The sequence below is a fragment of the Melopsittacus undulatus genome, chromosome 6, assembly GCF_012275295.1.
Source record: "Melopsittacus undulatus isolate bMelUnd1 chromosome 6, bMelUnd1.mat.Z, whole genome shotgun sequence".
Taxonomy (NCBI): domain Eukaryota; kingdom Metazoa; phylum Chordata; class Aves; order Psittaciformes; family Psittaculidae; genus Melopsittacus; species Melopsittacus undulatus.
In genome coordinates, this window is record NC_047532.1 from 36,887,953 (window position 1) to 37,169,514 (window position 281,562).

General features: G+C 43.4%; 5 protein-coding genes across 12 annotated transcripts; 3 read left to right on the forward strand and 2 right to left on the reverse strand.

Annotated features, from left to right (window-relative positions):
* The first annotated feature begins 4,649 nt into the window (after positions 1 to 4,649).
* On the forward strand, positions 4,650 to 77,276 carry KCNAB1 (potassium voltage-gated channel subfamily A regulatory beta subunit 1). 6 transcript variants are annotated; one of them, XM_031042689.1, is made up of 15 exons: positions 27,292 to 27,512; positions 52,603 to 52,646; positions 58,717 to 58,754; positions 60,033 to 60,112; positions 60,911 to 60,955; positions 62,056 to 62,100; positions 62,689 to 62,732; positions 66,357 to 66,443; positions 68,700 to 68,708; positions 71,307 to 71,428; positions 72,534 to 72,654; positions 73,375 to 73,469; positions 75,012 to 75,132; positions 76,168 to 76,256; positions 76,885 to 77,276. In XM_031042689.1, the coding sequence occupies exons 1-15, from the start codon at positions 27,292 to 27,294 to the stop codon at positions 76,972 to 76,974; spliced, it is 1,251 nt and encodes a 416-aa protein (XP_030898549.1). In that variant the 3' UTR covers positions 76,975 to 77,276. The 6 variants fall into 6 exon arrangements, with proteins under 6 accessions (XP_005142026.1, XP_012986379.1, XP_005142027.1 ...); XM_005141969.2 differs by lacking the exons at positions 27,292 to 27,512; positions 68,700 to 68,708 and adding an exon at positions 4,650 to 4,921 and having other exon boundaries at positions 71,343 to 71,428; XM_005141970.2 differs by lacking the exons at positions 27,292 to 27,512; positions 68,700 to 68,708 and adding an exon at positions 7,829 to 8,070 and having other exon boundaries at positions 71,343 to 71,428.
* Positions 77,277 to 80,394: 3,118 nt separating this feature from the next.
* Positions 80,395 to 83,625, reverse strand: SSR3 (signal sequence receptor subunit 3). The gene is made up of 5 exons (XM_005141968.3): positions 83,420 to 83,625; positions 82,718 to 82,844; positions 82,254 to 82,352; positions 81,155 to 81,286; positions 80,395 to 80,938 (listed from the first exon to the last, which is right to left on the reverse strand). The coding sequence occupies exons 1-5, from the start codon at positions 83,556 to 83,558 to the stop codon at positions 80,872 to 80,874; spliced, it is 564 nt and encodes a 187-aa protein (XP_005142025.1). The 5' UTR covers positions 83,559 to 83,625; the 3' UTR covers positions 80,395 to 80,871.
* Positions 83,626 to 83,641: 16 nt separating this feature from the next.
* Positions 83,642 to 125,792, forward strand: TIPARP (TCDD inducible poly(ADP-ribose) polymerase). Of its 3 annotated transcripts, none has more exons than XM_031042719.1 (7): positions 83,642 to 83,679; positions 87,329 to 87,416; positions 103,144 to 104,143; positions 117,993 to 118,161; positions 119,636 to 119,817; positions 123,746 to 124,021; positions 125,058 to 125,792. In XM_031042719.1, exons 3-7 carry the CDS (start codon positions 103,206 to 103,208, stop codon positions 125,503 to 125,505), a joined length of 2,013 nt encoding a protein of 670 aa, XP_030898579.1. In that variant the 5' UTR covers positions 83,642 to 83,679; positions 87,329 to 87,416; positions 103,144 to 103,205; the 3' UTR covers positions 125,506 to 125,792. The 3 variants fall into 3 exon arrangements, with proteins under 3 accessions (XP_030898579.1, XP_033919368.1, XP_005142024.1); XM_034063477.1 differs by lacking the exon at positions 83,642 to 83,679 and adding an exon at positions 83,698 to 83,944; XM_005141967.4 differs by lacking the exons at positions 83,642 to 83,679; positions 87,329 to 87,416 and adding an exon at positions 100,579 to 100,963.
* A 30,405-nt stretch (positions 125,793 to 156,197) lies between these two features.
* Positions 156,198 to 225,289, forward strand: LEKR1 (leucine, glutamate and lysine rich 1). Its single transcript, XM_034063783.1, has 15 exons — positions 156,198 to 156,266; positions 158,596 to 158,744; positions 159,033 to 159,114; positions 170,847 to 171,061; positions 185,870 to 185,989; positions 186,687 to 186,799; positions 190,697 to 190,882; positions 206,518 to 206,599; positions 208,483 to 208,560; positions 208,816 to 209,019; positions 210,780 to 210,873; positions 216,186 to 216,338; positions 216,997 to 217,296; positions 219,266 to 219,542; positions 225,163 to 225,289. Exons 1-15 carry the CDS (start codon positions 156,198 to 156,200, stop codon positions 225,180 to 225,182), a joined length of 2,142 nt encoding a protein of 713 aa, XP_033919674.1. The 3' UTR covers positions 225,183 to 225,289.
* An 18,520-nt stretch (positions 225,290 to 243,809) lies between these two features.
* On the reverse strand, positions 243,810 to 257,251 carry CCNL1 (cyclin L1). Its single transcript, XM_013130927.3, has 11 exons — positions 256,928 to 257,251; positions 256,654 to 256,728; positions 256,309 to 256,418; positions 250,030 to 250,150; positions 249,589 to 249,653; positions 248,156 to 248,255; positions 247,917 to 248,021; positions 247,544 to 247,685; positions 245,832 to 245,943; positions 245,586 to 245,684; positions 243,810 to 244,603 (listed from the first exon to the last, which is right to left on the reverse strand). Exons 1-11 carry the CDS (start codon positions 257,192 to 257,194, stop codon positions 244,255 to 244,257), a joined length of 1,545 nt encoding a protein of 514 aa, XP_012986381.2. The 5' UTR covers positions 257,195 to 257,251; the 3' UTR covers positions 243,810 to 244,254.
* Positions 257,252 to 281,562: the final 24,311 nt, after the last annotated feature.

The window sequence follows — 281,562 nt, forward strand, 5'->3', positions numbered from 1 at the left end:
GTGAGCTACATAGGCTGATGACCTGCAGAGCTGGCTTGGAAAACAGAGCACTGAGGGGGGGAGCCAGGGAATAGTTTTAAAGACTAAATAAAACCTAATGCATAGTGGTTTTTAATGTAATTTTGAGCCTGTTCTTTATTTGCTCATGTCACGCCTGTATGCCGTGAATAGAAGGAGCGGAGGGAGGGCTGCTCCTCCATTGTACAAGGGCTGATGAAATGCCAAATACCTTTCCAGCTGATGCCAGGAAAACACAACTAGCAGGGAATGCCTGACCTGCCACACTGAATTTTTTTGGAGAGCTTGTCTATATTTGGAAGCATGCTGAAACAGCTGGTTTGGGATCCTTTCTGTTGTGTTCAGGGATGTGAGTATTGAGCATGACACAGGGTCACTCCCATGCACTTAGAGAAGTTAAGAAACATGAAGGTACATGATGAGAGGAGCTCGGAGGCTCCCTTGGACTCCCTTTGCAGGTGCTGAGGGAATCGCGTTTGCGGAGGATGCCAGTGTATCTCCTGCCAGCTCTGCCTATGCTGTGCTGCCTCCTGCCTGGAGCTGGTCCTCCCTGCCAGCTTCTGCACCCAGAGCAAGGCACAAAGTAGTGATCCTGGACATAAAACAGCGGTCCTGGACACAAAGACACTTGCTGAGCAGCACTGGAGGGAGTTGATGCTCTTTCCTGGTCTTGCTGATCATAAGTCACTACTTTTAAATGCTGTCAGAGCAGGGTGAACCATTTAAAACCAATTAAGTACCTTAATGAATCTTTCCCTGATGGGGTTTCAATTACCTTAAGTAGAGGACAGTATGCAGCAGGAGAGCTGTTAGCCTAAAGGCTCTTGCTAATTGGATCACGCATTTGAAAATTACTGTGATCCCATGAGATGAAATCTATATGTTTACTTAGATATCGCTTACGGATATTTTCTAACTCAGTCTGTACCTCTGCAAAGCTTGCATTTTTCTGCTGAAAAACCTTCAAATAGGACTTTCCAGGTTATTAACTGGTGCTAATTTGTCCTGCTTGAGGTGAGCTATGTCTGTGTATGCAAATAGATTTTACAATTCTGTATGCACAGCTGAAAAGATTTGCAGAACTCTCAGTAAGAGGTTAGTGTGGAATCTGAGAAGCTCTGGTGGATTTTAAGATCATATTAAAAGAGGATGGATATGTTAATTAAATTATTAACTTAAATATGTTTTAGTAGAATTGCTGGATCAGAATTTGCATCCGGTATCCCTTTAGTTTGGAATGAGGCAAAATAAGTTTGTTGTGAGGAGAGTCAGTGCAGACTTTCCTTGTGTAATGCTGTGAGGCACTTGATCAGCGCTCAGGTTTAACTGAAATGGCACATCCTGATAGAAAACTGCTAAAGAAATCTTTAAAAGAATGTTAAAAATGAAGACTGTGTGAAGGGCACTAATTCATCATGAAATGTAATGCTTTACTGGGCTGAAAAGATCTACCGGAGGTTTTAAGGAAGACTTCTCTCATTTACATCTGAAAAACAGAAGGTTTGACTAAAATGGTGTCTGAGCCAGAGGCAAATATACTAAACCAGTGCTCTAAGCCCAGGGGTGGCAAGGCCAGGTGTTATAGGAATGTTTTGCTTTAAAACTGGCAATGGGAACAAAATTTTGGGAGTTTTTAAATGGCTTTTCGGTACCTGTGCACCCCTTGTTGTTATTGTAACCTCCCTTTGTTCCAGACAGTTTGGGATTGTGTGTTTAATACAGATAAGTGCAGGGCATTACACTCGGAAGTGGAGAGATTAACCCACCCACACAGGTTGGGTGGCTGCTGGAACGAAGAGGGGTGTGCTGGGGCCCCGGCTGGCACCTGCTGTGCAGCGATGGGTGCAGGGGAGCCTGACTGGTAAGTGGGGAGCTTCTGCAAGAGCAGCAATGAGGTGGGTTTTGTATCGTGTGTCCAGCTCCTGGGGCAGCAGCTGAAGCAAAAATCAGATTTTGGGAAGAAAGAAGAGCTACAGATATGTTCAAAGCCTGGAGTAAGAGTATTAATAAGTTATAATTTGTAATAAGGTGCAAATACAGAGCTCCTAAACATGTTTATACAGTGTATCTATAGTGTATAAATATGTTAGTAATACATAATTGTAGTCAGAAAAGCTTACTACTTTAACCACTGATTGCAATCAGAAAAGTCAGTAAAAAGGGGAGGAGGTGCCCCCAGCCCCAAGCAGCCCTAAGCCCATCTTCACAGTGGATCCTAATGAGGTGTCCTCCCAGGACCTTTTTCTGTCTTTCCCTGCTCTGGTGGGAAGGGAGCTCATGAAAAACTGCTTAGTGATTCACCACCCACCCTCTTCTGGGAAATTACATAGAGTCTGACTAGTTTCGGTCTAACGCTATTCACAAGTGGGATGTTGGTCTGTTAGTACCAAAACAGGTGAGGATTTCTGGTGCTGCAGAGAGCTGGGTAAGATGCTTGTGGGCAGAGAGCTCCTCCCCTCCTGGAGGTGCCCCCAAGGAGAGCCAAACTGGGTGTCCATGCTGCTCTGGCACAGCGTGGTCACCATCTCCCAGTGAGCTGGTGAGGAAAGTGTATTTCAATACAGCCTCAGAAATGTGGTATCAATATTTAAAGCCAGCAGGCTAGCTTTGCTTTCAGGAAAGCAATCTTTCTGCATTTTTTATAAGGTGAGCCAAGCTATCCTTACCTGCCAGAATATATAATCATCCAAGAGACAATATCCGATAGCGTTACCTGCCTAAATGATACCATACGGGAACATCTAGCCTCACAATAGCCTGCTGTACAACCAACAATGCTCCATTTAGAAAGGAACAAATTGTCAGTATCTACTTTTAATTTAGTTTACTTTGAAGGTGACTGATACCTTCTAAGGTCTTTGCGAACAATGGAGTGTATCTGTGGTTAAGAAAATGATAAATATGGAAGGCTGAGTAAGCATAATATGCCTTTTACACAACTGTTTAAGAACTTTATTTTGCCTTTGTTCGCCAACTTTGAAGTAGAAGAACTTGAAAAATCTTATAAGGTTTGAACTTATGGATCTATAAAATATGTATGTGTTACTTCAGCTGCTCAGGGTTGATTTAAAAGCTTCTGGAGTTGGTGGAAACCTTTTCCTTTTTGGGAAGTGTTATAAAGTTTAATGACAAATGAGGAAACATGTTGGGACTGGCACAGACCTAGAACATTTTAACAGTTCTAATTTTGAGTCATTTTTCTGTAGTTTTGCAAAACTTCCAATGAACATTTTAGTGCTACCTCTGCTAAATAGGTCAAATAACATGAGTTTCTGTGGAAGGTACAATTTATAGGACTTCTTCCAAAAGGGAATGGAACTGCTTTCTTAAAAAGCACCTAAAAAGGGATATATATATATATATATATATATATATGTATGTGTGTGTAAAAACTGCAGCACATGTTGAAACATAGTGAGCTGGCAGAATGCTGTGAGCGGGACAGTCCTCTTGCTGGGCTCATCAGGGGGAACATGGCCAGCCGACCCTACTCAGGACAGTGTCTGGCTCAGGCAACCCACGGCTCCTAGAGACTGGGCAGCTGTGAGGCTTGGGTGGGAAAATCTCTCTAGAGCTGCTGACAGATCTGCTGTGAGAGACTGGGCCAGAGACCTCCAGAGCTGCCTTTTCCCTGATTCCATAAAAGTCCTCCTCCAGCCCCTAATCCCTCTGCAACTCACCTTTCCTTGTGAGACACAAGCATTCTCCATGTGGGACATGAGTGGGTGATCACTCTTCTTTTGAATGCCATGGCTTTATAATCCTGCTTGTGTTTAGAGGACTCTTTTCCTCTTTGCTTGCCTCTCTCTCCAAACAAGGATATGCTTGTGCTGCTAAGTGGCTGCTGTGATTAGTGCTGTAATCTCTGTATCAGCTTTTACATTTCAAACTAGAGAGGGAAATGGATTCAATTCTTGTATCCGCTCCTTTTGTGCATTTTCCCAAAACACCAACAAACGAATCAGGAAAACTCATAACTTCATTCTCATCTTAAGTGTGGTCATATCCCCAGATTTGTACAAAACCCCTGGAGAACAGAAGTTCATGCCAGACAGGGTGACCTGACTAGCTGGAGCACTGTGTGTGCAAAGAGGAGGGATGGAGTGGCCGGCTCAGTCCTAATGCATCTGGCTTGGTGAAGGCACTGATGCTCCGAGGCTGCATACAGCAGGAACTGTGCTGCAGTCTGCTTGGGTGAGTCCACGTGGCTGTGGGTTTGCAGTCAAGGTGACATGTATGACTTCACCTATACTGGCTGGAGCCCTCCAATGTTTACAGCTTTAGTGAGCTGGACCTTTTTTTCTGCTATTATCCCTCTAAATACCTTATTTCGTACAAATCCAGTTTGTGTGCTGCTTTGCACGTGTCTCTGTGCTGTGTTTTAAGAACTGTCCTCTTTATTCATTGCAAAACGAGTCCCCCTGGCAAGCGGGAAACTGCTACAGATGTTTCCCTGAGAAGGTTGCAGCTCTTCTTTCTGGTTAAGCTCCTCAGACACCTATCTAATTACAGCTTTGTGGCCAGTATGAGGTTATAGAGGGAGGAAGGTGTGTGCTGAAAACCAGTTTACATGATTTGAGGCAGCGACTTGGTGCTGGGGGTGCTGCCTTCACAGTGAGGCAGGACACAAAATGCTGGCAGCACGCACAGGGACCGTGGGGAACAAAAATGCTGAGGAGACCCTGAAGCTGAGGAAGCAGTCGGTGCTTTCCCTGGGGAGCAGGGAAAGAGCCGTGAAGAGCAACTTGGAAAGTGGGAAGGAGAGCCGAGCCCGGGCTGGCCAGCTACAGCAGCGTGCCCGGCGGCTGGCTTTGCTGCGGGAGCTGGAGATGAACTGGTACCTGCGGGTCTGTGAGCTCTCCCATGAGTACACCATCGCCTACACCACTGGGATGCCCCACAGGTATGTACCTTGCTGGCTGCTCGTTGAGTAGCAATTTGCACTCCAGGAAATGATGGTGGTGGTGAGGATAATAACAACTGAAAACTTTCTAGCTTTACGAGTGTGTCTTTTCTGATTTAGGTATTTATTTTCCCTACCCCACGATGGGTGGTGTGTTCCAGAGCTGAAAATCCTACAAACTTGTTTCTCAGTTTGTGTAACTTCTTCAGCACGAACTCCATGTGGCTGTTCATCCTTATTTGTCATGAGCTGTTTTGTTCAAGTGACTGTAGCTTCACTTAAATTTAGTTGAAAAGTTGCTGCTGTTGTTCAGGGACTGTGTGGTGACAGGAGAGAGCAGTAGGACAGCTTTGATGGGTGCTGCTGGCCCCTGGCCCCTGTATCCCCCTTCCCTACCTGGACCTGAGCAGCAGTGATAGGTCAGCCTAGGAATGAGCCACTTGGGAGGGGAAACCTGAAGCTGCTGAATTTCTCATTCCATCAATCCTAAATGTTGCAGCCTCCAGAATCTGATCTTGCTCCTTTAAAAAAACGTAAGGGAATCTTGATATTAGTGGAAATTAGATGTGCAACTCTCTAACCATCCCCGTGCTGAGTAAGATCCTTAACGAAGTAGGAACCTAAACACAAACTGCCTGGAGTTGATATCCCTGTACAGCAGCATCGTGGGGAAAAGAGCTGTGCTTGCTCAGGGGAGTTTTGGTAACTGGCAGAGGGAGGACATGGGTTTCATTGCCTCAAGAGACAGGTCTGTTGCAAAAGGGGGGTTCAGCATTTTGCCCAGCTCTACCTAAATGCACCAGTAACAGTGGGGATTTAGGCTGAGAAGTTGGTCCCTGGGGAGAGTGTTGATGCCTGAAGTGCCCGACACAAACTGAGATTTTGCAGATGTGCTAGGATTAGAAATTAATAAAAATGTCATTTAAAAACAGGATAATTGAAGGGAAAACGAGGTAAAACTGCAAGACGGAGCAAGTAGTTAGTAAGTGTAGAAATGTCTAACTCATACAATGAAGGGAACATGAGTGAGTCTGTAGACTTAGCATTTTTCTCAGAAAAGCTTGTGGAAATATTTCTTTGCCATCGGTTCACCTTGCATTATGGATGAGCAGAGGACTGGATCTGACAGGAGGTAAAACAAAAGGCAGCTGCAGTGGAGATCACAGCTACAGCCTTTGGGCTTATACTGCTGCGAGGAAAAAAATCCGATTCCTTCAAGGCAGGCATGGCTGCAGTCGCAGGGCACATTTCCCTCTTGTGTGTACTTGGATTGCAAAGAGTAGAGCTTGAAAGCACTGTTTGCATCACTCTACTGATGGTTCAACTTGGTCAGCACCATAAGAACAGTATCCCCCATCTTTGGGCAGCAGTGTGTTGGGGTACCACAGGGCTGTGGGCCCTGGGGTGGCAGGGCAGGAACCCTCCAGCCACCCCAACCTGCAACAATGGGACATGAAGCATCCATCAGTGCCCTCAGAGCCCTGACAGAACAGTGGCAGAGAAAGAATAACTGGGTAATCAAATGTCCAAGGCACATTCCCCTCTGTGACATTGAATTATAATCTTTTAAAATATATTCTGGGTTTGGGATCAGTCTTTCTTTATCTGCTTTGAATGATTTAAGGATTAGTTGAGTTCATGATACATCCATCACTTGATTATTTAACTTATTTTTCCAATGTATTTGGGATTGCAATGATAATCATAAATGGGTTGAGTTTGTACAATAGGAGAGCCTCAGACATTTTCCTGCATGATGTGTATCAGACATCATCTTGATTTGTTTGCTGTGGCTGGTGCTGGTCAGAAAAGTTTTCTGTGGCGCTTCTGGTGTTACCTCGACCAGAGGGAGCTGGATGCCCTCTTGTACTGGTTTTGGTGATGCAGTGAAACCTGTGCTGTTTCTCCCATTACCCTTCAGAGCTGAAGACTCCAAGAACCTGAAACCTTTTGTTTGCTACTTAGCACTGGCAAAATGAACGTTTATTGGTCTGGCAAGTTTGTTTTTAGGCACAGTGCTCAGACATGTAGCTGTGTCCTCACCTGCTGCCCTGTGTTGAGAGGCAGCTGGTTCTCTGAAGAGGGAGGTTTTGTAGTGGCTGGTGGCATCTTGGGGGTTTCGATGGCTCCTGTCCCGCAGCCTTTTCCCATCCATGCACAGGCTCCTGCAGGAGCATGCAGTTTCTTGAAAGCTGTTGCTTGTTCCCTGCCCTGGCTCTGATATCCACAGTACACTCCTTTCTCAAGCATTTGCCTTGTCTGTTTGTAGGTTATTTTTTCTTCTTAGTGTTTGACTGCTCCATAGTCTTTATTTTCTTACTAATTGTCAAAGTCCCAGGAGGCTGCAGATGCTGGAGAAGTTACAGGCCAGGTAACCTGAGCTGTGAGAGTTCACAACGGACCATGAGAAAACAAAACATTTTAATGACTTGCAGAAGAGATGCTTGTAGCACTCATCTGTCCAGCCTAAGCCCTGATATGAACCCTGTAAGAATATTTACTTTATGTTTGTTGGCCTTGGTTTGAATCCCAAAAAAATATTTCTCATTATCTAAATATAAGACCTGGGAAACAGGGTTGGTGTTCTATTCCCACTGGCAGTCCTTATCCCTTGGACTATTTGACCATTATAGGTTTCAACAGACGAACAAGATTGCTGATCTTGGCCAAAATCCATTCTGGGCATCAATTTACAATGAGGTACTTGCAGTAGTATAAAGGATGGCTGGGAGAAAAATACTACTCCATAATCCTGCGGTTCTCTTGTGCAACACAACCTGGGTCATACCATCTTGTACTGGTGGTAGCATGATGGCATTGGGCTCTCCTCTGTAGGGTGGAGGCTCCTGAGGACCCCAGCATCTGCTGGTCACTGAAGGTCTCCCTTTGCAGCTCCATGTGTGGACCATGCATTTGTACAAGCCTGCCTGCACAGATATCCCACCCCACAAGCCAAGCCTGCAAAAGCCAAGTGAAGCACTCTTGAAAGGTAAAAAGCAAAGTGCAGGTCCCAGAGCCTGCCCTCCTGCCGTGGGCTGGCCGGGGAAACTAAGCCAAGCCACTGAGCTGAAGCAGCTGGAGAAGTTCCTGCACCTGCATGGGCTGTCACTGCAGGAGACGGTGCGAGCTGAGACGGGAATGAAGTACAGGTACTTCTGCATGTGCCTTGCTGGGGTATTTGGTGGCTGTCTGCACGGCAGCAAACAACTCGAACTGCAGGGAACTTGACTGAGCAACTTGTACACACCTTCAGACAGGCTTACAAGATCTGAAGACATTGTCTACTTTTAGTACCTTTTCTTCTCTAAGATTTCTCAGCACCATGAGAATCAGCGAGACTTTGAGCAAAGTTAAGTGCATGTGACCTGTTAAAACCTTGAATATGTTCTTTCTCTTCCAACATTAGTTGTTTGTGTCTGTCTGCTGAAGTGTCTCTTTGAAATCTGGGTACAAGTATTTACTCTTTCTGGTGTTTTAATGAAAACTCATTTATGTGCTTTAAAAGGCTAACAGCTGAACTGTGAAACAAAAAACATGGAGAACAAAGTAATTCTGAATGTGGAGGGTGCTTTGATGTAATGTCTGTCCCTGCTCTCCCATGAAACTAGAATGAATGGACTGAAAGCCTCAGAACCAGAGTTTAGCTGGGTTCAGGCTGTGAAGTATGTGGTTTCTGTGCTAGAAAGAGCATCCAAGAGAGGGGGGTCTCATCCATGTGGGCAGACTTATCCATACAGGGAGCTGGAATAACCTGAGGAAAGAGGGTTTAGGCTGGGGATGATGGGTGAAGAAGACATCAGTGTGTTTAGTCTATCATTTCTCATTTTGTTTTGTTTCAAAAAAGATTAATTTATAAATCATGACACCTCATATGGAAAGTAGATACATTCCCTGTGCTTCAAATAAAAGGAATTTCTCTTCAAAATTTTTCTTTTGCAAGAGATTGACTTTTGCCCATGGTAAATTGAAATAAGACATTTACTATTTTTATGGAAACAACACAGTTTTGCCACAGCTTTAGCTGCTGTCACGGGAAATTTGTTGTTTGGAGACACATTCCAATGGGGACTGAGTGTGCATGGGAAGCACTTTGGAGCCAATGTAAGAAGAAACAGCAAAGGGCTTTGTACCTCTGTTCTGCTGGTACTGTCTGGGAATCCACAGAGCAAGTTGAGGTTACATAGCCTTGAAAGCCAATATAAATAAGTACAGAACTGAGTCCACAGTGTTTGAATGATGAAAAGGGAAAATGTCCAAAGGCAATGGAATGGCATCTTAGGGATGCCATGTTCCAAACTGAGCTACGACAGAAGTAATCTCTGGCATCGTTCTGGGTTAGCAGGAGTGATGCTGGCCCTGGGCAAGATGCTCTGGTTAACTGGGGTTTTCAGACCTGGAAGTCTGCCTCCCTTCTAATGAGAAATTCTTTTGCTCCCCTTCTGATGACCCTAATCCCATGTGGCGATTGTGTTTGAAGCAGTTGTTAGTACATGCAAGAAAATACCCATTTATCTTATCTGTCTGCTAATTCTGCACTTTCTATGGTGTTGCCCTAATCCAGATACAGCTTAACACTTACTGTCCCCTCTCTGGGAAGCTCAAGTAATGTAGCTATGCAGCATTCCCATAAAGCAGTCATGATCTGGTGTCTAAAGTTCCCTCTGTAGATTATCCTGCAAAACACCCTGATGTACAGACACCTCCTGGATCCTGAGCCAGACTGCTGAGTCAAAAATGCATCATTCAAAACCTGACAGCAATATTCATCTCTACTTGCTGCTGCTGCACAGGACAAAACCTGAGGAGAAAACCTGCAAAGAGGGTGGGGAGAAAATTTCAGTAGGGATGGAAACCCAGACCCCAAACCCACTGGAGGCTGGATTTAAGTCACAGAAAAAATGTAATTAATGAGAGATTCTGGGGCTGTTTCGTGCTCCAGGGGTAGTTAGCCTTGGCCTTGAGACTTTACCCACTGCCAAGGGCTGTGGTTGCATTCTCAGTTCTAGCAGGGGTTCTGTCTAAACAGCTTCATACACCTCTCTGTTTCTCAGCTCACAAAATGGAGCGATCTTCATTCATCAGAGCCTCTAGTAATGGTAAAACAAAAGCCGATGGATTCAAGTGTATGCTTAACTTTAAGTATGTGCATTTGTCATAGTTGACAAACAGCTATAACTTGTTGCATTTCACATACATCTACAAGAGGAAGATGTGTACAGGAGAGGGGGCTGTGCAGAGGGCTCTGCTGCAGCACAGGAGGGATTTTCCAGCAGTCATCACTTGCTACTTTCTACAGGATCTTTGCTCTTTTACCTTTGAAAGTACAGAGGCTTTTCTAGTCATACTGTGAGTCAGCATGGTTTGTTTTGTCTTTCAGACATTTCTTCAGATATCCATAGGTCTAGTGTAAAGACAACACAATATAATCCCCTTTTTTATTAAGAGCTATTTAATTATGTGTGGAAAGTAATGATTTGTTAACAAGAAACACTTGTTAAATACTCATAAGCTGGTTTATTTATAGGATGATTAGTTCTTTTTCCTTTCATTGCTTTAGCAAATACAGCTTAGTTCAGCTTATTACTGAAAAACTGAAAGTGCAGCAGTGCATGAGCTTAGTTTGTTTCTGACAACAATACTATTTCTTTCAGATGAAACGCCTATTTGGTGTAGTCTTATCCAACCGTTCATTGCATGGCTTCCTTTGATACATGCTTTGCTGAGGTCTGAGCTCTTAAGGACTGAATTATATGGGCTAGTTCTGCCCTCACACCTGGGAAGCTGTGACTACATTTTCTCAGTGTTTTGCTCATACAGGGTTAAAATAGTGTCTCTGCATTTAGGCAGCTGCAGTTTGAGAGCCCGGAGGTGAAATATTATACGTGTTTGTCGGCAAAAGCACCCAGGCAACTTTAGCAAAACATGCTGTTGGCAAATGTTACAGGTGGAAAGTATTTGGGAAGGTCATGGATTCCTGAGGCACTGCTGGATTCACCCACGCAGCAGCCTTTGGAGCTGGGGGTATAGTTTTCTATTCATATTTTATCTATTTTAGATTTAATTGAGGTTTTGGTAAGGGAGGGTGAATTCTTCCTGTAGTACATAAGCCCCTGGAAAACTCTCTTCATTTGGAGTTAACCTCCCTAGGCTGTTCTGTGGTCCTGCATCCTGAGAAAGGGCTGGGCTGCACTGCCTGGAATATGTTGTTTTTTGTTGGATAAGCTAATTAAAAACTTTATGCTGAAGCTCTCATATTTACACTGGCCACCAGACAGCCCTTTGCCGGATGTTTCTTTTTTCTTTTCTTTTCTGGTTGCAATGGGAAACTTCACCATCACAGAGGGAGTGCTCAGCTGCAGCGCTGAGCAAGGAGTTGGGCACAGTGACTGTGGGGACTTGATGCCACCTGCAAATCATCAGAGGCAAACTTGGTAAAACCCTCCCTGACTTGGTGTTTTTGTTTACCCTGAATCACTTGTGGTCATGTTTGTGTGAGAAGGAAGAGGTGGCTTGTGCTGGTGCACTGCAGGCAGAGGTGCTAGTGACAAAAATAGTACCATGACCAGATAGCTGATATCTCACAATTCTGAAAAATTAAAATACTGTGGCTAAATACAGCAAGAGGGAACAGCTTAGAGCTCTAGGGACAAACTGATGGCAAAAGAGCTGTGATTTGTATGTCTAATTTGGTGTGTGTCTTGTGCTGGTGCAAGTCTGGGTCAGGAAAAGCAATAAGGTAGTGTAATGGATGGTCTGCAGCACCAGGAGAAATGTTGGTTTTCCTATGTCACTGCTTACTTTTGAAGTGTTACTAGGGATCAAACATGCTAAATGTACTAGAAAGGCTCTCCAATTTGGTAACCTCCTGAAGACGATTATGCCACTTGAGTAAAATGTTCAAATCCTAGAATAGCCAAAGGCTTTTGGTGAGTACCAGGGTTTTGTGGTGACCGCTGAAGGCACAGACCAACATGGGCAAAAAAGATAAAATACTCCTGCAGAAAAACTATTGCTGAAAAGTTCCCCCCATCTTTGAGTTATGTAGATAAGAAAGCAAACAACATTTTAGAAAATGTAACATCCGTAACAGTAAAATGCTGTTGATTTTATTAATTTCTAGGAGATGGAAATTTAATTCTAGGAGCTGGACATTTAAATTCCTGCAGTCATTGCTGGCCATCCCATTTCAGGCAGATACAGCAAGCTGGGCTATAGAAAGAAAAGGTCTCTGAGTGATGACATTGTCCCTGCACTGGGTGATTAAACAAGCTTTTATCTTAGGAAAAAGGTGATTGACAGGGATTACACCAGATGTGTTTAAAACCAGGAACAGCCTGTAGCAAGTAACTCATTGTGTCCCATAATTCAGGGACAATGCAAATGGAATTTTTGACCAACAGGTTTAAAACCTGGGAAACCATTTCTGTGTGTCTTGTAGTGAATTTGGGGGACTTGCTGTCATTGGATGTTTTGGATGCTGAAAGTATGAGCATGTTCAAAATATTGTTAGGTATCAGGGAAGGCCACCAAAGACTGTTAAGTATAAAGGTATTAAACCTCTAGCACAATGAATTTTTAAACGACAGATAGCAGAAAGCTGAGATGAGGTACCCAGAAAGGCATCACTGCATTTTTGTTCAGTTCCTTTATAGCCTTTCCTGCTGGGGGTTGTCTGGGCTGTGTGGCTGGGCTGCAGGGATACTTTGCTCTGTGCCATTATGGCCGTGCCTGCACTGTGAGGTAGGAGATAGGTCAGTATGTACGGGTTGAACAGGCAGATCACACTCTTCAGCCCTTATTCCTTCCTCTGGAGTCATGCTTGTACCCATACAGGGCTGCCCCAGAAGAGAAGAATTTAAGAATGATCAGTGTGCTATAACTGCTTTTTTCAAGGTCCCTTGGTCAGTCTCATTTAATGCATTGAAGCTCTAAAATACCTAATCTTTAGATGGCAAAATATATGAAAGCGTTTGATGTGGTCCTATAATCCTGCACTGTAATCCCATCTTAATCTGCTCAATTCAGAACACAGTTGTGTTATATTTATTGGGATATAGCTTACAGCATTAATGTTTCCCCTGTTGCCTGTGCAGATTGATCTATAGAGCCACATCCAGCTGTGTCCTTCTTTTAATAGCCAGCTTAATTTTTCATGAGTGGTTTTCTTTTTTTCCTATTTTAATCTGTTCAAACTACATGTCCTGCTATCTATTGCAATGGTGATGGCAGGTACACCCACGTTTATCCTTTTTTCCACATGATTTCAGCTTCCACTCCTCAGTTTGTGTTATTTTTGTAGGGTTCCTGCCCATACTATGCAATAGTGGGAGAAGATGAGATGAAAACAGGGGATGTATGTGGGTTATGATGTGAACAGGGTACCCCATGTGTGTGCATGGCATTTGTAGTGTGATATTTCCTCCTTGAAATAAGAAATCCCATTTTGGTCCTTCAGAAGAATGGTACCTACAGCTTGTGAGCAGTGTGAGCCTCATCTCCCTAGCTGGGTTTCAGCAGGAGGAGCTCTTTAGCTGCATGTTCGGTGCTGGCTCCTGATCCCTCCGCTTTCTGCTAGAGACAAGCACGTGTGTGTACACCTGCACACACGTGTACATACACGCATGTACACACACACTTCCTTTTGCAGTATGAAGACCTCTGCAGAGCTGTGTAAAAGGTCAGATTCAGCCTGCTGGTACTTCCAGGGTTGTTCTCGCCTTTCTGTAGGATGCTCCCCATGCCGTAGGTACTCGGCTTGTGGGGAAGACAAAGCCAGTTTTGCTTCCTCGTTCACCACCACAGCAGTAAATCCCAGCTAACCTTTAGCTACGTGCAGAGCAGCAGCTCCTGCCGGTGCCCAGCAGGAATCTGCATGCTTGCTGCTACTTTTCACGCACCTTCTGCTCCTGTCAAACTCTGGCTTGAAAGCCTGCACTGCCAGATGCTGAATAAATCACTGGCTCCACAGGCAGCGGGCTGCCTGCTGAGCCTTGCTCTCCACTCCCCGCGGCGGCATCAGTGGTGCAGAGCATATCCAGCATCTATCCAAGCAGCTGACTTGAGAGTTTGGGATATTTATATGCACGTTTGAAGTCTGCAGTCTGTGCATATGCCCTAGGATGAAACTCAGTCCATGTGGTCTTGGTCCAAGTAGGTTCTATCTGTGAGTCTTTGGGCTGACTTTGGGATCTGCTGAGATTGTGACATTGCTGTACATTCCACTGACACAAACTGCAAAATTGTTAATCAGAGTGGGGTTGAGTTTATGAAAATACCAGCTAAACATTCTCCAGCAGCTGCTAGGTTGCTGGTTTGTTTAATGTTACACCCTTTAGGGTACAACCATAAAAACAGGCTCTAGCAAAACTTTGAAAAGGTTACCTTCAATGCCAGGCTGAGAGCACATCTCTCTGTTGCCAGATGTGCTGCATGCTCCAGCAATGCTGACTGGCCCACAGTTCAGGTGGAATAAAAATGGATTTTGATCTTCAGTACAAATCCAGTATTGATGCAGTAGCAACTCTTTTGCTTTGCTTAATTGAAGTAAATAACCAAATGTGATGGCAGCTGCTCTTTCCTCCTGGCTCCTCTTTCTTCCTCCCTGTGGTTACTCCTCCTGCCTCATCCACATCTTTCCCCCTCTGCAGGTCTCCCAGGATGAGCAGAAAATGTCCCTTTTCAGCCCCAGCAGTGCAGGTCTATGGCTTAGAGAATTCACTCAGTTTTGTTCTCTTCTTTATTATTAATTCTAGTTTGTACACTAATGATTATTAATAGTGAATTTTCATTACATTCAGAATTTGCAGGGCCTGCAAGTTTGGAGTAAAGGGGGAACTTTCCTGGAAAGAGATGCAAAAACATTTAGTATGAAAAGTGCTCTTCTGAGACGGGGGGATATCAGAAAGACTTTGGCAGAATCAGAGAGTTAAGTGTCTGAGAGGAAGCAAAGCAATGTAATTCCAATCAAAGTTAATTTTCACAGGGAACTGTTGGGTCCAGGGACCACTTATCACTGAATTGCAGTTTTCTCCTCTTCCTCAAAGTCACTTCAGCATCAGGAAGTAGTCACCAGGTCAGGGAAGTGGATGGAAACCTGGGTTGTGTTTGATGCCAGTCCTGCAGGACAAGGTACTGGCTCCTGGGGTGCCACTGCAGGGCTGCTTTAAAGCACAGCCCCAGCCTGAGGATGTTTCCCAGGAGAAATAATGCAGGAGTAACAAATGTAACAGGGGGCAGAGCTGGAGCTTGTTCCTGGCAGCAGCATGGGGTGGGTGAGGTCCTGGGGATTCTGCTCTCAGTACTTCTAGATACACTTTCTAGTATTGTCTGCTCTGAAATGCTAGGTGTAACTACAGTGCTTCAGGATGCTCTTTCAATCAGTGACTCTCCCCTTTTCTGGGCAGTCTGTCATGCTGGTGCAAATATGAATGTGTTATGTGTGCTCTGGGAGTACCAGCATCCCCCCTGCATGATCAGCAAGTGATGGGGCTCAGAAGGATGATTATTTGTGCTGGTCTTTGAATCAGAACTTGATTTTTTTTTTTACAGTTTAAGTAAGCCAAACTGATCAACTGAAATCTGTTTCTATTATTCTACGTGTTTTCCCTTGCTGAGGGGATCACCTTTACCTTTCTATGTTGCCCCATTGTCCTGGTTTGAGCAGTAGCAGTCATTTTTCTCCTTGGTAGCTGGTGCAGTGCTGTGCTTTGACTTTCGGGCTGGGAACAGTTGCTGATAGCAAGCGTGTTTTGAATTACTGCTCAAATGTTTGGTTTTGTCCAAGGCCTTTTCTGAGCTCATGCTCTGCCAGGGAGGAGGGGAGGCCGGGAGGAAGGAGAGACAGGATACCTGACCCAGGCTAGCCAAAGAGGTATTCCATACCATAGCACGTCATACCCAGGATGTAAATGGGAGAGACCCGGAAGGGCTGGAGCTCTGGGAGGATGGAGGAGATATCGGTCGGTGCTTGGTTGGGCAGGGTGGGGTGAGTTATGGGTCGGTGGCTGGTGAGGTGTTGTATTCTCTTCAGTTGTTATTGGCTGTATCATTATTATTTGTAGTAGTAATGGCAGTAGTGATTTGTGTTATGCCTTAGCTATTAAACCGTTCTTATCTCAATCCTTGGGGGCTACATTCTTTGGATTCTCCTTCCTAACTCTCCAGGAGTTGGGGGAGCAAGGGGGGGAGTGAGTGAGCAAACTGTGCGGATTTGGTTTAAACCACAATACCCATCAGGCAGAGGCCTCCATAGGTGTTCAGGTGGGATGCAGGCAGCCAGGCTCGGCTCTGCTGCATGCTGATGCCAAGGGAGGCTGACTTGAAAGTCAGCTTTTCCCATGGCTCCAACTGCCTGCTGCAGACCTGCTACTGCCCAATAAGCTTTTTTTTTTTTTTTGACTTGTTTTCAATGTGCATTTTCACAGTTGCTTGGCTTCATCCTCATGCCAGAGAGACTCCAGGAGACAACACAGCGTTTCCATAATTCCAGTAGCATGGCAGCTATTTTTTTCTGGGGCACAATGAGGCTGTTGGGGGAGCTGCTTACAGCTGTCCAGCCACAGGTTGGGTAAGCAGCTCCTCCTGCTAGCCCTTGGTTGCCCACCCAGCTGGGGTGATGAAATGCACATTTTTCACTGCAGAAAAAGACACCTTGTAGATTGCAAGCATAATTATTCTTTTCCCCTGAGGACCTAATGAGTGGTTATGCGTTTGGCAATAAGTAACAATCCCTTGCAAATCCTTTTGTTAATTAAATGGGCGCCATTCCAGTATGAAAGTGGTTGCTCAAAACCATTTGGGATGTGTTGGAAGATCAGGGACTAATTGTCTGGCTAGCACTAGCCCTAGGAAGAACAATGAATCCTTGGCTTGGAACTGCTTGGCAGTGCTTGGAGGTCACCTGAAAACTTGACAGTGCCTTGCATTTGATTTACTAAAATTGTTACGCTGCTCTGAGTTACATCTTGCTCCTGCCTTAGATGCAGAAAAAACTGTAAGCTACACAGCCTTTGTGGAGGGCTCTGGAAATGAGAAGTGCAATGTTTTTCCTCTTAGCCCAAAGGGAGTGGAGGGAAAATCAAGGAGCCAATGCGTTACCGCAGTGCCTGGCAGCAGAGTGCTTTGCCTGCACCCCATGACAGTGTCCCAAAGCCTGCTCTGGCAAGATCTCCTGGTGGGAGAAGTCACCCTGTTCACGTGAAAAGCAGGTTCCAGAAGGCATAAAATCATAAATTATTTGGGTTGGAAGGTACCTCAAAGATCATCAAGTTCTAACCCCCCTTTCACTAGACCAGATTGCTCCAAGCCCTATTCAACCTGACCTTGAACATTTGAAGGGATAGGGTAGCCACAGCTTCTCTGGGCAGCCTGTGCCAGGCCTTCACCACCCTTATAGGAAAGAACTACTTCCTAATATCTGAAATATTTGATTAATCTGAAAAATTTATTTCTAATATCTGAAATATATGAAGTCCTGAAGTGATGATTTTTTTTTAAACAAAGTTGTGGAGGAAGTGCTGATGCAATGGTTTTGCTGTATCACTTTCCTCAAAGAGGAGCCTGGCAGTGTGAAGAGGCAATGATAAAATTAATTGGCCTGAAGATCATTTCTTAGTTATCTGCTGCATTTCAGCAAATGACATTATTCTGGTTGATAATCGTCCTCAATGACTAATTCCAGCAGATGCTGCTCACTGTTTTGGGGGTGCTGGTCACTGTGAAGGGTTTTCTCTCCAGTGCAGGCAGTAAGGTCTTATGTCAGTTTTGCTGGATGTAGCTGATGGGATTCTTACTTTGTGCCACTCACTTCAATAATTAGAAATGTTATAGCAGCTGAAGGATAATCTCAGGAGGATTAAAATTTGGAAGGTGATATTTTCATAGTGCTTATTTTTCAGTATTGGTTTATTTAAGAGAATCACTGATGGAGACATTCAGCTTTCATTTAGATTGCTCCCAGAAGAGCACAGGTCCCCACGGTGGCCAGAGAAGGATGCACCTCGAGTGAAAGCCACGGGCTCCCAGGCGAGTGGGATGTTTACTGAAAGAATATCTATAGGAAGAAAGTTTTGCAAACAGCATAGTCTGCTGCAGCCCTTCTGTATTCTGACCCTCTGCCAGCTCATCTCAAAGAATCAGAAGTTTTTGCATGATAATTAGTCATCCATCTGCTGTATCATATATAGTCATCCTAGAAAAGGGCAAACGGAGTTGTGTATTATTCAGCATCCAAGACCGTAGCAATGTATTTTCTCCTATAAGTTAGTTTAGCATTTTAAGCTGTTACAAGTAAAGCTTGGGTGGTGTTTGATGTGTATGGATAACAAAGTAATATACATAATTGCCTAAAATGTGCTATTCAACAAGCACATCCAAGCTGGAAGACCATAGCTGGGGCTGAGCTTTATTTGGAATACGTTTATCAATCAGGTCATGCAAAGCACCTGTGGAAAATCTGTGTCTTCTGTATCCACAGTCTAGAAGACGAGTATGGCAAAAAGAAAAGCCATGTGTTTGCCATGAGCTGCCACCCTTCATACATTTTCTAACTCTTCACCTTCCTTTATACTTTTTATGGTAGAAAATGTGGTTGTAGCTGACAACATGTAGGTGTTATTTAACATCTCCTGCAGGGAGGTTGGTTTGTGGCCAGCAGCTGTGGGCTGTGCTTGGGGAAGGCATTGGGGCTGGCTTTGCTTCCCTCAAAAACCCCTCAAATGCCATAGGAGTCAGAGAAGTGTTGATCAGCCTGCAGCCGTATGCTGCCTGATACCTGCATCCCTGAGCCTGCTACATCAACCCTGAATGCCTGAGGATAGTGCCAGGCTCCTCTGGATCCCCTGGCTGTAGACGCTCTTCTCCTTTGGGCAAGGGATGGATTGCTCAGTAACTGGGATACGTATATCAGGGTCTCCAGCCTTGCCTGCAAGGAGGGGGTGGAACGATGACAAGAAAAGCTCTGTACAGTGGAGCTTCATGCAGTTCTGTTTTCATCATGTTTCATCATTCTTTGTGTATTACAGTACATCAATATAACGGTCCTTTCTTGTAAGCCACTGTAAGTCTCAGATGACCTTTCAGTCATCTGAGAAATGAAATAGGTAACACGGAAAAATGAATTACCTGGCTGGGAGTGGGGGCTAGGGCAGCTAATAGGGTGATAGGCAATATGCTGGTAGATGTTTTCTAGCTGCAGGCATAAGTGACCAATTGATTGAATTGGGCACCAGGTAAGTTATATCCCCTTCATAAGACACTGAAAGCTCTGGGTTTCGGTTTTAGTATTGATTTTTTTACCTTATATTAAGTGACAATTTATTTAATATTACATAGAGCTGGTTAGCTATTGCAAAACTCTTTGGTAGCAGGTAGCTCCCTGGGTGTCCAGGGGCTGTACCAGAGGTGCTGTTGGCTCTCAGCAGGTGCTCCTGGCACCCAGTGTGGGGCTGATGAGTGGGTGCCTTGGATACGTGGGGGGGGTGTTGAAAATTAGATATGAGTTTATTCATTAGTTCCTCTAGAGTGGATCTCTATATGATGTATAGATTGCAAAAATAAGAAAAGGGGGGGGGGATCTGAACCTGTGTGGGTTTAGGAAGATATTTGGAAAAGGCCAATTTTCTCTTTCAGTGCTGTTTGGTAAAAAAAACAAAAGAAAACAACAACAAAAAAAACCCAAAACCCCAAACAACCAAACAAAAAACCCCAAACCAAAGCAAACCCCCCCAAAGCCCCCCCCAAGCTTCTTCGGAGCAACCTGGTGCAGCCATGGTGAGATCATAGCCGAGGGTCTCTGCCTCTGGGGTTCAACTCCTGTTCTGGCAGAGCAGAAACCCTCAGCAGCATTGCCCAGAGGGAAGCCATCTCACATATTTATTACCCTGCTGGCATATGGCTCAATTCTAACTAGAATTAAGTAAAGCTAATGCAGTTTTCATGCCAGTTTTGATTTGGTTACCATTTCATCACATCCTGAAGGATCTGTAATGTGAATGTGAGGATTATCACTGTGGAAGAGCAGGGCAGTGTATACTGTTTTGCAGTGTGCCTTCCCCCGGCTGGGGCAATGCTGTGTTATTTGTACCCCTGCCTTAACCCATTACACACATTAGCAGAGCCAGCAGCCTGGCTCTGTTTGCCCACGATGCTCCATGCTGTTACGCTCCCAGTTTCAATCCCTTCTGGGAGGATGGAGCCCTCAGAGCCTGGCTGGCGGGCACAGGCCTGGAGATGATCACAGGTTCTGTGTGCTTTCAGTGACAGACCAGGCTGGGTCCAGCAGCCAGTGTGGTTGAAAACCTGCCAGAATGGTCTTTTAACTAAAAAACATTTAATAGGGATTTTGCTCAGTCTTTCTCAAGTGCGATTGCAAATGCAAATTAAGTTTTGCATGTGAAACCAGTGAGGATAAAATGATTGTTTGCTTATATTAAGCACAATGCTTTTGTTCTGCAGCTCATTTCCTTGTCAAGCTTCCAGCATTGTTATCAAAAAGAAATGTTCCTTGTGTGCTTAGATACACCCAAAAGACCTACAAATAGCTGCAGGATTCGGTGCTGCTGCTTCAGACAGGACCACTCCTCAGCTGAGCTTGTGAGCATCCCACTGCAGCAGGGCCCTGCCTGTTAATTGAAATTAATACCACAGAAGCCCTTTTGGGAGATGCATGCTAATGCCACCTTGCTCCTGGGCATTTCTTCCAGCTCTCCTGGGTGGCAGCACTTGTTATCTCCGCAGTGTCCATATCAGCCCAATTTATGGAGATGTAACGGAACTGCTGCAATCATAAGTAATTAGCCCAGCAGGAAATGTGTTTTCAAACAGCTATTGATGTGAAATGGCTGAGAGATGTGCATGGGCTATATTTATAATCAGAGCTTTTATGGCCCAATGAAACTTTTATTGTGACATAACACAGAATTCCACTGAGTGTGCCATGCTGCACTGTGGAAGATCTGTTGTATGGAAGTCTGCAAACCAAGGATTTGTGACAGTATGTTAAAATAATTATTGTGAAGGCCAGTGTTGCACAAATCGCCTGTGCTGCGTTTTGGAAAGGCAGCTCTGGAATGGCTGTGATGGCTGTAGTGAGGTCTGGTCTGTTAGATAAAATAAAGAAGGGCATATTTTGGGTGGAAAAGCTCCAAGGACAGAACCCTTCATTCCCCAGGCACTACTTCTGGAGCAGGATCTTTCTGTCATGGTGCTGCTGGCTGCAGTTTTAGTGCTTCTACACAGCTTTCTGAAGTTTGGCTGATCCAATTACACTGCATGCAAAGTCCTGAGCATCTGTTAAAATGTCCAACGTGGTTGAAACTCTATCATGAATACTGAAATCATGTTTTTAATGTGCCTTCAGCCTGGAAGTGGTGACTTTTTCTGTCCTGCTGCATCTCGCCATTTCTTGGTGCTGCTCTGACAATACAGCAGTTGATACTTAAGGTCTGTGCTGTGTTTTTCCTCCAAGAGCCAGGTTAGGTGCTGGGTTTGCTGGCTTGCAGAGTGGTGCTGGGGTTTCCTCTGCAGATGCCTGGTGGAGGTTCCATAGGGCAGTGCAGGGAGCTGCTGTTAGCCCAGCCTGCGCGGCTGCTGCCAATGAGAGGCTGTGTGTGCAGCACCGGGAAAATGGTTCAGACTTCCAATTTTGCACATAATTATGCAGAGGCAACGCAACACCAATCGTTTGTACTGCCATAGTGAGCAATGATAACCGTAAACTTCTGCTTATGCATAGCATTGCGGTGGTATTGGTAACAAAAGCAGTTTGAGCTGCGTCCCACTCCAGGAGCATTTTTCGCCTGCCTGTGCACCTCAGGGAGCATCTGCAGGGCTGGTGGGGATGTGAAAATGCGCTGGCCCAAAGGGTGCCCTGGAAATGTTGGGGCTGAGGCAAACAGACCCCACAGCAGGAAGAGCAGATGGCTGCTTTGTACCATAGAGTACATAAATACCTTTTACCTGCAAGGAACAGCTGCCTGAATGCTGCCATAGGATCAGCACAAGCTTTGGCTGAGGAGTATGGGCACACAGATCCTGGCAGACAGGTGTGGGGTTGGTCAAGACCCCAGGCTCCTCTAGAATCTAATCGTAGGTAGCTTGCTCAGTGGCATCTGCTGTCCCCAGGAGGTCCCCAGTGCCTGGCAGGGACACTGGCCCACCCACGAGCTTTGGCAAAGTCCCTCCACAAGCTCTGCAAGAGGCTTGCAGCTGCATGAATGTAACCTGGTGCAAGCAGCCAGTGCTCTTGGCACAGCCCCCACTGGAAAGCACTGTTAACATTCCCCCTCACTATACCATATATATGCAGACACAGCTTAAACAAAAAGTAGCTAAACTGAAGATAATTTTATGTATTGCTAAAAAGGAAGGCTTCTAGGAAAGAAACTTTGCCGAGGGGCTTATCTGACATTGGTGCTGGCTAGTGCTATGTTCACTGCTGCATTAACTTGATGTCTCCTCTCAGTGTTGAAGAATTCCAGTTAAAAACCTTAAACCAGCTGAGATGGCATTGTTATTGGTGACCTGGATTACTGGTTAGCGTGCAGGGATGTGGGTTTATGTAACTGGCTGCATGTGATTGGTGTCCAGCTCTTCTCTGTATCACAACCTGCAGCCGGACATCACTGTGTATATTCCACAGTGCATGAACGTCTGACTGAAATAAGGTGAAAGTGTACCCTAATCATGTGATTCTTTGAGAATATCCCAGGATCTCTGCCTGTCTCACAGCCCCCATGTGTCCTTGCAGATATGCCAATCCTGCCTCCCTTGCAAAACAAAAATGGATTATTTGGATTAAGGAGGAGCCAAGTAGCTGCTGAGGTCCCTGAAGTGGTGAGAGGGTGTGCAGAAGGGTGTGTGTGGGACAACCTTCCTGGATGTCCATCCACTTGGGCACGGAGCCCCAGTATCTTGTCCCAGGGAGATAACTGCGATGGATTTGTTTTATCACCTCTTTGGATTAATTTTGTTAGCACTCAAAATTTAAAACACAATTTTGTAAGAAATTAAGGGTATGACTGAGAAATATTTGGATTATTTTTGTGAAAGATTAGGTTTTTTTTATATAGATCAGTGAAAATTTCTGGGTTTACAGTTTTAGGTAGAAACATGAACTTTGCAGCTGGCAGTGAGAAAAAGCATTTTATTTCATTTTATGAAAAATGCTGAAGGATTTTGCATGGTAAAGCACAAATGGTGCAGGGATGGGGACAGAGGTGATCTGCTCTTATTCTTACCCCGTGTTCACCAGCTGCCGTAGCCTCACTGCCCATACAGTGTGCACTGTCTAATTAACATATATGGCTATCGCAAATACAGCTTGCTGCTGAGGTCTGCGTTCAGGAAAGGCATGAAATGAAGTCCTGGCATCTCAAAAGACTGATAGAGCCTGCCAGAACTTACATGTAGTGTATTGGTATTACCAAGCATACAGGTTTTGTTTAAATTTCATTAAATAAGATGTTAATTGGTATTTGTCCAGTGGGATGCTTTGCTTTGGTAGAATGGCACAGCAGAGTAATTAGTGCAAATAGCCTAAGACTGTAGCCATCAAAAAGCAAAGCCTCAAGCTGGCCTTGGCATCATGTTTCAAAGTTGCTTCAGTGTGAAGTGAAATTTAAAAAAAAGTGAAAGAAAGAAGAAAGTTCTTTCAGGTTGAGCAGGGAGGAGCCAGGTCTGCACCAGCTTGAAGGGTTTTGTACAACCCAGACCAAAGGACTTCATTTCATGTTTATACCTCAGGCTGCAGAAGCATCTTTTCCTGGCTCATTACAGCATTACAGTGCTGCTGCCTGGCCCCTGGGGGCAGCGAGCCTCCTGCCTGTGGGGGCATTGGGAGAGGGCTTATCCATCACTCGCTTCTGCTATGCTCAGCTGCACAGCCCCTCTGTGCCTCCACAGGGACCAGACTGGGTCTGAATAAAGGATGTTTTTCTTTCTGGAGGTTTCCATTCTGCTCGTTGTAGCGATGCACGTCCTCCCACCCCTGCAAGGTCCTGGGCAAAGAAACAGGCTGTTCAGTGCATTGAGATGTGTAATTGTGTAGGAGCCATAGAACATCTCCTGGCTTCTGTGCTTGCCTAGAGTATCTTGCTCACTGTAGGTCAGTGTTTGGCTTTATTTCAAACCCTGGAATGATGCAGTGGCTCCTGGGATGAGGGCTAATAGGGATCACAGGAAAAGCAAAGTCAGTGTGGTTGTATCTGTGTTAAAACAGATTTGCTTGATGAAGCATTTTGAGCAAGTTATTGAAGAAGTGATTGTCATCTTCCTCAGGGGGGGAAATGTATATGTATGTCTTGGCAAATAGCTGCATCTGTAGCAGTTTGGTGGCACTGAATCAGCACAGAGAGCCTGGCCAAAGGCTCGTGGCTGAGCCTGAGCTGCCACTGCACCCCAGCACTGTCCTCCATCGAGGCTGTCACGTACCTCTTGTTTTATAAGCTTGGGATTTTCATGGTACAAAATTATGTTATTCTAATGTCTTAGTCTAGAAGTGATTATCTTGTTCAGAGAAATTAAATAAACCCCGTATTTAAATATCTATTTTTTGGCAGACACTGTAACCTCTCTGAAGCTAAGCGGCTTGAGTTAATATGGTCTGTGGGATGGCAGCACAGAATGTGACTGTCCCTTTCTGTTCCTTCCCCTGGCACCAGAGGGCATGGGCAGCCATGGCAGAGGGGATGGTGACCGGACCTGGGTGACAGTGACCTGGGCACATTCCCAAGACTAAGCCATACCATTCAGCAGAGCCAGCTGCTGGCTGCACAGGGAGCTCTCCAGGGACATATAGAACAATATGTAAAAATACATCTTGAAATGTCTGTGCCCAGCAAGAGGATGCTGTATGTCCATCAGAGAGAGAGAAATAATCCCAGTTTTGCCCATCTTGCTTTGGGCTCTGAAATGCAAACCCGAGCTCCAAAAGCCAAATAGGTGCATAATTGTACTGATCTGGCTGTGCTGTCAAGGCAGAGCCCTGTGGCTGCCTCCACCAAAGCTCTAGTCCCATGGAGGCATGGAGGACATCCTAGATGAGGCTGCACTGTGGGATACCTTGGTGTCAGCAACCCCATGGCACATTCCCCAGATGACACACTCTTTTCTGTATATTTAAAGGACTAATTTGTGATCTGTAATACTAACACATTGATTAGATGTCTGGAAACTCTAAAAGCTAAATCTTGTGTCTGAGACAGAGCCTTGCAGCTACTAGTTCAGCTTTATTTAGCTTTTTGACTTCCACCCCACAGGTAGCCCTGTTCCTCCTCCAACCCTTATGCCAAGGGGGTTGCTCACAGCTGGGAGTTTGTGGGCCTGTTGTATGATTAACTGTTAATTGTCTTTTGGAAAATATCACAAAGTAATTTTCCTTTTTCTGATATAATGCTTTCTACCCTCAAAGAAACATGGAGTATAGCATTAATAAGCCATTAGATGAGCAAACTGCAAAGCGATCATCAGAAGCTAATCACCCTCCTACCCTGGGTGGTCCTAGCTGGCTGTCCATCCAGCCAGTCTCACACTCCCCCTCCTCAGTAGGATGGTGAGGGGGGGACCATGTTTTACCCCTGCTGCATGGGAGGAAATCAAAGGTTTGTAATCTTTCAAGACATCTTTCAAAACAGGTCATCACTGCCACAGCAGCACCTCCAGCTTTTCTCTTCTTGCTGCTGCTTCTGTTCCACATTTGTGTGCCTTGAGCAGCAGAGAGCCTGGCAGGTCACCAGAAGGGCCTGGGGGGTGTCCACCTTTGGAGCCTCTCACACCCAGAGGGACAGGGTCCTGGGCAATCAGGGCATTGAGCAAGAGATGGACAAGAGGCCCTCTGGAGGTGCCCCCACTCTCACCCCAGCCCTCTTGGGTGCCTGAGGACAGATTTAGTAGTAGCATGTGGAGAACCCCTGTGGACCACTCCCCACCAGCTGGTGCAGGGCTGGGGAAAGGACAGCGGTTGACTGCAGCACTCACCCACCTGCCTGCTCTGTGCTGCCACCCATGCACACCCCAAGCACCCTTTCTCATGGGTCTGCACCAGGGGTATGCCCAAACTGCTGCCCACCAGCCCGCAATACCCCTCCTCCCGCAGGGCTGCTCTGCTGGGAGGCAGTGACTGGCAGTGATCCTGGGGGTGACTCCAAACCGCCCCATCCCTGCCTCGCCCCCCAGTGCTCAGCTCACCAGCCCAGGGGTCCCAGGCCTGCCCCTGTCCTCTGCTCCCAAAGCCAGCGCCCTGTGAGAGGTGGCACACGGCAGTGGGCACTGACGAGCTCTTGGATCGGGGCTTCCTGTTTCGACTGCAGCCCCGGCTGCACCAAGGGACAGGGATGGTTTGCTCCAAAGACTTTGCGCTGCGGCTTATTCAGCTGGCGATGCCGGGGGGGGGGGGTTGGGGGGGAGTAATTAACCCTGGCACTGCTGTGAGTGTGGGTCTGCAGGCGGCTGCTCCGGGTGCCAGAAACATGGGATTAACGTGTTAACTCACTGGCACACTGTAGCAGAGCGATTTTTCTCTCTCCCACTGCCCTCCCCTTCCCCTCTTTTTCCGTAATTAGCCCATTTTGACATCGAATTTTTCCCCACTGTAAGAGGTCCTCTCCTTGTTTAGCGATGTCGGCAGCTATTTTTTCGGGAGGCATCTGCCTGAAGTGCCTGCCTTCCCCCTGAGCACAAAGGAGGCCCGTTCCCATGCTTCCCACAGGCTCCTGACGGGGTGATCCCAGGAGCCGCTGCAGAACTGGGGCCGTTCCTCCTCCCTCACAGTTGCCAGCTCCAGCGCTCAGCGGGGCTGCCATGGGTGGGATGTAGCGGACTGCTGCATCTGGGCGAGGGAGAACCGGATGGGTACTGCTGGTCCTTAGAGACTGGCTGGTGAGTCGATGCTTCTTCAGCCAGCAAGGCTGCCTGATCAGCAGTTTGTGGTCCAGCGGGTGCTGGAGCCAGCGCTTGCAGCATGCCTGCATTGATTTAAAACCGGCAACTAGGAGCAAGCCTCCATCAAGACAGAGCGGCAGCTGCTGCTGACGGTTCATCATGAAAGAACAGCTTTATGCCTCTGAAAGCACCTGACTGGATGGATGCTTTTGTCTAAGCCGCAGATATTGCAAGAGATCTGAGAGGGAGCTGAAACCTGCTTTTGTGATTGCTTTGTCAAGTTCGGGTCTTCTCTCTGGGCATCACAGGGACACAGCCCGGCTCTCCCGGAGACCCCAGCTGCCTCGGCTGCTTCTGTGAGATCGCGGTCGTCAGGTTTCCCCGGCAGCGTTTGGGATCGAGCCCTGCACTGCTGGGCAGCCTGCAGCCCGCGTCAGGGCGCCGGGGGCTCTGGCTGCGACCTGAACGGTGACTAAAGGTGTACTGAGGGCGCGATGCAAGTGTCTATCGCCTGCACAGAGCACAACTTGAAGAGTCGAAATGGTGAAGACAGACTCATCAGCAAGCAGAACACCACTACCCCGAACGTAGTAAATGCAGCCCGGGCAAAATTTCGGACAGTGGCTATTATTGCTCGCAGTCTGGGGACATTTACCCCTCAGCACCACATTTCATTAAAAGAATCCACCGCAAAACAAACAGGCATGAAATATAGGTATGGTCACAGTATTGTTCTTTGTTATGTTGCAGTGTAATAGCTCTTTACTTTGCTTCAAAGAATTGCCTGCCTGAATGCACACGATTTTGCAGAGGAGCTCTCTACTGAGGTTATTAATAGATTTTTAAACTTGTGCACAACTGAATAGCATTTGGGTGTTAATGCTTTTTCAGGTATGTGTATTTGTGGTTTTATACAAAAAAACATTTGCCTGGGTAGATTATATACAACATTGCGAATTTATGATAGTGGTATTAAGATGGTTTCTATTACGTGCTTAATGTAATGCATATTGGTACTAACGAGCACACAAAAAAAGATTAACAAAGCACGTTTGAGGCTGGACAAGAAAAGTTCATCTGCAGCATGTTGTGTGGAGGTAAAAAGCATCTGACTCGAGAACCATTTCATCATGGTGATCGCTTAGTGACTTTTCACTTGGTTTCCTTAGTGAAGATGAGATCAAAGCTAATTTCAGGTGAAATGCGGGAAAAAAAAAACTCCACGGGCATTTTGATAAAATGTGTCATGCATCTTACAGACTTTTATTTCTCTTAATCTAAGAAACAGGAAAAACAATGAATGGCTGCGGCTTCAGTCTGAAGTGCTCAGTGTGGGCAGCTGACAAGCTTCGCTGTTACGCCTTCAGCTGAAAATGAGAAGTATTTGTATGACTTTGATGCTTGGCTTTGCCTGTTCAGGATGTCCCTTTCAGCTACTCCTGGGTTACATGGACCGGGGGAAGGGACTAGCCTGGCAATGCTCTGCAACCCTTGCCCAAGGCAGAGCAGCCTGATGTCTGGCAAAAGGGGGTCTCCATGGGCAGGGCTGTGAGGGGCACAGGGCTCTGGGAAACTTTGGCTGTGCTTGTTCCCAGCCCATTGATTATTCTGTGTAGCCAGCTATTCCTGATGGTACCTGGGACAAGGATGCAGTTTTTCACTTACACTGATTTTAAGGTCCTTGAGACTGATGCAAAGCAAGCTGGCTTTAGAACTGTTACATGAAATTCGAGTGTGAGTGCAGCTCATCACAGGGCTTGGTTTTCAGGCACTCCTGTAGTTCTGAAAATGTCAATATTAACTCTCCAGGAGCCATACAGATGGGCTCTATTTGCTGTGAGCTGCTTGAATGATTGATAAATAACACAGAGGCTTTGTTCGAGTGGAAGCCTGGCCTTTCCGACTGCTTGATCCTGTTGTTCAGCTGTGGACAACTTTTATCACGAGCATTGCATGCTCCCATTGCTTGCTCCCCAGCATGGTTTTGGCAGCCGAAGTGGTGCTGGCAGAGGAGCATGCAGCGGGAGCAGAAACGTTGATTAATACATCCTGGAGCCAGCTCCCAGAGGATGGAGTGCTCTGGGTGTCATGTTGGGGTAGGATCAGTGCTTTGGAGAGGTCCTGGGGGATGGCAGTGTCAGCTCCTGGGTGCTGTGGTCTGGCCTACCTGTGGCAAGGGCAGTATTTGGGGGATGGTAGCAGGTCCTGCCCAAAGAGAGGCAGCTCTCAGAATCAACATAACTTGTCCTTTAATCAGCCTCCTTGGTGGAGTAGGGGCTGGTGGAGTGGTCACAGCCAGTCAGGGGCTTCCTGTGACCCCTCTCCCCTCCCACAGCCCAATCCATGTTATTACACTTCCATGCCTCAGTTTCCCCCATAAGCACATCAGTGGGCAGCATGTCTTTGATCGTGTCCTTCAGAGACATGATCTGTTACCAGGTCATGGCTTTTGCTCGTTGGGCTTTCAGACACCATGTACTAATTTTTGGCGGTTATCTCTGCTGATTTCCCGCGGGCTCCCAGCACTATCAGTGTATTCCCACTTTGGGTAATTGAAATTCTTTGCTGCCCACATGACACAAATGCTCCTGCAGCCTCCAAAGCTGGGCCTTTGTAGATTCTTTCTGTCTTATTTCCAGATAAGGTTTCACAGGTGAGGGCTGAATTGTCCCGCTGGTGTTCAGCACAGCCCTGATGGCTCCCCCAGCTTTTGCTCTCCGAGACCTGGGGAATTGCATCAGGAATAGCAGCTTATTGGTGACAAGGCTGATGTTTTATCTTTATGACTAATCCCTGTTTCTGCTCCCAAATCTCTCCATATCTAGAGTTGATTTCTCCCCCAAGAGAAGAAGCTCAGGGGAATTTGGAGGAAGAGCTGACTAAACCTCCAGGCTCATCTGTGATGCCGCTGAATTGAGATAACCTTTAGTTAGGGAAAACACCTACCAACAACGATAAGGCTGATATTTCACGTTCATCTCTGGGTCTGGTTCCTCAGTCTGAGGGAAATCCAGCACACGGAGAAGCCAAAGGCTTTCCCCAATGGCTGCAACAATAATCCTGTAAAGTTTCCTTACATTTGAAGATGAAGTCTTTCCCAATTCCTTTTCTGCTTGAATTATGTCCCTGATGCTAAACTATACAGTATATGCTGCTGAAAATGACCCACTAGCTAAACTGCCCCTTGTTTTACACTAAAAATACCAATAGCCTCTTCTCCCTTAGACCCTAAGGGATGATGCCACCCCCCTAGCAGGGCTATCCCACAGCTCCTACACCAATCCTGGGATGCTTCCCAACCCCAGTGCAGCCTCCCCCGGCTGCCAGGCACTCCTGATGCCAGTGGGATTATGTAAAAGAGAGAGACAGCTACTACGCCTGTGACAGGGGTGGGGGCGGGAGAGGAGCTAGCTCGGGGGCTTGTCATCACACGACATGTTTCTGGACCCATTCCAGCTCAGAGACCGAATTGAAAGATAAAAGACAAAGTTTACCAGAATAAACGTGTTCATCAGGGAACATCTGCAAATATTAGGACTCAGGTGTGTTCCGGCGGCACTCACGTGAGCAAACCTCACCTTTGTGTTTGCTAAATCTCATTTTGCATGTTCTCTGTCAGATTGTGGCATCAGCCGGATGGGACCTCCCCAGGTATTGCCTCTGCTGACACTGGTGGGGACAGCTTCAGCTGCCTCCTGTGTGCAAGAGGCAAAGAGGGAGAGGGGCTGCTCCCTTTTATCCTTTTTAATGCTCCACTTCAGTTCCGCTGGTGAGCCTGCCCAGATGCTCAGGGAGAATATTTGGGATCACTTCAAGTATTTCCTTGGAAATTATGTAGTTGCAGTGCTTGGTTTGGAAAAATTGCAATCTGCTGCACCACTGCTGAAAACAAAGGATGTGTTTTTGCATCCGTCTGGTGGGAGGAGGGCTGGCAGGCTGGGTCTTCACCTGCTTTGGGCCATGAGGTCACAGCTTAGTGTGTGACCTGTGAAGGTCACACAAATTCTTCCTAATCTGCCTAACTCATTGTCAGCCCAATCCAAGTTGTTGTAAAGTGGATCCAGCCCTGACCCTGGTGCATAGGGGTATTTGAGATGTGCCACAGCTACCACAAAGAACAACTTCTCAGACTGAGACTTGTACCACCAGCCTCCCCATGCACAAACTGGCAGCCTTGCCATCATGCATGCAGAATGGCAAAGCCCTGTCTCAGAGCATCCCAGCTGCCCATGATCCTGGTCCATTCCCAGGACATGGCAGGGAGCTCAGCCACGCAGGGCTCAGCTCTAGCTCCATCCTCTGCACTGCTGATTCAGGGCCGTCAGCAGTTCAAAAATAGCCCTTTATGAGAGCTCAGCCAGCGCATGGGCACGAGGGACCCAATTTACAAAGCTCGACAATTTGTGTTCAGAAACAATTGATGGCAGCAGCTTTCACCATTAACTCCAGTGTGAGCCTAAACAAAATGTCTTGAACTGCAAAGGCAAACTGGTGGAGTTAACAGTCTGTGCTCACCCTGCAGCTGGCACAGAGCCTTGTGGCAAGGAGTGGAGAGGCCAGGCATCATAATTTTTGGAGAAACCCATCTCTCGCCCTCAGTGTGCGATGCCCAGCCCCATCTCATGGCCACCATGCCCCTGCTGCCACAACGCTGGAGCTCCTGCCTGTGCTGTGGAGGTCTCTGAGGACAGGTTTTAGTAATGGCTAGCAGGGATGTAAGCAGCCTGTGTGGGGACACCAGCCTGGGAACCTCGTTCCTTCTTGTCCACATCTGCAAGGGCATCTGTCCTGCTGCTGAAGGCGCCATAGGGGAAATAGTGCTTCTTGTAGTTGCTGGGCACCAGCTGTGCAAGGGCTACATGTCATTTTGTAAGATCTGGAGCAGCTTTGGCAACCAAAGACCTTTCACAGCCACCCAAGAGGTGCCAAGCTCTCCCTGGTGCTGGTGCTGCACTGTTCAGTTACCACTGAGCAGTGGCTGCTGCTGTGGAGGGCAAAGCACTGGCATGAACTTGAATGGACACAGAGGGTCTGGAGGAGACCATGAGTGCTGCTGCCTGTCTGCTCTGTCCTGTCAAAGCCACAGCTATGTCTCAAAATCATGGGTGCCTGTGCTTGCAGCAAGCTTGGTGCAAGGTGGCCTGGTCTATCTTTTCCTGGCTGGCTGCTCGAGTACTGCTTCTTGCCAGGATGCAGGCTATGGGACCTTCCAGTGTCCCCAGTGGCACTGAGGTGGTGCCCTGGCCACATTCCAGTGGAGGTCATTACATCCCGCTGGCCAAAACTTCATCAGCAGTTTGCCATCATTTTTCTTCACTGTGTGTCTGAAATCATGGGCTACTGTCAAAGCACATTAACAAAGAACCTTGAATGTATTGCACCGCAGCGGTGGGAGTGCTCCTCCAGTGGCTCCAGTGGATGTCTCTCTTTCCCCTCCTGGAAAGGTGGCCTGGGCTTGACTTAGTCAGGGTCAGAGCAGCACTCCACTGGCTCTGCACACCGATTAGAGATACTAAAAGACACAATAAAAATATAGCACAAAGAATTCATCATCCTGCTTTTCTGCCTAAATAAATATCTGCTGGCAAACACTATTAAGGTATATAGTAAGTATAACACTCTTAATCCTATGGTTAACTCAAACCTTTCCAGGTCCCAGCCAGAGGGGAGAGATGCTCTGGAGCACCTTTCCTCCCAGGATCATCAGGCTGGGGAGAGAGTAATTGTGCTCCTGGGAAGCATCCCACAGCCATTCTCCCTTCCTGGAGAGGTCCTCAGCATAGCTGCTGAGAGCTTGCAGACAGAGTAGGAACTGCTGCCTGCAGGGGATGGAGCCCTGCAAAGACTCAGAGTCGTGTGATTACCATCAGGAAAATGACTTTTGCCTCTGTGATCGCTGGCAGTTTCTTCCACTCTGTTGAACATACCCTGGGTGACCCGTGGGCTAAGAAGCATAAATTGCAATGCTTTTATTAAAGTGCAAGTTTCTTACGTAGAAATGTAATATTATCAACGCTAGAATTGCACCGTAAAGCACACTTTGTACGCAGACCCTCTACAACATGCCTGGCTGTATAGCTGATCTAAGTGTCGGCTTAGAGGAGTCAAAAGCAAACTTCCAATCTGCCAGTTTGGAAATGCACACAGGTGAACTTGGGCTGCAGAATTAGTCTGGAAATAGAATATAAAACTCTTATGCTTTTCAAGGGGTGTAAATGAAAGCAGGAATTTCTTAGCAGTATTTCAGGACTTGTGTCTTCTTTTCCCTTGAACCTACAAGCATTAGCTGTAATAACTATCTCATATATTTAGGAATCTGTCGTTTATTTAAGTCTTGCTTCAATTACGAGCAGTTTTAAGCACTCATATACAAATGGCACAATTATTTTGATATAAAATTACACGTTATTTCAGTAGCTCTCCACATCAGGTTGATTTTTATGGCTCATCATCTGATCTTCATTTTATTGCTGTAAATTAAGACTAATCCAGTGAACAGAATGTATTTACACTGAATTTACAATGGTTTTCCCCCCAGGACTCTATCTTATAATGGCTACAGAGAAGGCAGGAATAACTCAAAGGAGGAGAAAAAGGAACCAGTTGAGTAAACAAAATTTGTGCTGGTTTCTGCTGCTCTCAGATTCCTTATGGCTCTTAGGACTTCCTAGGTGCTAAGTGACGCTGTGGTCTGTATTTTTCTTGTCTCATTACATTGACACAAAGGCCCTGTTTCACCTTGCAATGTTAAAACCAAGATAGACAAAATAAGCCTTAGATTTGACTACACATGTACTTACTGTGTAAACTCTAAAAATATGGTAGTGCATGGAATTTGTCAGAGGTATACTCACTCCCTGGCTTTCATGTCTTCCATAAATGAAGACTTTGCAGTTATCTGGGCTGAGTGTAAGCCCTGAAAACGTATGTCCTCTTCTAGGGTTGAGATGAAGCAAAGCCTCCTTTTATTTTTAAAGCAGACTGCCCAGGTGATGCCTGCCTGGCTGAGTGTGGCTGCTTCCCATCTATCCCTGCATGGCTTTGCCGTCGGAGAAGCGATGCCCAGTGCTGCTGGATCTACAGGTTCTGCTCTTAATTATATATCTTCCAGTGAGGTCTAGTTCAGGGAGAAATACACAACCAGTCAGCGTGGTACTGGCTCGTGTGTTAGCACCAGAGGGGGGGACCATTCTACAGAGGAGGGGTGTCAGCATTTGACACCTTCTCTGCCCAGCTATGCCATGATATTCTCCAATTCCCTGGCCAGCATGGCATGTAAAATGCTGCATATCCTCCAGTATACAGTGTCCTCTGCTCCCCATGGAGCATGGTCTGGGGATGACGAATTGGCTGGCCTGTCCTCTGCATCATGCTGAGGACAGGAAGGCTGTTCTGCAGTGCTGGTAGCACTGAAGGGCACGGGGAGAGGGGCACAGCAGCAAGCTAGAGCTTGCTGTGCCATTGATTCCCACCCCCCCACCACCTTCCATTTTAATCCCAAGAGAGAGTGACGAGTTGAGGAGAACAAGATTGAATTCAGGGACAAATGGTGTTTTAAAGAGCACACTCTGCATGTCAGATTTGTTAAGTAAAATCAAAATGATGATACATTAAGGAAGCTTTTAAATAATGCAATCATATTCTGGTGATGAGCTGCACAGCCTCTCAAAGCTTGCCTGTGGGCGAGCTGTGCAGACCATGGGAGCAGCTCGGGCACTGTCCCTGTCACCAGTGGGTGGCTGTCACAGCGCTGCTGCTCCCTGTGCCACTGGACCCAGGGTCCACTCTCAACAGCACTGGCTCGTGATGGTGGCTGTCCCCTGGTTCAAGGCACTGTGGGAAAGCTCCCTGTTTCATAGTGATGGCTGAAGCAAGCTGCTGACCAACTGGCTGCTAAATCTCACCCTGCTTCATTCCACATGTCCTGAACCGTTTTCCTCAGTGTGATATTTTCCATTTAAAATCTGCATGACAACATTAATCTAATGCTTAAATAGGTGGAAGAGAAGATGTAATGCAGAAACACAGCTAATTCAATTACTTGTGAAGCGCACAGTTTAAGATACTTAAAATGTATTATTTTAGCATGGCTGCTTTGGCAAAACTCAGTTTTAATTTTTATTTTAGACTAACATTGTAAAGTGCTGTCTGTAGAACATGTTTGTTAAGAAATTAATTCTCAGTAAGGAAAAGAAAACTCTCTGCATGTGACTCGGTGTGAGCCAGAGGTTAAAGCTGGGGTGACATTTTCCCTGCTGCAAGTCAGTGGACATTTCCTCTTTGCCTGGGGCTCAGCGTGTGCTTAGCACTGTGGTAGGAGAGGGGCAGTTCCATGGAGCTGGTTTTCCAGCTCCTGCTCCTGCAAAACTTCCCCATATTTCCATACTCAGAAAATATCCAACAAACCAATGCCTGGTGGTGCTCAGTGGTGGGTAGATACCTGAACCTGATGTAAAGTCAGCGGATGGTTTGGGTGGATCTTGCTAACGCACAAAGAGATTTGACTACTGTGTCCTACCCCTTATCCCAGCCCTGTTCTTTGGGGTGGTCCAGGTGATGCTTCCCATCACTCTGCAGGAGTCAAAGACATGTTTACAGGAGCCTCTGCAGGGGTTGGAAGGTGTTTGCTCCTGGACAAACCCATTTTAGAAGTTGATCAGAAGCTGCTCTGTCTGCATCTTCTGCTGCTGTGCCCACTTTATACCTCTCTGGAGAAGGCAGGAAGGATAATACAACAGCCCCTGAGATCGTGGTGGCCCTGGATGTGCATGAGAGCTCACAGCCTTTTGGGGCAGGCTGTGCCCTGTCTGTTGTGTCCTGGGGTCACTCTGGAATGCACAGCACTGCTGTCCTGCAGCGGTGCCATCCCACTGTTTCCCAGATAGCTTCTGTCACAACAGTGTCTCCTGAGGGAGGTACAGCATCATCTCTTCAGCAAACTGAAACTTGATCCTCATGTTATACAAATGTATTAGAAACGTTTCCCGAACTATTTTTATAGCACCATGAAACCTTTTGGCAGGCAGGTGGGAGTGGGGAGCAGTGCCTAGTTTCTGAGATGCCTTGCCTGGGGTGTCAGGGCTCTGCAGGCACTGCGCTAAAGAGTTTTGGGAGGTACTTGCTGGCAAAGCTCTGTCTGGAGAACAAACAGTAATAATCAGTGGTGTGACACAGGGCTTGAGAAGCAGGAGAAGCCATAAGCTTATGGAAAAATAAGGTTCTGAAGCTCCTGGTGGCCCTTCGTATGTGGCACCCCAAAAAGGCCCTGGTACCTCGACCCTAGCAGGTACCAAGGAGGAAAGTTGGTATGTGTTTGATGTCTAGTTATTGCTTAGAGCATGCAAGGCTGCTGTGAGAGTCTACTGCAGGGCTTGCTGCCAGCTTAAATTCAGCTGGAGGCAACACACCTGGAAAACCTCAGATTCAATGAACAGGATGGCCTTCTTGCACGGAATGGGCATGAGCAAGGTGATTGCTGGGCTGAGGCTGTTAGGATTACCTGGCATACACCCAGCTTGCATGCTGCTTATGAAGGGGTTGTGTAAGTCATAAAAACGTGTCTTCTATGGAAACAAGTTGCTTTAGAAATATTTTGTGTATGAAGTTGTAAAACTTTCATAGCATACTGATATTTTCCTCTTGGCCCTACATTAGCCAGAAAAGCCAAGCCTGGTCACAGCTCCAGCTGCACCAGCTGTGAAACTGCTACAACTGATTTCAGAAGTACTTAAAATCTGTCAAAAATGTCCTTTCTCTCTGAAAGGCTAAAAAGTCCTGCACAGAACAAAACCCAGCTATTTTTCACAGCAGTCTCCTTCCATCAGGCTGCTTATTTTTTGAATAGTTCATGCAAACAGCCTTTACCTAAATACTTATGCATGAATAAATTGCTCCTCTAAAGCAAAAGGCTCCCTTCCTGGGCTAATCCCGCTGTGGGTGCTCCTGGTTGCAGATAGAGCAGAGTTGCTTATGACTGCACTGAGCACCTGGCATTGTCCAGGGCTGCTCAGATTCCTTCACGTTTATTAGTCTTGTGATTTTGTCAGAATTAACCTCTCCTGCTTGTGAAGAAAATATGCATTTTTTCCAGTTTCAGCTTGTTCAATCACTTCAGCTTGGTGACTAATACCTTCTGAGGTATTTAATTTTGCCTCTTTCAGTCTGAAGTAGTACTGAAATGAGAGAAAATGACAGTATTTACAACCCTATGGGATGTATTGACTACTGACAGTATAGTCAGCACCGTACACACAGGTATGACTTGTTTATGCTGATTTCCTACATGTGCAAAGTGGAATGGACAGGGCTGGTGTGACAGGGTTAGGCACGTGTTCCAGGTCTGAGGGTCTTCGTCCAGCCCTCTGAGATCCGTAGCACTGTGGGGCTGGGTACACTGAAAGGTGGTAAGGAATGAGTGGAATAGCCCTTGTGTAGGTGCGGCGAAGAGCTCCCTGCTCCTCTCACTTCTGATCATAACTTGATTCATTCAAAGCCTTTAGGAACTGCAAGACATATTTATTCATTTATTTTGCAAGGATAATGTAATTCCCCCAGACATTTGAAACTGCACTTTAAAAGCATCTCTGCAGAATGACAAATAATTTTCCTTTTCCTTTCTTTCATCCTCGAGTCCAAAGGCTGGTAAAACACGGAGGGAGCAGCAGAGCCGTGGGCTGCACACAGCTTCAGGATGCCATTACAGCAAACTCTCAGCAATCATTCCTGTTCCAGCTGTGGGCGAGAGGCTGCCTGGGCAGCGTGTGTGTGCTTGGCTGCAGCCTGGGGTGGCGAGTGGCTCCGTGCTGGTGCCGGCACCCAGCCTTCCAGCAGACTGCCTCTTGGCTAGTCTCACCAGAGCTTGGTCAGGAGGGCTGGATTGGGCAGGAATGTTGCATGTGGGAGCCTCATTCATGGCACGGATCCCACGTGGGGAGGCTGAGCACACCAGCACGTCTGCCAGAGCCACGCGCGGCAGCCCCTGCGCTTGGCTGCAGCCCATTTATTTTGCCTTATCTACATTTTAATGCGTCATCTGCAACTTTCAGAGGATGCAGCCAAAAAACATTCTGGGGAATTTCAGCTGAAGCGACCGCCTACGCACCCAGTGGCCCTACGAGTACGAGGGATGAGTTGGAAAGTGTGAAGAGAGCCAAGAAACAGGGGGCAGATGCCATTTAGGCACCTGTTTATCCCCTCACACAGTCATTGCCTGGGTTGGCTGCCCCTCTTACTGCCAAGCCAGGGTTTGCATTGCCCAGGACTCATCTTCTGCCTTCACTGCTGTTGTTTTTCAGCCGATCAATACTGTCCTGTTTTGTCTCTGCAGTTACTCCACCAGTGGCAGGTGTTTTTTTCTCCTGTTTTGTATCATTTACCTAACACATCACTGCTGCAAAGGTGGGGGCAGTCACCAATTCCCCCAAACTGCGTTGGGGACCACAGGGCAGCCAGTGGTCTTCAAACACTTGCTGCAGAAAGCTGGATAGGAAAGAAGATGGGAGCATGTTATCCATCCACTTCTACTCTGGAATAACATGGAAAAACAGCGTTATTCAGGGTACACCTTCACCACACTACTGCAGTTACACATAAATCAAATTTCTATAACATCATAGATAGAAGAGTTTACAAAGTAGCTTGCAAAGCAGCAAATATAAGCACAGTCAAACACTGCAAGTGTAAGATTGGATGTTCAAGAAAATATAAGATTGCACATGCTCAACCAAGGTAATAAATCTGTGTTTGAAGCTTGCTCAAGTGTCTGCTGGGTCATCTGCTCTGGTCCAGCTTCTTCTGCAGCTTTGCCTGTTCATCTATGATTGTTATAATTTGAAAACAGAGTTAAAATTTCCTGAGATTTGATGTCCTTGACCTCAGCCCATGCATGAAGCTTTTGCTCTGATGTGGTGCCTTGGTCTGAGCATCCAAAGGTTCCATGGCAAGTGGCTGTTGGGTATGGGGACAGCCTGACACCACAGGCACAGCTGGGCACCACGGGGCTGTCTGTGCCAGGGGTGTCTCTGACAAATAGCAGGTGAAAGCACTTCTGTCTGGCCTTCCTAGCCCTGTAAAAGGTGGTTTTCCAAGAGGAAACCCCAAAGGCGCCCCATCCCCATTGGTGGCAGCTGGTATGTACAAATGCCATCAAGAGCCTTCATGCTGTTCCGATGTGCCTGTATGGAGTGGTCCAGGTGGTCTTTCAATTCATATTAGGGTGAAATATTTTCCATTTAAAAACAGGGAATATTTCTGAGGGACAAGCAGGAAGACAGTTTGTACTAGAGTAAGAAAAAATACACATAGCATTGGTTAAAAATCAGTATTCTAATAGTAAATCTATTCAAGAGCTAAGGTTTTAAACCCTATCCTGCAATAGATAACTTTCCAGGTAGAATGTGATGCTGTCTTGCCAGGCAGTTGAAAGCATTAACAGGAAGCAGCAAACATGGCTGGTGAGGCATTACACTGATTTTTGCAGCATTACTGAAAAGGAAGTGGAGTACGGTGATTTGTACCTGGCTGTAACCAAAGCTTGCCCAGGTCATGCAGGTGTCCCAGACCTTCCTTGCTTCATTATCTCTGCACATGTGAATGGGTTTAAAGAACATAAATCAGTGGAAAGCTGTGATTCTGCATCACTGCAATTACAGCAAATACAGGTGGTAATTTAGTGGAAACTACTGTGCATGTTGTGAAGTGTTTTGCTCGCAAAATGAGAGACATAAACCATTATTTTTCTCTCTTCCCACCCACACCACTTAGAGACAACCTCCTGCCATTGGAGCTTGCTGAAGGGGCAGCTGCTGATTGTCTAAAATCTACAGGTCTTTTTGAGCTGATGGAGCAAAATGAAATCCAGCCTTAAAAGCAGGAAAGCACCCAAGTTAAGTAAAGAAGGGAATTATCACCTCCATGTTGCCTCACCCTCAGTTCATAGCAGGGCTAAGCCGCACTGGGGGCTGTTGCAGCCTGATGAATCGTGACAGATAGAATTTACATGGCTCTGAGATGTTAGGAAGAGCTAAGCATCTTCCCCTGGGGAGACAGGAAGCTTGGGAGCCCAAGCAGATATAGACAGGTCACCCTAGAAAGTTGAGGGGTGCTGAGGAGATGGTGTGTTCTCCCAGAGAGGTCAGAAATACAGTGTCTGCTCATCCCAAGCTGTGACTTGCCCAGGTGCTCTCTGGTTTGACACTGCGAGGCTGAGGAGCTGCCTGCATGTGTGTCTTGTGCGAAGTTCAGAGGGGATAAAAGCCCAGGAGATATGGTTGGTGCTGGTCTCACCAACATCACAGCTCTAGGAGCTCCAAAGAGAAACATCACCCAAAACTGTGAGAGTTTTGTACCAGGATGGCTTGGAAGAGGCTCAGCAATGGTGGAGAGGAGAGCTTGACCGGATGAGAGAGGATGAGCCCTCTCCTGCCTGTCCCTTCCCCTCCCTGCCATGTTGCACTGGTTTGCACGGGGTCCCCGGAGTCCTGGGGACCCTGCCGTCTTTATCCTGGTGTGAGGGACAACCACTTCCTCATAGTGCAGGCATGGGGGGGTCCTACCTTGCCTTGCTGGGTACAAGCAGGGTAATTCAGGGAGCCACAATGCCCCTTGTTGTCCATTTTAATGCAGGTGCCAGGGATGAGGTCAGGGTCTGCAATAGCCACCAGCTCTCTTTGCTCAGGGGGTGCAGGGTGGCTCCCTCTGGCATTTGAGTGGGGAGAGAGGCAGGGTGTGATAAGGACAATTCATCATCATGGCGAGCAGCTGAACCAGTGAAGTTTTTTTAGGATACAAAGCAAGCAGAAGCACTAAGGCCAAGCACAGCTCTGAAGCCCAGTATTAACTTTGTTGTTCCCCACTCTGCAGGTCACAGATGAAGGACGTTGAATGTGCTGCAGTGGGAGAGGGCAATTGGAAAGGGTCTCTACTTTCATCAGGTTTTGTTGTTACTTGAAACAGCCTCTCTTTTTCAGGGAACAAATTACATATTTTATTCATTTTCTGTGCAGAAAGGAATGGTTCTGGAGCATTAATGGGGATGTTTCTAAGCAACGTTGTTTTCCCACCACCAGCTTCAGGAACAGTTACATTTGTTTTACATTTTTGTAGCAATAAGCCAAACTATCTGCAGTTTATAGGCAGGAAAACTGTCACGGTTTCTCTAGTTTTGCTTAACTGAATGGGTGGGGGGATGTGTCACTGCCTTGGGGTTCTCTCCGCACCCAGGAAGGTGCTTGCAGGCATGTGAGGAGGGCTGCCCTGTGCTCGTAGTGCCCCAACCCCTCCTTTCTGTAGAAGAGGTAGAGGATGTCCATGAGGACACCTGCATACAAGTATCTGCACCTGAAGGTGCCGATGCCTCTCCCAGGTGTTGGCTGTGTGCTCTTTTCCATTCCCTCCACTTTGTTCAAAGCCCCCTCTTCTCTCCCACCTCCTTTTCCCCATCTGTTGCTTTCTGCATGTTTTTTGCACACTGGAATACTTAGAAATGCTTGGGGAGCACCGGGTTTTGCCTCCCCTGCACGCCTCCCTTGTGCCGAGCCATCATTGTGGCTGCAGGCACTGCAACATGGGCACCATGAGCTGGCACTGCACCTACAGGGGGCAAGCGGTGCCCCCATGGATCTGGGATCCCTACCCACCATCCCTCCCTTGCACCCCTCAGGGCTTGTGAAAGAGCACCCAGGGGTCACCTGGGGGCAGGGGCTGCTTTGGTACGACTGACCGTGCAGTATCAGCCCCCTTGGTTCTGCATTTCTGGTAGAGGTTGGCTTCTGTGGGCAAGACCACCAACACAGGGCAATTAAACTGGGGTTGGAACAAGCAAAAAACAGCATTATCTGATTTCTGTAAGGCTCTTTTAAGCTTGATGATTCTTCTGTGGGTGTGGAGTTGAAAGCGTTTTAGTCATTGTATGTGTTATTGCAGAGATTTTATTTAAAACTTATGTTTTTCCTTAGAAAAGCCTCTCACTTTCTGTCTCTCATTCCAGATAGATAGATAGAAAGTCAGTCAGACAGGCAACCAGATAGATAGATAGATAGATAGATAGATGGATAGATGGATGGATGTATCAACAGGCAGATAGGATGCTTATCCTGATCCCATTATACGGTTAGGTATAATGGTAGTGGATAAGCTTAAAGCAGGGTTAGTCAGTGCACCTCAGACTGAAGCAAACCTGCTTAGCATCTTCATCTTCTGAGCAGCTCAACTGTCACTTACTGCTTTAAAACCTTAAACTTTTCATTTTCATAGAATCATAGAATAGTTAGGATTGGAAAGGACCTCAAGATCACCTAGTTCCAACCCCCCTGCCATGGGCAGGGACATCTCACACTAAACCATATCACCCAAGTCTTCATCCAACCTGGTCTTGAACACTGCCAGGGATGGAGCATTCACTACCTCCCTGGGCAACCCATTCCAGTGCCTCACCACCCTCACAGTAAAGAATTTCTTCTTATATCCGATCTAAACCTCTGTTGTTTAAGTTTCAACCCATTACCCCTTGTCCTATCACTACAGTCCCTAATGAATAGCCTCTCCCCAGCATCCCTGTAGGCCCCCTTCAGATACTGGAAGGCTGCTATGAGGTCTCCATGCAGCCTTCTCTTCTCCAGGCTGAACAGCCCCAACTTTCTCAGCCTGTCTTCATATGGGAGGTGCTCCACTCCCCTGATCATCCTCGTGGCCCTCCTCTGGACTTGTTCCAACATTTCCATGTCCTTTTTATGTTGAGGACACCAGAACTGCACACAATACTCCAAGTGAGGTCTCATGAGAGCAGAGTAGAGGGGCAGGATCACCTCCTCTGACCTGCTGGTCACGCTCATTTTGATGCAGCCCAGGATACGGTTGGCTTTCTGGGCTGTGAGTGCACACTGCTGGCTCATGTTCATTTTCTCATTGACCAACACCCCCAAGTCCTTCTCCGCAGGACTACCATTTTTAGCCTTCACCAAGCACAAGGCTGTGCTGGAGATGCTTCCAGGATGCAGAGGGGGGAGACTGTTAGCACTCACAGCTGATCCCAGCTGGGATCACCTTCAGCTTTGCTGAAGCACAATGCAGCAGGTAAGTTCAGCCTAGTGTCAGACACTGAAATTTACCCGTACATGGAAACAGTTGGTTTTGGATTGTCCCCTTCTGCAAACCAGTGGGGACCTGGGGGGATTATGGAGACAGTCTGATGCAGGTTCAGATACCTGATTGTGCAGCAGCCCTGCCTAGATTCAGGAAGATTTAGGCTGGTTTGGGTGTGTGTTAATGGAAGTGAGGGAACCCAAACACTCCCTATTCCAAACAACAAAGGGCAGCAGCAAAACAAATCTCCCACATAGATAACTAAGATGTGTTTCTTGTAGTTGCTTTGTCCCTTATGTATAGAAGAAACCACTTGCAGGTTAATGAGCTCATCAAGCAGTACAGGTGTCTCAGATCACAAAACTCTGCTGGGAGGGGGTGGCTGCTGGCTCAGCTGGCTGCATTCCCAAGCAGAGACTTGTGATGGGTCCAAGTTGCTGCTCTGTGTGCTATGGGAAGTATCTGGAACCTGGATGATGCTGTGTGGGGCTGGAAGATTAATGGTGAGGATTGTTTCTAAAGGAGGGAATTGCTCTTCTCTGCTTCTTGAAGCATGAGGGAAAATGGGAATCCTTTGCACCAGGACTGGGTGCTGGGGTAGGTGCTCTCTCCTGTTGGGATACATGGGGAGCGGGGTCTGTGGGATTTTTACACATGTCACATACAAACCCTTGATGGATGTGGGTCTGGAGGACAGGGGAAAGCACCTCCTGATGGTGACTGAAGGGTGCTCAGCACTGCCTGGGCAGGTTCCCTGCAGCCTGGTATTATGGCTGCTTTCAGTGCTGCAGTATCTGCTGCCATTGATTGGCTTTCTTACCAATTCCTCTACACTAAAATTAATTAGAAGTGAATAATTACAATAATTTTCTGACCTTTGCCACAGGAGACAAATACCATTCCTCCCATACGGCATGGGCTGCTTTGTAGACATGTTTTCTCCCCCACCTTCTCCCCTTTTTTCTTTAATTAAAGAGACTGTCAGCTCTGAAAATCCCCCAGACTCGACTAGATCCCAGTGTGCTGTGCCACTGCCTGCATGGTGCTGGCAGCATGCTCAGCTGTGGCCTGTGGTGATGTTTTGCTGCTGGGGATGAGAGCCCTGCCAGTGGTGTGGGGAGGGCATGGGAGCCTCTGGTTTCTGTGCATGATTTTGGGGGCTTTCTTTACCCCAGTGAATATGGGAGGTACCTGGCAATGGTGCAAAAGTGGGGCTTCAAACACAAGAGCTCAGTTAAGCACTTCATTAAAGCCCCACCTTGCAGATGCCTGGTTGAACAGAGCCTGATTCAGGGAAGGGTTCAGCTGCTGATTGTCCCAGGGGAGACTGAGGTGCTTGGCCACAAAATGGGGACCTTCCTCTCTGCTGAGACCTAGGTACCTTTCTGCAGGGGTGTCGAGCTGTGCTGTTGTGTGTTGCTTTATCAGAGGTTAGTCATAAAAATGGAGCGGCTTTTTATTTATTTTTTACCAAATCCATCCTCTGGATGCTTTCGGTTGGAGCAAAGCCTTGTTCTCTCCAGGGCTCCAGCAGCCCCACTGCTCTCTGGCTTTCCTTTTGTTTCTCGTACTCCTAGGGATTTTGGTGTCTGCTCCTTCTGGGAGCTCTTTGCTCGAGGTTCATCTCACCTTCCTTGTGTTCACATCCCTCCTAAACTTGCTTCTTGCCCACGTGGATGGGGGGAGCTTTGCTGCAAGGACTGTCAGTTCAGCCTTGTGATACTGCTCATAACCCAGCTCAAAAGAAGAGGCAGGAAGGCACAACGCACGGCTGTTCTCCCTGCCTGGCAGATATATATCTATCTATTTAACTTTTATACTCCTTTTGCTCTGGTTCAGCTGTGACTGCACTGTCAGCACTTATCCTTCTGAGGAAATAATTAACCTGAAAATCATCATAAAAGCCATTAAGGAGGCACTGGGTGAGTGCAAGAGGCAAAATGAGGACGGGGAGTTTCTCAGGTCTTTAACAATCCTTGCTGTGGTACCATGTTAAATGAGGTTTAGGTGGGGGTAGGCTGGGCACTCCCACTTTAGGGTTAAGGATTATGTCCTTCTCATCTATGTGCAGTTTCACTTGAAAAGGTTTTCCTCTGCTTGGTGAGGTGAGTCTTTAACGACTATGGAATTCTGATTGGCCAGCCCCCATGTATCCTGGGAATTAATTGAGACAGCAGCATTACACAGAAAGGCTGGTTTTTTCAGCAAGAAATGGTTTGGTGTTATTAAAAAGCTTGCTTGAGCAAAGGAGATTTGGAAGAGGTTTGCTAGCTCTTCCAGTGAAAAGGCTTTCTTAGCGGCATAATGTAGTGGATTTGAAAAATAAGAAGCTTTGGTTAAACACTGCAGAAACTTCCTAATTTAAGATACAGCAGAGCATGTCTGAAAGGTCTGAGCAGGGCAACCACTGCCAGCAGCCAGAAAGGGCTGTCTCTGCAGCAAGGGAATGGCACTGTCCACTGCAGGCTGCACCCAAATCTCTGGTAGGTCGGATTTTGCAAGACAAGCCTAGCTGTTATGTGTCAGAAAGCAGGCAATAACCCCACCATTAGGCTGTTGTGGCTTTGTCCTTTTTGCCCCTTTTCTCTCTCTCTCCCAGCCTGAGCCACTGTGTGCCAGTCTCTGCAAGTGCAGGGAGAGCCTGTGAAACCCAAACCTGTAGCGAGCTCCAAGGTTTTCTCGATAGAGATATTCCATACTATTAGCACAAATACAACTTATGCTGTTATATGCACATTTGTGTTGAAGTGATGCCCATACATGCTCTGGGGTGGTCAGGAAGATTGCAGGGTAGCTTGAGTAAGTGTTTTAAAAGCAATGAGGGAAAAACCTTCCAGCTGACTTTAAATCTTCTTGCTTTGTCATTACAGGAATAATTTCAGGCTTTCTGGTGGCCAGCAATGCCCTAGGATGCTATTCCCATTAAATATCCTTCCTGGGAAGGAGTTAAATGGGTTTAGGGTTGATGAACAGTCAAATTATTCTGACTTTTCATTGCCAAATATTCATCTTGATTTTAAACCTCGGGTTCTTGCCCTTTGAATGAAAATTAACATGTAAGACATAATCTAATCTTCCTATGTGGCCACATTACAAGGAAAAATTCCCTGGAAATGGATTTCCTTCTCCTTTGCTCCTGAGACTCCTGAAAAACTAATTTTTCCCCTACCTTTTTACCATCAGGCTTTATCCCAGGTGCCTCTTGTTGCTCTCACTATCCCTCTATATTCCCGCAGAATGCATTTGTCCTCTCTTTTCCCTTTGCATTGCTTTTTGACTTCCTGATGCTGAATCAAAGAGCTCTTAAAGTCAAAAGTTTGCCATCTTGGCTTTTCCCTTGCATGTTGAACCCTGGCTCCTCAGACACGTAACAAGCTCTTCTTGCCCATCGTTCACATCACCTACACCCCTCTATCTTGCGTTTTCCTTTGTTTTGTCTGTAACTCTGCCCACAGCAAAGTGGTTAACAAGCAAAATGCCTTTTTTTTCCCCCCAGCTTTGGGGAGGTGTAGGCTTCTGCAGGACTGGTTCATGTCTTGCGGCAGCTGGTCTCTATGTCTCTGCACTGACTGGTGTCAGCCCATAGGCACTTGTCTCATTTAGCCACTTGTTTCTAGTACAGTAATTAACTCTGGCTTATTCAGCAGCACTGCAGGTCCAGAACTGAAGTATCTCTTCTGAGTATAATTTCTTTTGTGTTTAAAAGCTAACTTTTGTAGTGGGGTTTTGGTTGTTTTCAGTCACCATTTATAAAACAGCAGCTGTAGTGGGACACAGGGAACCGTGCTTGATCTACAGGCGCGGTTGGAGCTGCTGATAAGGAGTAGTGCGTCTTCTAGAAATAAGGGAGATGGGAATTACAATCACAGAAGCAAATCTGAGAGAGCTTTGTGCCCTTGAGTCACAGGGATCTAAACTGCTGCCCAGGCAGAGGCTTTGCTTTTTGCTGCAGGCTGGGAAGAGGTGTAAGTAATTGAACAAAGGTTTCCAGGTTCCTATGCAGCTGAAATAACCCCTTCACCCTAGGGCCTGATGCCTGCTCTGCTGGGGTACTGCCTGCCAGACTGCCAGGCAAAAACCCCAAGCTCACCCCAGGCAAAATCCCTGTGACACGGGGGACTGTGGCTCTGAGCGTGAGGTTTATGGAGGCTGAGGAAGGGGCAGGAGCAGATATGGTATATATGCAACTCTCTCCACTAGCAAGAGAAAATGAGAACTTGATTTTCTTGGTGAAGACCTGGCAAGTGGCAGAGGGATTAGTAACCAGCCCTGTGTCTGTGTTGCCTGTTTGGTTCCGCTGCTGAAGTTGCTCCTTTCCAGCAGGGAGATGCCATTCCCTGCTGACTGTGAGCTCCTGGCCCCAGTGGGTGCTGGGGTAACACCTCCTTCCCAGACTTTTCCCCACCAGGGCCATTCTCACGTGCTTGTTGTTTGTGTGGTATTAACTGGAATTTAGCAGTGGTAGCTGCTCCTGGAGGCTGCCAGTACACAGATGCTGTCATGGATGCCAGTGTCTCAAAGTGGTGTTTGCCCATCAAACACCACCAAGAACTTGTGCTTCCTCGGGAAATGGATGCGCCCTCTGTTTGGAAAAGCCTAGTCAAGGAAAATGTCATCCCTCCCTACATGTTGTTTTGGTACCTTGGTGTATTTTTAACAACATCCCTGACTTGCAAGCTGTGTTTTCAATGAATCAGGCATTCATCTCCTGTGCTTGTGAGCCCAGTGCAATCTGGCAAAGCTGCTAGTGCTGTGGGGACAGTTGTGATAGCTCAAACTCCCACCTGCACAGGGAACATGTCACCTTTGGTTTAAGCCAGGAAAGAAGTACCATGTTAAAACAGCATGCAAGGCTGGGCTCTTGGGGGCTTTGTGTCCCCATATCTTTTGCTGTCCCCCTCCCTGTTTGGTTCCAGGCACTGGGAGTGGGCAATACTACCATGGTATGCTTGCCTGTTCCCTGGAGAAGCAAACTGGAAAGATTTAAAGTTAAAATGTATATTTCTTAGACCTACAAACAGAGTGGTGTTTTCTTTCACTTCATTAAATTAGTGCCCTATTGCCCTCAATGTAATGAGCATGGCTATAAATATGCTTTATTAGAGGTTTCAGAGGCATGGGTGTTTCCAGTGGGGTTTGCACAGCTCCTGCTGTGGGCCCTGAGTGGGGCTGCCCTGTGCCCCTGCCACAAAGTGATATTCTCTGTGCAGCTTCCGTGCATCTTTCCTCATCTCTTTCCCTTCAGTGAATTCTCCCATGCCCAGACTTAGGTGCTTTGGCTTTGCTCTGCTATAGCCTGGGTTTGGGCAGCACAGCACTGTGATAAGATTTTGCTTTAGCCTTTTATTTTTAAAAGAATTCAGGAGCGAGATGTAGAATACCTTCTGGGTCTCGCTCATGGTGTAATTTTGGGATAAAGAAGATAAAGGCAGCTTCAGGTTGGTGCCTAGAAGCAGTATGGAAGGTACCGTGGCAGGGATAAGTCCTGGACTTAGAGCTCTTGGTACTTCTCTATGTGTGGCAAGGTTGGGCAGTGATTTGTGGGGAGCAGTGCAATTGCTCCGGTTCCGCAGAGTGCAAGGGAAGCTGAGTATCAGTGAGAGGAGAAGCAAGATAACTGCTGTGCTAATGGAAAGGGGGGTGGAGGGAAGGCATGCAAGTGCTGATTTTTAATCATTTGCTTCTAGGTAAAGCAAAGTGATCCTGAGAGACTGGAGGCTCTTGCAATGTCCTCTTTAATGGTTACTTCCTCCTGCATCAGCACTGACTTCCAGTTTGAAAAGAGCTTTATTTTAAACTCCTGAAATCATGATTAAATAGCGTCAGCATAAACTCCCAGGAGCGGTGGCAGTGCCAGGTATCTGGGAGGCAGGCAGGGTCAGGGTTCAGAGATGGAATGACCTTCTCAGGACTTTAACAGCAGCAAATAGCAGTGCTGGCACTGTGGCTGCACGTGTGGGATGTCAGGTACCACTGCTCATGGATGCTCATGAGGGAACACGTGCCGAATAGAGATGAGAAGGACCAGAGCAATGGTGCTGATACACTGTCTGATAATTACTAACTGAAAGATGCAAGAAAAGGGGATCTTCCCCTCTCCTCCTGCAGCCAAGTGCTGCTGGTGGGACGTGGTTTTGCCCAGCCCCTGTGTTCTGTGCAGTGAAGCCTATGGTACATGCACAGCACCTAGCTGGGTCTGGCTTCAGTGGGGACATGGATGAGGCAGACCTTGGGTTGCAGGGGCAATTGCCTTCATACAGCACTGGCCAGGTGCTTAAGCATCCCACAGGAAAAGCATGTGTCAGCTCAGCAATAGATGTATAAAAAGATAGCAGTATAAAAAGACCATTTCTAGCCTTGAATACATTGCTGAGAGCTTTCACTGCTGGCCCAGAAAAACCCACACTGCCTGTGATAACTTGGGAGGGCAATGGCAGAATCCCCCCATACTTTCCCAGCTGATCCCTAATCACATGCTGTCCCTCTGGAGCCCCCACACCCTATGCACAGGGCTTCCCTGTGAAAGGGAACTGAAGCCATTTGGTAGTGCTCTGTCCTTGTACCCATAGGCACAGGCACTCCAGCAGCTTTGCCCAGGGAAGATGTTCAGTCTGTGCGTGGCTGGAGCAGCCAGTGACAAGAGGGCACCTCGGGCTTCATCAGAGTCAGGGTTTGCTGGCCTTGCCATCCTGACTGCCATCCCAGCCACTGCTCCCAGCGCAGCCATCCTTGGTGCTCTGCATGGGCTGCTGCTGCTTCACCTCTAGGGACTGAGCTCATTAATTGTCTTAGACTAGGGAATTAGCACAGCAGAAGCATAAAGGGCTGTGACTGTCTGGTTACTTAGAAACCAACCATTGATTTTACTTGGCAGTTTTGCAGGTTTTGGGCATGTGTGTCTGTCTATATGCATATGTATGCAATATATTTATACATATATGTACACCTGGAAGATGCAAAACAGATGTAAACATATACATAAAGTTTTTTTTCTCTTGGTGGTTTTTGTATTTTTTTAGGGGGATAAAGGAGAGCCAGGTCTCAAGAACTGCTGCTTTTTCAAACAAATTACTACTCCATCATAGGACCAGTAATTAAACCAGTAGCTGTGTGCTTTTAAGCAACAGGAGGTCTGCACTGGGAGATGAACCATGTTGGGAGGGCTGACTTTTCATCTCTTTTGTTGGCTCCATATTTTAGTGTGTTTGCTTTGCTTGCATGCTGCCCACCCATTAACTAGAGTGTGTGGTTGAGTGAAATGCTTGCAAACAAGCAGAGGGCTGAAAAGGATTGAAGTAATGGGGGGCTGTGACCTGGCGATGTTCCCCAAGCTGGACCACAGACTCAGGCAACCTCCTGAGCTGCCAAGTGGCTTCTGAGCTCATTTTGCGAGAGGGATTTTGCACTGCAAAGACTTGGCATTTTGAGTGTTGCCTCTTGACTATAGATACAAATTTTTCCAAGTACCCAGGTCACATATGTGCTAAGTAAATGGCAAAGACGGCTTTGGAAATCCAAACACTGTATTTCTGCCCAGATTTGTTGGTGTATCAGACTCTGCAAAAAGCTGGTTATTGCTCTCTGGGGGAAAACTGGGTATGTGTGTGTCTGTGTGCTTTACCCCCAAAACCCCAGTTTGTGGAGGGACGAGCCCTGATGCGGTTTTGTGGACTGAGGGGACAAGGGACCTGTGAGGAAGGAGGACAGGAGAGCCAGCCAGCACCTGGGCTGAGACACTGAGACAGACCCTGCTGCTAGGTGATGTACCCTAAAAATGTATGTGAAGGCTTTAGGGTTTCATGCATGGATGGGTGTATATATGCATGTACTTACATAAAGTGGTATATAAAAAGCATATGTATATGCATATATATAAAGGGTAATGTGTGTATATATGTATTTATAACTATGTAGAGAGAGGAGTACACCTCCATGGCCAAGCTGTGCCCTAGCAGCTGTGTAACTGTTCAGGGACAGACTTCAAAAGGCAAAGAATAGGTTGGTGAGAAAGAGGACTTATAAAAAGCTCTTCTACAAAATAAATGTAAACTGTTTGTAAATGCAGAGTTGTGCTTGACTTCTTCAAAGAGCACTGTGCAGCAGGTGTGTTGTCTCCAGAAGTAATGTGGAAGTCCCAGTCCTGTGAGCCTGAGTTCCTCTTTCCTGCTGGAAGTGCTGCAGCTCTGTCTGGAGCATGCAGGCAGCTGCCGGGTATTTGCCTTTGAAGTTTCAGAGGGTTATGCTTTGAGCAGAGGAGGATGGGCATGACTTGTGCTATTCCATGCATGGATGGTTTTTGGTGTGCAGGGGTTCAGCTGTGCTTTCACTTGAAAAAAATAATAAAAAAGAAAAAAAAGAAAAAAAAGAAAAATCAGGTCAGTGCCTGCCCCATCCGTGCTGTGAGCCCAGGGGCTCATGGTGCTGGAAATGCAGCTGCAGCTTTTCAAGTAGCTGCTTGAGGACGAATTCCTGTCTCTCCTAAAATTTTACATTCCCAGCAGCAGCACTAGGTTCTGGCCACAGCAGTGGCATTGGGGGTGGGAGGGTGGGCACCCAGCCTCAAAGGCAGTCTGCTGGAGCTGGGCTGGCTCTCCTGACCCTCTGGGATGCCTTTGGTTGCTCTTCAACAAGGGAAATTGTGCCATGTGAAAAGGTCATGAAATGAAGTGTGTAAAAACGGAAGGAGCTGAAAGAGCAGGGCATGACCTGTGCTAATGTCGGGTGTTCCATCTGACCCCTTTCACCGTGCCCTGCCTGTGGGTGAGCAGGGCTTTTCCTTTCTTAGTTTTTAATTTATTTTTTATTTAGCTTTAAATAATTAATCACAAGCAGAAAAAAGTGCTGTGATTTTTTTTGTTTGTTTGTTTGTTGGGGTTTTTTGGTTTGGTTTTGTTTTTTTTTTTTGTATTTTTAGTGCTCTGCAGTGGAAGGTAGATAGATCTGGCAAAAAAAATTGCACAGATCCGGCTGTAGTGTAAAGTTTAAAGCAGGAAGGTATAATTAAAAGGGTATTTTGTACCGCAGCGATAGGTTTAAGTTAGGGTAGGGGTTTAATGCATGGCACATTTCATGGCCTCAGGTCTAATTATCTTGTCTCCAGCCTGGCTCTGAGAGTTGAGGAGAAGGGTAATAACTTTACCTCACTGATGCTGAAAAGCAGCCAGTGCTAGGGATCAAGGCGCTGCCCCCCCCTTCTTCTGGAAAATCATGGGCTGTTTTGTTCACAGGGAGTCCGTGAGCTGGTTACACTGGAGACCCAGTGTTACCAGACCAGGGGTCTGTGATGGATTTGAGTGCTCTGACAAGTGTGAGAGTGAATAAAAAAACCCCGGTGAAGCTGAATAAGGTGGATACTTTAGTGTTAATACAATGAATACCAAACAATGATGAAAGCAAAAGGAACATGCGTGCATTATTGAGGGGACCCCAAACAACATCAGATGTGAGATACATCTGGATGTATTTGGGTTTATTCCCAGCCCTGTGAGCACTCAGAGCTTCTCCAACAGCCTAGTGAGGCCAAGGATGATGGTAGTACATCCATATGTCTCCAGACTGGGAGGCCAACATCCCAGCTGAGGGAGAGTCTACCCCTTTGGAGAAAAACAGATGATTTGGGTGAAAACAGGGACTCATCTTCCCTGGCTGCTGGTTTCCCATGGGGTTAAGTTGTGTGTCCCTGGAGGACTTAATGATATTTTCTAATTATTTTCTTTTCCTTCCAGAAACCTTGGAAAATCTGGACTGAGAGTCTCGTGCCTTGGGCTGGGTGAGTAACCTCTGTAGCCACTATGCTTACTACGGCCACACACTGTCCTGAAGTATAATGGTAGCTGCTCTTGTGTTTCAGCAAGAAGTGTCCTTTCTCAGAGCCCCAGCCTGTGCTCATTCTTGCAGATGGCTCATGGCAGAAGTTCTTACGTGTGTCAGCAGCTCTGTGCATTAGCCACGGTGTGAGGCAGTGCTTTCCACCCATAGCACTCAAGTGGCACTGTGTGAGCATTTATGATGTAAAATCCCTCTAATATAACCTGATCAGCACAAGGGACAGCCTGCAGAGACTGCATCAGAGATGTCTGTGAATGCCCACAAGGGCTTTATGCGTCAGAGCCCCAGTCTTGGGGGATGATGGTCAGCCTAGGCTGTGGGCAAATTGTTACTTTATCCAATGTATGTATCTTGTTATTTCTATTCCATACTGGTTTGGAAACTGAAGAATATGTTATCAATATTTTATCTTTTCTATATTTTATCAAAAAGAGCATCTATAAGCACTGCGGCAGGTACATACTGGCCCTGCAGGTTGTGTATCGGTGCTGCAGTTGCTGCAGGCTTTTGTACACTGCTGGTGGCCTTCAGCTGCCGGGTAAGAGAGTGTGCGATGAACTGGACAGCTCCTGATGGCTTTGCTCATGCGAGTAATTTCTTTGATGGCAATTGAACTGCTCACATGAAGAATGCTTTAAAGTGTGTATATTGTGTGTATACATATGTGCATATATATATATATATATATATGTATGTATAAACCAAACAAAAATCAAACCAAATGCTGTAGAAAGGAGGCTGTTTTTCTCCCCGTGAGCAGCTTCCCATCGTGTGAGACTGGGGCATCAGGAGCATGAAGCCCCTGAGGATATGCAAAGACCCTCAAGGGGTGGATGCTCTGCTCTGCCTGGGCCTCACATTAAACAGGGGTCCTTGTTCCTCTGGTGGTCAGAGTTCTAGCACGGGAAGATGGAGGCACTGACATGTCTTTAGAAAAGTGGCTGGGTGTTCTGGGCTTCTATTCTGCTGCCTCAGGGGGGAGTCGGTGAAGGCAGGAACAGGCAAGGACCTGACTCTGCTTGCATTTGGCACCTGCTGTGCCTGTGGATGTCCCCTTCTAGCTCCCTGCTCCATCCTCAGTTGGTGCTGGCTGTTCTCACAGGGCAGGTGCTTGAGAGGTTAGTTCATTTCTTCCAACACACTTTGAGATTTGATTTTAAAATAGAATGAAATGTGAAAGTCATCCTGTATCACAAGTCATATAAATAAGGCCTATTCCACTAAGAAGAGCTCTTCTGGTTAAAATATATCCAGGCTTTGAAAGGAGTTGTTGTCTTATCTGCACAGAGATTTTATCATCCTTACAGTTTCACCAAGAGTCAATGTTGTTGTGGTGGAGAAAAGCTACGGGAAGGAAGTAGCAGCAGGAAAAAATGTTCTTTAATTTCAAGCATGTGGAACTGCAGCAGCATCTAAATATATTGTGCCTTTGTGAGCACAGCTGTGCGGGGTAAGGGGGGCTGAGGAGGGAGCAAATGGCTGCTCTGGGCACAGGCAGAGGTGGGGGAGAGCTGCTGGGCATCCATTTGGAGCCAGTCATCTCAGCCTGTTCCCAAAGCAATGAGCCCTATAGCCTTTGCCATGTGTGCAGGAATAGGGGAGAACTGGAAAGACTGAAATTCAGTTGCCACCTTTTCTTGAATGTACAGGTATTTCTTTTGCAGCACAGCACGTCCTCCCTCCCACTGCAGATCCATCAGGTGTCTGCTTCAAGTGCCAGCTTATATGACTTTTCTAAATGGCTTCTCTTTTGCAGTTCCCTAAAAGATAACTGTGTTTCCCTAAATTCTATGCAGCATGAAAATCTAATTTAAGGTTCACTGAAGTTTTGATGGCTCAACAATCTTTCTTAAAAGCCTTCCAAAATCTCAGCAAGGTGGGAGTGTGCTTCATCCTGCATGAAAAAGTGGAGGAAAATGTGAAGCAGGACAGAAATCGCAGGCAGGCAGTGCTAAGGCAATGTATACCCTTTAATTATGTCCTGCTTCTCCTAGCTCACACTGTAATTAATTCGTTTGCTGGGTGCTGCTTGCAGTGTAAGAAGTGTTGAGTGAGCTCACGAGGTCAGATGTGTTAGCAGCGAGTTTTGCAAGCAAAGACATTTGGGAAGGGTTGCTGTGATGGTGACTGAGCATAACTCCAGGTCACTGAACCTCCCACCAATACTGCTCTGCTGGGTGAACTCCAGTGGAACCAGGTTCCTGCAACATCCTCGTGCTAATCCCTGTTCTCGGCCCAGCTGAGCTTTCACCTCCTCCTTTGAGCAAGTTAACACTGGGTGAAGTTTTGAGGAACCTTAACTGTCTAACCTTGGGCAGATGCGCGGGCTGGTGTGTAGCTCTGTCTGTGATGCTGGTTCTGAAATGTGAGTGTGATGCAGAGGAAAAAATAAGGTCACATCTTTCCTGTAGTTAGTTCAGAGTGAATTCTGCCTGAAGAGGCTGCTTGCTGAATTTTAGAAAATGTTGATACACCCTGCCACAAGGTGATTAGCCCCAACCCCAAGGAAATGAGCAGCAGGACAGAACCAGCCATCCCAAACCCCAAAATCCAATTCAATATGCAAGAGCACACAAGAAACCTTCTTGCAGCCACTGGCAGGATACCCTGGTGCTCACAACTGGGTGCAAAGCCAGATGTTTTGTGAGCAGCAGGGGTCAGCTGCTGCCACTGCCTCTTGGCGTTTGCTTTGGGGGAAAGTTTTTTGGGAACCCAACACCAAATGTCCACTGACCTGGGATGGGGGTGGAGGAATCTGGTTTGCACCCAGCTACTTCAGGCTTGCAGGGCTGAGTATTTGCTGGTCACTTGAGCAGCAGACCAGACCCATGTGCCAGGTGTCCATGTGGCATCATCCTCGCCAGGAGCAAGCCAGGGACAAAACCATACTGGCTTTCAGCCAGGAGCCCTTGTTCTTTTTTTACCCCCTGCAGAAGTGACACATCTGCTGACAATGACAGTGTTGAGTGGTCAGTTTTGCATCGGCAAATAACCTACTGATAATCACACCTTTGGAAAGGGAGCTAAATCTAGATTTAATACAGACTTTCCACAAAGGAGAGGATATCCAGCTGAGAAATTGTTTTCGAATGCAAGGAAACAACCTGATGGGCAAGGGACTGGAAGTTGTGTTGTAAGGTTGTAGCCACTGCCATGCTGTGTCATGGGGGTTTGTGTTTATAGAGAGTGAATTGGAGTATACAAGAGAAAGACAATGACTTACTGAGGAGAAAAGGTGATGATTTAGAAAATATACATCTAGTATATTTTTCTTCCAACATACTCCCTTTGGCAGAGGTTGTGAATCATCCACAGTCGCTGTTTGAAATGCCAAGTGTGCCTTGCACTGTCTGGAGTGACTTTTTCTTTAAATTAGAGCTGAGCAGCAGCTGCAGCCCCAGCACCTGCCCTGGCTGTTTTGGGCATAGGTACCCCACATCAACTGCCTGGGGGAATTGTGTGCTGCTTTCCCTGTTCCTGACTCTGGCTGGGATTGCACCAGAGCATCTTGATTTCCTGACCCCATCTGATGCTTTAGACATCACCTTGTTGAGCAAAAACTTGCCCCTCTGGCTGGTTTTGCAGTGATTAAGGAAAAAAAGAATACCACAAGGATTCCTTACCCATGTGGTCCCAATGATGTTAGGATAGGGTTAGGATCCTAGACCCTTTGCATTTCCCAAGCTCAGTTTGGGAGTACAGGGGGAGATGGGCAGACCCAGGGCAGGTACATATTGTATATATTTACTGCTTGTATTTAAAGAGATAAAGTGCTATCTATTCCTATACAAGCCATTGCCAGCTCTTGGGCTGCTCTCCATGTGCCCAAACACTTGAGCATTTTGCCTCTCCATTCTGCACTCTGTTGCTTGTTGCAGCATGGTTTGTGTTGGAAGGTTGTAGCTACTGAAATTCAAGAGAAGATGTGCAATCCAGCAGGTGTATAAATAGTTGCCTTTCTTCTCACCTGTGGTGGGGACGTGCATGCATACTTAAGCAAAGAAATCACTTTGGGATAAACAGCCTCAACCCATTTTTTCAATAGAAATGCATTTTAATGTATTCCCATAAAAATAACACTTCTGAAGCTTTAACATGGAAATCGGGCTTCATTTGGGTTTTATTTTTTTCATCTGCCTAAAGAAGCTTAATGATAAGCTGAAACCTATTTTCATTTTCTCTTTATTGTGCAGGACCAGAGCATATCTTATTCCTAGGATGAAAGTGCCTTTACTGATGTCTGTAGCTGTCAGAGCATAGCAGGGCTGGCAAGGGTGCCTGCCCACCGCTGGGCAGGTCTGGGCTCAGTGGGTGCTACTGCTGCCTGATTATTGCCTTACAGAGAGCAGAAGTAAATGCAAAATTAGTTATAAACGTGTGCTCTTTGCTGATTCTTCTTATTCCAGTAGCATTTGAAATCTATGCTTTTCCAGAACTTGGGTTATTCTGCAGGAAATGAAGAGTTTCAGTTTAAATGTTCAGTAAGCATACATGATTAATAACTTTATCTGCACTCAAAGAAACCATGTATAAAATAATTCAAATTGACTCTTTTTTGAGGGAAAGAGAGCAGGATTCTCCTAATAGAGGCAACTCTTGTTTTGATTCTAACCAGAGAGTGATTAAAGCAGCTCTAGCACTAGCAGCAGGCACGCTCTCCGCTTTCTGATTCCTGCTCAAGGTTCATCTTCCACGCTCGCTGTGAGCAATGAGCTAACCAATACATTTCTAATGGAGATGTGGGAGCACTTACATACCTATTGCGTCTTTGCAAGTGCAAGCACCCAGGGAACATTTCATTTTTTCCCTCTTAGCAACATCAGAGCTCAACCCCTCGCTGGCACCCCAGTCTCCTCCATCTTGCACAAATTGCATTGGGCCTGAGCCCCATCCATTATGGAGGGATCATAAAAGGCAGAATTCTAAATTCTGAGAAATTTCATGTGAGCCATGTGAGCATTGACCTATCCATTAATTGAATAACATGTAGTTTTATGTGTAGCTGGCATGTACATCCTGAAAACTGCTGTGGATCAAAATGACCTTGTGACTTTGGCTGGCAAAAAGCACAGGTAATGTCAGAGCCACCATTCTTGTCTCTTAGCATCACTTTCCATGGGATGTTGTCTAAGGTCAGACAAGTAGGGCAGAAGCGGTATCTGCCAGGGTGAGTATGGGCTGTCTGAGCAGTGTCCCATATGTGACCTGGCGCTTCCCCATCTCACTGTCATCTCTTCCAGTGGTTTAGGAAATATGTATTCCTAAGATATATATATATACACACACATAAAATTTATATAAGAAATAGTACACTTGTAGCTTAGGAATATCCAGTTAGATCCACATGCTCTCTCCACCGCACATTTGTTTTTTAAGCAGTGGTCATAAAAGAAACAATGCCCGAAGTTTTTCCTAATAATAGACCAGTCTGCAACTGAGTCTAAACTGCAGCTACTTTTAGAGCCAGCTAATGAAAGCACTGTTCATCGGCTGTGCTAGTGTTGGACATGGGCTTTATGGAACAGTTCCTGGGGAAAAGTCACTTTGGGTTTTAAATACTTCATGTCAATAGAAGTATTTTTTCCCCCTAATTGTGACTTGTATGATGCTAAATGCTGAAGCACAAATTTAGGAAGAATTTCAATCCACAAATGACATGTTTCACCAGCATCGTAATTTTTTTCCAATTTGTCAGATTGAAGCTTTGGAAAATGAACTCAGTTTTGCAAAGAGCTTGAGAGTTCAATCGAACTGTGTATTTTGACAGCACTGAGTCCTACCGGTGCTTCCCTGGATGGGTTCATGGGCCAGCTCCAGGTCTACATGCCTGTCTCCCTAGGAGAGAGGAGGTTCCTGCCTGGCTGCAGAAACTCTCACTTGTGGATGCAGAAGCCTCTGAAACAGTTAACCCCATTTTAAACCCTTTTAATCCCAAGGAATCTGAATTTTGGTAGAGCAAATTTTTTGTCTGCAAAAACCTCTTGTAGTAACAGATTATTTTGTTGTTTTAGGGACATGGGTCACTTTTGGAGGTCAAATCTCAGATGAGGTAAGTATTTCTTGGTCTAAATGTAATGCATGAAATAAAAACCAATATGAGATATTTTTAAATGAAACCATGGCTACCGAAATCAAAGGAGCCTGTTTCTGTATGAGGAAATGACAGAGAGGTACTAACCAAAGCAGCACAAAGCTTGAGCTTCTGCTTCAAAAAAGCCTTAATGAAACTGATATTTCCAGAGGTCAACTTTAATAAAAACTGCCTGTCTATCCCTGAAAGTGATCTTTTCCACACCGTCTGAAGAGATATTTCCTCCTTACCATTGGCAGTGGCACCGCTCTTGGAGCGGAAATTGGAAACTATTTTTGCATCGTGTATGTAATCAGCAACAGTCATAAATACAGGCTGGAGCTCAGCTTACAAGGAGCTGCATGGTGAAATATTTTTTTACATAATAAGATGAAACATGAAAATGAACTTGAGTTTCCTACGCACACTTGCCTGTACCAGGTGGCTCTTAATCTCAGTTAATAATCCTCCGAGTGCTGGGCAGCACGTGGGCTTCCTTCCATCTCAGGTTTGCTGCAGATGCTAGTCATCAAAAGGAGAGCAACCTCCTGGCTGCCTTCCCCCTTGTACATGACAAACCCCAAAATAACTTTGGCAGAAGGAAAACAGCGCAGGAGTCTGAACTCAAAGGTTTTTAGCTTTTCAATTTGCTTGTTCTTTGGTGATATTTCTCCTGTTGACGGTGGATCATTGAGTTCATTCCTGTTCCTTGGCATTGCAGGCTGAAGAGAGATAATTTGTTTTGATTATAATTTGTTCCCTGGCTCTCCTGTCCTCCTTGATTAGAATAAGTCAGTGCAAAGTGTTCATGCATGGAAAAAGAGGACTGAAGCACAGCCCTATCCTTGAGGGATGCCCACCCTAAGGATGTTGGCTGTGCATGGGTGCCCTGGCTTGGTGCCTCCCCCCCCCCTCCCTTTCCAAGCTGGCAGCCCCTTCTGAATGCAGAATATCCTTTCTGTATTAAACTCCACAGGTTTGCAGACTATTTTCTATAACCCCATACTTTCTTTCTTATTAGAAGGTTCCTATGAGATGAGATTAATTCCTCCCAAGAAGAGTCAAAGAGAAGTTGATGTAACTGTGTTTTGGTGCTTCTCAGGCCAGTGCGCACCCTGCTGGGTGCCCTGCCAAAGGGGATACTACACCTCTCCCAGCCCTGCTAAAGCCCCTTTGTGCCTTAAGGGGCTTTTCCCCGTGGGGGATGAGTTGTGGCCACTCTTGCCACTCCTCACCTCTCTGTCTCTGTTCCCTAAGGTGGCTGAGCAGCTGATGACCATCGCCTATGAAAGTGGTGTCAACTTGTTCGACACAGCTGAGGTGTATGCGGCCGGCAAGTGAGTGCCCAGCATACTGCTCCACTTCCCTGGGGTCCTTCCACCTGGGCCTGCTCCTCCCTGAGTCAGTCACTCATGACTGATAAGGCTCTGGCCCTGGTGGTGCTTGGGAAACCCCCTTTTCACTGAGGGGAGCAGAAAAGCCTTCAGACTATTATTAAAAGAAAATCAAACAAAAAATTAAACCAAGCCCTCTTGTAGCCAGCTGAAGACTGAAATGTATCACCTGTGCCCCTTGCTGTTAGTACAAGTAGAAAAATGTCCTGAATAAATGAAAAGTCGGTGTGCATTTTAATGGTGATAAATGGCCTGTGCCAGTGACAGCTCCCAGGCACAGATCCCAGCATGGGAACCACTCTGCTTGCAGCCGAGCTAATGTTCTTAGTGTCAGTGTGGAGCTGGGGTGGGAAATATCCATCCATAATTTATCTGACTTTGCCTGATTTATATGGCTTTGAATTTAGTATGAAAGGCGAACTGGGACATCACATCCCTGGTGTGGAGACAGATGTCTTTGCCTTCCCAGAGCAGGTTCAAGCAGATGTAGAGAACGGGGGTGCAGGTCTGTCCCTACGGGACTGGGTGACAAGATCTTTGTAGTGATTGAGGGGACCCATCCCAGCCAGTGCTGGGTCATCATAAGCCAGGGAGGGGAGGGCTGCATGGCCCATAGCAGTGCTGCAAGCTGATATCTGGGGGGACATTTCATGGAGCTGGGGTAGACAAGAGCTATGGTGGTGTACCTGCCACTGAGTATCCTTCTGTCTCCCCTCACACTGAGCTCTCTCTCTTGCACAGGGCTGAGGTCATCCTGGGGAACATCCTGAAGAAGAAGGGCTGGAGGTACTGTACTGCCAGATACCTGCAAGCAGGCAGGACCTCTGGGCATATGAGAATCCTTCTGGGTTTTAAAATGATGCATATTAGGTAATGTCGGCCCAAGGGCAGGGACTGCTGCTTCCAGGCAGCGCTAGGAGCTTGCCTGTGCAATGGTCCCATGCAGTACAGCCAGTCAGGACTTCTGCAGCAGCCAGAATTTTCAAGTGCCACATAAAAATGCTCTCCTGTCTTTTGGGGAGCACAGACTGGCTTTGCAAGGCTGCAGCCAACAGCCTGCTGTGCTGCCTCGACCACTGCCTCTGTGCCTGCTGCAGTTAAGACAACTTCTGAGTGTATACACCATCACTGCCTTGCATGGTGCATCAAGACAGACGGTTGTGCATTGGTATCTGTATCTGCGTACATAAGATTATGTATTAAGAATGCAAAGATGTGATGGGCCTTCATCTTGGATAGCCTGGTAGGAGATGATACTTAATTTAAATGATTAACATTACCATATGTTTTGTAGTTTTAAGAGCATTTACATAATCTTTCAAGACCTCCTGTGTGTACCCTAATGTTCAGCCTTCAAATGAAGAATGAGTTCTAGTGGTGCTCTTTCCAAAATCAGTATCCCCTGTGTTAGGGGGATGATTACTCAGTAAGAAATATTCTGGGTACTGTGGAAAAAAAAGCAAAAGCTGGAGAAATTGTGTGTTGTACAGTTAAACAGTAAGGTAGTTTGCAAAGGATAAATCTTTGGTTTGATGTCACATAGGAATTTATAGGTTAATGCAGTGAATTTAACACTTAGAGTTTTAATGGCTCTGGGAATACTGCATGATAATGAGAGGCACTGGACTTGGATACCCTTGGTTAAGAGCTCTGGAGATTGCTTTGTCCATAATTAAAAATGTACTCTTTCTTTGGTAATTTCTTTGGTAATTTCATGGTGTGTTTTTGCACACCAGTCTATGGTCACTCCCTGCCTGCAGCAGACCTGCACATAGAAGTGACCTGTTGTGAAAAGTTTTATAGTGATGTGTGAACACCCACTTGATGGGCAGCTTGGTTACTTGTAATTGTTCTTAACAATAATAGTATTTCTGTTCTTTTTGCAGGAGGTCCAGTCTGGTCATAACAACAAAACTGTACTGGGGTGGAAAGTAAGTGCCGCATTTACTCTTAATGGTGTTTGCTGCTTCGTGCTTTTCCCTTTCACGGTCTGTTGTCTTCTTTCTCCTCATTTTTCCAAGTCTTTTAGTGAGCTGGAGCTTGGCAGAGGTTGCAGTCCCTAGCAGGGGCTGGGGTGCCATGATGGGTGTGCTCCTACACTGAGTATCTTTGCAGCTCTGGGAGGGGTGAAGACAGCTCTGCTTCAAAATTGCAGAGGATGTCGATGAGGTTTCAGTGCTGGGGTTGGTTAGGGCACAGCCCCATCACCATGCTGCCTGGCCCCAGCAGCCCCTGCTGCCCTGCCAGCATCCTTATCCTTCTGCTTATAGGTGTGAGCTGGTATCTTTATTCAGGTAATATCCATAGCATGGCTGTTACTGTGTTAAATTAACAGTGGTATTACATATCAAAGATGCTGCTGTCTTTGAGACTGGGAACCCAAACAAGGTTCAGGGTCTCTCTGTTGCATGAGTTGTAAATTCATTTTCAGGAGGTTTAAACCAGAATACAAAATTAGCACTTCCCAATTGTTAGCACCTCAGATCTCTAACATCTGTGTACCTATTTTTCCTTTTCAGAGCTGAAACAGAAAGAGGGCTTTCAAGAAAACACATTATTGAAGGTATGTGTTGTATGGAATATGGGTTTGTCTCTGTCTGGGTGCCCTGGTGCAGGCGAATGGGTCGCCTGGACTCCAGGGCAATTGCTCTCCTGTGAGCCAGTTCTACTTGATTCTCTGCGCTGGGCAGCTCCTAAGCTTGGCTGTGAGCTGCCCAAAGTGAACCAAAGCATTATTCTGGCTTTTCTCAAAAGGTGTTGAGCAAACGCCATGCACACAAAAAGCCTTCTCTACCACACCTCTATGAAGCAATAATCTTTTGATTTTTTTGCTGTATTAAGCAAGTGTGTTGTCCTTGGCTGGCTGTGTGTGTTGTTTGTAGATTTATTGCTCATCTGCTGTAATCAGGGTTTGCTGTGCTACAAAACCTCACTGCCTTATACGGGTTCCTGTCAGCTTTGCACAGTTGTCCTCAAGAGCAACCCCAATCCCAGCTGCTGAGAGATGACAGGAGGCAGGAAGGCTCGGTGGGCCTGGAGCTGTCCTGCTGACACCCCCCCAGCCCTTTCCTAGAAGGGATGGGGCAGTTGGCAGCAGTGCGTGGTCAACAGACGTGGCCATGGGCTCCCCTGACAGAGTAGGGAGGGATGAGGATGCAGGGCATGATGTCAGCCTGCAAAAATAGCCTCTGGGGGGGAAGGGGGCAAGTCGCATTTGCCGAGCAGCCGGCTGGGGAGGGCTGTGGTTTGTTCTCAGTGCTGTTTTATCTTCTTGTACACTGCCTCACATGGCTCCTTGCATCCAGTCCTACATCCCAGTGCGAGATGCTGTGTGCTACCTTGCTCATCCACCAGGATTTATTCACCCAGGTCTCTGCTGGGTCTAACAGATGCTCCTTATCTTCCTTCCAATTGCTTTTTTGTTTGGTTTTTTTTATGCATTATTGTTGTAGAGGGTGTGAGAGCAAGTATGTGTTTCTATATGGATAAGTAAGTTCCACTCAATATAGCTCTTTCTGGGGGCTCTTAGGTGTTTGGTCAGGTATTCAGGAACACTGATCATAGGCACAATTATAACTTGCCCAGGATTTTACATGCAGGGCACAATTGCACCCATAAAAGACACATTTCTGTCATATTAAGGATCACAGTACCAGCCTGGGCTGACTCCTGAGCAGAATTGGAACAGGCCACCAAAACCTGCTTGGGGGAGGACCCAGGAGCCAATAACTTTCCCCCTGTGCAGACTGTAAGCAGGTTTCAGACCCAGAAAAGCAGCCAGCAGTGCAAGGGCTTGGATCTGTCTTCTACGTATATTCTGGGTAAAAAATAGCTTGGGTTAGGAGAAAAGTTGCTTTATGCAGTTATGGAAGGGATTTACTGGGGGTTTCTGGCTCATTGGGAGCTGGGCAGCCTTCAGGGCAGAAGGGGAGCATCAGGCTTCTTACCTGTGCTTCAGATCTCTGCAGAGAGATTTGTACCGCCTGCCTCTTGTTGCAGTTTGACCCACTTCTGTCTGCTGCCACAGAGGGATGTGCAAAACATGTTTTTTGGGTTACTGGGAAATTATATGCTCCACACCAAAGTCCTTGGGGAGAGCAGGGCAGCAGACTGTACTGCTCCCTTGGGAGCAGCTTCTTCTTGCTGAGCAATGACAGCCTGGATAACTCAGGGCTGAAACCCCAGGAGAGCAGCACCCTTCATAAACCAACACACCACAATGGCTGCAGCAATGAAAAGTGATTCTCGTTATTGCACTGTGTATGCTGGAGTAATCAGTCTCCTCTTTGATTCATGAGTTAAGCCCCAGTTGTTTACAGTGGTTGCTGGTTAAGCTAGTGTGTGCTGCCAAGAAAACTCAGAAAAGAAAGTTCAGGCTCATCTACATTACTAGTGTGCCAAGGTGTTGTAGTTTGATGGTGTGTTGGGGGGGGCAGGCTGTTTGCACCACAGAATAGGCAGGAGGTATGCTTTGGTCTTTGCTTATCAGAATGTAGCAACCGACTGCACAAAATCCAGTTTGCCTGCCAGAAATGGCAGCTGTAACTTGTGTTTGGCTGTTTGCGTGTTTTATCATCGTAATCTGCGATGGCCCGTTTGCCACAGCTTTCAACAACCAGGGTTTGTTCTGTGTAAGTTAAAAGATAGATTATATGGAAAATATCATTACTATATTTATATTATCCACCCCACACCTGGGATGTTGCTGTCATCTGCATCATACCCTGAAGGTGTAGGTGGGAGCAGGTGAGGTGGGATGAACATAGTCATTGGCAAACACAGTGAGCAGAACAGCCTCCTCCCTGGGGTGCAGATTTGGGCATCTGCCATCTCAGAGATGCTATTTTTCAGTGATGAGGAGCATCACCACAGCACAGTCGGTTTTGCCTCCTAGTACCCAGCTTGTATGTCTGAGATTGTCCTGGAAAGTTTTTGCTATTTAGTATTTGCAGAATTCAGCTACATTAAGATATGACTTTCATATTAAGGTAATCTTAATCAAATTTTTTACCAGCATTTTATTGACTTTTCATTTGAAGATTGCTGCCATGAGATGATGTCCCTGCTGTTGGTGGCCTTAGACCCAGAGGTGCTCAGGGAAGTTGCAGCCATGTGGTCCGGACCCATCCATTTTCTATTTCTTGTGGAGCTACTTCATGAAATGATAGAAAAAATACCGACAGCAGTTGAAATAACTTCACAGAATACATAGCATATAATGTTAAGGTCAATGTTAGCTATTTTCTATAAATACATTTGGCAAAAAAGGCCATCTTTTTTCATCTCAAAATTCAGTGAACATTTTCAGACTGCTCTATTTTGGCTCATTCTTCATGAACACTCATAAAAACATTTTGTTCCTGGGAAGATTTATAGAAAATAAGTGTTAGAAATCCTCTTCTCTCTCTCTTTCTCTCTGTCTTAAACACACACACACATGTATATATATGTAGGCTTTTGATGCCATCTCCCATCCAGTCATTGTAGAGAAGATGTTGAAGCCTGAGCAGTTCTGGACTGCAGCTGCAAAACAGTGCCTTGTCTTGCCTTGCAAAGCAATTTCTGCCCTATGCAATGCGTTGCTGGGCACAGCTTGCTTACCCTGCAGAAAGGGTAAAACCCTCCATGGTTCTTTATCTGCTCACCATAATGGATCTAAGCGAGTGCCACCAGCCTCCCATCTGGGCTTGCATTTCTGGAAGGTCCTGTGGAACAGGGCTTCATTTAGTGAAACAGGATGGAGGCAGTGTACCCTGGGCTTGCACCAAAAAGCTCTGTGATGTGATTTAGATGAAATTAATTTTGAGCAGAAGCACAGCACGGAAACTGCTCCCTGGCACATGCCTTCTGATGGGCTGGCCATGGGTACCCTTGGTGACCAGTCCAAACCTCAGTGTAATTTTGAAAAAAAAGGGCAAATTCTAACAGAAAGGTTGTGATTCTGCATGTGAAAAAGCTGTTGTGTTTTTCTTAATATGCCTGCATACATATGACACAACATTATGCAGCATCCTTCTTATATGCTATTTGGTGTTGTGTGTGTATATGTATTAAACATGTATGTAAATGTAATGAGTCCTGTTTCAGTCCTAATGTGGTGTTGTTTCGTACCTGGCAGCTCTGTGCCACCATACTCCTGCCTCACACTGACCATGCAGGTTCTTGTGTCTGCTTTGCTGTTTCCCAGGGCTAAAGGCTTCTCTCCAGAGACTGCAGCTGGAATACGTGGATGTTGTCTTTGCCAACCGGCCAGACAATAATACCCCCATGGAAGGTTAGTGGAAGCTTGAATTAAAGGTTTTAATGTAACTGAACCTGGCTTACAGACTTACACTGATGATGGTAGGAAATTAAAACCAATTTTTTATTAAATATTCAGGCAGAACAGCTAAAGAGTGAAATACCTCATTCATTATATCCTGGAGCCCTACATAATTACACTGCAATGAAGTGAATTTGTATCTCTTGGAAGGAAATTAGTTTCCTTTATGTCCTAGAGGTGGCTTTAACATTGAGATTTTTATTTCCTTTTCCTGATTCCTTTAGATAAAATGAATTTGTGTTGGTATTTAAGGCAGGTCTCTGTGTCAGATGAAACTTGTATGTCCTTACCCCTGGTGTTCTAGAGATGGAGAGTACCAGTGCTGCCATCCCCATCCTTGTCTGCTAGGCTGACTGGATAGCACATATTTGTTCAGTGCTGAAACTAGGGGTGTAACGGGCAGAAGCAAGAATCAGTTGGTAAGCATTATAGTTCACTGCCCCAAGCAGCTGAGTAGCTGGTGCCCCAAGCAGCTGAGTAGCTGGTGCCCCAAGCACCTGAGTCTCCGGTGGACTCAGCTGAGGTGCATGAAAGAATGCAGCTGGTGGGGTCATGGCAGGGTCCCCCTCGGCATGGAGAACAGCAATGCTCTGCCTAGAGCTGGGCTCAGCCTCTGGGCCACTGCCACCTGCTCCTTGGTCCTGCTGGGGAACAGTTCCTGTTAAATTTAGGCTGCTAAACTCAGGGAATGAATTTAGGAACCTGCAAGATCTGTGACTATCTGTGTACTTTAATTATGCTTCACAGTTGCTGATAACCATGTATGCGTGTCTTGTACACGGCCATATAGCCCAGTTATCCAGGAGCCTTCATCAATATGTTTGGGAGTTAGGCACCAATTCCCATTCCTCCTCTTTTCCCATTGGAGTTAACACACCCATTCACACTGTGGCAGATTAGCTTCACAGCTAAATAAAAAGTAGCAAGAAGAAAGACTTGTAGGCTGCAGAATCTGTCATAGATGAGTACATGTAAATTGAGCAAACCTGGAGCTTGACAGGCCCCTTTGAAGCTCTTGGCTTGGCTTTCAGCGGTCGTGACACTTATTTTCTTAGCTGTGGCACGAACTTTAAATGAATGGCAGTACCGCTGCCCCAACCGAACAATGCCAGCAGCTATGGATTCAGGAAACTGGCTTGTGATTTTAAGACCATTGCAGATTTTTCCAGTAGCTCATGAGGTCAAGGAAGATGACATGTTGTATCTTGGAGGGAGAAATGACCTCTCTGCTTGGTCACTTGTAATCTAATGAAGCAGTCTTGAATATATTTCCCATGCCTATGCATCTGATCTCAGGCCTTTGTAGCTTTTAAGATGCTACAGATGCTGCTAGCAGTGCTGGAGCCTGGCAATAGGTATAAACTGTGGTGCTCGTTGAGACTTTGAGCAGGGTGAAAAAAGGGACATTTATATTATGAATGGTGTGGTGCTGATTCTTTCTACGTACTTCATGCTTTTTTTATGGTTCACCTACTAAGCCACTTCTATCTCAGAGCATCTGTTGAACCATCTGTCAGTTCTGCACTATCTGGCATGCACAATAAGGGCTGAGATACCTTCACAAGTCACACAATCCCCGCTCCATCTTCTTACATGTTTATGCTTTTCCCATGAGCCAAAGAGCTGCTTCTGATGGAGAACGATTTGTAGGTAACCTTCAAACGTTCCCAGGTTATGGCAATGGGTGAGGGTCCTGCTTGAGCAAACTCTGTGACTGTGTAAGATACAACCAAATAAATAAAAGCACAGACTTCACACATTCATTTTGTTTTCTTCACTTGCTGCATGCAAGCAGGTGAGGTTCCTCTCTCTACTGTGACCTCTATGGGTATCAGCAGGCAATGGATCAGCCATTTGGAAATACTCATCTGGTCCACCCCATCCAGAGCAGAATTGCTTCCTGCACCCCAGGCTGGTCACAGCCCAGCTCAGGCTGCTGTAGGAGGCATGGGCAGCAGAGAGCTAATACAAGAAGATGAGAATTTAATACAGATTTCTTTATTGCAGATGACTCTAGTCCCCAAAGCAGCAGGCAAAGCTTGCTTAATCTAAAAAACACAAATGTATTTACCTTTCTTAAAAATCTCGGGGCAAATTAGAAAAGCTCTTCACTGTAAAAGCAATAGAATGTTAGCTTCAAGGAGTGTCTGGAGATAAGTACTTCTCACAGAGTTCTTTGCATAACGCTGCACTCAGGTCCCTGACCAGGACAGCCGTGTCCCTCCTCACTCCAGAGCTCGTCTTGGCTCTGCTGGGGCGGGCAGGACATGGGGCTGTCCACACTGGGCTGGCTGTTTGTGGGGCTATCCCTTGGTGTCTGAGTGACTCTACCATTGCACATGCTCCTCCAGATAGGGACCTTGGGAGATGGGTGATGGAAGGACCTGTGCTTCTCTCCTGAATGTCCATGAGTTTCATGCCTCATTAGTCAGGCACAAGATTTGATCCCCCAAATGTTCTAGCAGATGATTGTTTTTACATCCTGAGTGGCCTTTCCAGCAGACGAGAAGGGCAGCTCTGGCTGCAGGAAAGGAAGGTCCCTGGGGTATCCTGATAAGACCCCCTGTTGTCAGGGTGCCAGGTAAATGGACACCCACTCCATGCCCAGCCCTGGCAAGCAAGGCTTTAAACTACTTCAAGACTCTGTTATGCTGCTGGAGGATGTTTCGTGGGTTTTGAACCATTCACTTATGTTTAAAAAAAATCTCCCCTTCTTAACTGGTGCTGTTTGTGCCATCCAGCTGGCAAACCCAATGATCTGGGCATGTGCTCTTCACAAACCATACCCAGGGGAGCAGTCTCTGGTAAACAGGAAGAGATGTATATATTTTTTCTGGTTTAACTCGAGTTTTTCTTGAGAGGAGTAGAGGTGGGAGAAATGAAAACAGCCATGGACTGGGATGTGTAAGAGGCATATGATGAAATGCTTATCAAAATTTCTAAATGGTAGTGCAGCAAAAATAGAAAACTAAACCCAGCGAGAAGCCCGCAAGGAGGGAGGGATTGTCATACAGCTGCCTGTCACACATAGCCTGTGGGTAGCAGGACAGCTGCTTTGGTAATGGGGCATTTTGTTGGACGAGTACACGCCTGAGGATAAAATGCTTAGGAACAGGGGAAAGTGTGGTTTTGGGCAAAACAACGAGAGAGGAAAAAAAGAAGAAAACAATATCTGCCATTTAAACTGTGCTCTTCATTGGGGGGGGGGGGGGGGGGGGGGGGAAGAAACTCCTCAAGCCAATGTTTCATTTGAGAGGAAATCTCCCTTTTCAGTGGGAAGGCAGCAGCCCAGCACAAGAGGCACGGTGTCTCTTGTGCAGCCCCTCTGAGGTTATAAATGGAGACTTCGTCATCTTTAGCTGCCTGTGGCTGCCTGCAGAGGAAATCTCACAATAACGTCAAGATTGACAGTGTAATCTCCCCTCTGCCAAGCTCCTTTTTTCTCTTTTTTTTTTTTTCCCATAAGTAGGACGAGAATCCTCATGATGTAAAAGGCAGCTCCTCTTGATCTCGAGACAGCAGCGCCTCGAGTCACTGTCCAACTAACAGCAGACGTGCCAAGGGATTTAACAGACACATAGGGCTTCTCTGCAGTTCTGCATCTGACCGGAGTTGTTTCACCACACTTTGATGGGTCAGAATTAACAGTGTAGGTGTAGATTGTTGCTTCCTTCCCTCTTTCCTGAGGGAAAAGTACACTGAGATGTGGCAGTGTTTGCTGACTGCAAGGTTCCTTGTGCTGCACTGGGAGTGGTGACTAAGTACTGTTTTCTTTTGCTTCTCACAGTTAGTTTACCCAGTTTTTGTCCCTTTAAGTGATGTGCAATATGTTAGCCATGTACTGAGGGTGTCCTGGGAGCCGTGGCTCAGCTCCGAAGGGCAGGGAGTGCTGAAGCTCCGTAAGAAATACCAGTTTATAACTGCAGCCAGGGCAGTTATTCATGCTCCTGAGGACTATGTCCCTGGTGCTGCAGATCCTGCCACTCCCCAGACCCTCCTGCCCTGAGGACCCTGCTCCTCTGCAGCAGAGATATGATGGGCACTGCCTGGCCCCCTGCAATGCCACATACTCAGCAGGCTGCTCCCAGGGAGAAATTTGGCTTAAAAATGAGTTGCAAAGAGTAAGCATGGGTTACTTCCTTTATAGCCCAGTGAGGCGTCTTAACAGGCTGTCACCTCTGGGGTAACCACAAGGGATAGACAAGTTCTTTTCCTTTTCTTGCAAGCTAAAGTTTATGATGGGCTTTTAAACCCCAACAAGAACACAGGGCTTCTTAACAGAGATCTGATAAATGGAAACTAAAGATCCTGTCCTGGTGTGTGTAGCCTTGCAGGTTTCCATCTTCCCAAGGAAAACCAAGGACCTTGGGACTGCTGTGCTAAGGAGCTGTGCTGGGTTTTGCAGAGGTGCCCTCAGTGAAGCAGGGTTGAATAGTATCCAGTTTTGCAACTTTATTCCCAGCATCCTAATATTCCTAGTAGAAAGCAGCAGGACCAGATATTTGCTTTTAGTAAACAAATTTTAAAATAAATTTATCTTTTAGTATATTTTTCAACTGTGCTGCCCTCTTGTGTTAAATTTTAAAAGAAATATTATCATAAGGTGGTGGTCGGCAATAATTGGTAAAAGCAGTTTTTAAACAACTGCCGGATAAATGTATTTGCTTGAACTGTCAATGCCTTTTCATCCATGCTTGAGCAAGAGAGCATGGAAGAAGTAGTGTTTAATGCAAAGCCGCTCAGGCTTGTTGGCATACTTGGCATTTATAAGTGGCTTTGGGAGGATTTGGTGCTGAAAATTTGGCTCCTGTGCAGTTCTCATGCTACTTTCTTTTTTTTTCTTTCCTTCAGAAATCGTCCGAGCGATGACACACGTAATAAATCAAGGCATGGCGATGTACTGGGGAACGTCGCGCTGGAGTGCTATGGAGATCATGGTAAAGTCAGGTTTTAGGAAAGTGTTGACACTTGGTACCTCTCCACACAGGCTGCAGAGTCTGCAGAAAGCTACGCTGGGAACTGAAACACAAGTGTGTGTCTTGGCTTGGGATGTTTGAGTCTTCCCCCATCCAGCATCTCTTCACCTAAAATAATTTAAAAACCCAATATTAATTAAAGACTATGGGCTGATCTATTGGTTTGGGTATCTTGGCTCATTTAATTGGGTTTGTTTCATTTTTGGTTTCATTCATCTGACTTCAAGATTTTTGGTAAAGCTCCTGTTTGATATCTGTGCCTATGGTTACTGATGCTCTGCTCAAGATGTGGCTCTGGGCAGCAGCCCCGTGACCCACAGGATGCAGTGGAAGTGGTCCCCATGCAGGGGAGAAGCCTCCACAGGCAGCACTGCCCTGACCATGTCATGCCTAGAGATGCAGAAGGGAAATATCCCTGCTCAGCTGTAGGGACCACCTAATTGGCTTTATCTGAAAAAAACCTACACCGGGGAGGCAGCAATCCTGACAGCTCATCCTTAATGCTGTGTCAGAAGCATTTGAGAGGTAAGCCCAGAGTAGCAGATGCCCCATCCTTAGAAACATTCAAAGCCAAGCAGGATCGGGCTCTGAGTAACCTAATCTAGTTGAAGTTTCCCTGTTCATTGCAGGGGATTAGACTACTGTTTACTATACTCAAACCCAGACCATGGTATGACTCTAAGAGATGCCAAGAGCATCCTGCTGGTCCCTGCTTCTTGTGGTGGGGTCAAAACACAATAAACAAGCTCAGCACCAGCCACCTCAGCTGGGAAGTTGTTTGGCTTGTTGCTGAGCTGGCACTGAAGCAGCTTTAGGCTGGAGGAGACAGAATGTGGGCATGTGTCCTGCTGCTATGGGAAGCAGCAGGGAAGCACTACAGCCATGGACGAGTGCTGCCTCAGCACGGCAGCACTCATAGGGATGTCCATAGCCTTGATAAGGGATAGTGAAATTTGAGTTTGTAGTCTCCTGTACACTCAATAAGTGCTGGCGCATAGGTTATGTCATATCCTGCAAGATGCTTTTACCTAATAAATTTTTTTTATCAACTGAATTTTTTCTCCAGGAAGCATATTCTGTAGCCCGGCAGTTTAACATGATACCGCCTGTGTGTGAACAAGCTGAATACCATCTTTTCCAAAGAGAGAAAGTGGAGGTTCAGCTGCCAGAATTATATCACAAAATTGGTGAGTCTGAGACTGCTGTGCCTTTCAGCTATTTCATCTGCAGAAAGAAACACAGACTAGTCTGGCCTGGGGCTCTAGATGGGAACAGTGTTCTCCTTCCCTGGATCTGAAGGGGACAGACAAGTATCTATCTAATGACTTAAAAGAAAAACCGGCTTATTATGCGTCCAACAGAAATAGGTGCTAATTGCCATGGCTGTTGCTTATTCTTTGATACCCATGTGGACAGTGCAGGTGCCACCTCTCCCGTGCATTAGAAGACAATGATGCCTTCTTGCACACCTCCTGCCATGGTGTCTGGAGCAGCCTTGCTGAGGACCAGTCTGAGAGTAGATAGGTGGGAGGTGGTGCCCCTGCCAAGCAGGGCCAACAGAGGAGGGACATAATGGTGTAAGGCAGGGTAGGCACAGGAGACGCCTTGTCAGGAGTTCATGTACTTTGCTGCAGCAGGACCAGGATGGAGCTGAAGGCTCTCACAGCAGGGTTTTGTATGAATAAGCTACTCAGTGTTTTCAAAGATGCTGCTGATGGCCCTTAAGAGTATCAGCAGCTTCTTCCTGGAAGATGCCAACTGAATGTCACTTCCGGCAGCTGCAGAAACAAGCAGTAATTGTTTTGCTTTCTTTTTTCTTAATTTTTTTTTTAACTGAAACTCATATTTTTGATACATCTCTGATTTCTCCCTGTCCTCTAAAATCACCTTCTCCATTTTCTCTGTAGGGGTCGGAGCAATGACATGGTCCCCACTAGCCTGTGGGATCATCTCAGGGAAATATGGCAATGGGGTCCCTGAAAGCTCAAGGGCTGCATTAAAGGTATTTTTTTATTGCATGTTTGAGAAAAGTAGATGTGCTGCTTTTGTGAGGGCAGGAAAATAACAAAAGGAAAACAGATCCCTTGTGAGAAGGCTGGCCTGTGTGCTGCTGTATCAATAGATCAGCTCGGTTTCTCTGGCAACCATACTCCAAAGTGTGGGAGAATCTGGGTTACAAAGATGCTCATGTTCCCCATGGCAGTGAGCCGGTTGTGGGGGAGCACGTGACTGGAGCCAGATTCAGAGGGGTGGGGTATGTGTCTGCAAAAGGATTCTGTCACAACCCTTAACACTGACCTGAAATAGTCAATGAAAAGGCACAAGCCCAGGGTTTTTGTTGTGCTTTTAATACTCCTGGCCAAAGTTAATCTGTACAGCTGCTGTAACTTCAGACCCCTTTAACCCCATGGAAAGGGTAAACCAGACCTGGACATTATTTTTCTGACCACCTTTTCCTGGGCACCAGCCCAGGCAGCGAGTGTGGGTGAGCAGTAGTGAGAGCTCATCCAGACAGCATCACTCCTGGAAGCCCCACAGGCAGGGCAGACCCCAGCACCCCACGAAACCCATGGGTCCTCTGTGATCCTGCCCTCTGCTGGGCAGAGCAGCAGCCTGCTCTAACATGTGTTTGCATTTTGGTGTCACCACAGGGCTTGGTTTCTCCCATCATTATCCTACTTTTGTTCTTATTGGGGATTATCGGGTGTTCTCCCATAACATACCTGTGGTATGCATGTTGTTTAAATGGTTTGGAAAATGGCAGAGCACTAAAATGTCACAGATCCGGGGGAAAAAATGTCAAACAAAATGGTATTTGAGCCTCTCTATCAGCTGATGGGCAAAAGCCAATGCTGTCTGACAAATGCCAACAGACTGACATACAACCCTGTGCTGGTTTTTGCACAAGTTGGTGCTTTTAAAAGGAGAGAGAGAGTCTACACTGAATTGTTCACAAAAGGCAGCATTTTCAAATGTAGCGTTTCATTGTGTTTGGGATTTTTTTTCCAAAATAAAATATATTAACATTTGGTAAAAGCTAGCTAAGAAGGTGCCATTGCAGAGAGGAATCCAAATTGAATTGATGTGAGCGAAGAATAATCAAATTTCAGGTCTGGAGATGGCAGAACTAAAATCTCAGCTTTGTTTAATTTTTAAACCTTGAATGGTAATAGATTTTTGAGCAAGATCAGACATTCTCTTGCAATTTGGGGATGTACATGCATGTGTGTCAAAATCTTCTCAAGTTGACCAATATTTCACTTTTTTTCCACTCTGCAATGGAATCCAGTGGTGCACAAATAAAACTGCGGAGGTTTCAGGTTCTGGGCTGAGTCCATCAGTTGCATAAAGCCAGAGAGATAACAGACACAGGATCCCACAGGAGACATCCTTGGCCTTTCATAATTGTTTTGTGTAGCAAAGCATTGTGCCATTCAGCCTCCTGGGTTGGATATGGCTTTTTAAGAGCTGCTTATAATTGCCTTAAACTTTCTATTTTGGGTGATTAAAGTTAACAGTCAATTGCAATGTAATTAATCTGCAGTGCTACCAGTGGCTGAAAGAGAAAATCGTAAGTGAGGAAGGCAGAAAGCAGCAGGTGAAGCTGAAAGACCTGTCACCCATCGCCGTGCGCCTCGGGTGCACACTGCCTCAGCTGGCTGTCGGTAGGTGATGGGGGTGGGCACTATTCTTGCACCTTCACATTTGTCACAAATGCAGAACCTAGCTCACATCCTCATAGTGCATAGGGAAATACTCTGCATCAAGGCACAGAAAGCTTGTGCCTTATGTGTTGTTGAGGTGAAATCTTGTATAAAGCCATAAAGCTACCGAGATTATGCTGGCGCTCCCATTGTTTGTTTAAGTATCAGTGATGGTTAGGTAAATGGTAACAAAGAAATAGATGTGTCATCTTTTAAACTGGATGATAGATGGCTTTGTATCTGCCTGTATCTATAGATCTGTTTATTATTTAAAACACTTGAATGATATTTGCTGTCAGGGGTTATGGAATAAATGGCAGATGGCCAATGCAACACCTCACTGGGAAAAGGCTAATATGTTTCAAGCAACACAGGAAAAGAAGAAAACAAACCAAGCTGTAGGCTACTAAAATGCCATTTATTGCCTTTGAAGCAACCCCTGGTCCATTAGCCCCACATAAAAATAACATTTTTTTGTTTTGTCGGGTTTTGAGCAGTAAAGTTAAAAATTATTTAAGTAAGATTGTTTCCAGTATCATCACCAGGCTTTGATTGACAAGCAGGTTAGTGTAGCTTGGGCCATCCTCTGGGGTCCAACCTGACCTGCCTGTTTCTCTGAACAGTCCCTCCCCACATGGAAGCTATCAGTTGTTCAGCTGAAATATACCACACATCTGTTAGAGAAATGATCCCTGGTTCAAATAGCCAAGAGCTGAATCTTTGTGATTTGTGACAGTAAAAAACCAAACCCTGCAATTAACACAACTGTTGGCCCACAGACCAAGGTCAGGTGGATGCTGGAAGATCTGCTATATGGTTTTGCTGTATGATCTATGCATCTTCCTGGTAGTGCCGGAGGAGTAACGTGAAGGTTGAGACAAATAATACTGTCATTATTTTTCAAATAGAGATATAAGCTCTGAGAAACATTAGTGTTTGGAGTAATGCCATGTCATGAATCCTGTGTTCCTGATGATCTTGTGGCTTTATTCCCAGCATGGTGCCTGAGAAACGAGGGTGTGAGCTCCGTCCTTCTAGGATCTTCCAACCCAGAGCAGCTGATAGAGAACCTTGGAGCCATACAGGCAAGTGCAGGCAGTGGTGGCATCTCAACAGAGGTGGGGGATTAGCTGCTGTTCAGCTCCATGTAGGGTAACCAGCATACCTCAAGATTAGCACCCTCCTCTCACATAGTTTCAATACTTTGTAATTTGTTTCAGGCATCTTCCAATTCTAGTTATGCATGTTAATTAAGCAAACCTGTGGTGCATCACCATGACTTACCCCCTGTGGTAGTCATAGCCCTGTCAAGCAACAGTGGCTTCAGCAGGTCTAAGATATCTGAAAACCAGGACACACTGTGATAGATTCTGTGCTAAGTCTTCCACAGGGCATATGTCACTTGCACCCAACTTAATTATTCTCTGTTGCTTTTAGCAATAAGAGCTTCCTCTGATATTCCAGTTACCAGCTTGCTTTCTGCTGCAGCTGAACAATATTCTATATATGAAGGTTAGGAGCACTTCTGTGATTCTCTCACTGGGTAAAGACACTACAGTAGTTTTTCCTTTAAGGGAGAACAGTATTAGAAGGATGTTTAAATATCTGTCACACAAAACCCAAAGGAAATATTATTTGATAAAATCTAGATTTAAATTTGGAAAAACCTTTAACAGAAGCTTGATTAAACATGGGTTTTCTTTCTACTCCTAGGTCCTTCCAAAAATGACATCCCATATTGTAAATGAAATAGATAATATTCTGGGAAATAAGCCCTACAGCAAGAAGGACTACAGATCATAATGCGATGCATGAATTACCTGGACTGCATGGTTTTAGCAGTGCTCTGTACGGAAGTACAGCCCCGAATTAATATCCGGTCATGAGAATCATTCAGCAACTTGCTGCTCAGTGTCTACTGTCACTGGATCCTTCGAGATGTGTGCTGTTGCTACTAACCTGCAATGAAATTTAAAAGCACAGTTGATCTCTCTTCTAACCAAGAATAATACCGTATTTTCTTACCTTTGACCGAATACATTAATTTTTACTTTACTCTTAGCACTTCATGCTTGTGTTGTGAAAAACACTTGTAAAGCAAAAAATAATTTATAACCTTCAGGTACTTGGTAATTAACGAAGGATGTACAGATCTATTTTTCAATGAAGAAAAGCCAGATACAACTTAAGGTTTTAATAAAACCACATTTGGGATATATCAACTATAAAGTTTATTCAGGTTAACAGACAGAAGGGGCAAATTCAAATTTTCAGTTTTCTTTTTGCTGCTGAGTATATGCTTTAGATTTCATTTGTAGTTGAATAAAGGATGTAAGAATTAGTTAGAAATTAGATAGCTCAACTCCTAACTATACAATTATTTCAGCTGTGGAGTGCTCCTGGGAAGTATTTCTGAGTACAAGCCAGAAGAGCACAGTTAGAAAATCCAAATACGCATGTCAGGTTAATAAAAACAATGTCTGCAAAATTCTAATTCTACATGAACCTTAAACTAAGAAAGCCATGATAAAATATTGAGTTTTGCATCTATAGACGTCTGCCTCTACTTCTGCCTGCTTGTAGACAGAGCTATTGCAAATTTCAATATTTATGAACTTTTATGGATATAGATACTTATAAATATATGTAATATATAGCTGCTGAATAATACCAGAAAATAATCAGGTACATATTCTGGTGGAAGGCTATATTTGCTTTAACTTGTTCTGGAATCGGGCATAAGTAAATGCATAATATTTTTAAGTCGCATTTTAAACAGTTGTTTTTTTTTTTTTTTGTGAGCATTTCATCCCTCTACAGGAGTTGAAAGCAAGCATTTATACTTTAAGTTGCACATCTTAAGAATCATGTCATCTTTTATTACCATGAGTTTGCTTTGTAAAATGCACTGATGATTTCAGTAAGTATTTCTCACTTGTATTGAACTGTGTACTTTGGATGCCTACTTCCTTGGGGTTACAGTTATGTACAGTATTTGTAGAACCCTTGTACTTCAGTCTTCTGAACTTCAGGGTATCTGCAGAGTGTGTGCAGTGTTCAGGTGGGCCATGTGAACAGATATTAATACTTGAGTTGTCTTCTGCTGTATTTAATCCAATGAGCTATGGTATGTGTAAATGAACTTGGCTGCTGTATATCCAGAAATGCAGTCTGACTTTGACTTCTGCTTGGACACAATAAAAACATTTTCTGCATCTAATTCTATACTTGAAGACCTCTTACTAATACTGAGACTGATTTTGAAACAGCAGTGATTTATGTTGAAAATGGGTACATATTGTTCCACAGGGAAATGATGATCTTCAGCTGTACTCAGGCCAGGCAAGGAACAATGACCTCAGGCCAGATGAGTGGGTATGGCTGGGGAGTGAAGGGCTGGGCTGGCAGTGCACCTTGGAGAAGGTACTTACAGAAGTTAAGTCTCATAAGGCAGGTATCAGTTGCATATAACATTTTGGCCTGAAATATGCACAATGTGAGCACCCCCCTGACAGCTCTGAAGCCCACAGTAGTTCAGTCACCAGCCTCTCCAAAATGACACCGTCTGAGGTGGAAGCTGCCAGCGAAGCTTTACTCATGTCCCAGGTATGACTTGGTTTCACTGCCCTGAGCCATATCTCCCTAATGTTGCAGTATTAGCTGTGACAATTAACTATTTAAGTATTTTTAAATTTGCTCCATGGGCAGCATAAAGGCTTTTACCATTACATAGTTAACAGCTTAATTTTTGGTAATTTCATAATTATTTTGCCAGTAGCAGACTAGCTCCTTTTCTTACTTCTCAAGGTATCATTTAATATTCTCTCAGATACATGGGAATCCAACAACATATTTAAAACACTAATTCCAAACTTTTTTTTTAATTGAAAAGGAGATGCCATTGTCCCTTACTTAAAGCAAAAGCTTAACTCAGCTTGCCCAATGCTCTGAGGGTAATGGGATGCCAAGTAGCAGCCTGCCTTTAGGCTAACATTCAACATTATACTGAAGAAACTGGGTGCAGCTGGTAGCGGTGACTGCAAGAAGAAAGAGCCATCACTATAATCCCCCCCCAAAAACCCAAAAGCAAACAAAAATCCACGTAACCAAAAAAACACCAAAGCTTTTCTGTGAAGTCCACAGAAAAGACCAGGCTTGCTGTAGAAAACAGCCCACTCAACCCATGCATCTCTTTTGTTTCAGGCTGTCAATGCTGAAATTTGTTTCATATGTGCTAAATACTTAAGACTAAATACATATAATTTACACCCTTTTATGGTGTTTATTATTCTTTGTAGTATGTGAAGATCCATGTACTTTCAGGGAAAACAGTCCAGTCCATTTGAAGTGTTAAATGACCAGCCTGAAAAGTAATTTAAATAGCATCTCTAGTGTACAACAGAACCACTGGAATTTTCATGTTGTGAACACATGAATAGTTCTGTCTTTACTGGGAAGCAAAGTAAAAGCAGGGGATGGTTAAGACTTAAGACCCCCCTATCCAACCCTGCTATCTAAAGGATGCTAAGTACTGGAATAGTCAGCAGGTACTGGATCTTCTGGCAACAGTTTTGTGAGACTGTCCGGGTTGCTTTTGTCAGAAAGAGTGACATTAGAAACCCACCATACTCTAAGGCAAGCCAGATACACCATCTCCTGAACTTCAGAATCTTCATTTTACTGTATTTCATGTAAGTACAAATCTTATTGAAGATTAGCAAAGTAATTGTTAACATTAAATCTGATTATCAGCTTGCTTTCTTCCGTGTTTAGGATTCAAAGTCTCTAATGGCAATATCTGTAACTTCTAAAATAGAATTCTATTAATAGTAGTAGAGTTTAGCATTAAACTTACAGCTGCTTCACTGATAGCATGGAAAAAAGGAAAAGGACTATCTGACAAATCCATTGTAAAAAGCCAGCTAAAGCATTTTTGTTAAGCTGTGCCAGGAAAACTGGCAGGCTTTTCAATTTATTTACTATTTAAAAGCTAAAAAAAAACTCAAACAAAACCAACACTTCAAACACATTTTTCTGGGAGGTTTAGAGCTTGTTCTGACTCCAAATTACACAAAAATGAGGAGTATTTCCAATGAATGCAGTACATACGCTAACATGTAGAAGACTCCTCCCTTCTGGAAGCAGAAGGAGCTGACAAACCTATACACAATGCCTGTCCCTGAAAATATCCATAAAAATAAATAAAAAAAGAAATACAAGGAATTAAATGACAAAAAAGCCTTTATTAAAACTTTTCAAGTTACAATGATAAATGGTGGATTGTCACTTTTTATGATCAGTGAGTTTGGCTCTTACACCCCTCACCGAGCTTACAGGGAATTGTGTTACAGGTTTGAAGTACAACTGTTCATGCTGCTGTGTAGCAGCCTGCTACAGTGTACTTTACCACTCTGTAGTACCTTCACACCTATGCAGTATTTCAGAAAGGTTCATTGTGGTAACTGCTTGCACACCACTTCCTTTCATTGCTAAGTAAGAAGAAATTATAAATTTGGTTATTGAATAATACCATGTAAAGATACCAAAAGTAAATACAGTTAAATCATTTTGGATTCAAACCCTCCCCCCCATGCTCTCAAGCAGTCACACTATTAGAAAAATGTTTCTATTCCACCCTTAAACTTTTGTATGGCAGTTGAACCCTCTCACAGAAATAAATTGCTGTATTTTTTTTTTTTACTATTTGGATCCTGTAGAGAGCAGAGCAATCAGTCCAGATGAAGCACTTATAGAAAGAATATAGTTTCTGTACGGAAAAGGTTAAGGATATATATACATGTAGCTCTTTACTCATACCACCTCTTTAATGCAGAAGATTTAGAAGCTTTACGAAAAACAGGGAATTGAGATGAACTGCACATATCAAGAGAGCAATCTCACAACTCACATCACAAATATACCTGATAACGACAACATACAGGAGTAGGACTACAGTTGTTTCAAGTGTGGTAATAAAGGATACACAGTGGGGTTGAAGTTCTTCAGCACAAAAAATGAAGCAATGATGACCAAGACCAGAAAGAGAGTATTGTTGTAAAAGATAGAAAAAGTTGTTGCTTCATAGTCTGCAACTTCATTTTTCTTCCACAGAATTCTAGGAAGAAGTAGAGACATTATTTCAAACATATTTAAATCAATGCATATCCTGGCACACCCACCATTATGAAGCAATTAACACCCAGAGGATTGTAAACCGCATACCGTCGCTTTTGTGATAGCCAGCTTCTTGAAGACAGAGCACAGCAAGAACTACCAGTCAACTCGTTAGACAAAACCCTGCTTATAGCACGCACTTGTACACTCAAATGACTTATGCTTGTTTTCCTACCAGGGACATCTAAACTAGCCCTTCATAAATAAGATTTCCTGTGAGCCTGAATCTGCTAAGATGTTACCAGCGTGCCTGGCAATGAGTAGGGAAGGCAAGGCTTTTTGCTCCAAAGACTTGATGGTTCATCACCTCACATCTTGTACAGTCCTAATGGGCATGTATGCTAATAGCAAGTGCTTTCTGATGCACTAATCAAGCATGTGTGTGGATTTCCATGGGTATGAGCTATTCAGTTGGAAATCCACACACCAACACATGCCAGTTACAACCATGAGAGTAACAAATACAACCAGTGATTAGTGGTGCAGTCTAGCAGTATAGGGAAACGCTAGTCTGAAGGAACTTGCATGCCACTCCTGTGGCATCACACCAGCCTGTCCTCAAGGAAAGGAGCTTTTCTTATTTCTGAAGACAGTGGTGATGCTTACTCTTCAGAGAGTTATCATAAGGCATGTATAATAAGGTGTTTTGCTTTGCAGCTCAAGGACTGAGAGGTTGCCCTACAGGACCTTTATGATAAATGTTTCAGCATGTGAGACTTCACATTGATAACTCACCTTGAAAAGGCTTTACAGATGAACAAAGAGCTGACAGTACAGCTCCTACTTATCAGAATATAGAAAGAAACCCATGACCCAATACCTCTCATTGCCTTAAAGATGGTAGGCAGTATTACAAGGGAGAGCAACAAACAGGATTACTCTTGTCTGTTCAGAACAAAGAGGATTACCTTTCATCCTTCTCCTTACGAGACATTTTCCTATTGTCTGCCTCAGACAGCTTGCGAGTAACTTCTTTGGAAACGGCATCTTCTCTTTTCTGTGCCACCCTGTAAGCAACATCATTTATGTTCAAGTTGAAAAAAAGAAAACCAAACCCCAACCAACAAAAATCCCAATAAAACAACTCTGGGATTACAGGAAGTTGTATTTACAGTGAAGAATAAAACTTAGCCAAGACACTGATCAGTTTTTCCTGAGAAGCAAAGTAGCTTTGCTGTTTCATTATACTCCTGACAAGAATAGTCTATTTCATAATTACAAGAAAGATAACAGAAACCAACTAGGAGAGACTTCTAGATAGAATAGTTTCTGGTGTAACATTTCAGACATTCTCATTCATAAACTGTTGCAAAAGCCAGTTTTGTTAAATCAGTTAATAATAAATTCTACTTCAAATAACCACCAAACTTACTTGTGTTTGAGAACAAACTTGACATTCTTGTATGCAAAAGCTACTAGATAGGTACTGATGAGGGTCATTACACTATATAGGACTGCAGACTGAACAAGATCCATATGCCATATCCTCCAATAAAGCCCTTAAAAAACAGAAAAAAAGATATTTTGAGTGGTTTCCCTCTCCAAGACAAATGCCACAGGAGTTCTACTACACAGGTTACTAAACTCTGTAATTCAGCCCTGGCTTTGCAAAATCACCCGGGGGGCTTTCAAACTGCATTACAAGTACTTTGGAACACAGAAGTCTGCTTTGCTTGTGACTGGAAGGGGCCTTATGAGACCACATCCCATGCAGCAAAGAAGCAGCCCAGCACAGCCAAACTGACACGTCAGTGTTCGACCGGTAGCTCGTCCATTTTTACCCACCACAGAGCCATCACCCTGCCCGCTGTTCCAAAGGCCACCGGCTTCCAAACTGGATCTAACACAGCAGAGAGACAACCAAGATAATCCCAACTGAGGCCGGCTCAAAGCGGCTAGTCCCAGCAGCCCGGGGACCTCAGACCGCAGCCGCCAGCGGGCCGGGGACCTGAGGCAGGCTGCAAGGAGGCCCTACTCCCTCTCCAGTCCTGCCGCCCTCCCTCGAGTCCTGCCGCTCTCCTCTTCCCAGGGCCTGCCACCCCCTAACCCACGTCAGCGAAACCCCGCCGCTCACAGATGGGGATGGCGGACACGATGAAGGCGTTGCCGAAGAAGAGCGCGGAGGACTTAGCGGAGAGGTTACGGCTGAAGTCCTGCAGAAGCAGGTCCTCCTCGGACTGCTGCCGCCCGCTGGGGCCGCCCTTGGGAGCCATGGCAGGGAGCTGGACTGAGACACTCAGCGTTCGGCGACTGCGTCCGGGTCAAGCCGCCAGCGGGGCGGGGGTGGGTCTGTCCCACAGCACTTCCGGGGCTGGGAGGGTTGCACGTCTCTCGGTAGGCTGTTCAGACCGTTACCATTGTTACTCGCCTGCTCGGTGTGGGTGCGAGCAGGTCGCGGCTCCGGCAGGCCCGATGCGGTGCCGCGGAGCCTGCCCGCTCCCCGCGGCGGGGCTGCCCGGGGGTGCTGGCTGGCGCCATGGCATGGCGTGTGGGAGGCAGGCTCCGCGGCGCGGCTGCCCGGGGGTGCCGGCCGGCGCCATGGCATGGCGTGTGGGAGGCAGCCGGCCTGCGGGAGCGCGGGTCCTGGCGGTTGAGGCAAGTGAGTACTGGGGGACGCCGGAGGACGCGCTCCCTCCGGGGCTGCGGCTGAAGCTGTAGCGGTTTGCCTCGGGGAAGGAGCGAAATCCCCGCCGGGGATCGGCTCGTCTCCCGTATGTCCTTTTTATCCTTAAAAAAACCCAACTTCAGCTTCCACAGAGTTGGTGCCGTTGTTGACGTGTGTTTATCTAGTTCTTTTCCAACATATTCAAGTCTAGTCGTACTTCTGCAAAGCATCTGTATCATTTTAGCTTCCTGAAGTGTTCCCTGATCTCCCTGACACACCAGTTTGGGAAGCCACAGAAGGGGATCTGTTTTAAACGGTCCATATACAGTCAGTGATAAAAGCCTGTGAGAGCCCACAGAAATCTCGGGGATTAACAGCAGCGTTTTGCTTGAAAATGTGAAGGGCCGGCTGATGTGATACAGCTTCTGGGATGTGGCTCTGATGGTCTGGCGTGACTGTAGTACTCCTTATCTCCTGCAACAGCGCTTTTTCCTCAATATTTGGAACGTCTGTGAGAGGGCTTTATTTACCAGACTGTGTATCTTTTTAAAATTTAATGAAAGGAATTCTTCCACTCATCTCCCCCCAGTTGCTAATCTTTTCTTGCAGGAAAAGATATGAAGTGCACACAATGAGGGAATGCTAGCTGGAAATGAAGTTAAATTTATATAATGAAAAATCATAATTAATTCTGATGGAGTCCTATAAAACACTTACATGTAGTATGACTCTGCCTTTAAACTGCTTAACAAATTTCCAAGGCTGAACTGGGAGTGGATTTTCAGGATTAAAAGTTAACTGAACGTTGTGTGCTAGCAGAATGGTATTGCTAATGTATTATCTACAGACAACTATGGGAGGTACCCTTCTGCTGGCAAGACCTTCCTTCTTGGCTTGGAAATGCCTCTTCATTCCCAAGCTGGGTTGGTGGCAAATTAGATGATCAGAGAAGTTCTGAGTATCACAGAAACATCTGCCTGTGCCCAGCAGATACGTGTGTGTACTTTGCTGGATTTGCAAGTGTCCCTGACTTTCACTGATTGATTTTTTTATGAGTATCTTATGTGGAACACATGGATACCTCTTCCTTCTCATGTCGCTCTTCCTTACTCCCTGCATCGCTGGGTTATAGTAACCTGTTCTGAAATGGCTTCAGCAGTTCCTGGCTTCCACTGGTGGGGAATGCTGTTTGCCCGTTAGATGGCATTCTGAAATCTGTGCTGAGGATTATGCTCCGGAAAGAGTGGAAACCAGTGTTGGTTTCTTTGTAAAACACGTTAAAACTAAATGCATGTCCCTCAGGGGTCAGTGCTGGGACCAGTGCTGTTTAATATTTTCATCAACGACCTGGATGAGGGAACTGAGTGTACCCTCAGCAAGTTCGCTGATGACACTAAACTGGGAGGAGTGGCTGACACACCAGAAGGCTGTGCTGCCATTCAGTGAGACCTGGACAGGCTGGAGAATTCGGTGGGGAGAAACTTGATGAAATTCAACAAGGGCAAGTGTAGAGTCTTGCATCTGGGGAAGAGCAACCTCATGTACCAGTACAGGTTGGGGGTTGACCTGCTGGAAAGGAGTGAAGGGGAAAGGGACCTGGGGGTCCTGGTGGATAGGAGGATGACCATGAGCCAGCAGTGTGCCCTTGTGGCCAAGAAGGCAAATGGCATCCTAGGGTGCATTAGAAAGGGTGTGGTTAGTAGGGCAAGAGAGGTTCTCCTCCCCCTCTACTCTGCCTTGGTGAGGCCGCATCTGGAATATTGCGTCCAGTTCTGGGCCCCTCAGTTCAAGAAGGACAGGGAATTGCTTGAAAGAGTCCAGCGCAGAGTCACAAAGATAATGAAGGGAGTGGAACACCTCCCTTATGAGGAGAGGCTGAGGGAGCTGGGTCTCTAGCTTGAGGAGACTGAGGGGTGACCTCATCAATGTTTACAGGTATGTAAAGGGATGGGTATCAGGATGATGGAGCTAGGTTTTTTTCAGTGATACTCAGTGATAGGACAAGGGGCAATGGGTATAAACAAGCATAGGAGGTTCCACGTGAACATCAGGAAGAACTTCTTTACTGTGAGAGTGGCAGAGCACTGGAACAGGTTGCCCAGGGGGGTTGTGGAGTCTCCTACTTTGGAGATATTCAAGACCCACCTGAACAAGTTCCTGTGTGATGTACTCTAGGTTATCCTGCTCTTGCAGGGGGCTTGGACTAGATGATCTTTCGAGGTCTCTTCCAACCCTTGGGATTCTGTGATTCTGTAATATCACTGCTCAATGTTACCAATTATATGAGTTTTCTTATTCAAAAACATTGTTAAGAGTCATATAAAGTAGTTGGAAACTGGGAAAGATTAAGATTGTTTCAAGATTCAGAGGTAATCACTGACTCTGTTCTTGTACAGGTTTATTTCTTCTGCTCACCTGAGTGAATTTGTTTTCTGTTGTGGAATGTAATGAAGTCTAACTTTCTGTTCTTGGTTTGGGTTTACGTGGGAAGGATGCTGTTGTTTTGGAACAAAATTTGCCTGGTGACCATCTGCCTCTCCATTAAGATGAAGTATGACATTGGTTTAGGCAATGGAATAATGAAAGATTTTGAAAAAAAAACAAATGGATACTTTTTTTTAAAAAAAATCCTGTCACTGGCAAACTATCTTTAAGCAGAACTTTGCATACAACAAACCTGTCACCGGAGCTTCACACTCACTCTTGTGTATGCTCTAGTGGCTTCTGTAATAGTAAATTGGACAACTAATTTCTGCCAGAATAATACAAGTTTTTGCTTAAGTGCTTAAATTTGCATTGTCCTGTCTGAATCCTCATTCAGAAACTGCTGGGAACATAAGGCATCAAAATCAGAGGAAGAACGGCTCAGTGACCCAAAAGCAAAAGTTCTGATAATAGAAATAGTAATGCCATTATGTTTGTAACTTATGAAGTATGCTCCTTAACAATTTTTTTTCCTAAAACACAGAAACAGTACTAAATATTCTGTAAACATATGGATTATCTTTATTGCTCTCACTTTTTCTCTAAATCTCTAAGATGGACCAAATCTTAAAATAAGGGCAGTGACATTTCCCAGCAGGATTTGTTTTGTCTGTTTTATTGTTGCCACTTATCAGTGTGAAGTATAGACTTCAAAATATGTTTGCATTGGATTGCAAGGTGGACTCTTCTAGGGTGGTGATTAAATAGGTCCGTTCTTTAGACGAATTTTGTCATTTTTTATGCTAGTATGAGCTTTAATGTCCCAACATCTAAGAATGGTTTTCATAAATATGGCTATCTTACAAAAAAAACAAGACAGCCCCCCCAGTGAGTCCATAACTTATTACTAGGGTTTTTTTTAAGTTTTTTAATTTATGCCATCTCTTCCTCTAGGTGTTGAAATCCTAAGAGAATCCCTAACTTGCAGAACATGTAGAAGGGGAAGTTCCTGCAAGACAGCCCAGACAGGGGACAGCCTCAGGTGGGTCAAAAACACAAAAAGAAAGATGTTGTGGTGGCTCTTCCCATTACCACAACAGTGCTAGGAATAGGTGCCCTAGGGCAGATGAGCTATGAGCCTTTATAGCTGTAGCAGTAAAAGCAATACCATGATACAGAGTTGTTATGACCAGATAATGGTTCCTTTTCTCATGTGTGTCTCCAGTGGGTCAGTGTGGGAATATCTGGGATGAAACTGATGTCTGGACTTTGTGTGGGGTGGGAGGAGTTGGCTGTTTTGGTAGTGGATACCTGAGGTTGTGTAGCTGTACTCATCTAGCCAGTAGTCTTAAGCATCTTGGTTATTACTGGTCATTGGTTGTCAATTTTCTAAACATCTGTTTATTTCTCTCCCTTTTTATTGATGTGTTCATCAAATTACTATATTACAGAATCTTGTGTAGCAGTTCTTTCAAGCTGCATTTGCTACATTTTTTCACATTGCATAGTGACCTTTCTGTCAGACTCTTTTCAGGGTTGCCTAGCTATGCCTACCTAAACACTTGGGAACTCACCCACAGAAATTGTTTCTGCAAGTAAGACTTCTCCACTACATTGAAAATTCTGTATTACTCTGAGCTGCAGTTCTTTCTTAGCATAGCCCTGCTGTAAAGATTACAGGCTCTTACACCACGGTGGTTTATACAGTCCTTCTAATCTAGTTCAAAGACTCCTGATAACTGTTTTCTAGCTTGCAAAACCTGTGGAAAAAAACTCTGCTGACATCAATGCATTATGTGTGAACAGACCAAACAGGACCATTTTTGCTGTCACCCAAAGTTAATACTAGGATGTCCCAGTATTTCTTATGCCTAAATGAATTGTTCACTTGTTAGTTAGCTGATATCTTGTTTAACAAAAGAATTCTTAAAAACTCTCAGACAGAAATGTGTCTTTTTTCAGGGTAGTGATTACTATCACACTCCAACAGTAACAGTTAGTTGTTATCAAGAAAAAATACTGACCGGCAAGAATACTGAGTCCCACATAAAATAACATTTGTGATTGAAATACATGTAACGGCAGTAGTGATTGTAGGTGATCTCTGTGTTGTACAGTTTATTTTTGTAAAAGTAACATAGAACATAGTGTGCTGTGTGGAATTACCTCTGTAACAAAAAAAAATGTTCTCGACACAGACTTAGACACACCCTCTGTGTACTTTGCTTTTATAACACTAGTTTGTGAGAGTAAATCTTCAGAGTTACACTTAACATATGCATGATATTTTAAAATTGTTTTTTTCAGATGGTTATACGAAGTAAGGCAGCAGTAAGTTCAGCTGTCTTTCAGAAAAGAGGAGTCTCATTTCTCTGGTGTTGTCTCCCCATGCTTGTGTGTATTTTTTTCAATAGTGCCAGTGATGTATACTCCATTGTACTTGGGGGTGTGTATGTTCTCTTTTTAAGTTAGTCTGAAAAAGATACTGTGACTTTGGCCTCGTGTTAATGTTTACCCTGAATGTGATATTTTACTGTAGAGTTGAAGCATATGTGCAATCTCTTGCATCTCTTTCAGTTCGTTATCTACATGCCATAGTACTGTATGCATTTTAGTTTAAATCATACAACAGCCAGAGGAATGATCCCATTCATATGAAAATACCTTTTTATTTTCCATATGCAACTACATTGTAAACCTACATCTAAAGCTAAAGATTGACTTGGCTGACCCTTGCAGCCATTAATTCTTGCTGCTTACTTACCGACTGTTGTGGTTTTGTGTGTTTCTCTGAAAGGGTTATTTTTAAGCACAAAACAATATAATTTACTTTTGGTAACCATTTCACTGTCACATTCCCTGCAGGTGATCACTTCCATTTGCCCTTACTTAATTGTTCTAGCTGAACCATTTCATTTCACATAAGAGATCTGTCTACTTCGTTGCTTTAATTTAAGTAATTCACTGAAATTGAGAGCACTTCCTAGTAGTGTAGATACAGACTAAAAAAATTGTTACTAAGACTTAGTCTTGAAGCAGTCTATTACAATTCTCTGTGGAAATTGTGTGTTCTCCTCATTGTCACTGTAAGAAATCTGGACAGATTTTCTTCTGTATTTTCTCTAACATCTCTCCCTTGCCCCTCCCCACCTTGTTAGTTAGGAAGGAAATTCCATAGCTTTGAGAACTGCTAGGTTTTTACATTCATATTTAAATGTAAATTCAGACTAACTTTCTTAATGGCATTTGTTCTAGAGTCAGTGGACTAAACTATGTCCAGGAATTAAATTAGAGCAGAACAAAAGCTTCACTGAGCCCCCTCCCCCCCCCCCTTTGTTCAACTTTGAACTCTTCTGATACTCTGAGATCCCTGTGTTTGCTTGGAGGTATTGAAATTTATCATGTGGTAAGGGATTAGTGTGCTGAGTTGTGGATCAACAGATTGCGGATTACTGAAATACAAAAGAAAAACCTTTGAATAAACATGCATGACACTCAAACTAAGCAGCTCTGGCTTTGTTGGATGAGAAGCTTCCTAATTCTTCTGTGTACTGTACATTTTTTTTAAGCATTCTGTGGTGTCTGAGGTTTACAAGTGGAGACACAATCTGGCTGTATTCTTCTTCAGCCAAACCAGTTCCTCAATGTGGTTTAGAATGTAGCCCCCAAAAGAGCACAGCTGTCACAGCTGGAGGGGCAGTCTGGGGCTGGTAAGGAATGGCACTGGCTTAATACAGTTTTGTTTCCAGATGCTGTTTTGAGAGGATAGCTTTCTTATCTGGGTGTGGGTTTGCAAAGAATCTATGACTCCGTAAGAGGAAGAGAATGTCTGAGTTGCTGTTGTGGTTTAAGCCCAGCCAGTAACTAAGCATCATGCAGCCAGTAACTAAGCATCATGCAACCCTTCCCCCTCTGGGCAGGATGGGGATATCTGGAAGAATGTAAACCCCATGGGTTGAGATGTAACTAAATGTCCAGTAACTAAAGTATAATATGAAACTACTACTACTAATGATAAGGGAAATAACAAGGGGAGAGAATATAAAACTAAGAAGGGAAAAGGAAAAAACAAGAAACACAAGTGATGCACAAATGATACAACTGCTTACCACCTGCTCACCTAGCCCTGCCTGAGCAGTGATCTTCCCTTCCAGGTAAGTCCTCCCAGTTTATATACTGGCCATGATGCCCTGTGGTATGGAATACCCCTTTGGCTAGTTTGGGTCAGGTGTCCTGTCTGTGCTCCCTCCTGGCTTCTTTTGCCCCTCGTCACTGGAGAGCATGAGAGACTGAAAAGTCTGAGTTAGAGTAAGCGCTATTTAGCAACAACTAATACACCAGTGTATTGTCAGCATTGTTCTCGAACTAAAGCTGAAACACAGCACTGCATCACATCAGCTACTAGGAAGGAGAAAAATAACTGTTACAGTTGAAACCAGGACAGTTGCCCTTCTCTGTGTTAGGAAATGAGACAGTGTTGCAATTATCACTGAGGTGGACAAAGCAGAGTACATTATCCAGAGCTGTTGTGTTTTACCTTCTGAGGATGCTGCACTGAAATAAGGGATTGCTATGCTCACATTTAATTTCTAATACCTGGAAGTTGCTGGATTTCTGTGACACTTGCTATATCTGAAGCGAGCTCAGTGTAGCATATGTGATCCATTTTTGGTGTTTTGAAATGGTCTTATATGCTCCAGTTCCCTCCTTTGGCATTGTTAACATTTTGGTTGATAAGTTCTTCTGCATATAGACCAAATTAATACTGTCTGTTAACAGAATTTCAGGGGGCTGTCTTGCTGAGCATTTATCCCAGAAAGAACATGGAACTGACCACACTTTTGAAAAGCAATATCAAATGCAATATCTGGAAAACAGCTAAACTCTACAAGTAAGAGTAAACCTAATATTCAAGATCTGGGGCATCTTCCTCTCAAACATTGAGGTCTGGTTTCCATGCTTTGAGATCTTCAGGCATATCTTGCAGGTAATATGAATAAAAGCTTCTAAAAGCAGGAAATAAAGAATTATGGTAGTCTATTTCATCATTTTGCATATCACTTTTTATTCTGGTCAAACCCAAAATCTCCTGCTTTGTGTCCTGTGGCAGTTTGTGCAGACTATTGCTGCACATATATGCTCTACAGCCAGATGTGATCCAGGGGTGGCAGACAAGCAGTTTTTTGTGTGGAGGTCACTGGAGAACTCTGTCACCTGCTCAGGAGAACTCTTCTTAGACATGCAGCTCTGAGTGTGCTACCTAACATGGAGGTGCTATATGCTTTTTTTTTATCATGTAGTGGAGAAATACAGGGTGAAGGTAAGGGAGCTGTGTCATTAATGCTGCTGCACTAGGAGAGGCTGAGGAAGTTGAATGAAATAAGCCTTTACTGTAAGCAGACGTATGTGTTTTGTGTGTGTGTAAGACAATTGGTAGGATGGCAAAATGAGCTAAGGGTGTGACTTGAGAAGGTTGGAGTATTGGTGTAGGGCCAAGGTTTGTTGGTGGTTACACAGCCAAGTCTGGAATCATCTATTTAGTTGCTGCCTGTGATTATGTATTTGCAAAAACGATGTCAGACAATCAAACAGTTGTTTAAATGTGGGATAGTCAGCCTGTTTCTTTAATAGCATGCAGACTATATGCAGTTCATGTGTAGTTCCCACACCAGGAATACATAAGGTGATCTGCAGTGGGATTATGCCAGTCCAGTTCTGCAGCCTGAATCCCTGTTAGTGGTAGCAGATCAGCCAGATGGGATTTCTGAATCTGAAATGTGTCATCCAGGCACTCACCCACTACTGCTCCATCCTTTAGCAATGTAGGAGGATCTCATGGTTGTTGGTGTCAGTTTACACCTGTGAGTTAGCTCTGGGGTTTCCCATTCCTGCATCCTTGAGCAAACATCTCCTGGATCTTAGCCATAGGAAAATTTTAGCCTGTAATGTGTAGTCAGAAGAGTTGACTATCCTTGCGTTGATGGTTCCTAAAATGCTAGTATCTGAAGTAAGAACGATGAGCTAGAAACTGAAGTATCATGTGAAGAATGTTTGGATGAGTGAATAAAAGGGGGTATTTCTGACTACTTATCTTCTGAATGTTTGTCACCATATGTAGCATGGACTAACCATCTCAAACATCTGAACTCATCATGGTAATGCCCATTTCACTCCAATGGTCTGAACAGAATGAAGTATATAGAAATCATATCCAGCCGGTTTTAGACTTCAGGTAATGGCTGAGCCCAGCTATAGTGAATAAAATGGAGATATGAAATTTGATTAATACTAATACTGAGGATTCTGTAGGAGTCAGGGTAGCAGTGAGTGTAGCAGTGCTACCACTGAGAATGGCATGACTTCTTGGCTGGGACAGAAAGCTCTCACAGGATAATCTGTTGGAAGAAAGCAAGGTCCAGGTATGTGTAGGTGTGCTCTGCAGCAGCAGCTTGTGGATTCTGGAAGTCTGGTGTGGAGCTAGACATAATGAATAGGGCAGGCAGTAGGCTAATGACAGGGCTTGAGCCATGACAGGCAGCCACTCAGGTGTCTGCAGTGGTCTAGTTCTTCTCCAGGTTGGGTCTATTGAGCATAATGTAAAGCTCATGTGAAAGCAGTTAAAAACTCCTGTGGCACAGCTGTATGGAACTGCCCCTTGCAGCATTATAGCTACATGCTTGTGGTGAGCTTGAGTGTGGTGCTGATTTGACATGGCTCTGGATAGAGTTATTCAGGTTTGTTAATATCAATCTATTGATATACATCTGAAATTAATCTATCCACAGAAAACAGAATTAGTTTTGTATTTTCTAGCTAACCAATCATTGCTAGGCTTAATCTGGACCTGTCTGTCAGAGGAAATTCTTCCAAGTCCTGTTTTTTTTCTAAATTTGAAAACCCTTAGGAAGTGTGAAAGAAAAAAGTCTTCACAAACAGAATTAATATAGCAAGGCAGTATGCTGTACCCTTCTGGAATCCTGATTTCAGCAACCCACAGATTCCTGAACATTAGAAATAAAGCATGTATAGTGTACTCCCACACAATAATTCTTCCATAAAGAAATAATCATTCCAAAGCATATTCTTATTGTAAAACATAGAGCAGAAGCATCTCTCCTGCTCATAGTCACTTAAAGCTGTTTCAGACAAAGAACATCTGCTGAATATAGCAATCATTTTGCTGTTTTCTGCATGATGCTGTCTAACACTGTGGTTTTATTTATGTGATCTGCAGACTGTATCCATCCAGCTGCTCACAGTATCCACAGCAGGGAGGCTTTGGGAGTCAATACTAAGATGAACTGTATGCCATGCCATAGTGAAGGAAGACATACAGGATCACTAACGCAATGTGCGACTCTCTTCTTACTGGTTACTGACATATGCGTTAGGCAAAATGAAGGACTAGCCCCATTTTCTTCCAGATGGGCTTGTATTACTCAGGGTTAGAAGTGTGTTGCTGCAGCTGAGCTGGAACTATGCCTAGCCCACTGGATGCAGATGTTATGTTTGTGAATATTTTCCATTATTATTGCTGTTTTCAGAAAGTACAACTAAGTTTGAGGATTTGAACATTAAGATTATTTATGGAGCTTCAGATTTTTTTTCTTCATCTCCTGAATCTTAGGAAAAAAGAAAAGTTTTGTTGAATTTGGTGTTAATTTCTTCCATTCATTTTATTTTTAACCTAATATGTGAATTTTTCTCCTCACGGTGTGAATCATGCAGAGCTTGGGAGAAAGGGCAGTCAAATTTATAGTACTGTTCCCTTTTATATTGTAATTGACCTTTTCAAGGGATGCCTACAGAGATCTTCATTCACACCTTCAGCTTTCCAAGGGTGTTGCAGGCCTTTGTAGAATCAGTGTTTCACAGGGTAACTAAAGCTCTAATTAAGTTTTGCTAAAGTGAGCAGTTCTTAGCTGTTTTTTCAGCTGTAAAATGCTGCTGCTTTCAAGGCATACCTTTATAATTTGTTGGGATTTTTGGTTTAAGAATGGACATTATATGCATATAGAATAGTATACTACCTGTCTGTTAGATAGAACTGTTAATTTTAGAACTGTTTAAATTTGAGTTGCCCAACACTGCATTCTAAAGGAACATTGCCTTCTTATTTGTTTAAATGGGAGTCAGCCTAAAGGAGAAGGAACAAAGCACTGTCATCCATACATCATTACCTACCATGGGGCAGGATCCACGTGTGCCAGAATCATCAGTGGTTTAGAATTAACCTTCAAAAAAATCTTAAAAGTTACATGGTATTATATGAACCAGCTTGTACTTCTCATATTACGAAGGTTGCATAGAAGTGCTGCCTTGGCCTTATCTAAATATACACGGCTTGTACAGATTTAAGAGACTTCCACAAGAGGGTGCACCCGTTCAACAAAATCCCACATAAATCAAATGGGTGTGTCTCCATTGTGGGCATTATTTTCTGTTGGTCATTTTAGGTATTAACTCATGGATCTAAATCAGCTTCAAAATGGGATGGATGCTTTAATCTGTTGAATGTCCCAGAGCATCTCACCAGTCTGTAACAGATACATGAATAGATACATGATAATTTCTGGGTAAGCAAGTCATTTAAGTTTTCTCTTGAACAAGAGGCACTGCCATATGGATGAAAAGCTGTCTTCAGACTCCAGTCACAAAATGGTATTTAAACATTTGAGGGATTTTAGTGTACCGAAATGTTACCTGTTTCTAACTTATGCCTAATGCCCTGCAAATGCGTACTACATGCATCTTAAGAATGAAGTTTTGGGATTTTGTTGAGTTAGTTTTGAAGCATCATTAACTTTTCTCTCAGAGTGGTACAACACTGGATAGTACAACTGCAGAAGGAAATTCCATGTATAAAGATGATGTCTTGAGAGACTGCTGATTTGAGTGTGACTGATACAAGTTTTCTCTGTTTTGATTTTGTGATCAAATTGTTTCCTGTTTCATAAGATAGATGGGAACTCTTAGTAAACACTTCCTCTTAAGTTGTATAATGTTACTGTGTTGATATGCTAAAAGCATTGAAGTGTTCTGCATGTGTAGGCCAAAGTTCTAGGTCCATTTCCCTAAGACTGCAGCCCTGTAATTGTAAGATACCTCTGCAGAAATGATTAACAAATTTTCCAGGAAAAGGGTCTGCTTTTTGCATGATGCATTCCCTGTCCAAATACATGAATCATAAATCACCTACAGGGATAAGATTATCTGATAGTCAGCAAAATAACTAGAAGTATGGTGCTCTTCAGATGTGTCATATATGTGCTTTTTTCTTAGAAATGCTGTTCTTGTCAAACTTTCAAGTATTTTAAATAAGAGAAACAGAATGGTCTACTTTTAAAGCTTGTAATTACTAGTACAAGATATTCAAACCAGATGAATTTGAGACCAAGGAAATTACTAAATTTTTGTAACTGCTAGCTGCAAATGTAAAAGTTGGGTCTGCATTCAAAAGGTTTCATTTACTAATATTGATGGATTGAAACTACTGTAGCTTTGATACTTTTGAGCAGTGTAAAACAGAAGAATATAAGGTATTACTAAAAAGTCACTGCCACACAGTGAATATGTCATATATCTAGCAGGATTTCTGTTTTAAAGACTGTAACCCCCTTTTATTTACACCTGTCTAGATTATGATGTTTAAGCAGATGATGGTTGTTTTGGGGTGTTTTTTGGTTTGGGGTGGGTTTTTTTTGTAGGGTTTTTTTTTCTTTAACTTGCTTGTGGATAGTACCATAAGAATAATCTGTGTTTATATTTTTTTCTTATAAACACTGTAGGTTTTGGTCATTGCTACCCTCCAAAGAGCCAAATGCATCTACCGGTCAGATACGCAACACTGCTTAGTTATCTAAGACTCCTGGCTATATTCGATAGCAATATAGGGCACAAGGAGGAACAGTAATTCCTGTAGTTACTGTACATCATACTGCTCTAAATATAATGGCATTTTCAGAAACAATTCTGCATTCTGACAGTGTGTGGAAGTCAGACACAGATACACAATGCAGACAGATGCCCCTTCTGTGCCCCCACCAAAGTAGGGTCCCAATGGCATCAAGTATTTATCACTCCCCAGAGGTCTTCTTCCTGAGTTGAAGCTGTCTGCACCAGCCTGGCCAAAGTTCAGTCAACGTTGAGCATTTCCAGTGGAGGAAAACATTAATGAATAGCAAGCTTCATGTCAGCATGTTTGGACCTTCAAATTTTTGTCTTCCTGATCGTCAGGACAGACCAAGCGAGATGTACCCCACTAGGTGTCACTCCAGCAAAGGCCACCCGAGTGCAGGTGTTGACTAAACCTTTGCTGTCCTCTCTCCTCATCAGTGAAAACTAGCTTGCATTTTTTTACCTTCATATAAACACAGCAAGTGCTTTTTCACTTAAAAAATAAATTAAAAAGTAAGCCGTAGTATTAAGAGGATAGAAATGCACAGAAAATAAAAATTACAAATATTTAGTTATGCAGCTTGTGAGAGAAAAAAAAGAGGTTGACATATATTATGAAAAACGGACTATTGCAAAAGTCTCATAGGTATAGAAGAGTAAGCACATCCTAATAACAGGGTGAGCTGATCAGAGAGTCTCTTTTTCTTGTCTGTGAACTTCTCAGAAATGTTCGCATCATTGACCTTTCTTTTCCCTTGGTACTTACCTAACTGACTTGCTGGCACATGTCCATGTCAGAACAAGGGCAGGGCTTGAAATGTTATTTGAAAGTGATCAGCATTTCTCATCAAGCATTGGTATGGAAAATAACTCTCTTTGGTTAATTTTAAAGCATTGCAGTAAATTTAGCTACATGGATTAATTCCTTTCATACTGATTTCTGTAATAAATGCACATTCTTTGTTCAGTACTGTAAAACATCAGTGGATTGATTGTTTTTTCACTGCTAAATCAAAGTCAGAAATTTTGTATTTTTGCTGAAATAAAGGTGGCAAAACTTTGTAGTTTGTTTCCTACTGCAAGTAATGGTTCACTAGTTTAACAACTGTAATACCTTTTTCTAGTTTTTGGCATCCATGTCTGCTGCTACATAGCAAAGAAAGAGTCATAGACATTTGTATGTTCTCTTGGACTTTGATGTGCTAAATGGTTGATCCAACCTGTGAAATGCTGTTGTGTAAGTCAAGGGACCTCTATCCTTTTCCAGTTGTCAGTGACTTGTTACTTAACCTTAGCGATGTCTCATTTTGTAATTTCGTTTAATTGTTAAAGCAGACAATTAAGAGTAAGACAATTTTGGTTAATTGTATTACATAATAATGATACTAAGGAAAAAAAAAACCAGCCGGAAACTGTAGATTTCAGTATTTTCTGTGGTAATAATCAGTATTGATTTCTTTACTTGTGTGTAAAGTTCAGTGCTAGAAAGCAATTAAAAAAAAAAGAAGAAAAATATTAAGTAGTGATTGATTAAATTGGATAAATGGTAGACAAGTTCTTGGGGAAAAGTCGTGCTACTTAAGTCAAGTTCTTGATTTGCTGCATACATTGAGGTAGGCTGTTTTAGACAACCAGAATATAAGCACACTGGGAACAGTAGCACTGAGATTTCTCATAAGAGGAGATTTTTTTAATGCCTTGAAATCAGTGAAGACCACCTGCTTTTCTGCTGGTTTGGCTGGCAGAAATACATTGAGCTAAAATGAGAGCTTGTGGCAGTTACTGTTCTCTCCCTTTCTTACTGAAAATGCTGAGAGCACAAGTGTGTGAGACAGGCCTAGGACCAAATGGCTTCAGAAAAACTGAGAAGGCGCAGCATACCTTTTGTGTGCTGCCTTGTTCCCCAGTGTCCTTCCAGTTCCCACCGGCATTTGCTGACTTCTCTGTATATAAAACATCAGAAAAGAACAGTTAACCTTCCTGTGATGGGATGTAGTTTAAGAAGTTAAAAGTGTTTGTTGTGCAAGTACTGAGGCAGAAAAGGAGCTCATGTTTCTGTCACTAGAAAAAAAAATCACTGGAGCCCAAAAACATTGTTTTTTGTGTTTGGTTTGTTGTTTTTTAGCATGAACATTTAAGTCAAAGACATTTCCCTTCTTTCATCAGCAAATAAGTGAACTGTGCATACTGATTATTCCATTATTTGCAAGTCAGAATTGTAAATGGCTGCATTCGCTCTGATGCAGTTTACCATTTGAAAGAAATAATTAAAGCTTTCTTTCTCTTGCTTAAGATCTAACTGTGCATTTAAAAATTAGATCATACTCTCATGGTGATCATAGTTGCTTTATATATTTGTGTGGGGTAGCCTCAGAAATGGATGTACAATATGCTGGTGTGCCGTGATGTATTTCCTTTAATTATACATTTGTTTTGAGAAAAATGGTTATTCCAGGCCTCCATCTTCCCTCAGTTATGTCCTTACAATCCCACTGCAGTGGGAGTTGTGCATACCTTAGTGTGTAGTTCAGCCGTATGTGCTACTTATTTATATCTCATGCATGAAAGAAGCTCTTCCAAACATAATTTTTGTTGTGGTAATAGAAGATAAATGTAAGTGTGTATGCAGTTCTTTCTTGCTAAATGAGGGTATGACACATGGCCAGTCACCGTGCTTGGAAAAGCTCTTGTTTTTTTGTGTCCAGACAGTGTGAGGCTGTGCCTGTCTGATGTTTCAGACTCTCAAGAGTTCAATTAATTTATAGATGATAATTTGTTTTCAGCACCTATAGGCAGCGATGCTTGCTTTACTCTGCCTCTCCTGTGTCATTCTAAAAGAAGTCAGCTCCAACTCATGAAGCTCAACTTCTGCAATTTGTTTGTGGAAATGGCATGTTCTCCATGCATTATAAACACAGCTGCACAGCATTTTCAACGCACACTGTAGAACTTGTGCCCCCTTAAAATGACAGTATCTTTCCAGGTGCCTGGATTTTCTGTACACATAATTGCATAAAATCCCTGAGCGCAAGGAATGGAAGACCAGTTTTATTTAAAAAGAAAACAAAACCATAATATAATGTATTCCATCAACATGAATTTCACCTTCTGAAGTTATTTACCTGTTTTATAAGCTATTTTACCTGGCCATGTTAGTAATGCAAATGTGCTTAATTCTTGTAGGGTGTGTGTGTGGAGCCTGTGTGAATTGATGGCCATGTCCTGTTGGAAGTTTCCTACGGCACTACAAGAGTATGATTCACCAGGGAAGCATGCCAGGCCATCGCACCAGCAGCTGAACCATCGTGCTCTCACTCACGCACAGCGTGCAGCCAAAAGATGACAGCATGCTAATGGCTTTTGCACAAAAGTTAACTTTGCTTTTAACAAATGCCACCTTAAAAATACGGCACGTAAATGAATAGTAACATACGGTAACTCATTGTACTTGGTGCACTGCGTGCTTTCTTTTTCTGAGTGTGTCACAGGCAGTGAAATGCAGGCCCAAATCCTGGCAGCCCCATGCGAGAAGGGCACTGAGCTCACACTATGCTACAGAAAATGAGTCACGGTGACTTTAAGGCAGGATGGGCTTCTGCTTTGGTTCTTAGTCATTAATTAGTGTTCAGTGAATAACTTAACACCATGAAATTCAATAACGTTTGAAAATGAGTGTGCAGACTTTGGCTTTCGTGAGCAGTGTTTATCCCAGTGTGCTGCGTGACTTTCAAGCTGCAGGGGTTGACATGGTGCTAAACTCACATGTCCTCGGAAGCAGGTCCCTGCTCGCGTGCAAGCGCACACGCACGCATGCCTGGGCGCACTCGTTGGCCTGTCGCTGGTTGCTTTTTGCGTGAGGAAATCCTCTTTGGTAAGGCACTGGGGTTCGCAAGGTTTACAGAAGTGAGACCATGTGCTTAATGCGTGATAAATCAAACGCAGAGGGATTTACTGCACCTTTATTGCTGGGAATGACCCGGTCGCCGCGCTTTCTGCTTTCTCTGGTGTCGCTGGTTGGGTGAGGGTTCAACACGGGGCTTAACCCACGGAAGTACACGACGGGCTGTCGCCGGTACAGAACGGTACATGCCTCAGCCCGCCTCCCTCTGCCCCTGTCGGCACGGAGCCGCCTGGGCGGCCGGCGCCGAGGGAGGTGGCTGCGGTGGGGCGGAGCGGAGCGGCGGAGGGGGCGGGCCGCTTTCCCGGCACAGGCGGCGGGGAGCAGCCGCGCCGCCGCCTCCTTGCCCCTCCCCGGGCAGCACAGCCGCCTGCAGAGCGCTTTCCGGAAGCGATATTTAAAACAGCGAGGAGAGTGCGTGAGGAGCAGAGGGAGCTGCGGGGCGGGACGGAGTGAGCCCTGGGACACCTACAGCTGGGTGGGCAGGGCGACCCTGAACTCGGGCTGCCGTTCCCCGCAGCGAGGGGCTCCGCTCCGGCTGCTCTCTCCCTCCCCGCGCCGCTGTCTCTTGGTAACCCCGATGGCAACTCGACAAACAGCCTGGGACTTGCGAGCTCGGACACAGGCATTTCTGCGCGTTTAAGGTGGAAGTTACTGGCGTGCGAGCACTCGGCTGTAGCAGTCGGTTCATCCGTTATTTTCTTTTCCCCCACCAGAAGACTAATCTTGTTTCGAAGATATCCTTAAATTGGGTCAGAACTTCAGGACTGTCGCTCGGTGGGGAGCAAAAGCCGGTAGGTTGCTACGGGGGAACCTGCCGCTCACAGTGGCTTTAACCCTGCAGAAAGTTGCGGGGCGGTCTGTCCCTCAGGGTTTGTTTGCTCTTACTCTTGTTACGTTTTGTGTCTGGGCTATTTCTTCTGTTTTTTTTTTTTCATTTGAAAAGATTTATGTTAGGACCATTAGACTTGCTTTCTTCAGCAGACGGAAAGGAGGTGTGGTTCGCATGAGATGGCGAGTACTTGGGGATTAAAATCTCGCACCAAGAGATCTTCCTGTGTTGAAATCTGTTGTGCAAATCAGCGTTGCTCTTGGTGACTGTTTAACGTTGTTTTTAAACAATACCGAGTGATTTGAGGTGTTAAAATATGAGAAATGCCGACAAAATCGGATACTCTGATTCTCCCCCTTTTCTGTTTTTAGAGTTACTGGGGGATTCAGCTCTACACTGTAAGTAGGCAGTTCTTTAAAAATCACAGCAAAACTTAAGTGATAATCAAGTGAGTGATAATAATGTTGAATTAGGGTTAGAATTACTGCCGAAAGCCGCCAGAAGTCACTTATTTAGCTCGTTGGCACAGCAGGGACTCCTCGGACCCTGGGAGAGCCTCTTGCATATCGCCTCACCAGGGCTGTTAAACCTGGGTTCGGTGAAGTGAAACATCCGATTCCTTTCGGAGTTGAGGATTTTTAAACCTTGAAAGTTACTTGAAAGTTTAAGGTACCCTTAATGGCTTAGGAGGAGAAACACCTGGTTTGTCTATGGAAGAATAACAGGTGCCAGTAAATATGAACTTTATTTTAACTGGCAAACAAATCTACTGCTTGCATTAAATTTAATCTAAAAATGGGAAACTCTGAAAGTACAACTTTTTTTCCTTTTTCCTGGCAATCCTGACATGCTGTTTCCCACAGTAATGCAGAAGCCCTCTGAATGTGTGTTTCAATATAAGGAAGACTCAGTGAAAAATTTTCCAGAGCAAACTGTCAGTAGTAAGAAATTATTGTTAAATTTTACCCCTTTCTGGGATTTTGTTTTGAAATGTGAATTACTTTTGTTTGAAATACATTTTTCCAAGAAGTAATCCTTAATGTACTCCACTCTAAGCTTTGAGGCTACGTGCGAGGAGATTGAAGAGGGTTTAATTAAGTGTAATCAAATATTACGAGATTCCTGATTAAAAGTCATAGAGCTTGCTTTCTGGTGACGTATGAGGCACACTATTTATTTGTACTTGAGAAAAAAAAATAGTTTTTCATCTTAGACATATTATTTTTTCTCTGTTCCTCAGTAACTAGCAAACTTGCACCCCTTTGTTTTCTTGACTGCCTAGTTTTAATTCCTGTTGACCAGCCTAGCAAGAGGCAAATGAGCTCGGTGTGTCACAGCAGGGTGACAGAGTGCAGCCTGTGTGTCTGAGTCAGTGAGAGAGTGTGGGCATGTGAGAGTGGCTGTAGATGACGTGGGAGTGTCTGGAAGTGTATGAGACTGTCAGTGTCAGATGCATAGCAGGAGGAACAGGGTGTAAGCACTTGAATTCCTGTGTCTAAAAAAACAAGGATTAAATCCTGGCCCCTGCTGGCGCTGGTATGAAGTTTGCTGTTCTTTAAGTGAGGCCAGCAGTTCGTTGATGCAGCTGCTGGGTGGATGTGTGAGGTTGTATAAGGGAAGATATATGTGAATGGAATTGGAATGCGTACATCCGCCTGCTTATCTGGTGGGAGAAGAAATGGTGTTTGAATATCTAAAGTGTAGTGGGAACATTCAGGGATGTATGTCTGCTAATGCCTCTATTCTCAGGTCTCTGTGCGAGGGAAGCATAAAGATGAACACTGCAATGTTCACTTGTATAGAATATAATGAACTAAAGTGCTGTTTATTATTAAACATTATCACGAGGAGAGCATAAGCCCATTCCCCTTTCCTGCTTCCCCTCCTTCCCCCTTGGGACTGTGTGTGCGTGCCTGAGTGTCTCTGAGACTTCACATGAGAGAAGATGATGAGTGTGTGTTTGGGATTAATTAGCCTGAGTTTAGCTGGTTTCATGCTTTACGTGCCTAGGGGCTACCCACAGTCACACAGAGGGGAGGAGTTTGCTGTTGCTGGCTTGAAATCCTCTCCAGGGGTGATCTTGTTCGTGTCAACCATGAGCAATTAGAGAGATTAACTGTCTTGTTTTCCTTTCTGCCCTAGATTGATTCTTGCAAGGCTCTGGGACATTTGAAAGTGATTTGGGAGAGCAAAGTCCGTGTCTGATGGACACGGAACCAAAGCCAGCCTGTGTTGTGCAGCAGGCTCACTGCCCAGGAATGAAGTGCCCTCCTTCAGAGGACTTTCCTCCTCAGATAAGACTGTCTGAAAAAATACCACCAGTGAAACCTTGCTTCAAGAAGAAGCAGCAGCAAGTGCAGAAGAGATTGGACACAGAAACTCTCCGGGCTTTGCGGCCGATCTTTACCAGTTTACTGGGAGCTGGGACCTTGGATAGAGTCTTTGTGCCCCGAGGCCAGAGTGGTGGTCATGGTGATTTATGTGAGCCTGCTGTGAAAAAGACTCTGGACCTCAGTAGTTCTTGTCCCCAACCAGAAAATAATGTATCTGTGCTGATGCCGACAGCTCCAGATGTGCAGAGTCAGTTGCCAGTAGCTCATCCTTCTGGGCATCCTGTGCAGGATGTCCAGTCAGGAGAGCAAGACCTCTCACCAGAAACGACTCCTGGAACTGCTGCTGATAATAATAATGAATCATTCCAGGACCATCCTTTGCACCCAGCTGCTAGTGATGGTGCACCTTGTCCTTTGTTCCCAGACAAGATTCTGGAAAGCTGCTCATCTGGCTTATTCCAAGAGACTGACTGTCCAATGCAATACAATTTGAGCCTAAGCAATAAATTCAGTGGTGGGATATTCCAGGACAAAAGTGAAGAAGCTTCTCTTGATCTGGTATTTGAGCTTTTGAACCAGCTGCAATATCACACCCATCAGGAAGATGGAATAGAAATTTGTGTGGATTTTCTCCAGGGCACTTGTGTTTATGGCAGTGATTGTCCCAGACATCACACAGTTTTGCCATATCACTGGCAGGTGAGGAGGACAGCAACCCAGAGTTGGCAAAGTGTTACCAATGATTCCCAGGAGCATCTGGAAAGGCTCTACTGCAACCCTGACAATGATAGGATCAAAGTGAAATATCGGTAGGTAACTAAACTTACTCCCTTACTAGCAAGGGCATTTAACTGAGCTGGGGTGTGGAAGTGTAATAGAATGTGTTCTTTTTTCCTGATGTTTTGTATACAAGTGTTTTATAAGCCCTGTGATGATGTTACCTGAATAATAACTAACAAGTTTGCCACAACAGAAAAGTCTTGCATGCCTATTAAAACTACTGTTTAGCATCTTGAAAGTATTTTTTTTAAGCTGGAAGACTTGAAGTGTACGAAATAAAGAAATTTCAGCTCTGTGTAAATGGAGTTGATGGAGACTGTTCTGTAATACTGTGCTTGTTCTTAATGTTCCTTAAGAGTGTTTTCTCTGTATTAGGAAAAGTGGCAGCATGAATGAGCCTTTGCGGTGACTGAAACAGGAATGATACAGCAGTTGTTCTCTGTCACTGTGAATACAGATTGGCTCTGTGCACTCCAAGCATAGGTTTCATTATTACATTCTAAGCAACTAAAATCAGACAGGTGCTCTGTTGTTTGACTGGAAATTTCATATGGTTGGTAGTATGTGGTGACGTTTCAGCTAGTTTGCTACGCACAACCTGAACAATACCTTCAGAAATGCTGATCATCTGTCATCTAAAATTGTTAAGCCATTTATTAGATATTGTTTCCTCTATACATAGTAGTGTTTATCCACTTATTTTCTGAAATTAAAAAGCAGCTTTTAAGTTTCCATGGTTGTTACCAATTTAGGTTTAATCATGCACCCTGAAATCTAACCCAGAACTTCTTCAACTTTGTAATGCATGTTCCATGTTGAGTAGTAGCGGGGAGCGCTGATTCTTTCAGGTTCATCAGATCTGTGTAGTCCATGTTTGTGTGAAAGTGGGGTGAAGACTGCTTTTACTTTATTGTTTTTTTTAGCCTGGAGGAAGCATATAATGGAAATGGCTCCTATCTTATCTGCCCTGCCTAACCTGTAAACCTGGTGGAACTCATTCCAGCCGTAGTCAGTTCAAAGCAATGCTTCTGCAGTTGTGTAGTAAAAACTTCAAATTCCATTTGCCATCCAAGTCCTTGTGGATTTGTCCTTGCTGTCTCTGCTTCCTTTCACTTCCTGAAGAAGTGCAGCACTTCTTCCAAAGTCTTTAAATTTTTATTTTATAGGCTGAGATTTCTCATTAGGCACCAGAGGCTCAATTTAATGCTTAGAATCAATGTGAGTCTTTACTTTCACCTAACTGGGTGTTGGATTAGGCACTAAAACTTGGGCTCCGTTAGCCCATGGATTCATCCCTTTTCCTGAAGGCAATTCCACTTACACTGAAAATCAAAGTGAAGTAGGAAATAAGAATGGAATTGTCTTGAAGGAATGTTGGTCTGTTTAAAAAAAAAAAAATCTTGTAACTGCATAGCAGGTAACATTTGCTGTATTTTAAGAGAGAAACTTCAATTTTTTTCCAAGTATTTAAAATAATTTCTGAAAACAAAACAGCAAATGCAGAAAGAAAATTAGCCCACGCAAATAAATTTGAGTTCTCTGTGAACAAGCAAAAAGTTTTTGTGTTGAAGCCTGTATCGCAGAATCCATCACTACACAGGAGCTATGTGTTCTAAATGATGGAATTAAGAATTGTTCATTAAAAAAGTTTCATAATTGCTTAATTGTCTCCAGCCTCTAACATTGGCTGGACAGCATTTTCTGCCTTTACACTGACTTTGCAGGTTTCCAGCCTGGTGGATATTTCGGTCTCTTGGTGTACAGTTTCTGCCTGACCCCACGCATTTGGGAAGAAACTGAGTGGGTGTGTTACCAGACACATGACATTCTGTTCCTGTGAATGAAGTCAGAGAAACAGAATGATCTCAGAAAACCCAGGTGTGCTGCAGTTGGTGTGAAACCCTGCTGTCAAAGCGAAGGCAGATTCTTTGACTTCAAACTAGACTTCATCTTGTTGAGTTGAACTGGGTACCCAGTTAGTGTCTGTCCAACTGTTTTCTTCAAGTAAAAGTAGTCTACCAAGACTTAACAATTACTTTAAACATCAATATTTTTTAATTTTTGGTTTCAAGCTGCTAATTCTACGGCCTGTACTATTCCTTCTCTTAAAAGATGTGAAGATCTTTGCTTCAGCCACTGCTGCAAAATCATGCCCCAGTGCAAGGCTGGATAACTGTTGTAAATTTACAATGTCCACTACTATGGAATGACAAATTGACAGTTTCTGTAGCTCTTCCATGTATTTCATTCTTTGGAAGAGCTTCATGTTTGAGGGTAAGTATTGGTGAGAACTGAGGAGTGAAACTTCCTCTTAAGACTAGAGCTTCTGATTTCGAACACTGAATATAATGGGCCTTAAAACCTAGTTTTAACATGTTTTTAAGCTAGGTTTTGAAATGGTTGGCAAATATTTTACTGTGTATTCTTACCAGTTTCTTCTTATGCAACATAATCTTGTGTCAGAAGAACCTGCGAAACCTTTATGTGTGGACTGCTTGGACTCCGTGTGGCTCTTTCTGGAGTTCATGGTTGGTCACTGCAACCTGGCTTCCCTTATGTTCCTGGGCGATGTTGTGTTTCCTGGCAACAAGATGCAGATAGCAGCGTGTTGAACCTTGCTGAGAGGCTGCAAACATGCTAGAACAGCTCATCGTTCACATGGTTACCGCATTATTTGGCTAAAGCTATTAATCTCTTGTGGTCAGACAAGCTTTACAGGCCTATCTATACAGATTGCATACAACAAGGAAATGTCTGTTCAGCAGTTTGCAAGTCCAAGAAGGGCCGTGCGGAAGCCAGCCTGACAACCAGTGGGTGGTAGTTGTTTATTCTCATTTGCTTTAAACACAGTTTATGTGGCAAAGTAATGCTTACAGACTGCATGCACAGCATTGCCATTGTGTGCTCCTCCAAGAGAGTTGGGCTATTCAAAAAAGTATTGGGCTTATTGGCTAAATTAGAGAATAAGCTCTAAATTCAAATATAGTGTTCTTCAAATAGCTATTTATAAAAATCTTTCTTCATCTTGGTGTTATTGGGGTGAGTAATGTAAGAAAACAACATTAAACCAACATTAAGTTATAGCCTTTCACCTAGGGGAACACGATCTTAAAGCAGAAGTGGTAAATCTTGTCTGCTTACTTTGTAATATGACTGCCTGAGATCCTTGTTGCAGTTTGGCCTCAAACTGAATGTAAAACTTTTTGATAAACTTTATATTTTTGCTTTCTGAAGTCTATTGAGTGCTTAAAGCCAAATACCAAACCATCTGAACAAGTGGGGGATATGAATTTAAACAGGTTAAAGGACTCAGTTTTCCTCATACGTGTGAGGAGAGGCCCTGGAAAAGTTCCAGCTTGCAGCTAAGTATGGGAGAGAACAATACCAAGTACTGCTTTCCAGCATGAGAGTACCCAAGATGGGATATTTTAAGATACCCTTTAGTAAGGGGAAATTCTTGGCTGCAGAGCAAAGCAGGTTTTCCCCACACACACACCTGTCTCATCGTGCATGTGTTGCTTTTCAAAATAAGCAACATCATTACTGATTACACAAGGATTTGTTTAAAATAACTTTGCAGTTCCTGACCCATCAGTTCCCCTGCTTTGGCTGAAAATTCTACCCCTTCTCTTGGCAAAGGAACATCACTGTGTGCCAGGGACACAGTCAGGGAAAAGCAGGTGGTGCATACTCTGCCTGGGAGCAATTGACTAATTACTCAGTATACATGCATGGTTCTTGGATGAAGTCAGAGTAAATATTGTCTGCTCCCCAGTAGGGTTATCAATCGGACTTGGAACACTAGGGACAAAAATAAATGTACAGGGAAGTAGTATTCCTTCATTCATGTGTGCGTGGAATAGCTTGATTCTCTGTTGTGGTTCAAAGCTGCTTCTATGATTTTAAAATTATACAAAGCATAGTGGAAGCATTTCAACTGTTCAGGGACCTTTGCAGGTTGTCTGACCTGTTGAGTAGTTAAATTTAGGAAGTTATCTTTCTGATCTGCACAGCTGCCACAGTGTGCAAGATAACTCGTGTGTTATTGATAATGCCGGAGATGAGAAAACAGCTAAAATTCACTGTGTCTGGTGATTTTGTGTATGATGTTTCTTGAATATGCACAGCCGAATGGTTTTGAGCTTCTTTGCTTCTAGCAAGGAATTAAATGCAAGACAAAGACTCTAAATAAAAACAGCATGTGAAGTGATTTTAGAAGTGTTTGCCTTGTGCTTTTTAATAGTATGGTTCAGTGAATTCCTCTTGGCTCCACTTTATAATATCATTTACATATGAAATAAAACTAATTGACTTCTAGCTATACAAATCTAGGGAAGTTAGAAGCGTTACGTTGAGCTGCTGTGGGAATCAGCAATCACTCCTGTATCCCTCTTCTTGTTTCATGTCAATAAACAGATTACAATTTTGGAAACGCCTGTCCCCAGGCTTCAGGTTGAGGTCAGTCTGTTCCCTGTGTTCTTACAGTAATAAAACAGGCCTTTCATGAAACAAAGATTTATGCTTGGTGAAACAGATTGCTCAGAAGAGTTGCTTACAGGTAATCCAGCGAGCACGTTTGTCACATTATTTGCCTGTCCATTCCAGTAAGGATGAGGAACAGGAAGAGTCTGTTAAAACTATTTACTTAGTAGGAGCAGTGATCGTGAAGTTCCTTCCTAGTTGGTACATATATTTGCTGAAATCAGTAGGGATTTGAGCTGAGTAATAATTGCAGAATTCGGTACTTGTAGTCAAATGTATATAGATAGGAGTCCAGTTTTAGGAAGCTGGATGTGGAGGATGTGACATGAAAGGTTAGATGGCACATTCTGATACCAAAACAATCAGACTTGGTCACTAGTCAATGTTAGACTTGTGTATGATCATCTTTTATAATGCATTAATGAAACTGATGGAGTTTCATTATCTATTGTACATATCAGAGGTATTTTAAGCCCTGAGATTGGATAGAATTCTAAAAAAGAGAAATAAGCTGCACAAACTACCCCCAACAACAAGAAAACAATCCACAAACAAAACGCAACCAAAAAATACCCAGGCCTGTCCGTGCAGAACAGTTGTGAAAAATGGGGCTTTGAACATAAGGTTCCACCTAAGTACTGTAGCAGGTGTTCATATTACAGCTTTGTGAAAGCAAATGCCTTTCCTGTTACCTGAAAATCTGTCCTTCTATCAGCTCTGTTGGCACTCAGAGCTGTGCTTGTGCTGTCTCTAAAACATTTACTGATATAGAAATGTAAGTTAACAAAGCTCTCTGCAAAATGTATCCTCATCAGGTGCATGTAGAAGACCTTTGAAACCAGCAATCTGTCTCAGACAAGGACATCCATGTTTATCCTCTACTGCAAACAGAAGTTGTAACTTGGATTTGAGTTATGAAATATGGTGCATGCAGTAATACTTGGAAGACTTGAATGTGTTTGTCATTCTTTTTGCTATGGATTTTTAGAACTTAGCAGCACTTCACACCAAAGGACCACTTTAACCCAGTACCTCCTGTTCAGAAGTGGCCAATAGTGCGTTTCTTAACAGGACAGACATACATCTCAGCACAGTAATCACACCTCAGTGTCTTCCTGATCCAGAGGTGGTATCTTGGTGTGTGAGAGAGCTTGATTCCCCCCTTCCCTTCCACACCCCCCCCCCCCCCCCCCCCCCCCCCCCCGAAAGATCTGGAGCCAACTTTTAATTTAAGCTGTATATACATCTGAACCAATATACCAGTAGTAGTTTCAGATTAACAAACATTCAGGTCAGGTGAGACCTTCTCACTGTGAAAACTACAGAAGACTGCTTTTTCAGGTACCCCCAGTCACCAGTAGTAAGGCAGGGAAAACATGCCTTTCCAGCTTCTAGAAAAATACAGAGAAAGCAGTAAAGCTACTACTATATTGGTAGATTTTTTTCTTTTCTCTGATGATGGAACTTTTTAAGTGTAAAGGTAAACCTTTCTGGAGCACCTCTTTTCTGAGTCTGTCTTGTTGAACACCTCCTGCATGGCTTAGGGTCACAGCAGAGAGAAGCAGTGTGACATGATGAGGGAGCAAATTAAGTAGACTATGAAACTAATTTCCTGCCCTGTCACCTGCTGCCCCTCTGTTCAGTTTGAGAATGATGAGATACTTGTAAGATCAAGACCACAGGATCATGTTTGCTAGCTGGTTTTTGTTCTTGACCTCGTGTAAAGTATTGCTTCTGTGAGGGAAGTCTCCTAGTTTCCTTTCATGCTCCTTATAGCACTAGCTAGGATTTGGCTGCATTTTTATTCCTCCATGGAGCTGTTTTATGAATGTCCCTTCATGAGTGTTAACTGAGCTCCTGTTTACTGTTACTTCCTATGGAATTGGTATTGGTTTTGATGGGAGCAAATTTTGGCTGCTGTTAGGTCTAAGATCTGACATTCCTATTCCAGTACTTTGCTTGAAAAGAAAGATCTCATAAGGACAATATACTTGGAAGTTCCCTTACCCAAAACTGGACTACAGCCTGCAGCTTCAAACAGCTGTTTGTTACAAATATGATTAAATACTGCTAATTTGGGGTCACCAGAAAGTGTAAAGGACAGGCATATCTGCTACAGTAACTGAGCACAGAAGAGTTTTGTACCTGTTTAAATCTTTTAAGGTAATTTGTTCCACTGAGTGGTTTTCAGCTTGTTGCTATTGCAGAGAGGAACTGGTTTAGTCATAGAGAGAAAATCACCAGTTTCATCATCTGAGTTGTGTTTAACTCTCAGTCTTTCTTCGTATCACAGCTGTTCTGATGGGAACCAAGTTTCATTTCCTGTACAGACCTTTGTTGATCACTAGGTTTCTGTTTTTTCTGAACCCTGTTTGCGGTAAGACTCATGACATGTAACTGAACTTAGGAGAAGAGTTTGAAGCCACATGCATTTTCACAGCACTTACGAAAATATTATCCTCATCATCTGTTTGTACATAACATCTAGTAAACATGTGTCATATTAAAGGGAAAGAGCAGAGACAATGCACACATTAGGCTGAAGTTCCTCAGAAGGATGCAAGGAAAAGCAAGCCCAAATATCCTTATTTTAGCAGGCTACATTTGTCTGAAAAAAGACTTAATGTTGTAACTTTCTAGTCGATATACAGTTCAGTGTCCTGAAGAGATTGTGTCTTTGTATTACTCCTTATAGTTAAGGTACAGAGAAAACGTTGAGGAACCAGTTTCTGCTTTGGAAACGTGGAATTTTACTTTGAACTGTGCTGTTGTACAACACCAGATTAGGTGCGATGCGTTCTTAAGAGTTTTCAATATGTTTATTCCTTCAGTGCAGATATTTTATAGACCTTTATTTGGTTAGTCAATGAAGTTCTTAAGAAAACTTTGTTCCTACCTCTGTTGCAGATTCTCTGTGGGACTTGGAAGAAGCTATTTTAGTCTCTCTATGTATCTGCCTTTCCGAGGGAAAAATGGGGATAGTGATTTTCTACTTCAGAAGCAAGATGAGGCAAAGCTGTGGTGTGTGCAGAGGGGCTTAGTATTTTTTTTTTCTGTAGAAAAAAACAGCGTTGTTTTTATTGCTGGTTTCAAGCTGTACAGAAGGCTGTTGCATGATGCAAATTGGTACTAGGAATAACACTTTGCCCCACCAAGTTATTTGAAATACATTTCCTGCTTTCCCAAATGTCTGACAAACGTTTAGCCTTTCTAATCTCCTTCCGACCTTCTCTAGACTGATACTTTAGATAAAGACTTAAAAGTCCATCAGTAAAAAATGTTACATTTTTTTTTTCTTTTATCCCATTAGCTACAAAACTCTCCTTTTCCTTAACATAAACTGCCTAAGGAAAGCATAAAGAGCGATGAACCCCTTTCATGGAGCTCATTTTTTGGAGATGGTTCAGAGGAAGTGTTGGGAGGGGCCTGTTTAACCCATGCACACAAGAAAGGGTTTTAATCTTTGGGTTCGTGTATATTTGTTTTACCACTGTCATCATCACAGTACCTGAATATTTCATCACCATAGCATGGGAGCATCTCCCAGAGGTGCAGATAGCTGTGCAATCATGTGTGTGTTATGTGCTACGTGTTCCTTCGTGCCCCCTTCAGGGCACAAAACAAGGTGATGTGTGCCTGGTCTATTGTTGGATTTCCCTTCTCCTAATCTATATGTTATCAATCGTCTATACATTATAGAGGATACCCTTTACTTTAGGTAATGTACACTGTATCTCCAAAGTAGTAAATCGTTGTACTGTATGGAGATAAAATTATGTTATGCTAAAGAATGTATCAGACATAACCTTGAGCATCTTGCATTCTTACTGTTCTTGAGCTATAAAATTTGTGGTCTTTCACCTATATAAAGGCTTCAAACAGTTGAGAGGTACAGCTGTCACATTTGCTTTCATCACTGGTGTCTTAAAGCTGAAGCCAGGAATGTAATCACACAACCACTTGCTGCAATCACAATTTTTTGTTATGGCTTTGCATTATGTAAGCTGGTAATAGGCTTTTTAATATACAGAGGAAGTGCTTTAACTGGAGAGCTATTATTAAATAACTTTGCTTTAGGATTTCAGAGCTTAAAAGCTAGTGAATAGTACAATTTGAAAAAGTTAATGCTCTCAAATACAGAAATACACTGTTAAAAATGTAAATGAGCGTTGGAGTAATATATATTGTATGTGAATTAAGGGTTTTTGTGAAAGAGTATCTTTCCTTATTCACAATGTTATAATGGGGGAGGAGGAGAATGAGGTAGGATTTTGGGCACATAGTGTGTTTTTCAGATGCAGTCACTGAAATAAACACATTCATCTAAAATTTTCAGCTGTATAAAATATTGCAATATTATTCCAAACAATTTACTGTTAGGTAGAAAATTTGGATTTTAAATGTTTTTAGCTAAAATACTATTAGGAAGAAATTCTTCCCTGTGAGGGTGGCGAGGCACTGGCACAGGGTCCCCAGAGCAGCTCTGGCTGCCCTGTCCCTGGCACTGTTCAAGGCCAGGTTGGACGTACCTTGGAGCAAGCTGGTCTAGTGAAAGCTGTCCCTGCACATGGCAGGGGGGTTGGAACTTGATGGTTTTTAAGGTCCCTTCTAACCCAAACCACTCTGTCATTCTGTGATGCTATTCAGGGAAAGAAATAAAAACCTGTTGTGTAGATATTTTTGGTCACTTAAATTTTCTGTTAACGGGAAGTAGTGTTCTAAACACTTAACTTGAAAAATAGAAATACCATTTTTAAAGCATCCCTAATTCAAAGGAAGTTTGAGTTTCAGGAAAATTCTGCTATGTTACATCCTTTCCCTATTCACAGCTAAGGGGGATGCATAGAGGATACCATACCAAGAAATACCTTGACCACATTTTTTTCTTCCAGAAATAGAGATTGATTTTTTTGGGTTCTGAACTGCAGATCTTATTCTGAGAGAAACTTTGAGTAAACTCAGATAGCAACTGCACAGAACCAGTGTCCTCATCTTTAACTGAAGAGCAATGGATCTGTATTAACCAAGCTGAAAGCCAGCACTAGGTGTGTGGGAGCTTTGGAAGCTGCTCTGTGCTCTGTCACAGGCATGCTCCAGAAGGTGGGATGCTGAGAAATGCTGTGACCTTCACAGGTGGACTGAGCAGTTATATTTAAGAATGGGAAAACAAGAACATTTAACGCATGGTATCGTATGTAGGCTTTCAGGCAGAATGTTTGCAGGGCCAGGGTGGCAATCACCTCTTTCAGGTCTTGATGCCTGGGTTGTTCTTTCAGTGAATTGTCAATATAAGTCACAGAGTGATGACTCTCCTGTCTTCCTCAGTTTGCTTACGAGGGAGGGGAATCTGATGAAGACAAGGCAGAAGCAATGAGCAACAAAAATGTAAAAAACTCGAAACAGCAGACGTTATAATCATTACATTTTTCAGTACTGAGAAATAATTGGGCAGATCCTATGCAGGTTTTGCAGAAAAATATTTAGCCTTCAGAGAAACTGTTTTCGCAGTAAGCTGTCTTTAGCCGCCAGCCTTATAAATCTTGAGCAGTCTTACAAGCTACGTAAATGCACACTTAGCTGTGCACAGATTTTGTTTGTTGTAGGAAAAAAATTGCAGTTTGTTGTACTGAAATTATATGTGAGGTTTGCATGTTGTTACAGCACTATTAGAAGAAAGCTGTATCAGTTCCCTACCTGTTCTGCAGTTAGAACATGTCTGCATGCAAATGCCCTTCTTTGCATATGCACTCTGAACCCAGAATTTTAGGAGGTCATCCTGAAGATCTGCTTGCTCTACATTAAAAGCATGAGGAAAAGCAGTCTCATACTGTGTTCATCTCAGAAAGAGTTTTTCCTTATACAGGGTCCCTCCCATTGCGTTACATTGATTCTCCTTGCTTTGCTGTGGAGCTGTGTGTCTGTTGGAGACTGTATTATAGCACAGTTAAGCCCATATTAGAAATACTCAAGTCATGTTATTGGAAGCCAGTCATGTTTCAAGTGTCTGCGGAATTTGCTTTCCAGTCTTCAAAATTTAACCTTTAACTTTTTAAAATATTAACCAGTATGTTATTACTTTTAAAGGAGTTCAGCTTGCTAGTGAAGGATCTTTATCACATTTATAGTGTAGGTTGATTTTCATATTCTCTTTGCTTTGCACTGCATTGGCATAGAACTACTGCAAACACTTTTTCAGTTTCAGTTTTCACACCACAATATGCAACATACAGAGTTATAATAAAATGAAACAATCCTCTGGAGTTTACTACCTTTAAAAGAAAATAATTTACTCATCAAGAAAAGATTTTCTATATTGTTGCACTTTCTTGGAGGTCACAGATCTTTGGATGTGTTATGGCATTTGACTTGAAAAGAGATGGAAGTGAGAATGAATGCTCAAATTGAGAGGTTCTGTACTGAGAAATAGCTTTGGGGTATTTGTTTCATACATTGTGCAGCACAATACCTGGGGGTCCTTATTCAGGGTTTGGATTTGTGGGTGCAACATAATCCCGAAACAGTGAGTCAAGCTACTCACTCTGAAAGGATAATATGAATAATATCAATTGCTAAAAGTGCTTTTCTCAAAAATGACAGCTTTATTAGGCACTGGGATTCAGAAGTGTAAGACAACGTTTTGAGAAGAAAAAGCAAACGGCCTTAAAGGAGCATTAAAAATATATTCATTATGAAATTCACTCAAAAAATCATGCTTGTGGTGCTGCCTGCAAATACTATAAATAATAACACTGCTTGGTATTTCAGAGAGATTATTTCCTCGTGATTTCACACACTTTTCAGATAAAGTAGATTGTAGCTTGTTACGGAGCAAACTGGCTGCGTGTGAGGAAGGTGGGGTGATCTGTTACTAGATTTTCTCACTCCAGAAAATGTCTGGGTTTTGTTTTTTTTTTTTTTTTTTTTTGCAAGCCCTACATTTACTTTCAGTCTCTTTGTACTGGTCATTTATTTTGCTTAGTGCTACTTTTCCTTCTGACTGGACCTGTGCTCTATCACTTGTATCTGACGTTTGTCTTGTCATGCTGTTGTTATATGTGTTTTCTTGAGTAGCATGGGTGCCCGTGCACTAGCCTCTGAAGCAGTGGGCTGTGGATTGTCAGTTTTAATTATCAAGTGTATCTTGCAGTGGAATGCAGCTTGGATGGGAAGACACAAGTTATCAGAATCCACCTATGCAGAATAGCTGGTTTCCTCCTGTACCCATGGTCAAAGTGTGATGATTTTGTATGACATTGGTAGAAGTAGTGAGCACACTGTTAAATCCTTAACTGATTTGGTGGGATAGTGTCATCTTGACAAATTTTTCATCTTAATTAGCATAGTTCTATGACAATTTTTAGAGTATCACATGCAGGGACCCAGGAACATGTTCCTTTTAGGTAGTAAGTTCTCAGTGTAAAGGGGAAGAAGGCTGGCTGGAGCTGTTGCTCCTGCAGGCAGGTCTGCTGTGGCGGGGATAGCCACCCACAGGGTGAATCGTCCCTGAAATGAGTCAGACAAAACCCATGCTGGGGTCCTTGGTCTAGGATGCTGGGGGAGCTGCAAAAATAATGACTTCTGTGTCCAAACAACTTCAAAAGTAGCTCATGGACTTGCATTGTTGAGACATCTGATTTGACTTTTGAGACTATTCTATATCTTTAAGTCTTACATGAATGCTTATTGAAAACACAGCAATCTAAATTTACCCAAACAGCAGTGGATCAGATTGCCTGATTGTGAGCCCATAGGAAGAGACATGTCCTTTTATCTATGTCAGGAAAGCGCTTAATGCTTCAAACTGTGCTTAGTACTTCACAGGCCCAAATGCAATTAATTGATGATGATAAACACCAAGAACAACTATGCACCTGTACCTCCTGTTGAGGACTGAAGGATCCTTCCAGCTGATCATCATTTTTTAAGTGGGAGCTCTTCAGTAGTTCTCTGTGGAAGCAGTGTAATAAAACTCTTCAGCAACTATACCAGTCAGAGTGTGAAATACCTAGCAAAATTGCAGCCATTCTCAAGCAAATCTGCATTCATCAAATCATACAGATGTTGAGAATAGCTGTCACTTGATGTGGCAAATTTCATACCCAGTATTTTGATCTCTATGGTATTAATGTGCCAATGTTTAAAAATAAACTGTAGGTTTCAAGTATCAGCTTAGTTTATGTTTACTGTTAAGAATTCAAAGAAAATATTTTGTATAGTCTCAAAAGCTTCATTTCCAGTTGCCAAAGATTAGTAACTGTTAATGAATACCAGTAAGATGACAACTTGCAAAGAGATTATGAAAGTAGAAAACTAATTATGTAAACAGCATTATTTTGGAAATATGGGAATGAATATTACTGTCATTTCTTCCAGTTTCTATGAATTTCTTCAGTTCTTGATCGCTAATGAACCAGATTGTCTAATGAACAGCAGAGCTTTAGAACTTCAGGTTTTACTTGAGAATGTTCTTTTATTTGATGTCTTAACACTGGCTAATGAAATAGCTTTAGAAAGTGTTTTCTGAGGCATTCCACAGTCACTGTTAAACATTGCCCTATGAGGTGCAGAGGAAGTGCCCTTTTATTTTTGCCTTTAGTTTATCTAAAACTTTACCCTTTATTGTGTATACTCTGGTTCTTAATTTGTAGCCTCCCATTGTTGTTAGGTCCTTTTGGAAGCACCAGTCAATGAAGTTGCATACTGGTGTTGATTTTTGTAGCTGCAGTATAGCTACTAAAAAAAAAAAAAGCCAGTATTCCTCAGTGTAGGCTCCATGATTGTGAAATCATGTTTCCTTTTCAGATTATGGTAGTTCTCCTCTGCGGCACGTGATGAAAGATAGTCAAACTCTCTGGTGGATTGGCAGCAGATGCTCCTCATCTGGAGCCATTTACATTTTCTTTTCTTCCCTGAAGCACTAACTTTCACAAGAATAACCTTTTGAATAGTATGTGGCTGCTTCATCAAATACGGTTGTGTGATATATTTACTTAGCTGTGCTCAAAATGTCAAGGATATGTATATTGATTTTTGTACTGTTCATGCATACAGAATAAATACCACTGGACTACGAAGACTGCTGGGTTTGGTTTTATGTCTTCCTGTGCTGAAGGCCATGTTTTTTCCACCATTGTCCCTGGAGACATTTGAAGAGTTACTTTGCCCTCACAGCTCTTCAACGTCCTCAATTAGCTGGTCTCTTTGTTGTGCCCACTTCAAGCTTGTGGGATATCCTCATGTTGATGGGGATTGTGTGACCCAAGCACAGCTTAGATCGAGGGTATCTCTGAAGAGGGCTGTGCCAGTTATAGTTCTGACTGGCTGTTTTAATACCTCTGAAATATCTTTTTAATGGATTACAGGAAGTGAGAATTCTGTTTTTCTTGTTCTTTCCAGGGGACATGAGTTTTGGGTGGATTTGAATATTATGAAATTATATGAAACTGTTGAGTTTGATCAAATGCGGCGGTTGTCCACACCTTCCTGCCCCAGCTCCAGCTCCAGCTACTACACAGTCTGGAAATACTTCTGCAGGGACCACTTTGGCTGGAGAGAATACTCTGAGGTATTTAACATATTTGAGAATTCTGCTTTTGGATTGTAACCAGAACTCTTACGTACATTATATACTGTATATGTACATTTTTAGTCTATTTCCTCTTTGAACGTTCAGGGAAGTTACTTAAGAGCTATTATTGAGGAACAAATTCAAGAATGTCAGTGTTGAACTGAAAAAGCAGTAAAAGGAAAATTCTGCTCTGCTGGACTGCAGCTTGAATTGCTGAAAGCATTGGAGACACAAAGGCTGACTAAACTGTCAAATTTGAGAGCAAACTGGCCAAGTCAGTACTAAGAATGTGCTTTCTAATCCCTAGAAATCTGGTTTTAAGACAGGGGGATGGCTCTCTGCAGCCTTTTTAACTCTACTGTTGTTTAGCTATGCAGTTTTTTTTTATTTATTTACCTGTCCCCAAAGATACTGCAATGCAGGACATGGGCCTCCAGAATCACTAGATCCAGCCTGCTGCTGTCTCTTTGGCTGCACTGTACACTGCTGCAGCTAGATGGGCTACAAATGCTCCTGCTCCTTAGGGGCCTTTTCCTAAATGTCTAGTTTAAATTTGTTCACTCATGGCTTATGGACACTTGTTCCAGTGTCACCACTGCCCATTGGATTTTAACAGCCGCAGTTTTCCGTATCAGGTTGTAAGTTAGGTCCTCTCTCTTTCAACCCCAATTATGGATACAGAAATCACATCCACTGTCAAACAGTATTGTGCTGGCCAAAACTTAACCAAACCAAACCCAGAATACTTCTATTCATTCAAGTAAGATTTCCAGTAAGACTCTTAAATACTTGTTATGGGTAAGAGCTCATCTTTGGCTGGCTAGAATTGTGCATAATATTTTGAATAAAACTTTATTAGTGATCATAATTTTGGCAGTGTAAACTAGGTCACATTTCACTCATCATGCTGACTTTATAAGCTTAAGGCAGAGCACTGTATGCAGTTTAGGGCTTTGCAGATATAAAAAAGAACTGGAGAAAGTCTGGAAGAAAGCACCAAAAATAATGAGCAGTTTAGGATGTTTGACCTGTGAGGAGAAGTTAACTGGATTTCTCTAGCATAGAAAGGAAAGAAAAGAGAGAATGTATTACTATATTAATATATAAAAGATCATTCTGCAGCAGACTTCTGCTTTTCACATTCAGTGGGCAAAGACAAAAAAGTAGGCAATTTCGGGCAAGGGAGTTTTAGGTTAGATACTGGGAATAACATTTGACATGTAAAAATACAACAGAATCAGCACTGATTACACAGAAAAGTTGTGAAACCTGCCTTGTTGGCACATCTTGCAAACAGGTAATGGAACATTTTTCAGCAGTCTGAATGTACTTGTGCCTCAGAGCACAAGGGGAGAGAGAGGAGAGAGGAGGGGAGTAGAGAGAGGGATTCGCTGAGCTCTCTGGCAAAAATATTACATTTTGAATATGTAATTTATGTGTATTTTTTGTTTTCTTAATTTCTTTGAAACAGCCTGTTGTAAGATTAATAGAAGAAGCCAGCTGCCGTGGTCTGAAAGAGGTTCGGTTTGTTACTTGGCATAATCAGTATATCTTAAACATCAAAGATGGATTCCAGCAAAATGCATGTTTCAGAAGAGAAATAAAGAGGAGACCTCTTCTTCGCTCATGCATTGTACTGATGCCATTTTTACAGTATGTATCCCAGCAAAATGGAAACTTTGCATTTGTTCTCCATGTTGGTCTGTCCTTGAGAACTGTATTCCTTAAGATGTGACGAGGAGATAGGCATCATTGGGGAGGAAAATCGGAAGCAATAATAATTCTCATTCACATTGGCAGCTCTCGCTTGCTGCTTCTCAAGATAAATATTATCTGAGGAACTCCTTACTGCTAGGCTGTATTTGTTATTTAAAGGTTATAATGCACCTTGTGGATCTCAGAACATCAGAAGCACAGATGTACTTAAACTTTGCCAAAGGACTGTCTAGCTTTTGGCATCTCACTGGCTATAGTGAGCTAACAGTTATAGGTCCCATAAAGATGAGCATTCAAAAAGATGTTATAAATCTAAAGCACAATTAAAACATGCCTTGTTTTTATTGTCATCTCAGCTGGGGGTTAACATGCTCACCCATGAAAGGTGGAATGAGGAAAGTGTTGCACTGTAGTATTTGATTATAACTCATAAAAATGCCATTTTTGTGATCTCACCAGCCCAGTTGGAAACATAATTGTCAGAGTTCAGTAGTTAGCAGCATATTGCCCTGTTAGCAAAGGGGTGGAAGTCATTAGTCTGGCAGCTTAGAATGCTGGGCCAATCAAAGATGCTTTAACTGCTGCAGTAGGGCTACAGTGCTCATTAGCGTGCAGAGTCATTACTGCATCTGGTTTTGAGGTGAAGAGAATTTGGTCAGAGCCTCAAAATACGTGGTTGTTAGAAACATTTTTAGATACAGTTTTACAGGAAGGAAACCCAAAATAATTAAAAAGATATCGGGAGGATGCAGGTAAAAAGACTTCCAGTCTGGACTTTCCAGTTACAGCAATTCAGAGTATCAGCATAATGAAAAATACGGATTTCAGGTATTCTCCTGATGTTTTGCTAGCAGTGACTATGTAAAAGTTACAGTGTAACTTCATAATTTTGGGATATGCTAGAATTATTATAAAGTTCCCACTAATTTTAGTGGACCCTTCCGTGTTTTACACTCACAAGGGCTTAACCATAACTATTCATGCCAATGAATACCTACCCAATCTATAAAATAAGCCCTGAAATTTCTCTTGTTTTGCAGTAAACCTCATTTTTATTTTCTTTATCTAAAGACCTTGTAATGCTTCATTGAAAATCTACCAGTTCTTAGCAAGGAACAAAAGAGTATTTTAAATATTTCTGAGAGCTATCCTTAAGAAGTCAGTATTTGCCTCCACTTATCACAAAGATTTTTTTTATTTCCCCTCCCCCCTACAACTTGCTTAAATCTGTTACAAAACTGGGAAAGAGTTATTGACTAGAAACTGTGGGAATTGGGTGGTACTGGTTGACAAATGTTGACTTTTTAATGACTTCCCTTGTATGATTTATGTTTATAAATAGTTTACACTAGTCAGAAGAAAGTAACAACGTACACCAAAGGATTGCAGTGTTTTTGTTGTACTTGATATCTTAACTTACTAATCCATAATCTTCTGTTTTCTGTGACTGGTCTTCCAGTCCATGTGTGAGTGAATTAATTTCCACAGTACCCTCTGACTTTAGGAGGAAAAAATAAAATAATTAAATGAACACTGTAGTATTGCAGAGTTCTAGCTCAGTAATCATTCTTAGAAAAATCCATCTTTTGAGTTTCTGCTAAATTATTAATAAACAGAAGAACTCTGAGTCGAGTCAAATCCATGCAAATCTTTTTAGCTTTGAACAGCAGGTGAAAGCCACATGAACACTTCTCTAAAAGGTATGTCTGCTCTGAAAAGTGTGAGTGCTGTTACAGTTTAATGTCCTTCTGATCCAAATCAAATGGATCGATTTAAAAATAGACTTTTTTTTCTCCAAACATTTTTTCTAGATTTGAAAAGCTCAACCTGCAGCCAGAAAATTGCATGAAATTTTTTATGGGTCCTACAAAAAAAAAATGAACACATATAGTTCTTCGAAGCTAATATAGTGCTAGCTTTAAATATTCTGAAAGGCAATCTTAATTGACATTTCTGTAGGTAAGATGTGAATAGCTAGATAATTACATTGGCTCTGCAGAGAAAAGCAGGCTAATGAGCAGGGACAATCAGAAACTGCTCTGTGATTGTGTTTCAGGGTACCTCAAGAACAGGTTGGCTGGGTGCAGTAGTCATGGTTCTGTGGCTTTTCAGGCAGCATCATGCCTGAACAAAAGAAGATTGATTCCTAGAGTCACTGGAGAAAATTACTGACTTCAGCAAAGTTTTGGAGAGTTGCTTGTTCTCCACAAAACTTTCTTTTTACAAAGATGGTATAGGGAATTGAGTTTGCCTATTGTTCCTGTGTGCAAAATCCGGTTGCATATATGCAGGAAGGCAGGATTTGTCTTTGGGTGTTGTCAAACCTGAGCTTGCCCAAGACATATATGCAAAGGATTCACTTTTCCCATCTCCTCCTAGTCAGAGCACATTTCACCTTATGTTTTGGCAGTGTTATATTATCAGAACACAAGTGACCTAGAAATTTCATTAACTTTATTGTTCATTAAACTTTAATGAATTCTAATTTAAGGTCATCTGTGGGATTTAGAGACAAGATATACCTTGTGTCTTTCCAGCCAGATGGTGGGTACCTGTGACTTCATAGGCTGTCCTAACAAGAGCTGCCTTCTTCCAAGTGCACTCTGCCCCTTTGCATTCATTGTGGATTGGGCCTGGAGTCATGGCAGCTTTTCCTATTAAAATGCTTTGGCAAAATACTCATCTGGTGAATTTTTGATAGTTCCATGTATTTTTGCAACTGAAAGGGAACCTCACCAGCTTGCAGGAGCTGAAGAGCTGTGCACTTGAATTGTGAAAACCGGAGGCTGAATGTGCAAGCTTTACATGTTCAAAGTATTTGCACTGATGTGAGTGGAAGAACTCCAGTAAGTAAGGATTATTCAGACAAATAAGGCTTGTTTGGTCAGATTATAATCAGGTGAACATAAGCCACAAATATCACACTCTCTATCTGAATTTAGCAGCTTCTGGAGTATGAAAAAGCTCCACAGAGATGCACGTATTTGTTAAGAACAAAGTCTTGCCCCACCACAGTTGATGTCCGAAACTGGATTTTACTAATGTCTGTTATTTTTCTGACATTCATGCTGCTGCTGTTCTCCTTCACCCCTTCCTGTCTTCTTACCTGGCAGCATTCCCAAGAGTAGGGGTTGCTCTGTTGCATGAAAATAAGCAACTGCAAATGCAAATCTACATCTGGCCTGCACAAATGAAACTGAGAGCCTTCCTCAGCATGATACTGGGTAGTACTAAAAACATAGCATCTCCTCTTCTACATAATTGGCAAATTTTGCCTATGAAATGCTTTTAGTTGGGGTTAGTAATTATTCATACTGTGCAAGAATGTGTATATTTCTACTCCTTGTATTTTGAGGAAATTAGGTTAAATGTTGCCACATTATTAATCTTTTCTTATTCTGTACGTCCTATTTGCTATGTTAAAATAATTAATACTTTATAGCTGACATACAGAATAATCATATTTGGCAGCGTTCTGCCTGTCTGTTTTGTAACCCCTGTCTAGTTTGTAACCCCATCCCAGAATGTAAATAATGATGATAGCAGGCTTTTAAACACCACCAAGCAGTAAGATTTCCCTACGTTGAAGAGCATCCCTGAAAGTCAAGATTTTGCTGTTTGTTTATGTGGATAGAGGAGTTATTAAAATAGCAGAAATAGCTGCATGTTTAAACCAGCAAGCATTAAATAAATAAACTTGGTCCCTTCCAGCCCAGCCGTTCTGTGGGTCTGCGGTTAAAGATGTGTAAATTGTCACTGAACCAACAAGCAACAATTGCTTAAGATATGTTGGTGGTGAAATAAATGTGATTAGCAGCTCTTCTGTGATGTTTTAAGCACAAACTTCTTCTCCTTCCCCAACTAGGACCTTGGGTGGCAACTCTCCAGTACCCTCTCCATCAGCTGAACCAGCTTTGTCACATGTCTTGTCTCCAGCTGCTGTTACCTCTCCGAACCTCTATCCTGAAACCTGGATTAGTATGGATCCATCTCAGGACTTCATCCAAGTGCCTGTTCTGAAGGAAGATAAAAGCTATAGAACCATTTATAACCTGTTTCACAAGACTGTGCCAGAGACTAAATACAAAATTTTGAAAATACTGAGAGTGCAGAATCAGTTTCTTTGGGAAAAATATAAAAGGTAAGATAATGCAAATACCATTCTTTCACCATAGTGGAAAAATACCTTAAGATATGCAGTTTGGGGTGAAAAATAGACATTGATTGCTAAGTAGAATACATAAAACTCTAGATTTGTTGAAGAAAAGGAGCATCTTCAGTTGAACAACTGTATCTGGAAAATATCCTGAGGTTTCTTGCATAAGAGGTTTAATATTATACTATCTACTGATAAGCTTTGCAAAATATATCTTAACAGAAACTTCAAAAGAAGTCTAGGATATGTTGCTGAAAAATCTTTAGCTTCATTTTGAAGCCAAATTAGGGGGTGTTTTTTTCATCAGGTCATCTCTACATTTAAATGTAGATAACCATTAGTGGCATGGCTCCCAGATCATGGTGACCCAGGGCCTTGCAGTGGCCTTGCAAAGATGAAATCCTACGTCTGTCAGTTCCATTCAAACCAAAGATGCTGTGTCTGAAAATTACCGTCTGTTGACCACTTCATAACTGATGAGAAATTAGATTTGGGTGTTCTCTCTTCCTTCTCAAGGAAGGCAGGATCTCAGAAGTTGAGGGCTGGGCTGGGTGAGCAAAGCCTGACTTCCTTACAGTGCTCCTGCTGCTTTAGAGCATCTTCACCCAGCCTGTCTCTCAGTAATTCCTTGCTGTGGCCTCTTCTGAAGCTGTAGTGGGTTTTAATTCTTGCACAGCCGTTGTTTTCACTTGAAGGAAGATTTCTTTCTGCATCTGAGGTGAAATACAGGCAAAAATAAGCAGGCACTTCTCAAGCTGCTTTGCCTTTGCTGCTGTGCAGGTGGGAGACCTCTAGCTCCTGCAGTATGAGCTCAGGTCCTTTAAAACATACCTTAAAAAAAAGCCTTATTTGAAAGTGGAAGACCTGCTCTGCCAGCCATATGGAAATGTTTTCATATCTCCTCTTGCAGCTCTGCTATTGCAGAGGATAATACTGATACTACAAAAGCTGGAGTGGAAACTGTGTTTCCCTTGCACATCTGCAGTGAATACTAATCTTCACTTTCCATTTTCTATTCCAGGAAAAAGGAATACATGTCAAAAAAAATGACTGGGCTTGACAGGATAATGAATGAAAGGCATTTGTTCCATGGCACCTCCCAGGATGTGGTTGATGGAATCTGCAAGCACAACTTCGACCCGCGTGTCTGTGGGAAGCATGCCACCATGTTTGGACAAGGCAGTTACTTTGCCAGAAAGGCAAGCTATTCCCATAACTTTTCCAAAAGGTCACCCAGGGGAGTTCATTACATGTTCTTGGCGAAAGTACTGACGGGAAGGTACACGGTGGGTAACCACACCATGAGGAGACCTCCACCGGTGAACCCTGGCAGCATTACCAGTGACCTCTATGACTCTTGTGTGGACAATTTCTTTGAGCCTCAGATTTTTGTAATTTTTAATGATGATCAGAGCTACCCTTATTTTATTATCCAATATGAAGAAGTTAGCAACACTGTCTCCATTTGAAAACTTGCGCTGCTGGAGTATTCGTTTTAATAAACTCTTTTATCTGGCATTGGTAGCAGTTTTTGTGGGGAAAGAAAATTTGGACATTGCAGAACTGACTAAATGACTTGCTTGGAAGGATCTGAATCTCAAAATGCAGAAAAGGAAGTGACTAATTGTGCACTTGCTGTTGGATTATGTATGTGCAAATTGTAAATATTTTCCCATTGTTTATAGTTGAAAATTTGTGCCTTTTGTTATAAAACACTGTTTATTTATGTTAGTAAATATTAATGTTTAAAAATGTGTGTGTGTGTGTACACAATTTCAGTTGTCTTATCTGCATATTAGAGCAGCTATGGTATCACATGTGCCCTCATCTCAAAACTTAAGGATGGCCATTTTTAGGTATCAGGACCACATAATTTTCATCACAAATACATTAAACAGGAGATTCTCCCAACCACTATTTTTTATTACTGTATTTCAGAAAGACTGGGAGAGATTACAAAACTAATATCCTGCTTGTACTTTGGATTATTAAACAGGACAGCACAAATAAATCCATCATTCTCTAAAATCAGTCCTATGATAAACGGCATGCTGTCCATGAGGAGGGGTTGGAGCCCGATGGCTTACTGGCAGCTGCTGGGATGCGCAGTTTATCAGGGGAGGGTAAGGGCACCTGGGCAGCTCCCAAAAGCCACCAGGTCTGTGCTGTTGAACCGAGACATGACTGGGCATGTGCCACTGGTCCCCATTGCTGTCAGATGTCCCCAGTTCACAGAGGGTACCTCTGGGGAATGGATTTGGGAAAGAGACCCCAAACAAAGTCTAGTTTTGGTGAGGTTTTAAATGTGATCAAGGATGGAAATTTGTGTTAAGGTCACTTAATGAGGCTGATATTAAATGAATTAAAAAATGATTGCTGCATTAAAATAATTGTCACCACATAATTCTCATTTAATCAGGGTACTTTGCGTGTTTTCCAGGCATCTATTCTCAGCTCAGTGGTCTTCAGTGGGATGGAAAAGACAGAACGTAGTGACTGATGTTTGCAGCTGGCCCAAGCCAGGTGTGGTGGGTGGTAGAACAGGCAAGCTGCTCATTCCCAGTTCCCATGTTGGTTGGGAAGACAAGCTTTTGTGACCAGCACGTGCATGATCGTGCTGTGGGGCAAGTTTTAATGTATTAGTATCTCAAAGGGCGAACGGGGGATGGTGTGTTGTGCCATTTCAGAGCAGGAGCTCGATCAGGGTGAGGTTGTATGGAAGGACCTGGCAGCTGGCAGGAATGACCCCAGCAGTGATGCCATGGGCTTGCAGCGTAGCTTGTCGGCACTGGCGCTTGCAGTGGTTCGGAGGGGCCCACTGGCCACACTGCACAGCTCAGAGGGACAGCTGAAATCACCGCATAAGGGGTCTTCTCTAGTTGTGGAACAGTCTGAAGTGGGACCAGAAATCATGTCTGAACTGTGACTTAAAATTCAGGAAAAGCTAAGTAAATAATTACCTCCTTTCCAAACCTTGGCATATGCTGTGCTCTCCGCTCAGCCAATCTTCTCTGAGCCACTTCTGTTGCACCACAGAGCACATGCTACACACTCACCTGCCACACTCCTGGGAGCTGGCTCATCTACTGGCTGTCACCTCAGCTTGTTCCACCAAAGTCATTAGAAGCTCATCATGGGCACACTCAGGTCCCTAATACCTTGACATAGCCATAACAGGCTGGCCAGCATTATGAAATTTTCCTATATGCCAAGTGACGTTGCTTATAGCTCAGTGAAATTAACTTCAATGCCTTCTAATTGTTCACCTCAAGCAGTCTGAGACAGGAATCCCCAAGGTGCTCTGTCCTCATTAGGGTGTTCACAAAGGTACTATCTCATTGCAAAAGCTCCATGGGGCATATTAGGGCAGGTTTGGCCTAGGAGCACTCACTGGATGCTGAGGAAGCTTGGGTGGTTGCTGTAGCTCTGCCAGCCTGAGGAGCCCCTCTGGTGGGGCTCTGGCAGTGGAAGGGAGCTTTAGACTTGGTGCTGCTCAGCAACAAGCCTCCAGCTGAGCCCAGAGCTGCAGTTCTGTGGAGACCTGCTTGTACGCACTTTCTCTCTGGGATCCAGTGAAAATGGGTTTTGCCACAGGAGAGAATTATTACTCTCACCAGCACTCCTGCTTGCTTCTGTCCCACTGGGTTGCTCCTTGTTACCTGTAGTAGATCAAACCAGCTGGTAGGTGAGAAAAGGGGCAGATCCAAGCAGCTGGTTCCCATTAACTCTCAGTCTCCTCTGAGGTGCTTGGCAGTGCAGGGGAGGGCTCAAATTTGAGGGTTGTCCTGGAGGAGGGGGAGACACTGGTATGGTGGGATGGCAGTTGCCAATGAGATGTGTAACACAGAGGAGCTGGTCCTGGATATAGCTTGCCTCGCCCAAGAGATGGCTTCAGAAAGGTACGGTGGTGTGTGGAGGAAGGGATTGTGGCTGATGATGAAGTTAAGCCAAGGCTGTCAAGGTCTGAAAGCTGCTAAATCTTCTGGCCTCCTTCCTCTGCTTTCTGATGGTAACCAGGCTCTCCTGCACTGGCTGAGACAACAGGTCCTGCTGCTGTGCCTTGTGGTGAGGGCAGCTGCTGCCCGCAACAAGGGTGACACTTGGTGCCTGTCCCTGCCATCCCCAGGAGCACAGACAGCATGTTGGGGGATGGCTGAGGCTGGGTACTGCTCCAGCAGCATGAGTGGACTGTCTGAGATGAATGGTTATGTGATACTTGGAGATGTATCTATATGTGTGCGTGTTTTAGAACTGTCTGTGTTGGGATCTGAAGTTGCTTCAGGGCTGAGGTTTAAGATTTACTTTAAGAGGTAAAGGCTTTGGATAAGGGTTGATGTTCCTGTGGCTTTTGTGTTCAGTAGTTCCCCATCAAAGGTCTCTTGCCAGTCTGGGACTCAGATGAATGGGATCAATACAGCAAGTGGGGACCACTGCTGAGAGCTGGGACACACCATCTTTTGTGGAGGGCACACTGGGGGCTATAAAGCCTCATGTTGGGGATTGGAGGCTTCCCTCCATTCTCATGTCATTGTTGGGGAAATAGGATACATTTTTCCTTGGATGTTGTCATAGGTTGGGTCTTCTGGGACATTCCCTTCCACGCTTCTGGTTAGCTGACAGCCGTTTGCTCCATTTGGTGGGTGCTCCCACAGCCCCATTCTCTCTACCCACTGATGCTCCTGGGATGGTTTTCCTGAACCTTCAACATTTTAGACTTTTCTTGTGAGCACATTGAAAAGCTGTGGGGTTGGCGATGAGGACACGCTGCTGACAGTGCATTGAAAATATTTATGTTGCTTCCATGCCAACCTGTTCCTGCAAAAGCTGAGCAAATTAGCTCCTCAGCACATGGCGTGTAGCAACATGGCCCTGTGTGGAAGGCAGAGGACTCCCTTTTCCCTTTTGTGCCCATGTAGGTCTGGCACCATGGCTTGTGTTGCTGCTGCCACCGGAAACCTAGCTGGCCACAGGGGTGTGCTGGCCAAAACTCAGCACAGCTGGTCTGCAGCAGTGCAGGATAGGCAGGGGTGTGCTGTGTCACCATGTGGTGCCAGTGCATGGCAAGGTGAACACCGATAACTCTCCAGTGCCCATCCAGGGCTAGCGGAGGATCACCCTTGGCTTCCAGCCTCTCTGTGGGGCAGGACCTGGGCAGGAGTGACAGAGCTGTGATGGTGTCACAGCAGAGCCCAGCAGGAGCAGAGCATGCCCTAATCACTGACCTGGCTGTTAATTGCCTCCTAAGTGCATCATCACAGCTCCATCTGCAGCACCAGTTGCTGAAGGGGTGTCTCAGCAGAGCACTTTGAGAAACGGGCTGGCAGTAAATCCTGCTCTGGAGCTCTGAGGAGGAGCATCAGGAGAGAACAGGCCTCACCTCAGCCTTGCTGATCTAACTCCCTAAGCGAGCGGAGTGTTCCTGCTCGCTTAGGGGGCTGCTACAATTCTCCTTCTGTGTGTGTTTATGTATATGAAAACTATACATAAATATAACTGCAGTGAAACCCTCACAGCCATCACAGCTGCTCTGTTTAAATGCCTGTTGCCAGATTTCCCACCCCTCCCACTTCCCCCTTACTGTTTGTTATTGAGCTTGGCTTTTCCCTGTATCCACACCCAAGGTTTCTGGGGCAGGATGTGTCCCTGTCCATGGACCCGCAGCACCCTGTGTAGGGCTGTGCTGTGATTGCCCAATAGGGCCTGGGTTTGCCTCACAATGAATAAATAATAGTGTGTTCTCGTCCTGTTTTCAGTGGTGTCACTTGTCAAGAATCTGAGGATGAAACTAGGTGAAAAACGAGTATTTGTGATAAAGATCTCATTGTGTCATTACTGAAATCGTAGTGATGACACATGTTTTGGGCAAAGCCATGTCATTATGAAATGCCAATCAGTGCAACTTGTGGCTGGTATGGGAGTGCATGTGCCAAGAGGAACCTCCTGGGCTGGTTATGCTGTGCTCAACCTTTCCAGACCCATGGGAGACCAGCATGGGTGTGTGCCCTTGGTGTCCAGGGGGCCTCACTAACCCACACATTTGTTGAGGGCAGCAGCACAAGCTCTGACTTGGGTGACAGTGAGAGATGGGTCACATCTTCTTCAGTCACTGGTGGTGCCTGGCCATGGTGAGCAACGGCAAAGGCCTCTGACATGAAGCAGATTGTTCTGAACAGCAGGTCAAAGGTGCCTCAGTGGCTGGGAGGAAGGAACAGCTTGTGGATACGCTGATTTGGAAGCTGGGCATAAGGTTGGGAGGAGGCTGCTCCTTATGGAGATGTTTAAGTACCAGCTGCTCACGAGATTGTGTGAGAACTGTCAGACCACTGTGATTCCCACCTGTTCTCCCTGTGCACACAGGCGTGCTGCTCACAGAAGGCAACTACTCTCCCAGTGGAGGCTTCAGCCTGGTTGGGCTCACCCCACCACAAAACACTCTGGCAGGGACCCCAGCTGTGTGCCTGTTTGGCCTGTATCTTGTCCAGGTGATGTCTGGGGCTATCAAGCTTCTAGATTTCTTCAATGAAGACTCATCTTGGAGTGGGAGATGCTCCCCATCTCCTGTTTACAGGTGTTTGAGGCTGCTGTGCCAACTTTGCACCTCTGCGTAGCAGCTGCTGGGACAGGTCAGTGGGAGGTGTTTGGGGAAGTAGCTTGAAGAAATGTGGTAGCAGTAATGACTGTAGCGGGAAGGTTCCTCAGGAGGTATCCTCAAGTGGGAAGGATCCTTGGGAGATGTCTAGACCAACGTCCTGCTCAAAGCTGGGTCAGCTCTGAGGTCAGACCAGGTAGTTCACGGCCTCATTGAGGCTGGTACTGAAAACCTGGCAGGGTGGAGACTGCACAGCTTCCTGGGCAACCTGCTCCTCCACCCACAGTGTCCTCATCGTGGGGTAAAGAAAAGTCCTCTTGTATCCAGGATTGCTGCCTCATGATTACATGCCCCAGCTTCCAATGTCTGTGTGTTGCAATCAGTTTATATGACTTGCAAACTTGATGCAGGGGGTTTGCATTATAAAATCACAGAACAGCTTGGGTTGGTTGGAAGGATCCTTAAATCTCATCCAGTTCCAACCCCCTGCCACGGGCAGGGACACCTTCCACTAGACCAGACTGCTCCAAGCCCCATCCAACCTGGCCTTGAACAATGCTGGGGATGGGGCAGCCACAGCTGCTCGGGGCAACCTGTTCCATGATAAAGACCATAAATCAATGCAGTGAGACACTTCTTGGCAGCAGGCTGCAGGAACTCACACTGGATGGCTCTCCCAGGGATTTTCACAGCACTCCTGCAGCTCTCTGATAGTTTGCTAAAGCCTTGCTTTTCTCATCCCTGGAGAAAAACTCTTTCCTCTCAACTTTGCTGGGAAAGGCAAAGCAAGACAAGTCTAGAAGAGTATTTTACCATCTGTCACAGCAGGGTGGTCACAATCTGGCCCAGGGTTTCCTTCTGCTAGAGGGGAATTCAACATTCTTGAGGGATGTGACCTCTTGTGATGAGTTACTGATAACCAGGCTTTGAGTCATGATGCCTCATGATGGGTCTTGTTTCCTGGTACCAAGCCCCTTGGTAGCACACACAACTTGGGACTGAGGATTTATTTTTTTCCTCATGTAGAAATCTGTGTTTCTTGCCCAATAGCAAGAGCTGGAAACTGGGTTACAGAAATCAGGAGCATCTCTGACTGCTGCTGGGGGTCTCCATTGCTGGTAGAACATGGCACCATCCTCACACTGACATCATGGCAACTGAAAACACATACTCCACTTTCTTTATTTCTTCCCTTTTGGTACAAAGTCAGTTTTCATGGGGTTTTTTTTCCAACAGACTGGACAACAAATGTCAGGTTGACCTAAGGGTTGTTCTTTCCTCAATTTCCTTTGGGCTTCCTTTTCTCCAATGAGCTGGGTACAAGCTGTTTCAAGTGTAATTAGACTATTTTAAATTATCATCTGCACTTTCCCTCCCCCTTCTCCCCCCCACAGGGAGCACATTGTCATGCATTGAAACACACTCGAGGTTTGTTTTGTCTGTCAGACTTTGTGCAATCCTCATACCTCTGTAACTGACCAAGTTGTTTACCCAACCTCATCCAGAATGTATCTGCAGTCCCTTTCCCAGCAGTGTTTCAAAGAGAAATCAATCATGCAACCAAATATCACAGGTGCCTGGGCCTCCAGCCACTCTTGGGTGAGCTCATGGTAAGACAAGGGTTCATATTAGTGGAGATGATGCTGTGCTCACAGAGACAGGGGATGGAACTGTTGGCCTGCTCTGAGACCAGGTCATGGATCAACTTTGGGAGTGAACTTCTCTTTTTGTCCATCCCAGCCAATGGTGGGGAGCTTCCAAACCATTTTCACTTCTATTATCCCCAGTGCAGCATCTTGGAGCTGTGCCTGGCTGTATCTCTGCTGTGCTGGCTTCTCAAGGGACCAGTGACTGGGTTCCCCTGCTGCTGCGCAGGCACGTGGATGAGAAAGCCATTTTTGTCTGCTCAAGCAGACATGGGGTATCAAAGCAGGCTCAGCTCTTGGCTGCAGTGCAGACATGCCCTTTGGGCTCCCTCCACCATGCTGTTAAATACAGGGACTGTAACTGCACCCTGATCCCAGATAAGGCAAGTGACTTATCAGAGAGCAAGGCAGGTCTGAATGGAAAACATACCCAGGGCCCACTGAATACCAGAGGGGAAGATGCTGTCTCTGCTTGCACAGAAATGCCCTCTTGGCATTATCTGGGTGAATAAATCTTAGTGAATGAAAATAAAAAGGTGCAGCCAAAAGAGCCCAACACAGAGCCAGTGCTCACAGGGAGCAAAGCAAAGGAGGAGACAAATAAGGAGAGGAGGAAGTCATTTAAGAAAAGTGAGAACTGGTTTCTTGGGAGGAGGAGGATGAAGGGGAAATTAAAGGACTGGGAACAGAAACAGGGGAAGGGATCACAAAAAGCACTTGAGGAAATGTTCAGCAGCAAAAAAAAAAAAATTAGAAAATAAGAAACAAAGAAATGGAAATGGAGATGCCAATGGCAGGAAATCACTGACAGTCAGGAAAACAGGAATATGCAAAACCTGCCGAAATCATCCCCCATGGTCATATGTGCTTTATCACAAGCAGATACCTCTGCGTAACTAGGTGCTGCTTTGCATGTACTCCTCTGCTTTGGGGTCTCTCCCCTCTGCTGCCCGCCAGCAGGTCAATGTGAGTAGGGACAGTTTTGCATTCAGGGGTCTCATGGGGCCTGGCTGCCCTTAATGCTCTTGCAAGGATGTCACTTAATTTTGGTGTCGTACCAAAGGATGCAAACGCACCGTCAGCTCCTAGCTTGGATGCAGCTGTTGGAACCGTTCATGCACAGTTTCTGATGTGACCACTGGCTTTCACAGTGCCCTAATGAAGGGAGAGCTTTGTAAAGACTGGGCAGTTGTGGGTTTCATCTGCACATCCTTTGCTGCTTTTACAACACCCGCTTGGTGTGAAAGATAGTCTACCATTATGTGTCAAAAGAGATGTGCCAAGGTGCATCTAAAACCACATGAAAACAAACACCAGGTTGGTAAAAGCAGTAGAATGAAGGAACAGCTCAATTCCTTGGTTCCCACTGAGGGCTGCAGTGGGGATGTGGCTCCGGCTGTGTCCAGAGCCCCTCTGCACACTGTGTTTGGGCAAGGCTGGGAGCCTGTACATATTGACTGTGCTGGGTGCTCCTGACCTGGCAGAGGCTATAGACCCTTGCTTGGGCTTGGCTGCCCTTGGAGCGGAGGATGGAGGTACATACAGAAAGGAGCTCTCTTGTCTGGCTGGCATAGGAGTTGCAGATATCTCTGTTCCTGCCTTTTTTATTTTCTCTTTTCTGGAAGGCCAGGCCTTCTGCAAGAGGAAATGGAAACTGAAGCTGCTGCCCAGAGTGGTTCCTGCCAACGCTTTTCCATTGAGTGAAACTGGAAATTGCTTTTTAGAAAAATATAGGGTGCTTTGTTGGGAGTATTTCTGCTTTGCAAACACACCTCATCATAATCATCAGCATCCTTGCTAGGGAACAAAAACAAGAGCATTGCTAAGGATGAGCTGATGTTTTTTCCTCTTTTCATAGCAGTGAAGAGCTGACAGGGTTCGAGTTACTAACGCTGCACAAAACCACAGAATCTCGTTGGTGCTACTGCAGGTGTCTCTTGCTTAGCAGAGTAGTACAATGAAGAAAGGGGCTGGGCTGGGCACTGTTTAACCATGAACACTTGCAGGGGCAGTTGCTTGCAGTAGTGCTGGTGTCAGTTGTGATACCAGTTTGATGACTGGGAGTGCTGCTCAGCCAATACCCAGAGCCTGTCGAGCACAGCCTTGAGCAGTCTCATTAAATTAGGATTATTCTCTCTCCTTCCTTATCTGGAAGATGGCTTCAGGCATGTACCAAGCCTTCACCCAGATCACTTGGCAGTGTGCTGTCTGGGTCACAGCTCTTCTCTGCTCAGAAGAGTATGCTTCATGTATCACAAAAAGACCTCTTGCCTGTCCTGAGGCAGGATTCACTTCTGGATTTACCCCGATTAAAGTCAGTCCTACATATTTCTGAAATCCTTCAGAGCTGGGAAATGCAGGAGCCTCCTGAATGCCTGACGTTGAGCCTAACCTTCCCCTGCTGTGAAAGGTAAACCTGTTATTACACGTCCTTCCCACTGCGCTCATTGGCAGTTTGTACCCTTCTCTTTGTAGCTTCTTACATACTCAAAGAGTGCTGTCACGCTGTGCCTCCGGCTTATCTGCCACAGCCTAAACAACCCGTGAGCGTTGGGGGCTCCCCCAGGCTGTGTTCCCCGACCTCCCATTGCTCCTCCTGCCTTCCTCAAGCTTGCCCCAAACCAGGCTGTGCCTTCGGTCACAGCCAGTGCCCCGGAGCGGGGTCCTGCAGGGCTGAGCATACAGCAGGGTTATTGCACGCATCCTTCAGCAATGCTTATGCAAAACAAAGCTGATATTTGCTTTTTTTGGTTTGCCTTTTTTGGGTGTGGTGTTTTTCTCTTTTGCAAGAGCTGCCACTATCGACTTGATTACACAGGAACGGCTCCTCCAGGGAGCAGCAGGCTCCTCAGCACCCCATGTGCTGATCTCTGCTGGTGCTCAGGGACAAGATGGGCTCACACACACAGGCGCCGCACTTCAGGAGTGTGTGGGCTCATCCAGAGCTGTGCTTGAAATGCATACTGAATTTAAATTTAACAGTGAATCAATGTTATATCAATGAAATACCAGCAGATTATTAAAATTTGCCTTACTGAAGATCAGTAACAAGGAGGAGTGACATCCCCATTCAAATAAGCTGGAGCTACTTGAGTTGTGAGTTTTGGAGTTTTTTTGTTTTCTTATTAAGCTTGGCGAGCATGTGAAAACCACTCCTTTGACCCATACAGGCTCTGCTAAAGCCCTCATGGCTTTGCCTTTTTGTTGCTTGCCCCTGTGGTGTCACCCAGGGCAGGCAGAGCGTGGCAGTGGAAGGACAGCATGTCTCCCCCAACCCCTTGCCCTACTCGTGTACGTGTCCTTGAGCAGTGGGCAGGTTGCATCCAATCCATCATTCTTCAGTTAAACCTGAACATTCAAGCACAGGCTGGAGACAATGTGCTGAGGGTGCTGCCAGCCACGTGCACACCCTGCTCTATCACTCTCCTGTCCCCACCCCATCCATGATCTGGAGCAATGTGCACAAATGGCACCAAACTGGCCTCTGACGCTTGCCTCCTTCCATGGGTGGCTCTGTGAAAGCTGGATGGTGCTCGGTAGCAAGGGCCCTGCTTCTGGGCCCTTACTAATACAGCTGGGCAGCCACTTGAGCAGGCAGTCAGTTTGGCAAGTGAGGAGGGGACCCACAGCCCACACCTCCCACCCAGGACGCAGACACCCAGAAGCCCTTCCCCACCACCCCCAGTCCAGGTCTGCATTCAGACCCCATCTGCAGATCAGCTCTACCATACACAGGCACTGGTATAACCCAGTGCAGCATGATGGGAGCTCCAGCAAAGCACCCTGCGCCATAATTGCTCTCCTGCAGACTGCACCCGGTGCCTTCTTTAGTCTATAAATAGCTCCTGTCAAACACTGCTCACAGAGCAAAACCCAAATGGGGTATTACCAAAGAGCTGCCAAAACAGTTCTCAAATTGAAATAAATGTATATGAAGTAGTTCTGCTGCCAGTGCTCCTAAATTACAGCTCCCACATCTGCAATTTTTGGTAAATACTCTAACACATTTATTTACACCCGGGTGTTAAAGCAGCAAAACCTGCTCTAGCACTGTGTACAGACATCTTGTTCTCATCTTGGTTTGTATGCCCAAAGTACTCCATGAAAGCAATCCCTGGCCTCAGCACCTGATGCCTTGTACAAACAGCTGAGCTGGATCACAGCATCCTTCCAGATGATGCTATTCTCTGCCCTCACCAGGAGATGTTCAGAGGAGGGCAGAAGAGTACAAAACCTTCTTGAAACAGATCGTGTCCAGGGAAGTGTCCTGTACCTTCTGCAGTCTTACAGCTCACCATCCTTGGCCTTAAAAGCAGCCTCACATGCTGCGTGCCTTTGCGGGTGACAGCAGCGTAGGGAAGGGTCCCCCTGGCCTTCTGTTGTGTTCTATCCATGTAGGTGGTCAAAGTAAAGCAGGCTTTGACACTGGACACCTCGCTTCTCCCGTGCTGTTCTGTTTTTGAGTGACACAGTCTTTTCCTGAGATTCCACATGGAAAGCCATGGGAAGCAGCATGCCAGCAGGCAGGCTCCATCGATTTCCTGCAGAACCTTGTCAAATCCTCTCTGCAGGGATTTTCCCTCTTTATTTCATGTCAGATTCACTGGGCTATAGGGCGCTCTGCATGTTTCCACCTCTCTCCTCTGCCTCCACAGTTTCCCAACTTTTGCAGTATCTCAGCTATGGGAAATAGAAGGCTGACAGTCTTATTTGATTGGAAAAAATGCTTCTGGATTTGTCAGATCCTGAATACCCAGAACCTGTGACAGTTCTTTCCCCTCCCCTACCAGCCACTAATTCAGCCACTCACAAACTTTTCACAGTGACGCATCTGTGGATCAGCTTAATCAAAAAGGTTGAGTTGAGTGGTTTGGGATCTGCAGTGCCCTCCCTCCTAAGCACAACTCTCCTCATTCAAAGGAAAACTTGCAGGAAAAAAAGGGAGATTTTGAATTGGGAGTGATAGAGACAGGTTTTGCTTGCTTTGTTCCTGTGAGTAGCTGCAGTGAAATCAGAGTGTTGTGATATGTGTGACTGATTGATGGGTTGGGATTAGGTGGGTGGATATTGATAGGCAATGTTTATTGCATATCAATGCATATTGCAGTGTTTATTGCTAAACTGGCTTTGATAAAAACTAAAATCCAGCAGTGCTGTGTGGTCTGTTCCAAAGCCACTGTGCATTTTGAGGCTGGGCTGGGCAAGGTGGAAGCTTACAGAGTCCCAAGTGCTGCAGCTGAGCAGCCACACAGAACCATGAAAACCACGCTAGCGAGTTTACAGGATCCTTCGTGGCTCCCCCAGAGTTGTTACCAGGGCTGTGATTAGGCTCGGCAGCCACTCCAAAGCTCAGAAACAATCTTAAGCACCAGTTCTCATGACTGGAGATGTATGAAATGTGAAGTCAGGCCAGAGAGCAGGGAGCTTGCCTCTTGATGTCACGCTCTGCCCTTCGCCAGAGAGCAGCAGAGCCAACATGCCCTGTGGTGGCAAGGGCGAGGAGAACAAGAGCAATGGCTGTGTCTCCAGGGAAGACAAGCAGTTCATTTGTCACCTGTGTGAAGGGTCTGGCTGTTTCAGCACAGCCTGAGCTCTCTGTGGAAACATCCATGTGGAAGCTGGGCTGGGAGGTTTTATCTGACAAGTGGGGATCTGCCGGGTGCTGGCTGTTCCCTGTGTGATGGGTGTGCTGTTGCTGACGTGCATTTTTTCCTCTCTGATGTCTAGAGAAGCCTGAGTTCCTGGGACTGTGCAGCTTTGGCTGCCCTACCCCGCACACGGGGCTTCTCTTGACGTGGCTTTGCTGGTCCTCGTTGTTCCTGCCAGGAACAACCAGAGAGAGGGAAGAGACAGAGCTGTAAAAGGAGCTGCTGAGAGCAAAGCGAGCTCAGCATGCAGGGCAGGACGTGGGTTCCCCAGGGCTCTCCTGGGCAGCTGTGATGTGCTCTACAAATGTCTTTTATCATCAGCTCTTCTCTTTTTGCTCCAAAAGTTGTTCTTCATATTCCCAATGCCCAGCTTTTGCAGAGCCACCACATCCCTCCCAGCATGGCTTTGCCCATGTGGGCACTACAGGGGGGGAGTCTCCCTATTACAGTTGCTTTGGCTCTGACCGGGCAGATTGGACATGCCTGGAACAAGGCTTATCGATACCCATGACCCATTTCATTTGAAAGCCAGCTCGTTGCCCATCCACGAAACGAAATTCTTGCCTCTTTCCTTTTGGAAGGAGTAGTCTGACTGTCTGCCTTCACAGATGTCCAAGGAGCACCAGGAATTTATTTCCTGTTGGGCAATATTTAGTTGCCTTCATTCAAATGATAAAAAACTTTCCCTGAACTCCAGTGCTTCAGGGAGAGGGAGCAGTGCAAATACCTCCATAAACAGCCAGTCTGGAGCTGCTGTCCATTTGCTTGAACTTGTATAGGTAGTAAAATTTCCCAAGAAAGCAGCCTAGAAGAAGAGTGGGCTTGTGGTACCTAAATAGGAGAGTGTAGTATTAGCCTCATGCCAGAAAATAGGATGTACGGACACAACTGATAGCAAGATAGATTCACACCCGCCAAAAATAACTTCAGAAAGCTGAAGTCACTGTAAAATTAGCACAGATAATTGCATCCCTTCATAGACCTTGTGTGCTATATGAATAGCAGGCCGCTGGGAAAGAAAGCTCTTGGCCAGACTGTTGCACAATACCATTCTTCAGTGCTTGTTACCCACAGCTTCAGTTACGACTGATCTCACAGCCATAAAGAAAGAGCAGCAGCAATTTCATTGGCACTAAGAAAGGGTATCTCTAAGGGACCACACAGCTCTAGAAACCCAGATCTAGCCTCAAAACCTAAAGCATTCAACAGGTTTGGGATTTTCAGTTCTAGAACTACTTTGTATGAGGACAGGCTGGATTACATTCCATTGTTTTGTTTCAGAAGCTGGGATGCAAGGTAAGAATTTAAACAGCTGTGATAATGTTGTGGATCAGGCCTAGGTTTGTGAGGCATTTTATGTTTTTTCCCTTCATGGCAAACATAAAGCCTGATATTTAAATGCAATGATATTTCAATAGTATACATTTACAGGATTACTTTTGGTTTGCATGCCAAGACAAACCATGTGCAGATGTGCAAGAACCAGAATCTTCTTCAGAAAAGTCCTAAACAACTAATTTTATGTGAGAGTTCATACTGTTGCCCACCAGGACAGGTTTTTTTTGAGAATACTATTACAGAACACCTGTTGTGCCAGGTTGCACAAGGGATTGGGTGAGGAAATTTTGCTGTAAATACCACTATGGAATCAAATTCCTGTTTATCTCCCACAAACTCAGTGTTTGCATAGTTAGACCAAACTGCTTTAGTTTTCACTTGGATGTAACAATGAGGCCAACACATCAACTGATGCCTTCTCAAGATAATCTCTAGCTGTGATCTGCTGAAGTCAGAAGACTCCTGCTGATAGAGGCATTTCAGGTGCTTTTTCTCTCATTCCTGCACATTTTCCAGAGCATTATGCATGTGAAGCAGATTTCAGAGATGTTCGATAAAACCACAGAAGTGTTTACAGGAGTCTACATTTTTGTACAATGTTCTGGAGCCTGTATAAGGCACAAAACTGAGTAATTATTGCAAGTGGCATACCACTTAAATGATTAATATTGTCTTGTATTAAAGCACATCATGTGTCCTAGCCTGGCTTGCTGGCTGGTTGTTGGCCATGACAAGGCATTCGATGCTCTCAGCAGTCAGAAGAGCAGCACTGTTGGCAATGTGCTTCCCCATGGTGACCAGCTGCACCTACAGAATGTTGCCACTTGCTTTCCATCACCTCAGATCTTCGCATAAGCCCTAAAATGCTCAGACAGCCAAATATGCAGCAAGTCATGGAGTGAACTCCCCTTAACCTCCCTTGGTCACTCGCTGCCATGCCTGACCTCTGTCCTGGAGCTGCTCCAGAGGGAGAAGGCAGATTTTTCCTATCGACCTGCTCTTGTACAGGACTTCCTTGTGAATGAGCTGCTGAGGGCAGGTTTCATTTACTGCTTTAGTTGTGAAATTTTTAGCAGTATTAAAGATTTCTTGTTCTGTTGCAAGGCCAAGCAATATATATGGAACTTGGTAAAATTTCTGGAGCATCCAGGATGTGCGTGCTGGGACACAGAGTGTTGCATGGGGGCAGGTGTTAATCAGCAGGGTTGTCAGGTCCTCTGCCAGCACTCAAATAGCTGATTGAAAGGAAAAGACATCCAAAGGCAGGTGGTTGATATTGCTTCTTCTTAAGCCATGGGGACATGGCCCCCTCCCCTCCCCATCCTCAGCAGAGAAGGGGTCTGTAAGAGGCTGCTGTCCTGACAGGGCAGAGGAGTTGTGAGAGCTGGCTCACCAGTGACTTACGTGCCTCTTGTTTTAAAAAGGGGTATAAATCTAGGCCTGAGATGCAGCCAATGGAAACTCTCCTCAGCCATCACAGTGGCTTTACGTAAATAAAACCTGTACCAGTGCAGCATCTCTGCATTCCAGGGGCTGGGGCTGTCTTAAGTGAGCCCGGCACACCTCAGCATGTGCAAAAACAACGGTATTGCCCACTTTTCCCCTTGCATACGCAGCCTCCCAAACCTCTTAACTGTTGTCACTGCCCTGCTTTGAACATCTCTTGGTTTTGCTTGCCCTGGGAGAAGAGGCTGAAGCTACCTGCACACCGCTGTCAGAGGGCATGTGGTCCAGTGCCCCCTACCCAGGCTGCTTGTGATAGTGCAGTGCAGGATGCACGTGGCAGTGTCCACCCCAGCCCAGGGATTTGGGCACCTCCACATTCCCCAGGAAGCAGCTGCCTGCTCAGAGCAGTGTGGGGGCATGGTTTGATGGGGCAGACACACCGAGGGAGAATGAAAAACCAGCAACAGTTTTAGCTGAAAGCAGAAGCACAGAAACTCGCTGGCTGCATCCAGGCAAGGGTTTGCTATAATCCCAGTGCTGTTACAGACTTGCTGCTAATTCTGCTTTAACATCCAGCAGGTCCATCTTGTGTGTGCATTGAATGGAGCTACCTCTAGGAGGAATGCTCCCATGAGCCTCCTCACCAGGAGCCAGAATGCAAATAAACTTAATCGCTGGCCTCAGCAAGGGGCTGCAATAGCCAGAGCCACGGCTCTCATTTCAGACTCACTTGACACCACGTGGAGTTCATCTGCTCTCCCCACATGTCCCTATTTCTGCTTGCGGAGGCTGTTACAACATGAGCACTCTGTGTGTGAGTTGTTCAGATTGTTCCTTCTGATACACAGGGTCTTTCTTGCCTGTGTCATCCTGGCACTTCATACGCTGGCGTATTGCTCAGTGAGCTACCCTGCTGCAGTCCTGCCAAGCTCTTGCTGAATTGCTTGCAGTACAGACAGAATTTGTTGCCTTGCTCTTCGTCTTCTAGGTTGAGCCATACAGGAATGTGAGGAAATTCTGTCATCAGGCTGGTTGCTCTTTCCAGGGTGGTACATAGCTGTTTCTCTTTTTCTTTCCCTCTGCCTCACGCACGCAACACTTATTTGGCAGCCAGGCTTTACCTCTCCCCTACAGCCTGCGTGCTTTGCTAAGAGCTTCTCATGAGGGGCTGTACCAAAAGCTGCAAGAGCTCTCAGTAAGTGCTTTTCCACTGATAACACTTCAAAAGTGCAGTAACAGCTGAAGTAAGCATGACTAAATGTGTAATAGGTTGTTCTTAGCCATTAACTCCACTTCACAGGAGAGGTTGCCTGCTGGCCAGAGTTTAAGCAGGGCGATGGACTTGGACAGGATTACAAGCAAACCCTGGGGAGAACAGTAATAACGTACAAGCAGGGGCCAGCAAAGCTGAGTTCTCCTGCAGAGCTGGTCAGCCCCACAGCCCACAAGCACAAAGTTCAGTGCAAGCTTACTGTGTCATCTTGGCTGAGAGGCAGGGAGTGTGGTGAGGCACAGAGGAGGACAACTGCAGCCACAAGATACCTTGATGCCTCCAACAACTGAAATTATCATCACCTCCAACCTCTGACTGCAATGGGCAACTTCAGGACACAAATACGGAAAGCACAGTAGTACATCCACCTGACTCTAAGAGATGGAGCATCAAAATTGCCCACTCCTGCTTCAGCTACAAGCTTGGCAGCTTCTCCAGCCTGTCTTGGAAGTCCAACATGAGAAAGACCTTCTCCTGTGAGCTCTGTGTTCCTTAGGCTTGTGTTGCAAACATCTGGCAGCTTTTGTTTGTTTGTTTTTCCACATTTACATACATTTTAGAAATTTCAGCCATGCTCTAAAGTGCTGCTGTGGATGCTGCTGGGGGAAGCCATGGTGCTCTGCAGGAAGTGAGTCTAGCCAGGGCAAATCTGTGCTTGCTTTGGAAGGGAAGTCTGGAAGAATGAATATTTGCCCTGTGGCATCAATTTCCTATCTAGCATTCTCCAAAAAGCAGCTGGAACACGCCCAGGAACACAGATGTATATATATGAGCCCGCCACCCTTCTAGCAGGGTGAGAAGGTCTTTGGTCTTTCCCTCTGCTTGTCACAGACTTTCTTCCCTAGTCCCAGCTGGTGTCTCCCTCCAGAATTCCCACGATCACCACTTAGCTGGGACAACTCTCCTCTGGAAATACAAATTCATTATTCAATTGAATGTACCATATGGACCCATATGGAAAAATGCAGATTCTGCCTCAGGAGGCCGAGTGATGCAATCGACTGGGTCAGCAAGATGTATGTGCGGGAGGCTGGCAGCATGACAGCTCTGGGGCCATCCACACAGCCCCAGCTCCTCTCCAGTGCTCAGAGCGCCTTGCTCAGCTGGTCAGGACACCTCCACACTACTTGACCTTTTAACGACGGTGAATTTTAACGATTTCCTGTATGAGTCTGACACAGGGTAATTCAGCACCATGTCCACTGCTGACATCCTTCAGCAGGAGCGGGAGGGATTAGAGGGCACAGGAAATAATGCATTAGTTGCAGGGAATTGCCTCTCATTGCTGTGTAGTTTAAATAATAACAACACCCCACCCCCTAAAAAAAAACTCTGATTGATTTTAAATGTGCCTTATCCAAGAATGAAATTTTGGTGTGGATTTCATGTAATGGCTCAAGTTTTGCATGTATTATGAGTACAGGTCTGCTTGAGCATGACCTGCTTTAGCAGGTAGCTGCAATGTGGACAGACCTTGCAGTGCTGTGTCTGTGTGCTCTAACTGGGGGAGTTTACAGCACATTCTGAGCCCAACTTCACACAGAGTGCTGGATTATAGCCCCTCCATTTTCTGTTCAATAGGTAGCATCTGAATCCTGTTCTATTAAATGGCACTGCTTGCACATGAGGTTTCTCATGAAACACTGTGTTGTCTTGTCCCTTGCAGATCAAAGTGTTGATCCCTTCCCTGGCTAGGTTGGATGGGGCTTTGAGCAACCTCACCTAGTGGAAGGTGTCACTTCCTGTGGCAGGGGTAGATGGAACTGTGTTATCATTAAGGTCCCTTCCAGTCCGAAACATTCCATGATTCTATAATTTCTCATGCCCCTCTGACAGTGTGGAGCAGAACATTGTCTCATCCAGCTACTTCCCACATGGACAAATGCCAGGTAATGAAAGCTACAGCTTGGTTCAGTTCCAGTCACCTCCTAGCAGCACTGACAGTGCTCTGGCTGTGTCTGAAGGCTCTAGTTAGACCTCCTCTAGTGCTGAAGTAAAAGGCGAAAATCAACAACTTTCTGAGATCTAGCCCTTTTGAGCAGGGGGATGGGGAGGCTGCAAGGTCTTGTGAAGGCTCCATGCTCATCCAGGAGTAAGATCTCAGCTGCTGTTCAGTCCTACAGCCATGCACACAAAGTCACTGCTGTCACATTTATGGTGAAGGGACTATAGTAACAGCATGGCAGCAGTCATTGAGGAGGAAGGACAGGAAAGCCTAGGAAGGTTGACTTAGGTAGGAATAGCAAGTGAAAAGAGTTGTATTGAGGTGACAGCCAGAGGACAGCAAGCCCACAGCAGAAGGCAGTGAGCAAATGGGTAAGATCGTCATTTCCCTAAGAGGCTCAGAGTCCAGCTGAGGACAGCCAGTGCAGAGAGAAGAGCCTCAATGGATGTGTGAGCACAGAGGGAGGATTAGCTGGGTCATGGCAACAGATTGCACAGATTAGCTATGCTGGTGGCACAAGGCCATGGGGGCAGTGACAGGGTAGTGCCATGTCAGCGATGAACCTTTCTCATAGCTCCTGATATCGTGCTCCCTCCTCTCTCGCCCTGGAGTGGCCTGGCTGTAGTTGTCCATCCTGGCCTGCATGCAACCCAGCGGGTACAAAGAGTGCAGGACTCCAACGCCCTCCAGCATTCTGCATCAGCAGCTGAGATTTGTTTCTGATTTCATCAGTCATGTAGCTCTGAGTCAAAATTGTATTTAGATCTTATTTAAAGTTCTGATACGTGCTGGAAGTTAAGAGGATACTAAGCACTCCCCTGATACAGAGTGCTAGTAGTGGGTTTGGGTTTTATTTTTCTTGTTGTATTAAATCGTGACTGAATTTATTTGGCCATCTTTTCATCTGTAACCTATCTGGAGGCTTTTGAAGGCAGCTAAAGCAAAAAAATCTATAGCTGTTGCATTAAATAAGGCTGTCACCAACCCCAACTGTGGAATAAGGGATCATTACATGTCTGGACAAATTATGTAAATTTTTCTCTCTTCCAGTATAATGTTTTGGTTTTACCATGCCTCTGTAAGGCCAATTAACACTAATGGGAGTCGTATATGCACACCCAGCAGAGAACAGACCCTTACAGCAGGACTTCATTAGCTCTTTCTTTCTGTGGCTTTTGTTCTGAGTTGCTAAATTTTATGGAACAGCAAGAATGCTAAAAATATGGAAAAGTAATCCTGGATATTGTCATACCAAAGTGCTTACTTAATAAATTTTAAAGAGTTCAGTTTGAGAATGAATTTGTAGGTCCATGTATAACTAGACCTCTGGAAAAACTATACAAAGGCAATGTGATCAGTCAGCTGTATAAATACCCCACTGCATGGGGCCTGACCTTTTCCACTCAGGCAGTATAATTCCCTGAGAAACTGTTTCCAAGGGAAAAACACTAGAAATTCTCATAAACATTTATTTCTCAAGCTGTCAAAGAAGAGGCATTTGCAAAGGGAGTCACACGTAGAAGAACACCCAGAGGATCTCCTTGGGACAATAATGCTACAGGGATTGCTCATCTCCTGCGACAATGCTGAGAGTCCCAACTACCCTCAAACAAACTGAAATGGTATTTTTAAGACACTGCATAATTAATATGAGAAACCTGCAGCCCCTGACATAATTTCTCTGGCTGAGGGATGCTTGATTTTTCCCACGTTAATGGTGGGATAACATTAGATGTGTTTTTATGTGTGGTCTCCCAATGGTATCTGAATGGCCCTCAGCATGGAAAGATTCTTCCCTGTTTCTTTTTCTCCCTGTGGATTTGAGGGAATGTAACTGTAAGAGGAGGCAGTTTCAGCAGTGAAGCTGTTCCTCAGCCCTGTGTTGTATTACCATACACTCCCAGCACCCTGGAGTGAGAGACCTAGGTTGTATTGGAACAAACACGATGAATTTGCAGGTCAAACAGTGAAGCATCTGAATTCAGCATGTATCAATGTGGATTAATTATTGGGATCATGGAAAAAATGAACACAGTTGAAAAGGAATGATGAAATCACAATAAAGCACATGGAGGCTGGGAAACCACCCTCTTTTTTAAAAAAGCAAGTTTTGAAAATACTAAGCAAATGCAAGATTTAAATAGAAAAATTTCCCTGTGCAGTAGTAATCTTTTCATCTAGCTGGAATCCCACCACAAACTGCCTTCTATTGCTGTTCGCCAGTTTGTGTTATCTTCTGCTGTGTGATGCCTTCCCACTGTTCCCTTGCAGAACACCCAGCTGCAGAAGGGGAACACGAGGCAGTATATAACCCTACTAAATTCAACTCAGTACTTTTTTTAAATGAAAGAAAGCTGTATTTGTGGGGAATTTTTGTAGACCTGGAAAGTCTTATAACTATCCTAGTACTCTCTGTCCTTTCCTGCAGTCATCTTTGACAGTATTTCTGTTCTCTGCTGCTATTCTGTGGAATTTTTTTTCATACTTATATTGACAATTTGTCCTTTGTGATGTTTGTGTGAGGATTTACATGTTCTTCAATGAGGAGGCAACAAATAAGAAACCCAACTCTGAAAGCCATGAAGCCTGATTATGTATCTGAATTGCTGTGATTTTATCCTGACTTTTCACCCTCCAAGTCACTTCTTTCCGCCAGCATCTCTGCTCTGCACCAGACAGGTCTCACTGATCTAGGCTCACCACAGGACAAGACCTAGTTCATTGTGCTTCCTTCAAATAGCACACAGGCTAAACATCAGCTCTGGAGAAATTGCACGGATCTCACTAATTCAATTTTGAAACCCAGTTACCTTAAATTGTGCCATGCCCTGGCTGGAGCTTACTTGCATCCTCATCTGTAGTACACTGATTTAGCTTGGTAAAAGCTCTAATTAGTGTGTCAGCTGGTGCAACGCAAATGCTGAGCACAGGGATGCCAAAAATGGTGGGAGACAGTGAACACATTTGGGTAGAGAGGAAGGAGAGAGTTAGACCTCTGGAGGAAACTGAGTGGGAGGGCAGGGAGATCCATAAGAAAACCCAGGAAGAAAGAGGCTGAGGGAGTAATCTTTATCCTCCGACTGTCTGTGGCCCCTCAGCCCTCTCCCTGGTTGTCTTCACTTCCCAAATCAGTGGAGAGCAGCCTCATTTACCTTGTCTACCTTGCCATCTACCAAGGACAGGTCTGCAGCAGAAACCATGCCAAGCCAGGAGAAGAAGCTCCTGCAGCCATCCCACATGGGCCATCTGGCTATTCTGATAGTCTCATCTTGCCTTTTAGGCCTTATCATTTTGAAATTAGCTCTTGGGGTTGAATTTAACATTCTTATTTTCAAGAAAGTAAGCAAGCAAAAAGACAAGGTTTTAGTTTTCATTTTTGTTGTTTCCAGTCCAGCTCTTTAATACTATTTTTAGAATCCTGTGTTTTAATACTGTGGTATGAATTACTGGGATTTCCCTTTGCTAACATAAAGTAGACAATCTGCACTTTGGTATTAGCAGTCAGCCAGGAAGTCCATGACTGGTGCCAAAACTGGGTCTTCTTTCATAAAGCCTCATTTGTTTCATTTCCTTTTGCAGCAATGATATGTCAGATCAGCTGCATTGGTTTCTTGAGATACTATGTAGTGCCATATAACGTGACAGGCTTAACTGGAAATGAGAGACGAGATTTATCTCTATTTGATTCACTGATGATACATACAGCTGGGAAATGCTGGTTTTCAAGAAATCAGGGATGGGAATATTTCCTGATCCTTGTAAAGAAGAACTGGCAGAAGGCAGTCATTCTGCAGGGATCTTTAAATCTTTGAAAACATAAATGATGAATCTTGTATGTCTAATTGTCTTTAACACCTTCACAGAATAATATTTTATTGATCATACATTTATTGCAAGGCAAGGAACCCATATCAAAATAGGCTGAAATGAATGGAAGGATCCAGATCCTCTTCCAGGTCTGCCACTGTCTGATCAACCCATCTCTGTTTTGCTGTGAAATGTGAATTGTTCTGTTGTTCCACTTTTTATGCAGCTTGTGAAGGAAAAAGGTTCTGTGCAAATAACTTGTAATTATGCTTCTCTCTGGACCAGAGTTCCAAAACACTCTAATTGCTAATGTGGCTGGTCTCTTCCTCTCAGCCTCTAAGCCAGGAAGGTAGTAAGGATTACATGAAGCCATTTTTCAATTTCTATTTTTAAGAGCTCTGAAAGGTGACACCTAAATGCTAGTCATTGCCATCCTTAAAATAAAGAAAATGGCAGCTCCGGGCACTTTGACATTAATCGTTAGCAGGGAACACAGGCAGTGCTGGGAATGCAGAGCAGCAGCATGCATGGCATGGCATGGCATCACTCTAGAGCTTGCTTTCAGCCAGGAAAAGGTTCTCAGTGCACCACACCAGCTCCCTGGCACAGTGCCCTCAGACTGTCTCTCAAAAACACAGCTGTGCAGATGTGGTCCAGCAAGGACTCTGACAGCCAGTTCCTGGAACAGGCCAAAAGGGCTGCCGTTATCTCACGGGGATGAACACTCTCCTCAGGACAAAGTTCAGCGGAGCTATTCAGAGCAGCCCTCTGCTCTGTGCTCAAGGGGAAGAGCTCACCATGCTGGGATCTCTGGGGTAACCTGTTAATCAAAGCAAATCAAGCCAGGCAATTTGTGTACCACTGAAAATGCATGCAGAGTGTGAGGCAGCAGCCTATGAACGGATTATTAGAGACCTAAATTCATCTCACATGCAGATCCCCAGAGGCTAATGAAGTCCCAGCCAATATGCTGGCACTAATGCCCGAGCATTCCTTAATGCACTGTGCTGCAGGACGATAATGTACAGGAATGTGCACATAAATAAGCAGGTAATGGGAAGCAGCAACAGAAAGAAAGGCACAAATACAGCAACAGCAGCAGGTACTGTGCTTGGTTTACTCCTCTGCAGTTCGGCCTGTAGTGATGTGCTGAACCTGCAGCTCTGTACCTTTGAGCTATGCACAGAGCCTTACATAAGGATTTTCCCTTGCTGTGCTATGAGCCACAAGTCAGGCTGGAGGTAATGGTGAGCTTGGCCTCACTTCCTTTGTTGTGCTAAAGCTAACCACTTCAGGCTCAGTAGGCACCATGGGGAGCAAGGGCTTTTTAAGTTGCTAGAAGAAGACATTTGATAACCTTCCAGATGTGGATAAAGATTATGGTTAGGAACATGTTATACTCATTCCTGGATTGCTGAGTACTAGACCGTATTTACTTACAAGGCTGTATTCTCACAGGCAGGCTTGTATTAAGAGACACATCCTGTTGATGCCCCTGCTGTCCCAGACTGTGAGAGGTCCAAATCCCACCCCTGCATTTCCCTTCAAGGTCACACGCTTCCAGGATTTCCTGTACAGGCAGTGCCAGGCTGCCCTGACCAGCAACTGCTTCTCTCACCCTATCCCCAGTCCTGGGCTTAGTCACTTCCAGCCACTGGTTCTGCTTCCTGCCCTGCTGCTGCTGAGGCCTCTTCCAGTTGTGAAACCAGTGGTTAACTTTGTGACTGGCAGTGAGCAAGCCTGCCCATCCCACTGACACACGGGCTGCCCGCCTGAGGCAGGCTTGGCTCTGCTAATGCCTGCAACATGCCTAGGAGAAGCAGCAATATTTGATAGCTGGGAAGTTGCACAAGAAAGCAGCAGTCACTTGCCTAGGATGTCTGAGAAACAGAAATTGAATGCAGACCTCCCACAGTCAAGGACTCTGCTTCTACCTACCATAAATCCTCTTCTTGTAATCAGGAAAAGGTTGTTCCATGAGAAGAGGTATTTCTCAATGCAGAAAGCATCCCCTGTGCTGTGTGCTTTGTTGTTTGTTTTTTTTTTTCCTACAGCTCCCATCCTGCCCACTTCAGGAATGGTGCATCTCACAGAAGTCAGGCATTTTTAGTGAAGGGTGTTCATCTGTAAAATAAACAGGAGCCAGAATTCAGCATTGAAACAAAACCTCCACCCCTTTAGTACCACTGATAACTGGATTTTCCACAAGCACAAGGTTTATGAAACTGGGGCAACAGCTCAGGCAAACCACCACCCAGGCAGCAGGTAAGACTGAACTGGGGCTGCATTCTTTTAGGGCAGGGACTGGTTCTTATCATAAGTTTTTAGAGCACAAGTACTGTGGACCTTAATCCTGATGGGGCCTCTAGGTGTGACAGCTATATAAATATTTAATGTGCCTTTAATCTTGGGGTGGGGAATATGACTTGTATCCCCAGCAGGAAGTGCTGATCCTCCATTTATGTGACTGTGTAATTGTTGTACTTAAAGTTACTATGCTGAGTATCTACTACAGTATCAACTAAGATACTATAATGTGTACTCAAAGGGGTATTTCACAAAGAGCTAACAGCAGCATGGGAGCGCTTTTATCCTGCAAGCACTCAGCTTGTAAAGTATGGCTCAGCAAGTAAAACAGTGCAGAACCCAAAATTGCAGTCTTTGATTCCTATCTGACTTGGACCTTAGAAAGGGGGTTCTGCTATTCAGTGTGGTGCCCTCCTGCTGAGGGATGGCAGGAAGGAAGAGTGCAATAACAGTGGGACAGATTCTGTCCTGGTGACCTGCTCCCAGCCTGGCTCAGTGGGCTGCCAGGCACCTCAGATCCTGATGAGGGAAGCAGGCATTCGCTAATAGCTCCTTGGTTTAGCTAGAGGACTTCTGCACACCTTGCCAAACAGAAACTCAGCATTTTCTCCCATGTTTGGAAAGAAAGGCCATTAGGTAAAGGTCAGGAAGCTCACATTTTTGTGTAATCTTGTATTCTGCAGGGAAGAAAAACACTGACTGTGAAAGGAACTTGCTAACCGTAGGATGAAACATTTGTTCTTCTTCTCTGCTTTCCTGTGGCTAAGAACATGACTAATCCCCTGTGACAGCCCCATGCTTGGAGCCTGCTGCTCTTACTGGTGCAGATGGGGACTCTTGTCGCTTTTCACCATCACAACTTGAAATGAAAACTCTTTTGCAATGAAATTGTTTCTGCAGTGAAATGGAGGATCACTAAAGCACTTGCCACAACCACTGGGAATAAATTTACTTTTATTTTATTTGCAGTATTATGAATAATTGGAGAATTATGTATTGCAAATATCCCCTGTGGTGTGTTGTGGGTGTGCATACTACTGAGTGAAATGTGAATACATTTGGGTTTAAGCCATGAGCTACTGCACATCAGGATGGACCCAGAGAGTGTGGCAGCACCCTTTTAGTCACTCCGATGAAAGCCCAGTTCAAGCCTGACTTCCCAGCAAGGTTCAGTCTTGCACATGTACTGATGAAATTTGTACCTTGCTGTTCCAGATTCCCTGGGGAGAAATTTTATCCCTGTGACATACCTGGGCAATCTTCCAGTGTGCCCTCACTTGTAGCTCTGTGGCTGCAGCCTCAGTGGGCTTTCAGGAAAGAGGAGGCCTTGGCTATGTCTCCTCTCAGTCCAGCCTTATGCAGCCTCTGGCACCACAGGATCCTGTGGTGAGCCCAGGCTCAACACAGCCAGCCCTGTGCCTGCTTGGGAGCCTCTTTATTTCAGACCATAAAAAAGCTTGGGCAAATTTTATCACCATGGCTTGCCAACATGGCTTGAAAATTGTTGCTGCAGTTTCATGAGACAGGGGTGCAGGGCTACTGGTGAAGTATTATGTAAACAGGAAGAAAATATGGTTGTTCCCTTTAGTGACTCTACAGTGACAGAGAAATGCCTTCCAATTTCACAGTCATCTCTTTTCTGTATGGGTCAAGTTCACCAGCTCTCCTGACTAGGCCTTCTGCTGTCAGCCAAAGAAGACAGGGTGGACTCAGTCCTCAGCAGTACTTTGCTTTGCACATCAGGACATGTCTCTGTCTCTGAACTGCTGACCTTCCACTCCTCCCTAGAGACAAGCTGCCAGGCAGCTAAAACACACCACAGGCACCAAGCTCTGGTAAACTGCTGGACGTTAACCTGTGGTGAACCTTACCTCAGGGTGAAGCAGTGCAGAAATGAGACAGCAGAACTAAGGTCAGCCCATGTGCTGAACCTCTCTTGGAGCCTCACGAGGAGCACACTGCTGGTGAAAGGCTGGCACTAGGTATGTTTTTAGCAGGGGCTATGAACACTTCTTTGTGTGTGCACCCCTAGTAACATACTGTAGCCTCCCCTTGTGCTCTCAAGTATCTCAGCAGTTCTGGGCCTTCTGCTGTTAAATGGGCCAAATTTTTCAATAGCTTTTTTCAGGATGAATGGCAAAGAAACCTAGAACTTTTAAAGCAAGTACTTTCTTTCTTAAATACTTGAAGACCTACAATTTCCCTTCTTAAACCATTTAGGGTAATTACAAGCAGAAAACAGATTATGTAAACCATGACTTGCTGATGGGTAATTCACAGAAATGAGAGATAAATCAATGCAATGAACTGGGGTGCCGAGCAGGTCATCACACTCTTCTTATGCGACAAGAGACCTGAAGCAACCACCTTGTAACTTCTTCCACTGGTTTCTGTTCTAGGCTCTTCTTGTATGCTGGTGGTGATACCTGCTGTGATTTATTTAACTACATGAACTATTTAACTACATTAACTATTTAACTACATTTAACTCTCATGAACTGACACTTAGCCAGCACCAGAGCAGCAATTCCAGTTACCTTCAGTGGCCACAGGCCATGACTGCTGAGCCCTCTCTTCCTCAGTGAATTTGCTGAAGGAAGTGCAGCTGATCTTAACAGCAGTGGAGCAAGAAAAATCTTATTATCATCCAAGTTCCACATGCCAAGGTATAAGGATATGTCTCTATTTAAACAAGTTTGTAGCAACCACATTGCACCAATATACATATGGTGTTATCTGTTTGTGGGAGATAAATGGAAATTGTCTGGCCATGCTGTGGAAACGCAACATTTGCATTTTCCTATCAGGATGTGCTGGGATGTTACACTGCAATCACAAATCATGAGGTAGTAATGTGGAGGAAGGAGTAGCCTAATCTACTGTAAAGTATTATATGATGTTATACATGCTATTTATTTATGTTGTGTGGAGTAGAAGCCAAGTAAAGCTCCAGAAGTGTGTCAGCAGTAGATCTAACAACTTCAGGGCTTTCAAACCCAGACTCTCAATATTCCTTATGCATATGGGTAATCCCATTCACTGGGGCTGGGAGACCTGCATTGTTTTTGCGTGCTGGCTCTCAGAATGATGTAGAAGTACTGATCTTGCCTCCTCGATTCATGTCAGCCTCACCATCCTCTTTGGTATGCTCTGTCTTCTAAACATGCAGGCTTCCTTAATTTGTTTTTTCTCTTTATCTTTTCTTGTTTCACAATGTCTCCATAGTTCCTTCATCATTGCCTGATATTTCTTTTAGTAGCTAAGACTGTAACTAACATCCATCTCATTTCATCCATTCTCACCCTCTCAGTGGGGAGTGCTTTGTGTGCAGGATCTATTTCAGCAAGATTTTCAGGTTTGTTGGGTTTGGGGTTTTTTTAAATCCAACAGTATAAACATTTTCCTCCCTACAGATTTGTGCGTTTAAACTAGGAAAAAAGCAGATCACTCTCCTCCTGGAGGGGGAAAGGGGAAGGGGAAAGATTGATGGTGTTTTTGAGCTCCTCTGGATGTTTCCTAGCAGGCCCCAGGGAAACTGCTGAGTCTGGCTGGCACAGATGAACCTCACCCTTACAGTAAAAGTTCTGTTTTGCCCAAGGAGCCATCAGAAGTGCCACCGCCATCATAGTCCTGGAGATTTTGGTGATCTTTCAGATATGCTGAGCCAAGGCCCTTGAATGCCTTAAAGATAAAGAACAAAACTTTGAACCTTCTGCACCAACCTCCCAGGGCTTTTGCTTGGTCATTCCCTCCCCACATCACTTCCTGCTAGCTGGCTGTCTGTGCCCTCCTGCCCTCCATGTCCATTCCTAACCGCCTGACTGCTGAAGCTGCCTCTGTACTCTGTATTCCTTTCTCACTTCAGAAGCCTTGTATCTGTGACACTTTTCCTGGCACCCTTCCCAAGTTCTCTTGCTGCTAACTCAGATTCAGTACAAGCTTCTTGTATTCCGTTTCAGATCCTTTTCTACTGTGGCAAATAAATACACTGTCCTCCTCACATACACTCCTGATATTACCCTTGACAGCTTTTCACTTCTGGCACTCAGCTGCTGCTTAATCATACAAATTCCTCCTCTGATTCACCTCATGTGCTCTTGAAGCCAAAAGCTTGACTTTAATTTGGCAGTGTCTAGAGTGAGTACTGGGATCTCCTCCCCCAGGATCCGATCTCTGCCTCACATGCACCACTGTCATTAGCATGCTCTTACTTTATTCTGTTTCAGCTAGTGTCACAGTGCCTTCAGAGTCTGGTAACATCACCTCACTCCTACCTTTCTGAATGTACTGCCAGTACCCTGCCCCTTGATGCCTTTCCTGATTTTACCGTTTTCACACTGCCTTGGAGTTTCTACTGCTGCCCCTTTGTGCAGAATGACCTGCCTGACCTTGATTCCCAGGTCACCCTCATGTTCAGATTCCTCCTCCAAACATCCTTACACGGAGGCTGCTCTCCCACCTAGATCTCGTCCTGGTGACATTTGCAAAGATGGGGAGCAGAGCAAACCAAACAAATCTCGCAAACAGAGCAGCCTGAAAACGGGAACAAACGCAGTGTGCATGCAGCACCAGAAATAACCTCCCTGCCGTACGCAGTTCAAGCCCTGTCCTTCCCTTGACCCCTCCCTCTGTGCATCTCCTGCCATCTCTCCTCCTCGCGTCAGCCTCTGCTGCAGGCCCTAGCACAGGGACCTCTCCTGCTCCTCCACAACCCCCCACGTACCTATGGCACTGCAAGTCTGAGCAATAAGCATTTGAGCTCTGCTCCTCCCTAGCAAAACTGGAATCGGCAGCATTCTCCCAGAGGAGCTGTTTACAGACAACGCTGTAAAACCACTTCCCAGTGCTCATCTTTGTACTGAACAAATGGGAAGACAGCCTAGACCAAGATTTCTTTTACTCAGGACAGGCTGCAGGTGCAGGCACACCTATTCACCCTTACAGACACACCCCGGGTGCTCCTGCTTTGTGGGAAGAGCGTGTTCGTGCTTATTAGCCTTTTTCCATAGCTGCATACTGGGCATGGACTTTGCTCCCGGGGGCTGGGATTTCTAAGCAGCGGGAGGCTTCCCACGTGTGTTTGAGAAGGTACAAAGCCTGCCAGAAAACAATGGAAATAGCTGGCTCATGACTGCTGCGTGTCACGCACTCATTTCTTGTCTGTTCGTTTGTCCTTGGAGCTGCTCACACCGCCTTGAACCTGATCTCCAGCGGTCCCGGTCACTTAGGCTGACACGCACGCAGGCCTGCCACCACACCACACGGTGAGGCACGGCTGGATCGCCTCTGGCCTCCCTGCAACCGGGCAGGGGCAGGCAGACCCCCCTCAGCCCACTGGAGTCCTGAGCCACCCCCATGCATGGATGGGGTGGAGGAGCCATGAAAGAGTGTGGCTTCTGTGTGGGCTTCCTGCAGAGGTGAAATAGCCGTTTCAGAGCAGAACGTGCCCTGCACAACCATGCAACCATGCTTCCCCACCAGGGCATAAGCACCCCTCAGCACCCCTAGCAGAGGCTCTCTTAAGGCACAGAATCTCAGAACGGTTTAGGCTGGAAGGGACCTTACAGCTCATCTAGTTCCGATCCCCATGCTTTTGACATGCTTGCATAAAAAGGACAAAGAAAAGTACCCCCCGGACAGGCTCCCGTTAACCCCCCTAAGACACGGTCTCCTCCGCCCGCCCCCCCCATACCCGGACTGGATCCCCTCAGCAGGTGCCGCCGGGGGCAGGGAGGGAGCAGTCACCACTCCAGCACCTTCCCCGCCGCTGCGTGACTGCCGCCCCTCCCCGCCCCCGCCGCGCAGATCCGCGCTGATCTCACCGCCGCGCCGCACGACACCCTTCCCCGGCACGATAGGCGGCCATCGCGTGAGAGTCGCTGGGCGCCCAGCCCGCCACCCCCCGCCGCCGCCGCCGCCATCACGCAGGGGGAACATATGCCGGCAAGGCGCGGCCGGGCGCCGGCTTTCCCCCCCGCCCCCAGCTCTCCAGCCGATCAAAGCCGCTGCCTTCCCCGTCTCGTTGTTAATGTCGCTCTTAATTAAATGCCTCTGCGGGGGGCGAGCGGCCCTTCACACGCGTGGGATCAGGAAAAGGTTAAATGAAGGAGGGGGGGAGGCTGGGGCATGCGGCTCCGGTTGCTGCCAACCCGGGGATTAACGATGCACCGCAGCACGGAGGCCGGCACGCAAGGTGGAGCAGGTCACGACGGCAACACACGCGAGGGCGGGGTGGGGGAGGGCAAGTCACTCGTGGGACCGTGCTGCAGAGACGGGGGGATGACGGAGAGCACCGGGTGCTTGGTGCCTTCCCTTGCCTGCCACCCCGCACCCCGCGGCTCTTACTCATGCAGTTTTCATAGAATCACAGAATTGTTTGGGCTGGAAGGGACCTTAAAGCTCATCCCGTTCCAACCCCCCTGCCATGAGCAGGGACACCTTCCACTATACTAGGTTGCTCAAAGCCCGTCCAACCTGGCCTTGAGCACTGCCAGGGATGGGGCAGCCACAGCTGCTCTGGGCAATTTCTGCCATTGGCTCATTACCCTCACGGTAACAAATTTCTTCCTAATATCTAACCTAAATCTGCCCTCTGTCAGTTTAAAGCCATTCACCCTTGTCCTGACCCTATATGCCCTTGTAATAAGTCCCTTTCTAGATTTCTTGTCGGCCTCTTTAGGCACGGGGAGACTGCTATAAGATCTCCCTGGAGCCTTCTCTTATTCAGGCTGAACAACCCCAGCGCTCTCAGCCTGTCTCCATAGGAGAGGTGCTCCAGCCCTCTGAGCATCATCCACCTCCTCTGGTCTCACTCCCACAAGTCTGTGTCCATGTTGGGGGTGCCAGAGCTGGATGCAGTGCTCCAGGTGAGGTCTCACGAGAGTGGAGTAGAGGGAGAGAATCCCGTCTGTCGACCTGCCAGTCCTGGTGCTGGTGAAACAGGCCAGGGCACAATTGGCTTTCTGGGCTGCATGCACACACTGCCAGGTCATGTTGAGTTTCTTGTCAACCAGCACCTCCGTTTTTCTTTGTTTTCCAATAAAATTCACTGTCTTCTCCAATAGCAAGCTCTCCTCTCCCTCTGCTCAGCTGCACAGCACTGCTCCAAGACACATTATTGATGCCACCCCAGAGACTGAACCTTTGCAGCAAAGAGTGAGTTGTGCATAAATTAAATCAGGTTAGCAAGGCTGGTGGAAGGTCGCCTCACTTTTCATGGTAGCCTCTTTACAGTTTTTAGTGGCTGTTGCTTAATTATTTTCTTGGGGGGGGGGGGGGAGTTCCTAGCTTTCTGTATAAGGCTTGTAGGGAATGCTTTAGGCATGTCAGGATTACTTTGGCATTCAGAAAATGCTTTGGACATATAGGATATCAGCTCTGGGAGGTGAGCAGCACAACTGCGCTCATGGCCTCTCATCCACAGCATCAAAAGTCTGTGTCAGGTTCAGATGGAGAAACCCAAGTGTGCTGAGGAGCATGGGGATGGAGCAGATGGCTGCTGAAACACTGCTGATGGGATGCAGAAAAGCCTGAGTCTCAACAGCAGCTCATTTCTTTGGCCTGCGTTGAAGGGGCTGTATGTAAAATAAGCAGTGATGAAAAGGAGGGAAGGGTAGAATGTGAAATGAATTCCATTGAAACAGGGTTATACTGAAAACTCCTGATTGTCACATCTTTTCCTGATTTATTTTTGTTGTGTTGCTGTGAACCCAAGTGGATTTCAGTAAGTCATAGAACTATAGAATTCATATTGGAAGGGACCTCAAGGATCATCTGGTCCAACCTTTCTAGGCAATGCATGACCTAGACTAGATGTCCCAGCACCCTGTCCAGCCAAATCTGAGACATGTGCAGTGCTGGAGAATCTGCCATATCCCTGGGGACATTATTCCATTGGCTGATTGTTCTCATTGTTAAAAACTTTTCCTCGTGTCCAACCGGAGTCTCCCCAGGATTAACTTGTACCCATTACCCCTCATCTTTTCCATGTGACTCCTTGTAAAAAGGGAGTCTCGGTCTTCCTTGCAGCCACCCTTTTAATACTGGAATGTGGTAATAAGGTCTACCCTGAGCTGCTTTTCCTCAAGGCTGAACAATCCCAGGTCTCTGAGTCTTTCATCACACAGCTTTCCAGATCTTGGATCATTCTTGTGGCCCTTCTCTAGACCCTCTCCAGTTTGACCACGTCTTTTCTGGGTAGCAGGGACCAAAACTGAACACAGTATTCCAGGTGTGGCCTGACAAGTGCTGAGTGGAGTGGGATAATAACATCTTTGCTGGTGATGCCTTGGCTGATGTGACTCAGCATTCTGCTGGCTTTCTTTGTCACAGCCCCACACTCTTCACTCCTATTGAGCCTGTGTCCACCAGGACCCCCAGGCCTCCTCCCCCCTTTTTCTTTTTTTTGTTTTTTGACAGTGGAAACTCACTTCATTGAGCACATTTTGTCACGTAACTGACCTGGGCGTGAGGGTCGGTTTTGGGGTGACAGCTCATATGAAACAAAGGCTTTGCAGTGAAACCAGATCGGCGTTGACGCCGTTTTCCTCCCCCTGAATAGCCAGCTCCAGCTCCGGCAGCGCAGCTCCTCCCGTTCCCCGTTATTAACTGCCCCTCGGGCGGCTCGGTTGTGCCCGGGCGCTGGGGAGGAACTCTCACCCTCGCCACAAGCCGCCGCGCACCGTTGCCGTGGTTACGGAGGAAGCCGCGGTAAGAAAATGGCCGCTCGGCCGCTTTCCCCTGCCTCGCTTCCCTTTGGCTGCCCCTCGCCTTGGGGCTCCGCACTACCGTGCCCCAGGAAGGGTCGTCGTTCCCTCCTACCTCTCTTCCCCTTCCCCGCCGTGGCCTGCGCACCCCGGCTGCTTCCCAGCCTGCTCTGAGCAGGCGGTGCGGGCATGGGGAGGCCACTGGGGACTGGCCCGTGTAGCGTGGGTGCGTGGGGCAGAGACTTGCTGTCCCGTTGCTGAGGGCAGGCGCTAATTGTGTGACCTCCGGCAGCTTCCCTGACACCACTGCCGAGTTTTGGGAGGATATGGAGCGGCATGTCCCCGTTTACACACTGCCTGAGGAAATTCGCAAGGTATGAAACAGTGGAAGTATGAAAAACAAAACGGTGTTTGGAGACCACATAAGCCAGTGACTCAGGACTATTTTACCGGCCTTTGAACTCCAGTACCGTATCTCATACGTCTTGCTGCTTGTTTTAGATTGTGTTCTAGGTTTTGTTATATATGACAAATGTTTATGTGTTTTGGTTGGAAGAGACCTTAAAGATCATTTAGTTTTTGCCACAGGCAGGGACACCTTCCACTAGAGCAGGTTGCTCCAAGCCCTGTCCAGCCTGGCCTTGAATGTTGCCAGGGATCCGGCAGCCACAGCTTCTTTGGACAATCTCTGCCAGTGTCCCACCACCCTCAGAGTGAAGAACTTCTTCCTAATATCTAATCTCAGTCTCTCCTCTGTCAGTTTAGAGTCATTCCACCTTGTTCTGTCCCTACAGGTGCTTGTAGAAAGTCCTCCATTTTTCTTACTGGCCCCTTCAAGTGCTGGAAGGCTTCTGGAAGTTCTCCCTGGAGCCTTCTCTTTTCCAGACTGTCCTACATTAATATGAATATAAATGAATTTATATGAATATGTATTTTACACACTAATGGCAACCCCATGGCAAGGGGGTTGGAACTAGATAATCTTAAGGTCTTTTCCAACCCTAACTGTTCTATGACTCTATGAACGCTATAGAGGTACATGCTCATTCTGTAATGGGGTTGTCACTGCTATGTGAGTTTCAAATTTTACCCCATGTGACATGTTTGGTTGCCCTAAGTTTGGAATGACTGAAAAGCGTAACATGTGATTGTCCCAAAGGAGTGTCAATACAGATAGGAAGGGGATATTCCCCTTCATATTTTTTTTGTATCTTCTCTTTGTGTGTGAGGGTGTTGCTTTGTTTGGGAGACAGATTATTACCAATGTTAACAGTGCTGCTATTTATATGGGGTAACTTATGAGGAGGCTCTTTAAATGCCACATGATGCACACAAGTGGAACATGAGTCACTTTTTTGTAACACTGAAGTTTTTACACCCAGTTGTCCTTAATTTTTTGTAGGCATCTAATAATTAGCAAGTAATTTAAAAGCTTTACGTATTCAGGGTAGCACAGCCTGGATGAATTCTCCCTGGAATAGTCCAGGAAACTTGAGAAATTTTTTTAGCCATCAGTGATGGTTTCTGGGAATTTAGGGATGGGTAAGATAGCCAAAGGAAGAGAAAAGGAATGCTTGTCCTTAAAAAAGGGGGAGGGGAAGAGCCTGGGAAACTTACAGACTCACTAGCAGCTGTTTTGGTAGCAGGAAAGACACCAGATATGTTTGTTTATTTAAAAATGAGTTTGCAAGCATCAACAGGATAAGGTGGTTAGCAACAATCAGTGCAAACTTCTAAAGAAAAGAAAACAAAAAACCAAAACATTGTGCCAAATCATTGGATGAAGTACATGTGAAGTACATCAGGGAATTATTCTGGATCTAGTACTGTTCAGTATTTCCGTGAGTGACTTAAGGCTGTAGTTTGGTGGCACCTGAGCTGTTTGTCTTTCAGTTGGATTAGTTCCTGATAGAGCTCCTTATCTGTGTGTGTATACGTATGCTAGCACAAGGACGAAGCAGATGTGAGTGCAGGCACAAAGTGGGAACAGAAAATGAGTGACATTATTTTTCTCAGTAGGATTGTCAGTCTCTGCTGTTTTTCATTGAGCTAGCACCTTAGATTACCATAAGGAATACACTGATGCTAGTCTGGGAGGAGTTGTGAGCAATCTGGGAGCAGCATTAAATTTCATATTCTGACTAAGAATAAGGCATTTTTGGAAAGAGTAAGTTCAATGTATCAATACAAAATACATACTAACTGATTCAGCTTCCTTGTCACTTGTCAAGCCTTACGCTGAGGTCTATAATCAAGTCATAAGCAGAATAACCTTAACAAAGAGTTGTTACAAAAAGAAAGTAGCCATTAAGTTTATTAGTATGGGAGTTGCATGTGAAATATGGGCCTTACTTATTCTTCTGTTCAGAGCTGTTGAGGTATTTGTTCTGAGCTGCAGGCTTTAAGAAAAATAACATGACTGACCAAAGTTTAGAAAATAGCAAGAACAGTAGAGGTTAAAAATCCTGTCCTTCTAGGAAGAGATAGTAGAACTGAGTGTACTTATTCTGGAAAATACTTAAGGGCACAGTAACAATATTCATATGTGTAGGAAAATGATGGTTGTCTTTCATCTGCAAATTAATCTCATCCTCACCTTTCTGAGCTTGCTTTGCTTTAACGTTATGAAGCTGTAAAGCAAATCACCCAGTTGTGGAATTCTTCCAGTGGTGCTGTGGGGGATAAGGCAAACTTTTTGCTTTGGAGTTGGAGACTGGGGCAGGCAGTCTCTTCAGATCTCTTCCAGTTCTACAGTACATCTTTAACAAAAAGATCTGAATACAAAAGACACAGTATTTCTAGATATGTACATGAATAAGCAGTTCCTGACCCATTCTGCCCTGTACCTCAATGTGAGATATGTGAGCTGGAAGGCAATGACAGCCCAAAATTTTGGGATCAGTTAAGTGTTGGGGTTTTACATATACTTTGCTGCTGCTCGTCTCTTCACTCAGCTGATTTGCGTTGTAGTTGTAGTATAGTTACAAGATACAGAGCTTGATTACATGTCATTCTCACAATTTCCTGTCCTTGTATTTTCTACCTTTTATGTACACATGTTCTTACGCCCTCCACATTCTCTGCTTCTTGGATTGTATAACATCTCTCTTGGAATGTTAGCTTTAAATTGCTACAAACATAAGTAGAACGTGTGCCAGCTGTACATTGCTTTGCCAAGCCAAGCACATGCTTCCAACATGCAGCTTGCAGGCCAAAGGAACATGTGTGTCTGGAAGGAGTACGTTAAGCATTGTGATTTCAGCTGCAGAATATTGACTTGCGAGGCACTGTTTTGAGTTGGTTTGCTGGAGGTTGGGGTGTAGTGCTGACAACAGATCAAGCAGCTCTCTCAAAAGAGAGGATGAAGGCCAGAGCTCTCTTCGTTCTCCTTTGTGTTCATAGTGGATGGAACTTCCCAAGCTGCTTATCAATATTTGCAACAGTGACATAGCGACCTCCAAAACTGCACTCTTGTAGAAGATAGTATGGGGAAGAGAGCATCTTGTGCCAACCTGGAACAGACTATTCTGCAGACTGTTCTATTGCTAGAGTCTGTGAGACAACCTGTTGGAGTGAAGCCATAACATCATGGCAGAAGTTGATACAAAATGACCATTTGGTGACTGGGTCCAGTAGGTGATGCCCACTATGCTTATTAGATTTTAAAGAAAATTTTAATGTATTTTGTTAATGACATTATAGATGTGGAGGGACCTTGGTTCTTAATGTTTTGATCAGTTTTCCCTTAAAGAGTTATGTAAGAATTTTACATGGCTCTGATTTTCTCGCTCTCATTCCTTCTACCACTCTCATACCTCTTTCACACAATATGCATTGCAAGATGACTGCTAATGAAAAAAACAAAACAAAAAACAAATGGATGAACATCCATATGTCCATTAAAATAGTAAAGCTTACAGTGTTATTTTGTAGCTATAGTTGCATACTTCTTAGAAACTAAGTATTAGTAAAGATTTCAATCCTGATTTGTTTCTAAAAAAAATGTTACTCCTCTGAGTTGTGGCTTTGCAGGTTAGCAGTGTGGTTACCTCACTGAGCAATGTCTGTCAGTGTTCAAAGTCAGCAGGAGTCATTTTTCCTGGAGGAAGCCATGCCTCATGGTGTGGTGGTGATGGCGAATGTGGGGAACAGCCGCTGCTGTTCTGGCAGCAGACATGGGAAAATTGGTAACTTCATCCGAAAGAGAGAACCCAGTCAGTTAAAAAACTGTCCAAATAAAGTCCAAGCCATAGCTTCTCTTCTATGACAGTTTTTGGGGAGGGTATTCTCTACCTCTTAGCCTTATTTTAGGAACACTTGTATCTGGGAGGTGATGCTTGCAGATTTGGTGTGCCAAGTAGCAAGCGTTTCAAGTAAGTTGGTTGGTTTGTCTCAGTAGAACCCTGTATTTTCTCTTAACTATATTGTCACAGGACTGTAGAAAACACTTTGCAGAGATCACTTGTAATGGCTACTTTTTCATGTATTTGAATGTCTTAAAGTTTATGCCATCAAATTTCTTTCTGCGAAGTATAGAGCACCGGAAGGTAGAAAGAAAGTTAGTGTTTCCTTTACTCCAGTGGCTGCATGTGTATTTTGTTGTGCAGCATTTTTATGTGTGTATTTTCGGTTTGTTATTGTTTTATTATTTTTCTTAATGAGGAAAGAAGACTATCACATTCTTAGTTGTTTGTTGGTAGTGGTAGATGAATCTTTTATATGCTTGTGAACTTACTATAGTTTTGTGTTTGTTTCAACATTGCTGTTGTCCGTTCAGTGTGAATAGATGGAAATACGGAGTCTTGTCCTGAAGATCTTACTGAAATGGGAAACAGAACAACAGGAAAATGACCCTGAGTCCTCAATGCAGCAAACAAAAAGTTGTTTTTAATAAACAACTATAAACAATAAAAGTTGTAGTATATTTTATTTGGCAAATAAATAACCTTTGTTTAACAATCATAAAATTAATTGAGCACAAGATACCCTTACAGGTCAGTAGTTCTCACACTAGGAGCTTAAGAAAGGAAGCAGAGCAGGAATTTTTAAGCTGTATTACACATTGGTACAGAACGTTCTGTGATATCCAGCTGTCTGGAAAACATGAGCGTTACTAGTAGCAAATAGTTACTTAATAGATTTGCTATGTGTACTATAGATTGGACTGTCGTGGTTTAAAACCAAGTCTGCACAGCTCATTCGCTCACTCCCCCCCTTGCTCCCCCAACTCCCGGAGAGTTAGGAAGGAGAATCCAAAGAATGTAGCCCCCACCGGTTGAGATAAGAACGGTTTAATAACTAAGGCATAACACAAATCACTCCTGCCACTACTACTACAAATAATAATGATACAGCCAATAACAAGTGAAGAGAATACAACATCTCACCAGCCACCGACGCATAACTCACACCACCCTGCCCGACCGAGCACCGACCGATACCTCCTTCATCCTCCCAGAGCTCCAGCCCTTCCGCGTCTCTCCTGGTTACATCCTGGGCATGATGTGCTATGGTATGGAATACCTCTTTGGCTAGCCTGGGTCAGGTGCCCTGCCTCTCCTTCCTCCCGGCTTCCCCTCCTCCCCTGGCAGAGCATGAGGCTCAGAAAAGGCCTTGGACAAACCAAACATTTGAGCAGTAACTCAAAACATACTTGCTATCAGCAACCACTCCCAGCCCGAAAGTCAAAACACAGCACTGCACCAGCTACCAAGAAGGAGAAAAATGACTGCTACTGCTCAAACCAGGACATTGGACATATTATTGTATCTTTACGAGCACATTATCTTTAATTTTTCTTGCTGTCTTTGAACCGGGGTTATTTTTTTATAGGTTCTTACATAGTTCCAGTTGCATTAATTGGCTAAAGAATCTGTCCCATCCCCTAAGACTGGCTTTGTAGAAGCAAATGAAATAATTACATATATAGTACTTCAATACTGGTATCAATATGGATTTAGAAACAGCAGCATTTCAATTTGTGCGCTGCAGACAAGCATGGTAGTGTGCCTACAGAATTGCAGGATGTCTCTTCAGAGACCTGTTGTCATGCACCTTATGAATGCTTCTGGAGAAGATGTTCATGAGTTGCTGCTGTGTCCACTGAGATTTTCAGTATTTGGCTTTAAAATTTTTAACATTTGGGTTTTATTGGGATGTCAGGCTCCAGGGATATGAATGTTCTGAGTGACTGTAATATGCTTTAGAAATGTTAGGAAGTATCTGCTTGTTTTGTATAAGCCCACATATTACAGCCTAAAGAGCTGCTTTCAGCAGTGAACTTTATACCCATGACCCTATAGTTGATTTGCAAAAACCAGCTCTCAGATACTAAAGATAGTGATTTGTGAAAGCACATCTTCTGAACTTGGATAACAATCTTCTGTTCTTAGTGTAGGAACTCTGGAGTCCCTCATGGTCACGTAGGACAGCAAAGCATTTTTATCTGTTGGTATACTTATAAGGCTAGGGCTGTATTCACTACATTTAAGCTTTTCTACCCTCTTCGCAATCAGCATCCAAGTAAGTTGCAAGGAATTGGAGGGATTGTAGTAACTCTTGCATCACAGGCAGTTGGGTTGTAGCTAGGAGGGGCTCCACAACTGCTGCAACTACAGATGCAAAAAGTATTTGTCAGGCAAAGAATGGTTAACAGTAGGCTAAATTATCTTTTATCTGCACAAGCATCACGTTTTGTTGCAATACCCTGGATTGCGTGGATTGCTGGAGTGTGCTGTAACGCATCCTGAATGTGTTTAGGAGCACCGGTAATGTCCGTGCTGTTGGACACATGTAAGATATTTTGCAGGGCTTGTGTGAATGCGTGCAGTTACGAACGGTGCAGTATAGTGCTTTTATGATTCATTAGTCTGCTTTACTCACAGGCAGGAAAAAAATAAAGCTACCTGAAATCCAATTATTATTTCCTTTCATTACAAGCTGATTATTTCAGGGCATGTTTTCAATGAAACTTTTGAGAGCAGGATGTTCAGTTTTTACTACAAGCCTATTTCTACACTATACATATGTATGCAAAGCAAGTACTGTGACTTTTATTTTGCAACTAATATTTGATGGAAGTGGAACAAATAAGTATGTATGAAGCATGGCTTAGCATCCAATTTGTATTACCTTCTGAGTAGATGCTGACTGAAAACTCAGCTCACAATAAACTTTTAAGGAAGTGAAGTTTCTATTGAGATTCTCAAAAATCATTGAAGAGAAAAAGATCAATCTCAATCAAATACCTCTTTGGTTTTGCATATGCAGCAGAAGACTCCACTTTCTTCCTAGAAAATCAATTGTACGGTTTGAGGAATGACTTCTCTGTGTGTGTGTGTGTGTGTGTAATAGGGATTGGCTAGTTTGTCAGGAGAAGGACAAACAGCATGAGAGAAATGAATGGAGTATGGGAGAGGAGGAGTGAAACAGAAAAGTAAATTCAGAAAAATAAAAAGGAAAGTAGGTTCAGATATTAAGGTAGAATCAAGTAGAGATAGAATAAAACAATCAATATTCAGAAATAATTTTAAGAGCACCCAGCTGCAGCATGATTTTTTTTTTCCTGAATTTTATGTATTGTTCTTCTACAAGTGTGGTTTGGTTTTTGTTCTTTGGCTAGTCCTTGCTAAAGCAGTCTCAGTCCTGACAGGCTGACTGTGAAGAGAGAAGAGTTGTTACTACTAGTTTATGTGCCTGAGGAGTGCTTGGTGATGCAGGGAGAATGGTGAGTGCTGCAGTTCCCCTAAACTCTCCTTTCCCTGCGCTGTAAAATTAATGTACAAGGTGTACATCTGTGCTCATGGCTCTGTGTTTTTATTTTAGTGGTGCACAGAAACATATTTAAAGCTTTTTTAAAGAATCTCATTAATTGAGGACTGGCTTTTAAGGGTCATGGCTATTTATTAGCTGCTTGCAATGGACTGTTTCTAGCATAAGTGATCCATATGTGGGATGTTGTAACTCCAAGGCACTGCTAAGTGAGAAAGTGGATAATTTTCCTTTTAACAAGAATTTAGCTCTTTATCGTGGTAATTTTCATGGGTGGAATCTGGGATATCAGAGTAGAAGAGTAGCCATACACAGAATGATGTACCCTGTAGTTATCTGGTCAAGTTGAAGGGATAAAAATCCCTGTCTTGACAGTCAAAAGTCTAAAAATGGTCGAGACCATCAAAGCAACTTTTATTTTTATTTTATTCCTTATGGCTTTTGCTCTACAGATACTTACGGTATTGAGTCAGACAGATGTAATCTGAGTGACTATCCATCTTGGCTCAATTCTGCACTTGTCCTTGGTAGCTAAAGAAATCTACGTAACCAAGGAATAATATTAGTTCTTCCAAAACCAGATGCAGCTCTTGAGTTGAAACTACTCCCAGAGATGTTCTAGTGGAACAGCTAGAAATGCTACCTTGTGATACAGCTTGTTTTCGCCATAGCTCTTGTCCTTTTTTATAGCATCTGGTGTAATGTGTATCAGAACTATAGCTCAAAACCTTATGGATCAAATATCTTCCTAGTCCAAGTACTTTGTCCTTATGAGTTTGTTTTTGGTTTTATGTTGTTACTGTGCATGCAGTACTATCGTGCTAACTCAAATAGCAGGGGTTTTTAGTATCCCCTTGTTCCTTTTTCAAGTCCTGTTTGTTCTGAATTTCCCTGTCCAGCCTGACCAAAAGCACAATACTAAAATTAACTTATGTTTGTTTTTCGAATTCCTAATTGATTTTTTTCCCCTTTCTATTCACTGCTTGTTCTCGCTGCTAAGGACATACAGATTCCATTTTCTAATTAGAGCTCTCACAGTTTCTGTTTCTATTCTTTCTAAACTGTGCTTTGCCCCTGTTTATTTTTTTTCCTACTTTGAGTTTGAGAAGGTGAAAACAGTCTTCTGATCAGATGTAAATAGTAAAATCTAGAATCTGAGAATGTAAATTGTTGTGTATGTAACGCACATTCGTCATGGTTACTCAAAAGAAATATTATTCCAGAAAAGGTAGCCTTGTAAGCAAAAGAACTAATGCAGATTTGTTTCCTACAGATTTTTGTGTAATAGTTGTGTACTGGTTAATCATTCCATTAGACCTTGTAAGATACAAGGTTTAATGGACTCTTTTCTCTATAAATCTCTCTCCTATATGGATTATCTGATATCTGAAAAGGGCTACCCTCACACTCCAGAGTTTTCTTAAATGGGGAACTTAGACAACTAGGTAGGTTGTCTTCCAAAAACTTTCAGACACTTAAATATTTCTGCCCTCACAGTCAGAATTGGTTATAAATGATCAGACATTCTGGTTGACAAAAAAAGGCTGACAATATAGAAATACACACATAGATAAAGTAATATTATTTCTCTTGGAAACTGTGCAAAAGCCCAGAACATTTTGTTTGTAAGTAGTCTTCAAAGCTGTAGAATGTTTTCTGGCTCTGATCTTAAAATAGGTGTAGCCCTAAGATAGCTTTGTCAGCATTTTGGCTGAATGGAATCAGCATCTACAGCCTGACAGCACTTTTCTGTACCTGTCTGTGTGAAATAGACCACTGAATAGATCACTGAATAGACCACTGAAAGAAATACCCAACCAGCTCAGGAATTTCAGGAGGTATTTTGAGTATCAGTGAGGAGAACTCGGGTTGTGATATTGACAATGCTAAAGAGATGAGAAATAGAAATAGAAAAAGGAGAAAGTCCTGCTTGTGGTTTGGCCACTGTGGACATGAGAGAGGAATCTTGGATTTAGGATAAGAATTCATATTAGTACACCTCTTGCTTTCATGAGTTCAGACATTGCTCTTTTGGAACTATTCACTTTCAACTGCATCCTGTTATTTTTCTAGGCATTTTGGGCATACATAGATTTAAATTAGTTGGCTTGCTTACTGGTGTTAATGTTCCGCAGCATGGAATTTAGTTTGGGCTAGCTTGGCTGTTAAGTATCACACAACCCATGCCAAATTTGTATACCAGTATTAGGAAACTGCTAATTTACACTAGAGACAAATATTTTAAAACTAGATCAATCTATATACAGTATATTGCAGTGGTTGCAGGATAATTGCGCATGTACAGAAGCAAGATTCTGATTAAAAGACAGAACTGGTTTCTTTACTGCTGTAATATAAAGCCTCTGACTTTCCTGTGTTTTTCTGACAATGTAGCAAATACTTTAAAAACCTGATCTGAAATCCTTTCAAGTTTTTATTTTACCCAAGGAATGAACGTGAAGAAGAATGAAACCCATTTCTTACTTTGTCCAGAGAGATAGTGTTTATTGTTCTATGACTTCATTTATTTTTAAGTTCAATAACAAAATTGAACTTGGAAACTAAAAAGTGTTAGTATTTGCATAGAACATTTTCAGTACAGGACCCCAGTTGTTTTATTTTGATTTTAATCCTTGTACCCAGTGAAATTTCTGTAACTATTTGAAAGACAGCAGTGGTCCTGCTGCATGAGAGCACAATGTTCTTTTGGGCATAAAAGTCCCCCTCCTATGCTCCTTGTAACAGCTCATTTTGTCCTTTTTCAATATAGTAATTTTAAGTCTTTGGAACTTTATGGTAGTTATCCTGAATAACAGTTTCATATTTCCAAGCACAGTTTGCAGCTGCCAGGAAAAATAAACTTGCATTTTCAGCTCATTCACAGCAACTGTAACTAGGGGTATTTTAAACTGGGGCAAACCTAAGAAATGAGAATTGAGTTTAAATAGAGCTTGGCCTGGTAAGTCCAGGGTATCCTGAAATACCATTTTTATCAAGCTATATTTAAAGTGCTACAGATTATTGAATCATAAGATCATGAGTTTGTAGTTTATAATTTTTGAAAGCTGTTTTCTGTCATCTGATTCTGTTCAGTTTATCCCAATGTCTCAAAATGTCTTTTTTTTCTTTCTTTTCCTGTAAAACAAGGAATTGTTACATTCTTTGACTTAAACTGCTTGCAGTTTTCCAGCTTTTTGATTTTCATAAGTCATTGTGCAAAATCCTGTTAATGAGTGATAATTGCAAGAAAGGTTAAAGCTTGTTTTAAGCTCTCAATACACAAACACACAACTGCTCTTTCAGCTTTCACCCATTTTCCATCTTTTGCATCTCCAAGATTACCAATATCTTTTTATATTTCTTGCTTTGAGGTTGTTTCTTTAGCTATATTATGAGTCTCCTCTGATCTAGTCTTAATTCTGTCCATCTGAAATGCATTTATGCTGTGACACAAGAACAGGGTAGGACGTGTTAAACTTCGGAAACAGTGAGCTGTGGTGGTATGTAGGTGCTTCAATGTCCCCTACTGAAGTGTCAGACCTTCTTGGCTTAGCCTGGCTGATTTATTTACTCTATACCCATTTCTTCTGCAGGTTCAGTTCTGCATCACTTGTAAATTGAGCATTTTTTTTCTGGAAGTGAAAATGATTAAAATTATTAGGAATAACTGATACATTGAATAATGTGTGTATCAAAGTCAGAGCATGTGTATCTGTTCGTATTTATGAAGCCTTACTGCAAAGCTTAATAATTTGATCACTTACAAAAGTATGTTTCTCAATTTAAGAAAAGGTCTTTCAATTAAATGTGTATTATGTACTCTGTGGTTTGTTTTTTTTTTTTTTAGTGTTTGATTACTTCATACCTAGTAAATGGGTTACATTTTCCACAACACTCAAGGACGTGAGCACTACTTCATAATAATTAGTCCCTTACTCATTTGAATTATTTTTGTAAAGATTGCTGGATTATATAATTTTATTTACTTTCCACTTTTCATCTTGCCTACTTAAATTGGGTATGACTTGTCAAAAAAAACACAGGAAATAACATTTTCTGGCTCAGGCGTTCACAAATTCATTCAGGAGATAATTTTGTAAAACATAGAATTTTATTTTAATACATCAGACATAATTCAGAGGTACTTAAGTTAGGAACTCAGTTTAAAATTTGTATTTTTTTTAATGTTAAAGCAGTAACATACCTGAACATAAATGCTCCAGAGCAGTAAATGTTTTAAACTATTCAGTTTTATTATTATTATATAGTGTCATTCAGGTTGGCTTTTTTGTTCAACTTTTCTTACTAACAGTCTTGTAATTTTATCTCTTTCTAGATGTCCCGGGATGAGACAGTATGTAAATACTGTGGAGTCAGCTATTTGATACTTCATGAATTTAAGGTGATGGAAGAAAAAGTAAAAGCAATGGAAAAGGAGATTAAATTTTATGAAGGAAGTATTGAACGGGAAAAAGGGCTTCAAGCAGAATTGCAGTCTCTTTACCAAGACCTTGAACACTATCGAGCTGACGGTGAATCAAAAACAGAAAGGTCAGAACATATTACTTAGTCTGATGTTATTCTTTTTGTATGTGTGTTAGGTAATTTAATTCTGAAGAAGTTTAAAATATAAATAAGATTTGTCTTTCTTTTACCAGATGTAGCATATATACTGTAATACTAATTTAAATAATCTTTCATAGTAGTCTCTGGAAGCATGTTTTGAATTCCTTCATGTTTAGAAACAGTCAATATATCTAAAAGACATTTCAGAGCATTTCGCCTGCACACACTCCCAAAGGGAAATCATCAAATATTTAATCTTCTTATTTCATAATAAAATTGTAATATTTTAAATTAAATCCCACAACATTGTGAGTTTCCCAGTTCTGAAATTTTTGCTTATTGTGTCATAGTAACACGGTAAAGAATCACCAGCATTCTTAGTATGAGAAGCTTATGGTTCACTCTGTGAAGGGATGATACAGAACATTAAAACAATCATGAAAATCTTGGGTACTGCTTGTAGCGTTGTTCCTCAGGAACAGGAGTTTGCAAATGCTTACTGGCAGTTATGTGAAGGTCCCAATTAAAGGGGAGTTTTGTGCTCTTAAGAGATCCAGTAGTTAACAATAGATTCAGAGCCATGTTTATAAATTTAGGGTGCAATGATTAAAACCTTGAAGTGTGTTCTCCTTCAGCTCATACTTAAATGCTTTTCTTGTGTTCTACACAAGTGTAGTAATCAAGTAGTACACAAGTGTAGTGATTCACATCATGATAACTTTAAACTTAGAACAGGAAGTCATCCTTGATTGTTTACAGTGTGACTATAAAAATTGATATTTATAGTTGGCTAGTGACAGATACTTTATAGAAATGTAGTTGCTAATATTGACTACTGGTAGCACAATGTGGTACAAAAAAAGGCATTGGAAGCTTCCTGGTAATTTCTTGTTTATCTGAATCAAGGTGTTGTCAGAAGTTTTTTAAGAATAAGATTATAACTTTAATTACAAGTTCAGTAATTTTGATTCTGAAGCCCCCCAGTAGTTTCTTGCATGACTGACTCATACCTAGTAGCAAGTGATCTAGAACTGGTAACATGGGACATTTGGTGTGTTAAGGTCCACTCAGGAGATTGGACTAGAATACTTTGGAAGTGCTGCAAAAGAAATAACTACAGCTTGTCTATTTTGTATTTCTTTTTAATTTTTTTTTTTGCATATCGCTTGAATACTATTAAGAATTTGATGTTACTGTTAATGGATTTAGTTAATCTTGTGTTTGGTAACATTACTAATAAAAGATTCATTTTAAAAGATGAGTTCACTCAAAGTTAAAGCACATGTATCTTGTAGACAGCTTGGTTTTGTTTGTTTTTTTTTTTTTTTTGGTAGTTTGGTTTATTGTTTGGTTTTGTTTTTTTTTCATTTGAACTAAATATCCTCCATCTCCCCCAGTATTTAGTGTTTTCTTTGGTTTAACATTGTATTTCTGAGGAGTGCATTTGCTCCTTGTTCATTTAAGAGCTCTGGGTGGCAGTTATGGTGGCAGTATTCAGTGTGTTAGCAGATGCAGTGACAGCACATTCTTCTTGCTGAGGCTCATTTGCCATAGGTAAACTTAATATTAATTTAGCCACTTTTAGTAAAGCTGTAACAGTTAATAAAAGGTTTATCTCTGCATTTTTTCCCGTAAAGCTCCACTTGATTTAAAACCTGTTGAAATCAAGAAGAATACTTTCAGTAGTCTTTCATTCAGGTCATAAATCAACTCTTGTCCCTTGTTAAGCAGCTTTTCTAAATATTCCTTATCTCCTCTTCACTGTACTGAATCTCTCTGGTTACCTTGTGCTGTTGGCATAAGCTGACTGTTTTACATACTGTCTTCTGATTCTTGTAAGGTTGACAAATCATTCTTCTGAAACGTTTATCGGAAGCCAAATATGCCCCTCCTTTTTATTTATTTTTTTTTTGTTTGTTTGTTTTCCTTTTTACCTCTGGTAGACCGAGGAATTTAATCCTTTGTGTTAGCTGCAGACTTCTTCATTTTTGTATTCCTTCTAGGTTAAGTTATTGCTATTTGTATCTGTTTTTAAGCTTGAAAGCTACTCAGGAACCTGAAATTTGCAGAAATTAGTTACATACTATTTGGGATTTCACTGGGAGAAGGGGAACAAACTATTGTGCTGTTAACTACACCAATTCAACTTGGCTATTCAGATCTTACTCCATGTTAAAATGGCTGTAATTCCAGAATACTAGCATGAGAGCCATTACTGAAGGGCTGTGGCTAGCTTGAGATAGCAATACTATCAATACACATGCCAACTTGAGATAGGCTGTGCAGCTGATAACCATGTTGTGCTCTGTACTTCTGAATGCCAGAGCAATGGTTCATGGTTAGTTAAGCTGAAATGCTGATGTGTCATTTTGACTAACCATTTTTGGCCTGACACCTATTTAAACATATTAGCAATGGGTGATTCCATTGGGGGCTTACTTCTCTAGTTCATTGGAGATACAGGTATGATTGGATTTAGCTGTGTCTCTGGGGGATCCCTCAAGTTCTTGGAGTCCCTAGAGCTGAATTTCTTAACAGGTTTTCTCTGGCAATGTCTTTTGACATTTGTCAAACTACATGAGAGGCAGATTGTATTTGTGGTGTGAATTTTAATAATTCTTGCAACATCCAATATAAGAAATCTAAAATATATTTAAATACTAATGATGCTTTTGAAAGGTATAGTAGTGCTGAATACCTCTAAGAGTGATAAGGAGCAAAAAATTTTTATGATGTTTAGACATGTGAAAAGGTATATAAATGTCACTTAGCAAGTCCTGTGTCAAGGATCCCTTGTAAATAGATTTCTAAAATCTTTTTTACAAATTTAAGAAGAGTTACTTGTTGGTTGTGAGACTTAAGGTTCTGTGTCATGCATGTAGATGATGAAAACTTTATCCATAAAGAATAAAATCTTAAAGATCATCTAAACCTAATATTTTAACATGCAGAAGCAATATTTTTCCATACTTGTGCTTTTTTTGCATGTTTTCTGAAGTTCATTAGTTCCTATCACAATGGCAAAACTTAATATAGCGGAAAATGCTTTGTTGTTGAATTTGCCCAAAATAAATCTTCCTATTTACAACATGATCACATAGGAAAGCATCAGCAACTGCCTCACTTGGTAAAGTCTGAGCTTGTAATAAAACACTGAAGTGACTGGGCAGAGTTAACAACACAGGGCTCTACCGTTAGCTACCAGCCTACACAGAAGCATGGTGGAAATGACGTGCAGTTTCTTGTCCTAGGAGACTGAAAATGCTGGAAATGGGGAGTGGTGCATGCTTTAAGAACTGCATCACCATTTTAAAAATAGGTTTTGAAGGGAAAGAACACAAGGCAAAAAGGTCACTTTTAATCATAGAATCACAGAATAGTTAGTGTTGGAAAGGACCTTAAGATCATCTAGTTCCAACCCCCCTGCCATGGGCAGGGACACCTCACACTAAACCATGTCACCGAAGGCTTCATCCAGCCTGGCCTTGAACACCACCAGGGATGGAGCATTCACAACCTCCCTGGGCAACCCATTGCAGTACCTCACCACCCTCACAGTAAAGAATTTCTTCTTATATCCAATCTAAACCTCTGCTGTTTAAGTTTCAACCCATTACCCCTTGTCCTGTCACTACAGTCCCTAATGAATAGTCCCTCCCCAGCATCCCTGTAGGCCCCCTTCAGATACTGGAAAGCTGCCATGAGGTCTCCACGCAGCCTTCTCTTCTCCAGGCTGAACAGCCCCAACTTTCTCAGCCTGTCTTCATACGGGAGGTGCTCCAGTCCCCTGATCATTCTTGTGGACCTCCTCTGGACTTGTTCCAACAGTTCCATGTCCTTTTTATGTTGAGGACACCAGAACTGCACACAATACTCCAAGTGAGGTCTCACAAGAGCAGAGTAGAGGGGCAGGATCACCTCTTTTGACCTGCTGGTCATGCTTCTTTTGATGCAGGCCAGAATACGGTTGGCTTTCTGGGCTGTGAGTGCACACTGCTGGCTCATGTTCATTTTCTCATTGACCAACACCCCCAAGTCCTTCTCCGCAGGGCTACACTGAATTTCCTTTTTGCCCAACCTGTAGCTGTGCCTGGGATTGCTCTGACCCAGGTGTAGGACCTTGCACTTGTCCTGGTTAAACTTCATGTGGTTGGCATCAGCCCACCTCAGAAGCGTGTCAAGGTCCCTCCAGATGGCATTCTTTCCCTCCAGTGTATCAACGGAACCACTCAGCTTGGTGTCATCATCAAACTTGCTGAGGGCGCGCTCAATAGATTTTTTTTTCTTTTTAAGTATGCCTGTTTCTGTTGAACATGTAGTGGTAAAGTGGAGTTTACTTGGTGTAAAAAATCTCTGTGAGCCAAATCTGGATGAAATAAAGAGATAAAGAAGTGACCTCTCTTTTTCTAAATGTGGTTTAGAGCATACAATCAGTTATTTGTATTATATATCATCATATGTGGGTATCTTGGGAGATTGTGCATATTTTGACTTTTAAAAAGTATAAAATTATAGAATGGTTAGGTTTGGAAAAGACCTTAAGATTATCTAATTCCAACCTCCCTGCTATGGGCAGGGAAGCCTCACCCTAAACCATGTCACCCAAGGCTTCATCCAACCTGGTCTTGAACACTGTCAGGGATGGAGCATTTACTACTTCTTTGGGCAACCCATTCCAGTGCCTCAGCACCCTCACAGTGAAGAACTTCTTCCTTATATCTAACCTGAACTTCTCCTGTTTAAGTTTAAACCCATTACCCCTTGTCCTGTTGCCTACAATCCCTGATAAAGAATCCTTCTCTGGTATCCTTGTAGGCTTCCTTCAGATACTGGAAGGCTGCTATAAGGTCTCCTGTGTGGCATTCTAGCCAATTATCTGCCAGGTGATCCGTGCATCAAATTTATGTCTCTCCGGTTTAGAGACAATGTCATGTGTGACAGTGTTAACTGTGTCACATGTGTGACAGTAACTGCTCTGCCCCTGTACATAAGTTTTGTAGCCATGTTGTAGAAGGCCACCAGACTGGTCAGGCATGATTTGCCCTTAGCGAAGCCATGTTGGCTGTTGCCCACCACCTTGTTATGCCCTCACATAATTTCCAGGAGAATCCACTCCTTGACCCTGCCAGGCACAGAGACTGACTGCCCCAGGTCTTCCATTTTCCCCTTCTTGAAAATGGGAGTTATATATCCCTTTTTCCAGTCACTGGGAGCTTCACCTGACTGTCATGATATTTCCAGTATGATGGATAGTGGCTTAGCAACTTCAGTCGCTGGTTCCCTCAGGACACACAGATGGATTTCAGTTGGATTTCATCAGGTCCCATGGACTTGTGCACATTCAGGTTCCTTAAATGACTAATGAGCAAAACGTTATAACCACTGCAGCCCTGTAATGTATTTTCAGAATTATACTGGTGCATCATCTAATACATAAGAAGAAATCATTCCATAAAGTAGTAAATGAGTGTTCTTCATCATGCTACAAATATTTGCGAGTCTTGGACGTGTGCTCCTTCAATGACTGCTTGGAAGAGACCAGTAAATACAAGAGTTACCAGCATGGGATTCAGTGAGTCCCTGGGTTTCACACTCATCATTTCCTATCAAAAAGAAATAATTCAGTGGTTCCTCATTGTGGGGAGACTGAAGGTGCTGGAATTTTGCTAGCTCTATATGTACTGAATTCTACCTTTAGGTAGCTCAAGTTACAACGTTTAGAAGCACACAAGAGGTTTGTACTTGGAAGTGCCTCTCGTGTGTGAAGAGAGGATATGAAGTTTACAAAGAAATAGCACCTTCAGCTTCCTTATTGAATATTTTGTAAATAACAGTATATCTCTATGTAGATACATGATATATTTTAGGGTGTATTTATTAACCAGGAAAAAGGAGAATTTTGTATAACGCCAGAGTGTTTTAATATGTTCTTTTTAATAATTGCAAACTGATAAGTGCATTTTGCCCTGCTGGTGTCATCATAATGAATTGGGTATGGCTTAGGCTTGTGCCTAGAGCCTGCAAAAGTCCTAACAGGGCCTGTGGGACTCAGGTACTGTGCTCACTGTCTGTACATCAGTGCACTTCTCTGCCTAAAAAAAAAAAAAAAATTCACTGACAGGTCTTGTCACAGGCTCAGAAATTAAATCAGCACACTGCCTTTGGGAAATAATCTCTTGCTGTGAGGTTCTTATGCAAAGTATGTTTTAGCCAGGGTCTTCCCAACAGGATGCATGCTTTCTGCTACTGATGAGCAATAGCTCAAGCCCCATCTTGATGTATTAAAACTGTGGTGGTTCTAGTTTTGACAAGTTTTTTTCTATTAACATTATTGAGTGCCAAGATGAATTATTAATAAGCAGGAGAAATTTATTCACAGAGACAGTTCAGAAGAGTGAATCATAAGGTGCAAAACTCTGCAGTTAATGCTCAACCTTCTCCCAAACTCCTGATAAAATGAGCTTTCTTCCGGTGAAATGAAATTCCTTATCTGGAAGCGGTTGAAACAGCAGTCAGTGAAAAATGCAAAAGGCAACATGAAATCTGCAGGTTTTTTTCTGTGATAATTTTCAGGTATATTTAATTTAAAATATTTTAATATTTAATAGGTAAAATTAAATTTTGAAATTATGTTTTGAAAAGTTACCATGGTTTTTGGCACCTGAGAATGGTACCATATAATTCAGTAATGGCCTTGAGAGGTGTTTACTGGCACGACAGCTCCAGTTTGAGTCTATGCGTGCCTCTGTGAATGGCTAACTTTTCTCAGGAAAGTAAAAGTAGTTCATCTCCCTCAGTGCAGGCTTCTGTATTAGGCATGTATTTTCAGTTCTTTCTCTGCTTGTTGTATGAACAGTTTATATGTTACAGTTCTTGAGGTTTTCCAGTTTCAGCGCTCAAAACCATCTGCAGTTACAGGGAGTAGTTCCTCTGTTACACCCTTGTAGTGGTTCCAACATGGAATCCCTGCACAACATCACGTACAATGGCAAAGGACATATTTACTTGTTTGCTAGGGGAAGAGATCAACGGGTTGTTGTATAACTTAACTCCCTGTGGACAGCACAGATGCATGTAAGATATTAAAGTAATGTTTAGATACTATTTTATTGTAACTTGGTTATGGTATTAATAAATTGTCAGAGAACTGTATTTGTGTTTAGTACCATCTATTGCATGGTAGAGGTAAGAAAAATGGTGTGATGCACATTTCTTTGGGTTTTGGTGTTTTTTTTTTCTTTATTGGGTGGTCATTTACTTGTTCACACTATATGATCAAGTTAAAACTTTCAATTGCTTGGGTATAGTAAGTTACTATCCGTTTTGTGACCACTGGCTAAAACCAAGAATAAAATAATTTTTCATGCCTCTGCTTACTTCCACTTTATAATTTAATGTGAGATTTGCAAGCTTGATCTGTAAAATGATTTTGGGAATAGCTACAAATACTTAAACAATCTTGTTCAAGTCCAGACTTAGCCAAAATTTCTGACTGAAATCCACAGGGGTTCTGCTTTATTATCTTGAATTTTGAAAGCTTTGTGGTTATTTATTGAAGAAGGTTGATATATTTTGTTCACGTGCATACAGGACAAGGTTTTATATTCTGGAGCACTGTGTGGCCACATAGCAGTGAAACGTGGATAGGGCCAGAGGGTGAACTCAGGCTAATCCTTTCATACCAAGAAACCAATTTTCTCTTCTGTTTTTGACTGCGTTTTGTACTTGACTCTGCTTTTAAGACTACAAAATGGGAAGGTGGCTATCCAGAATAAAATCTGGGATATGCTTTTTTGGCCATGACTGTATTCTGAAGGATTCTCTAGTAAGTGAATGAGGTGAGTATAGGAGGGATAAAGGTCACTTGCTGCTCTAGGTCACTGGGCTCTGTGGATTTGGAGGTCAGGGAGTCCCTCGTCAGAGGAATGATATGAAAAAAGAGATTTCATGTTTGGCAATGAAGAAGTAATGAAAAGATGGGCTTAATCAGATCATGAGTGGTTTAGAATTAAGAGGAAAAATTAGGTTTACATTAGCATTCAGAGATGTAGTAACAGTTGGCTTCATCTGCAAGACACTTGTCTAGTTTGAAAAAAATCCAAACACAGAAAATGAAATTTACTTTTATTATGTTAGGGAAACACAATATATTGTCTTCATGTAATTGTTCGGTCTCTACTTGGTCTGTACTGTACCTGCGAAGTATAGAAACCAAGAAAATTTCTGCTCAGGAAGTATACTCAAACATAAACCTTGGATAACTTCTATTTGATTTGCAGGTTTGTAGTACTGTTGTAAAAACTCACCCATTAAGTTGCCTTGGCACCATTTATATGTAAGGAATTATCAAATTACTCATAACAGTATTTTTTTTTTTAAACTGAATCAGTGCAACTCCACTGACTTCTGAGAAGTTATTGCGGAGTTTTGCTGCTCTGACAGTACTATTACTGCTATGACAGATTACACAAACTGTAGTTACTGTAAATTAACTGGAAGCTGGATTGGTGGCTCTGGGAAATGAAGTCTTGGTTTCCTTCAAAGATAAATTCTGAAGTGCTTGTGACAAGACAGTCATCTTTCTATCATTGTTTTTCATACCTGTTCCAGAGATTTACCTTTGCTGGAGCAAAATTTATCTGGGATGTCTTCATAATACATCTTTTATTTCTGCCAAGATAATAAAGATAGATAACAATTAATGCATGATTTGAAAAGACTGTCAATTTATATGAGACTCATAGAGACCTTCACAAAGAGCCTCTTGGTTGGTTGTTGGAGATAACTTTAATTTGCTGTCAGATTGGGCCATATGCTACCCTGCAATCAAAGAAGCGAATGATTCTATCGTGGCAAATGAAAACTATTAAATAATCTTGTCTTAACTTGAGCAGTCTATGCTGAATGAGAATACAAAAAAGACAATTATTAAGAAGTTTGTGGATGATATTATGTGCAATGAGTTTCAGACTATGCTTTTTACACATATTCCATGCCAAATGTATGAATGCTCAGCTTCTTTGTAGGGATGCACACTGACTTGCCTATTGGACAGAATGCAACATGCTGAAATGAAAATGAGCAACTCCTTGATATGAGCTGGTTCTAGAGTTTCATGGAGCTGAAAATACCATAGTGAAACCTTTATCATTGACGGTATTTTCCAGCCTTCACTGTGCTTACTGACCCTGCCAGCTCCAGGCAACTCAGGATGCATTCCCTCATCCAGGCTTAAAGTGGGCCCTGCTGGGACTCAAAGGACTGTCTGCAAAGATTCTTTCTTCTGATCTAAACTCCTGTGAAATGCAATGTCTTATATGAGTCTATGAGTCTTAAATTCAAACAAATATGGTGATTGCTCTTGTCATTACTTTTAGGACAATTAGTATGTTTGTTTGCTGGCAACTACTTTTTATTTTCTCATGCTATTCTTTTTGTTGTCAGCACTAGTAGTTAGTATGTTATAATTCAAGACCCACTCTGGGCAGGCTTCTTCCTGTATTCACTGGGAAAGTATGCAGGCTGCAAAGATAGGATGTTAATCTTCACAGTTCATGTGAATTGTAGGACAGTGGATGAGATTAGTTATGTTCTGATGATTTTCTCAATGTCAGCATTTAATGACCCATTGAACTTTGTTCTTTCTCGGATAAATATCACCAAAATAATGTTTGTTTTATCTGCCTTCTTATGGTGATGATAGTAGGCTAAGTGCAACCGTCTTGCCTTCTCCACCTTCTCCTGTTCCTTTGTGTGCAAGTCACCAGAACATACTGATAAGGTCTGTTTGCTCTTTGAGGCTATAGTTCCAAGCTAACCTCATTATATCAGTTCTCTGGAATAGAAAGAGGAAGAAAATCTCTGTGTACTTATTTGCAAGTGTCTGTTTAAAACCAAAAGATCTTCAAATACAGCCCATTCTGGAATGAGTAAGAATAGAAAATGAGCATCCAGTTTTTCATGGATCCCAGTTTTGATTTGTTATTGTTTAATGATAAATTGCTGCTTTTTTCCCTCAAGGTATAGTTAGCAGAATATAGCATCTGCGAAAATATATTTTAATTTATATAACTGTAAAGGAAATGGACATTTTCTTGGTAGTCAGTGACACCAATCTGTTTCTCCTCTTAAATGCAATCAAACAGGTTTTATTCTCTCCCCTCCTGCCTCCCACCTCCAATAAATTTACAGGTAGTCAGAGGTAAAGTTTCCAAAAAAGGTAATGCCAGAAATTTCTTCTTAATTTTTTTTCCCCCATAATGTCAGTTGAGCCCCAGCAACTTGCTTTTTAACCATCAGATGTTCAGTTTTGGTTTTGGCAGAGCTAGACAGATCCAGGTTTCTTTATCAGGACTATTAATTTTTTAAATTTGCATTTTGGTGTAGGTATGTTACAGATGGTCTGAGAACAGCAACTAATGCACATTAACATTATGGCCTGCCTTTTTTTTTTCTAGAAATAATTCATATTTTCTTTTGCTTTTTAAAATTGAAGCAAAGGCTGATGTAATCCTTTTGCCATACTTTGGTTTTGTTAAATATTTGCTGATTTAAATGTTTATTTACTTGTTAAATATCATTGTAGTACTTTGGGGGACAGCAGACTGTATTAGAGTGGTTATCTACAGCTAATAAAAAAAGGTTGTGCTGTAAAGTGGTAGTGATGTGCTATGTGGTATTCTTTTTGTGCATGTAACAAAGGAAGGGAATTGGATTCAACTGTCTGTTACTCCTATACGGTTGCATTCATTTCATTACAACTGTGGGAATAAGTGCCAAGTTGTTGAAAAGCACTGTTTAAAATGTATTTATTTACACTATAATAACTGTGTTTGAAAAAAAAAAACAAACAGGTCTGAACCACTGCTGTAATGAAAAAGTTCAAAAGGTAAATTTTAGAGGCAAAGAAAAACTTGCAGGTCAGTCTTCTGCTCCTTTGACATGGGCAGCTGTGGTTGCCGTGGCTTAGAGTCCAGCACAAAGGTGGGTCATATCCTGAGCATGCAGGAGGCCAGCGAGTGCACAGCTGTGCAGGGATGGAAAGCTCCCCATGCTTCCTAGGACTGCTGTCCTTCTCTCCTGTGGATAGGTGATGGTGGTAAGAGATACTGGTTGGTTCTCCTGTGCCTTATCATGGGGCTATTTTTGTCAAAATACATACATGAAACTTGAAGCAATTAAAATGAGAAGATTGTTCAGATGTTAATATGCCGAACACTTACCTCGAGCTGGCTGCATCTCTGCGTGCTTCCAGGTGATGGCAGGAATCATGCCCAACTGACTGCAGCCTCCACTACAGGTGGTGTGGGAACAGGCCCAACTGGCTTGGGAGCAGGCAGTCTGGCTGCCAACTGCAAGAGCGAGGCTGTGAGAGTGGAGAATCCCATAAATGGGGAAAGCCCCACCAAGTCAGCCTCATCAGATGAGGCTTCTGGTTTCGTTCCCCCTTTCTCTGGGAGGGAAGTGCTGTGGAGACAGAGTGCAACCCCTGCATTAGGCAGTGTCCGTTCTCCTTGGCTGTGAGATGCTGGTGCATGGCTGGGACAGGGGCTGTCTGTTGGCTATGAAACAAGCTGTGATGAAAGAATGGTTTTTCTCCACTTTATACTTATTGTCCATCTTGAGTTGACTATTCTTGTACATAACCATGAGCATATATCTGATCTGTTTCTGATCACTTTTCCCCCATAACAGATACTCTACTTCTGAAATGTCGTAATCTCATTGAAATAACTGTAATTGAAGTGACAAACTTTTAATTTGCACTTTTAATAGGAGGAGGGTACACTGTGTTTGTGAGTCCTGGTAACAGTAAAATTTTCTTCCCTGGTCCCAAATATAGGATCTTTTTTTTGTGTCAGATTTGAAGTAGAATGCTAAAATTTGTCACCTGCACTATAACTGAAAAAAGCATTATGTGCTGTTGTGATAAAGCACACTGAAAGACCAAGGAGGAGGAAGCATGAAAAACCTTTTCAATCTATTTGAGGCAAATACTTATATAGAATCATAGAATAGTCAGGGTTGGAAAGGACCTTAAGATCATCTAGTTCCAACCCCCCTGCCATGGGCAGGGACACCACACACTAAGCCGTATCACCCAAAGCTTCATCCAACCTGGCCTTGAACACCGCCAGGGATGGAGCATTCACAACCTCCCTGGGCAACCCATTCCAGCACCTCACCACCCTCACAGTAAAGAATTTCTTCTTATATCCAATCTAAACTTCTGCTGTTTAAGTTTCAACCCATTACCCCATGTCCTGTCACTACAGTCCCTAATGAATAGTCCCTCCCCAGCATCCCTGTAGGCCCCCTTCAGATACTGGAAAGCTGCCATGAGGTCTCCACGCAGCCTTCTCTTCTCCAGGCTGAACAGCCCCAACTTTCTCAGCCTGTCTTCATACGGGAGGTGCTCCAGTCCCCTGATCATTCTTGTGGACCTCCTCTGGACTTGTTCCAACAGTTCCATGTCCTTTTTATGTTGAGGACACCAGAACTGCACACAATACTCCAAGTGAGGTCTCACAAGAGCAGAGTAGAGGGGCAGGATCACCTCTTTTGACCTGCTGGTCATGCTTCTTTTGATGCAGGCCAGAATACGGTTGGCTTCCTGGGCTGCAAGCACACACTGAAGCCGGCTCGTGTTCATTTTCTCATTGACCAACACCCCCAAGTCCTTCTCCGCAGGGCTGCACTGAATTTCCTTTTTGCCCAACCTGTAGCTGTGCCTGGGATTGCTCTGACCCAGGTGTAGGACCTTGCACTTGTCCTGGTTAAACTTCATGTGGTTGGCATCAGCCCACCTCAGAAGCGTGTCAAGGTCCCTCCAGATGGCATTCTTTCCCTCCAGTGTATCAACCGAACCACACAGCTTGGTGTCATTGGCAAACTTGCTGAGGGAGCACTCAATCCCCCTGTCCATGTCAGCGACAAAGATGTTAAACAAGACTGGTACCAACACTGATCCCTGAGGGACACCACTCGTTACTGGTCTGCAGCTGGACATTGAACCATTGACCACAACTCTTTGAGTGCGGCCATCCAGCCAGTTCTTTATCCACCGAGGGGTCCACCTATCAAATTGATGACACTCCAATTTAGAGACAAGGATGTCATGTGGGACAGTGTCGAATGCTTTGCAGAAGTCCAGGTAGATGACATCAACTGCTCTGCCCCTGTCCATCATTTTTGTAGCCCCATCATACAAGGCCACCAAATTGGTCAGGCAGGATTTCCTCTTACTGAAGCCATGCTGGCTGTCACCAAGCACCTTGTTGTTTTTCATGTGCCCTAGCATGCCTTCCAGGAGAATCTGCTCCCAGATTTTGCCAGGCACAGAGGTGAGACTGACTGGTCTGTAATTCCCCGGGTCATCCATTTTCCCCTTCTTGAAAATGGGGGTTATATTTCCCTTTTTCCAGTCGTCGGGAACTTCACCTGACTGCCATGATTTTTCAAATATGAAATATATATAAGGTGTTGTGACATTGTCTCCTTCCATCCTATTCTGTAAGACAGTTGCTTGCAGGTGTCCTGAGGGGCATTAGGAGAGAGAGGGGAACAGAGGAGAGCTGGTGCTCTGGCATGATCCAGACACCCAGCCAGGATTTATCACGTCCTTACCACCCAATCTTGTGATCAACAGTGTTCTAGGCCTGAAATCTGTTTGGGTTTTGATTTGTTGTGTTTTGTTTTGTTTTTTTCTGAAAGGAAGGGGGGAAGTACAGAAAATAAATCTGTTTTCTCTGGTATGTTGCGGGAACATGGAAACCTAGCTGTACTCCAGAGCTTCCTCCCCTCTCCATAAATCTTCCTGAAGAAAAATGTAGGAAAATTCTAATTTGACATTTTTTATCTTTTTTATGCTAATGTCATTGCCTGAATACATAGAAGTAACATCTGGTGGAAGCATTTTGTGTGAGAAATTTCTCTTTAGCTCTTTAAAATGCCATTGTCAAGCAGCAGAGGCCTAAATTCCAGTTGGTGTAAAAATAAGGTACAGGAATGTATTTTACATGTGTATTTTTTATTAGCATTTGTGGAGCACCATTAACTAATTCAGCAATGCAGAAGTACGGTTCCATGATGATGAATGTGAAACTGAGGATGAAGGGAAACAAGAGTGACTAATTGGGATCCATCTTTTGCAAATGTCTGAAAGTAAGAAACAGAGCAACAATCTGAATGGAAAACAATTATGGTAACTGCAACCAAATATTTAGTATTTGCTGTTGGTTGACTTGAAGGAATTTCCTCTTCAGCTTAAATGAGCTCTCCATTACTCTTCCCTACACATCCCTGCAGTTGTGTGTAGCACCTGTGCAGCTCGTTGTGGTACCTTGCTTTCATCACCCTGCTGGGATGAGGTACCTACATTTTAGGTATCACAGCCCCTAAGCTGGGTACACCAAAGCTGAACTTTAAACTGGGATTTTCATAATGGGCTATGTTTTTTTGGAGGATGAACGAGTTCAGTGTTGCATCTGTGAATGAACACTGGATTCTTAAGGTATTTATATCATGTTGCATGTGAGCTGATATTGGACATATACATTTCCACATTATTTTACAAATATTATGAATATTATTTTGAAAGAGTTGCTCATGTGGCTCGTACAGTGGCCAGAAGATTAAATTCTCTCTATTTGGATATCTGATACCTCAGTCTGAAATATGTGATTGTGATCTTTCAAGACTTTTAGCGTATTTTTAATTTAAAGCTGAAACTTAAGTTAGAGGTTGCTTAATAGTGCAAATAATACTTTCTGATTATTTTCGTAAAATCTATAGAATAAGAACCCTCACAGTGGAGCTTAAAAACAAGCAAGATGATTTAAAAAATGTGAAAGAAGATTTGAGATATTTCCAAGAGGAAAAGGAAGCTGCCTATAAACAATCACAAGCGCTCAGGTAAGAACGCAAAAAGAAATGCTGACGTTGTGCTTCCTGTGAACACTTATAATCAGTCAAGAGGTTTCAGGGGAGATGCAGGCACAGGCAGGGAGAATACTGTGAGTGAGAGGAGTGTTTATAAACTTCCTAGTATTTTTTACTTTTCCAGAATATAGTGAGATGCTGTAATGTTAGCAAATGTAACCAGAAAATACCACTGCTGATTGCTGATGTTATTAGCAACAGGATAAGTTCTTCACAAATTTAAAAATATAAACACTTAAAAGCAAGTGTGCACCACTTGCTTGCAATGCATTGGAAATACTGTATTTCCTATATACATCGTTTATAAAGAGTCAACATAAACTTGACATAGAGTTATTTAAACATGATTACTCCAATTTCTTAATAAAAGGTGGTTGTACAATTGTCTGTACAGTTGTCTTCATTTATACATATAAGTTCTAAATTAATATTTACAAGAGAGAAACTTATTATAAATATATTCAATATACAACAAATTGTTGGAAACCAATATAGTATAAATTATCACATAACATAAAAGTAATTGTCAAGTTTACCTTAGTTCCCAAGTTTACTAATAGTATTTTGTCATTTTAAAAATGTGTGGTATTATTTTTCTGTCTTGCAGAAATACATTGGAACACCATTGCTCGACTCTGAACAAGGCAGTTTCACTGTTTCCTTTTATTAGAAGTGAACTAGACAGTATTAAAGAAGTCATCTCCAGTAATCTGGAGAACTGGGCTGCCATGAAAGAAGAAATCTTTATACAAATAAAAACAGTTAGCAAAGAAGCTTTAACAGGTAAATCATCTTGCAATAATTTTGGGTCAGATAAAATATTTTTTTGGCAATTGAGTGTAGCAGAGTAAATTAGAAGGTAAAATTAATCAGATAATTCCTAATTCTGACATTAGCTTGTCCAGATACAAAGTAATGGAAGACCCCATCTGCTGCTGTGGCATCACCTGAACTGCATTGAACTCAGTCCGGTTCCTATTGTCTTAGTGTGCTGAACCTATTGTTAGGTATTGACCCAAGTCAGACTGAAACTGAAGTAATATTAGTACTTTCCATGATTTGAAACATAAGTAATATAGTTACTATGAGTATATAGATGTGATGGCAACACAAAGACTTGAGGATATTTTAATTTGCCCTATGTTTACTATTGCCAGGTTTTTGCATGTGCTGACATATACACATGATGCTACATGACAGCATTAATATAATTTTGCAGAGCTGCTTGAGGATCCTACAATACTGCCACCCTGCTGCGTGGGCAGGCTGCACCTCTTGTGTTGACCAGCCTACTGGTGTACACGTCAGGTTGCCTTGAATACATGAGCTACTGTATATGAACAAACCTGCACCCAACATGTAGCAACTGCTCCCTCCCGTTTCTGAATAAGAACAAGTAATACCCAAATACAGCTCTCTTTATGTGAGGGGTCTTTGGGATTGAAAGGGGCATGGAGCAGCCTGTGGGCTGAGAATAATTCACTTGGCCCACACACTGCTTCCTGCTCAAACAAGGGCAGCCTTCAGCAAAAAAGAAGCTGAGAGCAAGTCACAACTGACGGTTTGTTCCTGAAGGTCATGCCCAGCCCTCAGGCTGGTGGTCAGACTTGAAAACTCAGATTCATCCTTAAATACCACTTTTGCTCTGCCTCAGTTAAGAGATCAGTTTTGCTGGAAAAGTGTGCAGTAGTGTAATTAGAAACTCTAACATCCAGCACATCCAAACCGGTTCCTATGCTGACTTCTGCAGTTTTAATGGCCTTTAGACTTATTTTTCATATATGTATTCCCTATCGTACAGTTTTTCACTGTGTATGAGTTGATGAGCTGCTATTTCCTGTGGAGATTAGTTTTATCATGATTATAAGAAAGTGAAGAAGTAGGTGAGCTGATATCATGTTTTCTGTCCTTGTGAGAAGGAATATAAGGGCAAGGTAGGTGATGTGCATCTCCCAGATCACTCTGCTGGTGAAACTCTGTTAACTCCCATGAAAATTCACAGCTTAAGTGAAACCCTCATGCGCAGAGTGTCTCAGAAAATATGTAGCTTCATTTTAAATAATAGCTTCCCAGTAGCCTATGCCTCCTGTGAAACTAGAAGTAATTTTTAATGTTTTCAATGATTGCTTTGTTCAGACTGGGAAGAAGTGGGGCAGCTACGCCACAGGAGCAAGTAGGCACGCATCCTGTTAAGACTGCGCCTGAGTCCGAACAGAGAGGTCGGGGCCTCCTGAGCCCAGGCAACAGAGAGCCCAGAAGGCAGGGCTCTTGCCTGCTGAAAGATGAGCGTGGCCAGAAAATCACTTCTTTAGTATTCAGTTTTTGCAAGAACAATTAATTTAAATGTCAGTGTCAATATTGCGTATTTTGATTCATTACTTCATCTCCTAATTAGGCTGAGCACAGAAAGTATTGTATGTCCCTAAGGATTCCTCTCTTCCTGTGCTCATTCTCTGCCTACTTCTAGCTAATAAAGGGAATATGAACATGTGTTTCTGCAGGCATTTTCAGGTTCAAAGAGATTCATAATATTTTAAGGCTTCTTTTCTGGAATATTGTTTGTTTAACTTGTAATGCTGCAAATGTATAGAATATCTGTATAAAAGCAGAAGTGCAGTCTTTCAGGTTCTTTGATGATTATATGTGCCTTGCATGTTGTGTATCACCAGCTCCATTCAGCATATCCTACTGAGAATAGTGTTATGCTGTGAATATTATATAATCCTTAAATCTAGCTTTCTAAATTCAAAACAATTTAGTAACTTTTTTTTTATTATTTTGGTTTGGGGTTTTTTGCCTGTGAATGCCATTTGAAAGTTTTTATGTTGTTTTATGAGTTGCTCATTATTAACATATGTTAACTTATTAACATATAATAAATTCTTGCGTATTGTAGCTTACTCCTTCTGCAACAAGATTTTCATTCAGATTTTGAGGAGAAAAATGTTACATGAGGATCTATTCCTTATGCCTAGACCAGTGCGGTTAGTTTGAAGACAGCTTACAAAAAGTCTTGTATACGTACATTGTTTAACTTTGGTTAATTAAGGACAGGTAGAAAGAAGTATAAGAAAATCTTTTGGTATTTACATCATTTAGTCTAACAGTAAATTGATTTAAGTGTGCAGTTGTTGGGAAAGACTGTAGATACTGAAAATATTTGCATGACACAAAGACAATTTTATATGCTGCATGTGGGCAGCATATAAAACATAATAGCTGACTTGGCAATATAATTAGCCCTAATCTGACAGGAATATTGTAATTATTAATGTAAATAAAAGTTGTGTAAGTTCTTTGGACAGTGGAACATTTAGGACTGTAGTTGAAGAAGGCATAGAAAAGAATTGCAGCTACTTCTGGAGATCTTCAAACGCAGTCATTGAGAATAACTGAACTCAGGAAAACACATGAAAATATAGGAGACCTACAACACTTCACACACAGTTTTGTTGTTTACCTTACAGTAAAAACCTCCCAGGAAACTTCCTTGGGTCTTCTGCTCTCCCATGTTGAAATGTTGATGAAAGATGGAGACAAAACCTGTATTTCATTGTCCTGGTTTGAGCAATAGCAGTCATTTTTCTCCTTCTTGGTAGCTGGTGCAGTGCTGTGTTTTGACTTTCGGGCTGAGAACGGTTGCTGATAGCAAGCATGTTTTGAGTTACTGCTCAAATGTTTGGTTTGTCCAAGGCCTTTTCTGAGCTCATGCTCTGTCAGGGAGGAGGGGAGGCTGGGAGGAAGGAGAGACAGGACACCTGACCCAGGCTAGCCAAAGAGGTATTCCATACCATAGCACATCATGCCCAGGATGTAACCAGGAGAGACGCGGAAGGGCTGGAGCTCTGGGAGGATGGAGGAGGTATCGGTTGGTGCTCGGTTGGGCAGGGTGGTGTGAGTTACGGGTCAGTGGCTGGTGAGGTGTTGTATTCTCTTCACTTGTTATTTGCTTTACCATTATTATTTGTAGTAGTAGTGGCAGTAATGATTTATGTTATACCTTAGCTATTAAACTGTGCTTATCTCAACCAGTGGGGGCTACATTCTTTGGATTCTCCTTCCTAAGTCTCCGGCAGTTGGGGGGGGGGGGGGTGGGGGTGGGAATGTGTGAACGAGCTGTGCGGATTGGTTTAAACCACGATGTTCATATAATAAAGATACACTTTGTGATTACTTCAACAGCAGTTGTCATCTAAGGTATGAGAAAATAAAATGTATTACATGTGCCCAAACATCATTTGAACAAGAAGTTTCAAACTGAGCTTTAGCAGAGGCTAACTCCCTTGGTATCTTCTCGAATTAATTTCAATGAGCCTGCAATTGGTTTTGTATGTCGACAACGGTTTGTGTATCTTCTGAAGATAGAAGGCTTGAATCCAGATATTTATGTCACCCATTGCTTCATGTGGATTATATATATGTATTTTAATTTGATTGAGATCTTAGAAGAAATACATATTATTGCTTAGAATAAAATTTTTATCATTTCTCAATAATACGTGTTTGGCTAAGTAGGAGTTATCTATATTGCACAAAGCACTTTTTTTCGGTGCTCTGTGTTCTCAGCAGAAGTTTTGATCCTTACCCATGCTGAAGTCCTGAAGTTGAAAATCAGGTGTATTACTTATTAGTGAAGAAGGTACATGTGACAACAGCCTATGTGTTTTTTTATCTCCTCAGAAATACCCAAATTGAATCAAAGATTAGCGAAGTCCCAGAGAGAGAATGAATGCCTCCAAGAAAAGGTAAAACATCTGACCTTGGTGGCTGACACAGTTGAGCTGAAAAGTCAACAGCTTCAAACTTCACTTCAGCAAGGGAATGAGCTACAAAGTAGATGCCGTGAGCTGCAAAAGGAAACATTAGGTAAGAGAATTTTGATTTTTAAAGGAAACTTACAAGTAAAATGAAATTAAAAATATTTTTTTAAAAGTTTACCGAAGTTGTGGCTGTTACTGTCAGAGCACTCAACAGCCCAACACAGGCCCTAATAAAATGTGGGTGTTGTTCAGTCAGACAGGCAGTATGTCATTCTAAGGAGTCTGTCACCCTGCTGAAAACACGAGTCAACTGAGTGGGAGGGGGAAAACAAAGGAAGGTAGGAAAACAGTGAAGATGTTGGTAATGTAGTTATGTTGTTAATTGTCAGCCTTATGTAAAACATCAAGGAGAAGGCTCTGAGATTAAAATGAAAATAAATGCTCTCATTTTGAGTGGAAGGCCAGGAAGGATTTTTGGCTATCACCAACAGAATTGAAAAGTCACTCAGGCTAAGCCAATATCTTTTTCTCATGGATTTATTAAACTTGAGGCTATGTAATGATTTGCCCTTGATAGTGTGTGTCAAGAATCTAGGGAGTCCTCTTGGGAAACTGTAAGAGCAGTGATAGCACTTGAAATTTTAATATCTTCAGAGCTCTTTTAAGACAATGACTCATGACAGAAGGATTATTTGTATTAGTATCTCCTGAATCTCTTTTTAGAGCTGCATTGCATTCATAGTGCTGGCCTAGAAATATTTTAAGACCTTGAAAACATATAGAGGTTGTGATGTTCTGGGCACAGGTTTGAGTCATCACACTGACACAGCAATAACCATGCTGCCTTATGCACAGTATGTAATGTCAAATTTAAAGCAGGACGTCTCAGTGCTAGTCATGGTGAAGGAATTTGACTGATCCTTCAATACCAGTGATAATAACAAATGTGAGACTGTAGATACCATCCAATAAGTTATCAACCTGTGTTGCTGAGAACTGTCTTTATTTCTGTCACTGTATAACAGTACTGTTAAGAAAGTTCCAGTAGCGATGCGTGTGAATGGTAGAAATGATTACATAATTTTCCAGACAGTGTCCATATAAAAACCAGACTTAATACATTTTCCTTTTTGTGGTATTTATTAAAAAAAGAAACTTTAAATGGAAGAAAGTGAATTACATTTTGCTTTGAAAATATTATTCTATGCACTATTCACAGCATCCACTTTTGTCTCTTTTTTTTTTTTTCTTGGGGAGCTGCTAAGTGTTCCAGTGTCTCAAAAACTTGCCCATAGCATTTTTCAGTGGGTTCATTGTCTGACTGTAGCTGCCTCTTCTTACCTAGTCCTCTGTTCAGGGTAAACTGTGGCAGGTAAGATTTGGGGATTGCCTTAAAAGTGTTAAGCTGTCAATCATAAGCTGCATTATCTCTTTCTGAAGATCTGAATAAATGGAAAGAAATGCATCAATTCTGTTTAAAAAGAAAATTTAAATACAATCTTGACCACACTGTTGAACAGTTGTGAAATTTTTTACCCTTTTGTTTGGCTTGTATATAAAATCACTTGGAGAATTTTTAGGAGATGTGAAATAAATATTGGTAGTACATAAATGGTAGCTGCTGTGTTGATTGTTCTGTAAGAAAAGTAAATCATTTCAATATTATATTTACATTACATATATATCGTTTGCATTATATATGTATATATATGTATTACCCAGTCTGGGTTAATAAACAATAATAAAAAAGCCAAAATACAAAATAAGCTCAAGATTGCGTTGCTAGAAAAGAAAACTGAAGGAATGAATTAGTTGCGCTGGTTAACTAAATTACATTGCTTGTCCCAGAAGCATAAGTTTGCCTATCACTCCTCATGTTTTACTTTAAACTTGTTTGGAAAAGATGCTAAAAATGCATCACTTCTTTTCAAAAGGCAAGTGTTTCTCCTCCATTAAAGGATTCATGGTTTATCTCAATAATCTGTGTACATGTGTGACTGCCAGTTGACTATTACAATGCCACAGTCCAAAATCTGTAAATTATATCCCTTGGAATAGTCTATGTGATTTATTTCTCAACATTCACTTTCTGTCTTATGCTGAAGTAACCTTAGAGATGGAGCTGAGAGGCTCTTAGTGTACTAGAAATTGCTCAAGCAGATAGTATCACTCAAAAGAAGGTAGCCAATGTGACTGTCTCAAAAACAGCATTAACACTGCAGATCCTGCAGTAAAACCTACAGCAATGATTTATTCTGGTTGATTAAGTTTTCCTTTCTCTGCTAGTAGAGTATCATTTAGGGGAAGAAAGTTCATTTGGTCATTACTGTGGTCTTGTGCCATGCAGAGCAACTGAAAGATCACTTGTACAGCAGTCTGGATATTCTACAAGTGCTGATAATTGCAATGATAATTGCAATCTCCATGTCACTCAGGTACTTGTCACAGATAAACTGTTCAGAATCCATGCAGCAGCATTTTGGTACGTGCTTCTTATGTGCTTATGTAGTGTGATGTTTTGGTCACCGTGTGGTATTTTTGAAGAAGCAGTAGACATAAAATGCTCATTTTGCCCCTAATACTTGGCTTTTTTAGTATGTTCAATATAACCAGACTTTAAACTTTCTTTTCAGGAATATCTTATCTTCTGACATTGTAGGAATAGTCACAAGTAGTGATAATTCATAAGCAGATAGATCATTTATTATTTACCTTTCTGTAGAAATTTGAGCTACTGCAACTTTCAAACTGGGTCTACCACCTGCCCGCCTTGAGGAAAATATAGTTAAATTTTACATGCATTTTTCTTTCAGATAGGAAAATTAGTCAAAATAAAATAATCTCAGTGTAAAAATAGTTCCTTCTGAAGAATACTTTGACATTTTGTTTGTGTTGAAAAGTCTTTTAATTTCTTATGAAATAAAAACCTGTGGGTGGCACAAGTTGAACTGGCAGTGCTGGTGTGTAGATTGTTATTCCTTAAGAACTTTGTATAATATCTGGAAGTGTAGATTTTACTTTTTGTAAGATGCCATGTTCAGTATAACTTAGATAATCTTGCACATTACTGAGTTGATTTTTTTTTTTTGTGAGGTGGCTGTATGCGGGCATGTGAAACTGCCTATAAATTCATTGGTAGTTCACAGGCATTCTTGGTAACTGGAATGTTGGCACTTGCTGCTGCTACAGAAAGTCTGAAGTCCGTTTAATTCAGGATCTGTTTCTCACTGCTGAAAAACACAGCAAAGTTCAATGGAAGGAGCAGGAACTCTAGAAGACTAATTACTGGCTAATTTATCATCCTTGTGTGTCTCTTTTTGATACAAGGGCACCTTGAGCCTAAGAAAACTGTTTTAAGTTTTCAAATTTGTGATGTAGTATCATTACATAAGATATTTGTATTGCCACAGTTATGCTGTATGACCATTTGAGTTCTGTTTTTGGTTTTGTAAAGCTATTTATTTCAGAGGTTCCTGTAAACAGTGAGTAAATAGTTTGTTCATATGCATTGTAAAAATACATTTTCTTTTTCAGTTTTTTCCACTTTTTACTCCATGAAGAATGGAGTGAATTCCAGGAAAAAATGTCCATAGCTTTTGCAAAGGTGGGGTGGCTGGAAAAGTAATTGGATTTTACATTTAAATCTTGCACTGCAAAAAAATTGAACACAATCTTCTGTTCTCTGAAAAAGGACTTTCTGTTCCATGTTTATAGTTTAAGAAGTTGTATTTGTAGTGACAGGGTTGAATCCCTCTCTGACAGCTGGGTGTTTGGGGTTGTAACATACTGGAGTTAATGGGTATGCTTCCTTCTGCCTTTATTTCTTCCATCCTGCCTGTGGGCATGAAGAATACTCGCTTACTTTTCTTCCAAACAGTATTAACAAGACTTGCTTATCACCTGGTGAGCTTGTTGACTTCTATAGGAAATGTCAAAGTAAAGACATTGATTGGCAGTCCAGGTAGTGAGAATCATGTCTCAAGGCTGGAATGTAAACTTCCTGTTAACTTTCCAAAATGTCTTCTTCCATCCAGAATACTCTGAGTTAATCTGGGGAGGATGTTTGTGCTTCAGCTCTCAGCAGTTATGCTGCCCTTGGAATTCAGTGTTAATATGAGCAACAATAGAGTTCTGGTTTTGATGAGTGGAAAAATTTGGGATTTATTGAACTAAATTATTATTTTTCACTTTGATGTGACATAACTGAAAGAGAGACAGGACTTTTGAAAGAAGCCTAAAATATTAGAATATTCTGGAAAAGTTTTATCCATGCTTACATCTTTATTAGTTTTTTCCACTGCTGGCATTGGAAGGCCAGCCAAGAGCTACCATCTGTGTCTTCTTTTTCTTTCTTTTACCTTTTTTCTCTCTTTTTTTTTTCTTTCTTCTTTTTCCTTTTTCTTTTTTCCTTTTTTTCCTTTTTCCTTTTTTTTTTTACTTTTTACGTAAATTTTTCCTTTCCTCTTTCTTCCTAATCTTTTTCTCTTTTTAATTTCCTCTTCCTTCTTCATCTTTTTTTTCTCTTTTTTTTTTTTTGCTTGTTTTCTGTTTTAGTTTTTTTCCTATCCACTGAAAGGGAATATTTTGGAGGCTGATTCTTTCTGTTTATAAAGAGGTTTGAAAATCTACAGTTCTCTACAGAGTTACTCCTTCCCTCCAGGGTTTGTGAAGTGGTTAGTGTGACTGTATGGATTCTCAAGCATCTTGTTGGTATAATACCTGAGCAGAAGAGTCACCATGATGGCTGCTTATCATGCTGTGCTGTTTGATTTTGATTTACTGTTTACTTATTTTGCATATGTTGGATTCATTTTTTAAGCTCATAATAAGAACTTGAAATAGCCAACATTTTGCAGAGAAAACACAGATAAAACAGCATATATTGGAATTCATACATAGAATTAGAACTGTGAAATCATAATGAACCAGCTAACCAGGTTGATGTTTTATGTGAGGCATTTTTAAACTTATTTTTATGAATAAAAAAATGTAACAGTTACTTTATAATAAATCAGTGTCGTGGTTTAAACCCAGCCACACAGCTCATTCACTTGCTACCCCCCTTGCTCCCGGAAATCCTGGAGAGTTGGGGAGGAGAATCCAAAGCATGTAGCTCCCATGGGTTGAGATAAGAACAGTTTAATAACTAAGGTATAACACAAATCACTACTGCTACTAACAATAATAATAATAACGATAAAGGAAATAACAAGTGAAGAGAATACAACACCTCACCACCTGCTGACCAATAACTCACCCCACCCTGCCCGATCGAGCACCGACCGATACCTCCTCCAACCCCCAGAGCTCTAGCCTTTCCGGGTAACTCACTGTTACATCCTGGGCATGACGTGATGTGGTATGGAATACCTCTTTGGCTAGCCTGGGTCAGGTGTCCTGTCTCTGCTTCCTCCCAGCTTCCCCTCCTCCCTGGCAGAGCATGAGCTCAGAAAAGGCCTTGGGCAAACCAAACATTTGAGCAGTAACTCAAAACATGCTTGCTATCAAGCAACCGTTCTCAGCCCGAAAGTCAAAACACAGCACTGCACCAGCTACCAAGAAGGAGAAAAATGACTGCTACTGCTGAATCCAGGACAATCAGTTATTAAGAAGCAGTAAAATGTTTGATGTGGATACCAAGGAGATTTCAAGGCAGAAAGACATCTAACTCGGGCATTTTTGTTCTACCTTGCATGAATAGATCAGTAAAACATAAATCCATATGCATTTGAAGAAGACTTTCTAAGTGGAACTTGTTGCTGGATCGGGGTCATAAGGCTGGCTAACACACCAATGATAAAAATGTTCTCTTTGAGATACAAAACATGACTTTTTTTAAATGAAACAAGCATTAAATATTATATGAGTTTGCCATTGTATTAAAATAAGGCAGTAGGAACTAACAACTCTTCTTTTGTCATTGCCTTACCTGATCTTAGTGAAAATCAATTCCAGGTAATAAATTTATACCATGTAAAGTCAGTGTGCAGGAAATCAGCAAGATCTAGAATGTTAGCTATGGGGTGGTGGGGTGTGGTGGGGTTTGGTTTGTGTTTTTTACCCTTACAAACTACTTTGAACATAATATCTCTTTTTGGTACTGAAACAGCTCAATTCTCTAGGAAAATAAAAATCTATCAGGATTTGTGATTTAAATGTTCTGAATTTTCCTTTCTGCAGCCAATACTTTGAAGATTCTTGTTTTGTGCATTTATCACAGAATTGTAAATTATTGAATTATTTCATACAATAGCAGTCATTTGCAAGAGCTGAAACTAAGATTCATTTCTACTATTTTTTAATTTGTTCTGGTTCTTCTCATGTCTTTGCAAAAATGATCTTTGTGGGTTACATTTTGCCAGAGAGGTGAATTTGATTGCTGGTTTCATCCCACTCTTCAGACTCACAATGCATCATCCAGTTAGCTAGAGATGACTGGTCTTGAAAAAACCCTCAGTGCAGGTTAAGGTCTGGTCAATAATTGTCTAATCAAATAGACTCACAAAATGAAGAAACAAAAGGCAATAATGCCTTGTGATAGTGTCTTTGTCTGTATTCTTAGGTTTGAGAGTGGCAGAAGAGCTTCAGTAGCCCACGATCCTAAAAGAGAGGAACCAGTAATCTGTGCTTTCATTTTTATTATCAGCCAAATCCTTTCCTTCACTTAATCACAGATCTAGAATAATTTTTCTTCACAAAGTGATTGCAGTTTTCCTTTAGCCCATTTATAGTTACAGGTTTTACCTCTGTATGGGTTTAAATTGCTAGCTATGCACATGAAATCTGTCTTTTAAATCTTTTGATGCTAATTCTTCATGGGCTACTTATGTTACTAAATATAAATTTAGCAGTGGTCTGCTGACATAATAAGACTAATGAAAGATGATTGAAAAATGCAGGCAGCTGTAGGAGTAGCTGAGTAGTTTGAGTGGGGAATGTTAGCACTCTTCATGGAAAGAAGGAGAAGTATTTTCATCGACATGAAGTGGCTTTAATGACACTTTAAAGACTGCTTTGAAGAGCTTTGAAAATCCAAAGAGAGAGTAGTTTCCTGTAGTTTTAGGTAGGCTGCAGTTCAAATATCCACTATTCATACTACAAATACTGCTGAAATATGTTTTTATTAATTCCAGCTGTGGCACTAAGAATTTGAAGGCTAAGAGCTGGGGAATGCAGTATTGGTGTTTGAACAGAATGTGACATATGGGTTAGACGAAGCAATTGCTCATTAGCGCTTTTCAGCAGTCTCTTAAAGTGGAAGAGGAAACAGATGAATACGATGGAAAGAACAACATCATAGTTCTCTTCAAATAGGTGTTGGGATTTTTAATTACAGAAGACCCCCACTTTGCTTCTTGGGGAAAAGCAGGAATCAATGTTAAAGGAAGTATACAATACATAATCTGTCTGCAAGGAAGACTAAGGTCAGAAGTTCCATTTTCCCTTCTTCAGTTTTCTCAGACAATAGGTGACAGTATTTCATATCCATTTTAATACGTAGGAGGAAAAGCAGGTCTGTAGGTCCAATTCTGACATTTCCAAATTAGCTTGGGTTAAAAAAGGCAGAAACATGTACAGAAAATTAAGGCTTAAGGAGCAAATCCTTTGATGTCAATGTGAACCCTGGCCATGGCTAAGCAAATATCATATAAGCAATCCCTCTGACCGCAGAAGTGCTTGTAGCATGCCACTGGGTGAGTAGGGGGAGAGAGGGGAGTAGGGTTTCCTGAGATAGTGTTGTTTCTCTAATTAAACACTTCAGAAGGTCTTGGGGAAAATTGCTGTCTTGTTTGCATTGTGTATGCAGTTGCTGGCTTATTCATTTGAGGACACTGAGGGTGTTCTAGATTTGTATCGCTCAAAACTACTTAGAATCCGGTTCCTTCCCTTGCTTTTTCTGTGGTGGTTTTACATGCGAACATGAAGGAGTTAACATACTAGCTCAGACCAGAGGTCCAGAAAGCTGAGTCCTGACAGTGGTCAGCAACATATGCTGGCGGAGATAAGAGACAGGCACTCATTTTTCTGGCATATCTTCCCAGTTCCTGACAGCTTTAGTGATTTAGAGATTTCCTGATGGCACAGGTCAGGCCTCCGGAAAAGACGTAAATCTATATGGCTGGAGTCCATCACTGGGCTTCTTCCAGACAGGCCTGTGCTTGTGAGTCACAAATAAAAAGAAGTACTTGTGTATACAAAAAATAATTTATCTTAGAGAACATAGTACATGAAATATTATAAATAAATAGTTCTCTGTGTGGAAGGACTTTGAGTATTTAGTTAATTTCTTTGGTCTCCTTAGAAATATACAGTGAGGCAAATTATTCCAACTCTGATGGTAATTTTTCATGTATGTATTACATATTTCCCACAGCTTCTCTACTATGTTTTTTAAATAAATGTACTTAAAGGTATCTTTGTTAAGTGTACATCTGAATTTGGACTCACATCAATGTTACAAGGAAAATATTTTTACCCCTTTAGACACAAGTTATCACCAATGTTCAGAGCCTTATAGGTTGCTCCCTACAAGGAGTAGGTTTTAAAGAATACCTACAACCTCCTGTTTCTCAGAATTCCAGAGAAATTTAACAACACAGCTTTTTTTTCCATTCTGACCATTTCAGTCTCCAGTCTATCTTCCAGGTTTGTGCTACCAGTATTTTCCTGACCCCTTGGATTCTCTGTTTCTTTCTGCCCATCCCTGTGACATTATTGGGCTGAATTTGCACAGCTCTCCCTCTCAGTTCCTTTACGGCAGTATCATGACTCCTCTGAGTTTCTGTTCCAGCCAATCTGTTCTGTGCCTGAAAGAACCTAACTGCTGCTCACTGTTTCCTCAACGAAGGACACTTCTTGCACCCACCAGCCTCAGAAAGGTTTCCTTCAGTCTGACAGCATGACAAATATTGTCTTGATCTGAGGTAATACAGGGAGTGTCCCACAAGGTTCATGTGTGTATGGACCAAGTCTTTAAAAACACAGTTTCTAAAAGGAGATAAATTGGACAAAGGAAACCATATCATGGTGAGAGCCAGGCTGATCCCAGCTGCCTGGCTGCCTGGACCCAATAGCAGTTTGGAAGTACCAAGAGGGGAAGGTGGTGGGTCCAAACTCTCCTGTGAAGTGGCAAGTGGTAATAAGGCAGGGGACACTGGCCATAGCTTTGGAACTTCAAGCTGGACACGGGGAAAAGCTTTTTCATTAGAAGGTGGTGCAGCATGGGAAGAGGCTGCTCGAAGTACTGAGAGAGACTCCAGCCTTTGGGGTCTGCAAGACTCAGATGAATAAAACCACAAATGCCCTAGTCTGGTTCTGTCAGCAGTGCTGCTCTGGGCAAAAGGTCCAACTGTGTGGCCACAGAGGTCCCTTCCAGCCATCCTCTCTGTGAATCTGTATCCAGCTGAATCATGATGAGAATTTCATAAAGCTTGATAAAATAAAAAATATCTTAATCTGTCATTCTTCTGCAAGTCATTTTCTACTGCTGGCACATGTGCTGGATATTTCTAGACAGTGGGACTGGAGGGCAGCATATGCAGCCTACACAACCTTTCTGCTTCTCAATGAGAGCATGAAGGGGACTGCCCCAGCAGCTCTTTCTCATCAGTGACTGGTATGATGAGTCAGAGTTTTTCTTGTTTAAACCAAACTATGTGCCAGTTGTTTCTCAAACCATGCTTAAATAAAGGGAAAATGAAACTGCTTTCTCCCTGTGCTGTTTTCTATGTGCTGTAGTGTAGTGATGTAGTTAGAAGTAGCAAATCCACTTGTTTGCAATCCCCAGCCAGGTAGTAAGAAATGAACTGTGTTTCTGAAAATGGAAGCCCATAAACTTTGTAGATATGTGTTTATTCTTAGGTTGGCACAGTCATTTTAGGACAGAGACTTAGGGATACAAAACAGATTCATACCATGGCAGGCATTGACCTAAATAGCACTGTGCTGATGCTGCAAAGGCAAAAGGGTCTCAAGTAATGACTGAGGTCTGCATGTCTTCAATGGCAGTATCTATTTGAGCTGTGCATGTTAACCACTCTAGAAAGTCTTAATTACTGGCAAATAATTTTCCTTTTCTTATGTGTGTATAAACCACTGAGCTTTTATTTAGATCAAAATGTTCAGAAAGTATCTCGCATTCTTTTGTAGGTTTTGCAGGAAAAGTAGAAAATTACACATCTGTATCACGCATGCTTCTGAACTGATATCATTGTGAATCTGTTGTGAATTAGCTGCAAAGTTGATGGTTTCCAGAGTGGTTGCTTACCCAGTATTAATATAGTTCACAGTGCTCCCACACAAACACACTGAAATCCTTACCAGTTGTTGCTATTTTCAAAGCAGGAACTGGAGCCTTCATTCAGCACTGTGCTGTTGGCCAGGCAGCTGGAGAGGATGCAGACTGGGTGGCTAAATTCCCAAAACCCCTTTCTGAGCAGACTCTCTGCTTGGTGTTTTGAAGACACTGTGGGCTGTATTTGTGTTGGTTCACCCAAATAAGGGAAAACAGCCACCAGCTTTGGTTCTTTTTCTTTAGTTCTTCACATCTTTTCTTTGTACATGTTCTATGCTGTGCCCTGTAGCCTCCATCTTACATCATTGGGAATGTCTTACATTATTGGGAATGTGATACCGCTAAAACACAGAAATGCAGGGGAGGCAGTCTCTGCCTTTACCTGCCTTTTGCCCTTTTTCAAGGCAGAGCTCAGGAGATGTGCTGCCTGGAAGGTTTCTGTTGTCTGTTATGTCTATGGTAAGATCCATTATGAATCACAAAGATTAAAATTAAACATGAATGATATTCAGATGGATTTGGACTGATTAGTCTTTAAAATGTGGTACTTCTTAAAGCTTTAAAATGAGTATCAGTATTAAAGAGCATTAGTGCTTTTTCTTGGTTTTGTGTATTTCACAATAAGTTTTATTTTATTGATGGAAAACCCTTTTATGTAAGCATTTGATTATATTTTTCTTTATTCAGCAAGTTTTCAGCATAAGCTCCCATTTGTATTACCACTCTCCTTATTAGTCTCCTCATTTTTACTATGTCTTTCAAACTTCATTGAAATCTGTATTATTTAGTCTCTGTGGGTGTGGGTCTCATCCGTCAGACTTTCTGCTAACCAGCTCCTGTCGACTTTGGTGGGAACTCTCTCTAGAGACTTTCAGAAACCCGTCATATAATTGAATCCATCTACTCCTTCATGAAAAATTCCCGTCCAGTGCTCAGTCATTATGAAAACTTCTCAAAACAAATTGAATAAAAGAAGAAACAGAGCTGAAAGAGACCTCCCAAAGTACTAGAACCAAAATAAGCATTATACCTCTCCTTTTCCTTTATTCCAGAACTTACATCCATATTCCATGTCTCAGAAGATGAAAAAGACCACAGTTATTAATAATTGTCAGAGATCTATAATAACTTTTTTTTTTAATTGTCAAAAGTATATATTTGTAAAAATCTTCTCTGGAGCAGTCTTCCCCATGCTAAGAAAGGCAAAGGGCTGTCCTTTTTGTAGTGCTGATCTACAGTAATTTGGTCTTAATCTGTTTTAACGAAACGGTCACATTGCAGTAGAACTTGCTGTTGTTAGTGTTAGATTGTTCCCACGTTTTAACATCTGCTTGGTGTGTGAAGCCAAAGTTTCTCCTTTTTCTGGAGGCATTCAGAGCCATTTACTTCATAAGGCAATGTCAGGATGAATGACAGGAAATTAAGGTTGAATTATTTAGCTTTGGAAAAGTGTACAGAACAATACATTACTGAAGAATGCCCAATTGAAGAAACTAAACAAAAGTAACGGCAGGTGGTCTCAGCTGTTGCCTTTGTACTTGGCCACAACTTCCCATTTATAGAGAAGGTGAAGATGCCAGTTTTGAGCAGAAACATTGCAGCTTGGTCAAGTGCCTATTGTGCAGTTTTTGATACAGATAACAGGACTTAGATAACATAGCAACTGCATGGCTTTGATTACAGTGGAAGTTTGTCAGAGAAGTCTTTAAAACAGCCAAGAAAAAATTTTGGCACCAGCAGTGTCACACAAACATGGGTTTTAAATAGTCCGAAGTTGTCAGTGATTTATCTTTTTGAGTTCTGTTCAGCAGCAAACATGGAAACTCAGTGGCTCTTTCCCATGGAACTGAGTGCAAATGTGATTGGCCTTCCAGGCACAAATCTGAAATACTGTGAGGGTACTGAAAGACTTATAAACCACTGGTTCCTACTAGTTTTGATGAGCAGTTAAACTACCCTCATCATTTATTGTGGTCATGCACTACCATCAAGCTGAAAACTGCAACAATTTGATTGTTTTCAGGAAAATTCCTTTCCAATGCCTGCAAAGCTATTGATTGCTTATTGCACAAAAATACATATAGTCATAATGGAGAAAGGAGGGGTGGGGAGAGCTGATGAAAAAATGTTGAACCAAGTTTTAGCTAAATAGCTTGCAGCAGAATTGTGTGTGCTGTTAATCGGATTACTGCCACAGAGCGTGGTGGTCAGGGAGGTGATGTTTAGAGGAATGCCTGCTTAGAGCTGACTGTTGCTCCTTCACCTCAAGCCTCTCCTAGCTTGGCTGTTGCTGCACTGTGTTTTATTCTGTCTGCTGCTGCCAAGACCAGTGTTTTTGACAGCGTCAGTACAGTTTTGCTGAGAGGTCTTGGCTCTCCCGCAGCCAACTGCGTGCCCATACAAGTCAAACCACACAGATCCTTGGTGTTCTTTTGTCTGTCTTTGTACAGAACCTACTCTTCACCTCTGGGGAAATGGGGAGCTTGTGTTCTTCTGCTGCTTTATGCAGAAGTACTGGTGCATCCGTAATAATTGGCAGAAATAAAGGTAAGCTTGTGTTTTTGTCTGGCCAGTGATTCAGGTCATGTTTTTATTTAAATAGTAGGTTATCCTGAATCTGATTTTTTTTTCTTTTTCGAGTATCAGGCACACAGTGATAGTCATAGCTCTTAAATAGAGACTGAAAGTCCCATGCTGCTTAGGGGCAAAGCAATTTGAGCAAATTTATATTATACTTTCAAAACAAATTGAATTTTCATGTACATTTGGCTGCTCCATTCACTGCTGTGTTCTTTTGCTGTAGTAGTGACTTATTTATAAATCATCACCTGCTATACTTTGGGGTGAAAGAGATAGTTAATTTGGTTGATAAAAAGAGGTATTTTTGGAGACCTGGATGGCAACATAAGAAAATAGACTACTTCAAAGATAATCATCCCTGGAATAGAAAATAGAGTACAGAATGAATATGATGAAGCAGAACCTTTGAGGGGGAAAAAAAGAAAAAAGTCTGTTTTTCAGGCTGGAGAGAGCTCACTGTTCTAGAAGGGGATGCTTTTCCCATTGGAAAGCATTTCACAGTCTGAGTTTTTCTCTTGGGGCTTTCACCTGTATTTCTGTGTGAGATGGGGGGTGGGGGGGTGGTGGGTGGTGGTTTTGTGGGTTTTTTGTGTTTTGCTTTTTTTCTTTGGGGGAGAGGTTGTTGTTATGGGGTTAAGGACAATATATCATTGTGGACTCTTAGATTTCCAAATCCAGGGCAAGAAAAATTCCATGTGAATTACCACTTGCCATTTTTAATTTGGCATTTGCCATTTTTCGTTTTGCAGTGTTAACATTTTGTGAGTTAATACCCTGCAAAAGCATTAGAAAAATAAGAAGAATGATTACTGGAAGTGAATAATTTTAGACCTTCCCTCTAATTTTTAGTTCTCATGGAACACTGTTGATTTCTTACACTGATTTATATCTGTGTTGTATATATATATATACATACAAGAATGATACCATTATAAACATATATGGTGATTAAACACATTTTTTTACTTCTTCCCAGCAATAATATTCTTTTCAAACTGTTAAAAAATCACATTTTCTGTCTCTCATGTTCTGTGGAGTAGGTTGAGCTGTTTCAAGGAGAGGAAAAATAAACTTGGATGACATCAGTCTGAGGCAGCTCACAATGTACCCAGCGAAGAGTGCTATCAGTATCCCCTGCATGATAAAAGAAACCTGAACAGATAAACTCAGGAGTGCTTATAGTGTCCAGGTCCATTCGCTTCTATTGATCAGGGCTTGTAATGAGCGAGCGCTCTGTGTGCATCCATTCTCATTTATTAAAATGCTTTTTTCCTTTAATATCTACTTACACTTTTCTGTGTGCTCATTTAATTATGTAGACTCTGATGTGAATCTGAGTAGAGGCTGTTTCCATGTTAAAAGATTAGTGATATAGCAATGTCTGTTAACAACTGCAAAAATCATACAGGACTGCATTAATATTTTTACAGCAGAAATGTGGCAGTGGCAATGGTATATTATACAAAAATAGATTTTATTTGTGGTGTATTGACGGTGCTTCTGTAACTAATTTCCACCAATTTTTGCAAGGGCTTAGTCAAGCCCAAGGAAATTTTATCCTAGAAAAGCTCTTTATAAATGCTGGTATTTTGGGAATGGATCTGACAGGTGGTGTGTACTTTACCCTATACAGTTCTCTCCTGTTTTTTTTTTCTGTTGCTGTTGTAAAGTGAGATAATGAACAGCTTTCCTTTTCCTTTTATTGAAAATACAGGGATCTTTCATGTAGTGGGATTTAGCAAGGTGAGGTATGACATGCCAGGAAATCCCACTCTGGGATTACCCATCATTATGGCAGTTGCTGGAAATGGCTGAAATAGGCACATAGGAAAAGTTACAAAAATTCAGTGAATTCTGATGTCAGAAATGGTAATTTTAAGAACAGGAATTATAATTAGGTTTGGCTTTTTACAGCACATATCAGAGAGCTTTAAAGATGGAGAGGTTGGACTCCCTTTTTAGCTGTTTACCTTCAGAGGGGAAATCAGCTCATTTATTTGCTGTCACATATTGAGGGAAAATATTTTTTTCTTCCACTTCTAAATTTGTTACAATGTTTTATTGTAAATTTGTCACTCCTTCCTTTACAACCCTGAGACTGTGCAGAAGGAGTGATAAATGTAACAGTGCTTTAATCTTTGATCAGTATTTTCTTTGGAAGTTTTTTCACAAGTTGGGGAAAATAAAAAAGATAAACTAATTGTACAGATGGAAAAAACTCTGCGATATATTCCAGAAGAAAAGGCAATGGTTGACTGAAACTGATGGGCGGTGTGCTGTGAAAGATAACACTCAACTAAAAGAGTTGAAAACAAAATATATCAAACCATTAATTCAGTGTCAATGTTTTATATGAAGTAGTATTAAGAGGTTATTTCCAGGTTCACCTTCCTGCATACATTTTACTCTCACCATTATGTATACGAGTTCTGTGATTTAAAGCATTTCATATTTAGTTTTAGTTGAATTTTATATTTCCTGGTAGGATAGAAAACCCCAAACAAACAAAACCAGCTTCTTGCTATCAAGCAAGTGTGCATATGAAGATTGGAAGACTGTTCTGAAGTGGCACAATGGCATTCCAGCCTTTGTAATAAGTGATTTATTACTGTTAAGAAAATATAAACAACTAGCTTATATGGTTTGTAAATAGTGAGAAATCAATCCAGATGTTACAAATCATAAAGCCATACTTCTCACAGATGGCCATTTTGCATTGTTGAGAAGCAATTCTGTGATGTACTGCCTTGCTTTTTTCGGGTGGGAGTGAGGAGCTACACATCTGAGATGCAAATAGAGCACATTAGATATAAAATTGAATTATTTTAATATGAATACAGGCATGAAACCAATGTTTTTGCTTTCAGATTTAACAAATCAAGTAGAGACAATTGGATTGAAGCTGCAGAAAGTAACAGCTGAGATGGACCACTACAAAAAGCTGTTAATGTAAGATTTCCATTTGCTTAATTGTTTTGCCACTGCACGTAAAGCTGTAACAGACCACTTTTTTTTCAGAGACCACTGCTCGTCATGATGATTTAAGAAGGTTATGAACAACAGAGAAGATAGTTTATCTTAATATTAAATGGTCTATATTTCTAATCACCTGACTAAGCACATCTGTCTCTGGAAGCAGGGCTTTCTTCCTCCAGCTCTGTTTAATGATACAAGAAAGAGGAAGGTTAAGTAAACTCAATCCAACACTTCATTTAACACACAAGTGTAGGATACATTTTGTGAAATACACATAACTTCAGGCCTAAATATATGTGTGGAAAGTAATGTTTCACATTAGAATTTTGGGATGGAGGAGGTGTACAATGAAACTAATCAGAAATTTTAGTATTTAGTCAGTGACTATGATTTCTTTTTTTTATTTGCACCCCCCACCCTCAGAATGAACTTGCTCTGACTTTTTTCCATTCACCAGTGTGCTATTGTCATGTTATTTTACTATATTGTGCCTATAGTTTCAAGTAGAGTATGTAAAGCCTAAATTAATAGAGCAAAAATAGAGTCATTGAATACTTGTCAGAGCTAACTGAAGTGTGATAACTGAGGAGAAAGCATTCAACTCACGAGTGGAAAACTCAAATTGCTCTGTCTTCAGCCCACCTGAAAGGAGCAGTGCCTTCAGTAGTGACTGCAGCAGTCCATACTGATTTTAGATGCTGCTGCTGCTGCCCACAGATTAAGGGGAGAGCAAAAATGAGCCCTCTGTCAAAACCTGAGGAAATAGGAAAAAAGATGCACCTCTTCTTGTTTTGTTATTGTGCTGTTGCACACTGTTCTGGGTTACTGTTTCAGTGGCCAAGAAATGCAGTTGCTGCATTCCTACAGCCTGGGGGCGGTATCAGGGACCCAAAATTGGGCCACATGACCTCCAGGGTCCCATCCAGACTCAGTAGTGCTCAGTGGGAACCATGTTGTAACCTCTAAAAGTTGCGGGACCCAGGACTGCATGCTTTCCTGTATTTCAAATCATTGTTGCTTGCATGTAGCATGGAAAGTAATTCAGAAACAGCAGGACTTTATAATTCACTTTATAACACTTTGTAATTCACTACTGACAATAAAAATTATTGTTTCAAACATTAAACTCAAGAGTAATGAACTACTACTGCCAATCTTGAGACCAGCTATCATCAGTCTTTTTGTGTGTCTTCCTGAAATTTAAAACAAGGATTCATTCTTTCATGATGTGTACTTTCTGGTTTTGGTCCCTGTGTTCAGAGGGTCTGACTGTAATGAAGTTGCAAATATTTGGAATGCTTAGCAACAAAGTATTTTAATGATAATACAAATATTGAGTATGAGAAAAAGATTTCATGAACACAGTTAAATAAACAGTAAAGGGTTTCCAAATACAATATTAAAATTTCTATGTAATATGGGTACAGTTTAATAAAATAACATATTATATATCTGTTTAAATGTAAATATGAAGCTTAATCATGGTTATTAATTGGTGAAATGATGACATAATGACAAGGAATGTGCAGAGTTTCCAGCCCTCTTACTCATTTGTTGTTTGTTCATTTTTATTTATATCTCACAACAGTTGATAAGAGTTTCAAGCAAGATCTCACTTCCTTATCTGCAGCATTAAATTTGCTGTGATATTTGGTTAGGCTGAGATTATATTGGAAGTATAACTTCTCATTCCTTAAAAATGTTAGCTAGAACTGAAAGAACTTTTTGTTTCTTGTTTGCCTTTTAACTGAAATAGAAAATGCAAGTCAGTTCATACATCAATAAATGGTGTTCAGGTTGCTGCATGAGTAAAGGCTATCATTTCTTTGGACAATGCACATTTTTTAATGTTTTAGGGTGAAATCAACGGAACTTGATGTCTGTCAAAATGAACTGAAAAAAATTAAATACGAAAATGGAATTTCTGAGTCAAGGTAAATGCTGAAATTGTATTTCATAACATATACTTTTTGAGCAATGAGAACAAAACTTTTACTATTTTAGTGCAGTTTTTATACACTTTTTTCTCAGTTTTTGTGTTCAAGTCCCTAGATTTAGCTTCATAAAGTATATGTAGGGTTTTGTCCAATTTTTTAGTTTCCATGTTCAAATTACTTCTGTGTTTAGCTTCTGTCTGTAAATAAGCATATAGTAAATAAAATGCTGATAGCTTATTATTTCATCTGTAGGTTTACAAAAGAGCTCAAGGAAAAGGAGGAATCCTTTCTAATTTGCCAACAAGTATGCAAACATTTACAGGAAGAAGTGGCTGAGAAAGAAAGGAAAGAAGAAGATCTAAAAAAAAGAACTGGTCGATTAGAAAGTGAGCTGGAATCCCTTAAAGCTCTTCTTAGACAAACAGAGGAAGAGGTAGTGATGTTGAAACAAGAAAGGTAATCAGATTGGAATCACCATGGGTAACCTCCTGGGACTCTTTCTGGAAATCTGTTAAAAATAGAGCATTCCTCCTCTGGCAGATCCTGAGCCTCTCGCATGGTTACCAAAAGGACAGAGGTTCTGTAAAGTACTGAGGTGGTTCATGCCAGTCAGGCTGCAGGAGAAGTGGCAGAAGGAGGAGAGTGGATCTGGCACTAGGCAGAGTGGGAGAGACCTGCTACTCCCAGCTTTGTGGTGCCTTGCCTGTGTGCTCATGACAGTCCTGCCCTGCCTCTGCCCTCTCATCTCCTGATATTTAAAAGCCTTGGCAGCCCTGACCTCATATCCGTATTAATATGGAATTTTGGAATTCATCAGATGGATTTTGTTAAATTATTACAGTATAGAGAAAACTTGAATGAAAAAGAAAGAAATTAAAAAAATAATAATAAAAAAGGGAGGTGAAGGATGGGAAAGCCTTGCTTTGTAGTCCAGGGCTTCAGCTTAAGCTTAATCAAAACACCCCTTTATTGCAGTTGTTATAGTTGCTATTTGTTATGTAAGGCTTGTAGAACAAGAGTCCCAGGTAGTTTAAATTACTGTAACTTACATTATTAGCAAGTTGCAAACCATAACAATGCTATAAATATTAGTATATCCCAGGTTATTGGATATGGTCTAATATTTGATAAGTGTACAGACTTCCCACCAGTATAGTAATATTTGGAAGGTTCTCACATATCAATGAAGCTGCCATTTTCCCTGTAATTACTTTTCAGAAGTGCAAAATAAAGCACTGAGCTTCTGAGGACTGTCTTGGCACAGTATCGAGTTTGAGTGCCTTTGTTTTAGACATCTTCACTTAGCAGCCTAAATCCATATTTTTAATTGCTTGGAGTGTAATCTATATACCCAGTTTTATTTCTGATAATCACAGCCTTTTTTTTTTTTTACCATTTGAAAGTATCCTGCTGCTAAATTTTCAGTTACTGATAAATTAGCTTGTCTTTTGTTGGCTAAAGTGAAAGTGCTCTCCCTGCTTAAGACATGGCAGTACATTATGTGTTTTGTGTACAATGAAGAAGTGGCTTTTGGAGAAGATAAACATTTTCTGAGAGTGATGTACACCAAGAAGCATATTTAAAGTGTTTGAATATTCCCTGTACTTCAGTACCTGCATGAAAAGATATTACATGTTAATTTAAGAGTATTTCCCTTCTACTTAAACCACAGATACCTGAGTTGTTCCAGTCAGTACCTTACTAATAATCTAAGTTACAAGAATGTAAACTCTCACGGCCTTTTGCTCTACAAGCCTGGCATAACAAAATGTAACTCTAACAATAGAAAACACTTGGTGGTTTTAATTCAAAACCTATAACTTTTTTTTTTATAATTAATGATAGTAATAGTCCAGGTTTGTTAAATACAACATCTTCTGTTCTGAATATTATAGCAGTTTTTCGGTGTCCTTCAAAATTTGACTTGAGAAATACTAAAACTAGTTGAGGTTTAAATGTGTGTGTAAGAAAGATCAACTGTAGTGTTTTCTATAAAGTGTAAAATTCATAAGGCATATGATGGCATTATGCAGATGCTAAGTAGTGATTACTGCTCTGCCTCTGGGCTCCAGGCAGGGTTCCTGGGCTTACTGCACGGAATACTAAACAAAGAGGAAAAGACGAGCCTTTTCCACAAAGGACTTAATTGCAAGAAAATGGCATACCACAAATCTGTGCAGAGCACATATTTACATATGTGTTTTTGTGGTTTCTAGGGAGTTAATGCTGATTTCTCATCAGAACAGAACGGAGCAGCTGCAGGTAGCATTAAGACAGAAGATGCAGAATGAAGATAACTGGAGGGAGAAGGTAATACTGGATGTGCAGTTTCAATTTCTTTTTTCTTTTTTCCAGTTGTAGTCAGCTGTCACAAATGAGGACAGTAAGCCAGATAGCTGTTTCTGCAAGTGCAAGCGTGTCAGTAGTATTCTTTGTACAAGAGGTTTTAATGGGTGATCTCTCTACATAGGTTGGAACTGAATGTGAAAGGTATTTAGTATGAGTGTTTACAGACTTGGCAGATGTTCAGGTCTGATGAGGTCTGATCTGCAAATTCCCAGGTTTCAGGGTATTTGTGAAGTGTCCGTGTTAAGAGTGCAGTCCCTCTGATCTTCCAGCTCCATCCTTTCCCTGTGTGCTCTGCAGGAGAGAGTGCAAGAGCGAAAGCCCAGTCTCATGGGCTGTTGTCCTGCAGGAGCTCCAAGGAGTGATCAGCAGTCTGGGTTGCAAACTCTGAATCACAGTTATGCATGGGAATCACATCAGTGCCTGGATTTGTTTCCTGGCATACCTGGAAGAGAAGTGTAGGAAAGCATTTATTTAATACTGAAGTAGATTCCCAATAAAAACAAGGTTTGGCATTATTGACATGATGGGAAGAACACAGGGACTTCCTTCTTGCATATTAGGTGAACTGAAATGGAATATTGCTGTTTTTAAAACAAATTTATAAAATAAATAATAAACAGATGAACAAAAATGTCCTTTCCTTAGAAGGCATGTATTTGCAAACCAAAGCAGAGCTTAATGAATAAGCTGTGGTAGCACAACAGTTATGGAGCTTTCAGGAGCTGTCAAATAGCAAAAGGCAGTGGAGCTGTTAGCTGTACAGCTGATGAGGAAGGTAAGAGGTGTGTGGATACCTTGCCTGGTACTTAGGGCAGCTGCTATGCAGGATATGTGTTGAGGCCATCCCTTAAATGATTCTATAGTTCATGGCAATAGGTAAGTGAAGCAGTAAAATGACAGTTTTACCCTTTCAAAGTTCTCTGCAAACATAAAATTTATTGCTGTATTACTATGAACCTGTAGTTCCCACTGGTGTCAGGACAAGTCCCCACATGTACAGAGAGGAAAATGACTGCCCCAGTGCCATCTAGCTTGGAATCTGAAGTACCTGGATCAAGTGTTGCTGTAAGCCCAGGGGCACAGTCGTGCAACTTGGGTTTTGAGGTACATGTGCCCTTCCAAGCAGTCTCCCTGCCGAGTGGTTGAGAGGCACCTTGTTCTACCTGATCTGGCAGGCTCTGCATGACCACAGGCTGAGAAAACAACTCCAAGGTAGATGGGTATTGTATTGGTGGGTGCGTGGTTGATTACAGCATGGGAGCCTCAGCAGAAGTTAGGTAGTGCTGACCATCAGCTGTGATGGGGGCATGGAGAGGAAGCTAAGGAGTGCAGTGGGTAGGTGGAGGAGCACGGTTAGTCTGGGCAATTGGGCAGGGGGAAGTGGTAGCAGAAAGATGGTATGTGCTCATTCATTCACCTGAGTTGGGGGCCCACATGACAAAGAGCTAAAGGAGTTCACAGTGAAAGTCCCAGTGCTAGAATGGACCTGCAGGGTGAGAAAGACTTCTACTCTTTCTGATAACCTCTAGCATTACTGGCTCCTTTGAGACAGTCACATCTCTGCCACATAGGCTCCTCCTAACTAATCTGCTGAGATTTTTTACTTGCCTTTCCGTCAAGTGAGAGCAGTATGAAAATAAAGGCTTCTGTGAGATTTACAGCTTAAAATACCTCTGTATTTAGTTTGAAAAGACTTGGCACTCCTACTACTTGGCTTCTCCATGAAATGAACAATCCTTTGTTATTTTATCCATTGACTCTCACAAAAGACTGCAAAGCCATTTTCATACACCTTCCCACCTAGACTCTTTCAGTAACTGGACAACGGCTCCTTTCACAGTGAGGAGAAGGGGGAAGGTGGGAGGGAGAATGATACACCTTCCATATGTGCATGCTCCTTTATACGTGCCCATTTTTCCTTTATTTAATGGAGTGAAGAAAAAAAAAACAAATCAAGTAAAGGCTACAGATGCCAAGTGGGACTAAAATACAGCCAGGATGACTCTGCAAATTCAGGGAAAACTGGCTTGATTAGGGAGTGACAAGTGCAATAGAGATTAGGTCTGGTCCTGGTCCATGGATGTAGGATGCAATGTTGAGAAAGCAGTTCAGATGTAGGGCAGCACCTCAGCTGCACGCCTGCCCTCAGGGCACCTCGCTGTGGCCATGCTAGTGCTGTATACGTTGCACAGTGCTGCTCCACAAGCATGAGCTCCTGTTAACATGTGTTTTCTTCTTAGACAGGTTTCCCACTGCTAGTTACATCTTTAACTGATATTATTACATTCTATAATGTTAGATCATAATTTGTTAGTCATCTTTTAGTATGTACTTGGGTTTGGGGTCTTCTGTGGAAAAATATTTTCAGCTGATTTAAATACTATATGTATATGCCCACTGTATGTGCTAGTTGGATAGGTTTCTTAGTTGAACAGCTGGCAATTCTACAGCTCCTCATTTATACTGGGCTTTGAGCAGCCAAACAATGATCTCAGGAATCAGGACCTCTGGATCTTCTCTGCAGGGTGGGTTGCTTTTTCTTGGAGTGTCTGGTCATGTGGTAAAGCTCTGAGCTGGAGACTCTAACTGGGATTGGAGCATCCAGCTGCCAGTCTGTTCCAAGTGGTTTGCCGTGAACAGCTGTGAGCATGTAAACTGTGTTTTAATCTGCAATTTTTTCACACTAGCACCAAAAAAAAAAAACCAAAACCAACCCAAATTGAATACAAGAAAATAAAAAGAATCACAAAAAAAACAAACAAAAAAAACCCAACCAAACAAACAAAAAAACAAAACAAAAAACCCCTACAAAACCAAAAAAAAATCTGCGAAGGAGAAATTGAAAGTAGTGTTGAACAGTAACTGACTTCTCTGATTTAAGCCTTACATAACTGGTGACTAAAATTGCTCTTTTTCTTTTTCTGTTAAGTTTTTGATAAGCGTCTGAAAGCTTTGTTTAGTCTCTGGAAATTTTTTCGACTACTAGCAATTAAGATCAGTTACATTTCTTTTAAAACTCCTTAACCTTTTTGTCAGAAGATATAATTTTAGAATGAGGTCACACTCTCTGCATAACCACAACATATTGTTTCAACCTGACATTAAAACAAGATAAAGACTGCTGCTAGTAAGAGCCAGCAATTACAACTTGGTTTTTACAGCCATTAAAATGCATTGAACAGCGAGTGCTCTAGAAATGTTCTCATCAGACAGAAGAGTTAGAAATGTGACAAAGTGACAGTTATCTTTTTCTTGGGTCATAGTGCCATTGCATCAGTATAAAGTGTTCCAATTTTCCATTTAAAATACACATAAACCTGAAACTGTTTTAATGGAACAACACCACCAAAAATTTCTTTTACAAAAGATTTTCATATTGTTGTAAACATTCATTTATGGATGATTTTTAATATTAATGAATGAGGGGCATATAAATGATTTTGAAGCAATTAGTGGGCATTATGTTTTCTTTGAAGATCAACTGCCATTCTTTTCCTAAAGGTTATCAACTTTATTAGGTTCAAATGCTAAATGTGAAAAATGCTTGTATAATCTTCAAAATTAGCTCAGTTTTTTTATACTGCCTTAATTTTTCTAGTCTTTTAAATCAAGTATTTTCCAACATATGATCTGTTTCTATAATAGTAAGTAGAGTTAATGAATTAGGTTTTCTAGAATTAGAATCTTAACTTCCATATCTAATAATGTAGAAAATATATTTACAATAATAATAGCAATAACAATAATAGTATACTTTTAGGATCTCACAAATATACTAATTTTAAGCTAAACCTTAGTGGGGGATTTGTGCCTATTCCATGCCCAGAATTTGGGTATATTTTAATATAAAAAATAATTAAAATATTTCCAATTTCTCTTTTCCCAAAAAAGAGTTAGGGGGATTTGTCATGCTTTTGCTCATAATTAGTGTGTGAAATTAGATAATTGTAATTAAGCTTATTCTGGGCTTTTCTGCTTTTAAAAAATCTAAGTAATTAGACTAGTGTTGTGCATTAATGTGCCTTTATATTTTTTTGTGTTACAATTAAGTCCATTAGAATTCAGCCTGCAGAAATTAAATATTAACATAGTGATTTAGGAAAAATATTTTTCAAAATATACCCTTCAGTATTTACTCCAGAATCCAGGCTTTTATTTTCAGGAAATTATGGCTGAATTTTCAAATTTGCAATTATAATATTAAATGTGTGAGATACTTTAAGGACTGGGATATTTAATTCTATGATTTTACCCAGAATTTGCAACTCTTTCACATTTATTTCTCGACATTTTGGTCCAGAACTTGTCCCACATACATACCATCAGTATGGTGTTGTCTGGACCCTAAAACAAGCTGGAGCTGCTTGGTGCTGACCTTGCGCTGTGGAGCCTTGCTGCTCCTGGAAACCTGGCTTGGCAACTGGGCTAACACAACTGCTGTGTGTGCTGTTGGTGATGTTCTGAGAGGCAGGCGTCCTGCTACATCATCCATGGGATCCCTCAGCATGCTCCTTCCCTTAGATTTCTGGTATTTACAATGGTTTTAGAAGTCGGACATGTTATCAAATAGGAACATGGTGCTAGCTAATGCTTTTTAGATGTACACTGCTCCTCTAAAGTGCAAGGTACTACATGTGGAGTATGTATCATCTGAGTGTGGTCCCTGGGAGGCTGAATGGTAAAGCAAGAATAAAAATGATTTTATAAGGAAGAGTTATCATCTTTAATATTAAGCTTGTTTAAAGACCGACTGTTTGGGAATGGGTCTTGACATTTCATGACCAATTTTTAGCACAGTAGATGTTAGATACTGTGAAATGTATCATTGTGCTGCATTTGAAAATAATAATGAGCTGAGTTTTACCTCCAGAGGGAATGCATCCAGCAAAATAATCATCTCTGTTAAGAACCAGCTAATGATTTTGTAATTTGGTATTTTCATAGTGATTTAGCATGAAGTTCAGCTGCCTAAATTTAGGCATCTAGTACCACTTTGAGACACCATGGGGCTTGTGAGACATCTTCTGGGGCTGCTGGCTGTGACTCAGCCCTGGTGCTCTGGAAAGCAGGAGCCGTCCATGCAGCTGTGAGTCAGTGGGAAGTAGGAGCTTTCCCTCACCAGACTCCAATGTTGCAGTCATTTAATGTGTTTCTCCAGTGCCCAAAATCTGAAGTCTGCTGAATTTCACATCACTTAATTTATGGCAGCATGGAATGTGAAAAGTATTTCAAAACAAGTTGCTACATATTGTTAAAAAACACTTCTTGCCTAGATGGAAATTAATCTGGCTAAAGGTGAAGCAGAACACAAAGAAGCAATTCTTAAAGTCAAGGAAGAAGCAAGAGTGGAAATAGACATTGAGAGACAAAAGCAACAAGAACTAATCGCAAAATATCAGAGAGATCATGAAGAGCTTCAGAAGAAGGTGTGTAACACTCATGAGAAAAGTTTTGTGACAGGAGATAATATAAACAATTGAAAAATGACATGTGAAGTAATAAAATCTTCTTTAGTCCTTTTTCTAGATGATACAAGATTTTTTTTCCAAGCCTTTGTAAGTGGCATATGTTTCTTTTTTTTTTCTTTTCTTTTTTTTAGGTTATATATAGAAATTGAAAATTTTACCTATAACCTTAGTTTCAAAAGATTTCTTGAAAATTCTGGAAAAATAAAGAAATTGATGAAATATATTGTTATTTAAAATGTGTTACATAGTGTTTTATGGAGCTGATAGTAACTGTTTGGTGTAGTTCACTTTACAAATATTTAACTGCGATTTTAAAACCCTGAAGAAGTACTTGCAGTAAAGAAATTAAGTTTTCCCAATTTTACCTCTATTTCTCTGTTTGATTTTGGACATACTACTTAATCTGTCTGGTCTGAGTGAGTTTTGATTCAGTTATGACTCTTTGATATCCTTTGAGGGTATTATGTAAATTCAAAGCAATTTTTGTATTTCTCTCTGGGGACATGTATGTTTGCATTTCTATTTTTTTATCTCCTGAGATCAACATTTGTCTGACACTTAATTCTACATCTTGAAATATATCCCCTGAATATAATTTTTGTTTAATCTAATGCAGATTCCAGGTTTAATATCCAGTGCAACCAACAGCTTAAGGATGGAGACAGAACTTCTTGAAAAGAAGCTACAAGATGCCCAGATCAAACTTACAGAGAAAGATGAAGAGAAGGAAAAAGAAATTGAGAGCCTTAAAAGACTAATTACTGAACTTGAATTTCAGCTTTCGATGGAAAAGAACAATAATGAATCATTTCTGGATAGTATGAGAAAAGAAATTAAACACAAGTCAGGTGAATTGGAAAAATTAACTCAGGAGAGGACACAGCTGATTCACAATCTGACTCAAGTTCAAGAAGAGGTAGGAACATGACCGAGGAAATGCTTTGCTGTTTTTACTTAGACATGTGATTTCTAAAATTATTCAAAGTATCTGTATTTCAGACCCTGTTAATGTGCTGATTTAAAAAACATTGAAGTTAAACTATTTATAAAACAAGTCCATCATAATTTCATAAATATAATTTATCACAATATATGTGAAATGTTAAGTGCCTGCTGAATTAAATGTAGTGGTTTATTTAAAATATATATGTATGTATTTTTCGCAGATCCTGCAGGACATTTATTTCTTAATCTCTAGCCTCACATCATGCTACATAAACATGAATCAACAATGAAGTGTTCTTCATGTTTTTAAAGTAAAAGACATAGACATTTTTCAGTCTTAGAATGAAACAGCAGCAATCTTTCCAGTAATCCTGCTTATTTTGCAATCATTTTGAAATAATTTGTAAGAAAAACCTTTGTGTGATCAATACTGTTCTGAACAGCATCTGGGGCAGAGACTGAGTTGTCTAATGTGGGAGTATGTGTGTGCGTCCTGAGTGCTAATAGGGATGTATTCCACCTCCCACCAGTAAAGACACTTTCTCTTACACAAGAATGCATGAAAAAGAATCAAAAGTGAAGAAAAGTTTGATTGATGGATATTCTTACCACAATCATTTGCTGAATGTCTGTAATATAATGGGAAGGAAGCAGAGAGCTGTGCTGCTCTATGAGAAATGTGAAAACAGTGAAGTCAGGGACTGTAGATAAGGTTAGACTGGAATGTCCAAAGTAAGTAGCAGAAAAAAGAAAAGTTAAACAGTGAAAATAAAACTCTTCAAAATTAATTTAGGGCTTGGGTTGATATTTATTCCTTGAAAAAGTTTCAGAAACACGGTTAGTGAAATTACAGTGATATAGAGTGAATGTAGGTACATTCTCTCATGTACCTATGGAAAAGGCTCTTGGAAAGGCACGTGCTCTTCAAGTGTTGGTCAGGGTAAGCAGAGTAAGGAACACACTGGTTATCCTTCATCATGAGATTCCCTAGCTCTGTTTATCTTCATTATGCATCCGTTTCATCCTCTTAGCACTGAAGAGGTTTAGATAAAAAAGTTTGTGTCCATGCAATGAGGTTGTGCATGACTGAGGGTGTTCTCTGTAAGACTTGATCATCACTCTCTGCTGGAGACTGCCTTGGTGGTTGTTTCCCTTTCATTCTCATAAGCCTCCTGGTGTCAGCAACAACTGCTTGCTTAGAAGAACAAAAAAGTGTTTATTTTCTCTTTGTGTTAGTACTTTAAGTAGTTCTGACTTTTATGACTCAATTTAGTGATGTTGTCCCTTGTGCTTTGCTTGCTTTTTTCAGCCAGAAAATTAATTTTTCAGGAAAATGAGCATCACAAATAAGATCCACACAATATACAAATTTGTGGACTTCTGTAATACTGCAACAGTTTTAGTTGTCTGCTTAAGGCCCAGTACCAGTCACTTACCATTTAGGTACTGGGAATCAAAGTATACAGTTTGTGAAAACCACTGGACTGAAAATTATTCATCCCAATTATATGAGAAATAACAATCAATACAGAAGGTCATCACAAAAATGGGTGCACAATTATTTAAACTACAGAGGAGGATAACCTCTTGGACATCTTATCATGACAAGGTGGCGCAGTAACGCTTGACCTCTGTTGCTTTTTCCTTTCCAAGAACAGAATTCCAAGTTTCCCCCTCGCTGGAAGACAGTCAGGGTATCAGAAATAACTTCTGATAACTTGCCTCATATTTTCCACTGTCTCCTGAGGGAATGAAGGGTGTGTAAATGCTGATGTATGTCCTTTGAGTGACTTTCAGATAAACCAAAATATAGGGAAGTGTTGAAGGATTTGTGTGCATCATTAGCCTCCAGCCACCCCTGTCTTAAGCCCAAGGAGGTGAATAGGCCCAGCTTTTGACTAATGGCATTTTGTAAAGCCAGTGTTTGTTTCTGTTTGCAGAACACTCTTCTCCAGGAAACGGTGCGCAGAGAGTGTGAGGAACGCTATGAGCTGACTGCAGCTTTGACTCAAGCCAGGGAACAAGTACTGGAACTAAAAAAACTCAGTGGAAATTTCCCATTATCACCGTGTTCCCTGGCTCAGGGCAGCCTAACCTCCTCTGCTGCCCTGCTCACTGATTATGGACAGAAAAGCCGCTCTAGCCCCAGCACTGGGAAGGAAATCAATCTCTCTGGACAGTTTGGTGTTTCAAGAGCTGCGAAGGCACTCACCTCTGGTAAGCGTAACAGCAGTGGCAGTGCATGCTTGCCAGTTCTAACCCCACCACATCCTCCAAGAGGGAGGGCAGCTTCGCTCAGTGAGCCCAGGAGCAGGATCTCTGCAGTTATAAGACGACAACTGAGCTAGTTGACAGCTACATACACATGCATAGCGCATGGGAAACCATTCCAGTGCATCAAATGGCTGTTTATTCATGGACCCCAGGGTCAACTCATAGCTGATGCAATTCATGCATTTCTACAAGTTAAAATCAAGTTAATTTTTTATATATTTTTATTGCAGTAATGTTTCTTTATCAAAGTAATTAAATGCTACCTACACTTCAAGATGAGGAAAATAAGAAAGAAAAAATACTGTCTCTCCAAAACCAGCACATCTTCAATAGGCGTAAATTAATGGCCAATTTAAGTTCCTGTTTTCCCAAAGCACTTTGTTAGAATTTTCCTATTTTGTGTGTTTTCCTGTTTAATTTAACTGCTTGTTTCTGGTGTAAAAATGTGATTTGTTTGGTTAGAATCAGATTTTTACAATTATTTGAGTAGTGTTATATTTGCAAATAATTATGCTTAGGTCAGTGAAACTTGCTAGTTGTGGAGCATGTATCATTCAGTCTGAAAATCTGGCAAATCCGCATGCTGAGTAGACTAGTCATTGGCAGAGACATATGTGCAAGTCTTCAAGCTGTGCTAGTTAACAAAGAGTGGAAGAATTAACATGTTTCATCCAAAAGACGTTTGCCTCTTTAATCAGAAGTGTCTTTATGTTAAGCATAACTTTTAGCTTCGAAGTAGACACGCTAGAGTTCTCTGTAAAATTGTTAGACAGGAGGATCAGTATCTTTATTTTGCTCCTTGATACATGGAACCATGGTTTGTTTTGGAGCCCAGACAAGGCTTGGTCATTTTTGTTAGCATGCAGAGGCTGCAGCAGTAGTTGCTTTTTGAACAAGGCAGCTCTGCTACTGGAGCAGTTTGACAGTGTGGAGCATAGAGTGGACTGAGTGAGGCAGTGATGGGTGACGCAGTCAGTCCGAGATTTCACTTACTGTGGTACCAGGTACTCTAGTGTTTTGGTCAGATAAGCCCAAACAGGGCCAGTTTGGTGACAGTAACCAGTTTTGGCAACAGCCCAGCAGTGATTGGACAAGGAGAGGTGAGGTAATGAAGATCAGCGAAGATCAGCCTGGCAAGTCTCTTGGGCAGAGGTAGGCCTACTACATTAGACTCAGCTCAGGCAGGAGGAAGGAGCTGGGGCTGGGCTCCTCAGCACATGGCAGTGGTGCAGGGGTGGGAGCCCTAGGCACAGAGATGCTGGTGCCCCTGCTCCGTTGAAAGAGCACCATTCATCTTCTGATACCATCAGCTCTGACTTGGACAGAAACTTTGTAGAAGGTAAGTTAGAGGGGAACTTTTTGGAGTCTCTCAGCGTGTGCATATGAGCAGTTGGAGAACTGAAATTGCCTGCTCCTGTTTAGGTGTGGGGACTGGGCTTGCTCTTCCTTTCTTCATAGGGCGCTTGTAAACACAGATATGTTTAGAATCGCATCAGGAACCTTGAACTTCTTGTTATTTCTGAGTGATGAGATAGTCCTATTTGTGACAAAAGGACAGCAGTAGGCCACATCTTCAATGCTAGAGAAAATTAGAAAAGTTTTGGTAAATCCAGTGACATGGCAGGGAATAAATTTTATTCAGTAAAATCAGTGGAAGAAACAACAATTTTACCCTCTGGAGCTTGATTTAAAAACATGCTCTATCTTAGTCAGTTTCTGTTCCCACTGAAATCATCAGTCAGCCTTATCTGATTTCAGAGGCAGCATCCACTGAAATCATCCTCTATTCACAAATTCCAAAACAACTAAAAATTAGTATTATAAAAGTTGTTCTGGTAGCTGCTGCACAGGGATGGGGTAGGTACTCTGCAGGGACCTGGCAGATTGAATTGACTTGAACAGACCTCAGAAGACACTGCTAGCAAGAACCAGTTGATTGAGGCATGTTAGAATAAAACACAAATACAGCCCCCAGGAGAGTGTAGACTCAGGTTGGTGGAGGTCTGACAATTTGGCTTTCCTCATTCAGCAGGATCCTGGTGGCTGCTGTGATTGAGGCCTGCTTGCCTTCTCTGTTGCAGAACAAGCCATCTGTATCTTCTAACCGGAGCATGTGCCGATAGGCTGTATCCTCCATGTGTATCCTCAGTAGAGGCTTGCCCAGTGTACTAAAACAGAATTATGCTCAATTGGCCAGTGGCAACAGTGAGTCTTAAGCCCAACCAAGATACCTGGCCAGCAGTGGAAGCTGTCTACAGGACCTGCTGGCTTTGCTCAGATACTTGTATTTTTCTTAAGGATGTTGAAAATTTGTAATGTCAAAAGATGTGAAAACAATTCCACTGAAACACAAGCCTCAGGAAATTCATTTTTTCAGCAATCCCACAAATGCAGAAAAAAGGTGATGGGAAGCAGTCCCAGAGCTCTGTTTGGAGTATGGCTGGATGGTGCCCTGCTCTGGTCAGTCGTGATGCTTATTTTTGTTTAGAAAAGATGCTGATGTCTTTGAGCTTGAAAATTGTTATTCCACTGTCCACCCACAGGCTTCCTGTGCTGAAGTAGTAGATTTTCATTGTGGTAGTTCTAATTTTAAGAATTTCAGAGCTTCAGAGCTCCAGGATGTAGATTTTTCATAACATTTTTAGATGAACATCGGTTGCATTTTCCAGCCTTACAAGAGAAGTTATAAAAATGCACTAACTACTGTTACATAATGTTATGCCCTTCTGCAGTTATGGACCAGGAGTCACAGTGTGGTAGCTGATATTGTAGTGTGTTTAATACTGGAATATTTCTGTCAAAGGAAAGGTGGGACCTTTACCTGTGGACTGTTTTGCTGGCTGAGCTCACCAGGATGCAGTAATGACTCTGTGCTTACAACAAAGCCAGAGCATGGGTGTGGAAAGCTACAGAGTATCCCAGCTGCTCCTTCTCTTGTGCTTCTGTGGCTGCGCAAACAGGTCAGACTTCAAATCTGGGCTCCTCCTTCTGCTTCAGTGTTTATGTCCTGTAGCAGCAGCAATACCAAAGGATGACTCTGGTCAAAAGTTGCAAAGTGAGAAATAGCACATAAAATAATGAGAGCAGTCACAGAAATAATGTTTCTAGCATGAAGGAGTACATAAATCATGGATCCAGACTAAGTCAGGAACAAGTATTTCCCTTACTTCCCCTCCCTCACAGTAACCAGGAATTCCTGCTGCTAAGCAATAAACGAAATATATAAATGTCAGGAAACTTTACCAGCTTTTAAAACCAAATTAATTTCACATAGTCAAGGAAAATTTAGAGAGTATTTCTTGTAATGGGATGAAACACAACAGCAAAAAATGCCATGAAGAATGTGGACACCTAATTATATCCCCACATATTCAGGAAATAAAACTTCCTGGAGGCAATACATCTCACAGAATTGGTGTCACTTATGAATGTTTTTTCGTATGCTGGACCTTGCACTCTAGGACTCATGGCACAAGGGAATACTTAAAATATCTCCAAGCTCAAAACAAATCTGCCTCTGTGGGGTGCAGGATGGCTGGCACCTGCACCCCACATCCTGCAGGGGCAGGATGGCTGGCTGGAGGCAGCAAGGCATCCTCTTGCCTCTCCAGGTTACAAGAAAACATCCCATGGCAACTGGTTGTTTTGTTCTTGCCTGATGCATGTTCTTGCCTGATGCAAAGGTTTCTGTACCTTCCTTGACAGAGCTGATATTTTTGCCTGATCAAGAATAGTAGCTTGTACAGTCCTAAACCTTTCCATAAAGTATTAATCCCACTAACAGGCTCTGCCTGTTTGCATCCAATGCACTAACATACTGTGCTACTAACAAATTTATCCATTTATTTTTATCCACCAGTCTTCATTTCCAGAGCAGTTTCAAATATTCAGTGTTGTACTATTAACTGGAGAGAGTCTGCACACCATAGCTGAGCGCAGCATTATTTGGAGGAAGCAGAAATGGTGCAGACTGCCATTAGACTGGTGGGTTTGTGGATGGGAAAAGGAGACCGGGACAAGGACAATAGGATAGGACCTCTCCTGTGACAGTCCTTGGCACCATCAAGTGCTCAGAGCTGTGCCTTGGCTTCATCTCAACAAGAACTTGCTGGTTCACTGTGAAAGAGGAGCAGAAACTAACAGGAAAGACTGATGAAGTATCTGTATATAGCCTGTACTCCCAGGAGACTGGGACCCATAGCAGAGCTGAGTTCTTAGGCTGCACTAGAAGCACCTGGCCCATAGACTCCATGAGCTGCCCTGGGAAAGCTGAACCTAACTGGAGTCAATGAGAATTAGAGTCCATGGTGCATGCAGCAAGAGCTAGGTATGTAATTTCAAGCACATGTCCCAGGTGCAAATCAATAGCTCTGGACAATAAATGGTGTGTATCCAGCCTGTGGGGTGCTCGGGTGGGAGAGCCTGGGCTTTCCCTAGACATGCTGCCTGTCCCACTGGAGCAGGAATCGAATTTAAAGCAGCTGGTCTATGCTACATTATAGGTCTGTGCTTTTCCACTGAAAGCTGCATAAAATTTCTCAGTTTTCCTCAGACTTTAGTACAGAAAGGGTCAAATCCTTGTCTGGTGACGTGGAGTTGTCTTGCTGCTCCTTGACAAGAGATTAACTTATTGCTTGCCGTATGTATCAAAGTGCTTGCCATCTGTATCATAGATGTTAGTGCTTGCCATATGTATCAAACTTTTATTCCTAATAGGTTATTACAAACTAAAGCAGTGATGTGCCTCATGTATTAAAAATTATAAACACATCTTTAACTGAGTTGGTGTGTATGATCTGGGATCCCAGCCTGTGGCTTGCATATGGAGTTTTTCCACAAGGGAAGAAATTATACTTCAGAAAAATGTGTCTTAGTATCTTAGCAGCATTAAAAGTATATGGAAATAGAAACTGGAGCCAGACCCAGTGCTACATATTATTAAAATATATTAATCAGGAAAAAAAAAAGAACTTCTTGTCATTTAAAGAAACAGTTGTGCTGCAGGATATTATTTGCTCTACAGTCTTGATTTGGCTCCCAGTGTTTTATAACTAGTTTACTTTAAAGCTTGCAGTATGCTGCAGAAGCACTGTGCTTTTTTAATACAAAAGAAAGAACAGAACGCACTTGGAGAAATTTCCTTTCTCAGACAAAACCCACACATCTTTATTTTTAGTTATTTAAAAAGGGGACTTATTTACATGATGAAAATGTGATGTTTGAATTTTGTGTTCAATCATTATAGGTGGTTAAGCATATTCTACTGAAGAAAGAGTAAACACGATGCACAACTGTAATGGTGTGAAACAATATAGCCAAATATGCTTAGCACTTATGTGGGGTTTTGTCATCCTTGAAGCAAAGTACAAATTAATTTTGATAGGATAATTAAAAGGGTACTGCAAAAGATTAATGCTGAAGAGATTTTAACACCAGAAATATAATTTGTGTGATGGAAAATACGAGCATCTGGCATTGCACTGTGACTGTTCCCAGATAATGAAAAAAATCTTCCAGGCAAGCATGGCCAGTTCCTGCAGATTATTTTTGCTTGTCTCTCCAGAGATACCCTCCATCCTCTGAACCACTGCGCAACGAATGTTCCCTCCTTGCAGTTTTCCATCTGGAGCCATGAATGTGTGGTGAATTAAGGTCAGTGCCAGGATGTGACTGTATTTCTTCCCAGTAAACCAAAGGACAATCACTGAGCAGCTTCCCAAAGCAACACCTTCTGCACTACCTAAGTGGATCCTGTTGCGTTATAGCAATGTGGCAAAACTGAGTAGAGTTCCAACAGCATGTCACTGGCAAAAACCAGTGTTACCCTGAGGTTAACTGGCTAATGTCACTCCCAGCAGCCTGTTACAATTTGTTTTACACCAGCTTAAATGGACAGTCCTTCACAGTGTGCTTCCCATGGAGAAGTCCAGAAAAGCATATCTAGAACTTTTAAAAAAAAATGCCTTAAAAATATGGAGATAAAAAGTGTTTACAATGTGTTATACCATATCCCTGCACCTTCTGTGAGACAGCCCTTTTTGTGTGCTCCACAGCTCTTGTCCTCTAAAGGAGGCTTCAGTGCTTTGTCTGGTACAACAGCAGTTCACATCTCTCTGAAGGATACTTCAAAGAGCTTCTTGATGTAAATTGCTGTGTCCGAGAAGTGAGTCATGGCTGTGAATCTCTGTGGCAGGGAAGCCTTTGCTGCCTTTGATACCTTGCAGGATTCTGCAGGGACACAAGGGTTTGCTTTGGAGCAGCAAACTCCTTGGGGCTTGGCACAAGGGCTGGAGGATCCAAAGCAGAATTGAAGGACAGGTGGGAGCTACGGCAAGGAGTCAGGGCTGAGCTGGAATAAAGGCTCAGGTATCCATTAGAAGTGGAGAAGGGCTTGGAGGGACCATCTTGAAAACTTATGTTGATTATGAGACTTGGTTGTTACCAGGGTGTGGATTGCCCTGTACACATCACCTTCATTCTTTGCCTTTTTACTGTGGGGTTGTACATGACCACCCTCTGCATAGACCGTAAATTGTAGGTTTTTCTTACACTGATGGCCCATCACACCATGGAGCTGCTGTATATTCACCTGCTTGTCATACTGCGGGCTGTAGCAAGTGACATTTTGCAGTGCAGTACTGGTCTGTGTGCAGGGCAGCTTTGAAATACAGCAGAGAGGAAAAAAGTGGTTTGTTGTCATAGAATCTTATAATGGTTTGGGCTGGAACGAACTTTAAAAACAATCCAGTTCCAATCCTCTGCCCTGGGCAGGGGCACCTTCCATTAGACCAAGTTGCTCCAAGCCCTGTCCAATCTGGCCTTGAACATTGCCAGGGATGGGGCAGCCACAGCTGCTCTGGGTGACTTGTGCCGGTGCTTCACCACCCTCACAGGGAAGAATTCCTAATACCTAATCTAAATCTCCCATCTGTCAGGTTAAAGCCATTCCTTCTTGTCCTGTCCCTACAGGCTCCTGTAAAAAGCCCCTCTTCAGCTTTCTTGTCAGCCCTTTCAGGTATTGGAAGGCTGCTCTAAGGTCTCCCCAGAGTCTTCCCTTCCCAGGCTGAACAAGCTCAGCTGTCTCAGCCTGTCTTCATAGGAGAGGTGCTCCAGGCCTCTGAGCATCTTTGTTTTCCCTACTCAACCATCTTTCTGCTTGTGAAATGTCGGCATAATCCCATGTCCACAGGTCATGAATAAACAGATAGTCTACTTGGGGTTTTATTTATCCTCCGTTCACTGTCACACACTAAACAAAATTAAGAATAAAATGGATGTGCTAATGCAGAAGCTGTTTCGGTTGTGCAGCTTAGCCAATTGCACTAGAAAATGTCACTGGTCAGGTCTGAGCACTGTACCAACCTCTTCAAAAAATAAAGTATTATATTTTTGTGTGAGTCATAACCTAGCATACTAGAGAATAAAAAAGCAGCCCCAAATCTTGCTCTAGTGTCATCTAACTCTTACTCTCCTCTTACCCTTCTTTTAGTAGGTTGTAAAGTGATGGAGTCATACTAATTTCTCTGAAAGATTGTGTAATTTTTATATCTTCTAAAAAACAATTGATCTCTAAATGTCAGGAACATGTAAGTGATGACACAAAGCCATTTTAGCCTATAAAATCCTGGTTTTACTGGTTTCTCAAACCCACAGATTTACAGGTTTGTTTTGGGGGGCCCCTATTCCAAAAAGACATCTAATGTTTTTCAAGTTGATAGGATATCCTGGTTTAACACTACTGAACATTAAATATATGTTTTATTCCATTTGGAGTTTAATTAGTGATGTAATTATAGTAAAATCCAATTAGTCCTTGGAAAGTTTCGCTTTTGTTTTCATATTTGCGGAAACCTTAAACTTTTCCAGGGCTGGAAAACAATACCTTGTGAGACTCAGTGATAAAAACCCAAGTTGGCCATTGCACATGATGCAGAGCATTGCACATGGTCAGTGTGGAAAGGGCAACAGACGCTTCAGATGCACACCCTCATGTCGATGCTGTGGGGTATGTACACTGGCTAGAGCTGGAGATGCTTCAAAGCTCCTGAATTCATTGATGTAAGAGTTAAAGAACAATTTGGTATAAATAAGAAGTTGATTGCTGTGGACTCACCAGCTGCAGTCAGTGGAGTGTAAAAGGTCTTTAATGATGCAAACAACTTTTGGACAAAGTACAAAGGAAGATAATTATGCAGTTAGGTCAGGAAGTGTGGCAGGGATACCTTTGTAAGAGTTCCCTTCATGGGCTGCTTTGGAAGCTGCTTGCTCTAGGCACAAGCACAAACATGTAGACAGACATTTTTCATACCCATTATAAAGCCAAAATCAAAACCAAAATTAGGAATAAACAGATTATTAGCACTGGGTTTTGTACATCTCTTTGGTTTGGCTGTAATTTATTCAAGATGCCATGCTAAGATCCTGAGAGAGTTTAAATTCAGATGTGGTGAAAAGCTCAGGTGATGGGAGGTGTGTTCCAAGGAGTAGAGGGTTTCAAAGGGAACTTTGAGGTTATTGACCAGCCTGGAAAGGTCTGGTCTTAACAACATTTAAAGTGAAACTGGATGTTCTTACACAGCCACAGGTAGGTCTCCTCAAGTGACACCTCTGCACAAAGCTTTGATTTGCAGAATTACAGCTTGTGAGACCACATCTGCAGGGCTGAGGGGGCCTGACACAAAATGATGTCTCCGTTATAGTGGTATGGGATTTTGTCAAAACAGCCCAAAAGGCTGAAGAGGGGAACGAGCCAAGAGCTGGGGGTGACCTTGCAGGAATGCCTGTGGAAATCGTTTTATTCCAGGTTTCCGTCTTTAGTCATGGCAGAAGGTGTTCAGTACTTATTTAGGTTTCAAACAGCAGGCAGGGACAGTTCAGATTCTGACCCCCTCCCATGGGTGTGAGACGGAGGCTTGGTTTGGAGCTATGGAGGTCATAGTGTTCTCCCCTGCTTGTTGCTGAGTCAGGAGGGAAATCTTCGCTGTCTGGCTGAACCCTGGCTGGTGGGACCGCAGGCAGGTTTCGTGCTAAGTGAGCCCCAGGCAATACAGATGCCTGTGTATTTTAGTTTGTTGGTTTGTTTTTTTTTTAAGTAAACTCGCTCATTTGAACAAGGGGCTGAATGCAGCTACATCTGCTCCAGGATGGAGAGACCCTGCAAAAAAAGCTTTGGAAAATGTGGCCATCACTGATTAACTCCAGAGGTGCTGGCAGTTCCCTGCTGCCTCACAAAAAGAAATGTGCTTTGTCCCCCCCTCTTTGCCCAACATCTCAGTTGGTGCCATGAACATATCATGGACTTTGGATACACATTACCATGCATCTGTTCCCTCAGTGAGGAAGAAGTGAAGCTAGTGAGCACTGTTTGCTTTGCTGTGGGCTGGGAAGGTCTGAGCATTCTCATTGCACTGATAGATCTGTGATTCCCCTGTCCCAGACCTCCGGCCAGCATTGCCCCAGGGGCAATGCCTGAGGGGGGGTGGAGGCTCCACCAGCTCTGCTGCAGACACTGAAAGGTTGGTGTAGTTGTTGTTTACTGCAGCTGTGGCTATGGATAAATATTTTGTACGTGGGCATCTCAGGTGTTGGCTAAGCAAAACAGTTTCTAAGTAGTTAAATTGCTGTAGCAGGTCAGTTGGTGGTGGTTGTACCTTGATACCTGCTAGGTGAAGGACCCTAGGTTATCTGGGGCTGGGCAGTGAAATTGTGAAGCCTGTGTCTTGCTGTCATTATTTCTCTTTTTCTTCCAGCACAGCACAGACAGTGCAGTCATAAAGGATTAATGTAAACAGGTCACCTCTCCACCCTCCTCCTCTCCCTGTCACTCTGCCATGAGTCACCATCTTCTGCCTCCTTTGGTCCATCCTTCCCAGGAGGTTTGTCAGCTCTCACGTGGACACTCCACACAAGCACAGGGGTCTCTATAGGGTGCAGTTGTATGTAGGGTATATGTGGGGTGCACCCTCATAGGGTGAGCTGTGGGATCTCAGGGGAGGATGCAGTGCAGGGCCCCTCCACAGCCCACTGCCTGCCCAGTCTAGGGACAGGGCAGGTGTTACTGAACAATGCACATATACACAGAAGTTAATTGCCATTTCAGCATGCCCTCAGGAGGACACAACTCTTGGCCAGAGCATCTGGTAGTCCTCCCCATGCAGGGTGGTGGGGTACCAGTGCTGCTGGGCCAGGCATCCCCAAGCCCTGCGCTGTCCCTGCCCATCTGCTGCCAGCTCCAGGGCAGGTTTGTAATGCCAGAGTCACTCTGGTCTGTGGAGTTGTTTGATGAGGGATAATGGGAAATATATGGCTTTATAAAGTATGTGAGGATGGCGGGTATTTCTGGCTTCTGCAGGCTCTGCAGTCCTTGCTCAGTCCTGCACCACCTGCCATGATGCAGGCCTGCAGCTTTACCTCTGAATAATTTGAAGTCAAGTTTCTGATGTTTTCAATGTAAAAATAATTGTTCATTCAGGGCAGTGCATTCAGCTGCTATGTGGGTGTCCCCTGGTTTTGAAAGCATCCCAACCCACACCTTTGTTTTACAAAGGTAAGACTTTAAAATGAAGCCCACATATTTCAGTTTAATTGGGACAGGAAGTTGGAAGTAGGTTATGTGAGTGACATGTTCATTTAATTTGCATACAACCAGAAATTGTATCCCACGAGTGTCATCAGACCTCTATGTGTGATGAAGACCATTTCCTCGGTTTCCTCATCAATTATAGCAGCTCAGGCTACTGAATTTCTTTTAGCTAACTTATGGGGGTACCAAGTGTTTCAACTCTTCTACAACAGCCATGGCTGCTCGCTGCTTTAGTTCATATATTTAGAGGTTTTCAGAGTTTGTTTGAATGAGGCACAGGCTGAAGATGGTTTGCCCAAGATGCCTTTGTGGCCACTTCTCTAAGCACCAGGCACCACACTGCCTTCTTTTATGTGGGATGTACCTGAAGATCAGAAGTACTCACACACTTTGGTGGTAGGCACAGGATGAAAACTGAGGGTGGTAAATATCAGCAAAGTGGTGGAATAATTTTGGGTGGTCCACAATGGGAGTAACAGGATGACATTTAGCAGAGGAAAGTTTCAGTGCAATGCAGAGGAAAATGTCCTCACATGGAGTTGTGTCAGCCATGGAAGATCTCTGTGGGAGTGGTGGAGCCCTGGTGCTTGAGTCATTCAACATGGACAGGAAAAAAGCGATGGAAAATGTACTGTCAGGAGCAGCCCCGTGCTGGCAGGAGCTGATGAGCCGCATGACCTAAATGGTATTTTCCATCTCCCAATTTATGTGATATAGTAAGTGATTTATTTTGGCCTACCACCACTTTACTACAATGAATAATGCCCAGCTGACAAGTGCTTGCTTTGAACTGTGGGGAAAGAGTCCCTGAAGAAATCTGGGGGCCACAGAGGCACTAGGAGAAGAGCCTTAAGATCCACTGCAAGTGCAGCAGGTTTTTGTTTGCTGATGAGGTTGGTTTGAGGGTTGTGCTCTCTGTCCTGCCCAAATGTCCTTGTGATTGTACAGGTACCTGGGAAATAAACCAACTGAAAGCATTCCTAACATGCAGGTTGCCCTCTCTTGACTTCTGAGATCACATTTTTCCATGTCCAGGTCAGCTGAGCAGCACTTAATCGGCAGCAGAAAATGTAGATCAAACATACCCCAAAGCTGTGGTGTGTAAATTCCTGCCACTCTGGTAATACTGCACGCGATGCCACATGGACCATCCACAGAGCGGTGGATGGGGCTATGGAGCCTGACTTTGGCAGAGGAGGCTCTTCAGGAACCCAAGGCTGGCCCGGCTCACTCAATACAAGTGTTCATGAATCACTGGCTTTTATGGAAATCCTCTTCAGCGCCCATTTACGCAGCTGTTTCCTGTGCATGGGAAGCATTGTGCTGGCTGCAGGATTGTTTTAAGTTACCAGGACTGAGTGGTCATTTTAATCATCGTAAAGTTCTGAACAAAGAACCACGTGTGTGTTTTGGGAAAAGGACCCAAAAAAGGATCATCAGCAACAGCTGAGAAGTGTCCAGAAAGAGGTCATATGTGGAGGATGATTTACGGGTGCTGTGGGTGTAACCAAGTAGCAATATTGCCTCAGTCCTTTCCTAGATCAGCAGTTGCCAACTTCATTATATTTGCCAATGTCTTTTGGGGGTTTTGTTTTTGTAGATTCCATCTAAAAATAACAGTAGCACCTCCTTTGAGGGTAATGGGAGCAGCTAGAAGGAGGCAGTAATTCATCTGCTAAAACTGTACACATGGGAGCATGGTGGGGTTTAATTCCTGTGCTATAAAACCAAAGGATAAAAAGTTTCTTCTGAAGACCAGGCTTTTCTATGTGTTTGTATTCATAGAAATTCACGCAAATACCCTCCTCTGGCTATCTTTGGGCAAGGGTGTTACTAAACCTGCTGTGCATCCATCTTTCAAAGAAGTAGTACTTTGTCCATAGAACCTCATATAAGGAGCTGAGCTGGTACATGACTCGCAGGGCACACTGTGCAATAGCTGCAGTATGAGAGACATAGGGATCCATGGATGGGGAAGGTCATGCAGAAAGTTTGCAGAACAGCCTCACCATAGGCACAGCACAGTTCATGTTTTATGTAATAAGCATTAAATCTACAGAAAATATTTAAAAGACAGCACTGTAAATAACAGCAGAGAGCAAAAACCTTGTCAGGCTCCTGAAACAGAAGGGGCTGCCCTAAGGCAATGCATAGAGTACAGAAACCAGGTTACAGCACAGATCCCGAAAGGCAAAGGTCATACCTCTTTGCCGGAAAGCAATTCCTGGACCTTAACACACATGATCACCATAGCCCTGAGAGTGTGAGCAGGACACGCTAGTCGTGGGCTGGCACTTCTCACCCAGAGCCCTGTCTTCAGCTGTGCACAACCTCAGTGTCTGATTTAGGGACGTTGATAAAAATAACACATCTGGGGTGAAAACTAATTTCTGGCCTTGTGGTAATCAGCAAAAGCATAATGAAGCATGGTGTAAAACCAACCCAGTTAGCAATGGAACCTCTGCTTTCCCACACCTTCTCCCTTCTCCCTGTAGACAACTCAGAGAACACATCAGTCACATTGCTAACACCAGCCTCTTACCTTTCTTGTTGCACATTCCCTACCTTAAACCTTCCAAACTCCATCTTAGCCAAGCTGTGTGACAAGCAGATGCAGATTGCCTGCTAACCCAAACAACGAAGGAGTCTGGTATCAGGTCGCTTTGCAAGTTGGGTTCCCTAGGATTTAGCGTGGCATTAAATAATTTGTATTTGCACCCAATTCTCCTGCAATGCAAAGCATGTTCAAACATGCCTCAGACACACACATGTGTCCTTGTTCAATGGCCTGGATACTCTCTCATGCCACATTGCTGAGGCTGACTTACCTGCTTGGTCTCCCTCTGTGTGTGCTGCTGTGCTGTTCATCTCCAGTTGCTTCCAGAGGCTGAGGCCAGGAATGACAGAAGGCTTCCCAGCTGAGGGGCTCTGCCATTGAAAGGACATCCTGCTATTTATTCATCTGCCATCGCTTCAGCTATGCAGCCTCCAGGACACTGTGCAAAGGGAGCTCATCAGTTCATCAGTTGTATATGAGCTTTTCAGTCCCAGGACTGAATGAATGTGAGGTTAATCAGATGAGTCAAGGCTAGGAAAACAGCATCTCCCACTTAAAACAAGGGGGTTTGTTCTCTTCTTTCCACCTGACTTTGTGTCTGACAAGTCTCTATGTGTGGAAAGGAGAGCCTAAAGGGCAATCCAATATGGCATCGTTTACCAACCTCCGGGTGCAAGGTGGTGACAAAATGGGATTAGGCTGGAGAAGACGTCATGAAGTTGTTGTGCTAGCCCTTACAATCATGTGGATCACATGGATTCCTGGCTGGTGTAGTGCTGGTGCTTTTCCATCCCCCTTCATTACCCTGATGAACTCATAAATCTTTGAGTTGAGGATGTGCTTAGAGTCTGAAACATGGTTTTAGCCTTGCAAGAGGAAAACATTCAATATATAGGCTGAATGTCCATGTTACTTTCCCAGAGATGTAGATGAGAATGAGGCAAGAAGTAATGTGAAAGCATTTGGTCTGAGGAACACTGTATTATTCAAGTTGCTCTCCTGGGGGCTTGAGGAAGGAGACTGCACCTGGAGAGATCATCTTTCCTTAGAAGACTCTGCAAATTTGCTCACTCCACACCATTTCATTTCATGTAACTCGGGCTGGAGGGCAAGGAACTAGAAATTTCCATTTGAAAAACTGGAAGCTGTGGGAACCTGCCTTCTCTCCATACTGAGCGAGGTGCAACAGCCACCAGTGCCGTGTCCTTGTCTCCCCATCAGGACAAGTATTTCAGTATTCACTGAGCCTGGATCGACCTGGGGTGAGGATGCCCAGAAGGTGCTTTCTCATTTCTTTGCTTTCATTTTGTTGCCACAGAGTTGCTCACATCATTTACATTGCTTGCATCAGATTAACACATGTTTCTGTTTCATATATTTCTACATAATGATAATTTTCCTGACAACCACCCCAGCCCTACTCACCCAGTTGCTGTGTCACCCTGTCCTCTCCTGGGACAACCTCATTATCAAGAAGGGCATTCCAACCTCTTATGCCCATCTCTGCTTGCAGCAGAGCCAGGTTGGGGGTTCAGGTGAGAAATTATTCCCTTAATATCAGAGTATTTATTAGTAACCCACCCTGCTTTGCGACACATGAACTAAACTTGTGTGAGTTACACTCCCAGATCCTTGTTTAGGTATCTACATGGAAGTTACTTGTTTTCAGAACTGTATTCACTACAGAGCTCAATGAAATCTGTGGAAGCTATAACTGCTTAGCTTCTGGGGAAATCAAGCCACTTTATTTTGGTATGTAAACATGGATTAAGAAGCCCTGACTGCAGCCAGCCAACCCCAAAGGTCTGCCCAATTTGTGGTGGGCAAAACTCCCGCTTTCTCTTCAGATACTGAAGTGCTACAGGCCTGTATCCAAATATGGCTAATTGCTCTGGGACATGTTAAGGGTACAGCTGATCTCAAGACACATCCTGCGAGTAACCCTGCTGGCACGGCACTGAGCATCCCTGCCACAGTCTGCAGGCTTTTGGCCTGGGAAGATGGGATGCTGGGGAATGTCATGCTCCTGAAAGATAGCTGTGATGCTTGTGAAGACACCTGTGGAGGAGGGCATCCATGCAGGAGCCAAACTCTCACCCTTACCAGCCATCAGGACTTACATGCAAAGGAATGCAACACTTTCAGCCAAGATCCTGAAAGGTATTTTGGTGTCCTCCTCTTCCTGAAACACTACAATGCCAGAGGCACTCACCAAGTACCAACAGCTGCAGACTGGCACATTTTGAGGCTGCTGAAAGCATTCAGTGCTGGCATCAAGTAGAACTCAAGTCGCTCGTGTCCAGCTGGGAACACTCCCAGGCAGCTGCAGTCCCTCCAGCCTCCTCTCTGCATTTCAGTATCCAGCCCTTGTTTTGAAAAGCTTTCAACATCCCAGCAGCTTCCTCCATTCTCTTGAAAACAGGACACTGGTCACCTGTACTCCCTGCACATGAGCAAGGGGAACCGTGGCCTCCGAGATCTTACTCTGAGTCTGTCCTGGTGGCCAGCACAGCTTCCAGGGGATGAGCAGTGGAGGTTGTCAACTGGACATCAGGGCTGTTATCCCGGTAATCCCTCAGCACAGCTTCCTAAAACCTCTCCCACATGGGGAGTTTTGAAAAGGATGTGTATAGGGTTCACAATTCCCAGCTGGGCTCACTGGCTTAAGGAGTGCAAGGTCAATGCCTGCCAGCATCTGCTGCCAGCACTTTCCTTGGCTGTTGAAGACATGCACGGGGCAGAGGGAAAGGGTGTTGGGTCCTGCCATTGTGTTTTCAGCGCTGGTATCCATGTTGCTGCTTTGCTGTTGCTAGGGGAACCCACAAGTAGTTATAAACCAAAAAACAGCCCCGAGCCATATTGTGTCAATTAGTGTAACCAGACATATTTCCTCAAATAAGAACCATATGTTAGAGATAACATCTCTGTTTGTTGCTGCTTGTGGTTTCCTTGATGGCAAACTACTGTGCTATAATCCTGCAGTGTCCAACTCATTTATGAAATCACTGCAGATGAAAATAAGAAATACTGTGAGTGCTTGCTTGGGGCTGGGCTTGCCCTGGGCTCAGAGCTCCCAGAGAGGTGCCCATAGGGAAGCAGAGGGAGGCAGGAGGATGCTCTTTGCCAGGGGAGCATGTATTTTATTCTCTTGAAAGGGAAACCTGTGATAGCTCGAGTCCTCTCCCCTCCAGTTTGTTCTCCTTCAGTTATATACAGCCTCACGTGTGCTGTCAGGCCAGGTGTCTTCTCAGCATGGGAAGGGTAAGTGAAACATCGCCAGTTGGCGTAAGATGTGTAAGGGTTTGGATTTTTTTGGAGGTATTGTGGCATATATAAGCCTATGGGCTTTGAGCAACAATTTAGCTTCCTAGCCTCCAAATCATTTTAAGATGGGACCTAAGACTGGCTGTGAAAGGCATTTGGGTACCTAACTCCTGGTTAAATCAATACAGACCTGAGGTTCTGGAGGCACGTAGGTATTTTAGAAGGATGCACCACTTCACTGAATGGGTGTATTGGAATCTGTGTAAGCCCTTAAGTAGATTCACTTGGTTTAAGATCCTTTTGCCATTGATTTCCTGTCTTGGTTCCTTATCAACACAGGGCATGTGCCATTTGGCTGCCCAAGACCTGCACTACCTCAACCGGATCAACTCTCTAGTTTGGCAAATGGGCACAGCCTTTGCCCCATTTATGCAGACAGTTGCTGCAGCAAAGAAACCCTTCAGCATCACGATTTGTAAGACTACAAAAAAGCACAGGAGACAGGAGAATTTAATTATTTTTACATGATTGTTTTTCACTTGGATATCGCTGCTCTCAGAAGGAACACTGGTATTGCTCTAATAATTCTGCCTTGGCCAATCCCTTCTGATATTTACACAGTGGCTGTGCGATAGTTGGTGGGTAAATATAATTTTTTTGATCAATACTCACTTACAGCACTTTGGAGCATTTCACGCTGCTGTTTGAAGCAGGATGCTCAGGTTGGCATCCCCGCCAGGCTGCTGTCCCTGTACCCTCACCTCCCTCTGTGCAAGTGCACTTAGGTTATTTGGCTCCCTCTGAGCCCAACTGTTTAGCTGGCGAAGTGAGTGAGCAATTTGGACCTGAGGGGAAAAGGCTGAAAAAAAAACAAACCAGTAGGCTTAAATCCAGGCATAGCTGAAGTGATACAGCCACAGAGCAGGCAGAGCCCTCACAGGCTACACACTGTTCACATGGGTACGAATTGTATCTTCCTATTAGCTGACAAGTTCAGACCATTTCCCTTGCTCACCAATTACCTTCACTCCTGCAGATGTATTTTGCTTTCACAAGTAATCAGCAAAGAGCCTACACATGTGAATTGGGTTTTTTTTAACATCAAAGCAAAGGGTCTTGCTCCTTGTGCTGTGCATAAGTCTCCATGCTTGTTGCCATAAGCTCATCCCCTTCCCCCCCAGGGCCTCCAGTCTCACCTGGGTGTCTGGGGAAAAACTTTGGCTGGAATGAGCAGGCGCTGTGTGGACAAATCCTGGAGCTGCGGGAAGGCTGGAGCCCAGGGCTGGCCCACAGCACGGGTGAGCTGAACGCAGCGACAGGACGTGTCTTGGCTTAAGCAGCCAATGTTCTCCTCTGATATTTGGTACTAATACATTAATCAGATCTCACACACAGCCTCTCATTGTGTCGCTCTGTGTTTGCACAGTAATTAATCCTGACTGCAGTGACTCCATCAGCCTCAAGGGTCGCAGCTTATGTGCCTGTGCTTGTGATGCGATTGTGGAGGCTGCCTGAACAAAGCAGCGATGTGTGCGGTGTGATCTCAAATTGAAACTTGATGACAAATTGATTATCGTGAAACAGAAGGAGTGGCGAGCTCAGGCACACACAGCCCTGCACAGCCCCCTGTGGCCGAGGGACTCTGGAGGCATCAAGCGACTGCACCAGCACATGGAGGAGCAGAACCAGGCACTTGGCCTTGGCCCTCTGCTCGCCAGAAGCATTGAAACTAAAGGTGTTATTTGGTCAAGCCAATGTGAAATCCCTCACCTTGGGGATGCCGGCTCCCGTCCCAGCACACCTGTAATTCCCATCAGACTTCATCTGCTGCCTGCATGTGCATCCAAGGTGAGCTGTGCTCTGCAATGTGCACCAAATGAATGCCAGATACTTTCAGAACACAGACAGGTCAGGGTTGCATAAAGGCAAATGTAACTTAGACTGTTCTCATCCAGCATTCAGAGGGCAACGTGGCTCACTCCATGCTGGCTGGGTACTGGGGAGAGCACACAATGCCCACTCTTCACTCCCAACTTTACCTGCTGGCTGGGGCTGTCGGCATTTGCGACACAAACGTTTGCTGGTAATAGCATCCTGATGTCACTGTGACATGACCAGTGAAATTCCCCATGTCCCCTTTCAGAAGTCTGTCGTCCTGCTGTGACCAGCTGCTTGGAGACACTGTTTGGGAGTGGATATTTATACTATTTGGGAAACATATTAGTTACCTGGTAATGTTTCTTAAAGTCTCCTTCTGTGCTCAGTAACACACACCCCTGCACAGGGACACCTGCAGGGAGCAGGGTGCAGGTGTCAGGCAGATGCTTTTACACTGGCTTTAGCCTGGTTGATACGGCAGTACCTGACACATCTGGTGCTTGATGCCCGCTGCCAGGGCTGTCCACCCTCAGTGATTCGGTTTGAAGTCAGGTGCTCTTCTGCCTGTTTGACCCTTTCTGATGGGGCTGCTCTGCCTGCACCACCCGCAGAGCTCAAGCTTCCGAGGCAGGGCACTCACGGCCTCCTCTTCCTCTGGTTGGTTTTGGTGTGTTCAGCAGCACGGCAGCTCCAGCCAGTCTCCAGCAGAGCCCGTGCATGTGGGTGCGTGCCTGCACGCAGTGTGTGCACACAGGGGGATACTCCTGTCCGCTTTGCAATACTTCCACCTACAGAATAAAACCCAGAACGGCAGCGGGAGCAGCCGGCAGCAGCTCTGAAAGCCATGCGTGCACCACAGGCCTGGGGGGCCGAGCTGGTGGGGAGGGGCTTTAGGGAGCCAAGCAGGAGCATGCTGCAGGCTGTGTGTGAGCCCTGGTCCTCTCCAGCAAACCTGGGAAGAGGAATCCTTTGCCCTGGGACAAAATGGTAATTTGTGCAATTTTTTCCCTTCCACTGGAATACAAAAACTGCTCTTGTTCAGGCCAAGAGCTGCTAATTTTAACTTTTCTCAATGCCCCGCTGGGCTGTGGCCAGGCAGGAGATGGGAATGGAAAGTTGTTTCCTTTACACAAGTGTTTTTTCCTAAGGGGGCTGTAACTGCCAGTGCTCCTCTGTAACAACACCCGAGCGCTGTGCCGACGCTCATCAGCCCTGCAGCAGAGAGGGGAGGGCAGGAGAGGGCAGGCAGCGGCTGTAGCAGGTTCATTTCCTGTCCCAGAGAGCTTGCTATCAGCAAGCTTGTGCTTTGGAGGGGGGAGGAACAACGAGCACAGGGAGAAGAGCGGTGGGCTTGGTGGCTCATGACAGGGGCTGATGTGAAATCAGTTTCACAAACATTTCCTAGCAGGAGTGGGGACCATGGAAGGATTTCCCCAAAAGGGGTCCCTGCTGCTGTCATTAACAGCAATGCACAAGGCACACTCTGCTGCACCCTCTGCCATTAACCTGTGGGTTTGGGGGAGGCTGAAGCCATGATGAGTACTTATTGGGCCAACTTCCATCAAGAATATGCTTTCATTGTTCACTAGTTTTTTCTTCCCAAACCAGCCAAAGCTTTTGGTCCATGCACATCCTTCCAAGGTCTGTTCCACAAGGGAAAGTGAAGGACAGTCACAACAGCTGGAGTTTACTCACTTGCATCATTCTGTTGAAAAATTAGTCAAAACATTTCGACAAAATCATTTTTTGAAGCAAAGCAATTCTGACCAACCCAGGCAAACTCCTTGCATCCCAAGAGAACTGCTCAGCTGGAACATTTCCCACCAGTTCCTGTGGGCCTCTTTAGTGGTCTCAGATCTTCAAAGTTCAGTGGCAGTGCCCTATTTTTGTCATGGTTTTTCTAACAGTGGCTGCAGCATCAGGTGATGCAGGAATACTCTGTACTTCCCAGGAGGCTGTCCCTGCTGCAGCACACTGCAGCGAGGGCAGGCACTAAGATGCCGTGTATGGTCCTGGACCCTGGAAGGTGTACCACATCCCTGTGCTCCTACCTGCCAAGCGTCTGCTTTGCTTACCCAGAGGCCTCCCATGGTCTCCTTTCACTTAGGGTTGCCGATCAGACTGGGCAGCTCAAGGCCTCCACAGCCGCTTGCTGTTAGAGCAATGTTTTTCTGGATGCATCCAAGGTGCAGGGCTGTGCCTTGGGGCGATCCGTAGATCCTGTTCCTGCTTTGCCTCAGCTGCCATCTGCCAAGGATGGTGTCTGCTCTGTTGGCATTAAGCAAACATTTGCCTGTGGCCATCTGGGTTCAACAGTGCAGCCTGAGCAACCTTCCTGCCTGCCATAACGCCTGTGCCCCAGGGAACACATCTCTGAAAATACTGGGAAGATGCAGAGGAAGTACTAAACTATCTCTCATTGCATGTTATCTGCAACCTCTGCCACTGGTTTCTTTGGCATCCTGATACTTCATCAGTGTTGGTGAGAGAACAAGCACATGGATGGGGCAAAGGGAAACCAGTATTGTACTGCAATACCACGAGCCAGGAAAGACATTGCATTCCAATTAGCCTTCCAGTACCTAAAGGGGCTGACAAGAAAGCTGAAGAGAGAATTTTTACAAGGGCATGTAGGAAGAGGACAAGAAGGGATGGCTTTAAACTGACAGGCGGGAGAGTTAGAGTAAATAGGATGAAATTCTTTCCTGTGAAGGTGATGAGGCACTGGCACAGGTTGCCCAGAGCAGCTGTGGCTGCCCTATCCCTGGCAGTGTTCAAGGACAGGTTGGAGCAACCTGATCTAGTGGAAGGTGTCCCTGCCTATAGCATAATGGTTAGAACTATGAGATTTAAAGCCCCTTCCAACCCAAACAATTCTGTGGTTCTATGGTTGCAGTCCCACCAGCACACAGGGTTTCAGTTAGAAACAGCGTTGCAGTGGGGCATTGCAGAATCTGGTTTTACCATAAAAGCATTTCCACGTTGATGGGTAAAGGTTTAAGCACAGTGTCACATACTGCAGTGCAGAATAAAGCCCATGTGGATGAGAGTGTGCTCAGTCAGGAACAAAAGCTCCATGCAGGGCACTCAGAATCCAGCTCACTTCTCAAACACATCTGCCTGTCATTTCCACTGCCCCACAGGGCCACTGGGTCCACAGGGAGCCACTGCTGCATTCAGGTGTCAGTGTGGGGCTGCCAAAGCCACCACATCCTTCAGAGGTAAGTTTCAGCTGATAAATGGTTTCCATTGGTGACTCAAGCACAGGGAAGACACTGAAGAATTTTAAAATAACAAGCATTAAAGAAAACCACTTTTCAGCTCCTGGGATTTGTCAGTGTAGCCTCAAATCAGCTTCATGTGACTCCTGGACAGTGATAAAGATGCATAAAGGTCAAACAGCCCTCTCACATGATGTGGTTTTGTGATTTGGAGCTTAATTAACACTTAAGGACACCCTCTTGGGAGAGACATGAGATCCAATTGTAAAAATAATGCAGCACCTCCCTTAAAATAGGCTTTGGCTGGTGCTTCATGGTATTGTTGATGGTCACTGTGCTGGACACAGTGCTGGAAAGTGACACAGCAGAGTGAGACCCTGATGCCAGCCCCTCCTGGCACATCACTCACTTCCTCAGCTGCTCACACTGCCTCTGAGCATGACCTGGACATGCACAACTGCTGTGAGCAAGCTGGCATTTTCACTTCAACACTGCTTTGGGCCACCGCCTGCAACCGATGGTGCAGTGAGGAAGCAGCTTTCTCCTGGTCTAATGAAGCCAAAGGGATGGAGAAATTCACAGCATGGCCTGGGGTTAATGCAAAAGAGGGTCTCTTGCTCAGCTGTAGGTGGGATAGTCAGACCCTCGGTGCTCCCTGTCACGCCTGCCGTGTGCTCCCAGACACAGCTCTGGTCACCAGATGCAACCCTACTGCTGTGTAGTATTTAAGCTGAGGCTTGCTCAGAAGCTTTCTTCATGACAAGTCCTCCAGGCAATGGGATTTGAACAGAGCTACAGCCATTCAGGACCATCATTCCCCTTTTGAGCAACTCCATCTGGTATCTAAAGGCAGCACACCACTGCCTGAGGGGACCCAGCTGGTGGAACACGCTGGTGCCGCTCCTCACACCAACCACCAGCACATCTTCACTTCTTCACAGCACTGACCTGACACAGCTGGTCTTTGAGAACGATCTGCTGCTGCTGTTTCAGTAACCAAAACCATTTGTCACTGGCAGAAATGTTGCATGGTCCAAGCCACCATCCATAAAGTTGGCTGAAAGCATCTCTTTTTCCCTGTGGAAGAGCAAACACCGAACTTGCTCGCTGACAGCAAGCCCACCAGGTAAGATGCAGCAGATGGTGTCTAGACATTCACCATCACCAGATGTTCCAGCTTTACATGGAAGTTAACTTCTGCTCTTCAGCTCTGGAGCGAGGGGTGCTGGACACACAGAGGGGTTGTTAGCATTCACGCAGAAACAAATGCAGAGGCTGAGAGAATTCTCTTCATGGCTCACTGTGATACACAAACTCCTGACGTTCTCAACAGAGCTTGCCTGAGTCACAACTGGGTTCTTACTGCTGCCTTAGACTATCTAAATTACTCCTATCTAGGGAAAAAAGCTACTTTAGGTTCCAAGGCAACAAACAGTATTTTCCTGAAAGCAGCAAACACATGAGACTGTGAATTGCAGATTTTAAAATCCGAGAGGTAACAAAGACTCAGAGGAAGACATTTCTTTCTGCCCTCTTTTCAGAAAGATACTTCTTGTCTTTCTAGAGAACAGAGAGATGGGGCCTGGCAGGTTGCTGGGCAGCTGCTTACAAGAATGCATCAGTTCCACCAAAGCTTTTGCTTAACCACAATTTTTTCTTTCCCTTTTGGAACCTGCATATCATGTGACCAAAGACTGGTACTTGTCCTGCAGCACAGGGCACCAGACATCTCACCGGCTTGTTTGGCCCCAAGGCTTGGCCCTCTGCTGTGCTGTGGGTGGAGGTACCCAGCCAGGCCACCCTCAGACAGAGCAGTGCAATTGTGAGCAAGGCTTCTTTTATGCTGCCTTCACAGTCTGAGGAGGACTTGGGGGTGTTGTTTGACAAGAGGTGCAACATGATCCCGCACAGTGCTCTTGCATCCCGGACAGCCAACTGCGTCCTGGGCTGTAGCAAAAGGAGTGTGGACAGCAGGCTGAGGGAAGAGATTCTGCACCTCTGCTTTCATGAGATCGCACCTGCAGTAATACATCTAGTTCTGGGGCCCAAAACACAAGAATGATGTGGACCTGCTGGAAAGGGTCTAGAGGGCCACCGCTGCAAGCACCTCTATGGAGACAGGCCAAGAGAGCTGGGGTTGTTAGCCTAGAAAGAGGATGTGGGGAGACCTTAAGAGTGCCTAAAGGGGCCCTACAAGAGTTATGAAGAAAGGCTTTTCACAGGGACATGCAGTGAGAGGACAAGAGGGAATAGTTTTAAACTGACACAGGGTACATTTACATCAGATAGTAGGAAGTTCTTCCCTGTGAGGGCAGTGAGACACTGGCACAAGTCACCCAGAGAAGCTGTGGCTGCCCCATCCCTGGCAAGTGTTCAAGGCCAGGTTAGATGGGGCTTTGAGCAACCTGGTTTACTGGAAGGTAAACCTACCTGTGGCATGAGCAGCCCCATCCACAGCGGGTCAGATGCAGCAGACAGGGAGCAATTTAACTGTCCAGACACCCCTGCTCTCTTATTCCAACTGTTGCAGAAGTGGACTCAGCTTCCCACCCTGTCCTCAGGGAAGAACAGAACTTTCTAGAGCTTTCCAAGTCTTTAACTTGCAATGGAAGCCCATCAACCCCCCAAATGCGCAATTCATGCACAATGGTCCAAGTGACAGCAGTTAAGAGAACTTAGTGTCAATGTATTTGAAGTCTAACAGGCAGTACAAAAAAAGCTTTATATTTTATTTCATGTAAAAATCTTTTAACACATGCAGACTAAAACCAGTGTAAGAAAGTATCCACCATCATTTAAACAAATAACTATACTTAAATATAAGTGTCTGCAATTGACTTGTATAAAAATAAGGTATGTTTTTTACAGAGATCCATTCTCCAGTTCTTGTATCAATAAACAATACACAACTCTAATACATACAATTTAACCTGATCCTTGTTTGCCATCAATTTGATACTGCTAAGGTTTTATGTGCAAAAGTTGGTAACAGTTTCTTTCTCAAAAAGAAAAAAAGAGCCTTCTACATGTTTTAGAAAATTAGATACTGAGTTTAAATTAATCAAATGTCAATCAGTTCCTTTGTTCTCACATAGAGTCCACTGCTATGTTATTATATACAGGCTTAGCTAGGAGTGGGTGTGGGGGCTAACCTCAGCGCCTATGCCTGCTGTGTCCTGACCGGCTGCCACTGTGGTGTTTGCCCTTGTGGGACCTCTCAAAGGAGCGGGATCTCTCACGTCGCTCTCTGTGGTGTCCCCGCTCATGCCGGTGCTTCTTGGCAGTGTCAGAATGATCCCTGGATTTGCTCTGTGAACGTGAACGGGACTTTTTCCTTTTGTGACCATGTCTATTTGCACTCTTCAGCTCCTCCCTGTTGTGTTTGGTCTTCAGGTGTGGTGAGCTGTGATTGTGGTGTCGGCGAGGGCTGCCGCTGTGGCTGCGGGACCTGCTTCTCGATCTTGAGCTGTATGTCCCAGACAGGCTCCGCCTATTATTGTAGCTTAGGGAAAAGCGCTCGAAGTTAAAACATGTCTTCCACACAGAAGAGAATTACCTTCTCCCACAGGGAGAAATACAATCATTAAGTGATGAATGACAGTGACTGCCTCAGAACATGCCTTTGAATCAAATTCCTTTGAAAACAAAAAGCCCTAAACCAGACCCAAACCCAGAATGTGTCACCTTTCGCAATCGTTCCTCCTCGTTAAGAATTTCCCCTCAATGCCAGACTGGAAAGTGGTTATTGCCTTTTTTCCTTCAGTTATCTGACAGTCAGCAATACTTATGGGAACAGTTCAAGATCCAAGCTGGCAGCTTCCTATTTGGAAGTCAGCCTCAAGATTCTTTAAAAATACCTATATAAAGCCAGTATCTATTGCTGCATCACACTGCAGAGTTCTGCCTTTTCCCCAGCCACTGAAAACAGGAACTGCACTGAAGAGCCCAGATAGCGCATCTTGTAGCGCTGACAGAAGTCACAGCTTTCTTCCAAATGAACCAGAGAGCATAAGATGTGAAACTGACACCTGTGGCACTTCTCACTACTTCAAGGTGGACCACGTTCCACGAAACTTGTTTTAATTTATAACAAATTCCTTGTGAAGATCATAAAACAGGGTAAAACTACCTTACCCTCACTCCATCACAGACTCATGCAGTTAGCATAGTCTGAAGCTTCCATTTTACAGCAAAGCTTTTACAACTAGAACTATTAACAGCACAGCTACCAACAGAACTGTTCCGTGTTAAGAATCAAGAGCCTAAAAAGCCCAACCCAAGTCTCCCAACTTTTGCTGGCCAGCACTTAGAACCTTGTGCGAGGCATCTACAAGCTACCTGGAGTGGCCTCACTTCTTGGAAGTAAAGAGCCCTGCTGAAATGTCCCAGAGAACTAAACGTGACAAAGAAAAAGGATACCAACTCCCAAACCCCCTACCCCTTCCCTGTAACCCCGAGCAACCAAACAAAAATGCACTACTCACTGCCGCCTAGGAGTGTGAGATCGAGACCGTGACTTTGTTCTTGACCTAGATCGACTGGCGCTTCTGCTGCTTCTACTTCTCTTGCTTTCTTTCCTCAAGCTTGTGGGGAGAAGGAATTAAATAGGGTTACACTGCTGAGGTACTCATTGCTTCCATTAAATACCTCAGAAGTAGTTCACTGTACTTCAGCTGAAGAAACAGTTTTTACAGAAGTATTCTTTTAATCAGGAAGAGATTTCTACCTACCCATTGTATGGGCTCTTTGAAGCTTGCTGCCTCTCTTCTGGATCTTTTTTAAGGGTTTTGGTATTCAGAGATACTGGACTCTTGTCTTGAGCTTTTTCTTCTCTCGGGGAAGCTAAGAAATTTAAGTTCAAGATTAGGTATTTTTTTCACACTGTCATAAACAAATCGTATGCTTTATACACCTTTACCAATATTTGCACAAAACTTAAATATGAATGCAACAGCTACTATTTCACTTCAGTTTTCAATTTATAGCACACTCATAGAACAGAACACTGGAATGCAGCACTTGCAGGGAGAACCATCATTTAAAGCCAACTGCCAGAGGGTGAGGAGGGGAAGAACACTGACCTACAAGGTTAAGCAACCAGGCTCATCTGAGATTTCATCCACCAAGGCCTGAGTAGTACAAAAGAAGAGCTGTCCTTACAGCCCACAGATACAAAAATTATTATCTGGACAATTCCCAATACTATAGGAAGAATTTAGACTGAACAGCAAAAATATAGATTTAATTTTTATAGCAGTCAAACAAATATAATAAACAGAAAGCTTATCTGGTTTAGAAGTAAATCTGTCTTTACAGACAGCTGATGGAAGCCCAGAGATGGATTGACCTTGTAATGGAAGAGCTACTATGCAAGCCTGATACTTGCTGACAGCAAGACGGAGGTGCAGCATCAGGACTGAAACCACAGCTTCCTCACTCAGTAGGGATAAGAGGTTTAATACAGAACTACAGAAAGACAGAATTCTGCCAGCTTTCCCTCACTTTGTCAGCTAGCAAGAAGCCTTCTAGAATCCCACCACAGGTCCTGCTTTCATTCTACCTTTTCTAACCTAGGCCCCCCATTTCAATGAAATAAGAAGCTCTCACTGTCTAGTGAGAAATCTGTACTTCCCAGCTTAAAGATCTCTGGAAACTCAGGTGTACTGTTCTTAAGAAGAAGTAACTGCTATAAATACTACTTTGTCAGAACACATTCAGAATAAGCTCCTGAAAAGGCCATGTAAACAAACAAGAGCCTATGCCTTCTACTTTACATACAATCACTGGACCAGTGCTCACAGCAGCCTTCAAATTTCACAGGTGGTTTACAGAGCAATAGGATTTTAAGAGGTAAAAGCACCAAGACAAAACTAACTGTTCTTTATCAATAGAGCTCAGATTTATTGGCTGGTTCAAGATACACATTACACCAATGTGCTCCCGCTAATGCCAAGATGGCACCATAACTTTTGCTTCTCCATTTCCTGACCACAAGCTGTCTTCCTTCACTGCACTTAAACACTTGACAAGTACATTAAAAAAGGCAGAGAAATCAATTTTCAGAGACAGATGTTGCAAAAGGAACCAGAAAGACTATTGTGACATCCCTCCTCACAGATTAAATCCAGAAGGGCTCTTCATAACACAGTAATGTACAATATACTCCTGGGTCTGGACATTTTCATAATTATCTTAAGGGTGCTTATTTATATGTCCCTCTCCCATCCATGGAAGAATGGAGTGTAACATCCCTTTCACCTCCAATTTGCTGTTTCAAGGTATTGAAAACAGTTTTATAATTTGTTCTGTGAGAACACCTGAATTGTTTGACAGCTCAAGAAGCAAGCCTTCCTCCCTCTCTCCCCCCAACACCCTGTGATGCATATTTAGAAGACCTACCAAACAGTATTATGCAAGTTTCTGCTAAAAAAAATATACTTACATGGTTTTGATGCAGGAGAAAAGCCACCCAGTGTTGAGAGTGCTGGAGTTCCATCTGGATTTAAACCTTTTGCCTTTAGTTTAGCTTCCTGTAGTGCCATTTTTCTCTTTTCTACTTCTTTATCCAGAAATTCATAATTGGGCTGTTGAAGTAACAATGTGGTAAGAAGCTGAACTAATGCAATTCATATTTCCATCTCATTTGTGAAAAATACTCTATTATCTTTTAATCATACATCCCATAATGCGACTACCATAATTTGTTCTAACACTTCCCCCTTACAGGAGTAGCCTTTCCAACACGCTTTCACAGCCATGAGACAGCCCAAGCTGCACTGATTATTCAGTACGAAAAACAAACATCTTGAAGTTACCTTCTTTCTGGTATAGAGCTTGAGAGTTGTTAAGCATATCTCCTGAATGTCCTCTTCTGTGGTGCCAAAGAGGAAGAACCAGTGAGGACGAGTAGGTAGTGGAATCTGAGAATAACACAACCACAACCTTAACAACAGAGATTACAGACCAGGCTTTTTTCAGTATTTTCATTAATTTTCTTGAAACTAGATTACTTGCAATCAAAGGCAATGCTAACTAAAGACAGGTGAAGACTCACCTGCAGAGCTCTAGCAGCAAGATAAATACAAGCACATGCTATAGTCTCTGGCTGAAAGCGAACAAACACATTTGTTCGAAGGCTGTCATTCATGTAATTCCTACAACAAAACAAAACAATAATTATGAAAGGTTGGATCTCCAGTTTATATCTTTTCATTTAGATGATAACAAGGATATCAATACTGGAGACTCAATTGACTTTATTATTTTTTCTGTTATTATATTTAACACTTGGTTTCTTTTGAATTATTGTATTTGATGCTTACATTTGTTACTTCTGTAACAAACTGTGCACCACTGCAATTGTTTTGAAACCCCGATGCAAGTAATAGTATGTCATGACTACTTCCTAGGTAGGTTACAATGTGAAGTGTCCACTGAATTAATAATCTAATATAGTACCTTTCATCTGTCCAGCTGTTTGGTTTGAACACCAATGATCTTGTATTTAAAAATCAGTATGTTTAAAATTCAAATGCAAGCACGAAAGCATGGTATATTTTTAACCTACCATTTTCCAAAGGCTAGATGCAACCTATAAAGTTCGTAAAACATTGCATTTCAATCCTACACGTGCCTCAAGTCACATTAACTTCATCCAGAGAAAAGCATCCAATTTGCTGAGTGTTGGAAAAAAAGCCTGCAAGTTAGTAATGTGTTTCCCACTTCACTAAGCTACTGTTCTTTCACCATGGTGGCACTATCAAGCAATACATGCCAAGAGAGACATTTAAACAGCAAAGACCTCCATCGGTTTCTAAATTACTGTGCTACAGGAAAGAAAGGAACAGCAGTCAGTAAGTATTGACTCTACAGAAAACCATGCCCAGTATGGCTTCTAAGAGAACATGCTGCATGCACTGCAATTTTCTTTTTTAACTCAAGTTTAGCCAAATGCTAAATCAACTAAACAAATGCTGGCAGAATTCTACCCAATGTGTCCTTTAAATACACTACAGCATACAGTAGCTAGGCAATAAATACATTTAGAAACATTTTTAACAGTTACTTCTAAAAACAAATATACAAATCCTTTTGACACCCAGACAGAACTAGAAGATGCTGCCGGATGGATATGGACCACTTCAGTGAATCTCGGATGAGAGCTTGCACTGGGTTGGCTGGAGAGAAGGGCAGCCAAACAGGCCATCCCCAGGTCATGGGCTGAGGTGCAGAGGACAGAGCTCTATGACTTACCATCATGGACTACCCTTTAATTAAAGAGTAGAAAAAAGAACAAAGTTAAATTGAGTTCTCCATTACGACGTTGGAATCAAGCCATGAAAATAGTAAGCAGAAACAAGCACTAAAATATTTTAAAAGCATAGATTTGTGTAATAACTTACATATCATTGCTTTGCATATGGATCATCAGGCTTGTTTTTTCTGCTACTATTTTCCTGGCTGGGAAAAGAATGGAAAGTAACTTACCAGGCTGTCTGTACCAGGGTTTGGTTACGTTCACATTCTAAAACTTGTAAATACATGACAATGATCTGAGGAATAAGGGGAAGAAAAAAACAACCCAAAACTCAGTTTTAGTATATAAAGCAACAGTATAATCAAACAGTATTCCAAAACAATTGTGTCTCCTCCTTTTCCAAGTACACACTATAATCTCATATGTCAGCCAATCATGTTCACGCAATTCTTAATATTATTACTTTTCTATGATTTTCAAAACCAGCCACTTTCAACACTTCCCAAGGAAACAATTTCTACCAAAGCCAATGACTATTTGCTCAAGCACTCCACCAAAAGCATTCAATGTAACTGAGAAGAAATCAGGTCATTTTTTATACCTGCATTTCTTGCTCCACAGCTCACAATCAAAGTAGAAAAATATTTACAATATTATTTTTGAGAACTCACCTTATGTGGATGCTTGACATGAACACAAAATCCCAACTCCTTCAGTACCCTTCTTTCTGCTTTGATTACTTGATTTTTGGTGTTTATGTAGTTCTGATCAAGTATCAGGGGGCTTGGAGTCCTATAGTTTGCAAGAAATAAAATCAAAACTGTTTTGCATATCCAAAACCAGTGTCATCTCTGTTTTCCCTTCCAACCAACTAATGGCAACAGAAACCTGTTTTCAACTCCTGCAAGCAAGTTTAAGCATTAATCTTGTGCTGTCCAAGTTTAGATCCTGCTTTTGAGTACCTACAGATTAGATGGCCAAAATAAAGAATAAAAAAAAATCTTTGGCTACTGTGTATGACAGCTACTCTGGTCCAGCTGTTGGAACAAAGTCAACTTTACACTGAAGATCTCAAAGAGCCTTTGCACTTCATGACAGAGATGAAAAAGGCATGTGATAAAACTACCTTTGCTAGGTAGCTCTTCGAAGCAAAAGCTAGAACGAGTTGGGTTGTTTTTCTGACATTAAAAGTAGCAAGCTTGTGCCTTATAAATCGCAGCTACCTACACACTGGAAGACATGATTATTCCTATCTCCTGAGAAGACAGCCCTGCTTCTGTGATCTACAAGAAGCCTAGTAAAGAAAGGAATTTAACCTCTGAAATGGTGGCAGATCTGCCTGTGGCTCTGAATGCTGCACCCCCTAACCAGTAGATATGTCACTTGTGCTACTTGCGTTTGCAAACCAAGAGCTCATTTCACAAAGATTTCAAAGCGTAGCACTATTAAGTCCCAGTTCCTTCCAGATGCAACACTTGAACTCTCTGAAGCCTTTTTTTTTTCAAATGTTAACCATTGTAAGCTTCACACACAAGTGTCACACTCCATTCTTTGTCCATGCTTAGACTTGACCTTTCAACGTTCCACACTGTGCATCTTAATCTACTTCCTCCTAGAGACAAACCAGCTTTTCCCTCTATTTGTAATATGCCTCACATTCCACATATTTTCCAATGCAGAAGAATGTTTCTATGACTAGTTACACACTAATAAACCACAGTTTGTTTACATGATAAACCTAGCACACCCCAAGCACTGGTGACAAATTTATTTCACATTACCTTGGAAAGAAGGAAAAAAAAGCAAAGTGGATAAAAAAAAAAAAAAAAAAGGCAAAGCATTTTGTCTGTTTTATCAGACACAATGTTTCACTACTAACTTGTCTTTTTTTTGAATGAATGTAAGTTCCACAGGTGGATCACACTTCTGTCCCGTGCTAGGTCACACATAGTATAAGAAAGCCCACTCAATGCCCCCTAGGTTTCCACCCCAGGAAGAAAGGGTCCATTTTATTACAAGCTTAGCTGGACAGCTTCCCAACTTCAAAAATCAACAATTCATGCTGACTCCTGCAGTCACCTGGAAGGATGCTCATTACCATTGGCGAAAGGATAACAAGCTAGTCACTTCACTAACAAAAGCATCATGTTGTATAGCCTGGCACCTGAAACATGAGCTCCCTCTACTCTTCCCAAGGAGTCTGATGTGAACTACCGCATTTTCTTGGTGCCAGGAAGAACCTACCATTCAAGTACACACCCCACTGCTACTGTCTCCTAAAAAAAAAACCAAAACCAAAACCAAACTAACCAAAGTATTTTTCTGAATTACATGAAAGTAACTTCTTTGGTGAAGTGTTTCGCTCATCAGGCCAAGTTTGCAAAGTTGTGATTTCAGCTACTCTAAATATAACCCACTCGGAATACAGGGTTTGTTTGCTTCTGCTGATCTTTTCCATAAACTGGCAAAGAGTAACCTTTGAAGCTTCTTTATGGTAGCCTCTCAACCAAGTTTTAGTTTTACCTGATCACTCCAGCACTACAAGTGCTGTCTGAACACAAAGCTCTGGAGTGGGAGAGTAGAAAAACCAAGATGAAGTTCTTCTGATTCACTTCCAATTGATTTCAACTAACTGGATTTTATAGTAACATTTCTTCCAATGTTGCTTTACACAATTTTACCAAGAGATCATTGGCAGTAACAGGATCTGCAAGGGATCATCCAGAGCAAATTTATGTGTCCAGGCTCAGCTTATATTGCTAACATAACCCTTCATCAGAGGCAACAAATCTTGAATGAAACAGTTAGGGCAGCTATGGCTTCCAGTCTTAAAAAAAAAAAAACAACAGACCAACAAACTGAAACCCAAAACCCAACACCACTGGGACAACATGACTGCACAGGATCATACAATAACCTGCCAGAGTGTATCTTCCATGTGTCTTTGCATTTTCTGAAATCTATGTAAGAAAGTATTATGAGAACACGGTCAGGTAGCTTGAAGAGCAACAATAAAGACTGAGACTTACTGCACAAACAGTTCATAACTTTGGTTAGACATGTTCAACAGCAAAGCAGTAAGAAACTCAGAATTATGACACTCAGAAGTGTGCTTTACGATTTTGTCCCATGTTAGCTGGTCACTTACGACACACAAGTTCTAAGTATCTACAGATGTAAGGAAGCCACGAAATCACTAGTTTATACAGACAGTATTTCAAACAAATGCAGCTTTTTATCAACTTACACAAAAATAAAAATCTGCAGAAGACTTTATTTTGCTCCTTATTACCAGCAAAATCAGGCTCCCCAGTAAGATTTACCAACTGAGTACTTTTGCCATAAACTCCCAAAGTGTTGATAGACGTAATCATATAGAAGTTGGAAGTTTCAGAAATTTCCCATTGGAAAACTAAACTTTCTATTGAGAAAAAAAAGAGGAACTTTGCTACTGCATTTGCTGCACTTTGCTCTCAGTCCAAGTAGCAATTATGTTAGGTCTAAGCAGCAAAGCACAGAAAAATACTTTTTAAGTATATATGTAAGATACAAACTTTAAGCCCTTTGTAGCCAAGTAGTATTATATATTCTTGCTTTGAATCTGTTCTTACAGATCAGCACTAAAGCTCCAGGCAAGACTTTTGATCAGAGAGCTCACAAAGCCAGTCAGTCTAACACCTGAAGTCGCAAACTTCATCGGGATTCAGAGATTGTGTAACAACTGAAAAGTTTAACACATATTATGTGTTTGCAACAATAAAACAATTACATATACCTGACAAAGGAGACCTAAGTCAAACACAGCTAGAGCTTCATTTGATGTAATATTAAGATTTGGTGTCTTTGGAATGCCTAGTACTTTAGAGAAAATGTGCCTTCCATGTAGTTTTGTTCGTAACGCAGAGTACTTCTGACAAGTACAGTTTAACAGCAGCGTCTCGTTTCAAAGACCAGATCCTCTCTTATGCCAGCCAGTAACACAGAAGAAACAAAGTTCTATATTTGTCTCCAACATTGTAAATACAAGCACTGCAGATTTATAGACCAATTTGAAGACCATCAAGTAGTGTGTATGATTAACACAGGCTACTTCCAACCCAACTGCATGAATCTGTTTGCTGCAACAGAAAAACAGCTGACTGAGCATCTCAAACCAACATTTGTGAGATTATACAATGACAGGAGTCATATTTGGTTCCAGTCTCACAGGGACTTTCTACAGCTTTAAGGCACATTTAAGTTAAATTAAATCAACTACAAACTACATGTTAAACAGTTGCACTTCATTCAGAACACAGATGTTTCAGGTCACAATTGTTTAAAAAGCAGGGTTTTCATAATACGAGCTTTTCTCCATGCACAAAAATATTTTTACATGCAATACTAAATGACATATGCTCGTGAAAGATCCAAAAGGAAATATACTTGTCCAAAACACTTTTTAAGCTTTTTCTTACTTTTTAGCATTAGAAATACCACCTAGCAGTAACTCAGTTCACTACATGTCTTACAGAAAGACAATTCCAATGCCATTCCCAGTTCTGCAAACACATACATGTAAGGGACTGCTTACATCATAACTTATATAAAAATGGCTTTACAAATTCAAGTCTTCCATATCCATGTGAAGGCATGAATTCAAACTGCAATTATACAGAGCCAGAAAGTAGAACTGAGAACCCAAAACTGTGTAAGAGAAAAAGCAAGCCTACTCAAACTACTCAAACTTCATGTGCAGGTTAAGAGCTTCAGTTAACAGAAAAGCTAGACTACAAGTGAGAAGTACAGCAGCCTAACTGATAGTTTCAGTTCTGGGTTGTGTGTGAGAAACTAGCTATAGCCTAAGTGTTAGCTTCAGATAAAAAAAATAAAAAATAATTAAGCTAGTATTCTAAAAACCTGGACAGCAAAGAAAAAAGCTTATAACAAGATACAGGAGTTCTTCCAAATGGTTCACCAGCGGCCAACCTGTTAGTCCCCCGATTCCAGTGACCTATTCTCAGAGCACTGGCTTCTCCTTGGGGATTTTCGATACTTCACTCACTGTTGCCATGACGACAGCTTCATCTTTATGTACCACTCCACATCACCCAGGCTTTGGTAAATGTAGCTGGTCGCTGTATAGTCGGTTGCAAGGGAAAAAAGAGTTGAAGTTAATAACGTGTACAAATGATATAACTGTAATCTTGTAAAAAGTACAGAAAAATGTTTACATCCTGTTTAAAAGAAAAAGCAAGTCTGAATGTCAGACTTTAACATTTTTAAGATCAATTTCATGCAGATTCACTCAGAATCTCAGAGCAATACCCATTTCTCCAGAAAATAATGGGTAGAAGTGCACGATTTCTCTTGACATGATGCATTTTAGACACCATGTAACATGCACAAGTGACATTCTGATTTGGAACAGGCTAGCTGGAAAGATTCAAGTTCACAGGTTAAGTTCAGTTCCACTGATCCTTCACACACCACCAAGAAACAACTAATTGGTATTCTCACTGCAAAGAAAAGCACTGCATATGATTAATTAACCTTAGCTGCCTGGATCAAAGCCAAAACATTACAAACCACTGAGCCAGCTTCAATAATTACCAGACTCTCTTATAACCGCAGTAACAAACAACACCACCAAATTCACATTCACCATAACTTCACACAATTCTCACAAGGCCATCAGGTATAACAACTTTAAATAAAAAGAGAGAGAACAAAGCTAAATGCCAAAGCATAGCACCGAATCATTCTTGTTTTAATCTAAAACTAACTCAGAAAACAAGCACAAGGCAAAAGTTTTAGATTCAACAGAAGCATAACCAGGATAAAGACACCACGAAAAAGCTGGCTTCCCTAACAGATTTCTACTCTGCTCCTCAGAAATGATTACACAACACCAAAGTTTATATTCCTGCTGTAACCTGGTGATTCAGAGCAAAAAAATTAAAGTGAACTTAAAAACATAGCTGAAGACAAAATCCTCTGTGTAACCATGGATTAATTTAAGCTTTAAGCAACCAACCATGAAAAGGAAAGCTACTTCATCACAGCTGATGTCTCCAATCAGAGACTCTAATACTGCCGCATGACAGGTTCAACAGCAACTTAGGAAACTCTTTGCCTTAACCATTCCTTGCTCCTTCCAATATGTCATGTTAACTTGCTTCATACATGAAAACATACGTTGCTTTACACACAAAAAAGCAGTATTAGGCACTCACAACTGAGCTCTAACAGTTCAGCAGACAACTATCTAGATCTGCACACAGATCAGGTAAGCTTACACTCCACTGACACAAGCACTCAGCACCATAAAAAAAAAAACACAATCTCACTTTCTGTAATTAAAGATGCTTTCAGCTTCCAAGACTCAATTACACACTAGTTGTTGAAGTGGCAGCATTAAAGCTGCAAAAACTGTAGGCCAAACCATGCCTTTTCTTTCCTAATGCTTTCCAAAAATTCTTTTTCTAATAAATAATACTATCACTGGGGGGAAAAATTTAAGCTTTTCTCTTTCATGCACTGATACGTTATGGGCACCGTGACAAAATCTGGATGGCTACATACTAACAAGAGCAAAACATTAAGCCTACTAACACAGTTAAAAGTCTGGAAAACATACAGCAACCCACTACCTGGTTACTCATACCTAAGACTACCTTCCCAAGACTACAAGGCATCAAAAACCAGTTAGCAATGGACCTAAAACTACAACCACGGACCTAGAGCCGACGCTCATGCCTTGCAGCTATGTAAGTAACAAAACCAGATCTACCTAGTACCCAACACTAACAGTAAAAAACATCAGCATTGAACTGTACTGCCTACACAGAAACCAATGAGCACATCTCAGTTTTAGGTCGTTGAACTTAGCCTAGAAAGACACTGTGAATTGAAAATTGCAGCATACATTAGTGAGAAAATGCCTATATTCATAACGAAGCTAATCTTACCTTTTTGCTCTTAACTGACGTAAATGATGGAACACATTGATCACATCCCTTATACGACGAGGTGCCTCTTCTATCTTGGATGCAAGATTGATGCAGGCCATGGCAACAATCTGAAAAAAAACAGTTTTTGTAAGAAAATTATGTTTAATCCCAGTAAGAGTAGAACTGCACAACTTCAAAAAAAAACCCAAAACGTGGCCTGAAGGCTCGAGGAGAGCAGCCTGTTTGGCGTGTGGCTGGCCAGATACTCTAGTCGCTCAGCACAGGGCCCAGAGCTCTCCACCTCCCCTCCTTTCTCCCTTCCCCCTCCCTCCCTGCTTCTCCGCTAGTCTGTGCCGCGCTCACCTCGAAGCTGTGCTTGACGAAGGACTTCGAATAGAAGAACCGATGAAACAGCACCTGCCCCGTCGCCATCGCCACCTACGAACGCAAAACAGAGAAGTAAGAAGGAGCAGGAATCAGTCACCGGGCCCAACCGCCGCCATTTTGTGTCAGGCACCAGCTGGCGCCGCTACCCCCCCGCGCAGCCGCCACACACGCCCTTCCCGCCGCACCACAATGGCGGCGCCGGCCCTTGCTCCCCCCCCCGCCCCGGGAAAGCCGCGGGACGAACACCTACCTGCGGTAGGCGGAGAAGGATGCCGGCCGCCTGGATGAGCTCGCACCCCAGGATGCGCAAGTCGGTCTCGCACTGCAAGTCCAGGCCGTCCTGCATCGAGGGAGTGGGAGAGAGGCGCTCCTCGGGGATCAGCGAGTGGTCGATAGTGAGCGACACCTCCGAATAGAGCCGGTCACCGATAAGGATGCCAGAGGCGGTGGGAGCGGGCGGGGCAGCAGCTGTTGCAGCGGCGGCAGGAGGGCCCGGGTGTGCGGCAGCTGAGGCCATGATGGCGGAGCGCGTCCGTTCCCGGAGCCGACCACGCACAGACTAGCATGGCCCGGCGCTGTGACGCAGCGCACAATGGCGCGTGCGCGCGGCATGACGGGAAAAAAAAGTCCGGCCGCTTAACGCCAACGCCCGCGCGCGTGGCTGCTACCCCCGCCCCCCTTCCCCCCCCCCCCCAACTCCGAGCGTGCCGGCACCACCCTGTCCCCGTCCCCCCGACCGTCGGCAGCGGAAGGGAGAAAGCGCAGCCCTCGCTCTCCCGGCGGGGAGCAGCGGCCCAGGGAAAGAGTCCCGCGCCTGCAGGTCTCCTTTGGCCAGCGAGGAAGACGCGAGGCCGCTCATGGGCCTGTATGCCCACCGTGGGGAGGAAGCGGCTGCCCCGGGTATGACTGCGCTGGGGACCGAGCGGGCGGCTGGTGTAGTTTATTCACTTCGTGTTAAACAATATTTCCCTCTGCGGAAGGGTTTCAACAGTGTAAAGGACCTACACTGGACGGCTCACGGCAGCCAAAGCAAAGAAAATCTGGCTGGTTAAGCTGAGTTTTAAAGACAGCACTGGTTCCTTGACTCATGCCCTGGAGCTGCAGTATGGCCTTTGGCACCTGCAGCATGTCACACGGGGGGAGGAGAATTATGTACAATTGAGTAAGAAAATAAACAGGGTGGCTGTGGCGCAATGCTGACAGAGAGTGGGCTGTTTGTTCCTGGTCAGGAAGTCCTCCAGCAGTTACCCTTCATTTAATAGGAAAAAAAAAAAAAGGTTAGAACAACTATTGCAGGTTAAATCATTGTATGTGAACAGATGTTAAAATGCTGGGGATAAAACCCACACTGAACAAGCACCCTCCCCATCCACAGCATCACCCCGTGTTTGTCTCACGTCACCTGAGGATGTTGGAGTCCCCAGCCCTGCAGAACACACTGTCCAAGGTGACAACTGGCCAAGCCAATTCTGGTGGCTTTTCCCGTACTTGCTGCTCACTCTGCAACACACAGGATCAGGGACTCCTTGGGCTGTGAGCGATACTTGGTATGCTGAGTTTTACGTACTAGAAAATGGATTATTTTTACGAACTAGCATGTTCGAGTTACATCATGTAAGGCTGCACAGTAGCTCCACTGATTTCTGATGACAGGTGTGCCATGTATAAGGTTTATTTCCATTAAGAGTGTTTGAGAATGTAAAACTCCTCTTTCAGTGGGCTGGGGCAGCTTTACTGTAGTAAGCATTTCCACTGTGATCTTACATGCTGCCTGAAAGAATTATTCTAACAGAACATTGGGTTACCGTCCAGTAAGCTGTATAAATACAGCACCAGGATATCATAGTGGCCAACTACCTGTCCCCCAACTCCGGGGTTATTTGGAAGTAAAGCTATCGAGTGTTATGGCAAGGGCAGCTAGCCTGTCCTCCGTCAGGCACCGGCTGTCCGTCTTGAGAGCTTGGAAACGCTCCCTCTGGGGGCCGGCACACTGGGAAGAACACAGCTCTAACCGCCCCGCTCTGAGAAAAACGACGAGGCGGCCTCACCGCTCGGGAAAGAGGGACAGAAGCCATCACCTCAGCGGGCACGGCGGAGAGGCCCAGCGGGACACCCGCCGCTGCCTCCTCCCCCCGCAAACCCGCAGGCTGCCGCGCCGCCTGCCCCAGAGATACCGCCGGCTGCGGCCCGCCCGGGTGTGGCCGTCACGACAGGCAGCGGAGGAGACCAAGAATCTGCGCGCTTACGTCACTTCTCGGAAGGATAGTGCTGCGCACAGAACTATATCCCTCCGCGGCCGGGACTAACTCTCGTGGCTGTAACTGCGCGCCCATTGGACGTGGGGAGCCCCGGCGGGGAGCTTCGGGATCTGATTGGCTCTTTGGGCTTGAGTGGCAGACCTCGCGGCTCATGTCCGCCATGTTGCGTGTGGGAGTGGGGCGCTGTGTCCTCGGTTGTCCCCTGGCTGGGGAAGGGCCGCGCCGGGCAGCGCAGGCGTCGGCCGGAACAGGGACCAGCTTCCTCGAAGGTTCCTCAGTGCTCTTCTCCTCTGCCTTGTTTATACTCCTGCCCTACCAGCCTAGAAGGGCCCGGTGTCCTTCACACTCGCAGCAGTGTTGTAACCCCAGTCCCCCGAGCCAGCCTGCTGTATAACTGTCTGGCTTTACCCGTAATCCCACAGCAGCTCACCAAACTGTGGGACTGCAGACCAAGACAGCATGTGAGCATGCTGCAGCGTGGGGTATCTCAAAAAGAAAAGCCCAGAGCATACAGGATCTGCTGGAGGGGACATGCTCACTACTAGCCAGCCGTGGTAATTCCGTACATGCCCATGGGACACCTGCCGGTCAGAGAGGCCTATGGGTGCAGCCCTGACCTTGTGGGACAGGACAGGAGCTCCCCGGGGAGGGTAAGATTGCAGCACTGCAGCAGGCACGGGGAAGATGATTCCTTCCATTGGTTCAAGGATGGACCTCATGGTCTGATCTGACCATGAGGTTGCCTAACCCCATGGAACCAGGCCAGGCTGCAGTATAATAATTAATCAAAGCAGAGTAGTTCACTGCTGCCAGGGTTGTGGTAAAAAAAGCTTGAGATAAAAGCATTTTGAGAGAGATACAAATCCAAGATTTTTAATCAGGGATAAGAAAAATGGGTGCAGAAACCTAGTCTGCCAGGTTTCCAGAGGAATGGCCTTGCTGAAGGAGGCCAAGGTGCCCATGCCCTGCTCTTCCTCAGTGTGGGACTCAGTAGCTGATCCTGATTTTGGGTCATGGTTACAATAAGTCAGACTTTACTAGTTTTACAAGAAAGTCTTTTAGAAAGATCATCAGGTCCCAATACACCGTGTTTGCTTTTTAGCCTTCCTTTCTGGTTTTGATTGGGGTTTGAGAGCCAGTCTGTAACCACCACTGAAGTAGTGCTTTTTATAGAAATGAAGCATTTAATTGGGAGGTGCTGTACTTGCAGGTTCATGACTCAGCATGGATTTTAGTTGCAAGGTTTAGTGTGCTCATCCTGTTTTGCTGGTCCTTTCACAAGCTCCCTCCCTTCAGCCACGTACTGTGGTCACTGAGGTTTTAAAAACAATTTTATATAGGTTAAAAAAATCACACCACCAACCTAGAACATCACGTGCCTTTTAGAAGCCTCTACTAGTCATCTGTTTTATTAATACAGCTAAGAAGAATCCAGTGAACCCACAAGGCTAGCAGAAGTTGAACCCCGAAGTTGAGCAGTGTGTTGTCCCATAGCTGTTACACAACTGGAAGTCTTAGCTATGTCAGAAAGTTTTGCTATATCATGTTCAAAAATAAAGAGTGCAAACAGCCTGCAGTAGCCAGTGATGAGCTGGTACCTGATGTCTTCAAGCTGGCAAACACAGAGTTACATTAATGCTTTAATTTGCAGCACAATCGACAGAAGGTGATACCCACATCAGTGGTCCCTGTGCTGTAGAAGTCCACCCAGATGTGCACCACAGACAACTTTGACCTGCCAACCAAGCAGCAAATTGAGTTAGAGCTTTGTTGTCAGGAAGCAGTACACTGATAGAAGACAATGACAATCAATAATTGTTGGTTGAGTCATGAATATGAATGCATTAATGAGCTTAATCGTCTTGTGCACTTTGCCCTGGAGCTCTGCAGTTCATGGGAGCTCTTTCTTTAGATCAGTTGTATGCAGATAACTACTGGCATTAAAATGGATACTAAAATACGTGTGTTTGGTGTCATGTTCAAATAAGCAGCCTACAGTCACATACAACATTTGCAGTTTTGGCGTCCATGCAGATTTGGCAGCAGTGCCATGTTGCCTCAAGCCTTCCCTAATAATTCTTCTTACCTTCCATAGCAGCCATGGCTGCTGATGCTCCCACACACGGCAGCACAGGGCTGCCAAAAGGCACTGTTGGAAAAGGAGCCCCATGGCTGGCCCTCTGGGAGGGAATAATTCCCTAGCTCGCCCAAGCAAATAAATATACTTGGGACTGAGATACAGCAGCATATCATGTATTTGGAATCTGTGGTGTCTGTCCTGCAGCCTTTGCACGTTTCTGCAGCATTATGTGTCCATGCTTCCAATTACTGTTACAGAGTCCAAAGCTGAGCAATAAACTGCTTTGGTAGAGGATGGCTGAGCCAGAAAGAAGGCAGCACCAGCTTTTGAGTGAGTCTCATGGGAAGGGAATTTTAGGATATCCTAAAACTCCTGTCCAGTGGCCAGTTGGACCACCTCAGTGCCTAAAATCCCCTGAGGACTTCACAGGTTTGTCTGCAAATGTTTCACTAAAAATAATGAAACAAGTTTTTAGGAAAGAACTGCAAATTGTAACATGCAATTAACAGAATAGAAAGTTTGTAAAAATAAGTATCTGTGATGACAGTAAAAACCTATTAAATGACAGATGTCAGTATATATGAAAAAATGTGATAGAAAGTTAGGCAGTAAAATATTCTGACATGATCTGATAGTTGAAAGTTTCTGCTATCATACCAAGTAGACCAGATTAAGACAACAGAGACTATGTTAGGTTGATCTACTCATTGCATTCAACCAGCTTTTTTACCCTGGAGGCTTTAGAAAATTGGTTAATTTTATTTTTGTTTTAATGAAATAATTTAGGAGATTAACTTAAATTCTTCAAGTTTAATCTGGTAAATTAACCAAGGATCTAGAATTAGTCCCATCTGAGTGATAAAAATAGGTGTTAACAGCTCTATATGGATTTCTCACTGCAAGTACACTTCCAGTATAGGTTGAATACTGAGCTTGCAGTGGTATAAAGGAGCTTGGCACCAAAAGACTTGGCAATGAAATTTCTTAGGCTTGAGAAACAGTGTTTCACTCTACAAATTATGACTTGAAGGGGAATGAGTTAGGTACCTTTATAAAAAACGTATAGAAGCTCCAGTTTTGGACTCTAAATTAACAGCTCAGAGGAACAACAAAGGTTATTTGAAATTGTTCCCAGACAGTGGTTTCTTTAAACTCTTACTGATTTTGCAAGAGAAAAGAGGAATTCAGTAGCGTGAGTTACATCCTGCAGTTTGTACTGTGAATAACTTGGTGTGAAACCAGAAGTGTAATTATGAATACAGCCTTTTATAGAGGTGTTTCTCCGTTTCATGTTAACTGATTCTTTTGCCCTCCACTCCCTAAGTCTCTCACTCTGTTGGTTTCAGTGGCATTCTTCCTGGTATTCCTCATTACTTGTTTATTCCAGTGGCACTACAGTTGGTGACCAACTTAAAGCCTTTATCAAGAAAAGGTTAAAACATTATTGCTGTGTGAAAGCAAACTTTTTTTATCCCCAAGGATCCTGTCATCTAGAATGCAAAAATACACTGCTGAACTGGAATATTTGTGTTATTCAAGCCTTGTACTCAAATTGTTGCCTTTTGCTTTCTCAGTAGAGCTGCATTTCTGTAAAAGTGTTTTACAGAGTTGGCAGAAGACTTCAGTGCAGGCTCTGCAACATCTGACTGCCAATTGAAGCCTGTGTGTCTCATTTTTGAATTTATGGACTCAGGGCTTCAGGTTTCCTGTGACAATACACACTAATTGCTTAGCCTTTCATCGATGAAGCACAAGGCAGTTGCAAAATATGTAAATAAAGAATGCTCACCATGTATTGAAATCAGTAAGCTTTTCCTATGGACTGATGTTCACCCCCTCACCTGTTTGCAAATGGTGGTTTGATGCATTTGCAAGTTGAACATCATGCTTAACGTAATTTTAGTGCAAACCTGTTTTCCTGCACATTTAAGCCTCAAACCTATTTTTCTCATTGAGACACACTGGCATTAAAGAAAAACTGTGTAGAGTTTGACTTATCAGACCTTATCATGATCAGACAGTGATATGGCAGCAGAAGTCGGACATATATTCAGACACAGATTGAGAACCTGTTTCATCTGCACACAAGTTATGTGCCTTAAGTACACTGGCTGGAGGAACAGAAAGCAAGATACGTGTCCAGCTACAACTGACACTTGAAGTTAATGGGCTGGCCTTTGAACCGTGGCAGGCAACTCCTGAGAAAGGGCAGGGCTGGTAACAGCAGTGCAGTCTCAAGGACAGGCCAGTCCTTCCCCCTCTGGGGCAAGATGGCCAGTCTCATAAGAGGCAGACAAGCTGTAGCCTGTTCAATAGCACCTTAAAGTGGAAAACGTTATGTACATTTGCTCCAACAACTGACACTCTGAGTGCCAAACCCTATCAGAGGAATGGGAACAGCAGGTGACTGGGCAGTGATGCCTTAAACCATGGCAGCTTTATGCCTTAATAAGTGCCTGCCTGTGTCTCTAAAAAAGTCTCAGTGCCCAAAGTGTGGAGATACTGACCCTTAAGGCTAGAACCCTGTACTTCAGCATCTTGTGAGGCTGGGTGCAAGAAGTTTAACAAGCTCAGGTCTTCCACAGGTCATGTTTATCTATGGCATGAGCCTTGTGTGTTCACAAGCAGCAGGAGTTACATGTAAAAAGCAGGCAGGCAGACAAATCTGCAAAATTGTAACAACTGCTTTGCAATGATAGCAATAATTACCCAAACTGTGCAACAGTGATACATTGATATTTCTGCTGCCAAGAGGTTCTGAGAAGCAGGCAGCCCTTGCTGTACATTGTATTTGACTCAGCACTATTGGGTAATACCCAAAACTATGGAGGGATATTGCATGAGAAAAACAGGCTATTTCACGTCCAGGGGTGTGCTGCAGCTTACAGTCAGCTGTTTCAGACAGAGCTGCCACCACAGAGGCATGCAGTGGGTTCTGCTCTCTCCATCCCTTGGGGCAGCTTGTCCCTGGGTCAGTAACACCACCAGATAGTTTTGAGAACATGGAGATATGCCCAACCAGGCTTGATGTTGTCCCCACCAGCTGGTCACCACGCACTTTAAAGAACTGATAAGCTCTGCATGCATGCATATACAAACATTTGCCTCGGATCCACACTGTGGAAGTTACCATGGCTCTGATAGTATTTCTATCTGAGGGTAAGAAAACTGAGAAAATAGCAAATGGGAGAGCATGACTTTGAGCACAGGACAGATTACCCAGACTCATAGCACAGCTTCTTGTTTCAGTGAGAGGCTTTTACACCCTATGTCATTGTGACAGCAAAAGCCCTAACTGGCAAAGCACCCAAGTTTGTCCTTGGCATGTAGTCCTCCAGTGCTGACCCTCCTTGGGCACAAATGTGGTTCTCACAAATGTATCACACCTGAGCAGGCTGGTAGCTGTAGGTGCGTGAACAATGAAGCAAGGGTCAAGGTGTTAACTTGGAGTATGTCACAGCAGAGCCACTAGCACAGAGCGTGAACAGAAGCAAGCACTGTTGGAATGGAAAAGAACAGGCTGTATCCTGAAAGGCACACATCAGAGACAGATTTAGCTCTGGCTCATGCAGGAGGATATCTGTCACTACAGGGAGAGGCCTATATTATTTTTAAGGGTTGCAGCAGGAGTTCAGAGCTTTAAAGGACAGGGGAGGGCTTACCCCACTGATGTGGAGTCATGCACATGCAGCCTTGGGAAGTCAAGGAGTGCAAGTTGGCATGTACAAGTCACCAAGGGCTGCTTCAAGTACAGTATCGGATTTTATTGTTACTAGTTGCTATATTTGTAGCCTGCAAACCCAGCATCACACATGCTGTCCTCATCTTGGGCCACACAAACAGCAGTTTAACTAGCAGACTGAGCCCAGGCGAGCATTTCCTATTAAAATCAATTTAGAGATTGAATAGCTTTACCCAGGAACTTCCTAACAGTGTCATATTTTATAGGCTCAGAGCATCGGGAAACTTGCCTTGTTTTCTGCCCTACCAAATCATGTTAGCAGCACTGGTCCAGTCACAGTGAGACACTTTAGTCAGACAGCCACCTTGCTGTGTAGTAGGAGGCAGAGGTGATGCTCCCAGCCTGACTGCAGTGTCTCCAGCAGCCTGGCTGGGCTCCTTAGGCACAGTGAGGCTGTGAAGCATGTTTGTGAGCCTGAGAGAGGCTCTATGCTACAGCAGTGAGCCTGCCGAGGCTGCAGGACCACATCCTGCTGGAGGGGCTATGGCTGGGGGGTGGCCATCTCTGGAAACATTATCTGATAGACTGCAGGAGCAGCTGCACAGTGTAGAAAAAAATCATACTGCAATCAGCCAGCAGTTTCACCAGGTGTCTCCCCTGCATGGATACAGTCAGTACAGAAATGCTTCATCTCATGTAGATGTCTAACAAATCTCTCACTGCTTCATCTATCTGCATATTTGTATTTATTGAAGTGTGGATCAGTGCAAAATGAGTATAAGGCAGGATTAGCATCAGCAGCACTCTCTGCACACAAGAGTTACCAGAAAAGGCTCTTGGGCTGTCTGAAACTTCTCTGCCAGGGTTGTGAGGGTTATCCAGGGGGCTGCATGCTCTCTCCTGTTCTGTTGCTGGTTTATTGCAGCAAGAACTTCCACAGCTCTGTTAGCCTGAGGAGCCTTTCTGCCTTTCTGTGTATGAATAACAAAAGACTGCTTTTAATATTGAACAAACTGTTGTTACTGCTAGCATCCAAATACTAAATTAGCAGTTGGCAAATAGAGGAAGGCACAGAGCAGAGAGGTGGTAGTGCTGGGAGTGAGTTAAACTTATCAGCTGGCCACCTATAGGAAGTGCTGTAACTGCCTGTGAGCTATTCAAGCATTTCTTCATGGTTCTGCAAGCTTTTTCTGCCTTTAAAGCATTTTCAAGTGTCTTATTAACCTCAAGAAGTCCTTTATGGTATTTTTTCCTCCTCAGGGAATGATTTGAAGCAGAAATAATGAAGTCCGTCAGGTCCTTGCCTCTTCATCTCTACTCCTCTTTCAGGAACATATTTCTGCTACAGCATCCAAGTAAAAATGCTACTGAGCTCTGAGTCAGTGGCAAATTTCCCACTGACTTCAGTGAAGTGTGAAATTCTGTCTTTGTGGGCATAGTGGGGCATCTGAGAAAAACAGCACAGCCTCTTAGAGTTCACATATCACATTGCCAAAAGTAACTCACTGGATAAAGTGGAAATTTACTAGGAAGACTCCTTTAGTGCTTCTGAAAGAAGGAGGTGATGGTAAATATGCTGATATTCCTTGTAGCATGTGATCTGAGCCATGTGAAAGCTCATGTTGTAGCTCACAATCTAATGTGAAAGAGATTTTAATAATACATCTTGCCAGTGGTTATTGGACAAGCCTCATTATACTCTGTGAGGTTAACTAGAAGCATAAAGTTAATTCCTTTAGTTGTTTAGGTGATGAATGCGATGTGGCTTTGTTTATACAAGGCAACCCTTTCTGTGGGCTTTGCAAGTAGCTGTTTGCCATCTAGTGGGTTGATGCGATTTCACACAAAAGTGTTTGAACGGTTATTTTGCGTCATCCCCGACCAGGCATGTCAGGACAGGCAGAGAAGGGATGCTGAGATATCAAGAGCTTCACTGGCAAAGAGAGAGGAAATTAAATTGATGATATACAGGCAAGATTTCCCTTATTCTTATAACCATCAGCAATACTAAATACATACAGATATTGACACTGATAGACCACAAGACATTTGCAAATAAAACAAACTGGTAATTTGAAGTAGTAAGTTATAGCTGTCATCAATAAGCTCCCTGTCCCCATAGTGCAGAGATAAAACTGTCATATAAGGATAGACAAGGTGTACACTGCAAGAGTAGAGTGGGATGCCAGTATCCCAGAATATTTTCAGTACCAGTTAATTAGAAAAAAGGGAAGACTGGAAAATTCATGTTAGCATGTAATTTGTGAGTGTAAGTGGGCACATGTTGTTCAATGATTGACAAATAGGGGTTTCTACCATTAGAAGCAAAGTTTCTCCATATTCTATACTAATATATATTGGAGTAAGGCTTTTGTTTAGTGTCATTCTCCTTTAGTCAATATAAATGACTAATTGTGTCATTTTTGGAACAGATAGAAGTCTGATCTAAGAGATTCTCAAAAATGTTACAAGCCTTAGATTCTAGAAAGTCTGACTGTCATTTGCTAGTTTCCTAAACTGAAAAAAAATACCAGCAGGTTTTCAGCAAGTATATGAGCACATCTTGTACATTCTCCAGTGACCACCTTAGAAGCAGCTCGACATCAAGTACTGCAGCAGAAAAAGCTAGAGTTCCAAAGGGATTCAGTTTTCCACTCACACTAAACTGGGCACAAGCAAAGAGGTTTGGCCTGAGCCATAGCTGTTTGTTGTAACAAGGGTAAGGCAGAAAAGCAGCAGCCTGGCTCTCTACACCTGTGTAGGTGGCCTACTGACAGCATCCTGCTGTGTTCAGAGGTACAAACATGCTGTCGTGAAATGTCAGGCTGGTTTTTTATGCCGGCCTTGTGTCCATAGGCAGTTCAGGTTCTTCTGTGTTAGGCAGTTTGCAAAATAGATATCCTATTTCTTAAGCAAATGGAGCAATATCTGCAAAGCCCTTTCCTACGCTTTGAGAGAAAGCAATATTTTACAGTATATTACTGAAGAAAGGCTTTATTATAGGAGCTTTTACCCAGCAGGAGGCAGCAGTTTACTACAAAAGTAAGCAGAACGTATGAACACTTAATGTTTGATCTTGGTTAAAACTAGATTTTGGAGTGAATTGAACTGGGAAAACAAAAAAAAAAAAAACCAAACAAAAAAAAAAACCAAAAAACCAACCCAAAATAACACTCATTATCTGCGTTCAATAGCTTTGATAGAGGCTTATCCAGGAGTTACAAGTGGATCCTGCATTACTAAGCCTCCACATAAGCAGGGTGACAGAAGGTGTTGAGCCAGCTACATGGAGAAGTTGAAAAGCTCAGAGATCTTTAGAAGGAAAATTCTACATCTATCCTGCATTAGTTGAAAGTAGGACAGTACTAATTTATTATGTCAGATTCAAAACATGCCAATTTTGACTTTGTGGCCCTTTTTGCATTTGCAAGTATTACCAGCAGAGTTATAAGAAAGACCTTTTGACTTTCTTTTGTAGCAGAACAGGATTTATGCTGATTTTACACTCTTAAAAGATGCCTGACAACCAATTTTGGTGTTGCAGTATAACCCACAGAAGTGACCAGCATAATTAATTTGTTTACTTTTAAGCCTAGTTGCATACATAATTATACAAAAATTCGCAGTTTACTATAACTATAATTTTTACTGCACTAGAGGTTAATAGAAGACCTGAAAGATTCAGTCAGCTGAAAACATCAGAATCTCACCATGTGTCTGGACAGCTGTGATTCTCCCCCAGCCACACCACATCAGGATAACCAATCTATGGTTTCAGATTGGATGTATTTTGCAGGCTGTGCTCCCCCAAACATTCACTCCTTCTCTATAGCGACTCTGCAGCAGAATGAGGTCTGTGTAAAGGCATTTGCACCTTTCAGATAATCCCCCCACGCATTCAAAGCTCAGTGCACAGCACCATTAAAAACTAGGAGTGTGACTCTCCTGTTCCCCTAACAAATGCAACCAAAGGAACACTTACCATGATTGAGGAAGTACAGCCTTGCAAGAAGATAGGGTCAACTGTCCTGTCATGTCAATAACTCCAGAATGGCTGAACCACCTCAGGGAAAACACCTATTCTGCTCAGCATCCTGCTTCTGGCAGTGGCAGGACTCATTTTGAAGAGTCTAAGACCAAAGGAGGCCACACAGTGGCTTTCTTCGGGTAATCACCCAGCTTCCAGCAAAACCAGGAGCCTCATGGACTACAGCAGATAACATTGAACTTTTGGGTAGACTTCCTGCTGAACATTTCAGGTCTGTGAGCCTGCACAATATTTTATCATACAGCATTCCACACAACAAGGAAGCCCTGAGCTGCTATCACCTCATTCTTACATCAACAACTAGTAAACTCTGCCCAGACTCCCCATACCCCAGCTACCACAGCCACCCATTTTATAGCTTTCTGCCACCTGCAGTTTATTACCTAATCACTGGCAGCTGGTTCTCTTCTAGCTCCCAGGCACTCACCTCTGTACACCCACCTCAAGTTCAGTTGCTTCTTAGGACGTGAGAAAACCTTGCTTGCTCAATTGTTAATGCAACCTTTGCAGGCAGTTTTGGCAAAGTTCAGTTGACTGCTTTGGAATGCTGTTTTTCCCAAGTCACTTTTGGGATGCAGCTATGATTAAGAGAGAGTGTGCTGTATAAGCTCAAACATCATACCAAATAAATGAAAGGTGTCTCCAATAGGCCATCCTGGGGCCCACCAGACTTTAGCCTGCCTAAGCAGTCTGTAAGGTTTAACAAGCTGCTGAAATACACTGGTGTACAAAAGGTATTTCTGGCATTTTTGTACTTCATGTCAAGCTGCATTTGTTAACCCAAAATGTAATGATCAAATCAATATGCATATGTCTGGACCTTTCCTAGAATTGCCAGGCCTGGTGGAAAATACAATGCATCTATAGTGTTTGATCACATTCTCTGCAGGAGGCAACTTGTTACACCAGCAGCTGTGAGTGCACAGTAAATAACTTGGCAGTACCTATTCCTCCTCAATGATTTATGATGTACACAGAGGCACTCCACCTAGCCACATCCCACTGAGACTTTGCTCATCATTTCCTTATTCAGAATTACATGAAGATCCATGAAACTTCTTCCTTTGCTCTTTTCTTTCTCTTTTTTCTCACTTACTACCTATGGCTTCACACCTGTCACAGTGCTGTTCTGGAGGACACATGAGATAACTTGGTTATCTCAGGGAAGCAGGGAACCTCTACCATGGGGACACTTTGTCCCATGGAGTCTGTAAAGTTGGTAGAAAGGAGCTGGAAAAATCAAACCACTGTTCTGTCGGGAACTCCTTGCAGGCTGGTGGATCACACAAAATACCATAAACGTATGAGACCTTCTGCCAAAGCTGCCATGCTGCATTATTGCCAGTGCCCTTGCAGTCATCTATGTGCTTGGTGGTACCTTCTGAAAAGTTACATGGCAGTGGCTTCTGTAAGATCTGTTCTAAAGAGCCTCCCTACCAAATAAATAGACTATATCTGCATATAAATGTAGGCATCTCTGCCAACACATTTACTCTGGCAAGCCTGATCTTTCCTGAAAAAAGTAGGTGACCGCTATGTCGCACTTTAATCCCATGTGCTCAGGTGCTCACTTTCCCATCACCTCCATTAATCACAATTCAATCTTTTAGATGAAAAGAACAGAGATGAACTTTTTCAAAGAAAAAATGAAAAGAGGAGTAGACTAGAGAAGGTGACTGATATAGATACAGAAATGGAAAGAAAGGTCTTGCTATACTATTAGAGCCATAGACTTAAAGAAAGGAGATTGAAAGGAAGAGGAAAATATGGCATACTCAAAGCCCTCAAATTCTGCTCACAGCCATTCTTCTGGTTGAGGCTCTTTGGGTAAGACCAGGTTTACAGGACTTGCAGCTGACAATACTTCAGCTGAGATGTGTGTACATGATGAATTCTTCAGGAGCTGTGAAAATATGGAAGGCCCATTAGCTGCTTTGTGGGCTGGGGAAAGACCTATTTTGTTAATATTTCAATGGACTTGTGATTTAGTTTGTTGTTACACTGGATGATATGAAACTCTGTGCTGCTCCTTCTGATGGAAAGGGTCAGAAGAAATAAACAATAGAAAAGTCCTGAAGATTCTGTTGCATTTAAGTGCTTAGATGCAGCTTTGGATTTAAGATAAGCCTAATGATCTTGAGTCATCTTCACTTTGACTCTTGTTCAGTGAGTCAGGGAACTCACATACCAGCTCACATTTGCCTCCCACACTTGCTATGAATACCCCAAAAAGCTTTTATAGTGCCTGCTGGGCTCATGTGTAAGGAAACCTCAGTGCTGGGTGACTGAATTACTTAGGTGCTCTCCAGTGCCTTCATGCTGCTATTAGATTTGCAGATGAGGACTTTGAAACAATCAAACAACACATGATTAAACAGTGGAACTCATAGCCACAGAATGTTGTGGAGGCCAAGAGTATGGATGACTTTTAAAAGGATTGGGCAAAATTTCATTGTTAAACATAGTGTTTGGGAAGAAGCAGCTGGTGTTAGGGGTCCTTGAAGTGTCTACTGCTGATAGCAAAGAGGATGATGCAGGAATGGGGTCACTGGATCTTATCTTCTCCTAAGTTCCCCTTAAGCATCTGCTACTGGTTGCTGTCAGAGATGAGATGCTGGGCAGCTGTTTTTCGTGTGAGACCATTGATCCACCCATCACAACCTTCCCTATAGTTAATGGTCTTATGGGCTTTGCAGTTTAGTATCAGTACTGATGTTTTACACATGGATTTTATTTCTCATTTCATAATAGTATGTACAACAGGCTGCTGATAAAATCGTAATGTTTTCCCTCATCCTTCCCCACCCCCATTGCATTGTCCTGTCAAAGACAATTGGAGCAGCAGGAGGCTGCAAGTGAGAAAGTAAGCTGCTGTGAATCCAGAGAGTTAATAGATAGCAGAAAGGGAAGGCCAAAAGCAGAAATAAGCTTTTTGAAGAGCATGACTGCTTTTCACATGCATTCCTTTTAGTGATTAAATGAACCGGGATACAGCCAGATGTGAAGCACTCAACAGAGCTGAAACAGTTTGCAAAAAATAGTTTTGAGTATGCAGCTTCTATTAATTTGCTGCTTTTTTGTTTATTCACCAGAGTACCTGGAAGGCTGTAAGGTGTTTACCAAACTATTGATGAATTCTGGCTGGAATAACTTTTCAGAGGCCAAATGTTTCTCCCTATCCAGTATTTACTATCTTTTTTTTTTCATTGCCTTATCCAACAGCATCAGCTGTTCTGTCAGGAAGCAGAAGCATCAGCAAGTGGCCAGTAATCTGTCTGGCAAAGTGATGAGTGTAAAGTAGTGTGTCCCCTAAAATTATCAGACATGCTCAAGGTAGGTGCAGGTGCCCTGTACTGGGCTCTAAGCAATTCTGCCTATGCTTGTGTCATCCAAATGACTTTGACTGATGCAATGAGATGAGGGTGGCTCCTGTGGCCCTTTCTTGCTGCTCTCATGTAGCAGGAGGAAGGGTGCTTCCTAATCTTTTACCTTTGCCCTGTGAAGCATCGCAAGGCTCTGATGGCTCTCACCTTGCCATGAACCCGGTGGGACACCTTGGTGGTATGTCAGTGAGCTCTGCTGGGGGCTCAGGACTCAGCCCTACTTTGGGGGAGTATTCTTGATGGCATGGAAGACAGCACAGGCGGATTTTCAGCTGAGACAACACTTAGGTTATGGACACGCATCTTTCAGAGTACCCAAGGCCCGAGCCTTGGTGATAGAATTTAAGTTTGTCAGAGGTCCCCTGGTGTTTCAGACACATAATTTACCTCTTTAATTAACCTAAGTGTTCTACTGGGTGTAGTGCCAAGAGGATGAGTCTCTGGACCTCCAGCTGTGGAGCAGGAGAGCTGTGGAGCTCCTCTGAAGTGCTGTCTGTCCTACAGATGGAAATCTCAAACTGACTGGAAGCAACTTTCCTGGGGACATATTGTGCTGGATCCAGATCTGCAAGGCATATAGTGAAAATACAGTGAGCCTGATACTGTACAACATCCGGCAGAAAGCCAGTGTAGCAGTCGCAGTCCTTTAGGCACATGGGATGTGTTGAGAAAGTGCTTCTGATTTTTTGTAGTTTGGGTTGCTGTTGTTTTTAAAGACATACCTTGTAGGTATTGGTGGACAATGTGCTTTCACCATTTCTGTGATGCCAGTGTTGGTCCTGATCACTTGCTAGCATGGCAGTGGGATGCAGTGGGACTTAATTGAAACAGAGGCCAGAGCAGTTAGCTAAAGCATGGCTGGAATGAAAGGGACCCTGTTCTTTATTTCCTTATGAATTCCTGATCTATTTTAGATTTGCTTCTTCCTTTCAAAAGAGAAGAGTGGCTGTACTGCACTACGGTCTAACAAAGAGAGCAGAAGTGAGACCATGTAGACGAGAAATTAAAGCATTCAGGATCCATGAAATAGGAAAGTGGAGCCTGGCAGGCTGTGCAAGTGCATGGCCAAGAGTCAGCACTGCCCTTGGTGTGGCGCTGAGCCATCCAAACACTGGTGGTTGCTTCTCTGTGTCAGAACTGAGGTGCAGTCATGGACAGCTGGAAAAACATACGCTGCTGTTGCCTAAGCACCACCTGCATTGAAGAAAAGGATCTTCACACTTGTGTTCTTCAAAGGGAAAACAACACCACTTGCCATGAATTTTTTTCCTTGTGCTGCAAGCCCCAAATCACAACCAGGGAGAGACCTCTGGTTACAGGTCTGTTTTGCACCTTGTGACACATGGCCTTGTGACACATGGCCTTTCACTGTTGTTTACTCTTAAATAAAGCATCATTCCACCAAATACAGGTTTGCAGCCATTGACAAAAGTATTATGTGGCAAGACAGAGTCATATTTTGCAAAAAATAAGTAAAAACAAAGGACCCTCTCACAGAAACATACTTTCCATGAATAACTGCCAGTAACTAGAAAACAGGGTTTTTTTTTTTGCTCCTAACCTGGAGGCATTGCCGTCCCTTCTGTGATTATGCTGGGTTTTTTTATCCTTTTTCATGATGCACTGTGAAAGTAAGGAAGAGGGATCCAGAGGTGACCGTGAGCTTCAGTGCCACCGACCATAATGAGCCATGTTCTCTGAAGCTTACTGCCAGCAAAAGCATTGCCTGGATTTTAAAGACCCCTCAGATTCCCTACACTTTACCTGCAAGTCAGACAGAAATCACATACTGAGGTTGATTTTCCTGTTGAGAAGGAGCCAGAAGAAGAGAAGAGTAGGGATGGAGGGCAGAGATAAAAAAAAATTGGCTCTTTAAACAATAGATATTGCTTAAACATGTTGGTATTTCTGTCCTAAAAAAGCCAAGTGCTTTCAGTGTGTACTAAATGTTGCAGTTAATTAAGTACCAGGATCACCCTCTGAAGGCTTTATATCAACAGAAGGTGGACGGTATCCACATTTTTAGAAGCAAATAAATCTTAACCTTTTGATAGCTTGAGGCTGTGTGAAACCTTTCAGGGCTCTGTGGGGTTGGAGGGATTCCCCAGTGGGGCTGGAACTGGGACCAGCTCCTACAGCATTGCTGGGGCAGAACAGATCCCCTGGGCTGGGCTGGGGCCTCAGGCAGGGGCAGGAGTCCCAGGTGGGGCTGGCCAGGGATATCCAGGTCCTGACATGAGCAACCCCAACAGAATTGTAGAATCATAGAATCAGTCAAGTTGGAAAAGACCTTTAAGATCATCAAGTACAACCTTCACCCCAGTACTGCCAAGTGCACTGCTAAACAATGTCACACATGGTTTTCGAACACTTCCAGGGACGGTGATTCCACCACTTCCCTCAGCAGCCTGTTCCAATCCCTGAGCACCCTCTGTGAAGAAATTGTTCTTAATGTCCAATATAAACCTGCCCTGGTGCAGCTTCAGGCTGTTACCTCTTGTCCTATCGCTTATTACTTGGGTGAAGAGACTGAGTAATGCAGTTGTAGAGAGCAATAAGGTCCCCCCTGAGATTTCTCTTCTCCAGATTAAACAACCCCAGTTCCTCAGCCATTCCTCATCAGACTTATTCCCCAGACCCTTCACCAGATTTGTTGCTCTTCTTTGGACCTGCTCTAGCACCTCAATATCTCTCTTGTAGTGAGGGGCCCAGAACTGAAGACAGTACTCAAGGTGTGGCCTCACCAGTGCTGAGTGCAGGGGGATGATCACTGCCCTGGCCCTGCTGGCCATGCCATTTTTGATACAGGCCAGGATGCTGTTGGCCTTCTTGGCTGCCTCATGTTCAGCAGCCATCAACCAGCACCACCTTGGTCCTTTTCTGCCAAGCAGCTTTCCAGCCACCCTTCCCCAAGCCCGTAGCATTGCATGGGGTTGTTGTGGTGCAAGGCCAGGACCCAGCATTTTGCCTTGTTGAACCTCATACCACTGGCCACAGCTCATCGATCCAGCCTGTCCAGATCCCTCTGCAGAGCCTCCCTATCATCCAGCAGATCAACACTCCCAGCCAACTTGGTGTCATCTGCAAGTTTACTAAGGGTACCCTCAATCCCCTCATCCAGATCATCGATGAAGATATTAAACAACACTGGCCCTAACACTGAGCCCTGAGGGACACCACTAGTGACCAGTCACCAACTAAATGTGATGCCATTTACCACCACACTTTGGGCTTGGCCATCCAGCCAGTTTCCAGCACAGCAAAGAATCCCCCTATCCAGACCATGAGCAGCCAGTTTCTCCAGGAGAATGCTGTGGGAGACAATGTCAAATGCTTTGCTTACATCCAGATAGACAATATCCACAGCCTTCCTCTCATCAACCAGGCAGGTCACCTTATTGTAGAGTGAGATCAGATTGGGCAAGCAGGACCTGCCCTTCATGAACCCAAGCTGACTGGGCGTGATCCCTCTGTTTGCCTGCACATGCTTTCTGATCTGATTTAGGATCATCTGCTCCACAGGTTGAGCTTCAGGTGATTTCAATGAAGTCATCAAATGAATCAAGTCTGATTTTGCTCCTTTCTTCACCTAATTAGACAACAGGGAGATTTATGGTATAATTGAGCCAACGCAGTGTTGCTGTAATTTGACATCTAATTAATCAATGTTCAGTTCTTCCACAGGTGCACTATAAATACTTACTAACCAGTGCAGGGTTGTTTCTGTGGGGGAAAAAAAGCCCAACCAAACAAAAATGGTGAAATGTATTTATTTCCTGCTTCCTCCTACCACTTCAGGATGAAAAGCCCACTGGAGTACTGTCACTGCCTCAAAGCAAGAGAAGCGAGACTGCAGGGTGGCCACCTTGCCAGCGTCCTATGGGGTGGCTGCCCAGTGCATATTGCTGGAGGTGTGGATGATGCTGGATGCTGGTAGAAGAGGGAGAGGCAGCTTTTCTCACTGATACACTCCTCACTGCAAACCTAGTTCCCAAAGTTTATCAATGGGGAGGAAGGGGCTTGTGTTTCTGCAGCTGGACAAATCTAGTGGTTGTTGGAAGCTGTAAAGGGACCGCTATGACAGGCAGTGATCAAAGTAAAATTCTGGCCCTATTAAAGTTAATAGAAGTTTTGCATTTGACCTCAGCGAGGCCAAGGATTTTACCCAAGGAGTATTAGTCATCAGTATCGAGATGAATTAGATGACCTGTCAACAAGAAGCAGGCAAGGTTATTCCCATGTGGTGCTGAGCTCGGAATTGGAAAAGCTGGAAAAATAATGTCCAGCTTATTCCATTTATGCCCACAATGCATGTGCTCGCTGTATGCAATACCTAAGCATTTATTGCCTGTTTTATTCTGTTCCTGTCAAACACGCAGGGGAACGCTTTGTTCAGGGAGGCAGGAGGGAATTGTAGAGTAAAGTTTCCTTGGAAACTTCCCAGAACTGGGCTCAACTCTCATAAACAAACCCTGGGAAGGCAGTTTTGGTGTACAACCTATGGTTCATATTTCTAGGAAATATTGTCAAACAGCTACTAATGGCCCCATGGAAGTGCACACAGCTTGGAGAGCTGACAGCCCGGCCGGCACGCTCCTGGAGTGCTTCCTTGGAAATTGTTGCTCTGTTGTTTTTGAGAATGTGATCCACTTGAGACTTAGTAAACACAGCAGAAACGTCCCAAATTTTAATTTGAATTTTCAAGCACAGGCAGTTAGCACTGGGAAGGAAACAGTTTAATAAGGAGGTTTGAGGAAGACTGCTTTTGTTTGTCATCCAACTCCAGAGGGTATGATCCTGCCATCTGGGCATAGAAATATCCACTTGGGCATGAAGGAAGAGCTGACCAGCACAATGTAGGTGTTAAGTGATCAGAAACAGCCACTTGCAAAAAACTTCACAAGAAGGGAATACAGGATTTTCTCAGGGAATAATAGGACAAATGTATTTGAAACAAAGACTGAGCTGCTTGTGAGCAACAGGAAAACAGATGAAGTAGTTAAATTTTTCTGTTTTTTTGAGAAATCAGTGATCACATATCATTTGCCTGACTAAGTATCATTAATCTTCATCTTTATCTCACAAACCTTTTACCATGGAACTACCTCATTCTCTCTGTTCCCCTGAGGTGTTGGAACCAGTGGTGTTACTTGTGATAAAGCTCAGCCTGTGCAGCAGATATGAGTGCCAGTGTAAACTGCTTTTGTTTTACCCACTGTGCTGCTTGCTCTCCCTGACTGTGGCTGGATGCAACAGAGATGAGGCAGGAGAAACAGAGCCCCACTGCTCCTCTGCTTACTGCCACAGGCAGTCAAACCATGCAAGCCACGGGGAGGTAAGAAATCTCTAATATCTATATTCTGGAGATGAGAGAAGAAGAAGGGAGCCAGCAGCAGCAGGGGTCCTACACTTTGCATGTCTTGGATGCAACGGCTGCCCTGAGCACTGCACAGTGCTTGCAGTGTCCCTGCTCCAACTCAGGCAGGGCACAGGTCTGTCCTCATGATCAAATGGATGTCTTGGTGATGGAGTCCTCACAGGAGCATGGGTCTGCCAGGAGAGACTCATTTCAGGCTTACAGAGACACAAACAGTCATAACCAAAATGAGCACAGGAAGAAAGATGGTCAAGACAGCACAATTTTGAAGGAAAAATGGTGATGCTGCACCATAACAGGGGGACTGGCTGGCTGAGACCCAGCATCACAGCCAGGACTTCCCCGAAGATTGCCTGCTCTCACAGACCCCTGGGGAAATGGCACTACAGCTGCCCCTGGGGAACTGGAGGGAGTGTGGTACCTGGTACACCAGGTGGGTTTAGTGTTGCTATGGCCAGGGTTGGGATTTGTCCCTCTCTCCATAAGAGTGAGTCTCCTTCCCTCCACAAACACTCCTGGAATAATAGGATTCTTCAGCAGAGGTGAACTCACCCCCAAACAGAGAGACAATGACATCTTTTGTACCAAAAGTTGTGCAAGATGGAAGGCAGATTATTTCCTGGCAGGGAGGATCAGATGCTCGGCAGAGTTCCAGCACTGCAGCCATGGAGAGCGTTTGCATCCCTTTTTCCGAGAGCACTGCCACACACACTGGTGAGCTCAGGGACCTTCCACCGAGGCTGTGGGGAGCTCTTGCATCGTCTTCGTGGAGGGGAGGATGGTTCTTGCAAACAAACCAAGAAAATGCAGTGCAGCAGTGACTGCCAGCATGCTCCCAGTTCAGAGGGCAGCTGCTCTTCAAATCTAGGGTGTTTCGATACATGCTATTTAAAAAAGAACTAATAAAAGCTATTTCTATATTTGCTCAAGGAGTTTGCAACAGTGGGATTTTTTTTTATTTTTATTTTTCCTTAAAATCTCCCTGCTCTCTTCATAACAAGATTGATGATTTCTGTGTTTCTCATTTTAGGAGCATGACAAGAATAAGTTGCCAGCTGAATTTCTCTTTTATTTTATTCCAAGTTTTAATTTAAGACAGGAGAAGTGTGGCTAAGCTTCTTATTTTCTCCAGTTATTTTTTGGCACAGAATCCAGGGTCTCTCACAGCTATGCATTCTGTATTGTTTCAATCACGCTAAGACTGAAAGGAAGCATGTAAGTGACTAATGATGGCCAAGCACTGACGACAAAACCTTGGAACAGCGCGTGAAGCAGGAGTGTGTTTCCCGATACATGAGTTTCATGTAGCTTAGACCTGGAAATCACTTGATGGTGAAGTGAATGCTAAGCACTGATTTGCATATCCCCATATTCTGGCAGATAGGTGATGACCTGTGTTTGCACATACATGCACACGGATTAGCAGCTGCATTAAACTGATAATGTAATGCATAGGTGGAAGACCTTAACTTGGCATCAATGTCAAGAAATACAAACCATTTGACTGTAAAAAAATGCTTTTAATGGCTGACTTATTGTATCATCAAACTCCAGTGACATGCCTCAGTGGGGGAATTCAGTGTTTAGTATAGGATCTAATTCTGGAACTTCAAAACATAAATCGACAAGTCGACACCTATGAATTAACTTCATTCCTGTTAGACTCAGTGATGCGTCCTGTGGGTAAATTAAGGCTTTATTGTCCCAGACACTGAAAATTAAATGACTGAAATCTCCTTTCCTCATCTGCCAGGGAGGTCGTGGAAATTTCCATCATATATGTCTTGTTTACCCTTGCACTGCTGCCTTTTAATTGAGGTTTGGCTCCACTGCTTCACTTACGTACAGAGGCAGCAGAGGTGGCAGCAGTCCAGTCTGCAGACCTGAATTGTTTGTATGGACATAATATACAATTTACTGTAGACTTCCTCTTCACTCCTTACATGCTGTGTGATGTCCTGGCACACAGGATGTCTGTGTCAAGGTTGTGTCATACTCTGTGCATTAGCAACCCTGGACAAACTGTCCTATACCGAGATAACAGTAAATAAATAGTCACGGATGAAAAAGGTGCATTTCCTGAAAAAACTCACACTTTTGGTCTTCATCCTCAAGCTTGGATTTGACTTCATGTGTTTTAGAGGTTGTAAGTATTGGAATATTATATTACTGGCCCAAGGCACAAATTGCCTCATGCCCTGTAAGCAACAGGGAGCCAGACTCTGCTCAGCCAGGCAACCTATGCAGATGTCCATAGATTTGCTTGGATAGGCTGGTCCTGGATAGGCTTTCAATATTTTCTGTAACTAAATTTAACTCTAACAAAGTTGTTCTGATCACATTGCTACATCCTATGATTTAACATCTCCACATTTTAGTTGTTACAAAAATTTTCAGGAATTTGAACATTTCAGCATCCCTCTGGAGCGCCAAGAGCAACAGGAGGTCTGGAGCCATTGACAGACGCATGGGCCATTGACAGAGGGCTTCCCTTTCACCTCTGACATCTTTAGTGTGAATGCAAATATATCTTTTAGATCTACAAACCTATGGCTAGCTTTAAAGTCCTCCCTGATTTTCCATCATCCAGGAATGCTTCAGCAACTGCTTTGATCTCAGCCCCTGGCCGTGTGGTGCCGTCGCTCGGCACTTCCTTTTCGAGTCGGCATGGCAATGTTGGAAATAAAATATTGTCTTTTCAGACCAGGCCCTGCTGACCTCCCTGAGCTCAGATGCCAGGTCCAGGCTACAGGAAGTGTGAAGGGAATGGGATCTGAATGATTTAACTTGATGGTTTGATGCCTCCTTCCCTGATGTGGTTGTTCAGTGGGGTTTATGGCCTGAAACGTGGAGTCTTGTAGCTTGCCATATAAATATTTATCTCTTTGGAGTTTGACAACTTGCAAGCACTGAGTGTTGCTGGTGTTTGTCTCTCTGGCCACCAGAGCTCTGTAAATTGGTACATTCCAGGCAAGATGTTAATATTTGGTAATAAGCATTAACTTGAATTAGAATGAGAAAAATATTGTTTATGGTACCATAGGAGTGCCCAAGTTCTGCTGCCACATCAGAGCTAAGGGCTGCTCAGTCCCTTGCAGCAATTAGAGTTGGCGGGTCCAGAGAGGTATTTCTCTTCCTGATCCATTAAAGCACCACCAAACTTTTAGAGCAGAAACACTGTGAACCTTGGAGCAGCACCAGTGCAATTAATTTTCATTTACGGTGAAACGAAAATTAGGCTAAACTTTGAAAGGTTGTTTGCTATTTCTGTGCCTCACTTTTAAGTTGTTTGCTCTCATGGGGATGTTTGTGCTTCTTTGCTTGTTTTTTTTCCCCATTATTTTTAATCATTTCCCAGACCTGATGATGATGTTTATGGTGGCTCCAGAGGACTACGAAGCACTAGGGAACTGGCAGACAAATGCGAAGACCTTGTGCACTGTGGCTCTGCTGTAGCCACACATGGGCAGGGTGCTATGAGTGCATGGTGGAAAGTAAAAGCAAACAAACTCAGAGTCGGTTTGTAGCAGTATTAATCTGAGGTGATCAGGCTGTAATGGTGACCTTCTGGTGGCAGAGATGATGTACCTGTTTGGTGGCACCATGCTGCCCTCCCATAGCTCTGATACCACCTTTCCAAACCACACCTCAGCCCTGCCTGTGCCACCCAGCTGTCCTCCTTCTTGGCCACCAAGCACCACTTAGACCAATTTTGAATTATGTCTTTTCCAACTCTCCATGTTTTCCCTAAATCCTCTTGGAGACAGTGAAACAAAACTAGTAATTCCTTTCTTATGCTCCTTCCCGGACTCCTGCAGGGGTTCCTGTATATTTATTTTGCTTTGCTCAAGGATGTCCAGTATTTTGTGAGACCTAGCTCCTCCCAGCACTGATAGACTGGAGTCCTCCTCCAGCCCCGGGGATCTCCTGCCCTGGGGACCTGTGCAGTATGTCTCCAGCTTTGGCTCCTAACGTGTCACACAATGTTAGGGGGGCAGGGCAGGGGCAGGGTAGGGCAAGGAAGATTGCCAGCTACTGGTTGGGCTCCTGAAGGCAG

Coding starts and splice junctions, on each gene's coding strand:
- LEKR1 (XM_034063783.1), top strand. CDS start 156,198: ATGCACCGCAGCACGGAGGCCGGCACGCAAGGTGGAGCAGGTCACGAC. Junction 206,600..208,482: donor CACTACAAAAAGCTGTTAAT/GTAAGATTTCCA, acceptor TTAATGTTTTAG/GGTGAAATCAACGGAACTTG. Junction 217,297..219,265: donor TGACTCAAGTTCAAGAAGAG/GTAGGAACATGA, acceptor TTCTGTTTGCAG/AACACTCTTCTCCAGGAAAC.
- CCNL1 (XM_013130927.3), bottom strand. CDS start 257,194: ATGGCCTCAGCTGCCGCACACCCGGGCCCTCCTGCCGCCGCTGCAACA. Junction 256,419..256,653: donor TCGTCAAGCACAGCTTCGAG/GTGAGCGCGGCA, acceptor GTTTTTTTTCAG/ATTGTTGCCATGGCCTGCAT. Junction 245,685..245,831: donor TCAAAGAGCCCATACAATGG/GTAGGTAGAAAT, acceptor TCTCCCCACAAG/CTTGAGGAAAGAAAGCAAGA.
- SSR3 (XM_005141968.3), bottom strand. CDS start 83,558: ATGGCTCCCAAGGGCGGCCCCAGCGGGCGGCAGCAGTCCGAGGAGGAC. Junction 81,287..82,253: donor CGTAAGGAGAAGGATGAAAG/GTAATCCTCTTT, acceptor ACTTCTTCCTAG/AATTCTGTGGAAGAAAAATG. Junction 80,939..81,154: donor AAGAACTTCAACCCCACTGT/GTATCCTTTATT, acceptor TTTTCCGTACAG/AAACTATATTCTTTCTATAA.
- TIPARP (XM_031042719.1), top strand. CDS start 103,206: ATGGACACGGAACCAAAGCCAGCCTGTGTTGTGCAGCAGGCTCACTGC. Junction 118,162..119,635: donor GCTGGAGAGAATACTCTGAG/GTATTTAACATA, acceptor TCTTTGAAACAG/CCTGTTGTAAGATTAATAGA. Junction 124,022..125,057: donor CTTTGGGAAAAATATAAAAG/GTAAGATAATGC, acceptor TTTCTATTCCAG/GAAAAAGGAATACATGTCAA.
- KCNAB1 (XM_005141969.2), top strand. CDS start 4,650: ATGCTGGCAGCACGCACAGGGACCGTGGGGAACAAAAATGCTGAGGAG. Junction 4,922..52,602: donor ACCACTGGGATGCCCCACAG/GTATGTACCTTG, acceptor TTTTCCTTCCAG/AAACCTTGGAAAATCTGGAC. Junction 75,133..76,167: donor ACTGCCTCAGCTGGCTGTCG/GTAGGTGATGGG, acceptor CTTTATTCCCAG/CATGGTGCCTGAGAAACGAG.